General features: G+C 39.8%; 1 protein-coding gene across 2 annotated transcripts; it reads right to left on the bottom strand.

The window, feature by feature from the left end:
- Positions 1 to 54471: 54471 nt before the first annotated feature.
- NALCN (sodium leak channel, non-selective) lies at positions 54472 to 281764 on the bottom strand (the record flags this gene model as incomplete). Of its 2 annotated transcripts, XM_080612623.1 has the most annotated exons (43): positions 281254 to 281764; positions 278803 to 278985; positions 261365 to 261448; positions 259646 to 259785; positions 258712 to 258840; positions 236621 to 236775; positions 207098 to 207240; positions 206874 to 206978; positions 204090 to 204176; positions 171989 to 172120; positions 166276 to 166443; positions 161603 to 161794; positions 155455 to 155592; positions 151628 to 151702; positions 115324 to 115460; positions 112466 to 112607; positions 98500 to 98573; positions 88498 to 88599; positions 87994 to 88063; positions 86629 to 86720; positions 86342 to 86464; positions 83967 to 84023; positions 83473 to 83593; positions 83243 to 83374; positions 81354 to 81521; positions 80101 to 80205; positions 79360 to 79466; positions 77397 to 77517; positions 77213 to 77311; positions 72460 to 72553; positions 71821 to 71927; positions 71339 to 71413; positions 68326 to 68445; positions 67213 to 67281; positions 65278 to 65426; positions 64484 to 64577; positions 63886 to 64018; positions 63202 to 63317; positions 60937 to 61094; positions 60160 to 60310; positions 57925 to 58074; positions 56416 to 56533; positions 54472 to 54665 (listed from the first exon to the last, which is right to left on the bottom strand). In XM_080612623.1, exons 1-43 carry the CDS (start codon positions 281359 to 281361, stop codon positions 54472 to 54474), a joined length of 5217 nt encoding a protein of 1738 aa, XP_080468749.1. In that variant the 5' UTR covers positions 281362 to 281764. The 2 variants fall into 2 exon arrangements, with proteins under 2 accessions (XP_080468749.1, XP_080468750.1); XM_080612624.1 differs by lacking the exon at positions 204090 to 204176.
- Between the last annotated feature and the right edge of the window lie 6594 nt (positions 281765 to 288358).

The raw sequence follows: 288358 nt of genomic DNA, 5'->3' as shown, positions 1-288358 counted from the left end.
CCTGAGTATGGTTAAAAGTGCTTTATGCTGCAAAGTGTAAAAACTTACAAAACTATGAAGAGAAAACATTGCTGTTAGAAAGAAAAAAATGTATTTTATATCTGTGCATTTCCACCAAAGTTTTGAAACTTGAAAGCCAGCCTAAAGCCTGGCCTGTAACCAGATGAAGGCTTCAATACTTGATTTTGCTTTTCAAAAGCAATTTCTACATACACAGGTTCAAAGTCTGTGGATTTTAAGCAAACGTATCATCTCCTCTTATGAAGAAAGAGTTACAGAAAGAGTAAATTTAAAAAATTGACCACGATCTTTCTTTTCATGTTCATAATCTATGAATAAAATTTCTCAGGAAATACTGTTGGTCAACTCTTTATTCCACTGGGAGAGATTAGAGAAAATGAGAAACTGAAATGGAGCTGCAGTTAAGCAGGACTGGCAACTTGTTACTGCTGTGGAACTGGAAGAAGAGGGAGAATGATTCTGAGGCTGAAACACTGAAGAATGTCTTCAGAGTGAAATTAGCAGCAGCATACTTGATGGAAATGAATTTTCTTCCTTTATTCAATGTTTTTGTGTCAGAAATTGGAAAGTGCAATGACCTAATTACTTCTTTATTGTAGTGGCATGGCTTCAAATGACTGCTGTTTCATACTGATTCTGACTGAGGATTATATTTGTTAACTACATTGCTGTAGAAATTGTACATGCTCTTTCCCTTTGATTTGGAAGTGTCAAGTTCAATGAATATAGTCACTCTCTGCTAAGAGTTGCAGCTCAGAAGTTTGTCCCCTAGGTTTTCCATTATGCTAAAGCAGCAAGATCCAGGGAAAAAAGAATGAAGATTTGGAAAAAAAACTGTCTTCTGGTCCTATCTTTGCAACTCAAACACTGGAAGACCTTGTTCAAGTCACCTGTGCTCTTTATGCATCCTCAAAAGGACGTAATTCTCCCTTCATTTCTCAGTGAAGCCACATAGGGTTCAGAATGTTTCAATTGGCAAGAATGACCTTGATGCTGTCCAGAGAATCAGGGATGGTGAATATGAGCAACAAAAGCGCTTGTCCTTAAAGGTCTTAAAGTAAGTACAACTTGTATCGTCACCTCACTGACTTTTTTTTATTGTGTGCTAGGAACATCGCAGTCTGTGAGACTTTCTAAAGCACCGATTCAGCTGTGAAGTAAAATGTAATAGTTTATCAATCTGTCACTTTATCATACTACCCATACATCCTTAAAATACTGCTGCGGATAGTAGAACTTGCATTAACTTCTACATTCATTGGCTACACAGACCTAAACCCCTCTGTACTTCTGCTATAAGACAATTCACATATGTGTTTAATTAATGCAAGGGTTTAGTGATACTCATTATAATTTACTGTGCCATTACAGCTTATTGTAAACACTCAAATGGAAAGGAGATAACAAATCTGTGTCTGGAAGAGATGGCATTTTTTAATTTTGCAAGTGATTAAAAGTATAGGCCAAATTCTGTCCCTAGATTTCACTGAATTCCTCTAAGACAGAATCTGCCCTTAGTTTACAATAGACTTGTGCAAGGCTGCAAAGAAAGCTCATTTGCACAGAGTTGATAGGACAATATTCTACAGGGTGTATAAAACAGCTCAGCTTGTCTTTAACTGCTAGAGAACTCATGTAGGTTCAAGCTAATTACTTTTTGGCACAGAGAGACCTGAAGTCTTAGTTGCTTGTTCTGAGCTGTCACTTATAAATTAACTGTCAAAATCCCCCAAACTTATGTGAGTTCAGTGGCTTATTACTTCAGCTGAAGGCAGCATATAAGCTTTATATATCAATTTATAAAATACACTGGGTTAGCCACTTGAACTCTTAGTAACACCATTACTTGTCTTGATTTAAGTTCATTTTATCGACTTACATCTTTTAAAGATTAGGTACATAGCTGTCTAAGCCTAGGCAACCAGTGAAAAGAACTCCATAGGTACACATCTCACATGAATTAGAAATAGCTTAACTGAGACAATATAACAACTTCTGTTTAGAGAAGCATGTCTCCCATTGAAATAAGAAAGTTTAAGATTAAATCTTCTGTGACTATTATTTGAGTTCTTAGGGACCATTTTCTCCACATTTCTGAACTGTGTTTTCTATGTTAGGGAGGGCTTGACTGTAAAAATAGTGTAGACCAAGATCATATTTTACTTGAATCTTCACATGAAATGGTTTATGTTACATCCTAGAATGCCATAAATTGAAAGTATTTAATTTTGTAGTCTGGTTTTCATTTCTCTTGTTGATTTCAGTCCAAATGTTAATCTCTGAATCTATATGTAGACTAAAAGGGAGGGAAAGTCTCAGAACCGAGTGGCTGGCACTGGTTTCAGAAGCCTGATCATAGTCAGATTTGAACATATTGTCCTGAAATACCATGTACTTTGGAAGATTTCTCACCTAATATCTCTTTGAAACCTGTTCATGCTTTATAACAAACAGTGATACTGACCTGTGTATGGAATTTTTTAAATTTTATTGTGTGCGTGTGTGTCTTTGGGGATTTTCTGAATTGGTCAGTAACTATGAAAATATTCCTGTGTCATCTCATATATAAAGCACCATAACTGTCCCATGACTCAGTATGATTTGGAATGCTACCAAATGAATTATTAGTAGCAATTGTTCGTTTGATGACTAATGTCTCAACCTTCAGAAATGGTGGGAGAGAGCCAGTAATCATTAAAGTTGTAACAGGTATTTCACAGGGCTATATATGCAGCCTTAGAGGAAAATGTTTACTCTTTTTCTTTTCTGCTTTAGATCCATGTCTGCTTTTCTTTTATCTGCAAGGAGAAAATTGAAAGCAGTTTCTTTGTTTTATTCTCTATTATCCCAGGGCTTTACTACTTGATCTGTTGCCAGCAGCTATGCAACTACTAGTCAAACTTGTCTGTAAAGATAAACATCTTTTGCAGAAAACTCAAATCAAACATGAATGAGGCTTTCCCCCCTTACTTTCCTTTCTTCCCCACCCAGGTTCTGAGTGCAACTGGCAGCAGATACTGCAAAACTCTGATTTGGCAAAATTTCAGCAGCTTTGTGTGCACACATACAAGGCTTTATCCCCATATCCACCATGTAAGATCATGTGGGACAGGGTATAGCTAAGAGATTTAGATGTTGTAGCTAAAGTTTATACACTCCTCTCAACATTTGTGCTTCTAACCTAATCAAACTGCTTTGTGTTCTAATTTTGTTTGTCCATTTCCTTGGTTTCCTTTTTCTCAGTATAAGATAATCATATTTGACAGTCAATAAATGTTATTTGTGATATTGTAATTGAATGGTTAGATGCTGTACATAAGAAGGATTCTCACAAGAATTCCCCTCCCTCCCCCCATCCCCAAATAAATTAATGTTTCATGTTTTTCCTTTAGATTTCACTTACCCTGGTGTGATTAACAGAGGAACAATTCAAGTTGGTGGAGTTGAGAAAGGGGTGTGAGGTGAGAATTGATCTGAAAGCTTGAGCAAGGCGCTTCAGAAATCTTCCATGTGCATATATTATTATTTCATTGTTTCTAGACTTCTTATGAAGGACCTAGATATAGATCTGATTTACTTCCATGACAGAATGCTAGCTAAAGCTTATGGAAATGCAATACATTATTTCTGCAGTTTGCATGCACAAGTCAAATGCTACAAAATGCCTTATGCAGTTGTAACTAGTGGTGGCTGAAGGAAATTTTGGATATAATCAGAGTATAGTCTGGATAAAAAAGAAATTTTGTAGTCAGTGGGCAGATTTTACTGGCAAGATTTTAATGTGTGTGCAATCCAGGAGTATAAGGTTACACAGTTGACTGGGAATTCCCATTTGACCTGAAGAGCTCAATATCACTGGATACCCTCTCTGAATGCTGTTGCTGAGAAAAGCACTGCAAATTCCCATCATAAAAGAAAAAAAAAAAAAAAAAGAAAAAAAAATCTAAATCTGTACAGCAGGTAAATAGATGTTCACTTGGTCCATTCCTGTGGAAAGCAGAACTTCCCTGGTAAAACATGCTGAGAACACTGGTGGTTTCTCTCATGGTATCTGTATTCTAATTAAGTCTGGATGCAATTTCTTCAACTAATCTTTGCCATTTATGGGTTAAATGCATAAATCTAAACTCCCTTTGCAGTCAGTAGAGGAAAAGAGGCTCTGAAGAGGACAACTCATCCCCTCTTTGGAATGTGGCTTGAAAGTGCAATGCCATGATCAGCCTTAGTCTGTGTGAGATATGATGCTGTTGAAATGACTGGCCCCACGCATCTTCCTGTTCTCAGTTGAGCATTTGTGCTGCCTTCCCTGTGATGGGTCTAGCAATCTGACAATTTACTGATGTGGATCTCTGTTCCTTTCTTTTGCTCTTAAAATAAAATAAAATAAAATAAAATAAAATAAAATAAAATAAAACCAAAATAAAATAAAACAAAATCAAATCAAATCAAAATCTAGCGTTCACCAAGGTGATTTGATTCCATTTTTTGATCAGCACTACAACCACTAGAGACCTGGCTGAGGCTGAGTGTGACTTAGGCAGGACTGCAACAGCACAACAGCTTTGGACTGGTAAAAGGCAATTATGAAACTTCAACCTCCCATAGGGAGGATGAACATCAGTTTGGGTTTCCCTACTTCTTTCCTGTAATTATAGGAAAAATAGATAGCTAATGTTTAGAGGGTTGAAGCTGGGTGAGATGAATCTACCCCTTTGACTAAGAAAGTAAGAACAACTTACTATGGAAGTACTTCAATATTTGGCTTAGTTTTTGGACAGAAAAGCATGCAAACTGCAGTCATTTGCTGCCAGAAATAGCTAATAGTCATAGCTGATTTTTGGGAAGCTATGGCTAGCTGCTATGCATTTGCTGGGAATGTATCCAATATTTATTTCCAAATATAAATAGATTTTTCTACAAGTAAAGTAAATATTCTTTTACATTTGTTTTGTCTCTGTCTTCTAGTCTTCACTTTTTCATTCACTTCTTATTCTTTGCTTTCATTATCTAGCAAATAATACTTTGTAAGATTCTGAATAACAGTGTTGTTTTCAGGTAAGCATATCCAGGTAATCTGAGATCCAAGCAGCTGAACCATCCTTTACTGATACTTTTCCTGAGGGAGAGAAAAACTAGAACTTCTTTTCTAATGAGAATTGATGCAATTAGTGACAAGATCTAGTCTGCTTATGTTAGAGATCAAGCTGGTTCTTAAAATTTAGTCAAGTAATGGGACAGTACATCTGAGGTAAATGCATCAAGTTGCCAAATAATCAATGAAAACTTATTTAGGTGCATGGTATCCTGCTCTCTAATCACTTGAAAGCATCTTCCACTCTCCATTACTTGTACAGAGAAGGTAGATATTAGTTTTAAGAGACGAGGAAGGAATTCATCATGCCAAATGAATATCTAAGTTAGTGATCCTAAAATCCTTTATTATCCATTGATAGGGATACATTGAGGTTGCAATTCTCAGCCTTCTTTAGACATTTAAAATGGGCTAGATGAGCAGCACCCTGAATGTCTTTATTTTTCTCTATGTTGGACGGAGCCTTGGGTGACATGGTTTAGTGTGTGGTGTCCCTGCCCACAGCAGGCGGGTTGGAACTAGATGATCTTAAGGTCCTTTCCAACCCTAGCTATTCTATGATTCTATGAAAAAGGGATCTTCAGGTGATTAGTTCAAGTGCAGGCACCTATATTGTAAAGCTATAGCTTCCACAGCTAAGCTGACTCTCACCTTAGTTATTGAAAACTTATATCCATGACAGATGCCTAGTTTAGAGGACTAGCTGCCCCTGCCCACCTAGGACTTTCGCCAGATCACGTCTGTGTGCTTCTTTGAGGTCTCCAAATGGAGGAACTTTAGAGGCAGCCTTTCCTTGGTTTGTATACTTGCAGTATCTGTTTTCTTTTCTAAGCTGGCTGATTTCACAGAAATTATAGGCAATTATAAATCAGATATGTATCTAAGGATACCTAGAGATAAACATCTGCACTGTAGATGTCTGAAGTTAGGTAGGTTGAATCTCATCCAGACTGGTTATACAAGACTGCTTCCATAGAAAAACAGGATGAAATGGGTCAGGAATTTAAAATAATTGCTTCTCCCTACATTAGTCTAAATGAGCACTTACAACAATGTTGGAGTTAACTCCACAGCAACACAAATTACGTTTGCTGTGTGAGGGGAATACACATTTAAAAATTTCAATTAGACTTCATTGAGGGGTACCAAGAGTGCAGTATGAATTGAAGCCCTAATATTGCAACTGGGCCTTCCTCTGAAATTCAGAGCACAGGATTAAGTCAATAGTGAAGAGACTGTTATCAATTAGCATGTACAATAAGTGACTCTTCCACTTAATTAGCTACAGCATTATCCTAGTTGTAAGAGATATTAGCAGTACATTTACAGTACACCCTCGTCTCCAAAACACAATATTCATTTACTCCAAAATACCATTGAAACTGAGGCTAAAATACCTTTGTGACACTTTTCTTGGTTCAGCAAATTCGGTAGCAAAAATAAACTTAGCTCCCATTTCACCAGATCTGAATGATCAAGAATGTCAAGTCACCTCTGCAAACAGAAACAGAACAGGCTGCATTTGTCTGCTCCTGATGACATACGACCAATTTATCTGTGACTAACAAAACCCCATGGTTGGTAAAAACACTTTATAATTAAAAAGGCAAGTTCTCTTTTGTTCAGTTCTTCCAGCATAGTTATTAACACACATCCATTTCTCAGTTCCTTTCTGAGAATAGAACAGCAGTTTAAACAGAAGCAGCTTCATTGTATTTCTACATTGCTTTGCTTTGCCTTTATTCTGTGCTTGTGACAAAGGCAGTTTAACTGCATTAACTATGAGATTTAACACTAAGGAGTGCTTGGATGCCATGATTTTTCTGGTGATAAGTCTGAGTAAAGAACTTACTACCTCCTCTCAAACCCAGCTACATATGCTTATCCTCTGGAGGCAAGCCAGTCCCCCCCTTCTGAATCTTGCTCATAAAGCTCAGATGTATATATGCTCTAAATTGGATCAAGAAAGTGATCCAGATGCTGACAAATTGTTCAAAAATGTGGGGTATTTTTAACCTTCAATAATTCTATATTTAAAGTCAAATAAAGAATGTGTATGTTCAGATCAACACCAATGAATTAAAGACCACATACATTCAATTAAATAAAAAACAAGATAAAAGGCTATAGAAGCTACAAAAAAACCCAGATCAAGCTTGATCTACTTTTGCTTTTTATTAGCTAGGCCAGCCCTGACTTTCATTCATTCTGTTTTTAAAGAAAGCATTAATGATATCTCCCAACATAAAAAGCTATCATTTTTTCCCATTTACTCATTATAAGTATGGAAGATGTTGTAAGTTACATCTCTTTAATGCCTCTGTATCTTCCTGATTGATGCTGAGAATCAGGCGATCTTTTGACAGCTGCTTGTAGAGAATCTGCTGGGATTAGCAACCCAGTAGAGATGAGGTACTTCTATCAGTTAATAAAAAAAGAACAAAATTGTGTGGTCTTTTCAGAACAGTTAGTTTCATTCATGTTGTTGGATATGCAACACAGTGGTGAGGGTATGCTTTGTTTTAACTCCAGCCAGCGACTAAGCAACACACAACCACTTGCTCACTCCCCCGCTGTGGGATGGGGGAGAGAATCAGAAGAGTAAAAGTGAGAAAACTCGTGGGTTGGGATAAGTAAAATTTAATAAGTAAAGCAAAAGCCGCATGCACAGGAAAAGCAAAGAGCTTCAAAATTCCTCAGCACCCTCAAAGTAACTTCAGGAGCAGTGAACTTCTGCTTGCTTTTCATCCAGGTTCTAAGTAAGGATGCTGTGATGGTTGCAGCAGTACCTTCGACTGAGACTGGAAAGCAGAACACATACAATAGTATTCCTGCACATAGGCATTTGCTTTATCTAACAGTTGAATGGCCCCTGATTTTTCCATTCTTCAGACACATTTTCAGGCACCTGCAGCTATGAACAAAATATCAGCACATATTTCTTGTAGCTGAGGTGTTTGATTAGAAAAATCTTGTGTAAGGAGAAGAAGCATTTTCTGTAGGACAATGGGTTTTTAGGACAATGTTTGTTGTTGGGTTTTTTTTGTTGTTTTGTTGTTGTGGGCTTTTTTTTTTCCTTAGGTTGAATACAAATTACAATGCTCAATATTTCAAAACAAAGAGGTTTTTATTCCATCTACGTACCTGTCCACCCAAGTTAAATTAATTTGAATTATGTAGCAGGAAAGATATAATGACTCAGATCTGCAGCCAATGTAAACCATGATGGCCCAGAGGCTTCATGGACACAAGACCACAAGACTTGGCCCAACCAGAATATTCTCCCTTTGGAAGAGCTTCACTTAGTTTTATCTGCCACCTGTAGTACTGTGCTACACAAGATTCCCAAACTTATATAGACCTTCAGGAGAAAGATGGAACTTACCTTTGTTTATAATGAAGCAAATTTATATTTCTTGCCTTCTTTTAATAACATTTAAAATGCAATCTTTGTCGAGGATCATTAGAAAATGCTATACATAACCTCCTTCAGTGCCTGCCATTGCTCAGCTCCCAGTCAAACTGGGAATATTAACTTGCATTTCAATTTAGCTTTAGATCAAAAGTGAAATTTTAATCTGCTTTTGTTAACAAGTATATTAGCTAACTGGGTCCACAGTCACAGGAATCTGAAGGAAGACATGATTCTACAAGTTTCCTTTCCCTGTTATGCTGATTAATCTTAATCATAACCCAAAAGGCCTGTATCCAGTAATGAAAAGAGACTCCAACCTCAGTGCTATTCAGTTCCTGGAATGTCTGTTAGTCTAACAAGAGGCCATACAGGTAGCTGTAAGTCTTAATTTCCTGCCATTAGAGAGGAACATTTTTCAGTATAAATTAGCCTTAATACAAGTATTTTGCATTCTAATCAGCATGATCAGAGTGCTCCTCCCCACCAGGCTGCAGCAAAATATCTGCTTGGAGGTAAAAAGCTATTAAGAAATTAAGAATAGTAGTTCTTACGCTGTATGACTCATACTTTTCATATACTCTCTAACTAACTCTCTTCCTACAGTTGGTACACTGATTTGTCCAAGCACTACATTTGGCAAACTTCATTTAAACAATCCCTGGTTGAAGGGACTTAAGTTTTTCTCAAATAAAGACTGCATTCCCTGACTTACTGTTCTGCCTGAAAAATAATGAATAAATAATTATGCTTAATTATGGCCTAGATAAGGTCTAGAAGGTTATGGCACAGACAGCACAGTCTTGATCTAACTATAGTGTAACTCTTTGACAAAGAATTAGAAAAAATCAGTGTGATGTGTGATGGGGTATGGATCATTTATTTTTCTGATCTTCAAAAATAGTCTAATGCAATAAAGGTTTACAATGGGATTTGTGCACACCAGGATGATACTTTCCTGCAGTCTTCATTTCAAATCTTACATAGTTTTGTCATTCATTTTAATCCAACATCAGAACAGAAGCAAGTCGAGTTTTTCTGGCTTTCAACACATCTTTATTTTGAAGAAGTCAAGCTTGTAATAATAATTATAGTCATAGACTAGCAGCGCACAATAACATCTGAATCTCCCAGGGTAAGTAGTTGTCTTTCACAAAAGATGTATTGATTTATACTCATTAAGGGATAGAAACCAACCACTACAGATCACACTGAAGAATTTACTTCCCCATCTCCCAATTTACATCTGTGGGCCCTTTCGACAATTAAAAGAGAGGTGTTGATCCCTTTTGTTAAAGTTGCTGAAGACTTTTGATTGCATGCTTAATTTTTAGTTACTGATAATTTTTAAATACTTCTATTTCTATAAACGTGCATTGATGACTCAGTGGAGCATTGCTACAGACTTATGAGAGTGTTGTTCTATAGAAGCAGATGAGTAAAAAGTTAAAAGGAGTCAAATATTTCTTTTCTGCCTTAAGAGGGTGGAAAGAGAAAGACAGGAAAAATTGATGAGGCATTTTTGAGTTTGGGGAGATTTAAAAAGGGCCCATGTTTTAAGCAGATGTATATGAAATTATATGAGATGAGTGAAAAGGCTTGGGGCTGTAAGTGGAATTTGGCAGGGAAACAGCATTTGCCAAAAAAAGCATTTATGCTTGTTGTGCGGGGAATTGGTTTTATTTGACTAAGCTATAAGCCTTGTCAAATTATGAGCTGTAGCTGTAAAATATGCAGCTTTCAAAAATGTACACTGCGCACATATGCACGGCAAAGTTAGATACATAATGAAAAATCTAGGCAGGTAAATTGCTGCAATTCAGAGAAGGCTTCTTGAAAAAGGTATCTAGCAAGCCTCGTCAGGCGCTAAATGACTGCTTGTGCAAAAGAGGATTCCTGCTGACTTGGTAAGAGACATGCTGCACTTACACCTCCGAGGGCTGCCTTGCTTGCTGGCCATTATCAGGGACAAGACAATGGCTGAAACAGCATTTTGGTCGTTCTGTGTGGCAATTCCTATGTATCTAAGAACGTAAATTTTCTAAAATTGTAAAGCTAGTATCCAAACCTGCGAACCTCTAGGCAAAGCTCATTGCATTAGAAAATGCAAATCACACCTGGTGTGTCTGGTTTCATTAGATTACGCTCTGAGCATTGTGCCATGCCACAAGGAAGCCAGTGAGCCAAGATCCCTGTTAATTTTCCTACCAGTCAGCACTAAGGGACATTTTCCTTTGCAGGCCACATTCCCAGCTGAAGGTTCAAGGATGCCCTTTTGTGTCTCTGTATTCCGAGTCTAGGGAAGAAGTTGCCCATACAGCTGCTCAGTATTGCTGCTGACTACTGTTGTGCATCGGTTTCCACATCAATTTTGTAGTGATTTTGACATCATTCTGCAAATCTCACCAGAAACAACAGACTAGGCTATATTCATATGGCACAATCAACTTCTGTTTAAAAGGAATGACAGTCTACATCAGATGAAAGAAACAAAGCTCTTTAGGAGCTGTCTTTGGGAACAGGGGGCTTGTCATCAAAGGTATTTGAGAAGTTGGTTCCAATTTAGATATCTTAGTATCACAAAATCCTATAAATATTATCTGGGGAAAAAAAGAATAAGCTTTGTGTTAATTACTTTTGTGACCACTCAGCTACTTTTGTTTTTCTTTCTTATTTAATTAAGTGCAGTCTACTTTCTATTCCATATGTTTTCTCTTCAATATCCCTTGCTTGCCATCAGAGCATGTTCAAATTTTAGCCAAAACATCTGCAGAAAATTCATATTCCTGAGAGCACTAATCTAAATATTTACTTAGTTATGCGCTCATACTAGATCTGGCTATCTAATGCAAAACACAACGTTTCCTGATTCATGACTCTTTTTTCTTAAGTTTCAGCTAGGACCAATAAAAAATAAGGTTAAATGTACCCTTGAAAAAGCATTCTGGTTTACAAGAAAGCTTTGAGCTGAATTATAGGTGGCTATTGAAAATTAGCTGCTTGGTTCAGTACTGGTGTAAGCTTCTCCTCTGGGGAGCTGCTGAGTTTCTTGTAGAGAATTCTTGAAGCCCATTTAGGAAAGGGTTGCCCCAGGGATCCCCCTGTACCCACGACATCATGCAGGGAGTTTGGTTAAGCTTTTCCTGAACCCAAACGTCTAACCCCTCCCTCCAGAAAAACCCAAACCAACCAAAACCAAAAAGCAGCACAGGAGAGCTGGTCCTGCACGGAAGGTACCTGTTCAGGTAAGAACCAGCACCAAAGGCTCCTATCGCATTTAGAAATCTGCTCATTTAAAAAAGAAAATCTTTGAAGAATTAGGCCTTTGAGCCCCTGTGTATTTCAGATCTGCAAAGCAAGCAGGGCACCATGCCATATTTCCCTCTCCCTGGGACTTGTTTCAGGCGGCTGATTCCCGAAAAGCTGTCAGCCAGCTGTGCTTCTTAGCAGTGGTGCTGAAGTGTTCACTCAGGAAAGGAGGTAGGAGGCATTTAAATCACTGTTGTGGGCTGCCAGTATCAGAGCAGAAGTTGCACTTTAAAACTGAAATGTCGCAGAACATCTAATAGCTGTAGCGCAGCAGCACAGCCAGTATTAGGAGTGCAACACAAGTGGCCTTTGCCTAGGACATGGGTGGTGGCACCAGCAGGAGCTGCCTTACCCCAGTGGGAGAGAAAGTGGGGAGAGCCCCAAAGTCTCCTTTCAGGGCTGGAGCAGGAAAATGAGACTGGCACTGAGCTGGGGAAAATAAGTCGAAGGGGAAGTGAAACATCCCTAAGTCACTCTAAGGATCTAGAGAAGGAGGCCAGGCTTGATGTGGTTCTGGGCAACCCAATCTAGTTGAAGATGTGTCCCTGCTCATTGCAGGGGGTTGGACTAGATGACCTTCAGAGGTCCCTTCCAACCCAAACTATTCTATAATTCAATGATTCTATGATCCTAAGGAGCAGGTGACTCTGGCTTTTGACTTTTCACAGTGCCATTAGCTTTTTAAGGACCCATGTCTGGAAACTCAGCAATCAGAGGGCAAAAGAAGAGACTTGGTATGGTGCCTACTCTTAACTCTGTCATTACAAAATTCAACTGATTGAAATTGCTTCTGACACAGAGAAGAAAACAGGGTAATTAGGCAGCCATGTCACTACTCTTGTTTAATTTGCATTACCAAAGCAGCTAGAAACAGGAGGCACTTATGTGTCACTGTGTGTTACACAAATATAGAACACAAGATGGTCCCTCTTCTCACAACCTGCAATTTTAATATCCACAGACAAGACACCTTAAAGAAACAAACGTTGAGATGTGTGAGAGGTAGCAGGCAATTCATGTCCCCAGTGCTGAGGGAGGGAGGAAAAAGAGGAGATTGCCAAGGAGGAAGGCACACATGGCCTTTGCTTGACACAGCAAACCCACTGAAAGGATATGCAGATAGGGTGAGAGGGTAAAGTCACTGGTTTAGGGAGAAAACCCTTGCAGTGATGTTCTGGTTGCATGTCAACAGCACAAGGTGACATTTGCCATTGCTACAGCAAAAGCTGTTGCATTGGCTGAGACATGGGACTGTAATTCTGGGAGCAAGCTGGCAAAACATCCAGGACATGTACAGGTGCATCCTAGGCAGTCCGTGTCAACTCCAAGGAGCAGAAATCCTGGTTATAAGTAATGACAACTTATGTCACTGAGGCTAGGCAGTCAATTGTAGACGTTAAGTGTTTGCTTAAAAAAAAGGACAATTTCCTGCCCCAGGATTTAGAGCTTGTCAGAGGTGTCAGTCTGACAGTCCTGGAGCTTGATGTCCTCTCATTATCTGCAGAAGAGGTGCAGCATGGGAGGCAGCAGGACAGGATTTTCAGTGCTGATCTGACAAGCCAGTTTTCTGTGACAGATAAATTGTTGATTTCCTGATGGAGGCTGCAATTTGTGGTGGTAGGAGCAGTGGGGTTCAGAGAGTGATTGCATTCTCATTGCGAGCTGAGTCGAGGCAATCACCTGCTTTGGGTAATGCTTTGGGTAACTTGAGTGAGAAGTCAGTCACTAGTAGTGCATTACTGTCAAGACCTATCAGTGTAATTTAAACCAGGACCTCACAGACAAAAAATTAGGGCCCCACTTCAGCACTTCAGCATTCTCTCACAAAGTTCTGTGTGCCAGCTTTCAGACCTTTGAATCACTCAATACCTTAGAAATTACTCTCTTGGATCTTGCTCTCCTTCTTGACCTGGCTCAACAACCAGGGGTGTGAAGTTTTTGGGAAAATCCGGTGAGAGGACCATGAGCCAGGTCTGATGCAGAAATGACAGAACCACCTCACACAGGTGCTGCATCTAACCATATGTACTTCTGATTGGAAGCTGGTTTTCATTCACTGTCATATAGTAAAATGCACAAGCAGCTCAGCTTCTAAAGACCTGCTGTTCCTGACAGCCTGGAAGCCAAGCATATGGCCTGGATGAACAACCTTGCAAACTCAGGAGGAACCAGATCTCCCATTTCCTGGTTCCTGCAGTAGTGTCCTAACCACTTGGCTTTATTCTAAGCTATGGATTAGTTTAATGAAAACTGCAGCACATCTGGGCAACTTGGAAAACACTGGTCAAGCAAAAAACACTCATGCCTTCGGTATGTGTGATAGTTAGGTACCTGAAGTTTTTATCAGTTTTTATTCATGTCTTGAATAATTTTTGCATCTCCCCCTCAGCCTTTAATTTCTTATTTGCAGACTCCACAGTTAGCCATAATTTAACTTGGAGCTTTAGTTTATTTTCTTTGTTATTTGTGTGAAGCAATTTGGCTTATAAACCCCTTGTGCTCATTTAATACTTTGAATTACACTGGTTGTGATCAGGAGTTTCATTAGCTTGTATGAGGCCTTTGAAGTAAACCAGTATTTTTCAGGATAGCAGTATACCTTTTTGACCTACATTTGGATACTCTGTCACTGCAAGATGTCACTATTTTTCTGTATCTCTTCAAAATTAAGCAGGTGGTTTCAGAAAGTTCCTCACTTTCTTCCTTTTCAGATAAAGACTATCACCTACCTCTCCACCACTCTTTTTGGTGTTAGTAGTAACTTTCTCCATCAGCACAAAATAGGGTGGACACATTTTCTTGCCTGATTTAAAATACAGGATAGGTATATATACTGAATAATTTTATACCATTACTTCCCATTTTGCCATCTGCACCTACTTTATTTAAAAGGGGGCTCATTTTCTTATGAATATGTTTTGAGTGGCTTTTAGCATCTTTATGGGTATAGACTGTCTGTTTTCCTTATCCATATTTTTCAGCATTCCCTTTCATCCACGCTTCTTGCATCCAATCTTTATGCATTGATGTGTTTCAAATTTTCATTAAACAGTAATGCTTAACGCTTTATTTAAAGCAATGCACTTTTTGCCAATAAGATTCATGCAAACTTTGATTTTACAGCATTCTTGAATCACATTTAAGACTATTTCGCTATACCAACAGATGTTTTAATTTTTAGAAAACTGGTGGTTTTAAATTCATGAGTTTATACATCATGTATAAGTACCATGTATGTTTGTACAAGGCAAACATGACCAGATCATGACCATCGCTACATAGGCAACAGTAACCTTTTAGGTCCTCTTGCACTGCTGACTGACCTGTAGGATACTGCATCCCCTGGAAGCAGGTATTTATTGTTTTCTAGGGGTAAAAAAGTCTCTCCTCTAAACAGCAGCTGTTTATTGTTAAACATGTAAACGTCTTTTTTGAGCAATTGCTGTAATGTCAGTAAAAAATGTGGAATGCCTTTAAGTGATGGTGTTTAAAATTTGATGACATGATTACATGGACTATTCAATTACCTGAACAAGTTACTCATCTAAGAAGGGCTCATAACTTCAGAAACAGATGATCAGCCCTCCAGAGTGGGAAGATGGGTAATATACATCAGTTCAGAATTGCTTGTTTTGTGAGGGAATCAGCCCATTTGGTCTCTATACACCCTAAGAGAGACCCACAGTTTCCGTACCAGGTGTCATGCCTGTACTGGCAGCTTCAAGGCATGCACTTCTCCTTCCTCTGTGAAAGTGCACCCTTGCCAGATGTGACTAGAAAATAAGCCTGAGACTCTGGAATGAGCTGGTTGGAACCAGCATCATTTGGACTTCATGGACAATCACTCTGGTCCTGCGTGGCAATTCTTCTGTTGCTTAAGGAGGGAAGAAATGAGTGAGCATGATAGCTTTGTCTTCTATGAGCCTCTGGCACTACAGCTTGGAGGCTCAGCCCAGCTGCTAAGTCTTTTCTTGTACTCTGCTGGCTGAGCTGATGCCCACCAAACTGTTTGTACAGTCACAAAGGCTGTGTCAAGCCCTTGCAGGAACATTAATGTTATTCAAAGTGGCAGAGCCCCCTTCTGGTGTTCTGCACTCAGTGACTGGAACACCTCCCTCCACCTCCCTTCCCAAAAGCGAAGCATTAGTTCAGATTATACTGCCTTTTATTCATCTTTAAGAGAGAAAAGTGGCACTTTGCATATTAATGGCTTGAAATTTTACATGCATTTTCAGCATTAAATAGGGGGAAACCTGCCCAGAGAAGCTGTGGATGCCCCATCCCTGCAAGTGTTCAAGGCCAGGTGGGATGAGGCTTTGCGCAACTTTATCTAGTGAAAAGTCTCCTGCCCATGGCAGTGGGTTGGAACTAGATGATATTTAAGGACCCTTCCAACTCAAACCATTCTGTGATTCTATTCTATGAAACTGTCAGGAGATACTTATAGTAAGTTCCCAACCTTGCAGTAAATTTTTATATTTGAAACATAACCACTCAGATTTTTAAGTTGTTGCCATAGGAGGAAACGGAAACATTTACATGCAGTGAAGAAGAACTAAAACAAATCTTACAAGGTACTGTTCTGCATTAACTCAGGCACTTCAGTGTCAATGGGGAATTGGGCATGGCAGGTATCCAAGTGCTCAGCTTTTTACTACCAGAAATGTTGCCTCTGATGTTTTTTCTTTTAGAGGGAAATTCATAAAATCATAGAATAGTTAGGGTTGGAAAGGACCTTAAGATCATCTAGTTCCAACCCCCCTGCCATGGGCAGGGACACCTCACACTAAACCATGCCACCCAAGGCTCTGTTCAACCTGGCCCTGAACACTGCCAGGGATGGCACATTCACAACTTCCTTAGGCAACCTATTCCAGTGCCTCACCACCCTCACAGTAAAGAACTTCTTCCTTATATCCAATCTAAATTTCCCCTGTTTAAGTTTAAACCCATTTCCCCTTCTCCTGTCACTACAGTCCCTGATGAAGAGTCCATCTTCAGCATCCTTGTAGGCCCCTTCAAATACTGGAAGGCTGCTATGAGGCCTCCACACAGCCTTCTCTTCTCCAGGCTCAACAGCCCCAACTTTCTCAGCCTGTCTTCATACGGGAGGTGCTCCAGATCCCTTAGTGTTCTTATGGCCTCCACTGAACTTCCTCCAACAGTTCCATGTCCTTCCTAAGTTGTGGACACCAGAACTACTACACACAATACTCCAAGTGAGGTCTCACGAGAGCAGAGTAGAGGGGCAGGATCACCTCCTTCAACCTGCTGGTCACGCTCCTTTTCATGCAGCCCAGGATACAGTTGGCTTTCTGGGCTGCGAGCGCACACTGAAGCCGGCTCATGTTCATTTTCTCATCAACCAACAACCCCCAAGTCCTTCTCTGCAGGGCTGCTCTGAATCTCTTCTCTGCCCAACCTGTAGCTGTGCCTGGGATTGCTCCGACCCAGGTGTAGGCCCTTGCACTTGGCATGGTTAAACTTCATCAGGTTGGCATCAGCCCACCTCACAAGCGTGTCCAGGTCCCTCTGGATGGCATCCCTTCCCTCCGGCATATCAACCGAACCACACAGCTTGGTGTCATTGGCAAACTTGCTGAGGGCGCACTCAATCCTATTGTCCACTTTGCTGACAAAAATGTTGAACAGGACTGGTTCCAACAACAACCCCTGAGGGACACCACTTGTTACTGGTCTCCAATTTTACATCGAGCCATTGACCACAACTCTCTGAATGTGGACATCCAGCCAATTTGTTATCCATAGGGTGAACCATCCATCAAATTGATGTCTATCCAATTTAGAGACAAGGATTTCATGTGGCACAATGTCAAACACTTTGCACAAGTGTCGTGGTTTAAGCCCAACTGGTAAGTCAGAACCATGCAGCTGTTCGTTCACTCCCCTCTTTCTTCCCCCACCCTGCTCTCAGAGGGATGGTAAAATGAGTTGAAAGAATGTAACTCCCATGGGTTGAGATAAGAACAGTCCAGTAACTAAGGTATAACTCAAACCACTACTGCTACCACCAGTAATAGTAATGATAAAGGAAATAACAAGGGGAGAGAATACAATTGTTCACCACCAGCCAACCAATACCCAGCCCAACCCAAGTAGCAATCTGGGCCTTCAGGGTAACTCCCCTCATTTTATATAGTGGGCATGACATGCTGTGGTATGGAATACCCCTTTGGCTAGTTTGTTTGGATCAGGTGTCCTGTCCCTGCTTCCTCCCGGCTTCCTGTGCTCCTCCTCGCTGGCAGAGGAAAAGTCTTTGATCAGAGTAAACATTATTTAGCAACAACTAAAAAAAAAGGTGTGTTATCAGTGTTGTTCCTAGGCTGAAGTCGAAACCACAGCACTGCACCAGCTACTAAGATGGAGAAAAATGACTGCTACTGCTGAACCCAGGACAACAAGTGCAGATGGATGACGTCAACTGCTTTTCCCTGTCCATAAGTTCTGTAGCTCCATCATAGAAGGTCACCAAATTGGTCAGGCAGGATTTGCTCTTAGTGAAGCCATGTTGGTTCTCACCAACCACCTCCTTGTTTTTCATGTGCCTTAGCATGCTGTCCAGGAGAATCTGCTCCAAGATTTTGCCAGGCACAGAGGTGAGACTGACTAATCTGTAGTACCCTCAGTTTTCCATATTCTCCTTATTAGGAATATGGAATTAGGCAGCAGTCAGTGAAGTGTTGCATTCAAGTAGTAATACAAGAGGTAAACCCCCAAACTAGACACTTAAATGAATATTAGCAAACAAAGCAAGTATCTTAACACCTTGTGTAACAAATACAGAAGAGATTTGTTAAATTCTTCTTCTTTCCAAGAAGACGACCTCACCATACGCAGTGTAGCAGCAAATGCCACTTGGTGTATTGATAAGGAATGGGGAGGAAATCCTGTATGCTATGTTTCTGCAAAGTTCATGCAGAGAGAACCAAAACCCTTTTCTTTCACCTCTGGGATCACCACAGTCAAATGCCCATACGTGGTATAAACGCCTTATTGATACAGTCTGAACACACATTAATTTACAGGGACACCCCGCAGCAGTGCCCAGTGTGTGGCCACCATGGGCAGGGACATCCCTGGGGCCTCCTGGGCACAGGCATTGCCTCAGGGCCAGCACCCCAAAGGCCTTTCTGCAAGGGGTGCTGGGCAAAGGGGCAGCAGCAGCAGGGCTGCACTGGGCAGGGCTGTGGAGGCCCCATCACCCCCGTGTCCTAGTGCCACCACCCGGTAACGCAGCATCACAATGCTCTGGGGCAGTGTAAGGCAGCGTCCTCCCGTGTCCCACTGCCAGAGTGCCGGGCGCTGCCACCGGGACAGAGCTGGCAGCCTGAGGGCACCCGAGAGGAATTCCTTGAGGCACCCGTGGAATTACTTGGAGGGGCAGAGGCAAGAAGACTGCCCGAAGCTGGGGGGGGTTCTCTGCTGCAATTCCAGCTCCTGGAGGGGCCACACTCGCAGCTCATCAGATGGATGGAAATCCTGCTTCAGTCTGTGGGGAGATCACCGTCCTCACCTTCTGGGGAGATAGTGGCAGCAGCCGTAAGAAATAGGGTCCACAGATGGCCCAGTGCCCTCCCCCAGTGCTTTATAGCTCCCACTGCCAGGCACAGGAAGGGTTCTTGCTCCCAGCGCTGATCAGGCCAGGGTCATTTTGCTGTTCTTGAAGCCCCTGAGATGGCTCCAGGTAGAGGCAGAAAAGGCAGTGCCAGTGTGCCCCAAAAGCCATAACCAGCCCATGGACCTGGAGCAGGTCTTGCTCACATGCTCAGGGAGTAGCCGATCGCCAGCAATGGGGTCAGGAAGGAATTTTCCCCTGGGGCAGATTGGCACTGGTCCCCAGGGGTTTTTTGCCTTCCTCTGAGCGCTGAGCACGACCACTTTTCAGGGCTCCTCGGTCCATTCTGGCTTGGTTATTGCCCGGTGCTCATGCTCCACGAAGGTGGCTGTCGTGTCCTGCAGCTGGGGGGGGAAGAGCTTTTTTCCCCCAGGTGGACTAGCAAGTGTCCCTGGGGTTTTTTGCCTTCCCTTGCAGCCGAGCACAGCCCCTTCATGAGGCTCCTTCGAGATATTGTGGCCCAAAGGCAGTGGCTCGTGCTCCACGCAGCTGGCCCTCGTGTCTCGCATCCAGGGGGAGGCAGAGTTCTGGACTCCCAGGGTGGCCCCAGCGTGGCCCCGGGATTGTTGCCTGTCCTCTGTAGCATTGAGCACCACCCCTTGTCAGGTCTTCCCCGGCCCATTCTGGCTGGGTTCTTCTTGCACTGCTCTCGCATCACCACAGCACCGCTCGGAAAGATTTAGGAAAAGAAAATATAACCCAAGCTAAACTAAACTAAAATTAACTAAACTAAACTAAGCTGAACCTAACTTTACTTATAAATAAATAAGAGTGTTTCCACCTGTAACCTTTGTGATCTGTGTCTTTGAAAGTGTTTTTGATGCTGAAAACCCCTTGCCATTTCAGGTAAATAGCGGTCTCACCCAGTGCAGCATGCTCATCTCACAGCTGGACCTGTGATCTGGATTAACGCCCTTTTACTTTTCTGTATGCACTATGGTGCACCCTTCACGGTTTCAGCCTGGAGCAAGCCGCCCAGCGCCCTCTCAGCTCCCCTGACATCTTTCAGCTACTGACAGTGTCCCGCAGCTCAGCCCCTGCTGCAGGAGGGCCTCCACCACGGCGCACCGAGCGCAGCCCTGCCCATTGTGCACCCTCGCCTCACGAGACCGGTGCAGGCACTCGCTGCACCCCGAGCTCCGCGCTGCAGCCTCCCCTCTCATCGGCTCTGTCTGGTGCCGACGCTGCCACCTCCGGGGCAGCCAGAGCAGAGCTCCCAGACCGGGCCCGGGCCCTGGCCCTGAGGCGAGCGCTCCCCCTCCCGCCCGCTGCCCGTTCGCGCTGCCGGCGCCAACCGCCGCGCCACGCGCTGACTGCTGCGCCGCGCGCTGTTCTCGCTATTCTTCGGAGGCTGTCGCCGCTCGGAAGTGAGGCTCCTGCATGCGGGTTTTCCGTCGCTCCGGGGTTGGAGGCTCGTCTGTGGGGCTGCTCCCCTCGGCAAATGACCCAGTTCATCAGATGTAAACCTGAAGACACGCTACACTGTTCTGATCATCTTCCGTTACTGTTGATCCATACATGTTTTAATACAGCTGACTCCAAATGTTCAAAATTCATAAATCATGCTCCCGTAAGTAATACTGAGCCACAAGTCACAACTTTTTAAGGAAAACAAAATAATAACCTTTTTTATTTCCTCATATTTTATGATCTGTTAGTCTGCATGAGGATTCCTTTTTGAAAGGTCTAGATATTTCTTCTTGCCTTTCACCTTCCCTTCCCTTTATCTTCCCCTCTTCCCCATTTCCCTTTTCCTTTACCTTTTGTCCTCTCCTTTTTTTGATTTTAAGCATGCTGAGATTCCCATAATTCTGGACTCTTAAGAAAAACTCTTGTATCACAAGCCTCCTGAGAAAAGCCAAAGCATTAACACTACTGGAACTTGCTCTTGTGGATGGGATTCCTAGGCTGCTCTTTAGCTGTCTTTTTCAACATGTTTTTGGAGGAATGACGCTTGTTTTCTCTCTTTCAGGTTAAGAGAACCTGTGAGTAAAAAAGTTGTCCTGCCCCATTTTATCTGTTTTGGCTTTTTGTACAGTGAAGGGAAAGATTATCACGTTTCTCTTCAGCTTTTTAAAGGAGGGAGGATAATTTTGTGTGTAAGGCATAGCATGCCTGTGGGATAATTTTCTGTCTCTCTATGCACCATGGCTTGAAAATATGTTTAAATCTGGTATATATATTTTTTAATTATCAAAAAAAGATCCTTGACTATTTAATATGACCCGTAAAAACGTTATTTTACCTTTTTTAGAGGGCTGACCATGGAGGTGGGATTCAGTAACTCGAAGTGTCTGCACTACGTGTCTACTTATGAACTGGGTGTCAAGCATCTGCTACAACCAGATTTTTGGAGGAACTGACTCAGCTAACATAGAGTACAGAGTCATTTTACACCAGTCAGTCTCCAGAGTCTGTTTCATAAAGATGTCTCCCATGTGTCCCATGCTTACCCTGTGTAGGTATGTGGGATGCTTCTGAGCATATCCACTAGTACCAGACCTCTGTGGAAGCCCACCACCTGGTCATCTGAAATTGCTCAGCTGAGCTGATGTGTGGGTGTCTGTTCTGGAGGGATTTGAATCCCTGTCCACACATGGCATAAGTAACAGTCTATTACGTTATTCTAAATGCAGGCATCTCATGTATTTCTGATGCCCTAAAGCATCTGAGACTGAGATCTGCACTGGGCTGACAGAGCTGATATGATGCTCATGCCTTGAGGGCATGCTGTGGAGTGGCAGCTGGAGGTAGGGTGAGGTGACCCAGGACATCTCACGTGGGACTACAGACCACAGCATGAACAAATGAACTGGTTTCTGATTTACTGCCTAGATATCCATGGAGTATATGGGGAGGTAAGCCACCCAGCTCACAAGACACCTTGAACTGAAGAGAACGTTCCTTTCGTTATTTTAAGGTGCAAACATGTACAATTTTAAACTCACATAGGTATTTCATCCAGTGGTATTTGTACTACCAGTTTTTCCCCATCTGCAAAACCAAAGGTGAGACATTCTCCTTTGTGTAAATAAAAATCAAAGACAGTGATTGCATATGTGACGTGTTGGGGTTTTTTTCTCGGTTTCCAAATTATTACTTTTTGTCTTTCTATGTCTGTTTTTCTTAATTAATTCAGTGATTTATTTTGAAATTTATATTGCATGCTTTCTAAATTCCCAAATGAATTATTAGAAAAGCACAACAAATTATGGATTTTCAATGGCAAGATGCATATCTGCCTCTTCGCATATGCATTTTATGTAAAAAGATGAGCATGCTTCTAATTTGCTCACTATTCTGTGACCTTTGTATTATGGTTTTGCTATAAGAGTTTCAAAAATTGTTTCAGACCAGTGGATCATGTCTGAAGGAACAAAACAGTAAGTATATTGTTGCTTTTTATTAAGGCTAATACATGCTAATAAATGCTAATTCCATTTTTGAAAGTATCAACTAGAGATATCGGACTCCAGTATAAGAATCAGTGGATTAGTCTCAGGTGGGCGAGAGATGGATAAACCACCAAGCTCAAAGATCACACATTAAAAGGAAAAATAGAAAATTCAGGAGAGAAAGGGTGTATTTTAAAACACTTCAGTCAGATTGCTTGTGGTCACTCCAGGTCCCTGTCCAGATCTAACCTGTTCTTCCCAAGGGCTCACATTTCTTTGGTTCTTGTGCTTTCGACAGCCCCATGGGGCTGCCTCTGGTACCCAGTGGCATCTGAAATCCTGAAAGATGCTTGTGTGTAGGCAACTGAACCAAGCAGGCCAAGGCCTGAGATTTTGCTGTTTGCTGAGATCATTAGGACACATTTGGCCTGGCTGTGCTGCTTTTCCTCAGCAGACAGGTATCTGGTGTTTTCACTGTGGTGTCTGAACATCCCCTTCTGCTACAGAAGGATTTCTCTCCTTTGGGGAGTCCTGGGATACTGCATTAAGGCTAGTTCTCTAGTACCACTGAAAGCAGAGGCATTATGTGATCCCAGGTGAGGCTCTGAAGGTCACTATATCTCATGTAAGGAATGTTCTAGTCTAGTTTTCCCAGAATACATAGAGAGAGGGTTTTCTCTGCCTTGTAAGGGTAAAACAGAGATCTCCTCTGACTAAACTGGAATCCCAGAAGTTAGGTATACCTGTGAAAAAAGCAAAGGACTGGAGGGATACTCCTAGTGTGAAGTCAGCCATGAAAAAATATTGCAAAGGAAAAGGAAAAATTAATGCCAAGGATTGAGTTGTTATAGATTCTTTTTAACTAAAAAAAGAACAGAATGCCAGATATTTCTCTAGGGGCTAGCAGCAATTTCTACCATATTTTAGGTGAAAAACAGATTTGTGTCATTTTCACATGTTGTTTTCTTCTGTTTAAGACAGACAACCAGTTATCGCAAGACCTCCTATTTATTATGCCCCAGGTGAGAAGTGAATGATGCATAAATGTAATTCTTTCTTTCTGCTGTAATTCTGAGACCTGCCTCAGCAGGCTGTGATAACAGCTGCCCACCCACAATCACAGAGCTGCACAATAAGGTTGTTATGGAAAAAAGATTGTTTAATTGGATTAATTGTACAATCACAGAGACTGTCAGGAATAGTCCCAGGGAAATAGAAATCTTGTAACAGGCAAGAATTATTTTCTTATCTATCACTTCAACAGAGAATAGATTTCCACTGCAGGTTTTTTGTGGTTTGGTGGGGTTTTTTTCCGACTCAGAAATCAGCTTGTCTAGAGAGCTGATATCTTGGATGAACCTGATGAGGCTGAGCTCTGCCCAGGCTTTCAAAGGCAAGCCTTTTGGTGTCTGAGGCTGGTACCATGGCTGCAGAAACCACTTGTGGTGCAGCTCACACAAACACTGCAAAAGCTAGAAGTAAGATCGTTAAACTGTAAACAATGGAGCCATCACTGTCTTTATTTCTCCTTTTATCATTTGTAAGGTATTTGGAAGAAGACAGTTGCTGTAAGCATTTTTCAGGCCCTTCTCAGCCTTGTTACTATTTTTCTGTTCACTTTTAACCAGAGTACCATAACAGCAAAATTGACAAGAGATGGGGTATTTTCTGTTTCTTGAAATCAGAGGCTTGCTGTGCCCTGCTAGATGTGCTACCCATTAGCCAGAAGGAAAGCTGATGTTTTTGCTTGTCTGGTACATTGAAAAACGCCCATCCAAGGAATTAAAGAAAGAAAATAGTGACTGAACATACAAAATAGACAGTGAAATGACATCTGGATGATGGCAATAATATGTAATCTTGAGAATGAATTTTGTTCATTAAGCCTGCAGGGATCCCACACTCAGCTTCTATAAAACAAGGTCTTTAAATATTGCACATAAAGACTAAAATGGCCATAATATTTCCTTTTGTAAGTGACGAAGTAATCACTACAGCTTTGCAACGTGACTTGGGTCTGTGTGTGACAAGGAACTAAAGACAGGGTCTTTCACACATGCTATCATTGAGAAGCTCTGGAGTAAAGCTATGAGAATAAGAGAAGTTGTATTTCCGTTTAATAATACAGATCAGCAGTTGCAGTTTGGTGTCTGCTGTTATTAGCTGCATTCTGTATGCCATCCACATTTTAAAATCCTCTCATGAGCTGCCTTTCTTCCCTTTTACTTTCTGAAGTGATACTCTGGACCCACTGAAATCTGCAGAAGTCTTTACTTGTCTGTGGGCAAATAGTCATATTTGGTTCACCTCAGCAGCCCAAAGAAAAAGCTGTGTTAAATAAAAAAGCTTTTTTATATATCCAAGCTGATTTCTTGTCACATAACCTTTCCTTGTTCCTCTCTGTCTTGCTGAAAAAGTACCCTCTCATTCTTCCATCTTCACCAGTGGCACTGGCAGAAGGTGCAAGCAGATGCTCAAGGAGCACAATCAGTACAGATATTATTAGCTCTATTATTGGCACTATTAGCAGTTTTGTACTTAGGGCTTATGTATATTTTGGATTATGATGGACCTAAATAGCCATGTTTGTAAGCAGAAAGAAATGACTTGATCAGTCTATACATTCACTTCCTTTTTTATATTAAAATGACTTTTGTCAATAAACCGTATAAACACATTGAGTGAATCAGTCATTCATTAAGTTGCTGGAGCATCATTTTATTCATATAAGGTATCTCTGCACAAATCCACAAAAACTAGTCACAAAAATAGTTATTTTTAATCCACATCTGCAGTATTTAGAGGCTGTTTTGTAAATGTGTGTAGTAAGGAAAGCCAAGCTTCAAAGAAAATGGGTAACTATTTTCACTACACAGACAGCTGTTAATAAATAGACTGGAAGAAAGTAAGACAAGTTAAATGGTACGGACAAAACTCATCTGAGCCTGCGTAAACTCATCAATTAAACGCTGGAGAGTCTGGTGGGGCAGTCTGCATGGGAGCTGTGACCTCTGCTCTTACTGACTGAGACCAGGCTTTTGTGATTAATGTGACTCTCCAGGGACCACTGAATTGGTGATGAGTTTTGTGCAGGTACCTGATCACCATTGTAAATAGAAACCCGTAAGTTCAGATTGCAGGTGCTTCACTATGTGCTGCTGAGACGTATTTTATATCTGCGTGCAAAACTGGAGCCCTACAGAAGAGTTGCTGAGGCAGTGCTCTGAAAATTCAGTCCACATAAGTCAGCTTCTTCTTTGTTCTTGTCATTCCAGCTTACTGACACTGAGTGTGACCTTCCATATATATGATTTTAGTTAAGCAATAAATTGCATACTCCATAAAAGTATATTTTCTCCTAATTTCCAGTAGTATTTAAATACACCAGAGGTTTGTGCTTTGTGCACTTTTGTTAGGAGATTGTTTCATATTGACACCGTGCCTCAACAGCAGAGAGGAATGTCTTATTAAAATTTATGGTTTCTTCTACATGACCTTTTCAAAAAGCATTTTACATTTTACTTAAGATTCCCAAGTAGTTGAAAGCCTGCTATTCAGATTATATTTCTGTCCCATTTAATTTCCTCATTTCTCTTCTGTCTTGAAACAATTAGAAACCAGACAGGCTATACTCTAGCTTTTGACTACTTCTTAACAGAATGCAAACAGGACCTGCTCAGAAACAACATTGTATCCTGACTCAGAAGGAGATACCAGAGATCAGTGACTAAATAATTAGCTGGGGCTGCCTCTCCAGTGGGAAAATTAAGGCTCATATCAGAGCCTAGGCACTGAGATGTGCATGTGATTCTAGGGAGCTGTTACAACAGTGCCTGGCATGTCTTTGGACTACGCCAGACCACTGCCAGACCATGCCAGGTGGTACCAGTTTCAACTGCACAGGCTGGCCCCAGGCTTCACATGGAATAGTAGCATGGTTGGGTTTGAAGGGACCTTAAAGATCATCTAGTTCCAAACCCCCTGCTGTGGGGGTGGATGAGACTTGCCTGTAGTTCCCCAGTTCTTCCTTTTACACTTTTCAAAAATAGGGGTTATGTTTCCCCTTTTTTCAGTCAGCAGGAACTTCAGTGGACTGACATGACTTCCCAAATATGATGGATAATGGCTTAACAACTTCATCACCCAATTCCCTCAGGAACTGCGGTTGTACCTCATCAGGTTCTGTGGACCTGTGCACCTTCAGGTTCCTTAGATGGTCTTAAACCTGATCTTCTCCTACAGTGAGAAGTTTCTTCAGGTTCTTCATTTGTCTAGTCAATGCCTTTGCCTTTTGTGACTTTGGCATTTCTGTAGCTGGAGCACTTTCTGGTGCAGACTGAGGCAAGAATGTCATTGAAAACCTCTGCCTTCTCCATATTCTGGGTAGCCAGTTCTCCTGTTTCCTTCTGGAGAAGACCCACATTTTCCCTAGTCTTCCTTCTATCACCAGTGTACCTATAGAAGCTTTTCTTGCTGCCCTTGATATCCCTAGCCAAATTTAATTCTATCAGGGCTTTAGGTTTCCTAACCTGATCCCTGGATGCCCAGACAGTATCTCTGTATTCCTCCCAGGTTACCTGTTCTTGTTTCCACCCTCTGTGGGCTTTCTTTTTTGTGTTTGAGTTTGTCCAGGAGCTCCTTGTTCATCAGCGCAGGCCTTTCTCTTTGTCAGGGTGCATTGCTTCTGAGTTTGCAGGAGGTGATCCTTGAGTATTAACCAGTTCTCTTGGGTCACTCTTTCCCCTGGCACTTTATCCCATGGTACTCTACCAAGCAGATCCCTGAAGAGGCTAAAGGAATAAGGAGGAAGTTCTTGACCATGAGGGTGGTGAGGCACTGGAATGAGTTGCCCAAGGAAACTGCGAATGCTCCATCCCTGGGGGTGTTCAAGGCCAGGTTGGACAGAGTCTTGGTGACACGGTTTATTGTGAGGTGTCCCTGCCCATGGTGGGGGGGTTGGAACTTGATCTTAAGGTCCTTCCCAACCCTAACTATTCTATGATTCTATGAAGTCTGTTCTCCTGAAGTCCTGAGCTCCTTCCCTTGAGCTTCACATTCCCCACCAGCCCTTCCTTGTTGGTGAGAACAAAGTTCAGCATAGCATCTCTCCTTGTTGGCTCCTCTGTCACTTGGAGAAGGCAGTTATCATCAGCACACTCCAGGAAGCTCCTGGATTACTTACGCCCTACTCTGTTGTCCTTCCAACAGATACTGGAGTGGTTGAAGTTCCCTATGACAATCAGGGCTTGTGAACATGAGGCTATAGAGGGCCTTGTCTGCTCAGTCTTCCTGGTCAGGTGGACTACAGCAGACCTGCACTATAATGTCACCTGTCCTTGCCCTCCCTTTAATCCTGACCCATAAGCTTACGGTCGGCTCCTCATCCATCCCCATGCAGAGGTCCATGCACTCCACCTGGTCACTGACATAGAGGGTGACACCCCTTCGCATCTCCCCAGCCTGTCCTTCCTGAAGAGCCTGTATTTTTCCATTCCAACACACCATAGGAGCCATACCACCATGTCTCTGTGATGAAAATAATATTATAACCCTGCAGGTGTGTGCACATCTCTAACTCTTAACATTCTCCTAAGCAAACTGGCAAATACTCACATTCATCACAATTATGTGTCTTAAGCAAGTTTCAGATACCTCTTGGATAAAGTCGCAGTTCGGGAACCTCTAATCTAAGAAAGCTATGCAGAAGAGAAAAAAAAAGGTGTGGGAAGAAACACAGTGGCATTACCCCCATTTTCTGAGGACAGGAATGTGGGCTAAAGGTAAAGAACAGTGACACAAGGGTTAACATCCCTGGGGACTTGATTTTAATGTTTCTTTCTCAGAAGCGCATTTGTGGTGCCATGCTGGGTTGCTAACAGATGAAGCATGTCTGGCTCCATGTCCCTTAATATTTCAACCTTTTATCTTTTGGTCCAGTGACAAAGTGGTGCAGAACTGAAATGCCACCCATACTGTGACAATTCAATTGTTGGTTTATATTTTAAAAATATCCTGTTGTTCATGGAAATATGACACCACCAGAAACTCAATAGGAACTAGCTGGAATTATTTACTTGCCTTAAACACCAGCTTTTCATCTGCAAACAAATCCATGTTTCCTTTGTAAATATCTGCTAGTAATGGGGCCAGTTGGATTAAAATAATTGGAAAGTTGAAGTACCAACCCAGGGAAAAAAGTTAATTATAAGTGGTGCAAGGCCAAATGGAAGCCATCCAAATATGTTGTTATCATTCCTTAACTTTTTGTTCTATCTTAGAACAAAATTGTTCTAATGTCAAACTGACATATACTAATCCAAACAGCTTGTGCCCTTACATTTTTAAAGGATATCAGTGACATACTTTGCTCTTTTGTCACAATTTAGGACTTTTGCATTTCCATCTCAGCATTTAAAATATGTTTGCTGAAAGTGGAAATGATGATGGCAAAATATATTGAACCTGAACTAGATACCTTTTGTTGGCAGCATAAAGCTGGGTACTGCTGCACTTCAGCCAGAGTTGGTTGATCAACATGAGGGTAAGCAATAGCGGGTGACAAAATAGGTGCATGCATATGCACATACAAGGTTAAACCCTTGTGTATAATTCAATAAATACATAATTTTATGTCCTGCACATTTATGTAAGCCACTTGTGTCCATTTGATACAGACAACAACTAATAATAGGACCCTACAATCCCCCCCCCCAAAAAAAAAAATCAGGAAGAGGTATTTCAAACAAACTGCTGTTACAAGAATAATTCTGTATCCTCTTCTACACAATACATATAGTTGTATATCACCCATGCAAACAAGGAAAAATGCTTTTTTTACAAAATTACTGATTTTGAAATTGCAGAGAAGGTAAGTACACTGCCTGTTTTAAAAGAAATTTGTAATTTAAGTGCTCTTTTCAATAAATAGGGCTGATACTTATTTAAATAGGCTTTTATTTTTAGAGTTGCTAAATCCTTTACTGCTACATTGCAGTAAAAGAAAGCCAAGTTACTACTGAAGTATGCTCTAATTAATAATTTTCCTCTTTTTCCAGGTCTGTGTTAGCCCAGTCATTGCTCCTATTATAATAACAGAAGATAGAAAAATAGGTATGATTTAAAAACTGTTACTTACTATAACACGCGTGGGGGTGCAGACAGAATCAAGCAGATAAGTAAAGATAAAATTATTAACGATTTGTTCAAAACCCACCATTGATTTAATAATTTGGGGCTGGATGAGGTGTATTTTGGAAATACCAATTAGCTGATGGCTAGGAGGAGATAACTCTGTTGAGTGTCCTTGCTGAGTGTGTAAAGACAGCAGTATCCAAAGGTTAAAAACAGATGGATGAGAACCTGCTAGGAAACGATTCAGTGCTGAACATGCACGAGGTCAGGTATGAAAAACGTTTCCCGCTTATTCTGGTTTTTATCTCCAAGCAGAGAAGAAATCAATAATCCCATATAGTGCACACTTCTGAATGAGAACTAACCACCCCATTCGGAGTAGCCCATTCACATGAGCTCCATGCTTTGCTAATAAAAAGAAGAAATAAAGGATCTTTTATTCTGCATTGCCCCAAGTTAGAAACAATATTTTACTCTTTCCCCTTGTTGTTGCTTTAAATACATGTTAGTTCATGGTCACTGCAGACCTGAGAGAGACATAGAAGGCAATGTACAGCTATTTGGCTAGAAAATGAAAACATCCTATGAACTGCTTTGACTTCAGAAGACTGCAGGGAAAGCTGAAACATCCCAGAATGGGAGGAGTGTTTGCCCTAATTCACGGAGCAGAACTGTACCATTCTCCTCTCTCTCTTTCCTTTTAACTTTAAACGGAGGCAATTGCCTACAGGAGCTGAGGCAGGGACTCACAAACCCCATTCCATCAGTCCTTTTCAGTGCAGATGATTTTCTTTTCTCCATTAGCAAACATTGATTTTCTTAGTTTTGTTTCTTTGGAGCTTTACTCTCTAAGGCCTGCTTGCTCTCATTGTGCTGTTGCAGACCATCAATAACAGCAAGAAAAACTCTGACAATAATGTGGGCTACTTACCTGCTGCTTTTGAGCCAACAGAGAAAACACAAAAGCACAAAAGGAAGCAGAAGAAAGGTGCTCTGGTGATTAATCCCTTCTTAAAACCCTTCTCTGTTGTGATGCCAGCAGCAAAACTTGACAGTGGGCACGCTGCAGCTGAGCAGAGAGAGACCTCTGCCTAACGCTGCAGCTGGCAGCATTGCTTCAGTTTGCTGGTCTCTTATGTATCTCCATCCCATTTACCCATCTCTTGTAAACTCATTTAGGTAGTGACCATCTTTTCAGCTGCTGCGTCACAGGGAAGTATCCCACTGTTCATGCTGTTTGAACCCAATCGAGATCAAATGATTACTTATTATTGACATGTAAGTAATGAGCAACCACCGCAGCATACAATCAAGATGAATGCAACAGGTAAACCATGGTGTTACATATTGAAAAAACTTCCATGAACACCTATAGATTTCTGAAGACCCTTCTATACCGAAACCCAGGATATTTTAATGCTGTGCCATCACATGCTCCCCTTGGCAGTGGGGGTGCCCCAGGTGCGCACTCCTCTGATGTGATGTGATGGGGTGCTGATTCTCCCAGTCTGCTGAACCGAAAAAGGAGCGCCTGGGGGTCCTGGCATTTACAGAGAGCCATCTTCACTACCTCCTGTTTGAAAGGTTTAGCCTAACTTAACCCTTGTCTCTTAAAACATCAGGTTGTGCTTGTTATGCTTGTGTCCCATGCCCCGCAGCAGTGAGGTGTAAAATGGTTGTTATTTTCAGTGTGCCGTCACCGCTGAGCAGTGAGGAGAGGCTGATGTGCCTGTGTTAATGCTTGAGCTTGCCAACACAGGAGTTGAAAAAGCTGGTTTGGTCTCTCTTTTTCCATGCAGAACATAAACTGCTTGAACTTTTTATGTTTAATTGAAGCATTTCAGGATTTACCACTGCTACAACAAAAGGCTTTTCCAGAACCATCCTCTTCCAAGGCTTAGAAATATTTGTCTAATTTCCATCCTAAATATATTCATGGACACTTTGTACCCACTGGTGCTTGCACTAGCAATGTTCATTAGTTTGAATAACAGCCATTTCACGGGCTGCAGCACTGGAAGCCTGGTAGGAAGCCCCAACAACCAGGCAGACTTGTAGGCATCCTAAATCCATTTTTCAAGGAATTCTTCAAGGCTGGGGAACAGCTTGGTGAGAGAGCTGTGTGGAAGCCAGAGTCTCAGCTGGGGGGGAATGCTAGCGAGAGTTGGAAAGATTTCTGGATGAAAACCAATAAAATGCATTATTATACAGGATTTTACATGCAGTGGACACAGTTAGCTTTGCTTGTGAGTGGAAGCCAAATTTTCCTTGGACGTTATCCTATCTCCCACACCTGATGCTAGAAGGAAACTCTCCAGAAGAAAGTTGAATCTTCAAGTGGAGATTAGGTGACACTAACTTTGATGTTATTAAACAAAAGGAGATTATTGCTTTAGCTTGCATGAAAGAGTACTTAAATCAGCATGTAACACACTGTCAGCATCAATGTATTGTCCCAGGAAAGCCTCTATGACAGTTCCTGGAACTGCAAGAAGTGAAGAGGTGATTTGTGGCTTTGTATCTGTGAACTGGTTGTGCTCATTTACAGTGTGCATGGGATGCAGTATGAGTTGGCAGTGGCCTTTACATCAGAACACAACCTGCATCCTTATTGTGTCCCTTTCTGACCAGGGGCTCCTGAGAAGCTTTCAGCTTCCAGAATCTCAAGATGGGCAACAAAACTCCCATGCAGGTAGGTTACCAGCTCTCTTTAATTTGTATGCTCACTGGTTATCAGAAGATGAAAATATACCTTTTCCATGCATGGCCAGAATGCAATTCTCAACTTCTGTTTGGCTATTTTCTTCCATTTCATGATGTGTAACTAAAACAAATCATAAAAGGCTGCCCTGGCATAAACTGTTGAAACTAGCAGCAGCATAAGCTCTGATTTGATTGCCCCAAACTAGGGATGCTACCTTGCCCAGGTATCTCAAAAATTCAGTGTAAGATGTCAAAATTAAATCACAATTTCTTATTGCCACTTCTAGAGAAGCTCTGGAGCTGCTGCTGCCTCTTCCATACCCACATAAGCCTGGAGGTGCCTCCACAGAGATGCCTTTCTCCATACTGGATTCACTTTGAGTTTTTAAATGTCTTGGATTTCTGCTTATAGCATCCAGTTTTCTCTGTGTTTGCCTAACAAGCAGGCACTCTTCAACAGCTTTCCTATCTAAGGCTAGTCAGTCACCTTGCTGTCTCTGAGGAGGAGAAAATTGTTTCCTTAGTTTTCATATCAGCTTTCCAAACCACATCAAGAAACTATTTTGAGGATTTTTTTTTTACTATATTTGTATAAAAGTGCAAACATTTGCTGTTAACTTTGGTTTTAAATATTGCCTTCTCGGAGTTCACTAATGACTTTCAGATAGTTGGGAACACGTTATGCCTCTGGCAGGCATCCTGGGAAATTTATGAGTGCAACAAGCCTCCAGTTCTTCAGGGGTCTTTGAATAAACTTATATGCCAGCATAATGAGAAGAAAAAGCAAGCTGCTGTTGGTAGTCAGTGACCTTATAAGACTGCCCAGGGACAGGAGGTTCTGGAAACTAATAACCTTTATACTTTAAGTTCTGCTTTTAAAATGTAGATGCAAGCAGTTGTGGATGTAAAACCAGATCAGAAAGAATGGGCTGAATTCTGGAAACAGATTTACATGTGTGGGTCATTTATCAGCTTGGGCCAGGTAAGTGAACTGACTGATGGATAGTTTTACTTAGGTGCATACAGCAAAATTAGGAGATGTTTCTGCTGAAGGCTGACTTCTACCATTTCAGATTCAGATGGCAGGACATGCAGCGCCAGAGCTTTGTCTTTGAGTAATGGACCACTTGAGCAGAAGTATGGTTTTAAGTTCAGGACAGATTTCATGCATAGATGCGGAGCAATTTTCTTCCTAGGGTTCATGAGCTAATTAAGATGTCGTGTTTCAGGACACTGATGGACACGTTACAGGACAACTCACGTTGCTTATGTACATTTTGCATGTCCTATGAAGCACATGGCTGGACTTGCACAGAGGAGTCATACTTCCATATGTGATCCTATGATGAAGGTCTGCCCTTTGGCCGTTACTTCATGGGAAAGGCTACTGTTGAGAGAGTCTGGGTTCAAGCTGAGATTCTTCTGAGTGTGGGATTGTGCCAAAGACCCCAGTAATTTCTGTGTGTGGGACCACATAGAAGGATAGGGCTAAAAATACTCAGTTTGAGTATTGGGGCTCTCCACATCACAACAGTGTGGCCCCAGGCTTTTCTCCACAGGACCTTAAAGGTTCTGGACCTTAAAGTCCTTTGAAAAGACTGCTTCCTTCTTCGTATTTTTAGAGCATCAAAGAGACCTGAGATTACCAAGAGCTGTCAAACAGAAAGGATTGTTCTTGTGTGGCTCCTAAGTAAATATAGGAAAAAGAACCATTCCTGGCAAGGAGGGCTTTCTCTGAAAACAAGGAGATGCTAAAATAATGATTATTTGGAGCCTGAAAGGCTTGACTTTGCAAAGTCAGAGTAATTTTTAAGTAAACCTACTTTAAAGTTTGTTTTAACAGGATTTTTTCAACATTTATTTCAGGAAAAGAACAGGTGGTCAGGGCTTTCATGCTTGGCAGCTCATATTGAGTCTATGCTTACATGTCCTGCAGTGCCTCACATCAGTAGGAAAAAGCACTGTAAAATAATAAAGAATAAACTAAAATCTGCTTTTATGCTGTATTGTAGTTTTGTCTGTGACTACTAACAGATTCACAGGAGAAGAGTAGCAATTAAAAAGCTGCTGGAGTAACTTCAGGTAATTTTTAAGTATTTGTGACACTAGGAATGAAATGCTGATTGCAAGTCAATGTAGCAAAAGCTTACCACTACTGCAGGAACTCCTGCCAGAGAAGTTGCAGCCATGTTATCACTGAGATCACATACTTTGCTGCTTCTGCAAAACATCACACCAAGGGGACATAATGAATGAGTGCCAACCGCATGTGCTTGGATAAGCCCTGGGACACACCAGGCATGAAGATTATTGGGAAAGATGGATGAGGGCCCATTTGTATTGGCAGTTGCCTAGAGGGACCTGCTGTATCTAATGGACAGGAAGCATGTGAGACCTCCATAGCCCAACCAAATGCAAGGAGAAACTTGTCACTGCTCCTCTGTTTGCCCAACAATGGGACACTGGCACCCCAAATCACCAAATGGGCTTCATGGCAGTTGGCTTCTAAAACTTGCAAAGTAAGGTGAAGAAAGGGATGGAAAAGCATGTTTCTGAACTCAGGAGACCACACATTCAGTCCCTGAATAGACCTTGTCAAAGTTCCCTGGCACAGTGCAGGTTTTTTAGGCCTTCTGTTTTATTTTTAGATCAGACAGATTTCTATGGGCTCAACCTGTTCTTTATTCCATCTCATCAAAGGGCAAAAGCTTTCCCAGTATGTGCCACACAATGTAAGAGCCATTGTTCACCACACTACAACTAACTGTATCAGAAAAAGCTTGTCTTATACTTTATGTAATATTTCAATATGCATAAATGTTACTTACATGAAACATTATTATAATATAATGGAAATACAAAGAAAACACTGCTAGTGGAACCATGCAGATCAATACTGAATCAGTATTCAACAATACCCATCTCCCTTAAATTACTTAATCCTCCAGGAGCCGAGAAAAAAGGGCATGGATGCTATTAAAGGATCTTTTCCATTCAAGTATTTTAAAGCTTTTCTTGAAGCTGCAGTTGCAGACCTAACCATAAAACCAGAAGATTGGCTGCACTGAGCCAAGCTAAGGATCCAATATCCTGTCTTTGGCAGAGAGTAATAACAGATGCTCAGAGAAAGAATGTAAGAAATAGCACATTTATAGAGTGATCTTTCCCCTGGTATGCACTCACCATTTCCAGCAATAACCATTTTAAGAGCTCCTCGTGCCAGCCGCAGCATCAAGACCATCACGCTTAATGAGGGACTCCTCTCGCTGGGCTGTCACCAGGTTGTTGTAATTAGGTCCTGAGTAATTCTGCGCCAGCTGGAGCTGGGCACAGTCCAGACGGCTCCCAAAAAAGGGCACTGAGGTGCAGTCCTGGGGGCAGACCTCCCTCCTGGCACCCTCCTGTGGCAAGCAGAGCTGCCACTCATCCACGCCCCAGGCTTGGGCGGCTGTGTGCGTTGAGTCCTTGGACACCAGCACGGCTGCCCTCAAAGCCACCCCGGCACAGGTGCTCTGGTGTGTGATGCTGTTCCTTGGGGAGGAGTGACAATTCAAGACAAAAAGAAAACCCAAGAAAAAAAGGAATATGAAACACAAGCCTTTCCAGGAGCCTTTCTGGAGACTTTCATTGCTGGAAATCTGTAATTTTCCATGTTTCAGGATAGGGAGGTAAAGCCTATACACTCTTCCTTATGATTTATGGATATAGTTTTCCAGAATCTAATCGTCCTTCATTACGAATGTGTTAAGTGACTGAATGACTGCTTCTTCCCTTAAGCCTTAAGCGTTACTTTCTGGAATACATTTGATAAATCCAATTTTGGTAAGCCTGTGTTTTTTTCCCTCCCATTATTCTTCCCTTTGTGCTCAGACCTTCTAACACCTTCCCAATACCCCCACGTGAGAGGCCTCGCTATGTATTTGGAGTGTTACAGGTCCACATAACCACTCAAGCACCAGGTACCTGCATATGGCATGAGGCAGCTCTGGTCTGAAAGGGGTCAGACTTCTGGCTGAGTGTGCTTGGACTATGCATTTGCCCGGGTCCCCAGGAGGCAAAAGAGCCCCAAAAAGGAGAGAAAAAAAAAAACCCAACCAAAACCCTCAAACAATTTACAGATGTTTTTATTCTGGAGGCATGGACAAGCTGTACTTCACCTAAATGGCCCGTGGTCAAAACCTGAGAAAGCACAGCTGGGCTCAGCTTCCTCCCAGGTCCCGCCTCAGAGGTCCCCCAAGGCTGCCTATTGGAAATGTGTTTCTTTTTTTTGTTGACTTCTTCATCTGGACAATGCAGCAATGTAATTCTACCTGTGTGGTGCAGGATTTGTGAACTTGACCACGTGAGGATTGATTTGGGATAAAACTGAAACAATGGACAGCACTGCAGTCAATTAGCAAACCAAAGCTTAGCTATTAGAGAGTTAGAGGCCTTAGGGTGCTGCACTGCAGTGAAAAACACATCCCTATACCCACTGATGGGCCCAGTCCTTACAAACTGAATTTTTGGGAATGTCCAATTGATTCCAGTTCAATAACTAAATGAACTGTTTGCTTCAAGGCTGACAAAGCATTTGAAACCCTACTACTTCCTCAATCCCAGGTACTGGACATCCTGCTGGGTCAGCCTAAAGGAGAAGCCCATAGCTTTCAAAGTGCAACAGGGATCATTTTGATGAAGCGTTGGGTGACGTAAGACATGTCCCAGCTACCCCAGGTGAATTACTCTGCTGGATGCTGAGGGGAGCAGCCCCAGAGAGGGGCCTCCAACCCCGGAGCGAGGGGAAACCCCGCGTGCAGGAGCCTCAGTTCCGAGCGGCGACAGCACCCGAGGGAGCCCCGAGCCCTCTCCAGGCCTTGCCCAGGAGCCGCAGCTCCGCTGAGGGGAGCAGGGACTCACAGGGGGCGGTGCCAGGAGGGACGGCCCCGCCCTGAGCGGGGAAAACCCGCCCCGGGGAGCGCGGGAACAGCGCGTGGCGCGGCAGTCAGCGCGTGGCGCGGCGGTTGGCGCCGGCAGCGCGAGCGAGCAGTGGGCGGGAAGGGGCGCGCTCGCCTCAGGGCCAGGGCCCGGGCCCGGTCTGGGAGCTCTGCTCTGGCTGCCCCGGAGGTGGCAGCGTCGGCACCAGACAGAGCCGATGAGAGGGGAGGCTGCAGCGCGGAGCTCGGGGTGTAGCGAGTGCCTGCACCGGTCTCGTGAGGCGAGGGTGCACAATGGGCAGGGCTGCGCTCGGTGCGCCGTGGTGGAGGCCCTCCTGCAGCAGGGGCTGAGCTGCGGGACACTGTCAGTAGCTGAAAGATGTCAGGGGAGCTGAGAGGGAGCTGGACTGCTTGCTTCAGGCCCAAACCGTTCAGGGGCCACGAGTGTCCACCATAGTGCATACGGAAAAGGAGGAGGGCATTAATCCAGGAAGCTGGGAGCTAGTAACAACAAAAAAAACCATGAGGAGGACAATTAAAAGCAAGGGGCTTCCTCTAAAATCCAACATCCGCACCCAGAACTGCTTTGGAGTTCTGGAGGGGGCTAATGAGGAAACACACACCTTACCTAAAGAACAGTTGCCCTGTGGAGAAGACTTTGGGGCATTGGTCGATGAGAAAATGAACATGAGCCAGCAGTGTGCGCTCACAGCCCAGAAAGCCAACCATATCCTGGGCTGCATCAAAAAGAGCGTGACCAGCAGGTCGAAGGAGGTGATCCTGCCCCTCTACTCTGCTCTTATGAGACCTCACTTGGAGTATTGTGTGCAGTTCTGGTGTCCTCAACATAAAAAGGACATGGAGCTGTTGGAACAAGTCCAGAGAAGGGCCATGAGGATGATCAGAGGACTGGAGCACCTCCTGTATGAAGATAGGCTGAGAAAGTTGGGGCTGTTCAGCCTGGAGAAGAGAAGGCTGCGTGGAGACCTCATAGCAGCCTTCCAGTATCTGAAGGGGGCCTATAAGGATGCTGGGGATGGACTCTTCATAAGGGAGTGTAGTGATAGGACAAGGGGTAACGGGTTCAAACTTAAACAGGGGAAGTTTAGGTTAAATATAAGGAAGTTGTTATTTATTGTGAGGGTGGTGAGACACTGGAATGGGTTTCCCAGAGAAGCTGTGAATGCTCTGTCCCTGGCGGTGTTCAAGGCCAGGTTGGACAAAGCCTTAGGTGGCACAGTTTAGTGTGAGGTGTCCTTGCCCATGGCAGGGGGGCTTGGAACTAGGTGATCTTAAAGGCCTTTCCAACACAAACTATTCTATGATTCTATGCTGGTTTGCCACAAAAGTGGAGTAGCCCTGAGGGTTGTCCAGCACCTGAAGAGCAGAGCATTCAGAAACATGATTTACCTGGAGGCACATGCTCAATGTCATCCATGAATGCTTGCAAAAAGCAGATTATGGAAAAGTGAAGGATTTGGAAGGTCTGTTTTGGCCACATTGTGAGGGCTGAACAAGGAAAAGGACGGGAGGAAGCATGTATGATACCTGAAAAGAAAGCAGTAATCACTTTCAATCAGGAGCCTATCATGTTACAGAATTGCTGCTTGTGTTTTTAACATCTCCTTTCACCTGTTGCTCTGTAACAGAAAACCTCATCAGAGACAAACCTCACTGTCTTTTCCACTATCTCAACACATCCCAGATTTCTTTCCAGTGAGACTTGTGTATTGCTCCTTCTCACCTGACTAACCGTCCCAACAAGCTTGAATAGCTTCACCCGGGTTTCTTTGAGGGAGAGCACTTCTACTGAAGAGGTTCACAACTGAATTTAAGAAAGGTGTCATGGTTCTGGCACTTGATTTCACTAATGCCCTTGGCTTTGAAGCAGCCTGAGATACCTGATACACCATCATCTACAAAAGGAAATGTTTTTTCTTTGTGCTCTAAGGAATTCATTCTCCCTCTGACTATTAATTTTGCAGTGTACTATACACTCACTTGCAGGTGTTAGCAAAGATAATTAAAGCTCTGAGTTGGCACAGAGGTCATATAGCTTTGCAAGTTGCTTTTCTCCTGCATGGAGAACATATGTTTCCCTCTTACTTCTGCACCTCGACTTTGGGGACAGCATGGTGCTAAACAGTGGCATGACCTCCCTTCCTGAGCTGTTCTGTACCATTTGAAACAGCAGCTAGTGGAGACACATCTGAGACACTCGTTGTCCCTGATTACCCAGCCTTGCACTGTTGATGTGGTGAACTCACCCTTTCTACCACGTGTGACAGTGGTGCCAGTATGGTCCCATGTGTTTTGCAAATAATTCCTAAAGCTCCCCTGGCCACTATAAGGCCCCTTGCATTGGGCTCCCTCTTCACAGCTGCACCCACCACTACCATGACACTGCGGCACCCCTTGGACTGTCTTCACACCATATAACTAGCAGTCAGTGGTGATGGTGTGTCCTGGGTTCAGCAGTAGCAGTCATTTTTCTCCTTCTTAGTAGCTGGTGCAGTGCTGTGGTTTTGACTTTCGGCCTGGACCAGTGCTGATAACACCGATGGTTTTAGTTGTTGCTAAGTCATGTTTACTCTGACCAAGGACTTTGTGAGTCTTATGCTCTGCCAGGGAGGAGGGGAAGCCGGGAGGAAGCAGAGACAGGGCACCTGACCCAAACCGACCAAAGAGGTATTCCATACCATAGCACATCATGCCCAGGACATAGAACTGGGAGCAGTTACCCGGACGGGTTAGATCACTGCTCAGTTGGGCTGAGTATCGGTCAGTAGGTGGTGAGTGGTTGCGTTCTCTTCCCTTGTTATTTCCCTTATTATTGTTAGTGGCAGCAGCAGTGGTTTGTGTTACACCTTAGTTACTGGACTGTCCTTATCTCAGCCTGTGGGAGTTACATTCTTTCGATTCTCTTACCCATCCCTCCGGGGGGGGGGGGGGGGGGGGGGGGGGCGGAAAGGGGAGGGAGTGAGACAGAGACTGCGTGGTTCTGATTTACTGGCTGAGCTTAAACCACAACATGGTGGGAGAGGAGACTCCTGCGAGGCCTCACCAACTTGCTTCTTTAGATGGAAAGAAAACTAATGTTTGCAGGGAATCTCTGTAAAAATTTCATGAAAAATGATTTTATGCATCTTACATTCTCTCTTCACTGCTGGCCATTGCATGGCTTTAGCAGGACTCTCAGCCATTACAGGCTGCCAGGGAGCAATGCCCAGGAAAACACATCCAGACCTTCCTCACATGTAGCTTTCTCTCCCTTCTTCCTCTGTGCCCTTGCTGCCCTAATTCTCCGCTGACTGCATTACTCCAACTTTGCAGCTGCCTGTTTATATTTATCAGCAGGATGATAATAGAATCATAGGTGCTTCCAGGAATTTCCTCCACGTCTGCTGACCCTTAGCCCCTCCCCACCAGCTAAATGATGGGGGAGATGAAAAAGAACAATGGAAGGTTTTTACTCTGATTCAGGTTCTAGATTGTCTGCTGCTGGTAGGTATCCCACTGCACACAGGAAAAAAACCCTCTGTCTTAGCACACAGAAGCTGAGCAATACAGGTGGTGTGTAACCCTAATGCTAAACACAACAGGCCATCGCAACAGCAAATGCCCTTGTTGCAAGGCAGCAGTACCTGGGTGTCCACAGGTTGTGTGCCAGTTCCTGCACACCACTGAGCAGTGCATTGCAGCAAATTTCAGATGCAGATGTGCACTGAAGTTTTTAAATGAAACTCATCTGCAGTTCAAGTTGACAAACCCCTCGGTGAGACAGTTTACCCAGTAAATATTTTGATATGGCACAAAGTCTTGTGGTTCATGTTAGATGAACGCTTGAAGGGGGAAGCCCAAACTATCTAGCTTAATGGGGAATGTTAAGCAAAGATGTGGGCGTGTAACTGAATGTGGGTTAAACACAACTGGACAAGTCACTGCACACACAGTATCACAGTAGGTTAGAGATTGGAAGGGACCTCAAAAGATCATCCAGTCCAATCCCCCTGCCAGAGCAGGAACACCTAAATAAGGTTACACAGGAATGTGTCCAGGCGGGTTTTGAATGTCTCCAGAGAAGGAGACTCCACAACCTCCCTGGGCAGCCTGTTCCAGTGTTCCGTCACCCTCACTGAGAAGAAGTTTCTTCTCAAGCTAAAGTGGAACCTCTTGTGTTCCAGTTTGTACCCATTACCCCTTGTCCTATCATTGTTTGCCACTGAGAAGAGCCTGGCTCCATCCTCGTGACACTCCACCTTTATATATTTATATACACTAATAAGGTCCCCCCGCAGTCTCCTCTTCTCCAAACTATAGAGACCCAGCTCCCTCAGCCTTTCCTCATAAGGGAGATGCTCCACTCCCTTAATCATCTTAGTTGCCCTGCGCTGGACTCTCTCCAGCAGGTCCCTGTCCTTCTTGAACTGAGAGGCCCAGAACTGGACACAATATTCCAGATGCAGTCTCACCAGGGCAGAGTAGAGGGGAAGGAGGACCTCTCTCGACCTACTGACCACCCCCTTCTAATACACCCCAGGATGCCATTGGCCTTCTTGGCCACAAGGGCACAGTGTTGGCTCATGGTCATCCTGCCATCCACTAGGACCCCAGGCCCCTCTCCCCTACACTACTCTCTAACAGGTCGTTCCCCAACCTATACTGGAACCTGGGGTTGTTCCTGCCCAGATGCAGGACTCTACACTTTCCCTTGTTATATTTCATCAAGTTACTCCCTGCCCAACTCTCCAGCCTGTCCAGGTCCCGCTGGATGGCAGCACAGCCTTCTGGCGTGTCAGCCACTCCTCCCAGCTTAGTGTCATCAGCAAACTTGCTGATAGTACACTCAATTCCCTCATCTAAATCGTTGATGAATATATTAAATAATACTGGTCCCAATACTGACCCTTGAGGCACTCCACTAGATACAGGCCTCCAACTAGACCCTGCCCCATAGACTACAACTCTCTGGCTTCTGTCCTTCAGCCAGTTTGCAGTCCACCTCACTACCTGATCATCCAGGCCACACTTCCTCAATTTAGCTATGAGGACACAGCTGGGTATGGCACACATGTGGGCATGTGAAATGGAAATTAACCACATTAGCTTAAAGTGACCATTAAGGAAGGACACCATGGACCTAATGCAGCCAAAGGGAAACTTCATGCTGCTCTCAATGGACATCGTGCACCATCCTGTGGTTTTTTTCTCTCTACTTCTTACTTTAAAAATTGTTCTGAAAAAAATAACCCCAAGCACTCTCTGCTAAGGCACAGAAAGCGAGATGCACTTTCAAATATTTCTCGAAACGATTAACTATCATCAGCAAATATCATCTGTAACAGTATTTCCTATCTAACTAAAGCTTGTAAGTGAACATATGGAGATGCTTACAGTCAGGCAAAAAAAAAATCCAGGAAAGAAAAACAAAAGCATCATAAAAAGCAGGTGTCACAGTTCAAAGTATTGAGTATAATTTATGTTTCCAAGAAATGAAATATGCCTTTATTTTTTGGCATAAGATTTCTGACATCCTTAGCTGATTTTTTATTCAATTTTAGGAGCTAGATTTTGAAAGTGGTGTCACTCCTGAATTTTCCTGGGAATTGAAATGCAAATACAAGCTACATTCCAGCTGACATGTAAATACCACAATCACTGGAGAGAGAGAAAATGAAACGTTGTTGCTAACTCAATCTTCTGTTACAACTTCTGTGCCCGTCATATGCAAGTGGGAATGCAAATGTCATTATTTTCCTCAAAAGTCATGCTTCCACAAAATAAATCAGTTTTTCCCCATAAGTACAACAAGGTTAATGAAAGGTACCTTGTAATGTAACACTAGAAATTTCTTGACACTGTGGTATCTAAATACAAAGTGAAAAGAAAAACCCCACCAGCTTCTACCCCAAAGATGATCAACCTACTAATCTTATGTGTGTGTATGCAGACAGCCAATGTAAAGCAACATTAGCCTTCCAGTGCTGAAAGAGTTTAAATTTGTCATAGTTCTGCGATACCTTGGTAAAAGCTCAGCTATGGAAAATTGTTGAAATGACCTGTCTTTGACATTTCTGACTGTCTGGCTCAGGGGGGATACAATCTTTGATTACAACTGTGGATGTCTAAATGTATATCAAAATAAATCTCTGTAGTTAGATTGGCTCAGGAAAACAGTTTTACAGATCACATCAAGACCTTTTCCTCTTGAAAAGCACTGATGTACTTGAAAGAAGAAAAGTTTCCTGAAAGCAATCAAAGCCTAAGATGACTGTTTGTGTCTGTAAGTGAAGGTAGAGAGAACTGGGTGTCCTTGGCTCTTAGGACACATGGCAGGAGCTGTATGGGCACACTGCACAGGGTAAGACCCTCTGCAGAAGCCCCATAATGCCCACAGTACGTACCTTGGACCCCATTTGATGTTTACGTGGGCCTAGTAAGTAAGTGTCGTAGTCTTTTGCATATTTTGTTCAGCTCAGTCATCTGGAATAAAGCAAGGAATGTATCTCACCAGCCATAGTGTGAAATTGAGAGGATGCCCTGCATGTGCTGGGGCATGACGGGAGGCTTGTAGGAATACTTGCGGCTACAAAGCTGCTCACATCCTATCTGAGGACTGCACAAGGTGGAGAGAGCCATACCCAGCACAGTCTCATCCATAGGTTCTCCTGGTATAAATTACCCCAAACTGCCCAATAGTATCTTGGGACAAAGTGGGTGGAGTGGCACCTGGCAGGCCTGGGGCTGTGCTAGCACTGGGTGGTGTGGTTGCTTGAGGAACAGGGTGCAAGCTGCTCCTGAGACAGCTTTTATTTAGCACCTCAGCTGCTTGCAGAGATCAGAAGGCCTCCTCCATGCAAAGGAGTTACAACCATATAATTAAAGGTGCGGTTTTAAAACCAATTAAGACAGTTGATGCGTAGGCCTATGGGAGCACTTTTTCCATTAGAATAAAAGCAAGGTTATTTGGGTTTTAACAGAGATCAATAGAAGAAAAAAATCTTTAAGCTGAAATAAGCATTTCCACAGGTATTCAAACTGATTTAGAGAAATCAATTTGCAACAACAGATTAAATTTAAGCTGGTGCAACTTCCTCAAGTAGATAAGCTTTTACAGATACATGCTGAATTGATGAATGCACACAGAGTTGAAAAACATCTATAGGTCAAGGTCAGAAAAATATTCTTGCTGTTGTTGATCCAATTAAGATGAAGGGTTTAATACCCAGATTTTAATATCTGGAGTATTTTACAGAGCTCAGACAAAGAAGCAACTGGTTACTTACACCAGCCAAGTTCAGGGCATTGTACTTTCCCATGGAAGTGCTATGAGCAAATGCGTTTGAGACCTTCTTACCCACAGCAGCTAAACCATATCCTCAGGAATTTCCGCAGCACAGAAGTGGACAAATTGCACACCTAATGCCACTGATCCGACAGTTTTGGCAGAAAAGTATAGGCAAGCCTTGCTGAGCCCATCCGCTGCTCTCAGCTGCCCAAGCACCGCAGTGCTAGAGGTGTCCCTTTCCCCGGGGGAGCAGCCTGAAGAGGTCCTTCATCTGCTCAGCCTCTGCCGACCTTGGTAGAGCTTTAAGTCCCCTCCACAGTGGGTGAGGGGGAAAAGCCAGGTTTTATCATGGAGGACAGAGGCACAGACACCTATTTGCACCTGCCAGGTTTGATGAGGAAGTGGTTGTCTCCAGCAGCGGATTAGCCAGCAGTACCTACAGGGGCACTGCAAAACTCACCACTATGTGTCTGGTCACACTGGAGAGATTGACAGCAGCTGAGGAGGAACTGAGAAAAGTTACTTGTTTTTTTCCTTGGTGATGTTTAGGTTTTGAAATATGTGATGTGCTTCAGGAGAAGACCCACAGCAATGTCAACAAACCAATGTTTTGGCTGATTCAGTTTCAGCAAATAGAGTAAAATATTCACTCTTGCACAGCTTTTGTCATACTGATAACAAAAGCAGTGTTCATTTCTTCTGCATACCATTTTTCTGTATGACATTGCTCATTTGCCACATACAAAAATCCCTAGGAGTCATTGAATGGTTTGGGTTGGAAGGGACCTTAAAGATTATTCAGTTCCAACCCCCTGCCATGGGCAGGGACAGCTTCCACTACACCTGGTTGCTCAAAGCCCCATCCAACCTGGCCTTGAGGACTGCCAGGGATGGGGCAGCCACAGCTTCTTTGCACAGGTATCTCCAGAGAGCAGCCTCCAACCCCGGAGCGAGGGGAAACCCCTCGTGCAGGAGCCTCAGTTCCGAGCGGCGACAGCACCCGAGGGAGCCCCGAGCCCTCTCCAGGCCTTGCCCAGGAGCCGCAGCTCCGCTGAGGGGAGCAGGGACTCACAGGGGGCGGTGCCAGGAGGGACGGCCCCGCCCTGAGCGGGGAAAACCCGCCCCGGGGAGCGCGGGAACAGCGCGTGGCGGGGCGGTTGGCGCCGGCAGCGCGAGCGGGCAGGGGGGCGCTCGCCTCAGGGCTCGGGCTCGGGCTCGGGCTCGGGCTCGGGCTCGGGCTCGGGCTCGGGCTCGGGCCCGGTCTGGGAGCTCTGCTCTGGCTGCCCCGGAGGTGGCAGCGTCGGCACCAGACAGAGCCGATGAGAGGGGAGGCTGCAGCGCGGAGCTCGGGGTGTAGCGAGTGCCTGCACCGGTCGCGTGAGGCGAGGGTGCACAGTGGGCAGGGCTGCTCTCGGTGAGCCGTGGTGGAGGCCCTCCTGCAGCAGGGGCTGAGCTGCGGGACACTGTCAGTAGCTGAAAGATGTCAGGGGAGCTGAGAGGGAGCTGGGCGGCTTGCTCCAGGCCCAAACTGTGCAGGGGCTACAAGCATCCACCATAGCGCATACAGAAAAGGAGGAGGGCATTAATCCAGGAAGCTGGGAGCTAGAAACAAAGAAAACAACAACAACAACAACAACCACCACCAACAACAACCAACAACAACAACAACAACAAAAACAAACAAACAAACAAAAAGAACAAACAAAAAAAAAACCAGGAAAAAAAAAAAAAAAGGAAGAGGACAATTAAAAGCAAGGGGCTTCCTCTAAAATGTGAGATCCCATCCAGAGCTGCCTCGCAGGTCTCCAAGGGGCTAATGAGGACGCGCTCACTGAACTGAGTGCACAACCAGCTGATGCACCACTAAAGAGGATCACCACTGATGCCTTCACGAAAAAGCAGCCAGTCATAGTAGTAGGTGACTCTGCTTTGAAGGGCACAGAGGCAACCATCTGTCAGCCTGACCGAGTCTCGAGGGAGGTGTATTTCCTACCAGGGGCTCGGATCAGGGATGTTGCTGAGAGGCTGCCTGGTGTAGTAAGTCCTGCTGACTATTACCCACTTCTAGTGATCCGTGCGGGTGCTAGTGATACTGACAGCAGTAGCCTGGAGAACATTAAGAAGGACTGCAGAGCCCTGGGAGAGGTGGTTATGGGCTCTGGAGCTCAGATAGTTTTTTCATTAATCCTCTGAGACAAAGGGGAGGGCCTTGAGAAGGCTAGGCAGATTTGCCAGGTTAATAAATGGTTAGAACGGTGGTGCCACAAGAGGAATTAGAGATGTGTGCACGGCTACAGGGATATGATACCATTGGCATCACAGAAACCTTGCGGGATGGGTCCTGTGACTGGAATGTTGGAATGGAAGGTTATAGGCTCTTTAAAAAGACAGGCCAGGCAGATGGGGAGGGGGAGTTGCTATTTATGTCAGTGATAGGCTGAAAAATACGGAACTCTGTCTGGGGACAAGTGATCAGTCAACAGAGAACTTGTGGGTCAGGATCAAAAGGAGAACAGCGATAGCGGACATTACTGTGGGGATCTGTTACAAGCTGCCGGATCAGGAGGACTCTGCGGACAAAACGTTCTATGCACAGACACAAGCAGCCTCACGCTCGCAGGCCCTTGTCCTCATGGGGGACTTCAACAGTCCTGATATCCATTGGAGGGACGGTACAGCCCAGCACAAGCAATCCAGGAGGTTCATCAATTGTGTGGAAGACTTCTTCCTGTAAGTACTAGAGGAGCTGACAAGGAGAGGTTGCCATGCTTGACCTCGTGCTCACCAAGAGGGAGGGCCTGTTTGGGAATGTGATGCTCCAGGGCAGCCTTGGCTGTAGCGATCATGAGATGGTTGAATTTGAGATCCTCAGGACAGTGAGAAGAGCGTGCAGCAAGCTCACTGCCCTGGACTTCAAGAGAGCAGACTTTGGCCTCTTCAGGAGCCTGCTTAGTAAGGTTCCATGGGATACAGCCCTAGAGGGCAGGGAGGCTCAAGACTGTTGGTTGATATTCAAGAATCGCCTGCTACAAGATCAGGAGTGTTGCGTCCCGACTAGAAGAAAGTGCAGCAGGAGGGCCAGGAGACCTCCTTGGACGGATAAGGAACTGCTCAGGAAACTTAGAGTGGAAAGAAAAGCCTATAATAGGTGGAAACGAGGACAGGCAGCCTGGGAAGAATACAGGGACGGGCGATGTCCAGGAAGCTAGGGACCAGGTCGGGAAAGCTAAGGCCCAGTTAGAATTAAATCAGGCAAGGGATGTGAAAGATAACAGGAAAGGCTTCTATAAATATGTAGCAAACAAAAGATGGATTAGAGGTAATGTGGGCCCTCTCTGTAAGGTAATGGAAAAACTGTCTACCCTGGATTTGGAGAAGGCTGAGCTTCTCAATGACTTCTTTGTCTCAGTCTTCGCTGGCAAATGATCTGACCACACCACCCAAGTCTTGCAGGGCAGATGCAGGGACTGTGAGAATTAAGACCTTAGGCCCACTGTAGGAGAGGATCATGTTTGAGATCAACTTAAGAACCTGAATGTGCATAAGTCCATGGGACCTGATGAAGTCCATCCGTGGGTCCTGAAGGAGCTGGTGGATGAAGTTGCTGAGCCACTGGCCATCATATTTGAAAAATCATGGCAGTCAGGTGAAGTTCCCGATGACTGGAAAAAGGGAAATATAACCCCCATTTTCAAGAAGGGGAAAATGGATGACCTGGGGAATTACAGAGCAGTCAGTCTTACCTCTGTGCCTGGCAAAATCTTGGAGCAGATTCTCCTGGAAGGCATGCTAAGGCACATGGAAAACAACAAGGTGGCTGGTGACAGCCAGCATGGCTTCACTAATGGGAAATCATGACTGATCAATTTGGTGGTCTTCTGTGATGGGGCTACGGAACTGATGGATAGGAGCAAAGCAGCTGACATCTTGTACGTGGGCTTGTGCAAAGCGTTCGACACTGTCCCACATGACATCCTTGTCTCTAAATTGGAGCGGCATCAGTTTGATAGGTGGACCACTCGGTGGATAAAGAACTGGCTGGATGGCCGCATGCAGCATTGCAGTCAACGGCTCAGTGTCCAATTGGAGACCACTGAGTGGTGTCCCTCAGGAGTCGGTGTTGGGATCGATCCTGTTCAACATCTTTGTCGGCGACGTGGACAGTGGGATTGAGTGCGCCCTCAGCAAGTTTGCCGATGACACCAAGCTGTGTGGTTCGGTTGATACGCTGGAGGGAAGGGATGCCATCCAGAGGGACCTTGACACGCTTGTGAGGTGGGCTGATGCCAACCTCATGAAGTCTAACCATGACAAGTGCAAGGTCCTACACCTGGGTCAGGGCAATCCCAGGCACAGCTACAGGTTGGGCAGAGAAGAGATTCAGAGCAGCCCTGCGGAGAAGGACTTGGGGGTGTTGGTCGAAGAGGAAATGAACATGAGTCGGCTTCAGTGTGCGCTCGCAGCCCAGAAAGCCAACCGTATCTTGGGCTGCATCAAAAGGAGTGTGACCAGCAGGTCGAAGGAGGTGATCCTGCCCCTCTACTTTGCTCTCATGAGACCTCACTTGGAGTATTGTGTGCAGTTCTGGTGTCCTCAACATAAAAGGACATGGAATTGTTGGAACAAGTCCAGAGGAGGGCCACAAGGATGATCAGGGGGCTGGAGCACCTCCTGTATGATAGAGGCTGAGAAAGTTGGGGTTGTTCAGCCTGGACAAGTGAAGGCTGCGTGGAGACCTCATAGCAGCCTTCCAGTATCTGAAGGGGATGTACAAGCATGCTAGGACTCACATCAGGGACTGTAGTAATAGGAGAAGGGGTAACAGGTTTGAATTTAAACAGGTAAAGTTTAGGTTAGATAAAAGGAAGAAGTTCTTTACTGTGAGGGTGGAACAGGTTGCTTAGGGAAGTTGTGAATGCTCCATCCCTGGGGGTGTTCAAGGCCAGGTTGGACAGAGCCTTGGGTGGCATGGTTTAGTGGAGGTGTCCTTGCCCATGGCAGGGGGGTTGGAACTAGATGATCTTAAGGTCCTTTCCAACCCCAACTATTCTATGAGTCTCTTGCCTTTGGAGGTAAATGTATTCATGAACAGTAATCCCACTGCAGTGGCTTCTGTCACGTGGATGGTCTAATTAAAAGTTATCTGCCCAAGACTCTGAAGAGTCACTGATGTCTATCTGGCATAAACCAGTTTGTTTCCATCCTCAGCAACAGTTTTCCTGAAACAAAGCAATATCCGCTAATACAGTCAAGGCTTGTACCACTGGTGGCTGCTGCTTGAATTCAGGAGGAAGAAAGGGCTAATGTCAACAGCTCTTAAGGCTGATGGAGTGGGGTTTTTTTTATCCTTTTCTACCTGTACTTAAGACATTTCTTGCATTTCCAGTAAGCTGCCATTTTACAAAACCTGCTTTTGTAGATGCTTAAGTAATTGACCTAAATCCCACAGTGCAGATATGCAAGTCAGGTAAAAATATGAAACCACGAAGGGTACTAGAATAAGTATCTGAATCAGGAACCTGTGTAAGGGGGACAAAATGCCACTGCCTTAGCTCACCGATGGGTTAATAATTTGGTGCTTAGAAGTTCATCATTGAGAACAGTGGACAACAGCTGCTAATGTGGTCGGACACTACCACCCTTGGATTGAAGAGGAAGGCTAATTGAATTCTAGAGAGGCTCCCTTTGTGTTTCAGAGCAACAGAACAAACCAGGGCAGCCAACTTCCCAGTATCAGCCTATGCATTGTGGCAAGTTCATCTGTGGTGTGACTAAACTGCCTTCATTAGAAGGAATGAATTTAGCCTCCGAAAGCTAAAGTCAGGGAGACTGAGATAATTGGTAATTTTGACTGACAGCCCAGGGCAGTGTTTGGTTTTACTTGTGTAAATGTTGCAGGAGAAGGAGTACGTATGCTTGTACACATCTTGCTTGCTTCGGCTCCAAATGTACTGTTCCAACAGTGTGAACTCTTCTGTGTTAGTTATTCATGGACATCCGTATCTGCACAGTAACAGGAGATGTGGGCATGTTGCGAATAAAAGAACAAAAATGAGTATTCTCACAAAGTCAATCATTCGTTTCTGGCATCTGAATCTTCTTTGGCTTCTTTGAAGCTGTGATACTTGTCTTTGAATGCAGCCAATACTGAATGTAATGTTATTTTGAAGATCTTCAAGCCTGATCAGCCCTCATTAGTTAAAATGATGGTATTTTCAGCTTGCCAGATAAAAGCGTACTTTATGTTTTTAGCTCTTAATTCAATTGGATATCTTCCAGTAGCAAATGGTTTCAGGTTATTAATTTCTTCATTTCAAAAGTGATTGTCTGAAATCTGACCTGACTTTGGAATGATATTGAGATACATCTTTGCTGCATATTCTCAGACTTCCCATCAGTTGGTTTTTATTTGAGCAGTGACAATACACACTACACTTTTTGCCCACCCAAGCCAAGAAGACTTTTACAACTTGCTTCCTATGGAACAGAGGGAACCTAAACATCCCTGGAAGTGTTCAAGGCTAGGCTGGATGGGGCTTTGAGCAACCTGGTCTAGTGGAAGGTGTCCCTGCCCATGGCAGAGGGGTTGGAACCAAATGATCTTAAGGTCCTTTCCAACCCAAACCATTCTATGATTCTGTGATTCTATGATTTTTTTCATTTGTGTAGAATAACTCTGGATTTAATTCTAGGAGCCAAGACCACTATAGGTAGTAATATTCCCCTGGCAGGTTTTTTGTTTACCTTTGTCTAGGGCTTGTTCTTGTTTGAACTTTTCTCTCAAGCTGTCTAGACTGAATGATTTCCTGATGCACTATTTCCTCTGTGTCTCTCCATTGTTTGCAGAGGCTGTTTGAACTTCAGTTATCCTTAACTCTCCTATCTGCTTCTTCACCTTCATGTGCAAGTGTTCACTGGTTGCTCTGCAGTTCACTGGTTGCTCCTACTGCAGAGTAGGAGGTTATCACCTTCTTTAGTTATGTTGGGGGTGCCATACTAAGGACGTTTTCACCTTTCCCTAGTTACCTCTAGTATACATTATTTTCATTTTTTTGCAACTGCATTGCACTTCCTATGTCTGCAAAAGTAAAATGGGGAGATAAACACGTGAGTACTGCTTCCTCAGAGCTAGTGGGCCAATTAAATTAGATGATCCAGGGATAGCCAGAGTTTTGGAAGATACTGGAACCCATCACAGTATTTCCACCACAGATTTTCCCTTCCCACATGCACACATATTCATGTCCAGGCTTTAAAGCAAACAAAGTGGGTTAAATAAAACCTGATACTGAACAGTCCTATTTAGTCCCATTTTTTGACTGAGACCCCTCGTGCAAGGTACTGATGAGGCTGGTTGCTGGACTTACCACCAAAAAACCAAAGGCCCCCAATTAGAAGAGTTTGAAAGGCATCTCTTTAAATAATCCTGTACAAACGAAACACCCAGCCACTATGCAGCATAATCCCAGATGATAAAGCGAATGCAGTTAGAATGAAAACCAGAGGGAGGAATATTGCTTAAAGCAACTCACTTTTATTGACAGAGTACTGTAAGGCAAGGAAAAAATGTTTGCCAGATTTTTTAAAAAGAAGATTTGCAGCAAGAATGATTCAGAAAGATCTGCAGTTCAATATATTATTGAACTTTCAAAGATACTGTATTTTATAAATCCAATATTTATGTTTTTGTCATATATACAAAAGCTCATCTTGCGCACAAACAGAACACAAAGGAATGTATTTGCATATGAGGTTTTGTTGATGGTTATTAATTTAGTAAACAAGAGAATGCACATATTACTATAGAGTTACAATTGACTAAATTTCAACTTAAATATATCCCAAAACACGTAAAGAAACCACAAAATAGAGATGTGTTCAATATGACTATTTAAAAGAACAAACAAATCTAAATCATGTTCAACTATACACAGGGAACAAAACACTGACAGATGCCAAGAAAACTGTATTTTATGGCCAGAACCGATCTTGCATTTATAGTGAAGGCATCTGTGAAAACAGTGCTGTATTCTGACCACTCTACATTAATATTTTGGCCAGAAAACATCACAGAGCACTGGCTTTTGTCTGCTTTTAAAGGACATATATTTTAAATGGTGATGTACATTAACTGTGAGCCTCTCACATCAGACCATATTAGAGCAACCTATCATTTCCATAGGAAACAATGGTAACAGAAAGGTCCCAGCTATGCTAAAATACCCAGACGGGGGCCGAGCTACAAAATCTGCAACCTCTTAGTTCTTCCCTGATGGAAGGGCACATTTTTATCCTACATTTTTAGAGAGCCTTAAATTCTGAAACTAATGAACTCTTTTGTGTTTTGTGGCTTTTCTTCTCCACCTCCATATCTGTATAGCCTTGGCCTTTCACTGGAAAAACTGATATGAAAGGATAGTTGCTTTTTTCACCAGTGATAATGTAGCACTATTGATGCTTCATAACATAAAAGAAGGCTAACATGTCAAAATGTGATGCACCAGGATAAAAGAGACAAAGGTATTTAACCACAGTACAGTGTCATGCCTTAGCTTTGCAGGGCTGTAGCATGAGTAGTAACATGGGTAAGTAAAATTCACTTCTGCAGCATAACTGAACTGTATTTTAAAAGCCATACAATACTGTTCTGTATTTAGAACCCCCAACATGCTAATTTTTATCACACAGACAAGAAGAAAGTTGTCTTATGACTACACAAGGAAATGGGACCCAATTAATAGGAGAATAATGACACTATACATATGTATAACCAGTATATTCAGAAAACGAAGGATAAACCATGTTTTTCACATGGAGGTCTTTTGCTGGATGCCTGGAGACACAGTTTTCATGTCTTTTTTTTTCTTCTTTTTTTTTTCCTGTTTTCTCTACGAAAATCAGGCTCTTTGCATAATTAACCAAACCCCAAAGATATTTACATTTTAAAAGCCAATCCTTCACCTTCTGATTTTAAAATTAGTTATCCTGTATTTTGCATATTTTTTAAAAAGGTCCAGAAAAAGCTTAGAATTGTAATTCAGAATCTGCACTTTGCAAAAACACTTTCCTTGAACATGAAGTCAGTGCTGACCTCTTCAGGTGATTTGTGAATAATAAAATCTTTCTAAAGAAACATTACTAAATAAGAACTGAGGGAAAACACAAAAAGAAGAAGTACATTACCCCTGTATTGTAAAGTGTTGCCACATTAAAGTATGGTATATGTTGAATAAAAGCACAAAGGTGTGTGTATCAAAATACGTTTTCATTATGTAGCTACAGAACATAGGAAATATTTCAATGCTCTGCCTGCTAAAGGCAATATAGTCTCTCTGGCTTTGTTAGTACTGCTGTTGTATACAGGTTTCTTAAAGTACAGTTAGTACCTATAGAGGTGAGTTCTAACATGTACGTGTGTGCTATGCTTCATATGGCAGAAGGATGAGCATTTGATTAAATTTATGACATTGATTTTAAAGAAATTGTACATCACACACATCTTCTATTCTAACCATAGAAAAAGATTGTACTTGAAGTGGTTGTTGTTGCAGTATGACTTAAATTTTTCTCAGATATCAAGAAGGTCCTCTCCACTTTCATCACTCTCCACAGTTAATTGTCTTGTCCACCATTTCTTGACTTCTGATCCACAAGAAGCAGCATCAGACATGGGATTCATTTTGCATGCAACAGATTTCATAGTTGTACGTCCACCGAAGCGGAGGTTGACTGAAGACACTGAATGGCTTATTGGTTTGGGGGCTATGAATGAAACAGAAAGTTGTATTAGAGGAGATCTGCTTCTTGAACATTTTTGCATAGAATTCAGGCATATAGGACTAGCTTAACTGGGGCACCTTTAAACTGATTTGATGCAGAAAGAGTAAGGCTCTGTTCTAATGTAGGGTGGTGGTTTTTTTTTCCAACTCCAGCTGTTCACACTGCTCCCGCTAATCTGCTGGTAGAGCAGTTTAACTGAGCAGTGTTTCATTTCTCTCTGCTGGGATAGCTGATGGAGTTGATCTCTTCTTACCTGGCCAATTGCAACCTGAATGGTTTAGGCAGTACTTACTTGACCTGACCTGCTGGCAAAATGGTGAAAGTGGTAAGTGCCAAAAAAAAAAAGAATGGAAAAGTGCATTTAGGGGCAGCAGCTGTACCTAGGAAGTGATTTTACTGTGACCTAAGGGTGGAAGCTGGTATGGCTTTAGGAAAGCACTAAACCACGTGTGTAAGTTTATAAAACCCACAGTTGATCTTAATGATGCTATTCATGATCTTATATATATGCCTGTGCTGGATTGACGGCAGAGTATTTACCATCTGCTGGGCTTTCGCATGCATGGAGGTGATCCTCCTTTTCTGAGACTGTCCACTAAGGAACATTCAGGATTAACATGGCCAAGATTAGTGCTAAGAAAGGAAATCCTGAACTCTTCATTCTCACTTGAAAAACCTATCCAGTTGGCTACAATAGTACGATTCCTCCTTTGCACGCTCCCTCTCTTACTCTTTCTCTCTGTTCCAAAAAAAGTGATCTTTGCTGCTCAGTGATGTTTAAGTGGAAAACATGGATTGCAAGTTCTCTATTAAGCTGTCCTGTTTCTTGGACAGGTACTCTGGTCACAATAGCACGTTTGATGGTACTCACAGCATGATCATCTTTTTTACTTCCACTTAGATGTGATTAGGGTCTTAACAGTGGCAGCCTTTGAAGGCAGTGCTCTGACTTGGAATAGGACTAACTGATGACAGCTGAAAGCAGGTTGATGTGCACATACCTAACCTACTGGTCATGAGTATGCAGTCAGCAGAATTCATTACACACTTTAAAAGAGACTGTTTCAGGTGGCAGAGGGTGATGGAGAGTGCTCTTGAGATAAAGACTTCAGAAGGTGTCAGGCTATACCCATGCACCTCTCTCACGCTCCTATAAGGCATAATCTAGCCTTTATTTTATAGCAGACTACAGTTACTAGAATAACTTGAGTATGAGAAAATAAATCGGAAACTGATTGTACACCTGGCCAATTCCTGGCTGAAGTGAAGATATAATAACATATTATTATGGTGTAAGGTATAAACCATGTGCCTGATATGCTTAGACAAGACAAGGCACTCAGAAGTTACTACTGCTGTTAGAAAAAACAGCATTTGCACTGTGCCTTATATGATAAAAGAGAACTCTAAATGCACAAGATGCTATCCAAACAGACGTGACAGTACAGCCCCCAATCCAAAGATCCTGAGTAAATGTTTGAAAAAGCAAAAAATCCCAACCATCTGCATATGGTAATGCTTGAGCCAGGCTTCCAAACTTTCCGAATTGGAAGGAAGAGGAAAGACTGCTGTATTTTGTCATGCATGAGTATAGGAAAAACCCTGATGTGGGTCCAAGCAGCACGCTTGCTGCTTGGATAGAACTGTGAATCATGAAGCCTTTCATGGATTGTTATCGTACAGCAAGTGATTTGGCATGTGGAGATTATACTAATAAACATTCTTCACTTACCTGATGGCAAACGCCATTGTCCAAATTTCCGCTGAGGTTTTCCAGCATCTCCAGAGTCTTGTCGATAGCCACCTCTGTCAGAAAGTGTTGGGCTTAGGAGCTGCTGCTGGCTACTTGTCTGAACAGAGCAAGAAAGAATCTTAGTCATAGTTCCTTACTGCATGGGGATGATCTTAGAAAGTATCACAGTATGTTAGAGATTGGAAGGGACCTCAAAAGATCATCTAGTCCAATCCCCCTGCCAGAGCAGGAACACCTAGATGAGGTTACACAGGAATGTGTCCAGGCGGGTTTTGAATGTCTCCAGAGAAGGAGACTCCACAACCTCCCTGGGCAGCCTGTTCCAGTGTTCCGTCACCCTCACTGAGAAGAAGTTTCTTCTCAAGTTTAAGTGGAACCTCTTGTGTTCCAGTTTGTACCCATTACCCCTTGTCCTATCATTGTTTGCCACTGAGAAGAGCCTGGCTCCATCCTCGTGACACTCCCCCTTTATATATTTATATACACTAAGAAGGTCACCCCTCAGTCTCCTCTTCTCCAAACTATAGAGACCCAGCTCCCTCAGCCTTTCCTCATAAGGGAGAGGCTCCACTCCCTTAATCATCTTAGTTGCCCTGCGCTGGACTCTCTCTAGCAGGTCCCTGTCCTTCTTGAACTGAGGGGCCCAGAACTGGACACAATATTCCAGATGCGGTCTCACCAGGGCAGAGTAGAGGGGAAGGAGGACCTCTCTCGACCTACTGACCACCCCCCTTCTAATACACCCCAGGATGCCATTGGCCTTCTTGGCCACAAGGGCACAGTGCTGGCTCATGGTCATCCTGCCGTCCACTAGGACCCCCAGGTCCCTCTCCCCTACACTACTCTCTAACAGGTCGTTCCCCAACCTATATTGGAACCTGTTGTTTTTCTACTCTATTTCCAAGCTTTACATATGAATACAAACAAAATATATTCCCATTAGTTAAGGCAGTATGGCTTCCATTTACTGCCCCAGGCAACTACTGGTAATACGAAAAAAATAATCACCCCCTCCACCCTCCCCACATCCCATTTGGGCTCAATCCATTAGACAGTCCCACTGAAGGGTACAGACTTGTTCTCAGCCTTCTACAGTGGAGTCCTTATGTTGTACCTTCTTCATTCCCTACCCTGGAAGGTCTCCTACACAAAGGACCCAGCATGCCTAATGTTATCACTCTGTAAACATTCAGAATGCTTGGACAGGAAAGCTGAGCCTGTAAACAACTCATGCTAGAGCTGAAAGTTGGTGCTGCCAGAGTTGTACAGTTGAGTTTGCCCTTTATGGTGCTAGCAAAACAGCTAACTATTCTGGGGAATTACTGCCTTAGACCATCTTGCCTCTGCATCTGAAGGCAAAGACTGAAACAGAACAACATACTGCTTTCAACTTTTCCAGTTAAAATGACATTTAAAAATGAACAAATAGGAAATATGGAAGCTTTCTGAATTTGTTCCAAGTAGGTGATGGTCTTATGGTGAACATACCTCTGGCTGTGTGCTGTTATCCTGATTAATAGCATTCATATCTTCACTTGGCTGTGTTGTCTCAATGCTGGGAGGATTCAGAAACCGGCTCAGCTCCTGCTGTTGACTCTCTCGTAGACTATGGATAATGCTGCATGACTGCTGTTGTTTCTATTAAGGTACAATATGCGACAACAAAAATGTTCTCAATGGTGTACCACAGTGTTTTATTCTTTTTAAAGCCTTCTAAATATTTAACCAAACAGTAAGCACCAGATGTGCATACCAGATGCATTAATAAAACTGCATATATCAGATGGTCACTATTTAAATATAGTGACTTCCAACATACATCTAACCTGTATGTAGGGAATAGAGGATAAAACTTATAAACTATATTAAGTGAAAGGCAAGTTGCTCAATTATTGGTATAAACCTAGAGTTTAAAAACACATAAAGTTTTCAATTTATGAGTAAAAAATTCTTGCAAAGAAAAAGAAAAATTAATTGGTAGAGATTTACTACAAATTAGATGAAGGCAATGAAAAAAATTCTGATTTCTTTCGTGAACTTTGGAACAGGCTGTCAGTAATACTGAATAAAACAGGAGTGGAAACCTTGGGACTGAGTATAGATTTACAATACAAATAGAAAAACAAATCCACTACCATTATGATCTTACAACCTAATTTGCTTTTAAATTAAAATAAACAGCCCTTAGGAAGGGTTTCACTTTCCTGGGTAGTTTTCACATGCTCCCTCTAGAGAGACTTAGAGACTAACATCAGAATTTGAAAATATATATTAACTTCCATAATTACATTCAGTTTATAAAAGGTTCATATAATGTGAAATGATCTGAACCATATTATTAGAGTGAAATGAATAGCATATTTACTTCAACATAGTGTAATTCAATATCATAATGAAATGAACAACAGAGTTGAACAAACCCGGAATTGAGAGCTGAGATTAAATTTACTGCCATTATTATAACAGAGATCAGATCAAAATGAAACTATCTATCCGAATATGCCTTGAAAATTGACATTTCATCTGGAATGTACATTACATTCAAATTGTCCAGTTATGTTTTTTAATAAACTTACAAACACAAAAAAATCCCATGATCACAGATCTCTATGGAAAACCTCCATTCACAAGAAGTAAGCTTTTATAAAAATGAAAAATATATGGATCAAAACCTGGACTCAGCCTTACAGTAACTGAAACATCAGTCATCAGCCGCAACCAGATTGTGACTTTTTATATAAAGGAAGAGTTATTTTTTGAAGAATAACTTTAAAACCTTATCCAAATTTACTGGGTTTTGTTTGTTTGGTTGGTTGGTTTTAATATAAATTTTGTCCAAGACAAACTTTGACCAGCGTATATTGTAGCTACCCCAAGAAAAGGCAAAAATGTTTCTGATGAACAGAAGCACTGCATAAACAGAAGTACTGGCTAGGTCTACAACAGTAAATTAAACAGACTGGGATTTCCTGCTGGGCTGAAGCTAAGTGCCAGGCCAGGAGTTGCCTAATCTTCCCTCTACCATACAAGACAGTTTCAAGCTTCAACCACTGTATACTGGGAGCAGTCTCTACCCTGATCCGTGCCTGGAGGCCAGTGATGCTCCTATGGCAGTGGTCTGCTGAGGAACAGGCTAACAAGTATGGGTGACCCATTCCAGTCATAAGCCAATGCCTTGGCCATGTCTGATTTGCTGGCATAGACACAGCTACTGTGTGCCATGGTTCATATACCTGATGTGCATGTACACACTGCTCATTTGAAAACACAGTTACTGTAATGGCTCACTCAAATAATGTATCTAGATATGGGTTCCAGTTAAACAGTCATCTGCTGGTGACTGATCATGGTATCTTATGCCAGCAGAGACAAGAAATTTATACAATTACATTCTGTGAGGAAGGATTAGGCCTATGAGGTTTCATCAGATTACACTGTTTTTAATGTATTTCTTTGACTTCGGTCTCCTCACATATATCTTCCTGCTGATGATACATTTTTGGCAGGAAGACAGTTTTTGCCTTCAAGGTACTTATTTTTATAGCACTTTCAGTTGAGCTGTAGCATACTTTTTTTTTTTTCTGAGTTAGCAACTGCTGCATACTTCTTCACATCAATATTATTGTGACTCCAGAGTAAATGAAGCATAGTGACAGCAAATTCCAGCATTGTTGAGCAGTACAATTTCTGCAACCATTTAGAGGCTAGTTTAACTTGACTTACTGCTCTGATTCGCTTCAAACACTTCTTCAGCCACATGCGTATGGTCTGTTTGGCCACCTCCTCTTCTATGGTATATTCCAGTTGCTCCCTAGCAAGCAGCTCTTCCAGTTGCAGACTCTTCCGGATATCCACAGACCTATACGAAAGCATGCTGGAAGAAACACAGCTTTTTTATTTTAAATGCTGGTGACCTTACGTTTTAATTTAGAAAATCAAATCTCATACTTAAGTCCTCAGTGCAAAAATACGTAATTCAGGTGTATGCAGTAAATTCACATTTGAGGCTTCCAGATTCCATAAGACTTGTGGTGCTCAAAACAAACGAAAACTTTATCAACTACAGCTAGTTATCCAATACAGGTGAGCTATTGAACTGTAAGCAACTAGGGCATCTGTGGTGGTTTCATTCCCCCCTCTTTTCCCCTAAGTGTTTATGCTTGGATAATGTTCCCATTTCTATTTTATTTCTAGTCAGATTCATTGTCATGTTGCTACACGTGCGAGAACAACATTTCATTACTTGGGATACAAGGACAACACGTGAGTGTGGCTGTTTATGGCAAACTGTCTGCAATGAAAATGTTAAAATTACTTAGAGCTAATTCCCCAGCACTTGTGTTTTCCATCACTAATACTCTGCAGGAAAACGAGGGAAATACAATTTTTGCATTACACTTAAAATGGCACTGCCTCCCAAGCCTAATAACTGCCGGTTGGCCTGGAGAAAACCAGGCCATCATACCTGTTCTACAGATTCAGAGAAAAATCTCAGCGTACCTGAGCACGTCATGGAAGGTGACATCACCACCATTATGGAGCCGCTCCATTTCGTAGCACATGTGCTTGAACAGCAGCTTGTCCTTGTCGAGATCCACCTCCAGCCTGCCCCGCAGAAGCCTCAGCAGAAATTTCACTCGGAAGGTAGGGATTACTCCCTGGGTAAAATTGCATAATAGATGGTAAATTATTCCTGTGACCTAACAACCAGCTCAGACATTCAACTTGATCAGTGAGAGAAATGCTGTTTCTGCACAGACTCTGCATCAAATCCTGGCATATTTAAGACACTGTGAATACATTACTGAAAAATACACACATGCAGCCAGCTCTTCAGCACATTCACAGAAGTTTTTGCTGTTATTTGACTGATATACAATGAGAATCTGTGCTGTTAATTTTGCCAGAAATTTTCAAAATTGCTCAGGGATTTAGTTTCCCCATTTGCACTAATCTGTAATGAGAATCATATGCCCAAAGAGCTGCCTTTGAAAACCTGAAATTAAACTACAATTTAAACATTCATGGCCAGGCCTATACCTGGTTGTAAACCTGTCCCCTTCTCTGTGCAGCTTTTCAGAGGAGAATGTTGGGAGTTTACTAGCTTTTCAAAGGTTTTCTGCTCCAAGAGTCAACCCAGCATGTGTTACTCTTCTTGTGACAATTTTGATCTGCTGTTAAAAAATCAGGACTGACAGTTTCCCTCTGAAACTGTGGTATCCATACTTTTGAAATATTTTGTTCTGTTAAATGAGCCTGACTGGAACTATTTCTTGCTGTAACATGTTGTTCTACATCAGAGAGAGATACCGTCAATGCTGGGCATGAGGGATGTAGAACTCTCCACCTCCATCAGTACAGCCTGCAGCTTCCACATCCAGCACAGCCATGTGCCAACTACAGCCAACCAGCTTCTTTCATGTTGTTCATATTAAAATCTTAGTGATGTCATGAATCATTCAGATGATGATTTAACTTGTGTGGGCATCTGAACAGCTCAGTCTCCCAGATGTCCTTCTCCTCCCAGAATCACAGAATGGTTGAAGCTGGAAGAGACCTCTGGAGGTCACCTGGTCTGACCCCCTCTGCTTAAGCAGGGCCTCCTATAGCCAGTTTTCAGGACCATGTCCAGATGGCTTTTGAGTATCTCCAAGGATGGAGACTCCACAATCTCTCTGGGCAACCTGTGCCAGTGCTTGGTAACACTCATGGTGAAAAAAATCTTTCCTGATGTTCAGAGGAAACCTCCTGTGTTTCAGCTTGTACCCATTTGCCTCTGGTCCTGTTTCTGAGCACCACTGAGCAGAACCTGGCTGCGTCATCTTTGCACTCTCCCTTCAGGCATTTATATACATTGGTAAGATCCCCCCTGAACCTTCTCTTCTCCAGGCTGAACAGCCCCAGATCTCTCAGCCTTTTTTCACAGGAAACATGCTCCGGTCCCTTCATCATCTTTGTGTCCGTTTGCTGCCAAGCTGCTTTCCAGCTGGTCAGCCCCCAGCATGTATTGGTACCCGAGGTTGCTCTTCCCTAGGTGCAGGACTTTGCAGTTCCCCTCATTGAACTGCATGAGGTTTCTGTCATCCCATTTCTCCGGCCTGTTGAGGTCCCTCTGGATGGCAGCACGACCCTCTGCTATATCAGCCATTCCTCTCAGTTTGGTGTCATCTGCAAACTTGCTGAGGATGCAGTCTGCCTCATCATCCAGATTATTAATGAGGATGTTGAACACGACTGGACCCAGTATTGACTCCTGAGGTATATGACTAGTTACTGGTGTCCAGCTAGAATCTGTGTTGCTGATCGTCACCCCCTGGGCCTGGACGTTCAGCCAGTTATTAATTCACTTCATCGTCTTCTCATCCAGCCCATACATCATCAGCTTCTCTAGGAGGATATTATGGGACACAATGCCAAGATCTCAGCAAAGCCCCTTTGAAGATCAGACACATAAATGGATGTGAGTCTACAGACCTCTTGGGGAACAACTCTCAGGGAGCTGGGAGGAAAGATGCTATTGTATTGATTCTATGAATAGCTAGCTACATTTGATTTTAAATCTACTATTGTAACTACTTCACAGTAGTAAAGGATAGAGGTCAGTATTTGAAGGGCCCTGAACAATGTTAGGTCATGCTCACTGAACTTTTAGAACTTGAACAGTAACTGCTCATTTTCTGTCAACACACTTTGGTTTCCCCATATACTTTTTCAAGGAAAAATGAAAATTTACTGGATTTCTGTGCACATTATTAAGTTTCTTACCTCTCTTTTGTCATCAACCATGTTCCATATAATTTGAAAATGCCTAAGATCATTATAACTTAAAAGTTGGTCTTCTTCAGTTGAGTAAAACAAGGAGAAATTCTCCACAATGATAGCTGAAAACCACAAAAACAAAATAAATAAAGCCTGTAATTAAATTCTGACTGGGTAACTTCTATAAGCAACAATGAATTTCAGCAGAGTATTAATTCTGTTGCGCAAACTTCACATTAATAAATGCCTTCAGCTGTATGTTCAGATGAGAATTCTGAATGGGTAATATACTGTTGTGCTACATCAGTATTCACTGTGCTCACTTTTTAAAAGGTATGCCTTAAATGCTGGTGAGATGCCTAATCTAACATCTTCACCTACTTGATACTGGAAGATGTTAGATTATTAACTAGGTGAATTCCAGTGTTGTTGGAAAAATGTTAACTGGATGAAGGAAAAGCTCAGAAAACAGTACTTCGTAGGGTAACTATACAAATACAATGTATCTCTTTGTTTAAAAACTTTCATACCCAAACATCCTGAGTTTTAGCATACACCAGAGAAGTATCAAAACCAACATATGCATATAAGGTAACAGTGAATTCACAACTGAATAACACAACAGACTTGCATCTAACCTACTACGTGCCAAGATGGACCTTTTTGTTATTAATGTGTATTTTCACTTACCAACAAGCAAATTGAGCATGATGTACGCAATGATGACATAAAATGAACAGAAATACATAAGAGCACCAGCATAATTTCCACAGTCTGTTTTCCAGTAGGTGCTGTTATCTGGCGTACAGAATGGAGGCTGGACCTTCAAAACAAAAGAAAACAAAGTCAAGCAGTCATAAAAAGAGATTTTTAGTTTCTCTGCAATAAATATAATACTTATGACTATAATTTCTCTAAAGCTTCCCAATTAGTGAATAAGCCAAAGTGTAGGCATTAAAGACAAAGTTAATCTGAAAAGTCACTGTGCCCCAGTCAAAGCAAACTGTGGAAAAAATGAGTTACTGCACCTCTGATTTTTAAAACATCTTTTTATTTTTGTTTTTAAACCATGTAATAGCCTAGCCCCATGAAATATTACGCTGTGAGTGTGTGATCGGAACTTCAATTTGTGTGTCATGTTCTGAGGTTTAGCAAACATTATTCTTTCTTGAAGAGATAAAGGCAATTACAACATTCCTTGTACAAAGCTAAAATACTGAAAACACTTTGAGATGCAAGGATGTCTCCAGTTTCTTGTCTACTTTATTTCTGGCAGTACTGTATTTACCATGCAGTCATGCATAATTTTGTTCCAGTCTTCTCCAGTAACTATTCTGAAGAGTACAGTAATAGCCTTGCCAGCTGATGAAAAATTTGCATGTCTGTTTTAAAGAATAAGAGAGAGAGAAAGAGATCATTTCACATCCCGGAACTAAAACGTTGGCAAGAATAAATGCAAATAATTTCCATTTTCTATTGCTCAGCTATTTTAGTCTAAAAAATAGTTACAGAATTATGTGAATGAGATCATTGAATTATTTATTCCATGACTTAAGATATAATAGCTGAACTCTAGCTCAGACGCAAGTCTCAGCATTTTGTCTCATTTTATCAAAGATCTAACGCAGGCTCAAGGTCAGATCCTATCTGCTGTCTCCATTCTCTTCCTGAAGCCTGACGATGCTATTGACTGGGAAATCTTCAGTTAACATCCAGTTCACAGAACTGTCACCTCTCTGTATCAGGCTGATATATAGATTGGGTGTTGTCGATAAGGTGTAGTAGATATGGTGTGTTTCAGCAGCTTGCGCCTAGTGCAGTGCTACTTTGAAGCATATTCCAATTGGCATAATGAAGAATAGCTCTAGGTCTGCTCTGGGCTGGATTGGGTGTCATTTGGTCTGAGACACAAGGACTGGAAAGGTGGTTCCATGTCTCCTACCTGAAATTCTGTGTAGCGCTCTTCAGCTAGACCTGGGGACTTGCCTGTTTTTTACCACAGATAAACTTCTCTTTAGCAGAACGTAATTTTTTCAGGCTGTTTAAAGAACATCCCCACGAGGTAGTAAGTACGTACAGTACCTGTTAATGTTCTCTCCATATTTCACTGTACCAAATAAAACTACTCCAGCAAAAGCATAACAAAGAAGCAGTAAGAACATTCCCACTATGATGAAGAAACTCTTGTACATGCTGACAACCACAGTGAGGAGTAGCATTTTTAGTGTCACCTGGAAGGACAGAGAAGAAGCAGTCCATGACGCCATTAAGGAAAGCAGAGATAAAAGGGGAGAGCGTTACTGCAGCTGCCATTTTGACAATGAATTCTTTACACGTATATACTAAGGGATGAACCCAGTGAAAGGAGACATTATGAATCTGATTGGAATTGAACATTTTGTGCCCTCCTCTGAAATGTAGTGGGCTTTTTACTTGTTAAAGAGATCTGCATATCTGCCTAATTTGCAAGGTCCAGATGTTGCTCCTCAAAGAATATATATAGGATAATAGTGTAGGATAACACAGCAATAATACAGCATAAGCTTAACTATAATATTCCAGGATCAGTATACCCCAGAAGTATCAAAATTAGCATTGCATGAACAGAGCAGTATACTACTTTGGGCTTATCTGAAAGTGATGCTAATTGTTACGTGGAAACCACAGATACTGCACCCTACCTAGAAGAATGGATTGATGTATAGGAAATGGGATATTCTTAAGATCAGCACAGCTTGATTAAACCAGTAATTTCTCACACAAGTTGGCCAAAGAGCTTAAGAAGAGAGCATTATTTTGGAAATTACGTAGGTTGTAGGCCTAGATAATAGATATTACTTTCCCATACATACATATTGCACATTTTACTCTTATTATTGTGTTAATCACTTAACCACTTTGGATGCTATGGAAAATTCTTTTTAATGGGACTGAGGGTAGTTTTCTTTAGCAATATGCCAAACTGATAATTCATGCTGACTCTCAGTCATCAAATTACATCACAACAGATAAATTAGTGAAACTGATACAGCTCCTAACATGAAAGCACAAGTGCCTAGGTTAAAACCTTGAAAAAACTTCAGAATCAATCAGAAGGCTTTGAAGGCAATCACTTGGTCTGACTGCATAGAAGAAAGAAGGATTTTTCATTTGACTTCCAAGGCTCTACAGGCTCTGTGTAGTTTGATTGAAAGAAAACTTTTTATCTTTACTGAACAAACCCTCTGACTTACTGTTCTTAACCCCGGCAACCTAGTACAGCAGTCTTTTCATCACATTTACTTTAATATGTCTGACTTCACAGAAAATGTTTGGATAGTCTAAGAAGTTCTACAGCAAGAGCATGCAGAGTGTCACCACTTGTTAAACAAATGTGTTTGTTCTCTGCCTATGCTTATTCTGCCAACCTGCTCTCAATTACACCAGAGCAAATCCAAACACAAAAGGAATACAAACTTTAGAAGTGACTTGCTTTGTCACCATGGCAGTGTTTCCAGAGGAGTATCTTGGCCCACTTTTCTAACTGAATGTAAGTTCTTTACTGTGATAAGACATACATTGTAGAGACACAAGACACAAACTTGCACTCTGGAGGAAGAAACTTCTAAAAGAGAGCACTACCATAATGAGAGCGTTAACCACCACTCAACTAGCCTTCCAGAGAAAATAAGCAAATAACATGCACATCACACCAGTAGCAAGGACTGAAAGTAGCACAATATTTGTTCAGAGTTTTAGAGAGTGCTTTTAAAATCTGTATGGCACTGCAGTTGCACTTTTTATATTTTTGTAAAAAATGCAGCTTTTCCAGTAACTGTAACATAGTGCTATTATAAAATATACCTAAAATCCTGACATTTTAAAGACAGCATGTAAAATTGGAGGCTGCTGCTTGAAGTCTCAGTTTTTTTGGCATATAAAATGGAGCCTTACAGAATGTGCACTAGAGACGCAGCATCTAGTCCTTTAATCTATACATGAGCACTACAATGGTTGTAGTTCCTAATTTATACTTACATGCTTCCCACAAATTGAGAAGAACCTGAAGACAATTACGCATGCCCCCATCATGTATGTGTACGCATTCTGGAACAGAAACACAGAAGACTTAATAGATGTACCCCAGGGATCTCATGAAAAGGTCATGATATCTGGTCTTTTAATAATGCAGGGCAGTTGCCATATGGAACAAGAGAAATCATTAACCACAAGCACTAATATTTCAATAACAACGAAGCAGTAAGAAACTAGCAGAAGATGCTCTACCTCTTCAAAAACACTAACCCAACCTCCCCATACCTCAAACCAAAAAACTTCAATGCTCTGTTAGCTGGGCTGTAATTACGTCCAACAGCCCCAGTCTACTTGTCTAGGCAGCCGCTGGCTTACAGAAATTCTTCAGACCTTCCAAGCCACTCAGTAGCAGGGAGCAAACTGTGAATGTCAGGGCAAAATGACTGGTCACACAGGACAGGTTTTCATCTGAATAGAGCTTGTGGGCAGACAAGAGAAAAGCCTGCAGACATGATAGGGTTGTGACTTTGACAATTTACAATTGATGGCAAGTATCACCTATCCCTTCTCCTTCCCTTGTTAAATAAGGGAATCAGGGTGTAGCCGAATTTTAAAAACCAGGGTGGGACAGAGGGAGAGCTGACTTCCTTCCCTTTCCTCCATGCCTTCCTGGATTAAACATTGACCCTTAACTAAAACTAGTTGTCCAGAATCACTGCTGGGTTTGAGACAGATTGTACTGTTCAGCAGTTTTGAACCTATGCCTTACTCCAGTCCTTTGTTGCTGTGTGGAGTTCTTTCTTCCTTGATGCTCCCAAGGCTGCTGTTGGCAGGAGCTCTCAGTCTCTTCATATTCTTTCCTTTCCTCACTCACATCCCTCCTAAAGACTTCAGTTTTCTACCATATTTGCAGACTTTACCTCCTATCAGTAAGACAACTTTTGTACTTCATCATTGCCGAAGACAATGATTCCTTCTTCTTAGCATAAAGCTTAATTTGTCTCAGCCTTATAAACCTCCCAAGCATTTATCTGGATGAACAGCAGGGATCCTACTGCTGGTGCTTAACAGATAAAATCAAGCTTAATCATGGGAACTCTGTTTTGTAGATCTTACCAGTAAGGCAAAGTGAAGTATCACCCATATAACTCCAAGAGATGTCACCAAGAGATCGTACCGATTTCTTCTGCTTTGCCAGAAGCCAGCAGGTGACATGGCAATAATCTTCATTGTGACCTATGGATAAAAACAATTTCTCAGTTGTACTAAAGAAATTATTTCTTGCTTTAAGAACCTTTTCCATTCTCTAAAATGTTTGATTGAGCTTGTCTTATGAAATAGTTTCAAACTGCCAAAGGCAGGTTTCATGTCAGCTGGCTGTTGCCCTGTGGACAAGTTAGGCTGCTAGACAGAGGAAAACTGGTACTTGTGGAAGACTACAGATGACCAAAAGCAGGAGATGCACAGTATTCTGGAAGTCTCTCTCTCTCTCTCATTCTCTCTATCAAATATTGAAGGAGGAGTGCAGCTGACCACCTTAGACTGAATGTTTAATGTATAGATTGCTGAGGTGAATCTGTGTTTAAGCTTTCTTATAGTTAAGCAAGTAATGAGGTTGGAAAATTATTATGTCAATAATACGCAGCTAAAAGGGGTATAGTATAGTATGGTATAGTATAGTATCCTATCTAGCTAGCTGTCTGTAAGTAGGCTAAAATCACATAAGCACATTGTGTTCGTAGCACCTGTAGTTCAAATTATTTAAAAAGCTTTCCCATATTGCAAATATTTCTTGCCATAAAGAATACTCTGTACTTGGCACCATCTGTACTCAGCAGATGTAAGAGAAGAAAGCTAAGAACTGTAAAGACAGTACATTTTACAATACCTGGTAAAAGCAGCCAAAGTGCTTGACATTTCCAATATAGGTAACAGGAGTGTAGAGAGGAAGATTAAGAATAGATACTGATAAGAAATAGTTACAACAGCTAAAAGATATTGAGGTAGGATAATGGAAGGAACACTGGAGAGTTTCTCATACACAATTTGTATTAAACTTCAAAGCAAGTCAAGTGTTACTATATAAAGGCTATAAATGTCAGACATTCATTACATGATTTTTTCCATCCCACCTTGCAGCATTGCCATTTAGCAGTATTCTTTACATTTCTGAAACCAAAACCGCATATAAAAGGACACTAGTTTGACATAAAAGGTTGATTTTCCAGTTATTTTTTTGCCATGTAATGTTTTCTGAAGCCTGACTACGAGATGAATAATATGGTCTCTGAATCTCTAATTTTCGCTTGAGGTATCTGTAGGTATTTTGCCTCCTTCTACCAAGTCAGCAGAGATGCCCTAGAATACTGGAGATAGATGTGTGGGTCTGACAGGGATGACAAAAGACCTGCAAACATCCTTGCCCTTTTGTAGCAGCTAGTGCAGGCAAGGGGAGATCAGCTAGGGTACTCAAAAAAGCTTTTGATGCCTTTAGTTATTTAGGCAACTGAATCCCACCCTACAACTCCCTTGTTCACAGTGACAGCTTAAATATTTACCTTGCATGTAGAATTTAAACACCTAATTTCAGGTGTCTATAACCTCGAACTGAGTACCACACTGTGCAAATAAAAACATTGTATCTCATTTTATTCTGTGATCGTCAGTGTAGTAACAGAAGTGAGACCTCTGAATTCTTCCTGTTCTTCTATACCACATATACTGATGTGAACAGTAGGGGTTTAAGACTGAATCAGGAGTCCTTAAACTGGACACCGGGCCATTAGCTATGCAGAAATCTTTGGCCTTCCTCATGGACCATGGCTGCTAGTGATAGCAGACCATATATACGACAGACTCTGTAACCAGACTATGCTGCATTAGGAAAGATCCTGGGCAGGAAGCTGCTTCCTCTCTCCATAAACTGTGTGCACTCAGTGTCATAACTTGCCTGTTGAGACAGTCAACAATTTTTTCTTGGCTCTGACAAAGTTCCTTTGAAATTGTAGAAGAGCATTTGTTTCCCCTGGCAGTATAAGAGGAAAAAGTATTTCTAAAGAACAGTTACTAGTTAAATTAAAACCTGTCTGTGTATGATAAAGATCAAATTTTTCTGTGTTTACTCAGTCTCTCAAGAGATACTGTTTTCTCCTGGGTAGGGGAAAAAGAAGCAACAACATGGACATACTCTAGCTACAAGGTATTCACATCATTGTTTATTCATCACTGCTGCAAAACCTATCACTGGAACATAGGAACTGTCATATTGGATTAGAGCAGTGGGAAACGTAGTTTACTATCCTGTTTCTGACAGTGGTCAGTATCAGCTATTCAGAGGGAACTGAAAAGAAAAATAACCACAAACTTACAGAAGAACTATGTACTAAACTAACAACAGAGTAAGGCTCTTCTTTAACCTCATAAATGTGTGCTTTGTTACACTACAGATAGCCTTATACATAAAAGCACTTTTTAAAATGTGTTTAAGTCCTTAGATTCCAGTCTTGTGAAAATAGGCTAAGTACACCTTGCACAGTTGGTTGTAGTTACAGTTTTCTCACAGATAGAGAATCGTTACCACACAGGATCCAGATACATGTGACAGCAGAGACATAATATTGGAATTTGACACAGATTATTAAAAGGACTTAAATGGAGATATGATACTAAAAAAAAAAAAACCAACATAAAACCAAAAACCTGAGAGAGGTTTGATGTTGTCACAGCTACAGAACAGTGGGTATTAATGCACCAGGCAAAATATAAATGGATCAAGTAGAACTTCCATGATACATCACAAACCCCGTGTTGTACAGACTGAATTTAATCTGAGATTTTCTGCATGAAAAGAGTTCACTGGGTTCACCAAAACACATGGTGAAATGCTCAGCTTCAAATATATAAAAAAGGACACAAAGCTCAAGGTGGTGGAGAAGTATGACTCTAACAAATTAAAAGTTTATTCCTGCAGTTTAAAGACATGTTTAAAGACAAGTAACATGAAAAGTCCCAGATATACATGTTCAGAAATAAAAACCATAGCAAAGAATGGGAGACCATCTGTAAAGACAAAATAAAATACATACGTACCAGTCTTAATCTCAAGAAGTCATGAAATATATTACTTTACCTCAAGGACAAAAATGAAGGTGAAAACAACAGACATTGTTGCTAAAGGCACAGTCACTGGATCTGCAGCATCCCACTGAAATGCAAACAAAATCTGTTCACAGAAGAGTAGTTGTTAAACAGAACTAAATTGCCTTAAACTTCATCGCCTTAGCTTTTCTTGCAGGTTTTGTTAATGAATAGATTTCACTTTAAAATACACTCAGACAGGAATGGCATCTTGGTATATTCTTCTCTCACAGATTTACAACTTAACTGGAAATTAAAATTGGGGACCAGACTACAAAAAGGCAGAAACTGACTCAGCTCCACAAGTTATAATTAATCTACAGTGATCTGTGCCAACTGAGATTGCTGTTATCTAAAAATCATGTTTCTGTACATTCATCACATTAAGGGCTCAACTGATCGTTAATTGGTGTTAGGAAATGCACAACACATACTATGCTACTATAATGAAATGCTTAGAAGAAACACAATTACCTTAACTGATAACAACACAGACTGGGCCAGAACAAGTACAGCAATAGTTCTCTTAAAAAATGGATGCTGAGTTATATCATACATCTTAGCTCTAAAGCCATCATTATCTGAAAAAGAAAGTTTGAGGAGGGAAGTTAAAATACATACTGGTGGTTTTCCCCTATTTCTTGAAATCTTTTCCATGTTCATTAGTAGCAAAATAATCATTTGCTAGTTTCAAAATATATTTCTAATTTCCTGCTACAATTTTCCGTATCAAATAGGGTGTCTGAACATATAATTTCAAATACTGAACATAGTGTTGCATGAAGGCTTTGGTACTTGCGGGGCAAGTGCATCATTCAACTGCTGTCAGGTTAATACATTCCATTCATATCATCAACAGCCAACTGCAAATATTTTTCCTTTAGAAAATAATTTTTTCATTAAGGCTTATCCTAAAACCATCGAAGCACAACCTTTTTTGGGGTAGATTTTAATAGTCTCATTCAGAGATCTGTAGTTGGAGCCTGTTTCCACATTAACTTATGCACAACCTCCTAGTGGCCTCACGATTACAATTTTAATTTGAATTGCAGACTCCTGGGGAATTACGAACACTAGGGCACAACATGAATAAAACCAAAATATCTTTGATACCCGGACGAGGTGGGAGATGAAGAGGTTGTGCTATCTTCAGTCTGCTTTTCAGATCTTCCCATCGTCTCTGATCTACAGTCAGTAAAGCTGTCCCCTTAATAAACAAAGAGAAGCGTATAAAGCTTTTATCATATAAAAGCTAGAACACTGAATGCTGTAAACCTGAAAACAACATTCACTTTGGTGACTGGCATAAAGTTACATATGCAACTGTCCTTAAATAATACACCATTTGGGTAAAGGAATCTAAAGTATCCGCTGTTACTCAAGAGGATTTCTGGATACATTAGCTGTGAGTTTCTGGGACTCAGCTCAGCAGGCTGAGTTGTGGCTCCCTGTAGCAGCAGCCCAGTGTGGGCAGTGAAACACCGCAGGACGTCTTCCATTTGACTGAACATCATTTGCCAAGAAGCACTGTTTTAAAGAGTGGCCAGTTTTGTCCAGACTTTGCTACAGAAAATCCTGTGGCTCATCAGTACCACTACAGTTTCCGGGGAAATGAGCCCTCCAGGAGACTGCTAAGTCTCTCCCCAGCTCTTCTGCTTGGGGTGTAACTGAAATAAAGTAATAGTATGCTATGAATCTACAAAAGCCCTCCATAAAGGAAGCACTAAAGAGAGGTGGAAAATGAACCCTTGGGGTGGGGGGTGGTAGATGGTAATGTGTGTGTTTTCAGAACATAGGAATAAACAAGCAAAGCCTAAACAGAATTCAATGTTATTTAAAATGACCTTGAAAACAAAATGAGGTCCTCATGACTTCAGAGAACTGTAAAATCTCATTGAAGGAATCTGGAGTTATAAAAACAAGGGAGACCTTTTCAGGGTAAATGTCACAAGCCTGTCTACCAGCGGCTTAGCGGCTGCCCCAGTCAGCATGAAGCCTCACTGAGGGTTGATCTGATCTCTGGGACTCGCCTGCGCATTGGCTTGTGTAGATACTGGAACTGCAGCTGGCTGTGCAACTGATAAGGTCAGGATTCCTCCTTCTCAGTGGACATAATCTCTTTATATAACTGTGTCCCCACGCTGCACACTGGGAGTAGGTGCTTTCCAACATGATGTGGACCAAGTGACAGACATGAGCATGCCTATTGCTTGCGTCAGGTCCAAACCATACCATTTAGAAACACCTAAATTAAAAGGCAACTGATTCGCCCCAGTGAGAGTGTCTGGTTTATATTCTTGGAGAGCTTTCACTGCAAACAAGACAAAAGGTAGCAAAAAAAAGTGGACCTTTGTAAAATCCAGAAACGGTGACGCCCAGTTGTTCTTTTGCTCAGAAACTACCAGTTCCACCAGGGGGATGATTATAAGGGGACCACAGAACACAGCCCCACAAGTAGGACTGCTGCTAGAGGAGCTGCATTTGCATTTGGACTTTGACTCAAAACTGACAGATAATATTTGAGCCTATTGCATCTTCAGTGCTGACTGAACATGTGGCACTTGGGAGCTGTGACAAATGATAGGCAAGGGTTGTGAAATGGGTGGTGATGGAACACTTTCGGCTTGTGCCCTGTTGCTTGGGGCAGTTGAGAACCTAGCCCAGACCCCCCATGTATCAGCCACTAAAGCTGAAGTCTACTTAAATCACCCACTGCTTGGCCAAGTAACTAGTTTTAAGAAGAGGCAACTTAATGTCATACAGTGGAATGTTTGGCTCTCTTCTTTTTGGACTAGATGCCAGCCATCTCTCTATCTTCACATTTCTTTCAGTTCCTAGAAATTTCTTCATTCTACTTGAATATTGACTAGGCTGAGATTTCCCCCATTGCATAATTAACTAACATATTAATCCTTTAAATTCAAATCAGAAGTTTTCTTTTCCCTATAATAAATGCATAAAAAGTAACAAGTATTCAAGAAAAAGAAAACCAAACATTACATGCCACAGCAGTTACCTGATGTTACTAAGAAACAACTGCAGAAGCTGAATCAGATGACAAACAATTTATACTGACTGTATTTTTATTATCATGTAAATTCTACAGAAATACTGCATGACATGGCTGTTGAATGTAATTTACAGGGAACTGTTATTAGTGAGTAGCTTTTCTGATGTTCAGACGAATGCATTCCCTGTATTCAGATGCAGAATTAAGGGAGGAGAACATTCATAACTAAAAAGGCGGCCATAGTTTGAGGAAAACTTACAAGCAGAGAAATCCACCCCAAAAGCATAAATGTAAAAATTTGGCAATTGTCTGAAACTAATGGGAACCCTAATTCAGGCCCTACAACTCAGACTTCCACATTTACACTGGCTGCTCGTGCAGCGGTTGTCTGGGCTAGGATGACTTGTTTAGTTATCCCCTGTGTTCACAATCCTTATAAGCCTCATGTTTACACCTTCCTGTTCCTTCTCACTTTGAGTCACAGTGCACATAAGCAAACTTTTACTTTTCACATTAATTTGAGCTGTCCTGTGTCTTTAAAGCTGCATATCTAGGAGGAGGGAATGAAATAAGAATCTGCTATACAGTCACATATAATTAGGATTATTTTTCCCCTGTCCATGTTTCAAACTGTAAAAAACTGATGAAAGATTTACACTGATATTGTGGGTAAATCACTTCAAAAGTAACCTGTGTTCTGATCACCTTATTCCATAGTCAAGAGCTGACTACACAGATGAATAGTGAGTTTTGACTTAATGATATCTCACTAATTTGTGAATGAGATCTCACAGGCTGCTTTTGCAGGAGCCAGGTTGACACAGTAAATTTAATCTTGCGAGTGACTTCTGTGGAAAGAGTGGGAACTAAGAGCAAAAACAGTGTCTAGAAGATTGACAGCATGTACTAAGATTGGCTTACTGTCACAAAAGCGTAATAGAAGTCACGCTAGTAAGGGCAAAGATCCAGCTCCTCTAGTACCTTTTTCTATGACAGTGGAAAAAAGTAGATGCCTGTAGGTGTAGCAAAGCAACCCAGAGCAGCAAGTGGCTCCTGATGATTCTCAACTGCCTGCAGAGCTGGCTCAGAATTCATGACAGACACACTCAAGACCACATTCAAAACTAAAGGGGAAATGCCCCACTTCCTCACTTTTTGACACTGTATGCAACACACAAACAGGGTTTGAACAGCCATGATCAAAAGCTATAAAACAGCAGACTCTGTAATGTGATATTTCTTCTTCTCTCCTACACTCATGCCTATGAACAGTTTTTTGAGGAAAGCAGCCTGTGTATGAAGTGCAGAGGCAAATGAAAAACAATTTATAGAAGTGCTCAGCTCACGTCTCAATAGAGCTTCATGAACTGTGATGTACATGACAGAAACATAGCTGAATGCATCATAGCTATAGAACATTGTAATAATTTAATAATTTCAAATAATACTTTAATTTACCCGTAATTTAAATTAAATTGCCTTCTTTCTTCCCCCAAGCCTTGCTGAAAGATATTTTTTATTCATCAGTGTAAGGCTGACACATTTGAAGAAATAATATTACCCAGCTGCACAGGAAGGGGCAAAAGCATCTATACAAATCCAGGGGAATTCTCATACTGGTAAAAGTTCATATTTTTTAATTCACTAGTCAAAATTTAGTGAATAAAAAAGAAAACGAATAGCACATTGCTCCTTGTTCTGTAGGACAGATGTATTTAACAAGAATGACTGTACTTCATCCCACCAAAACTATACTGGAGTCACGCAAACATAAAAATACCTTCTGAACAGCAGAGGTTTTAGGCTATTTATTTGACTTGCAATGTGCTTGACTTCATTTCATGATGCCTTACTTGCTCACATTGGATGCAGAGTAATGTGCTTCTCGGCCCCTTTGCAGAAGGAGCCACGTATTTTCCTTGGTGGGCAAACTCAACAGCTGTGTTTGCCACAGAGTTCGGGTCAGGGCCATAGTAGGGCCATGGCCAGCACCCAGTCTCTAGCACTACCACACTGGGTTATCTTGCACCTCCAAGCCCCAGAGCACACAGTCATCCTTTTCCTCCACTGCCACAGTGATAAAAATATCACTGTAGATAACTGCAAACATCTAATTATTTTTCAGATTTTGAACTGAAAGATGAAAAAAAGAATAATTATATGTTAGTGCCACAGGGGCACCAGAAGGGGGTCTTAAAAAGTGTCAGATTAAGGCATGTGCAGTGTGTATGCAGCAGTCCCATCCAGAGAATGCCATCTTTAACAAGTGTAGACATGAGCTGCTCTGTGATAATTCACCTGGGGACAGGTTTTTCTACTTTCCAGGGCAACCCGTAAAGCCCATGTGAGGTGCAGTTCCTAGAACACTAGCCACATTTTTGCTTGAGTGATGGACAACTCATTTTACAATTACTCTGCTGTTTGCCAGAAAAAAGCCATACAGCTTTACTTTGGATCTGAAATACTCCAATCTCTATTGAGACACCTTTAGTTGTAACACATACAAGCATAAGATGTCTTTTTACCTAACACCTTCATCAAACTAAAACAGCAGAATGTGGAGCGTCTGTAGATACATGGTGCTTTAGGTTCAATTTCCATCTGGTAACACGGCTGCATTGTAAATAAACTCAAACAGCTTTGAAAAAGTGTGTGATGGATTGCTATAATCCCAGGCTTGAGTATTGTGGTAAATACGAACCAGGTCTGTCTGAAACCATACTTGCAGTCTTACAGAACGTAAGACTGGTAAGTCAATCTTAAAGGCAGTCTTACCAGATAACATAACAGTATAATATCAGTTTCAGGTTTCTTACAGACCCAGTTCAACACACAATAAATCACCCTACTCAGTACCTTGTTTTCATTGAAATTAGCGATGACAACTCCAACGAAAAGGGTCAGTCCAATCATGCAGCCAAGAAACACAAAAACATGAATGTAGATTCCATGGATCTGAATAGATAAAAATAAGATGAATAGTTAAAACAAATCAAAGTATGTGTTGTAGAATTCAAAAACCACTGATGTATTTTCTTACCGGCCCAACACGATGAATAATAACATCTCTGACTTCCACCCAGCCTTTTAATGAAAGAACTTCAAATAGTGCCAGCATTGCATTCCCCACATTGTCAAAGTTAAAATTCCGAGGATTTGCCCTGAAATGCATAACACAAATAGCATAAATTCAGCAATAACGTTGTTCTATTGCTTACTTTGATTCTTCATAGTCTAACATTTAAATACCTTGCAAAGTTGGTGTGAAAGCCTCTGAAATACATCATTCAAAGTTCTGTCTCAAGAACAAAAGAACAATAGCAACAACAATAAACATGTACAGCATCATTTCTTTGATCGCTATGTATGTTTTATTTTCTTAATCAGAATCTGATTCACAGCAATAGCGCTTGTAAAAAGTTGCTGCATTTTAGTGGTTTTGTCAATGATATTAGAAAAAATACAGTATTTGTGAAAAACTGGATCCAATGGCACTGACCAGATTCCGAAATAAACCTACCTGAAGAGGACCAGTCTCAAACCCACATAAATGATTCAGACTCCAAAGTCAGTGAGATAATTTAGAAAATGCTGTTCCTTATTCAAGATCATTGGGAACTGATGATCTAAAGCAAAAATTACTGACAGGACATCACATCTTCTTGGCTTGCCTATACCATATGCTCTGACCTTTTGTGTCAGCTGAGATTCAAGGGGATGTTTCCAGCTGAAAATAAAAAGCATCTTCTTTGGGCTAGGTTAGCACATTGCTCTGTCTGTATAATCCAAGACAGATAAACCAATAATAAGTCCCATTAATTTTCAACAGTTTATAAGGTAAATAGTTGTATTTAGAAGAATTATTATCTTGTGCTTGTGAAAATCCAACCATTCAATGAAAAGAGCTCTCAGATGTAGATATTTCTTTTAAATGCGGTCCTTATACAGACATCTGGCTCTTGAAAACCTGGCCTGACACAGCCAACAGGTGGTATAAATGCATTTGCAGTAGAACATTTTTCTGCAGTAACAGAACATTCCCCAAAGTTTAGAGTTATGCTGATTAAGGCAGTTTTTGCTTACTTCTGGATCAATCTGAAGAGGATTGAATTTGCTTACTTGAGGAAGAATTTGTATGAAGCATACAGAAACAAAGACTTCTGCAGATGTCAGAGTTTCACTGCCTATTCAAATCACAGCATATTATTTCATTAGTTTAGGATGGCTCTGAATCTGCCACTGCTGGTACATTCTTTATCCACACATAGTCAATTAAAATAACTGTGGCTGTTAAGCTGATTTTGCAAAATGTCAACCAACTTAAAAATGTAAACAATTAAAAAGGAGGTTTTTTTGCTTGTTCAGGTGTTGGGAAATATTAAATGGACTTTATCAGAATACAAATCATAAATATAAGGTTAGAACTTAAATATTTTTTACCACACTTCTGCACCAGATAGACCACAAAGACTCCGTGGATTGGAAACTGCTAGAAAGAAGCTGCTAGCTGGCATGGTTGATGACCACAGAAGAGAAAGGCTGGTTTTAGGCATGACTTGCTCATTGGTTTTTATGGGTAGCTGTAGGTGGGTTGATTTTAATTTCTTTTTCTTCTTTCTTTTAATATTTATTATTGGGTCTTTTTGATGATGCATAGATCTCAGGATGTCTTCATGATAGTACTAAAGAACAACTAAGCTATAATCTTGGTTTAAGACAATAACTCCCACTGTAATAATAATAATCACATCTAATGCCTATTTAGGTTCAGTACCTAAGCGTGTTTTCTTCCTTTCTGCTTTGTGAATAGAAGAGCAGCTTAAATCTGTAAAAGTTTCATATATCTGCCTTTTTACTAAATATGCCAGAATTTTTACCCATAATATCATTTGGCTTACAATAAAACCCCTCCATCAGTAATTTAATACTATGAGATCTGAGCCATTTTTCTACATCATCAGCTTCCTTTTTGAAGAAAAATAGGCCAATCTGTAGCAACTCACCAGACTCGTGGCACCCAAAATCCAGGCTTTTTCTCTCCAGGTCTTAACTTTAAATTGAGATTTTTGGAAACACTTACATTTATTCTGAAGATGCCATGACAATCTTCCTATAGTGAAATAAAACACAGCCTGAGATTAAATAATGGCCTATAAGATCTGCCAAAATGCCAGTATAGACAGCACACTTGCCATGATGCGGAAGCAATGTAAACAGAAATGAAGGGTTATTTCCAGGTCTGGGATTAACAGTCATGGACCTTTACCCAAATGAAAAATGCATCTTAGGAAGGATTCAAAAACCTTTTCTCCTTCCAGGACAGAGAGTGCCTTTCATTTTGCAAGACTACCCAGCCTTTCACCACTTTCCTAAAGACAATGCTCCTTTAGGTGATGATGATATTTCTTCAAATTGAGTAAGAAGCACAGATATGTTCTCCTTGTAGCTTACATAGCATTTTCAGTGATTTTGACCTCTAGAAGCCTAATCTTATTTTTGACTGCTGATCTAGGAATACAAAGTGTCATTTTCCATGGATAATTCCATGTGACATCCAGTCCTTTGCAGATAACATGGCATGAATTTGATATTTTTTTTCAGACAGTCCCAAATATTTAGACTTTACTTTTTACTCCTTTAACACTTTTCCCTTCATCATCCTGCTTTGAACAAGAACCTGCCCAAGATTTCCATCTCTCATATGATAGCATACTATTATTTTGAAGCAGAAAAGCAGTTCTTACCCTAGAGATGATGTGTGGATCATTGCATTTAGCCAGTTTTCCAGCAAACAGCTGCACTCCAAAGCTTGCGAAAACAAGCATTAATGTCAGCAGAAGAATAGAAACCTGTAAACACGAAGTTAGATTTGTCAAGCTCTCCTCCTAAAGACTTGGAAAAGGGGTCAGCTCCTTCAGTGAACTGCAGGGAGGATCTATTTGTTGGATAAACCTGGAGATATGGATTTCGTGACAGCCATGTTACTTTAGGTTCTGATCCAGTAGCCAGGTGCTGTGTTACAATTAGTATTAACATAACATCTCAGAATTGCAGATGAGGATCAAAGCTTTCTTGTACTCAGTGTACCACCTTGCTAAATTTTTTAAGCGTAAGAATTGCCATTCACTTTAAGGAGAACTCTTCAAGTACTTGAATACATGCTGCTTCTGTTTTGCAGAATCAGGCTTTACTAATTAATCTGAGTAAGCCATTGTTAGATACTTAATTCCATGATAGCTACAGTAAAGATATGCATGAGCAATTATAATATAAATATCTTTAATAGAATACAGAATCTATGAAATGCTAACTAGCTATATACTTTTTGTCCTTGCTTTATTACTGTCTGCAAATATTTTGTAGCTTAGTTTTTTTGTAAGAACCTTACGCAATACAGCATTCTGTTAAGGAACAAAATGTGTGTTGTTTAGGCCGACAAATATCACATATGTTCCCCAGACAATAGATTAGGTTCTGATCAAGCAATCAAAGACTCCATTATTGTTAATATTACTATAAGTGCATAATCATGATCATAACAACAATGAAATAACAATGGTATCCAGATCTGTGATGAGCAACTATATTGTCTCTGGTTGCCTCTCAAAACACTTGGAGGTAGACCTTCAATGCAGAAACCAGGTTTACTTTTGCTCTTGTAGAGCTGCCATACCCTACTTCTCATCTTTCTTCCCCAATTAGAACTGTGAATAAGGGGTAGATATTATTTCATAATCCTAATCCTATGTAATTATGGAAAAAGACATGCGGAACGGATAATATGATTTATAGAAGAATCTTTGTAGCAGCTTTATTCAGTATAAATGTGAGTTACTTATATTCCTAATCTTTAATTTGTTCTGTGATCATCTACAATGAAAAATCAACAAGCAACAATGGAGAAAAGATTAGAAAACATAAACATTATAGGAAAATGGCATCTTACTACTCCTCAATATCTTCTTCTAACAACAAGAACAAAATAATGGGCACATACCAAAAAGATTTCCTTAAAGCCGCTAAACAGCTCTCGCACCACCTTCCGCATCTGAGGAACCAGTTTGAAAATTCTAAGAGGTCGGAGGCAGCGAAGTACCATTAAGAGCTGAGCTCCGGATTTGGCAGGGACGTTCTGGGGCATCCAGCACAGGAATATCAAACTCACCTTGAGGAGACGGGGCAGGAGAAGACAAAGAAGGATTGGGCTACAATGTGTTACCTGACATAGACACAGCATAGAAGATCAATAAACACTTCATTTCCTTAAAGGGAAGACTAAGGAAAAAAAAAAGCCTAATTTAGAAAAAGGACTGTATCTCCTGTGCCCTGGCTGACTGTCCCAACTGATGGGCATCAGCTTCATCCTCTGTCTTCTGCTTCGACTCAAAATCTATTTTATTCTTGGAGCAGGAAGCATCATCTCTTTCCCCCCCTTCTCATTTCAAACAGAGCTTTTAGCCTGAAACTGAGATATCTTCACCTGGAAAGTCTGTTAACAGCTTCCTCACCAGTTTTTCCTACCGCTTTGTTACAGGCATTAGTTTTGTGACTGTGTGGTTTTATTAAACAAATATGCATTCAGAAGTGTTTTCAAACAGCATAGTTGTGTCCTGCAGTCTGAGCAATTTCTAACAGATGGTTACTGTTTATAAAGTCTGTTAATTACTTCTTATTTTTTAAAAGTATTTATAAAGCCAATGTCATTATAAGTGGATAGAGGTGAGAGTGCTGCAAAGAGGCAAACGAATGAAAAATATGGAGGATGAAGCTGATATCACCAATATGATTTAAAACATAGTGCAATTTGTTAGAAACAACAGTGGTAAAAGACAGCCACCCTATCAAAACAAAAAGATTTGCCAGTGCTTCTGAGTTTCTTTGATATTCTTTTAAGACCACCACAGGCATATTTGGAATATCCAAGGTACAGCATCTAAATCTTCCTTCACACAAGCAGAGGGATTCAGAGAGATTTTAAGAAACTAATGCACATGCTGATTATGCATACTACAGTAGGAGTTTTGCATAAGCATGCATATTTTTATTTATGCTAACAATGGAATCTGTGATACAAATTGATCATGACAAATATTATGCAGCACATCTGTCTGTCGGATTAATCTCTTAAAGATTTAATCTAAAGCTATCACAGACTGTTTGCTTAGTAATTTCTTCAGTTAGAAAATATTCTGTATCATACTGCGCACTGGTTTTGACACATTCTGTGGTGTTTATTGTCATATGTGAAGAGCAAACAGATCCACTTCTCCTGTATTTGAATGGAATGCAAGAAATTTCTGGGGGACAAAGAAAACAGAACATTTTTTCCTAAGAACTGCTATTGATAGGTATGCAATATAGAAAGATGCTGCTTTACTTTCTTCCTGCTATAGCAATGTCTGCTATAGCAATGTCAGCAACAAGGACGTGTCTTTCTGTCAAATGGTAAAGGCTTTTGAAATACCTTCTATAAAGCAGGAGAACTGTCAAGAAAGGAGGAAGCAATGAATGGCTAAGAAATAGATAAAATAAAGATTGTCCTGCATAAAAATACTGAAGCAAGGTATGGAGCCTGAGCTTACTTGGAATGAAATCGGGTCGGATACTTAAAATATACCAACAAATAAACAATTAAAAGGAGCCATACAATGGCCCTTCAATAAACTGTCAGGTGCTTATCACATGTCAGTGTCTTTTTAGATGTTTAAATATGATTTGTGCAGATAACTGACAGGAATGCATATGAAAACAGTGGTGTTTGTACACAAATTACTGCATTAGCACCAGGGCATAGAGCCAGATTTTTTAGTGTTACTAAACATTTGTATCTCCAAAGATATCAAAATTAAGAACACTACAGAAACCCCCATGAATATAAAAACTTACAAGATATATAAATATGTCCATAACTCCTCCAAAGTCCCTAATGACAGCTGTTGGTGTAAAAAACAATCCATCTGCCATAATCTTCAGATTAAGCTCAATGCTCATAAATATTACAAAAACATACTCAGCAATCTGAAAATCAAAGCAGAGAAGAGTTTTAATTTAAAAATAGTGTGGAGAAAACCAGGGGACTGTGCTTCATTACATATAAAATGATTCAGTGACTGTACCTGGAGTGTTGGAGCATGCATAACTCTTCTAAAGGGGGATTCAAACATCATGGAAATGCAGGAGCATATAGTAACAATGATCATGACCCAGTCCAGGTAAGTAACCAAACCCAGCAAGTCACTGTGAACAATACATAAGGATAACATTACAGAAATGCCAAAAGTGCTGTGTCCCTTTTATTGTGTCTATACTACACTTAAGTGTTTCCCTATGAAAAATAAATTAAACTGAGGAGTGTCAAAGATTTCAGTATTTCAGAAATGCATTGTAAAACTAGGCAAGTTACATGCAAGTGAAGAAGAAAAGCCTGATAAAAAAATCCTCTTCCTATTTATCTTCCTCCTCATATAGCTCCATTGAAAGAAAAACCTTTTTGGGAAAAAAAGAAGAAATACACATGTGCATACACAGACACACATACATGCATGTGTGCACTCACACACATATACTGCAGGCTTATGTGACCAAGCAAAGTTACTTTTGCAGTGCTTACTAAAGCTGATGGTATTTGGTATTTTTCACAGCTCCAGTAACAGGATCTGTTTTAGAACTATAAAAAGAAGAAAAGATACAGTCATTTACATTTTATTTCAGTCAGCGTTATAATTATACCATGCATCCACCCCTCAAAGTAATTTATAACCAAAATCAAGGCTACATTTTATTTTCGCTTAATTTTAAATGTCTGTATAAGTTTCATTTAATTCTATGCAATTTCAGCCATATTATCAGCAGAGCTACTATCACTTTAATTCATGGCCTACCTGCAATTCCTCTAATGATTCTTTGAACTGATTGTTTTTTTGATCTTGCTTTTTTAAGCAAGGATTTCCTTTTGTATTTTGCTTGGGCATGGTGGGGATAACCTGCTACTGAATTTCACATCCCAAAGTGCTATCCCAAGGAGTTCTTTCCTTTTACTTCAAAACCTCTTGGACCATATCCTCTGTAGACTCAAAAAATCCTCCCACAAACCCTATTTCTGTTATTACTTCTTCCAGTATTTTCTGATTAATATTACTAGATTCTCCATATTTGAATTGTCCTATGAAATTGCAGCACTTCACCTATCATATCCAGATTCCCATTAGGCAGCTAGAGAGAGTGATAGCCACTTTATAAGTGGTAAGCACTTATCTAGGTGACACAAGCGAAGTTCTTGCTCCAGCAGTTATTTAGACCTTTTATACAAAGCCAAATGGCTTCAAACGCAATTTCAAACTTCAAATGGCTTCAGCAGAAGCTACAAGAAGCCTCCCCTGTCCCAGTGTTCAGGGTGGCTTTTTACTTGTATTTCAAATCCTTTTAGCATATCATGCCAAGACAAGATCTGCACTGAGGTATCCTATATTCCATTTGAGGGCTCTAGCTACTGGGATGGGAATATGTCATCACTTCTTCACTGAAGTTAAAGTGAAAAATGGACTGACCTGAATTGAGGCATTACCACTAGAAGAGATTTCACAGTTATAAATTACAAGAACATACAATACACACAAGGAGATCAAGAGGCATCTTCCATGTGCTAGGTTCACTCATTTACACCAGTCCATAAACAGAAAATACTGGTTTTGGTGCCTTCCCACTGAACACACTGCCTTTTGTGTCTTCTTAAGCTTATGTCTCTTCCCCACATTGTATACAGTGGCATTCCTCAGCCTTTTTTTACAAGAAGAAAATATGATTCATACCAGTTTGAAAAAGATATCCAGAATATCTTAATTGGCAAGCTGGGTGGGACAATGAATAAAGTAAGCAGGACTGAAATAAATAAAAAAATGAAATGACTCTTTACCAAAATCAGTGCACTCTTGTAAACGCACACATTTTAATTAAACTGTTAATAATATAAATATCCTGTTGCCCTTGGGCACTCCACAATGCTAAGAGGCACTGACATGTATTTGACAAGTGGCTTGGAATGTATGTTTGTGTGTTTTGTTTTGATGTTTCAATTTGCAACGGCTTCATGGGCCAGCAAATCACAATCAAGTTAGCAGTTGCACAGAAAAGTAGGCACCTAACTCAAGAACATGCTTCTACGTAGAACACTTGCATATGGTCATTGTAAATCTGAGTATCTAACCTTCCCCTTGTTCTACCTAGAAGTAATTTGTTGAAGGACACACAGAAAATCAATAATAAAGTAGGTGCTGAAACCAGGTCTGCCAAGTGCCAAGCTCATAGCCTTGAGCTATCTTTTGTCTTACGTTGTCTGTTTGCAAAGTAACACGCATCACCCTCCAAAATTTGGGTGTCAGTCATAGAGGTTTAAAAGAAGACTTATAAGATGATTTTATATCAAGATTCTTGTACATAGACCTGTACCTGCCACACTTGCACATACCTACAGTTTATTTACTGAGTCTTCTCACCTTTCATCTGGCCTCAGCTTTTCTCCTTTTATCTCCCACAGCTGAACACCTCCCTGTCCCATTCTGGGTCTCTGATTATGGGCTAAGGAGTCTTCAGGTGAGCATAGCTGGGATTGATTTCACCTTTATTCTTTGAGTAACTGTTGGTGTATAAAGACTTCCTGCCTTACGATGAGGAATAGGAAGGGAACAGCAAGCTGATTCCCCAAGATCTAAAAACAGGGGTATAAATTATTCTCAGTTCACACCTACGGTTTCCCCATGGTCTTGCTCCATCTCAGTATCACAGATTGCTCAAACGTCTCTGCCCTTACACAGGATTTCATTGCTTCTGTTCTTCCAACAGCAAGACTATACCATTAGCAACTGACTGCCAGCTAGTGTAGTGACCACAATATACACAGTTTTCCTTCCAAAGTACAAGTTAGACCTAAATCCCTACAATGAAAGTAAACACTTGTTGGAACCAATTGTTGATATAGAATAAACTTACGCATTAAAGCGAGCTCGTACCACCACTCGGCAGAAATTCCTGAATCTGTGCTCACGACCAACTATGAAAAGTGGTTTATCAAAATAAGGATGATTCTCTCGCAGCTCCTCTTCCTGGACTTTCCTTTTGAAAGACAGAATGTAAATTATTAAGTGATATGCATTACAGCCAGCAAAAATACCCCTTACGCTTAGTTCTTTTTTCATCATGACTCTTAATACTTTTACTTCACACAGAGAATACTTAATATGGAAAAATGTGCACTCAGACTTTAGATTTTTAAATACCTTTTCATTTCAGCTTGTTCTTTTTTTTCTTGGATCATCTTTATCTCACTGTCTTCTCTCTGTGCATTTCTGTATCTCACTGTGTTGGAGTGCTAGAAGCAAAAGAATTCCTTTCAAATGAGGTCTGTGGGTTGTTTTTTAATGTTTTTGATGAAAGCAAGATATGGTATTTTACATAGAAAGAATCAAACAAGAAATCTTTATTTCCAAGTGCACCGCACACCAATTCAGTCAAGCATATTGTACAGTATTTTCTATCTACAGCACAAGACTGCTTATTTTCATCAAGGTTAATTTCAGTTTTAATTTCATGCTTGAAGTCCCATCCAATGCAACTTTTAACTTTAAAAGCAAAGGTCCTGTAAGCTCAGCCAATCTCTCTGAACTGGAATGAATATCATCAAAGTTACTAAGGGCAAATACTGGGAAAGAAGAAGCTTTAGACACCATCTCAGCTTCTCAAGCCTGCTGCATGTGCTGCCAGGTAGCGAGCTGTGCAGAACATACAGGTAGTGACTGCAAGTGCAGGGAGAGGGGAGAGGCAGGGAAGACATCATCTGAGCTCATTCTGTGGAGGATATGATCACTACTGCTATTCAAAGTGAGTCTTTGGAGCATTCCTGGAGCAGCAGTGCTGGGTTTTGCCCTCATTATTGCACACAAGCAAAGCCATGTCTGCTATAAAAAATTAGTTACCTACAGTTTCTTTTTACTACCATGCAGGGTAATTAATTAGTTGCTTCTTATGCAGTTGTTTTTAGGTATGAAGCATATCTAGAAAATGACTATCACTATTTGGAAATGGAAGGACTAATATTGCCCCTTGAATTATCATAGTCACAGAGATCCACAAAATATCATTATGAATTAGCAGAAGTGAAAATGCACTTAACTGCATGAAACTATACCACAGTGGAATCCATGATTACTATTCTCCCTTTTAGTCTTTGTTCATTTGTCTGACAGTCCTGGTGTTTGAAAAATATTGTTAAACTTCCATTAAAAATTTTGAAGTGCTGCTTTGCCAGTCTGAGTGATTTGTGTAATTCAAGAGTAAGGCTTTTTAAGGTGTCCTGGGTAGCAATTGTTGTGTTCCTAATGTAGTATCTACAGCTTCAGTGAATCTATCTCAGTAAGTGTTTCAAAATCAGTAAGCCTATCAGTGAAATAACCACATCAGTTATTTTGAGGATAATTCTAATGCAGTTATGGTATTTGTATTATGATTTCCTTTCAAGATTTCAAAAGACAAACTGTAAACAAGATCATAAATAGACATTAGCCTTACACAAGCATTTATTATATAGTACATGTTCTTATTTCTTATATTCTCAAATTCAAACTATCATTTCTATGGAGACTTACATCTTGAGTCAATGTTTCAAGAGATTTTCCTCTGCTGATTCGCTGGCTGTTGGAACCATGTCTCAGCGACCTGAAACAATCATAATCAATTTAATGATACATCTCAAGATGAAATTTTGACCTTTATAAGATGGCCATTATAAAGCACTGCTCTCCAGCCACACAATATCTCAAATTCTTATCATTTTTCGCGTGCTAACATCAGAAGCTTATATGTTCTTCAATTGTTTTCAATCCGGTCTAACATAAGCCAATTTCTTTCTTTCTGATCTTTAAATTGATAGCTTTGTAGCTGGCAAAGGAAATGACATTTGAAATAAAAAGGCATTTTTTTCATTTATGCAGTACAATGAATTTCATTATGGTTACAATGAAGAATGTAGAATTCACTTCTTTGTACAAGTAAGTAATCTCAGTTTTTCACATTAGGTATTGCTCAAAGTTAACTCTTTGTTGCCTTTATTTTAACAGTATTTTAAACCCATCCTTTCTGTCCATGTTTACCTGCGTTCTTGTCGTATATGATGCTGGACACTAAGGATTGACCTTTCTTTTGCAGGCTGCCCCTCAAAGGATCCGCTCAGCATGCGTTGCCTAGTGCAGGCCCTAGGAAGAAATATAATGATGACATAGAGTTTTCAGTATAAATGGTAATTTCTGAGGTAGTGTGTTCAGACAAGTCAGCTTGGCTTTCTGGGAAGCAAGTGCACAGCTTAAAAGGCAATAACAATAAACAGCAATGTACTTATCATGAAAACATATTTCCAAGGCAATGCGCCCCACTCTGCAACATAAGCAGTCATCTGATGAACCTTCTCCATGACTTAGCAAGGGCCATCTATGAGGTTTTTTTTCAGTCTGTGGTAGAATTCATGGCTCCTCAAGACTTCACAAAGTGTGGAAAGGGTCAAGCAATGCACCAACTATCAGTAAAACCAGCTTCTTGGCAGAAAAGAAGGGAATACTACAAGTGCAGATGTCATTTAGGGCAGCTCCCTTTCACAGCTGTATGTAGCAAAATGTTTACGTATACACTCAAGGCTTACAGCATATCTTTGAGTGTTCTTCTACATGCCTGAGACCATGTGGTTTGAAATGAAAAGCCGCACACTGCTGATATCCTGTAATATGAAATGGCTGCTCTCTGGGAATGCATTGAACTTGTAACATTTTGTTGTGTGGGTTTTTTCACTTGTTTGCTCATTTGTTTAATTTTGCTTTTGCTGAATTTTGGCAGACACTTTTGTTGGTTAGCAAGCGTGCTACAGCTAAACAGAGCATGCACATTTCTATTTTGATGTCTACAATGAAATGGATTTGCTCAAGAACAAGAGAGGTTTCCCCTAAAAGAGCTCACACAAACTCCCTGATGGCTGAAAAATGAAATTTCACCGCTAGAAATATATTTTAACCTTCCAGGAATGTTGAATTTTTAAAGTTTAAACAGTGCGCACCTTATTGCTCTTTTTGTGTAATGCAATCAGTCAGAGAAACACAAGACCCACTGGTAATATTTCACACTTTTTAATGAACTTAATATCCTTCTTTTTTTAAAAAAACCACAAAAACCTCCACGCTATTGGAGTAACCACTCTATTCACCAGTCTACTGTCTTAAATGCTATCCTTGACAGCATGAGATGATCATGCCTGATGGCAAAAGGTGTTCCAGGCATAATCTGTCACCACTGTGATTTTGTTTTTCGCTCTTCTCCACTTTTTCTCCTTCTTTTGCATTGAAACATGTAAATGATGCGAGTGAGGATCTAAAGTGAGATCTGGAACAAAAATGAGAAGCTTGTCAGTGTCATCATTGCCAATCATACTAACATGCTAGAAAAACGCATTGTGCTTCATTTGTTATAGAAGGCATTAGGTTACACTACACTGAACTGATTTATCATGCCATTTAAGAAAATTACTGTATGTCTTAGAAAACAAGCTCATCTTAGCTACATTGTGTACATTTTAATACTAATAGATTTTAAGCATTATATTGTGGAGGATGATAATACATGACACTGACATAACAACAGCAATATCACTTGAGTACCTGTGTAATTTTCTTAAAAGAAAAAAAAAACTACCCACAACATCAAAAACCAAACAGATGAAAATTATTTCCTATCTAACTCCATTAAAATGACAATTAAGTTTTTCCTAGCAGAGACAACTGGAAACTTCTGGGGTCTAACTTCTGTAGATAGGCTTCCTGTTGTGACAAAGGGTGTACCTTATCTTTTTTTTCCTGTAAATATAAATTATTGTGTTCTGCTTTTAAGAACTTGAAATTATTTTCTTGACATCAAAAAGTGACCTTGTCATGCGCATGTACAGGTTACTTGAATACCAAGTTACATGAACTCTTAGTGTCCATAATAAAGGAGAACATTAAATGCTCAAACAATAAATTCTTGACCTGACTAATGCGCAAGAGGGCTTATTTGATTATTAATGGTATAATAAAATACACTTAGAAGTATACTAAATAGAATAGTTATGCATAAAGGTAACACCAGTAGAAAGACAGAATTATCTATGATCTCTGCTTACATTACTAAATCTATATTTAGTATTTATATCCATTGCCTCCTTTAATTTCTGGAAGCCCTGCAACTCCTACTGAAGTCAACAGAGAAATAATGACACAGCAGGTGTACAGCATGGAGATCAGAAATTTTTATTAAGTAACTGCAAAGAAACTTTCTGTATTTTCAGAAAAAAAGACAAAAAGATACTGTGCTGAAAAGGAGGTGGCTCTCAGCATTCTCGACTTCACGGGAGCTAGTGCCTTAATCTTCCTTGTATTGATTCTTAGCAAAAGCCGTGCTTTGTTATCCTTTTGACTCAGGATATGTTTCAGCTATTTAGACACCCAGTGTCACAAATCCTTGAGGACTTTTGAAAAAGAAGGCAGGTGCCATGAAGATTTCATAATTGCATAGTTATCAAAGTCTACAACAGGATTTGTTTTCTTACTGTAGACACCTACACTTACATGCTAATCCTCAGTGCCTATATGTGATCCATGTGTCCAGGCTTCCCTAATAATCAGTGGAGAATTAAAATGGTTGTACAGAAGGGGCCAGTGTCACCTGCTGTGCCTTGCAGGATATTTTGCTTTGCTTCCAGCTGCTGCTCCAGCAGGGTACAAGTGCTCTACAAATTTCTGTACTACCTGCCATCCTCAAGAGGATGTTTTGGACATCCTCTACCACCTTATACATTACTAGATGTCCGTATGTGGACAACTTCATTGAATGCCTGTTCAATTAATTTAATTGATGCTGTTTGGAAGGTATTCAAGTAACCATAAAGTGGGCATCTAGAGACAAAGCAGTCAGCTAAAGATCTCATTGGGCTCAACAGCCTGTACTGTCTAGATCTCTGTCAGCTACAAGATAGAAGTCATTACTTAGCTTATAGACAGACCTGGTAGTCTGGAGATGAATGTCACACCTGGGATGATCACGGTGCCACAGCATTAAAATTTAGCTCTATGTGGCTTACAAATTGGAGTTAAGAAAAAATGTTTTCTTGACTTGATACATATTCGGGTAACTGCAGCTGGTCAGAATCTTTTGACTTTTCTTCGAACAATGCAGGCAAACTACCTTTTCGAAGCTAAAACTGTCCTCTCCATCTCCGTATATAATCTCTGTAAATATATGTTCACTTGTGGAGGAATGTGATGAAATAAAGAAGAGGCAGGAAATATGTCAAGCTTCTGGACTTTGTACTCACCTTGCAGAACCCTGAATGCAGTCCAGCACATGCTCCAAATTTGCCTTGAAAAGCACAAATACAGTAAAATACCCTAGAAAAGAAAATCCAATCTGGTAGGTTATCAGAAAGCCAGGCTACAGGTAAAGACCATGCAGAACAATATGATAATGGGATACCACATTGTACTACCTGTGAGCAATTATGATGTCTGAACTTTTGAAGTCCTTCAGACTAGTTCATGCTTTGGAACCCCTGAAAAAATAAGGAGTGAACAGTGTTCAAGTAACATTCTTTGAGCTAATGTAAAATGTTAAATGCTTTGATCAATACTTCAAAATACTATACCTGTAATGAATATTCTGAAGACTCTCCTTCACTCTGAGGTATGCATATGGCTCACTTTTTAGAGAGGCATCCTTTCTGCAACAACTGTTTACTCATCTTCTTGCATTCCAGTAGAACACCAATTTGATGTTTTTCTGTATTATCTTAATGAGTGAACACTTCTGCAGTAACTACACAACTGCATATATTATGAGGTACTTTTGTTCTTGCCCTCCCTGAAATGTGCTCACACTGAAGTCTCAGCTGTCTGGGACATCTCACTAAAACACTCAATTATCAGCCCCTTTCAGTGTTGTTTTCACTATGACTCTACTAAATTTTTCTATGTTCTCATTTTACTTCCATCTAACTTGGAATATACAGTTAAATGTGACAACCTAAGATTCATAGAGAATCCACCTGATAGGCATTCTACTGTTTCCTTCTTTTGTTTTATGAATTTAATTCAGTCAGGGACTGTCTGAATAGCAAGCAAAATGCATCCTCTTCATCCAGATCATTGACAAAGATTGTCCTTAGCCATGCTTTTGTTGCAACTGTATTTACAGAAACATTTTTTAGTCTTTTATGGCAGCCAGATTAGGTTCTAGTTGGGCTTTGGCCCCCCTAATTTTCTCCCTGCATAACCTTTCTTTTTTTCCATGACTTTGAGACAAAGCTCTCTGTTCAGCCAAGCTGGTCTTCTTCCCCACTTGTCCTTGAGGAATGTCCAGCTTTTCTGTAGTCCTTTGCCCTTCAGGACTGCCTTCCAAGGGACTCTGTCAACCAGGATCCTAAACAAGAGAATGTCTGCCTTCTGGAAGTCCAACGTGGCAGTTCTGATGACCACCCTCCTTACTTCTCTGAGAACTGAAAACTTATTTCATGATTGCTTTTATATTGCTTAATAAAAAAGGCAGCCTCTAGCTGCCACATCACCCACAAGTCCTTCTCTGTTAACAAACAAAAGGTCCAAGGGGCTCCCTCCCTAGTTGGCTCCCTCACCAGCTGTGTCAGGAAGTCATCTTCCACATGTTCCTTGAACCTTCTAGACTGTTTCCTCTCAGCTGTATTATATTTCCAGCAGACATCTGCAAAGTCTCCCACAAGAACAAGGGCTATCAATTGTGAAACTTCTCCCAGCTACTTACAGAATATTCATCTGTCTCTTCATCCTGGTTGGGTGGTCTGTAGAACAGGCTGCCACCATAGTATCTTCCATGGTCGCCTTCCCCCTGATTCTTACACGTAAATACTCAACCCTATCACCATCAAGATGAAGGGACTGGCTATGTGGACAAGCTAAAAGCAGTGCTTGACACACTGAATGGTAGAGCATTAAACCAAATAGATCCTGATAAACTTAAGGACTGAGTCAGCAAAAGCTTTAGGAAGTTGGACAAGGAAATGTGCAAAGTTTCACATCTGGTGCAGAACAGCTCCATGTTTCCATGCAGGATGTGGAGTGGCTGGCTGAGGAAAAGACGTCACATTGTGCACTATGTCTGGATCTGGATGATAACTGGATAAATGTGCTCCTGCCATCAATGAGGCAAACTGACATCACCAGAGCAGTGACCAATGGCCAGAAACAGTGGCTTCAAAGGTTCAGACTGGGCATCAGGAAAATGCTCTCCCAAGGGTAGGGTAATGTAGTGCTTGAACCAGAGCAGTAGAAGATGAAAAGCTGGTCTGATCCAGGGTTAGCAATAGTCCTACTTGAAGTGAGTAGCTGGACAACACGGGCTCTAAAGTTCCCTTCTGACTGATGTGTCTATGGTCCTGTAATAAACAAACTGATGAAAAGGTTTGCTCATTCTTTTATGACAGGTGGTGTATTATACTACTGTATTAGTGTACAAAGGAAATTTATTCAGAGATTAATTTTATAACTTTCCTAGAAGCACAGAGAATTTTGTTTCTTGCTCATTCTAATATTCAGAAAAGAATCACAATTTTGCAGAAACACTTGTATGAACACAGCCTGAATTATTTTCTAGCATATTAGTAAATTAGTACTTTCAAAATACTTGCAAAATACTTTTTTGTGTGGGTTTTTTTTCCCCTCCGCTTTTTTGTTTTCTTTTTTTTTCCCTCCAAGATGCACTCATGGCAGTTCAGTTTCAAACACTTCACTAGATTCACTATTTAAACTGAAAGTTCCTTTTAAACATGAGCTATGGTATTCCCTTAGGCCCAGTACATGCACCAGACAAATCTTGACTAGAACAGTGGAAATTCTGTTCCATGCCCCTAGCATTAGTTTGCAATTTGACTACAGCATCAGCTGTAATGAAAAGCACATTAAAAGATGGCCATTTTAAAAGTGTTAGTTTAAAAAACTGTCATATTTTATTATAAAATTAATTTTTGTGTTGTGGCAAGTTTGATTTTCTTATCAACACATCAGAGAACTTAAGTTATTCTTTGTATTTTATAAAATAAGGGCACAAACCCTTATGTGAGGGTGACCGACCACTGGTGCAGGTTCCCCAGAAATGCTGTGGAATCTCCATCCCTGGAAACATTGAAAAGCTGTCTGGACATAGTTCTGGGCAATTGGCTCTGGGTGGCCCTGCTTGAGCAAAGAGGTTGGACTAGATGACCTCCAGAGGTCCCTTTCAACCTCAACCATTTTGTGATTCTGTGAAGCATGGTTTAACAGACATCAGAATCAGGTTCTGCACTACTGATTACTTTGATTATAATTTGGACTATGTAAGATTACTTTGAATTTGCTCAGTTCCCCCGCTGTTTGCTGCTGTTTACAACTTGTCCTCAGCTCTGGAGAGAATGGACTGCTTTATCCACAACATTTTGACTAGACCTTCTCCACCCTCGCTACTTCAGAAAGCCAATGGGACTTACAAAGGTCTAGAAACCCATTCTTAGATACTGACCTCACAAGAAATGAGGGTCAGAAGAACTACAGGCACAAAACTTGCTTTTAAGATTAAAAGCAGTGCTCACAGCACGATAGAGACAGAAGTGGGAAACGCTGAAGACAGATATGCAGGAAGAATTATATTTGCTAAAAGCAGTTATTGCTGCTAAGGGAAATGCATCATAATTTTCAGAAAAAAAATGGAACTCTTTGTAACTCAGAGGCACTACTAAATGTGACTGTGTTTCGAAATAGTTGTTCTGTCTGTAATTCACTGTTAGCTTGTTTTACCTCCCTCAGAAGGGTCAATTCCCCAAGTCAGGATGAACTTATGCAGAGTTAAGTCTCTCTGTGCTCTGACACTGGCAGGGGTCATGCAAATAACTGGTTTAAGTCAAAGTACCCAGGACAGTAGTTGCTACATCCTTGATTTTGTTCCTAGGAGTAACTGCACCGAGACCTGAAGGGGCAACGTGAAGGCTGGTTTCCATGCAAGGGTTTTCAGAAATTAGATAGTTCTCCTGAAGTGCAATAAGAAAGGTACAGGAAAATGAAGAGACCTGAGACCTCCGTACTGATGCATAATGTAACATGAGACAAGTAGGCAAGGCAACTAGGACTGAATGTATTACCCGTCTCTCTGGGTGGTTGAGGGCTTCTTATGCCCTCCTTTCACCTCTTGGGGAAGAAGATGTCAACCTGCAGTTCTGTATATAGAGGGAAAAACAAGTTTTAGATAGAGGAAGATGCACAAAAGAGACATAAAGGTACCTGTGTGTAATGTAGGACTAGATGATCTCCAGAGGTCCCTTCCAACCCTAACAATTCCGTGACTCTCTGATGTCAATTCTGTTGAAACATTTAGAATTTGATTGAAATATAATTTTCTGAGATTTAAAAAGTGTGTGTGGGGGGTAAGTAAGAGGTGGACTTAAGCTAGAACAGACTTAAAACTCTTTTCAGTATGGCAATTTGATCAAGTTGCAGTTGCCTATGGACAGCTTTACTGTGTAGAGGCAATAATTTAGATAAGTGCTCCTTAATTTAGGTAGACAAAATTTAAAAAGATTCTAGAAGGAATCTTTTCCGAAGAGACATCTTGAGTTATCTCTCATTGTTCTTGGCATAAATGCCATTTTTTTCTTTTGTCAGATACTCTGAATAGCTAGGATTCAGCTACTTAAGGAATATACAGCATTTACAATTAAAGTAAAAATAAGAAAAAGAATCTTATGTCTTGTGAATTTGAGTTTTCCTGTGTTCCCTGAGCTGAATCCAAAGTTTCAGCTGTAAATTTTATCCTTTCTCCCACTTCTCTGTTTGTAAAATTCCCCCGTATCAACACTGGCGACACTGGCAACAACATGGAAACACTGGCAGTGAACAGGACCATCAGGCCCATGCCTGGCAATGCTCTCACCAGTATGCCCATCATGACACAATACCATGAACACAATTTTCTTATGCTGGAACAAATGCATTGGAGATGTCACAGTTCAGCGCTGGTTTAACAACTTTGAGTCAGTAATAAGAAAGAATAAACAGTATTTGTTACTTTTTGTCAGGAGAAGCGTAAGACCGCCTTTTGCAAATGACTTAAAAGCATCTCAGAAAGCATCAGAGGACATATGATTCCATATTTTTCTTACTTGACAGAGGTTCCCTCCTTTTCTCTGTCTTCTCAAAAGTTCATTGCTGATGACCCAGGAAGTAGATGGAAAAGCACAGTAAATGCAGATTAAATTAACAGAAAACTTTCTTCTCCGTCTGAAATTCTTCTTCCAAAGAACTCAGGTGAATTGATGATAAGTCTTCGTATATACAAAACTTTGGCAGAAGTCATGCTCTGAAGGACCAAGTGGAAGTCAGAAGATTGAAATTGGAATGACTGATTTCTGATTCTCTCCTGGTACCTCTGAGAACCAGTGAAGTCCAAACAACTGTTTGCTCGGATTCTTGTCCCACTCAGCTTCAGACTTCTCCTGAAAGGAGCAAGTGCTGTGCTGATGGAAGAATTCATTAGAATTCTGATTTTCAATTTGCAGGACTTAATTTTTTCTTCTATGTAAGAAAGAATGGAGCCCCTACAGATGTCACAGGTCTTATTTATTTAATTTTTTTAAATATAAAAAAAATAAGGTATTCTCTTTGTCTGCATGTTTTCTCTGTGGTGTAGTGTAAGAAACATGACAAACAAATTGACATTTATGTAACCCTAGAGATGTCAATAACATTTCACAGTTGCAATATAACATAGAGTTTCATTACAAACGTTTTACTGAAACATTGCCACGAAGCCTGTATCTAAAAACGTATTTTTAGAAGTGTTTTTTTTCAGGACAAAGTGACTTGTATTTACCTATCTCTAACCGTAATGCCTGTAAAATCAAGGTACTTTCATGTAAGTGAAATAAATGCTTAAAATAGAGCCCTAAGGTTTTTGGTTTTGTTTTGTGGTTTTTTCTTTTCGTTTAAATAGAGTACTTATGTAATTACATAATTATGTATACTGTATTTATAATTGTAATTGCATTTCTCAATAACATTTTGCCATTAGAATTAGAAATTGTTCATGTTTTCATTACCATGGTTTTAAAGACAAAGTTTCACATTAATTTCTACAGTTTTCCCTGTGCTGTATTCTTACAGAGTATTAAGAAGTGGAGCTGTAATATTTCTCAAATAGCATGTAATCACTAGGCAATTTTCAAGAAATTTCATAATTCAGGAATCACTCTGAATTTCTCGTGCACTGCTCTCCACAAAACACTGCCATACTTAATCTAATCCCACAGTTGTACTGCTCAGATTAGTTATTCCTGTTTATACCATGTGCTTACCTGGGACCACTCATACATAATATTCTGGAGACACATCTGCTATTGTGAGAGTGTAAATATAAAAGAAAGAATGATCTATAAATCGCTGGGATTGCTGATGCCAATGAGAGTCATTCTAAGGTAAAACCAATAGCGGCATGAAAAACTGCAACATGCTGTTACCTATACGATAACTTTAGACATGCACCTTGGAGACTTAGGCTTGCATTACTTACTTACAGTGCTCCGTACTTACTTGATATGGAATACCAAAATGAGTGATCATTATTAAAACATTCAGGAAATCCTTCTAAAGAAATCACAGTTCTCAAATCTTCATTGTACATTTCCTATTTGAAATATGATTACCTGTAGCCTCTGCTTTCTGGTGTACAACTTCTATTATGTTCATATTTATGCAAGAACTAGGCTAGAATTCTTTAGGCAACATATGAAGAGACATTATTTTTTTGTTAATTTGGAAGGAAAAAGTGAAAAGTGCTGAAACATGATCTTTCCATGTGACACAGAACTGAAATACATACTGAAGAAGATCAATCTTTCCCTTGTTGCTGTCTATACATATGATACAGCCAGAGAAAAGAGCAATTTATCTCTGATAATGAAGGCAATAGATGTACTACAAAGGGATATACTATAATAAATATTATACATACAGTAAGATACATGAAAAACAAGGTTATGAGAAATCAGATGACAGTCAAACCAATATCAAACCACTGCTGACTCTTACCTTAGAATTTTATTGATTGCTGTCTCTTTTTCCAGAAGGTTTCTTGCTCTGATGCTGAAAACAGATTTACGGAGCTATAAAATTAAGAAAAAGACAGTGTACTTTCAAATTGACATAAAATACAGCATGTGTACGTGACAGACCAGTGAAACATTATGATGCTGAGTGTATAAAAATTTAAACACGTAGTGTTCTCTATCATAAAGCTATTTTTACAGTCTGTGGCATGAGTGTCTTTTTCCAGGAAAAGGATGGTGGAAAAGATCAAAATGGTCACATTTGAGAGCAAATTCCTTGAGGAACGTATCAGAACCTAGCCTTATTCTTGCAGGTTTTGGTCTTCCAAACCCCATCCCTAGCTAGTTCATTGTAGAAAGCAGCAGATTTGTCGACTAGAACAAGTATTATTCCTTTTATCACAGGTTTCTTTTTTATTCCCATTAGCCAAGTCACACTTTGTCTTAATCTTTGCTACCCCTCCTCCACTCTGGATTTTGAGTAGGCTGGATCATACCCTGGAGATGCCTTAACTATATAGCAGAGACAGCTAACAAAGCTTAGACGTATCACTTCAGTGCCTAGAGGAGGAGAGATGAAAGCAAGTCGCTTTCCCCCCCCACAACGTAGAACAAAAAATGTGGTGAGCAAAATGTGCATGTGTTTGCCTCTGGTTATGAACAGTGTTCTAGGCATATTCTTGTGAACAGGACTTCCTGAACATTAAGTGAAAGTACTAATACATAAAACCCAAGCACTTAATGCCTAAGCAAGTGGTCAGCAAACACGGCAAATCAAGGAACAAATAACAGATGAAGAATTTAGCTGAGGAACTGCACCTGTGAAGAACAGAAAGCCTCTGGCACCTTGTAAAACTGTGAACTGTTTGGAGATGGTTATCCTGAAGCAAACGGTTGAGAGAGATTTGAGAGCTCCTAGCAATGTGTGCCCTGTTTCTGATCAATCTGAAATGGAATCTTTAAGCATGTTTCTTTTAAAACTATTTCTTGGAAGTATCAGATTGGTTTAACTGATCTGTGATGTAAGGATGCAAGTCACTAAATCCAGAGTCATTTGACAAATAATTTTGCTAGAACTCTTAAAACTCAGATTGACTTTGATTCACGGTAAAAAGTCTTACTTGGAGAAAAACAGAAGCTTAGAAAATACAACTTGTTAATTATACTGGTTGCCCTTAATAAAATGATTACTGCTTTTTAAGCCACACCTGTAGTACCAAGCTACAATCACTTTCCTAACCCTTGCCTTTTCAAGTGTGGCCTCTTTAACCTTTCTCAAGTCCTGTACTGCCTGTGGAAGTAAGAACATAGACGATTTGAAAACATTGCTATTTTAAAATTCTGTTGGGTCCTTAAAAAAACAGCAACTTGGAAAGTGAAATAAAGTATGCAACACTTCAGAATGTAGTTTGGAAAATAAGGTACTGGAATTTCAGTTAAGATTTAAAGAAATAGTAACAGAATTGTTGAATTCTGTTCAGAACTGTTGAATTCTGAACAGAAATTAGAATATAAAGCAAAAAAAAGGTTCCATTGCCTTGATATGGCTAACATCAAAATAAACTGTAAATCACAGTATGGGATATGCCATTATATTAAATATTGCGTAGGGGTAAATAATTCATATAAACATACTTATGTAGGTTTTAAGTAATTTGAAGTATCTCAGGAAAAGTTTTAGTGGATTTATCAGCATGGTACCTTACTATGGATTTAGATATAACTGATGCTGAAAACAATGACAACTCTTTCACATCTTTTTTCTTCTGGTATCAGTGAAATTAATGTTAGTGGATTCCCAGATAACTGATTTCTCCCCTTATCAGAAAAAAAAAATCCAACCTCCAAACCAAAAGAATATCCATCCTCTTGTAAAGTGTTAGCTAATTTTTTTCTTAGGTCTCAACTAGGAACATCAAACTTATGGGAATAATGAAGGTAGAAAAACAACTGGTTTGAGGTTTTTTTCTCCTGTTTTAAATAATTGCTTTAGAATAATTGCAATTACATCAAACATCGGGGGAAGAAAGAGTGCTGCCTGCTAATGTGTTATGTCAATTTATTTCTAGTAGCAATTCTTTGCTTGTTAACATCTTAGAAACTGGAAAGATTTCAAACACAGGAAGCATTAATTTCCTTTCAAATCTCCAGTTATTGCTTATCTGACTTGAGAGAAAATCGAAGGCAAATAAATTTTCCTGGAATTGTCTACAGCTCAGTATCTGGCACAGACCACTTTCGGTGTTTATCACAGGTGTCAAAACACTTTGGCATCGATTGTGTGGCCCAAGCAGGGAAATTCACCCAGGTCTTCAACAAGGGAACGTGCCCTGGCAAAGCAGGAATGAGGAGTTTGCTTCTTTTCAAAGACTTCACAGGGAGACCGGGTGCTTGTAATGACACATTTAGTCCTTCTCCAGGCCAAGTGTTAAAACCATCCTAGTGGCAGCAAGGAACAACACCTCAAGAAAATCTGCCAGGAGGTCTAGGCCAATGGCTACTTGTATCTGGCACATTTGTCTATCAGGGACTGCTGAGTCCTCCCTCTAGTAGCAAGACTAACAAAGAAGAAGGCAATGTATGTTTTGAATAAAAGCATACTGCTAAATCCCTTGCATGCCTCAGCTGGAAAAGGTTTTGTTCCCCTGGTTTTGATGCCTTCAATGAACACACCAGTTGTCTGCTGGAGGTTTGCAAGGACAGCACTGCATGCTGGCATTTGGCACTGCACAGCCAGAAGCGAAACACCCACGGAGTCAAGAGAGATGAAGAGAAACAGCAGGAAAGAGCCCATGCCTGGACCCACTGAGATGGTGGAGAAAAGCCTGGGTTCTAGTTCCTACTCCCAAAGCTGCTCATGAATTTTACTGTTATGCCTAACCATGCCTAAATATACCTAAGAAGTGATGGGAATGGGGTAAGGGCCTAGAACCACGGGTGTTGCACCAGGTTATTTTTGCAAACAGTGCATTTATTTTTCCTGCACTGTTTTTCAGAAGGACTAGCTGCAAAACTTGCACCTGAAACAGTACATCCTTGGGCACTGACTGTGGTCTAAACATACCCAATGCACTGAGGCTTAGGTAAAGTCTTGAAGGTTTGTTACCATCCTGTCTGCCTCTGCACTGTGACAGAATTTAGGCTGGAGCCAGGTATCCAGTTCTTTAACCCAGGAACACAGGAGCATGCACAAGATCCTATACTTTGGTGCCTAGTGATCTCAGTGGTTCAAAATGGAACTGATAATACAACCCAAGCACTTCCAAGGATTACAGCTTTTCAAGATTAGGAGTCCGTCCTTCAGCAGAACCCTAGTGAAAGTATCTCAAATTTAAAATATCCAGAAAAAGCAATAAAAAATAATATTTTTAGATATGCTCAAGTGATCCATTTCTCATATTTAAAGGAGGCAGGAGTCAGCCAAATACCGACATGCATATGCCAATATGCATGCTGAAGAAGATCAAACATTACTATAGATTTTAAAAATATATATCCTTATTTCTATATTAGATAAATAAACCAAACTGCTTCCCATTTAATTTTCCAAATTTGCATAGCACACCAGGCAAATGCAATGGAACTGTGCAAACAGAAACTGGGGGAGATGATCAGTATTTTGTTTAATAATGTCTAGATGCCACATGCTGGTATAAAATGAGTCTGGCAATTAAAACTTGTGATACCTGCCGAGTTCTTGAATGTTGCAGAGGAAATTATTAGCAGTGTTAATGTACAAAAGACATTACTTGATCAGATGATGTGGAATTAAATAAGTACAATATACTCTACTGAGGTTATTTTAGGGTATATCTGCTTAGCCTGCTGGGTTTTTTATTAGATTGTAATGTAGTGTGAGGACACCCTCAGTGTATCTTTATTACCCGTTATTTATTTATTTACTTCTTTATGTTACCTATAAGTACACTCGGTGCTGAAATAACACTGCCATATAGCTTTCTGCCATAACGCCTTATTTTTTGGCATGATATTGTCCTGAAATCACCTACCAGCATCCGATTACTGTTAAGTATGTTTTCAACAACACATCTTAAAGAACTCCTGCAGGTTACTTTAATCTGCAAGGAACAGCTGTGACAGGTCAGCAAATTACCAATAGTATTTCCTTGATAAAAAGGTTTTAGATGGAAAGCATGTGCTCCTACGAAACCATGATTAAAGCTGATGTCTTGCTTTCCACATTCGTTTGAGGTTATTTACACAGATGTGATTGTAGACACAGAATCAGGAAATCTGCCGGTACTGCTTCACCAACAAGTGCTGGCACCCTTCAGGGCTGCTGTTGGCAGGACAGACTTTAGGCAGACCAAATGACTCAGCTAGTGTGAACTCGACCTGAATGCTACATCCTATGAGATCCCATTTGTCCAAAATGAGAAAGATAAAGCAATAAACCACCGTAACTGCTGTAAAAGAAGCTAAATCACAGCACATTGTTGCTCTGCAAGTGCCACCCGCTGCTTTGAAAAGGTACTGCAGACATTTTAAATGGGTATTTATTTAGTAATATATTTCAAAAATCCAGGGTTTCTACCCTGGAAAAATAAAAGCCTTGGCATAAGATTAAAAGCAAAGCAACATAGGATGATACCTTTGCTAGGTGACAGCTAATGAGTGTGGACCAGTCTGACAGCCTAGGTGTACTGGCTCAGCACTGCTGACTTCAGGGGAATCTGTGGCAATTTATAACAGCTAAGATACGGCTCAGTGGCTTTACATTTTGAGAAATGCTATTCATTATCAAGGTTTTGACAGATTTGGCTAGTTGTGTGCAGTGCACAAACTCCAGCAAAGACTGCATGAAGTAACTGTTTCAACTTGAATTTGACAGAGAATTGTATGCTATCAACAGGTAAAAACTGTGGTGATGTAGTGCATTGCTCTTGTATCAGACCGCTGCAGAGCTGGCAGAAGAGACAAGTGCTGGTGGGTGTTCTGCAACACAAGGTGAGACAAGGTCATAAGCAAATTCTGATATAAATATCTGAAATATATGGTTGAAAATGGGAAAAAAAGTGCATGCAATATATTTTTCTGATTTTTTTTTTTAGTGTTATTTGAAAATAAGGAATTTTAGCTTAGTGCTGTTTTTTCATGGGCAACTGCAGGACCATATGGGAATAGTCTTCGGTACCAAGCCAGAAATTACAAGAAAAAAAAAATCATCCAAAGCTTCTGTTTCAGTTTGGTATTTGTTGGATGACAATTGAGGGTTTATGTAGACTTGCAGACTGAACAGATTGTGAGGTATTATATTGTTATTTAAACAAGCTTCTTGGGGAAATATGAAGAGTCAACACAATAAGCAATATATAAGAGCGATTTTTAAGAAACCGTGAGGAAATATTTGGGCAGAATCTGCTTCAGCATTCTATTAAATATAGGATATTTTTGGCCCAGAAGAGTTTGCTATGTAGCCTCTCAAACGCAAATATTATTTGTTCAACAACATTCTGCCTACGTATCTTTGGCTTGAAGAGATCAGACACTATCAAAATGAATGTGACAAAAAAAATGAAAAGTGATATAAGGCAAATTATTGGTAGGTACCCAACAAAATGTTCAAAAGAATTTAAGAAGGTTAAGTGACTAAATCCTGTAGAAATCAGTGGGGAACTTCTTAAGCCCTTTTGAAAACTTTGTTTAATGCCTACAGAATCATAAAGGGTGCAATTACAAGGAACCTTTAGAGATCACCTAATCTGTTCCTCTCCCTCCAAGTAGAACTAACTATTTTAATTTGGACTTTAAAAATCTAGCCCTTGGTGAGGTTGTCCTAAATAAGAAACAGGCTAACTAAACAGTGAAGAAAGTGGTCTAGCATTAGGTAAGTGCCACAAGGAGTCAAAGGCTGTCCCTTCTGATCAGATGTCTAGAATGAGAAGTAGGCATAATCTCCTTAACTCTTGGGAGTCATTGACCTGAAATAGCCTTAATTCGTTTTGTAGCCTTTGATTGCTGCCTCTCTCTTAAGGAAAGCCATGTTCTTCTAATTAGATGACTAGTGGTTTGGAAAATCTACATGTCCTTTCATAACCAAAGACCTTTTTCAATTAAGTCTGAGAATGTGGACAAGGTTAATATTAGCATACTCATAAACCCCTCAAAGACTTAAAGGGGATGATAGTACTCCATCTCAGACACATGGGGGAACAACTCCAGGGAGGGAGAATCCCTCTCTTTTATGTCTTGTCATACTATAGTTGGGTTTTTCCCTTTGACGTCTCTGAGATTTTCACTTTCAGCGTTTTAATGGGTAGGTTTGCCATAGACTCACAGAATAGTTTGGGTTGGTAGGGACCTTTAAAGGTCATCTAGTTCCAAACCCCCTGCAATGAGCAGGGCCATCTTCAACTAGATCAGGTTTCACAGAGTCTCATACAGGCTGGCCCGGAACGTTTCCAGGGATGTCACATCTACTAGGGAACTTGTTTCAGTGTTTCACCATCTCATAGTAAAAAACATCTTCCTCATATCCAGTCTGAATCTCCCCTCCTTTAGTTTAAAACCACCACCCCTTGTCCTATTGCTACAGGACCTACTAAAAAGTCTGTCCCCATCTTTCTTATAAGCTCCATTTAAAGTACTGGAAAGCCACAATAAGGTCTCCCTGGAACCCTCTCTTCTTCAGGCTGAACAAGCTCAACTCTGTCAGCCTGTCTTCATATGACAGGTGTTCCAGCCCTCTGATCATTTGGGCAACCTCAGATAGGTTTGTTTGCTTTATTTTTCTTTTGTTTTCCATCTTTACTGAAGGCAGGAGCCAGAGCGAGCTTGGGAAAAGCTAGTAAAGAGGGCTGGGTAGATTACTCATGACAGTCAACAACAGGGTGGAAGTAAGGACTCCTGGCCAAGATGATATGGGGCTGTAATACATTCTGCTGGGTGCACAGTGATAGAGGAGAAGGCTCCACTCCACACCTTGAGATGGGGATCATGAGGCTGTAGAGCAGGGACTGCCATGCTGAGCTAGATGGAAGAGGACTGATATCAACTGAGAATTTCAAGTGGGAAGTAACTTGGCTTGAAGGAACAAGAAATAACATTACTCCTGGTTCTGTAAGTACATGCATATAATTGACTTCACTAGAACAAGGCTATCATGACTATATTCAATCAGTTCTTGTGAATGAGTCCTGTGAGTGGCTGAGGGAGACCTAAGGGCTTGGAGAGAGAGATCTGGATTCCTCAGTAGGAGCAGGAAAGGGAGAGTACAAGGCTCAAATAGAAGGACTTTCCTGTAACCCAGCCCCTCACTGTCTCTCCCCTCATCCCAAACTAATGCATGCTCTTTCCTGTTAGACTACAACATCCCTAAAAACTTTGGCATGACTGTATTTTATCTGCTTGAGGAAACAGGAGGAGTATAATCAGCCCTTTGTGTTTTAATGCATATTCACAGCATTTGTATCAAACCCTTGAAATCATTTAGTGCAAAACTGATGAAATAGAAAGCTAATGTCAGAAAGAAGAGCTGAATTACAGTAGTTTTTAGAAATGACAAAGTATCCAGTTACCAGCCTACTTTCTGTCAGAATTTAATTGAAAATTGGTCTTTTTCAGGCAGAATTTTGATCATACTATGTGAAGGCATGACTGACAAAGCAAGTTAAAATCATTGGAAGCCAGGGACAAACCATAACAAGAACAGAATCTTGTTACTATTGCAGTTCTGTCTTCTCTGCTCTGAAAGCAAACATGGTCAGAAAAGTTAAACATTACCAGCTGAAATATGTACGTGGTAAAATACTTAATGAGAAAGTGTCTTTTTCTAGAAATTGATTATTTAGACACAGAGACACAGGGACATTGTTACATATGTATTTTATGTGAAAATAAACAAGACCTTTAAAAAATGCAGAATAGACAAAGAGGTCTCCTGTTTAATTTTCAGAAAACCAGAAATACATCACTACATTTACATATATTCATTAGAAAGATATGATGAGAACAGACATGGGCAAAAATAATCTTTGAGAACCAAGACTGTAATGAGCAGTAAAATGCTGCATCCACAGTCATTCTCATTCCAGCAGAGAGATTGTTTTAATGACTTCCCTGAATGTTATAGCTAGATAGATTTTGTCAACACCTGTGAATGACATAAATAGGTAAGACTGATGCACTTGCCTGTGTTTAATTAACAAGCGGTTATGTGGAATCTGAATTTGTATGACAGAGTTCTACTGAGATACTCAATAAAGGGAGATCAAGATAAAAAAATAATTATTTTTGTTTATACTTAAACACAAAGTTCCTCAAGAATTATTTCAGAAAAAAATGCAGTATTTATTATTGTTTAAAAATAAATAATCTTTTCTACTTGGAATTCATGTGCAATTACACTTTATTAGTTTCTGCTATATTCAAAATTAATGTAATACAATTACTTTTTCAAATTACTTGGAGAAAAGAATAATCAGGAACACAACAGAATGATATTGTGATTTTTATGCCAAAATTCTGCTTTGCATAATAGAATGCACAAAATAAAGTTCAGAAGAGGCTGATTAGAATCACAGAATCATAGAGTAGTTAGGGTTGAAAAGGACCTTAAGATCACCTAGTTCCAACCCCCCTGCCATGGACAGGAACACGTCACACTAAACCATGTCACCCAAGGCTCTGTCCAACCTGGCCTTGAACACCGCCAGGAATGGAGCATTCACAACCTCCTTGGGCAACCCATTCCTGTACCTCACCACCTTTACAGTAAAGAACTTCCTCCTTATACCCAATCTAAACTTCACCTGCTTAAGTTTTAACCCATTACCCCTTGTCACTACAGTCCCTAATGAAGATTAATTTGGGACATAAGTTTATTACAACAAAAAGCAGAAATTCTGCAAGTGGTAATTTATGAGTAAATATTTTACCCTTGGTACTTTTTAAAGAAGGAAAAAAAAATACAAATAAAGTTTATGAGTATGTCTTCATGCCTGAAAGATATCTTAGGACACCCTGTCTTTGGTTACTGAAAGCTATGCCTTATAAAAGCTGAACAGCTATTTCAGCTTTTAAAATTACAAATACTTTCTGCAAGGAAAAGTAATTTCAGAATACTCTCAGAATATATGTGGTTCTTTTTGGCTAGAAACTATGGAATGAATGGAAGAAGCTGAGCACAGATCAGAAAAAGACATGCCAGAAGAAATCGCCAGTTTAAACAACAACATCTTATCAAGAATAGGTGTTGAGTCTCAGCAGCTCACAAATGGAGTATCTATGATTTCACCAAACATGCATTCAAAGTTGTGGGCAATCTCGTGTATTGAATTTGTGTGTGAAATTGTAAACAGATGAAATCATAAACTTTCCTTCAGGTGTCAAGAGACAATGACTTCTACATAAAACAAAGGGCGCCGATAAGTACTCAGGCCCTTCCAAGATGAGGCTTGTAACTGTGCAAGGTTAACACAGATCATCATGAACACATGAGCTCAGCGCCCTGACTCCCCAAAGAATGTAGAATCCAGCACGAGGTCTGCTGCTTAATATTCATAGTCCTCCCAAGTAATGGCTCTGGCTACCTCTGAGATTAGCTCTCACTTTCTGACCATCACCTCCAATCATACAGGTACATTCTACTGCAAGCAGGAAATCAGTGGGAGAGGCATATGGCATGGGAGGTCAAACTTTTACAGGATCTAGACCTTAATGATGGATCTTGCTTGCACAGGAAAACGGAATGGCTACTAATTTCACTGCTTGAAGAGCTAAAAACAAAACTCATACTTGTGAAAGGAAACAGATAGGAAACAGGATTATAAGACAGAAAAGAAACAAAGTATGTTTGTTACTATCCAGTTAATCTTACAAATACAAAAATAAAGGATCTGGTTTGCTTATATTCCTTCAATTAAAAGGGAGATTCTCAATAAATACATGGATACATTAAATGCTCTTTTGCTTTGTTTGTAATACACTCCTGCTGTGCCACTGCTGTAAACATGCACATGGTTATATGTACGTATTGAGCCACAGGCATTTTCAAAGTTTGTCTTATGAGCCTGCCAGTTCTGAGCTCTAACAGCATTGTGCGGTTGCGTGGCCAAACATAAGTAACTGGTTCAGGAGTGTCCTCACAACAATCTTCCACAGGGCTGCTAAAGGTTGAATACCTCTTAGGAAAGCACTCTGAGGTGTTCCTGTGCTCCTCTGATTCCAGCCCTGAAGTTAAGAAGCCAAGGCCAATGCTCTGCAGGCAACTCAGCTGTATTTTACTGGGCACCTGATTTATTGTAAATCTGAAAGCTCATTTAGATCTTTGTCCCCCAGAACTTGCTGAAACTCCCTCACGCTTTTGTGAGAGCCACCGCTGTGAGATGTCCTCATTTTTGTGCCAATTTTCTTTCTTCTCATCCACCCACTCACACAAAAATTACGTTTCCCTATCTTATCCTCTTCTCCTGTCCAAGAATTTACTAAATATTGGTTAGCTAAGGAATTTCCCAAAATACTGTGAATAATTTTCATATAAATGTGGAAGTATAAAAGAACACTTTGTCTCTAAAACTCCAATTCTGCCACATCTACAATGTTCACTTAATACCACAACTCCCTCTTTTAATTTTTAAACCCTTTTCTTAGACATTTTTTCATTAACATTAATTTTATAATGGCACTGTCTCATTATACTTGCATTTTTTCTGATCAGACTTCTTTTTTTCACCAGAAAGTATCTTCGTGGTACTTTGTACTACAACAGGGGTACCCTCACCAACTTGGACAGTCCTGGTTTCTCTAATTAGACCCAGAGCCCTTCAACTCATGGCCTGCAGACCTGCAGATCACATCAGGATAGACTAACTCAGCATGCAATGGAGCAAGTCTGTGGCAAGATCAATGGGTTTAAGAAAATTTCCTCTGCAGGACCTCAAGCAGAGAGCGCAACCCAACTATCCTGCATTTCCAGCAGTGTTAAGTTCAGAGAACCTGAAAGAATTCCATTTTTGCACACAAAGTTACAGATAATCATAAACAGCTCAATTAAAGCATCATGCTAAGCTGCCTATCAGGCATCCATGACTGAGATAGTTCAGGTGTTTCTGGCATTGGATGTAGAATAAGCATGGCAGTCTGTCTCCACACACCCACTCAGACCCCACACATACAGAGAGAACTCTTAAGGGACATAAAAAAGGTAAACTTATCTAAAAGCAATTTTTTATATTAGTGTTTGGTCAGTTTATTACTTTGATAGTAATTTTGAAATTTGGAAGAGTTAGAAAAACTTCTGGAACTCACAGACTTGACTAGAAAAGAATTATAGCAGAGAAATCTGTTTTCCAAAAGCTGTTATGTTCATTTGGCATAGATGAAAATAATTTCAAACTGATTGCTGTCACAATTATGAGTAGATATATGAATAATATTTTCAATTCTTTTGAGAAGGCAAAATACCTTAAAAAAAGAAACAATGCAATGAAAATCTACTCCTTTTTTACAACTTAGAACATCTTTTCAAGGAAGTAATTGTAATAATGAAAAGACTTACTAAACCAATCATACAAAAGAACAAAACCTGATTTGCTTTACCAATCATCACAAGTTATGAGTCAGATTGATTCCGAATGCAAACCCAACACCATATATAGTGGTACATTTTTAGAGAAAGAAAAAACTGTGGCTGAAGTGGAAATAAGGGAATGTATGTATTAAGTACTTCCTATCACTTCAAGAGGTGTGGAACGCAGAAGTACTGATATAAGTCCAGGAGAAACTGGAGGAACTATCCACAGCTAAGGCATTGCAAAGAAAAGACAAAGTCCAATCTGCCAGCAGAATCTCACCTTTTGATTCCACCCTGTTTTTTTCATCAACTACAATGCGAAAAAGATGTGAAAAGTTTCTGAAGCCATGGCACTGCTATCAGGAGCAGTGGGAATGCATCCTGCTAGGCACTGGGGATTAGTAGTTCGGTCAGGTTTCTTTTTTACAAAGAAAGTAAAGTATGCACATAAGGTTTATATTTAAGTGCAACCAGTCATTCCAAGCTTGTTTTAAGGATATTTTTATGAAGATTTTTTCATACAAAAGTGAGGTTGCCTTGGCAACTGTAACTATAGAAAGCCAGAGTAATTACTTCCACAAGATGCTTCCTAGTGCTTTCTCCCTCTTAATAGGAATGTGTAACGGCCTTGTTTTAAGCTGCATTTATCAGAATGCTACCCATCACTGGTTCTACCCTTGAGGCACGGGAATCCAAAAGTATGTGCTAAAGCAGGTTGAATAGTGCAAAACCAATTTGCAAACACTTATTTCAATTAAAAAATGAAAGTCGGATCATATATAGTTGCTCTTGGAGGGAAGTGAAAATTTGAAAAGACTGCAGCACTCTGTGTTCATATTGCAAGATCTCAGTGAATAAACTGTGTCAGGTATCCATCTATCTTCAAACACAATAACTATTCACTTTTCTGAACAGCAGGCAGAAGGAATTAAGATTGCAATTTAATATATACCTAACTATATTCATGTAGACAGATCTACTGAATCATTGCACAGCTCTGCAATGCATATCATGGACCTTTCTGTGTCGCCGGGACAAGTTTACGGTCTCTGTTCATCTCTTCATACATGGTAGAAATGTACTTTGATTTCCCCTGCACAGCGTTGAGATTCATTATTAGTGATATTTGGCATAGGTCTGCTGACCCCTAGGCTTGTCATTTAATACCCAATTTTTCTGCTTTGCTTGTCAGAGTAGATGATGTCCATTTAGGCTTGATTCCTTCCTATGTCCTTCTTTGTCTGATAAATATTATTTTACCACACACCTCCCTCTAAGGCCATGCTGTTCAGCTTTGGCTTATTAATGTCTCAGAACACATCGGCCACAGGAATGGGTTCTTGCACCGAAACAGGGATGGAAATTAACAGTAGTTTGCAAATCATCTCTTTTGCAAATTTGCAAATTTATTCATTATCAGAAGAGTATTGTTTTCCCCAACTCTGTTTCCTGCCTATACAAATTCTGTCTGCGTTACAGATGCAAACCACACACTAGGAAAGACAAGAGTTATACTGTGTAACTATAGTACATACCCTCTTTCTAATTTAAAAAGTACTTACAAACCCCTGATGTTAATATTCAAAAGGCATTTCAGCACCCTGTTATGAATACTGAAAGGGCTTTTCTTCTGTCTGCTGAAATGTCACTAGTAAGTTACATGATATTACAAGTGATTAAGAAGTGGTATCAGCATAGATGCCACTAGAAATCTGGGAAGCCAGTATCCTCCATGATGCACATGAAGACTTTTTCTGGCCCTGCAGTTTTGCAAGGTGCCAGAAGTCACACATGTTTACTTACGCTGCTGCATCATCATCGTCATCATTTCAGGCAGTCCTGATATTTTTCAATTCCAACCATCCACATCAGTCTGGCTGGGAAACTAGCAGCATTTAACACAATGGGTATCAAATATATGTGTTCAGTATCTGTTTTCTAATGATTCCCAGGCTTACAGAGAGGTTAATGTCCTTTAAATAACTAGAATATTTCTTACATTTTTACTCATCTCCAATGATTACACAGAGACCTTGCTTCAGTGAAGTGTGTTTTCAACACTGTAACAGTATTAAGGCATTCAAAAATTCAATGTGATATTCACACACTTTAATTTTCCATGAGCTTCTCAGTGAGTAACAGCAAGACTACTTAAAAAAACAGCCTCATAAGATGGATGCATTGAACAAAATTATGTATCAAATTCTGAATTTTGAAGTCAGAGACATGAAGATTTAAATAAAATGAGGATTTGCTGTGCTGTATGTTTTAGGCAAAATTAAATACAGCCTTTGAGCCTGGTTTTAGTCATCCTAGCTTGTGTTCACTTCTATAAAGTTTGTCAGACTGAAAAACCTCCCGTCTTTTCTCACAATATGCAAGGAAAGACATATACTGCCCTATACTCTTTACTTACCTTTTGATCAATATATTTGTTTTCTTCAATTGCTGATCTTTTAGAGTGGTCACATGAGGAAGAAGATGCTGAAGGAAGTCTTCGCAGCAAACAGCTGGTATCTTGTTGCTGGCGATCAATAAACTGCTTCATGAAACTTTCCCTTGTGAACAAATAGAAGATATTGATGGATTAGAACTCCAGGAAGAGTTAATATTTGGTTTTCTTCAGGACACGTCACAGCCCACTAGTGCTAAAATGAATAAACTCCAAGAAGTTCTACTGATGTCTAAATGGATGGAATGCCAAAACAACGGATAAAACTTAAATTCATTTATTAAAGAAATCCATACCTGAATTCAGAGCTGGGCGGCTGGCATGCAGTTTCTATGAAAATAACTTTATTCCTTTCAATAATTATTTATTTATTCATTTACCAGTTAAAGTGCTAAAAATTTGAAGAGCCTTTTGCAGTTTTCAGTTCTTCTGAGCTCATCAAACAGCTTGTTACTTCAATGTACATCAAACACTGATATAATCCAAAGGAAACATACTCTCTGCAAGAAATTTGTTCTTGAAGATTTCAAACAACATCTGTTCAGATAACTGCTCTGAATGCCAGTATTAGGGCACTTCAGCAATTCTGTCCCTCACATATACCATGTCTAAAATGTAGAAGCATTTCTGTTTGCAACAAATGTACATTCATCCTGCTGTATTTTAAGTTTAGTAGAGTTGCCTTAATTTCCGTGTAAACTGACTATGTCAAAACTAATACTTATCTGAGAGTTCTACACAGTACAATAGCTTCAGATGTAAAGACAGGATTCACTAGTGATAGTTTGAAATCTCTTTCAGTAGTTAGCAGATCACGTATTAGTCTACATGTTCTTCCTGCTGGGAAAAAAACAGCTAGAAAGAAATACCAAAAAAGACTAAGACTAGGAATAGAATGCCCTCAATGTATAACTAAACAGTATTTCGACACTAAAAGCAGAACATCTATGACTGCTTCCCTGAGGTTTGGAAAGTTGTTTTTCTTCGCCAGCATTACGCCTTGCATTCAGCTAAGATGAGGCAAACAGGTCAAAACAGCTGCCTTAGCTTCCTTGTGAGTTTAATAAAAAAATATATAACTTCAGGAGACCCAGAACAATGACACCCGTCTTTCACACTATCTTCTCTCCTAGCATGTGCTTGGTAGAGATACTGGAACGGGCACGGTCAGAATCATAGAATCATAGAATAGTTAGGGTTGGAAAGGACCTTAAGATCATCTAGTTCCAACCCCCCTGCCATGGGCAGGGACACCTCACACTAAACCATGTCACCCAAGGCCTCATCCAACCTGGCCTTGAACACTGCCAGGGATGGAGCATTCACAACCTCCCTGGGCAACCCATTCCAGTGCCTCACCACCCTCACAGTAAAGAATTTCTTCCTTATATGCAATCTAAACTTCCCCTGTTTAAGTTTTAACTTATTACCCCTTGTCCTGTCACTACAGTCCCTGATGAACAGTCCATGCCCAGCATCCTTGTAGGCCCCCTTCAGATACTGGAAGGCTGCTATGAGGTCTCCACGCAGCCTTCTCTTCTCCAGGCTCAACAGACCCAACTTTCTCAGCCTATCTTCATACGGGAGGTGCTCCAGTCCCCTGATCATCCTCGTGGCCCTCCTCTGGACTTGTTCCAACAGTTCCATGTCCTTTTTATGTTGAGGACACCAGAACTGCACACAATACTCCAAGGGAGGTCTCACGAGAGCAGAGTAGAGGGGCAGGATCACCTCCTTCGACCTGCTGGTCACGCTCCTCTTCATGCAGCCCAGGATGCGGTTGGCTTTCTGGTCTGCGAGCGCACACTGAAGCCGGCTCATGTTCAGTTTCTCTTTGACCAACACCCCCAAGTCCTTCTCTGCAGGGCTGCTCTGAATCTCTTCTCTGCCCAACCTGTAGCCGTGCCTGGGATTGCCCCGACCCAGGTGTAGGACCTTGCACTTGGCATGGTTAAACTTCATAAGGTTGGCATCAGCCTATCTCACAAGTGTGTCAAGGTCCCTCTGGATGGCATCCCTTCCCTCCAGCGTATCAACCGAACCACACAGCTTGGTGTCATTGGCAAACTTGCTGAGGGCGCACTCAATCCCACTGTCCATGTCACCGACAAAGATGTTGAACAAGACTGGTCCCAAAACTGATCCCTGAGGGACACCACTCGTTACTGGTCTCCAACCGGATATCGAGCCATTGACCACAACTCTTTGCGTGCGACCTGTCTGGCCAGCTGCAGAGCAGCCCCTGGATTTTGGTAAGCTTTTTTGGGACCACACAAGACTAACTGAACTGTAACTGACGATCTACTAGACAACAGAGGGTCGGATCCTTTATTAAGGTGAATTTTACAGGAAAATGGTAACTATGCAAATACAGAGAGTGGACAAGGTCATCAGAGAGTAACTGGTATTCGATGGCCTATGTTACTCCCCTAATGATTTGCTGCCAGTTGATTTTATCTTTAAAAAGCTGCATGAGAATCAATTAGATTGGTAGTTGCCTATGTCAGCCAAGAATCTAAAATCCAAATGTGAGTGGAGTAACAACACCACACTTTCAATCATGTTGTACTTGTGCTGGTTATGGTCAGTCCAGTTGCTTTCATGAATACATTATAAGAAAATTTAGAATTTTTTTTTTTCCTCCCAAGTAAGAATGAGGTAAAACCAAAACATCACATCCTTCTGATGCCAACATTAATTCTGTTTCATTTCTGATTTTCTGAACTATCTGCTGAACCCACAAGCAAACCAGTTAAATATCTCGGATGCTACATGGCACCAGACAAGTTTATGGCATACTAGCAAAGGAAATATTTCAATACCTTATTTTTGGAACTGTGAAATCTGAAGGAAGCTTGGAGATTTTCACCATTTGTGGCCTGTTAGGAAATTTTTCAAAGATGCGTAGACGCAACGGAAGCTTCTCCTTTGTATCTGCATTTGCTTCACTTTGCTTTAGCTGAAAACAAGGAAATGAAACAAAATGACAGAAAGGGAAATTTTGCTCTGTAATATCACAGCCTTGTTCTCCAGAATCCAAATAATAACGGCAATCATTTAAAGAAACAGAAGATGGCAGCAAAGAACTACAGAGGGTAAATTTGATATGAGTTATTGGTGTGCTTCTGCTAGAAGCTGACAAATACCTAACAATACCATGCCTTTAATTGAAAGTCATAAAATGGAAGGATTGCTAATAATTTTAATTTTAAAATATGAAGCGTATGAGTGTCCCATTCAATATGCTTATTTCTATGTTTTCTTCACAGCTCCCATACACTTTACCAAGCAAATAAACACCCATGATCTTTTCTTATTAGGCACATCTTCTTGTATATGCTGACAGCTCTTCAATATTCAAATAGAACATGGCATTTTAAAAGGGAGCAATTCTAAAAGAATCTAGCTCTTAGAACATGAAAATAACTGGAAAATTACATTTAGATGAGTATTACAAGTAATAACAAAGGACTTAAAAAAAATCCATCAACATCAGCAGTTCTCATACTGAGCTTCAGCAAATCACATAATGCATGTTGCATTTATAAATCGCACAAACAGTTATTCCACAGAATATCACATATTTAAGTAAAGAAGAGTCAGCTACATCTATCTATGTAGACAAATGATGGCTAAATCTAATGATATATGATAAAAAAGATATGATATGGAGATAGGATTCCTAAATTCTTACTACCTTATGTAGCAATTTATTTGTGTCATTGCAACAAAATACCAAGTCAAAAGAATTAGTGAAATTAATTTTTACATTTATTTTAAATGCTATGCGTATTGCATGCTATTTCAATCAACATACATCTGAGATTATTGCAGTTCTTTTCCTTGTGGACACAGGCTTAGAAGCTTACATTTTAGAACAGATTTTCACCATCAGCACCTGCAGGGAATACTGCTGACAGACATCAGCTATAGATTCTTATAAGGGTAGGAAGTCAGAGTTTTAACTTTCATTTGCACTGCCTAGTGAAATACTTGTTCCTGCAGGATGCTATAGAAGAACAAATGCTCAGCTTCACTGTCATGCTATCAGCAACATCACCACTTCCAACCACAGGATAGCTTAAACAGAAAACCAGTTCTTACTCGGCTGGATATAAGTTGTCATATACACTGAAAACTGCTTGAAGAGCTACAAAGACTAATGATTAATGGTAAAGCAGTGAGTCGGAATAGAAGGGGGACTATTGCATAAATCTCTATTATGTCCTGTCCTATTTGCTGTATTAATGATCCTTAAAATGAAGAAATGATGACATTAATGAAATCCTCGATATTAAAATGTGAAGAGCTGCAAATACTAACTTGGAAGAGGAAAAGGACAGATTTAGAAAAAAGGGCAGAAAATAACAGACTGAAAAAAATCTATAGCAAGAATAAGAGCAGAAACTAATCAAGAACTTGTACTTCAATATTGCATCAAAAGATCAATTCGGGCATTAATTACACTACCTGCTAAAGGCTATGCTCACACGCAATCGCTGTTGGCTAGATGTTATGTAGGTTTAGAAAACGGTACATTAGTCCACAGCTCCAGTATGTGGTGCTTTGAAGAGACTACACCTCAGTATGCATTCATATCTAAATACCTTTCACCAGTCTTATAGTATCAAGCCAAAACAGTGCAGAAGACAAAACCAGGGGAGAGCTACATAAACCAACTGGGGAAAGGGAATAAAATGGAGAGAAAGACTAAAGGGGACCAATATTTATACTACATCTACCATAAATAATAATAAAGTAAGGTGAAGGGCAATGATGTAGATTTGTGTAAGAAATATTTGAAAATGAATTATTTTAAGAATATAATAGAGTACCCCAAATACAGGAATGAGAGGATGAAATTAAGAGAAGGAATTTCTAGAATGAGAATAAAGATTACTATCATTACAGGGAAGTCTCCGAGTGTTCAGAGAGGTCTCTGGAGGGAAGTGCCTCATCATTTCGAATTCAGGCTAGACAGAACCCTTGAAACACCAGAGTACTGCAGAAAGAAATCATGCACTCACAAGGAAATGATCTGGATAATCTAACAGGGTTTTTCTGCAATATTGTACTGTGGAAAAGCTTTGGAAAAGGATGTTTTTTAGAGGAAAAAAGGTTTGCATGTTTCTGCCATTTGCTTTTTAGCAAGAAATAATTGCATAAATATGCAGATTTTGGCATGGAGAATGTCTCTATGCTATGAACTCCTGTTCACAGACATCTGTGTATACAGATTAGAGCATATGATAAATTGCAGACCAGATTGGGGAGAGCTTGGAAGCAGGAAACTGGTCAAATTTCCTGCTCAACTGTTGGTCAAGTTACCTGATGAACAGGTAAGCAAGGGGACAGCAATATCCCCAGTCTAAGCCAGGGGACAGCAATATCCCCAGTCTAAACAGGAGAATGATTCAAGACAGGCTTTAAAATAACATGAAGTCTAAGCAGCCAAAGCAGTTCCAAAGAATATCTCCAATTACTCATGCTATGATACTACTACATATTGGGAAGTGTGAGGCATTTAGCTTCACTGTGTTCTTCTCTATGCAGTTACGGTGTAATTGTTGCTCTACATGCCATACATCCTACTTTGTATTGCTGCTTAAAACCTTTACACTTCAACTTTCTTTAACCCATATCAAACACATATTTTTAAAGGTACAGGGTTAAGTTGAAATGTGGCAACAATGGTGCAGACTGTTTCATGTAACAGCCTGGAACGTGGAAGTGCTCTAGGGTCTGGTAATATGAACAAGATCACTTAAACAGTTCAAAAGGCTAACGAGGGTGAGCACCTCTTAGTATCACCCATTTTCATTTACAGACAGGAACATTTTTGAATGTAATGTTCTTTGCAAAGCAAACTGAAAGCTCAAATTTAACAGAGTCATTGAGTTTCTAAGACATAGACACTTTGGTGAGAACATGCCAAACAAGAAACAGAGTTAACCATAGACAAAGGGAGAAGACCTACTCTTCCTAATTTTTTGTTTTGTTCCCTATTTATTTAATTCTGATCATGGAAAAAGATCCAGTAATGTGCAAAATATAAAGAGTGAAAAACACCATCTTCATAAGGTCTGTGAGACAAGTGTATGTGAAAATCACTTAAACACTCTGTAAATACTTCAATGAAATTAAATGATCATGAAAAATGTACTGTAATGCTCTAACTCTTTCATTTTAGTTGACAGTTTTCATAACAGGCTGAGATCAATCATGTACAAAACCAACAGCTTTGCTACTGATGTACACACAGTTATTTAGGAACTGGCCAGCTGCCCAGAATAATTTCACAGTGACTGAAAAGTTCAAACCTCTTGAGAAAGTCCAGGAGTCTCACTATAGGATAGTTTTAAATTAATATTGTTTGGTACATTATAGTGCACTGCTAAATATCAACATTTTTCACTGCAAATCTCCTTTAGGGGCTGTATTTGAAGATTAAAATGACTATACAATATCCATGTCACACTCTTAGCAGGAAAAGCTGTGTGCTCCAGCACCAAACACTTTGAGCATGGAAGTGTATGGGGATGAAAGACACGACAAACTGATACCAGCACCCAGCCAAGAGTTTTCCAGAATTTTTTACTTATCCAAATTCTCAGGTTTACCATCACGTTTGGCTTGTCAAAAAGGGTTTTGAATGAAATCCAAATAATTAGCACTAAATCAGGTGTAAATTAAACAACTAAAAAGGCGGATTAAATGAGGTATTTTTTTCCTTTCTGCTATTGTCCTGTAATTGTATAGATCTGGTGAATTTTTGGACATGAATGTGCTGTACTAAAAGAAGATATGCATATGGGGAAGCTTACACAGTACACACTCAGCTTGGGCATCAAGTTGCATCAACATTTTTGTACCTGCATTTGATTTAGAGTTCAACACAAATCACTGGTGCAAACTGCACCATGAAAAAGGAAGGCAAAAAATAATCTGGAAATAAAGATTTAAAAAGCAAACCAAACAAAAACCAAATTGAACTTCAGAAAAGTAACACCTGCAATTTTAAAAGGCAGTATTTGTGATGTGTAGATCTTATTAACATGTCTATAGAGCTATAAAGTGCATTCCAGAGAGGACTACTTCAACCCCGGAGAGAGTGGAAACCTTTGGGCTTCCTTAGGCCTCAGCGCCTGGGACCAGCCCCTCTTAGGGCCCGCACTGCAGACAGCCCCTCAGACCTATGTCAAAGCTTGTCATGCAGAACTATATGCAGGAGATATCATAGCTGTTCTGCTCCGTTCCATTCCTTTCTTTTCCATTCCATTCCATTCCATTCCATTCCATTCCATTCCATTCCATTCCATTCCCTGCACTCACAATGAGTTGTATATTGACGAGACCATTATTTACCTGAAATGCCAAGGGGTTTTCAGCATCAAAAACACTTTCAAAGACACAGATCACAAAGGTTACAGGTGGAAACACTCTTATTTATTTATAAGTAAAGTTAGGTTCAGCTTAGTTTAGTTTAGTTAATTTTAGTTTAGTTTAGCTTGGGTTATATTTTCTTTTCCTAAATCTTTCCGAGCGGTGCTGCGGTGATGCGAGAGCAGTGCAAGAAGAACCCAGCCAGAATGGGCCGGGGAAGACCTGACAAGGGGTGGTGCTCAATGCTACAGAGGACAGGCAACAATCCCGGGGCCACGCTGGGGCCACCCTGGGAGTCCAGAACTCTGCCTCCTCCCGGATGCGAGGCACGAGGGCCAGCTGCGTGGAGCACGAGCCGCTGCCTTTGGGCCACAATATCCCGAAGGAGCCCCATGAAGGGGCTGTGCTCGGCTGCAAGGGAAGGCAAAAAACCCCAGGGACACTTGCTAGTCCACCTGGGGGAAAAAAGCTCTTCCCCCCCCAGCTGCAGGACACGAGGGCCACCTTCATGGAGCATGAGCACCGGGCAATAACCAAGCCAGAATGGACCGAGGAGCCCCGACAAGTGGTCATGCTCAGCGCTCAGAGGAAGGCAAAAAACCCCTGGGGACCAGTGCCAATCTGCCCCAGGGGAAAATTCCTTCCTGACCCCATTGCTGGCGATCGGCTACTCCCTGAGCATGTGAGCAAGACCTGCTCCAGGTCCATGGGCCGGTTATGGCTTTTGGGGCACACTGGCACTGCCTTTTCTGCCTCTACCTGGAGCCATCTCAGGGGCTTCAAGAACAGCAAAATGACCCTGGCCTGATCAGCGCTGGGAGCAAGAACCCTTCCTGTGCCTGGCAGTGGGAGCTATAAAGCACTGGGGGAGGGCACTGGGCCATCTGTGGACCCTATTTCCTATGGCTGCTGTCACTATCTCCCCAGAAGGTGAGGACGGCGAGCTTCCCGTAGACTGAAGCAGGATTTCCATCCATCTGATGAGCTGCGAGTGTGGCCCCTCCAGGAGCTGGAATTGCAGCAGAGAACCCCCCACAGCTTCGGGCAGTCTTCTTGCCTCTGCCCCTCCAAGTAATTCCATGGGTGCCTCAAGGAATTCCTCTCGGGTGCCCTCAGGCTGCCAGCTCTGTTTTGGTGGCAGCGCTGGGCACTCTGGCAGTGGGACACGGGAGGACGCTGCCTTACACTGCCCCAGAGCATTGTGATGCTGCGTTACCGGGTGGTGGCACTAGGACATGGGGGTGACGGGGCCTCCACAGCCCTGCCCAGTGCAGCCCTGCTGCTGCTGCCCCTTTGCCCAGCACCCCTTGCAGAAAGGCCTTTGGGGTGCTGGCCCTGAGGCAGTGCCTGTGCCCAGGAGGCCCCAGGGATGTCCCTGCCCATGGTGGCCACACACTGGGCACTGCTGCGAGGTGTCCCTGTAAATTAATGTGTGTTCAGACTGTATCAATAAGGCGTTTATACCACGTATGGGCATTTGACTGTGGCGATCCCAGAGGTGAAAGAAACGGGTTTTGGTTCTCTCTGCATTCTGAACTTTGCAGAAACACAGAGAGCATACAGGATTTCCTCACCATTTCTTATCAATACACCAAATGGCATTTGCTGCTATGCTCTTATGGCGAAATCTTTTTCTTGGAAAGAACTGGACAAATCTCTGTTTCTTACACAGAGTGTTTAGCTATTTGCTTGTTTATTAACATTCATGTGTCTAGTTTGGGGGTTTACCTCTTGTATTACTACTTGAATGCAACACTTCACTGACTGCTGCCTGTGTTCTTGACAGCTCAATGAAGTGTTTTGATCCCAATTCGTTTTAAACCACGTGGACTGCGCAGCTTTTCCCTGCAACACTGACTCAGTTGTGTAGAACAGTTTTAAAACCTTCAGCTAAGTATTACATAAGAGTACATATAGAGTGCAGAGATTTAGAGACAGGCACCAAATCCCCCAGCGCATTTGTTCAAATCCTTGAAATGCAGAATGACCCCTGGTCTCTCTTCCATAGGCTTATTTCTCATGTGGTCTACTGGGGGGAAAGTCACCTAGTTTGTTACTGGAGATGCTGGTGTAGGCTGCAGAAGACAGCCCCAGCTGGGTTCCTATCTGAAATGAGGACATTTTTGTGCCTGTCTGAACAGACTGTTCTTTTAGGCAAAACACCTACGTTTTTCACGTACAATAGTAGAAAATGCTACTGCCTCTGCCCAGGTCCAGTAGAAAGTGAGCATAATCACCTCTTGGAAACAATAAGTAAAAAACAATATACCCAACCAGAAACACACCCTTGTCTATCTATAGCTGTATCATCCAGATTTGGCCAGGCTCAGCAGTGTCGAGATGAGAAGCCCCAGAGAGGGGCCTCCAACCCCGGAGCGAGGGGAAACCCCGCGTGCAGGAGCCTCAGTTCCGAGCGGCGACAGCACCCGAGGGAGCCCCGAGCCCTCGCCAGGCCTTGCCCAGGAGCCGCAGCTCCGCTGAGGGGCGCAGGGACTCACAGGGGGCGGTGCCAGGAGGGACGGCCCCGCCCTGAGCGGGGAAAACCCGCCCCGGGGAGCGCGGGAACAGCGCGTGGCGCGGCAGTCAGGGCGTGGCGCGGCGGTTGGCGCCGGCAGCGCGAGCGGGCAGTGGGCGGGAAGGGGCGCGCTCGCCTCAGGGCCAGGGCCCGGTCCGGGAGCTCTGCTCTGGCTGCCCCGGAGGTGGCAGCGTCGGCACCAGACAGAGCCGATGAGAGGGGAGGCTGCAGCGCGGAGCTCGGGGTGTAGCGAGTGCCTGCACCGGTCTCGTGAGGCGAGGGTGCACAATGGGCAGGGCTGCTCTCGGTGCGCCCTGGTGGAGGCCCTCCTGCAGCAGGGGCTGAGCTGCGGGACACTGTCAGTAGCTGAAAGATGTCAGGGGAGCTGAGAGGGAGCTGGGCGGCTTGCTCCAGGCCCAAACTGTGCAGGGGCTACAAGCATCCACCATAGCGCATACAGAAAAGGAGGAGGGCATTAATCCAGGAAGCTGGGAGCTAGAAACAAAGAAAACAACAACACAACAAAAAAATGAGGAGGACAATTAAAAGCAAGGGGCTTCCTCCTAAATCTGACATCCCCATCCAGAACCGCTTCACAGTTCTGCAAGGGGCTAATGACGACACACTCACTGCGCTGAATGAACAACCGGCAGATGCACCAGTAGAGAGCAGCACTACTGGTGCCTCCAGAAAAAAAGCAGGTCATAGTGGTAGGGGTCTCTGTTTTGAAGGGCACAGAGGCACCCATCTGTCAGCCTGACCCAGTCTCGAGGGAGGTGTGTTGCCTACTGGGTGCATGGATCAGGGATGTTGCTGAGGGACTGCCGGGTCTAGTAAATTCTGCTATTACCCACTTCTAGATGTCCATGCGGATGCTAGTGATACTGACAGCAGTAGCCTGGAGAACATTAAGAAGGACTGCAGAGCCCTGGGAGAGGTGGTTATGGGCTCTGGAGCTCAGATAATTTTTTCATTGATCCTCTGGGTCAAAGGGGAGGGCCTTGAAAAGGCCAGTTGGATTTGGCAGGTTAATAAATGGTTAGAACAGTGGTGCCATAGTCAGAGGTTTGGGTATCTAGAGCATGGGACTCCATTTAGTAGGCCAGGTCTACTGGGGGCTGGTGGAGCTGGTCTGACAATGAAGGGGAAGAGCAGTTTCGGTAGGAGGCTTGCCAGGCTGGTCAAGGATGCTTTAAACTAGATGTGTTGGGGGAGGGGGGCATCGTTCCATCCCAACACTCCCAGTCAGTTGCCAGCACCTATAATAAATGCTTGGAGCAATGTAGAGATATTCCAGCCGCTCCAGCCAATGAGCCGGCTTCATTTGAGGCTCGGCTCAGATGCCTCTGTACAAACACCTGTAGTATGGGGAATGAACAAGAGGAATTAAGAGATGTATGCACAGCTACAGGGATATGATATCATTGGCATCACAGAAACATGGTGGGATGGAGTGACTTTATGATTGGAGTGCTGGAATGGAAGGTTATAGGCACTTTAGAAAAGACAGGCCCAGCGGATGGGGAGAAGGAGTAACTATTTCAGTGAAAGGCTGTAGAGTATGGAACTCTGTCTGGGGACAGGTAATCAGTCTACAGAGAACTTGTGGGTCATGGTCAAAGGGGGAACAGCTATGGGGAACATTACTGTAGGAATCTGTTACAGAGTGCCTGATCATGAGGACTCTGTGGACAAAGTGCTCTATGGACAGATAGAAGCAGCCTCACGCTCGCAGGCCCTTGTCCTCATGGGAGACTTCAACAATTCGGTTATCTGTTGGAGGGACGGTACAGCCCAGCACAAGCAATCCAGGAAGTTCCTCAATTGTGTGGAAGACAACTTCCTTCTGCAAGTAATAGAGGAGCCGAGAAGGAGAGGTGCCATGCTTGACCTCGTGCTTACCAAGAGGGAGGGCCTGTTCGGGAACGTGGTGATCCAGGGCAGCCTTGGCTGTAGCGATCATGAGATGGTTGAGTTCGAGATCCTCAGGATATGGAAGAGACTAGAAGAAAATGTGGCAGGAGGGCCAGGAGGCCCTTTTTATCCCAGGAGGATAAAGAGCTGCGGAGAAAACTTAAGAGGGGAAAAAAGAATCTTACAGAAGGTGGAAGCGAGGTCAGGCAGCCTGGGAAGAATACAGGGTGATGTCCAGGAAGCTAGGGACCAGGTAGAATTAAATCTGTCAAGAGATGTGAAAGATAACAGGAAGGGCTTCTATAAGTATGTAGCAAACAAGACAGACTAGGGATAGTGTGGGCCATCAGGAGAGCTGGCTACCCTGGATTTGGAGGAAACTGAGGTTCTCAATGACTTCTTTGTCTCAGTCTTCACTGGCAAATGCTCTCACCACACCAGGTCTTGGAGGGCAAATGCAGGGACTGTGAGAATTAAGACCTTGGGCCCACTGTAGGAGAGGATCAGGTGCGAGATCATCTTAGGAACCTGAATGTGCACAAGACCATGGGACCTGATGAAATCTATCCCTGGGTCCTGAAGGAGCTGGCGAATGAAGCTCCTAAGCCACTGTCCATCATATTTGAAAAATCATGGCAGTCAGGTGAAGTTCCTGACGACTGGAAAAAGGGAAATATAACCCCCAATTTCAAGAAGGGGAATATAGAAGACCCAGGGAATTACAGAGCAGTCAGTCTCACCTCTGTGCCTGGCAAAATCTTGGCACAGATTCTCCTGGGAGGCATGCTAAGGCACATGAAAAACAAGGAGGTGCTTGGTGACAGCCAACATGGCTTCACTAAGGGGAAATCCTGCCTGACCAATTTGGTGGCCTTCTATGATGGGGCTACAGAACTGATGGATAGGGGCAAAACAGTTGATGTCATCTACCTGGACTTATGTAAAGTTTGACACTGTCCTGCACAACATCTTTGTCTCTAAACTGGAGAGATGTCAATTTGATAGATGGACCACTCAATGGCTTAATAACTGGCTGGATGGCCGCACGCAAAGACTTGTGGTCAGTGGTTCAATGTCCAGCTGGAGACCAGTAACGAGTGGTGTCCCTCAGGGATCGGTGTTGGGACAGGTCTTGTTCAACATCTTTGTCGGTGACATGGACAGTGGGATTGAGTGTGCCCTCAGCAAGTTTGCCGATGACACCAAGCTGTGTGGTTCGGTTGATACGCTGGAGGGAAGGGATGCCATCCAGAGGGACCTTGACACGCTTGTGAGGTGGGCTGATGCCAACCTTATGAAGTTTAACTATGCCAAGTGCAAGGTCCTACACCTGGGTCGGGGCAATCCCAGGCACAGCTACAGGTTGGGCAGAGAAGAGATTCAGAGCAGCCCTTGCAGAGAAGGACTTGGGGGTGTTGGTCGATGAGAAAATGAACATGAGCTGGCTTCAGTGTGCGCTCGCAGACCAGAAAGCCAACCGTATCCTGGGCTGCATGAAAAGGAGCATGACCAGCAGATCGAAGGAGGTGATCCTGCCCCTCTACTCTGCTCTCGTGAGACCTCCCTTGGAGTACTGTGTGCAGTTCTGGTGTCCTCAGCATAAGAAGAACATGGAACTGTTGGAGCAAGTCCAGAGGAGGGCCACGAGGATGGTCAGGGGACTGGAGCACCTCCCGTACAAAGATAGGCTGCGAACGTTGGGGCTGTTGAGCCTGGAGAAGAGAAGGCTGCGTGGAGACCTCATAGCAGCCTTCCAGTATGTGAAGGGGGCCTATAAGGGTGCTGGAGAGGGATTCTTCATTAGGGACTGTAGCGGCAGGACAAACGAGAATGGGTTTAAACTTAAACAGGGAAAATTTAGGTTAGATATAAGGAGGAAGTTCTTTACTGTGAGGGTGGTGAGGCACTGGAATGGGTTGCCCAGAGAAGTTGTGGCTGCCCCATCCACAGCGGTGTTTAAGGCCAAGCTGGACAGGGCTTTGAGTAACCTGGTCTAGTGTGAGGTGTCCCTGCCCATGGCAGGGGGTTGGAACTGGATGAGCTTTAATGTCCCTTCCAACCCAAACCCTTCTGTGATTCTGTGATTCTATATAAAGGACTTCCGAGGGCCTAACCCATTTTCTAAGGTCAGGCATTACCCCCTGACTTCAAGTGATAATATTTAGCTCTTGATTCTTCTAGCGCCTGTGTGGTGGCCCTGAGACATAATTACCGCAGTTATTTTTCTATCGGTTTTCCAATGCTTCAAGGCATCTCTAACAACATGAAAGCTTTTATGTGCAATTCCCCTGAGCAGCACTTCTGTAGGACGACATTTGAGTTGCATATTGCCTACTTTGAGAGCAAGAAGAGCTTGTGTGTGTGGCTGAAGGTGGGATAGCATTACAGGATTGTGTGGCTTAGAGTCTGACCTGGTGAAGTCTTGCCCATGCTTTTTTGAAAGAGGTCCCTATGTAAAATATTCCTTGAACTACATCAAAGTATTATCTGGGAGAAAGTACTGGAACTACAGGACACGGTCAGCAGTGAGTGAAGCGTTAAGTGGTGTGCATAGACAAGGAGTTAATGCTTGATCTTGCTCTCTCATCCTCTTTTAGCTAACTGCCTAGATATACCGGTTGTGAATTTTGCCCTTTAGGCTCGCTTAAACAAATGGGGACATTGAAACCAATAAAAAAATCCCCCCATGTAGGGACTGTAAAACAGTACCTAAATTGATTTGAACCACATTCTGTGCTGCCTTGAGGACTTTTCAGTGAAATGTGCCAAAAAACATGATTACAGTGGTGACGGCACTCACAGTAGCGACTGTACTTTCGATAACTTAAGGGTAAAATAAACTGAAAAACTGCCTGGCAGATGGGAGGAACATAATTACACATATGTTTCTCATATGCACAAGATATTTTTTTTTATAAACAACATTTCTGTGTTACAGGGTTTATATGCTGTGTGTAGTACAACTTGGTGCTGGGACTGCTATTCCCCTATTGTTCACTTAAATAACTTTTTCTTAAATTTTGCATGAAGTCTTCTAAATTAATATGATAGTGTAAGGTTTCACAAATGTGAGTATTTTAATAACTTCCTTCCAGTATTTGTAGCTCCTATCAGGACTTCAGGAGCAAACGCTGCTGACAAGATACGACTGCAATTCAAATGGTACAAAATTCCTCCAGGAAAATTTGGCTAAGAGTTAGTCCATCTGTCTAATAGAGGACAGGAATCTAGTGTGTCAGAGAGTTTCCCTTTGACCAACTGAGATAAATAAGATGATTTTTTCAGAGCTATTACGTCATGCTGTCTACAGACTCAGGCAAACACTGCCACACTGATTACACTTCAGCCATATTTCCAAATCTTTTTTCCCCTCTGCAGTGGCCAGAATTATACTATTTTAAAAAACAGGAAATCTGAGATTCTGTGCAGTGTCTTTAATCAGGGCAGCAGGAATGTGCTTTCCAGACCAGATTCAACCTTCTTGCCATTAGACTGAGGTACTTACTTAACTAAGTTATGGTTGCTTTAGTCTCTCTTTACAGCCAAAAGTGACAGAGGTACTTGAGGAGGAAGTCAATTCAGATCTTGGGATGGCTATAGCTTTCAGACATGATTATCCTCCATTGACTAAGGAGGGGACTTGAATCCAGTATGTTGTTTAAATCAGAGGTGTGATTCCCAGTGTTAGGCAGGATTAATCTAGCCCATAGCATCTATGATGCTATTAATCTCAGTTAATTATAGTTGTCCGAATGTGATGTGTATCATATAATCATCTAGGTACTTCTTGTATTTAAGTGGAAAAGGTATCTCCAGATATTGATTCATCCCATACTAATGCATAAGTAAGACAAGCAAGATGGAACATCACCTCACAGTAACTTCTTCATTGAATGCAGGGACAGTGTAAGACTACATTCTACACTAGTAATGTACTGGGGTATGTGCCTAAGGACTGGATTAAGATTGTCCATTGGGTTACAATGTTAGCAAGGCCGCCTGCACAGTTTTGGTCTTGGCAAGCTAATGCTGTCCTTGATTGTGCCTGAGCATGGTTTGGGGCTTCCTCCATCCTCAGGAGGCAATATGCACATGTTCTGTTTTAGTGGCAGGTTGTTCTGGAAAGGGAAGATAACTTACGTGTGTGTACAAGCCAGTCATCTTACAGAAGATGCTCTAGTTTAGATAAGATAAAATGATTTATCTTGGATAAACCCCACCCTTATTTTAAAATAGTTCAGTACACTGGAACCCACCTGGGCTGCTGCACTGTGGCAAGATATTGCTGCCCGGGTGCAGCAATACATTTTCAGATGGATAGTTTAAAATAGATAATGTAAATGAAACATAAATCTAATGCTAGCATGAATAACTATTCTTGTAATAGCTTTTTCACATATAAATGCAGCTTTACCATTTTCATATTAATTATTTTTCTTTTGGGATAAGTAACAGAAACATTTTTGTTTTCATATAAAGGCTAGTGAGTCACAAAAGAATATCCATTATAATAAATAGTGCATTACATGCTCTATTTCATCTGAGGAAACTGCTTGAGACTTCACTTAAACTAGGCATCATTATTTGTTAATGAATTGCATATTTGATGAGCAGTAAGCAACTAACATATTTTCAGGTGAAAAAAAGCACAAGATGTATGAGTTCTCCTCTTGTACAAACATAATCATTCAATTTTGACTAGTTACAATGTGCTTACCTTCAGAACTCAGGTTAAAATCCATTACAATCTGAAAGTGTGCTTCTGTGCAGGAAGCAAAGGAAGTACCAGTGCAGGACATTTCAGAATCTTAATGTTTACTTATCTATTCCAGACCCTGCACAAAGAAAGATTCCTGGAGGTAGCTTTGTAAATGATGCTTACCTACACATAGCCGAGACACACAACTACATCTGCCATGCTGGGTTTGCAGAAAAATAGAGCCAATATGGGAAATGAGAATTGCACACAGACTTTCAATGGTTCTCACCACAGGCAGCTCTCATTTACTTAAAAAGAAAGAGCTAGAGACACTCAGAGAACCAGGCTGTGATTGACTGAGGTAGTCATCATCTTGACTTCCAATCAGGCAACAGACAGTGAGAAGTATATAAAATGCCGAAGAGCAGTGAGGTCACAGGGATAAAAGACAATCTGCAGAGAATCCATGTGTCCCTGATCATAGTTGGACAAAACGATATAACTTTGATGTAGGCCCTCTTAATACCAAAGTACAGGAAGATTGGAATTTGATCCATACATGCAAAACCTTTTTCATGTGATTCGTATAGGCTGCTCTATGTATTGTCTGGGGTATTACATGGGAGAGATCACCACTAAAGTGGTGTAGACATAAAGCATATCCAACTTGACTTACTACTTAGTGTCATCTGCAAGGGAGGAAACATGTCTATGCTACTTGAACCTAATTCCGTGTTCCAAAGCCAACATATGTGTTCCCTATGAATTTGTGAGTGGTGCTTGGGGTGTGTTCTGGGTTCAGCTGTATAACAGTAATTTTTCTCCTTCTTAGTAGCTGGTGCAGTGCTGTGTTTTGGCTTTAATTTGGAAACTAGGACCAGCTAAGCAAATCTCAACCACAGTGCACAGTACCTTTTTGTTTTGTTTCCCATGTTTTTATTATAGACATCATTGTCATGTGGGTTTGTTTTGTTAAATGTATTCAGCTAAATATGTATGAGGCTGTACATTTGATCTGATCACCATGTAACAGATTTGTTTGGGACTGGAAAATTGGAGAGGACCTGCGGAGGGGCCATGTAGATCTTCTCTATGATGTAATTCCAGAGAATATAAAGGCAAACTTCACAGTGAGACACTGTTTACAGGGCAGAAGGCAAACAGCAACATTTGTTTCATAAAAAAAAAATAATCTGTCTAGATAGAACAAAGCAGTCCTTCACTATGAAGACAATCATTTGAATAAGCGTCCCAGAGAAGCTGTGGAATTTCTGTCACTGGAGATATACAAGACTTGGCCTCATAGGGCTCTGGTAAAATCATGTAGTGGCCTGCTTTCAACATCAGTTTGGACCAGATGGTCTCTAAAAGTCCCTTCCAACCTAGACTTTTTTATGATTTGATGATACCTATGAACTGCAAGAGAACAGGTGATAATGCTCCTCAGTTTCACTGTTGTGTATATGCATTTGCCATCTCTTGATAAATTCAAACCATTACTGGACTCCGTTAGACGGTAGAATATACTTAACACTGAGAAAATGTAACTGAAGTTGAGAAAAAAATTCATAGCTGTAGCGGAAGCCAGAATCCAGTATAACTCTTTTAACAGGAGAGACTTTGTCTTGCACAATTTAGCTGCCCCTTGCCTTTTTGTGGTTTGTTTGTTTAGTTTGTTTTGAACCAGAGGCAGAACATCTAATTTGACAGTGGGGGCCTGAGTTGTAGATGCATTGCAGTTTTACAGTATTTCTCCAGTACAAAAATTCATGCTGCAGCAAACCTATACAAGTGGTAACTGGGAAGACACAGAGGCTGATCCAAATTACTTCAGAAACCTCCTTCGGTTAGATGAAAACAGAAATAGTTTGGTATTACTGGGTGCCCTTTCTCCTACCCAAGTTTGCTGATGAGTTTTAGCCAAGGCTTGATTCCTGTATTCTTTTATTGCCTTTTTAAGAGATAGGGTTGAGTCTGTTTGTGTTCTTGTGGTGATGAACTTCTTTTGAGGAGATATGAGTAAGAACTCTCCCTTAACTGTGAAATAGTGTTTCTACTCATTGGATATAATGCAGGAAAACCGTGCAGGCGTCCTCATCTTCTGTCATGTTTTAAAAAGTGCCTAATCCATCCTTGGGGAACTATAAAGAGAAATCCTCTGACTTCTAAGCAGAAAATAAGTGACTTACACTCAGGTACCTAAAATCTCAGTGACAATATAATATATTCATCTTTCTAAGCAGCTAGCTTTTTTTAATGACTGCAAAAGGAATTAAGTCTCATGCAAAGGCCAGGACTCTACTTTTTTGTAAGTATCCAAAGGTACAGTATGTTCACAAGCTCATAGATCCAGAAGCTCCTATGGGCCTAAAACATAGTTCAGAAAAGCAACACAGACCTGCGTGACACAGAAGGACCCAAAGGCAAACACAGCATGGATTTTCAAGGATCCAGTTGCCATCAACATAAGTAAAGCTACACAACCCCTCTCCTTTCCAGAGAGCTACAGGGCTGTCCCTTAATCCAGAAGGTTGAGCATCTAGAACCACCAGTGTGCCCTGAGAAGCACTTGCATTTTTCTTAGGTTTCAACCAAGCAAAACAAAAAATAAAGATTAGATGAGCTCCTGGTGATACAAAAGCTAGGTAAGCATTTTCTTCCCTGGTGATATAAATGAACCAGCAGCAGCTTACATTTATATTTTTGCTACTGCTATTCACACATTCATAGCAAATCTGACTACAGTCTCTCCTCCTTGAAAATTGTTTGCTTTGAATATGATCCTTGACTAGAATTTTTAAAGGTTGCTAATTTACACAATAAAGCCTTGTTCCAAGAGAACCCCTCTTGAATTTAATGTGTTTTCTTGATAAATAATACTGTGTTGCATATACTAGGGGTTGGCAACTTCTGAATTAATATTTAAGTGTTTATTTCACCACTGGGCATCAAATACATAAGCCAGAATTTGTGATCCATTGATACTGCTTTTAAAAAGGGTGACAAATGACATAAAGAGGTAGAAAAACCCTCAAAGATGGAAGCTACAGCCTTCAGGAGACTTTCAAAACTTCCTTAAGTTCCTAAAAAAGGAGAGCCTGGCATAAGCAGTTTTCCAGATGACCATGTTTTCCAGTCTTGAAAGGACAGATTGTCTTCTAGAAATGGACGTAGTCTCTGTAAAGTTTACTACTTTTGAAATAGAGCTACTTTAAATGCTCTGCATATGTCCCGGTAATGGAGAAACAACTTGAATTTTGTGAACTTTCTACTATCTTCCCTCTGTGATGAAGTATTTCATGCATTTTAGTTGTATTTAAAATTCACTTTGGAACCATTACTGTACTTTTCATTTGTTAATAAAATGTGTTCAACGCTTATCTTTCCTGCCACTTGTTAAAAATCTGTTTACGTGGGATCAGATATAATGAAAAGGTAATTTTTCATTTTTATTCTATTCTACCGCTATTTTCTATTTGGAATCACCTCAAGGACTGTCCTCAGAATAAAAATACTCTGGAGGCAAGTAAATCTAACTAGACTTTAAATAACTCCTTGATTTTCACACACACATTCACATATATATATGTAAATTTTATGCTGAGTGTGTTTAAATTAGATACACCAATTATAACACCTTGTTTGCACAATATGTCCATGAAAAATCCCCATGCTGAAACTCCCACTTTAATGCTGAAACCTCAGCACACAAAATTTGGAAGTGATGCTACTGCTGAAACTGTCATTGGCATCTTCCTAGATCTGCTGAATGTCTGGAGGCGCTGGGTGAAAGGCATAGGGCTCCAACAGTATATTCTGACCAGATGTGTTCAGAATCCCAGAACAGGGTGCAGCAAGACAGTGAGGACCAGATAAGGTTTCGGCTTTTGTAGCTCTTCACTATCATCTTAATGGGTACCATCAAGATAAAAAAAAAAACACCAAAAAAAACCCCAAACCCAAAACATTTTAAAAGGAAAGAAATACCTACATGGTTCTTAATGCTTAATGCCTGTATCAAAGGCTTTGAGTTTTCACTGCTCTGTTCCTAGTTTACAAGGTGTTTCTATGAAACTCCTTAGGTCTGACAGGTAGAAAGCCTCAAAATCCTATCTTTTTCATCTCCTTCTCTACTGGTAGACAAAATGTCTCTTCTGAGATATCACTCAACATAGCTTTTGGAGCCAGGTGCCCAAAAAATCAATTACCAGTGTTTGACCCATCACTGTCCTGGTCTCCATTAAATGCAGCAGTGAGTGGTGTGCTTTAGTTCTACTTATGAAGAATTTGGGTGGAGGAGAGAGAAAAATTCCACACTAAAAAGTACAGCTAGGTCATAAAGTGTGAGTATAGTTCTGCTTCTCACTGAATAAAGGAGTTGTTAATAGATCTGCCAAAATGATGCATGCTTTTCCAGGACAGTGAGACTCCTTAGTATTAACAGGAATAAGGTCAAAACTATCTTCTGAGTGAATAATGACTGTATCTGAATGGCCTGGAATTTCTTGTAGATACAGCTTGCTTTCAAATACTAAGCTGATTCACCAGGAAAGAGATCTGAGAAAAGCAAACTGAGACAAAGAGAAAGCAAAAAGATGAAATTCCTGAAAAACAGTAACAGTAAAGCATCAGCAAGCTAGCTGCATGCAGGCAGACAGGACTTCTGATTATTTCAGACTGCTTTCCTCATGTTTATTCTATTATGGACTAGATATTTTGAATTCTTGTTAAAAAAGAAAGTAAGTTCCAGGAAGTAATGTTAGAGAAAGTCTATCCTAGCATGCTGATTTGTTTATTCAGAAAAAGACAGAGGGTTTGTAAAGGGTATTAAACATAACTTTTTCCAAGATGCACTAGTTAAACTGCCAAATTTGCTTGCAAATGGCAGGACACTTCAAATAGACTTACCCAGTGAAGAGAAACTTTGGTCACATCCTGAAGCTGCATGTACAGGTGCACAAAACCAGTATACTATGAAAGTAATAACAGGCACGGTAGGAAGGACAGAGCACTGAGGAAACATTTAACTGGAATGACTGTATATCATGAGCTAAGGGGCATCAAATGGAATAATCAAGTGGCAGATTCATAAATTGAAAAAGAAATATTTTTTCACATAGTGCATCGTTAAATTTATCTTTGCTACCGCCAGCAATAAATCCTAAATATACACTGATTTGAAAATAGATTTAACAAATGTGTGCAAAAAATAAATCCATTGAGAACTACTAGACAAAGTTACAGCACTGGAACTTCCCAAGTACCTGGAGAGTGACTATCATTCAAGTATGAAATATCACTGGTTACAAGAAACTGCCAAGTGACTGTCAGTGCTTTGGTTCTACTTTCAGGTGACTGAAAGGTGATACTGATAGAATTAGAATTAGAGCTAGAATAAAACCATGGGTCACCAGAAGCTATCTGGGGTTTCTGCAGTTAAGGGCTGCAAAAGGCTTTCCTCTGATGTCAGGGATCACCACAGAACCATAGATTCATAGAACAGTTAGGGTTGGAAAGGACCTTAAGATCACCTAGTTCCAACCCTCCTGCCATGGGCAGGGACACCTCACACTAAACCATGTCACCGAAGGCTCTGTCCAGCCTGGCCTTGAACACCATCAGGAGTGGAGCATTCACAACTTTCTTGGGCAATCCATTCCAGTGCCTCACCACCCTTACAGTAAAGAATTTCTTCCTTATATCCAATCTAAACTTCCCCTGTTTAAGTTTGAACCTGTTACCCCTTGTCCTGTCACTACAGTCCCTGATGAATAGTCCATCCCTATAGCCCCCCTTCACATACTGGAAGGCTGCTAGGAGGTCTCCATGCAGCCTTCTCTTCTCCAGGCTGAACAGCCCCAACTTTCTCAGCCTATCTTCATACGGGAGGTGCTCCAGTCCCCTGAGCATCCTCGTGGCCCTCCTCTGGACTTGTTCCAACAGTTCCATGTCCTTTTTATGTTGAGGACACCAGAACTGCACACAATACTCCAAGGGAGGTCTCACGAGAGCAGAGTAGAGGGGCAGGATCACCTCCTTCGACCTGCTGGTCACGCTCCTTTTCATGCAGCCCAGGATACGGTTGGCTTTCTGGTCTGCGAACGCACACTGAAGCCGGCTCATGTTCATTTTCTCATCAACCAACACCCCCAAGTCCTTCTCCGCAGGGCTGCTCTGAATCTCTTCTCTGCCCAACCTGTAGCTGTGCCTGGGATTGCCCCGACCCAGGTGTAGGACCTTGCACTTGGCATGGTTAAACTTCATAAGGTTGGCATCAGCCCACCTCACAAGCGTGTCAAGGTCCCTCTGGATGGCATCCCTTCCCTCCGGCGTATCAACCAAACCACACAGCTTGGTGTCATCGGCAAACTTGCTGAGGGCGCACTCAATCCCACTGTCCACGTCACCGACAAAGATGTTGAACAAGACTGGTCCCAAAACTGATCCCTGAGGGACACCACTCGTTACTGGTCTCCAACCGGATATCGAGCCATTGACCACAACACTTTGCATGCAGCCATCCAGCCAGTTCTTTATCCACCGAGTGGTCCACCCATCAAATTGATGTCTCTCCAATTCAGAGACAAGGATGTCGTGTGGGACAGTGTCGAACGCTTTGCACAAGTCCAGGTAGGTGACGTCAACTGCTCTACCTCTGTCCATCAGTTTCGTAGCCCCATCATAGAAGGCCACCAAATTGGTCAGGCAGGATTTCTCCTTAGTGAAGCCATGCTGGCTGCCACCAACCACCTCCTTGTTTTTCATGTGCCTTAGCATGCCTTCCAGGAGAGTCTGCTCCAAGAATTTGCTGTAATACCCTGGGTCATCCATTTTCCCCTTGAAAATGGGGGTTATATTTCCCTTTTTCCAGTCGTCGGGAACTTCACCTGACTGCCATGATTTTTCAAATATGATGGACAGTGGCTTTACAACTTCATTCACCAGCTCCTTCAGGACCCGCGGATGGATTTCATCAGGTCTCATGGACTTGTGCACGTTCAGGTTCTTAAGATGGTCTCGAACCAGATCCTCTCCTACAGTGGGCCCAAGGTCTTCATTCTCACGTCCCTGTGTCTGTCTTCCAAGACTTGGGTGGTGTGGTCAGAGCATGTCACCCAAGACTCCATCCAACCTGGCCTTGAACACTGGACAAGGGGTAATGGGTTCAAACTTAAACAGGGGAAGTTTAGATTGGATATAAGGAGGAAGTTCTTTACTGTGAGGGTGGTGAGGCACTGGAATGGATTGCCCAAGGAAGTTGTGAATGCTCCATCCTTGGCGGTGTTCAAGGCCAGGTTGGACAGAGCCTTGGGTGGCATGGTTTAGTGTAAGGTGTCCCTGCCCATGGCAGGGGGGGTTGGAACTTGGTGATCTTAAGGTCCTTTCCAACCCTAACTGTTCTATGAATCTATGAACACAGTACACTAGGGCCACCAAAGTAAAAATCTCTGGTAGGACTTGCTGCCCTAGGACAGTCCACTGCTATTACAAACAAGATATACAAGCACTTCTCTGACAATGGATAAAACACATGTGGAATTAAGATATTCCCAATAGAAAAAAAAAAAAACAAGAAAAGAAGAACTAAACACAAGAAAGTTCATTGCAGGCATTGCTGACGCATTGTTGGAGCTGTTAAGGACTGTTTAAAAATAACAGTATTTTTCTGAGGCATGCCCACACATTTTCAAGCTTCGGGAATATATTCAGCACTTAGGTAAAATTGGCCTGATTTTAAAAGGGATCTGTTGTTGTTCTGCAACCTGTCAAAATCAGGGCACTTTGAAAAACTCTGTATATTTGACAAGTTTGTTGTGTGTGGGTGTGTGTGTACACCTGCATTCACATATGTGTATCTAACAAAGGTATTTACAGGACCCAAAATGGAGGAAAATGATGGATTCTGAAACTGTTCGCACATACGTGTTTGTCTGTGTAGATTCAAAACCACACAGGCTGCTGGTATTAGAAGGCAAAAAAAATATACAGTATGTTTTCATGGCTGGGCTGGAAAACAGACCCAAAATATACATTTGGGATGCTAGATGACCTTTAAGGTCCCTTCCAATCCGAACCATTCTGTGATTCTATGGTATGATAATCAGATACCTAGAACAGAAAAATATGCATCTGCAAGTACACTCAGGTCTTCATATCCTTTACTCTTTTCAAATAACATAAAAACAACTGCAAAAAGAAAAGCTTGTCCTGACATTTTGATCAGTGCTTTTTTGCCCTGAACATAATTGCTTATACTACTGCCTAAAGGGTACCTCATCCTCCCAGAACACACACTGTATTTTTAGTGCAGAATGGAATGTAGCACATTGAAAGCTTTTTAACCACCTCAAGGCACTGGCTGTATAACCAAAAAATCTGATTCAGAGGCATTTTTGTATATCTTAAAAGATAAAGATTCTTTTTTTTCTCTTTTTAAAAAACCAAACAACCCCAAAACCTGTGTGAAATCTTAAACATGACTGAAGTACACACATTTCTTTTCAGAAGGATGTGGCCAATGCAAATGAGAAATAGCCTCTTCGTTCTTTGGTAGCAGTTGAATTACACCTTTTCTACAATCTCCTTGTATAAATCTATGCTCCCCCATCCTAGTTTTTAAGCTGATGTCTGGAATACTTTGGCCTATAAATAAGGAAATAATTGCTATTGGCTTGAACATTTGATAGCTGCATTTCTATAGACTGATGGCTTCCACACATAGAAGTATAATAAGAACCTAATGTGACATTGATTTTTTAATAACTTTACCAGTAAAAGTTACACTTTTCTGGTTCACCAATAATTACTTCCCATGAAAGAGAAGAGTGGAAAACCCACTTGTGTTCTCTTCTGTTATTCGTGCAGTAAAAATCTGTAAGTACTGTTTTGTCTCATTTCATAGAATCACAGAATGGTTTGATTTGGAAGGGACCTTAAAGATCATCTAGTTCTAACGCCCTGCCATAGGCAGGGACACCTTCCAGTAGACCAAGTTGCTCCAAGCCCCATCCAACCTGGCCTTGAACACTGCAAGGGATGAAGCAGCCACAGCTTCTCTGGGCAACCTGTGCCAGTGCCTCACCACCCTCAGAGTGAAAACCTCACAGTTTTGTTGAAAATGCATCATTGCTGCACTGTGATGGCCAGCACATGCCCAGTATTGCCATGGCTATGTAACATCCTAGATTTTACACATCCTCTGGTGGATAGCAAGCTCCATTTTGAAGTGTATTCATTTCAGCTGCCCACAGGGAACCCTGAACAGACTGGATATCTATACAAAGTGATACTGAGCAGAGATGAGCAGAGATTATGATAATTATGTAGTTTGTACTGCAGTTCACCTTAGCTTTCTATGACTTAATTCTGTTGAAGTTAATGTTGAAGCTTCTGACAACTTCACTTGCACCAGTGTCATGGTTTAACCCTACCTGGCAGCTAAGTACCACACAGCTGCTCACTCACAACAGCTTCCCCAGGGATGGTAAGGAGAATTGGAAAAAGGTAAAACCTGACAATTTATAAATGAAATAAAGTAAAATGTAACATCAATAACAATAGTAACAATAATACTGTTTTTAAAGAAAAAATAGAAAAGAAGAATAAAACCCAAGAAACACAAGTGATTCTTGTGCTTCTTTTTCTGCAATTGCTCTCCACATGATAACTGATTCCTAGCCAGTCCCCAAGCAGCAACTGGTGCATTCCCAGTGAACTCCCCCCAGTTTATATAGTGAGCATGATATGCTGTGGTACGGAATACACCTTTGGCTAGTTCGGGTCAGCTGTCCTGGATGTACTCCCTCGCCATCTTGTGCTCCTCCTCACTGGCAGAATACGGGCAACTGAAAAGTCCTTGATTTAGACTAAATGCTACTTAGCAAAAACTAAAACACTGGTGTGTGTTCTCTTACTAAAGCCAAAACACAGCACTGTACCAGATGCCAGAGTAGCTTTATTCTAAGCCTATGCTATCTTTACAGGATCTGGTAAAATGGATAAGACCTGACATCGGAAAGTCTATTCAGAGAAGCTTTATGCAGATCTGTTGATATCACAATGCAAAGATTAAAAATGACAGCCAGCATTAACAGCTTTAGTTCCTGGAGTAGCTCTGGCAAGTCTTAAAATCATTTGAAGCTAATGCAAGCAGCTTGTTTTCTCTAAGCTCATCTAAATCTTTTCATGAATCCAGAGCTAGTTGATATACATCAGGAATTTGAGAAACAGAGTGCATCAATGAAAGCATTACATTTTCCACTTCTGTTAGCCATATGACCATCCAGACAGAAAGGCATAAGGCATATACTTAGCATAAGGAGCATTCTGAAACAATAGCCTACTCAATAAAGTTACATTGTTCAATACAAACATTTCTATTTTTTTTTAAGGGTTGGTAAAAGTGCCAACTGCTTAAAACTTCAGTATTGCAGATGTTCTGGTTTCAAAATAATGCAGACTCTTTCACTTCAAATATCAAATCACAGATGGTTTGGGCTGCAGATAGCTGTGTAACTGCTTTACTCTGAAACCTGAATTGTTCATGGTTTGGTTTCACGATAGGGAGAAAGGGAGGATCACGGACTTTGCGATACATTACTTTCTTTTCACTAGCACAGTCCTCTATACAATGGTTTGATTTGCAAACAGTTATTTTTATTTCCCTCCCAAAAGGATAGTACTCTGCTTTTAATAAGTCATGCATGACAGTGTGGCGAGCAGTTCACAGACCACTGGCTAGCCACCATGTGAACACGTTCTGTGAGAAACCAGGGTTTTGCATAGGGAAAAAAGGCCATGTAGAGGATTAGTTAGCTTCTGTGTTTTCATTTTAAAAGAGATGAAAATAATTGCTTTTTTGAGCTTCTTACAATGTGTAACTATTTTCTCAATTCCCAAATGCACATTAAGGAAAAACTTTTACTTTTGTACTGTTTCAGGCATCCCATGTCAATTACCCTTCATACCAGACAATCTAAACTTCCTTCTCCTACTGGAACCAGGCTTAGGTAGAACTTCTTGGCCTCACTTACGGTACTAGAGCACATGGCCTTCAGTTTGGCTGACAGTGAGATTTTGACTTTCATTTTCTCTGTGACCAGTTCTGCTGAATAAATCACTTTGTTAGCCCTCACCTCTGCAAAGTTCTCACAGGGGTTCAATTATTTATTGACCAAAAACAAAGATAAGGATCAATGCAGAAATATTAATTCTTAGAAGTTTACAGTAAAAAGTTAAAAATAAGCAAGACCCTTAGTTCAGGTTGCTTTCTACAGTTGTTTTGCAGACAATAATACAGAAAGACAGCAGCAGGAGTGTCTAGCAGAAGCTATAAAAATAGCATGTATTTTCACTAGCTCGAAACCCAGTGAGTTTTTCAGTTGCTGGAACTGCTTTACGTGAAGACGTGATGAATGTTTGGAGGGCAAGAGTGTAAGGAAGCCAAATTTCATAGCTTAGTATCTAGAAACAGTTAAAAAGGCAAACAAAAACTGGAGAAGTATAAATAGACCGCTTCAGCAAACATCATGAATGTATACTTAAGAGGTCGCTAGCAAAACCTTTTCTTACTTTTCATCTGATTTCAACAGAATGACAACAAAAAAAACCCTAAATCAGAAAATGTGTTGAAATTTGTAACCACCCCCAGCACTGAAAGTAGAAACATGCTATGTGTGAGAGAGACAGAAGAACTAACAGAAGGTTAGTCTGCAGACCTGATTTCTGCATTTTGTTCTGGAAACAGTAAGTGTACTGCTCATTGTTATCTCTTTGCCAGTGTAACTTCCATATTGGAAACCTAGTTTGAATGAAAGCTTTCTCTCATATCAGATTTCAGCAATAAGCATATGCCTTGGACACAGAAACACTGATAATCAATTATTATTAGGATGTTTCAGTCCAGAAGATAGTAGTGATCATTTGCAGAGTAAGCGCCAACTTGAAAGGAGACACATCTTGAAAGGTTTCAAGCAAATGAGTGCTGCATCCATGAAATTCTGGCTCTTTTAATAAGTAGATGGTTTTGCAAATTTCCAGCAATGGGAGGATGGGCAAATTCCTTTGACAATGATCATGGAGTAGTGACTACAGGCAGTAACAAATGTATGATCTCATGTAAACGAAAGACTGCACTAACTGTGTGAAAAAGAATCAGTAGTTGTATCTTTGCCTTTCAAGACCAAACATAACTACAAAAACTTAGAAGGATACATTAAAATGTGTGAGATAGACATTAGTGACATATTTTCATAGCAAATGGTGAATGGTTTCACACAGACCACACTCCCTTTTCCTCTGAGCACGCCTTTTGCTCCACAGGTGAGCCATTTCCTTCTCACCCAATGTAGGTGAAAGCCAGGAACTTCTACAAAGATCCTGTTGGATTTGCACCACATACCTTTACAAAACTAAATGAAGTGCCAATGCAGGTGACCTGCTATTTTGTGAAGCTAAATTCACAAACAAGTAATTCGTTCTCTGCTTTGAGTGAAGAGAGATGACCAGCCTTGAATGTTTACTTTTATCCTTCTTTCTTGCCATTATTATCTAAATCCCTGACCTAAATTAAGATCCCAGCCTAGGGTATTAAGATGCCTAGTGTTACACACCGTGATTACATTACTGGCCTCAGTAAAGGCACACATATGAATAAATGCCAATGAAGTATGAGTTCCTAATCCATTAAAGTTAGAGATTCGTGTAATTTACCCTTATCATGAAAATTGGGCATTTTGCCTAATAAGCTGTCTAGGCTCCCTCTGTAACAAAAAAGAGAACACCCAAGTTGGATGGGGTGAATTATTCCATGGAGGGCAACTATGACCAACAGGTGAGCACAGATGACAACTTTAGACTACATATCTAACTTATTGCATAGTGAACAAGATGACATGAATTCTACCCTTTGAGGCTTCGGAAAATGCCAACCTTTATCTAAAAGAATTTTTTTCTGTATATGTAATTGTTCTGAAACTTGAGAAGAGTTGCTTCTAAACTCCCAAGTGCTGGTTTAATCTCAAAAGTATTAAAACTTTTGTTACGCTGCTTACTGCATAAGCACACAGAATTCTCACAACTTATTTTTTTCCAGTGTATGTCAGAAGACACTTTCACCTCTTCCTTAAAAATAACTGCATTTTTTGCAGCGCGTGAAGTTTTTTATTCTTGGTAGATTTACACAGATTAAAAATGTGAATCTCTGAGTTAGATATGAAAAGCACGGATACTAGAAATATTTTTTAACTGCATCAAAGTAGTAATTGCATAATCAACAATTGATTGCACATGAATTTAAGATCAAAGGTACAAATTGTGCTGCTTCTCTTCAGCTTACAGACAAACCAACCTGAATATTACAGCAATCACAAAAAGGAAATTTTATGTTTGCTCTGGGGATGTAAGTTTGAATTGTATGGCATGTGAATACTGGTTTAGTTTAATAAAAATCCCAACTCTATGAGCAACAGAGAATCTGTGACCCTCCTAAAATCATCAGGATGCTGTGGTGATCAGAGTCCTTTAACACTGAAAAAAATATTTCATTCTACTTAAAATGTCTGATTTGAATCTTTTATTAAAATTAATTTTACTTTAGAGAAAAATGTAAAAGGACTCATCACTATCTCTTTATAGACTGACTTGCTTTGTCTTGACTGACATTAACCAAAATTTCATATACGTATTCTTGCATGAAAGGGGAGCAGTGTCAAGTTCGTATTTAGAATATTTGTTCTAGAATTATCTTGAATACTTGAATCAAAACCCATCACTTCTTCCTTTAGATAGCAGGAGGCCTAAAGTTTCATTATAAATCAGGGATTTTCTAACTGAAGTACTGAAGAAGCAAAAGTAACTGCTTAGTGAAAAGAAGGTGTTAATTGCTCTGTTTCCCTGACAACAAACCCATTAAAAAAAAGGGTAGATTTTAAGACAAGATGGATTAAAACCTAAAAATGAATACTTATTTATTTATTTATACTTGTTAATTTATTTATTTGTTTGAAATTCTTTTAAAGGACCTCTGTAACCTGCTGCTGTAGTTCTGGACGATTAGGTGGTAGTGGACCCTAGTATAGACCTCCCCATGCCCCCATAACCACCACCAAAAAAGAGTATTATGGAACCATATTCCATGGTAGTTGTGCCATTTTTGATGGCACCCAACTCCTAATTAACTTTCTTCTATTGCAATTGCTCCTTCTTATCAGCCAGATTGCCACCTAATGGTTTCCTTTTACGCTTTTGCTGTGAAAGTCCTGTTAAGACCACTAACTTGAACTGCTGCTTTTTTTGCAAAGCTTCCAAGCATTTCAAAACGCAACCCTGGACCACTGGCATCAAACTGAGCTCTTCAAACACCAATCATTGTTGAAAACACAAATCTATCTCAACAGAGAAAACCAGTAAAGAAGCTACCGCTATGGCCAAGCTTCTTTGTTAATGAAAGTTCCTGTTTTCAACATCAAACAGTTGCAAGTTAGATTTAAAAAAGATGAAATGAACATGGTTAAAGTACAGAGGTAAAATAATATAATTCTAGATACAGGACTTCTAAAATATATATACTGTAAGTAGATCCATATACATGTGCAGCCTCCTGCATTTGCTGCTTTGATACAGATTTAGGGGGAAAAAAATCTTGTCTTTATTTTGTGGTAAGGAGTAGAACTGGAGGGAAAGGAGCATGTACATCTGACACGTATCTTCTGAATCACTGGTGAGAGTGAGAATTTAATTAAATTAGAAGATTAATGTCCCTACTGTTTATTCCTGCAAAATTTGCTGTTGCTAGGTAGTAAGAAATTAGGAATGTATTGGGAAAATATTTTTAGTAATGAATGCCATCTGTCCTCATGTAGTGAGCACTGACAGCACACATGTGATATGACAGGAATGTGATCTTCCTTAAGGGAATATTCCTTTGAAGCAGCAAAACTATGCTTATGTGAGATTTCAACAATTTAAAGTGGATGGCTGTTCCTCATGATTGACTTGAGGGGTCTGTTTCATTCCTCACTGTGCTGGGAATTTATGTATGACTCTAGAGATTTCACTTCTTCAGCTTTGGTTCTTCAGTAGTAAAATAGGGTCACAATAATCTTTGCTGATATAAGCTGTAAGATAAACCCTCCAAAGTTAGTGAGGTAAGCTGGGGTTGTTATCATAAGCGTAAGGCAGATCAAGAACATTTTGTATTTTAACACTGTTAAAATTATACGCAATTAAACAGTGTAATTCCAGGAAGTAGTATTACAGAAGTAAGGTTACACGGCCAAGGAAGTTAGGCCACTGCTTATACTCAGAGATGCTTGAGATGTTTGCTCTTTCTCTTGCGGAAATACAACTCAGTAAAGTGGCAGCGCATATGGTTTTAGCCACCAATGGGTTCATCCCTATGTTATTTGCAAATAGCTTCTGAAATCCCATTCAGATTATAGAACATTAGGGGTGTAAGAATGACTGCACTGGATTAGATCAAAGGTCCATCTCACCAGTACCATGCCTCTGGCGAGGACCAGCGGAAGGTGTCTGAAAGGTAAGAACAGATCAAATACAGAATAATTTTACTTTCTGTTTGCTTTCCTAGCTTCAGCAACCTCTGGGACTGAATCCCCTAACAGGATTTTTATTCTATTAATTTGTCTTAAAATCAAACCAATTTGATTTGATGGAGTGCCCTTTCATTTTCTTACAGTAGAAGTAAAATAGCCTTCTAGTCAACTTCTCACACCTTTTGTGATTTCATCTAACTCTGTCATAGCCTTCTTCTCAGTCACCTCATTTGCAAGCTGAAGATTATACTCATGATTGTTGTCTATACCTTTTTTAGGTTTGTTATCTCTTATTTTTAAAAAGATAGAGTGATCTTACCTGCATGCAGTATTCAAGACATGGAAGCATCTTGGATGTATATGGCAGAACCATATAGTTTTCACTTCTGCCTAACAATCTTCTCTAATTGTTTTTAGAAATGTGTTTGTCTTCTTTTTTGGTAAGCACTGAACTGACTTGATAGTCGATATATATGATGATTCAAAAATCTTCTTGGACTGGTGATAGCTTAATTAAAGCCTACATTCAGGTATCTAGTAAGCTGCTTCTCTGTGTGCATTTACTGACATTACATTTATCTGTAATTTTATTTCTCTGCCATAAAATATAAATACCTCACAGTCAGTTTTAATTTTATATGCCTTTGCTTACTCTGCAACATTAGCAAACTCTGTCATCTCACTAGTCACCCCATTTTCTAGATAACTTATGAATACTGATCAGCACAGATCCCAGGCAAGATGACAATGGACCCCGTACTAGTACCTTTTCTCTATTATGAAAACCAATCATTTATCTCTACCTTTTGTGGTTTTTTTTGTCATTAATCCACCAATATTTATTCTTAAATTTTGTAGGCTTAGAAGGGATCAACTTTGTATTGTACAAGGGAAGCTTGGATATACACTTGAGAATACTGTCATACAAGTGTCACTGCTGTAAACTACAAACTAGGCTGCAGGAGAAGGAAAGATGATTCGTATGGCTAGAGGTGCCTGAGGATAATCTCATGGTTGGCTTCAAATTTGCTTGTAGCCACCCTACAAACGAAATGTATGTCTCTAAAAATTGCCCTCCAAAAGTATGTCTACTCTTCAAGGACTAGAGAAGGAAACCTGTATGAATATTTCAAACTGCATAAACAACTTTGTAATGTATTAGTGAAGTGGGATGAATTCTACCCAGGTGTTTAAAACTCTGTACCATTTTTAATTAACTTCAGTGGCTGCAAAAGCTATTTCAGGGAGTAGGTACTAAAACAGTAAAGTAAGCCCAAAATAGAAAAATCAGCAAGGTAAAAGTGAGTTTCTCTGTACGGAATGAGGCTATAGGAATCCTAAAAGTTTACAAGATTCTGATAGGAAACAGAAAAATGCAAGAAATAAAGCCTTCTAAAGGAGGGGACATAAAACTAGGCAAGAACAACACCTATACAGGCTTTTATACTAATAGTAGGTCCCAAAAAATAACATGATTGAACTAGAATTCCTGTTAAAAAATCCACAGTGTTGACACAGAATACATCTCAGAAACTTGGCTGAAGTAACAAGCAGTAGGATCATACAGGATCAGAATATGCAGAATCAGGCAACATATTTTCCCTGCTTATTGTGGGGGGTTGGACTAGATCACTTTTGAAGGTCTCTTCCAACCCAAACTGTTCTATGATTCTATGATATTATCCAGACTTTACAGTACACTGCACCAGTGTTACTAGTTACAGAAAATCTACAGTCAATAAAATGAATTAGGTAAATGCATACAAAACCAGCATAGGAACTCTCTGCAATGAAGCTGCATGACTAACCGGAAGAAATATTCTATATACATGTCAATGAGGATTAGAAAGTAATTTCAATATGCAAAGTAGTATGAAAGGCCTAAAGACAAGAGTAAGAATAGTGGCAAGCCTTGTTTACCCTCATGTATGTTTAGGGAAGGTAAAACAAAGAGATTTACTCAGAAGTGAGTCCTCAGTGAAACATACAGTCAGAGAATACCTAAGTGAAGAAGCATCTCATGGTTTAGTACTGAGCAAGGTCTTGCTCATGACATAAATATCAAAAAGCTGTTCTGTAACAGTGATAAAAATGCTCTTAAATTCAGATTTTTTCTACAAGTAGAAGGTTAAAACCATCTACTACATTGAATTTAAATTACAAATGAATTACATAAAATCATGAAGCTTTTGAAAAGAAATTTAAAGGAACAGCCAAATAACAGAAACTGGGAGGGGGCTGTACGGTCTTATTAAATATCCAGCTTTAGAAGCACAGAATACATCTACCACCTACAGAAAAACTTCAAGAAGGTAAAGAAGGCCAGCAAGGTCAACGAGAGTGCAAAGAAGGCTTTCAAAAGTAAATGGATATGTTTCAGAAAGGGAAGCCATATGCTAGAGCAAAGAATAGAGGAGGAAAAGCATGCATTCTGACAATTTTTAAAATAAAACAGTAATACAGCAGATCATTAAAGATTTTTAAGGGACTGCTTTGTACAGAAATAAAATCTAGTAAGGAAGCTTTGAAGAACATAGAGAAAGCAGCGTAATCTGCAGAGAGTCTGAAAGAGACATCAGTCCGTTAATCAAGAGTGTTCAGGAAAATAAAACCAAAGCAAGAAAGCAAAATGAATAGTGTTGACCACAGAGGAGGTCAAAGAGGACCCTAAACTGTGCCAAAGACTAATCAACAAAAATGTCAGGAGAAAAGCTTTTGGAAGATAACTGACACAAGGTCAATTTGTTTCTCTCCAGACCTGATAACACTCACTCAGGACTTCTAAAGGATCTCAGAGATAACAATGCTGACATACTAGTGGTGCTGAATAACTTGTCACCTAAATAAATTTGGTAGCTAGAGAAAGGAAAGTGGTAAATGTGACTAACTTCAAAAAAGGTCTTCAAGATACAGTGTGGGAAATGAGAAACTAATCATTCTGACTTCCTATCTAGGCAAATTGATAGAAATGTAGTAACAATAGAATAAGTAAATATGTGGAAAATATAAAGGGAAAAGTTAACACAGCTGCTGTAAAGGAAAGTCATGCTTTACAATCTGTTAAGAGTGTTGAATTTCTAAAATTCAAAGACATCAAAGTAATGCTTTCAGTTTCTTTTTAACTTTGGGGAAACAGTTTATGGGGAAAAAGGAGAGGGGAATAAAAGAGAAGGAATTTAAGACTATAGCTGATATATTTCCTGTGTCTCAGATCAGTATCATCTGCATAACTGATGCACCAAACACCACAGAAAGGGGCCTCATGGGAATATGGACAGGATCAACCTAATACCTGGAGGTTAGGGAGCCTGTTAGGGTCAGCTTGGATTGCTGCAGAGAATCTAGTTTTTTGCACAGATAGGTGGTGACTATGAGCTACAACCCTTTTTCACTTGACTTCAACTATCATGACAGACACAGATGAAATGATGACCTGTGGCAGAAGATGGGAGATATATTGCAAAAGAATGTAACTCTAAGACTATGTGTAATAATTCTGGTCTTAAAACAGCTGAATGGTGTCTTGGAAAAACAGATTGTATTCCTATGTGTGCCTGTGGTGCTAAGTAAATCACTTAAGTTAATCTTTTACAAGTTTTATGTTTGTTCTAGATACTTATGAGAGGTACCATTAAAAAGTCAGGATGGAGAGTAATAGTTTTGTCTTCATAACAAAGCTTGAATACAGTGCAATAAATAACGCACAGGGATCACACACGGTACAGTAAAGAGAAAAGATATTGACTAGTGGGTTATTAAAGTGAGTTCTATTTACTCTTCGCACTAAATGAAGCCAGACTTTTTGGAAGAATAATGATGTAATTAAAAACTGAATCATGATGTATATCCTTAACTAAATTTGCACTGGTAAATTTAATTCTAAAAGCTTACTAGCTTTTAAATACATTATATTACAGTATTACATATCATTTCCTAGCCATTTAATATATTTTTGCTTTGATTTATTAATATTTAAACACATTTACTGAACCAACATTAATCAAGTGTTTACATATCATTTTACATTTTAGAGTCCATTGCAAATATTAACTAATTAGACCTTTCCCAATAATCTGAGAGATAAGTAACAATATATTTCTTACGAAGTTCCAAAAAAGAAATTAAGTCATAATTAAGAAGGACACATCCCAAAAGGGATTATTAGCTAGGTGTGATTTCTGGCCTAAATATATTCTCTCTTCCTTGAAAACCATTCAGTATTTCATCATCTGAAAATGCCCTGGGCCTCAAGCTTTACAGCGATTGAAGGCAGGGAAAAAATGCAAACATAAAGATAGAAATATTTTTGAGAGCATTACAGTTTCACCGTTTTCAACCAATCAATGTCTCTAATATTAACAATCTGAATTATTTGATTCCTGCCTTAGAACATTATTCAGCTTTTAATTATAGATGCCAAAAATTTTCCTGTGCAGCAATACAGATCTATTTCTTTATAGAAATGATCTTGATTAAAACATAAAGATTAGCTCACAATCTTCCCTCTTCTTACAGTCCTTTTTCTCTTTTTTTTTAGCAGAGAATTCAAAATATCATTGAATTAAAAATTCCTTCTGCTACATCTTCTGAGATAAGACAACCAATATTTCAGTATAATAGTGCACAGTCACTGTCAGCACTGAGTCTGCGATGCCATCGCATTTACCCCATAGAAAACCTTTTCTGTTCTAGATACTTCATCAGTTGTAAAATCATTCCAGTAATTCCATATGATTTAGCTCCAAGAATGAACCTCTTATCTCCTTTTACCTTAGGCATTTTAAAAATATGTAACACTTCCTATAACATTAATTTGGATAAAATACCAGAAGGGAATACATTCAGTAGTACTGAGTCTTTGAAGAGACACTGCTGTTTAAAGCAACATTTGAAAAGCATCAGTACAAGTGAATCAGTGTCAGCCACCTTGGATATCTTTATAGATCATAATGGCATATAATGCATATACCACTATGCTGATCAAACAAACTGGTATGTCCAATGGCAGTGCTGTGCTCTGGTTAAAAACCCACTTGGGTCATGGAAACAGACTGTCAGTGTCATCATGGTGCCACACACACTGGAGGGTAATTAGAAGGTCTGGTCAATTAAACAGAGGTTTTACTCTGGCCCAGCACCATACTCATGGAGTTACACTGCTGCCAGTCTCAAAGCTAAGAAGTTGAGGGACTCTATTAAAATTGTTTATGTCTTTTACTTGAGTGTGCTCTACTGCTATTATGGAGACAGGTTTTCTACCAGGCTGACAAGATGTCAGGCTGACACAGTGGCAAGCATTGCAATTGGTGGCCTCTCATCATTGCACTTTGTTCACCATTTCAGGGTGGACTGCTAAAACACAAAGCCATGTTGTGGCCATTTTGTAAGCAAAGCTGTAGACTGCTAAAGTGGTTTGTGAACTGAAGATGTTAAGTTTCACAGAAAAGCCACAGGATTTCATATCTTAGGCTCCTCACATCAGAAAGTTGATTTGTGCTCCTAACTCATGCAGACATCATGAAAATTTTCTGTAAAATTATCAGTATGGCATAACATTGCTTACCATACATCTGAGCCATTTTCACTTCAGACAATTTTACCTCTTGAGACTGGTAAGGAGAAAAGTGAATAAACTTGACTGGTCTACTCAGTTTGCATACTCAAGACTGTCTGGCCATCCCAAAATCATCTATAAGAGCTCTCATTTCACTTATCTGAGATGATTAATTGAAATCCAGTATTTATATGTCTTTATGGCAGAAAATACTTGCCCTTTTAACTTACTTAAATTTGCAATACAAACTGATTTAATGCTGCAACAACAAAAGCAAAATTGATTTCTGTATTGAATTCTCTACTGATGAATTCAAAGTAACAATATAATATTCTTATTTGTCAGTGCCTTGAAGTAAAATAGAAGACTGGGGAGCATTATTAGCTTGACTTCTACATATTCAGTGAGTATATGTGAAACAGTCTTTAAATCCACAAATGAGAAGTATGTAGAAAATGAAAACAACAAATACAAACAAAATAAATGAATAAATGCATCACTTTAGTTTTAAAACTAGAAGAAAAATAATTACAAGGTAAAATAAGAGAATGGTTATTTGGCACATTAGTTTCAATGTAACAGTTCAATGTAAAATAACTAAATTGTCTGTGATTATTTTTCAAGAATTGAAAGAATATAATTCTACAACAATTGCTGATGCACCTGAAAGAAGATCAAAACCAGCAAATCATAGGTGAAAGAAGGCTATAACCCAAATATACAAAAGAGGTTCCCACATATTATGCTCTTAATTTTCTATTTCATGCATGAAATAGGCAAATGTTGATGATTTTGCTCCCCTTTGCACAGATTAAAGGCAGCTATGTGTTATGTAAAAGCTACAAATACCTTGTGGTTTGTGCACAAGGTCAGAATGGCCAGCATGAACTCTCTAGTTAAATTTGGTTTATGTGATTGTCATTTGGGGTTTCAAGTCTGAGAGAATGGCTTCTTGGTAATCTTGGCCCCCAAATCTGAAGAATCAAGCAAGCAAGCTAACTTTGCAAGTGTCTTTAGCACTCATCTAACATATTCAACCTAGTTAGGTTGAACCTCTGTTGCTTCCTGTGTGTGGACCCTTGCCAGTACTTTCCCCCACAATGGTTCCATGGTGTGCTCATGAAGCTATAGAATCATGGAATGGTTTGCATAGGAAGGGACCTTTAAAGATCATCTGATCCAACCCCTCTCTCCCCCACCACCTATTTCACTAGATTATAAACAAAAAGATGACCTAGCTATGATTTGAAAATTATTTTAATTATGTATCTGTGATCTAAACTAACTTTCATCTAATATTTAAACTAATTTCTAAACCTCTTTTACATCTTGATTTCTCTCTCACATGGTGTGCTGGTCAACTAGCTAACAAAATTCTGCTATTCCCTTCAACATCTACTCTTTTGTTCATTTTGATTAAGAATTTTCCCATCTTTAACCCTAAAACCACCAGTAAAGTAATACTTCATTGAAACTACTTCCAAGCACAACAAAAACATGTTCTTACTTGTTTAAGTTTCTTCAGATCTTCATCAAGTTCCAAGTTGTCCAAAATAACAGCAACAAACAAGCTGAGTAGAATCTACAAAACAATTGCAAATTATTTGTTAAACCTTGTCTTATTTTTCTTAAGAAGCACTATGAAATGACATGGAAAAATGAGGGCTCTACTGTTGTAAATGAGAGTCTTGCCTTTGACATCTGTTTAACCAATATCACCTGCTACTATATGTCTGCTAGCCATTTTGCAAGTAGTAAATCCTTTTTTCCTTATCATAAAATTATTATATGAAATGTAAAAATTTTGCATTCTAAGTTTTATGACCAATGCATTATGTGTGTTTAACAATATACCCGTTAGAATGTATTTCACATGAAAATAAAATTAAATTAATAAGAAATAAAAAAAAAAAACACCACCACAAAGCAGAATCCTGAAACAGCTCCTAAAGCTGAGGTGCTTTTCAATTTAGGTGTGAATTTTTAGCACAGAGGCCACCTAACACTCATTTATTTTACTACTAGTAACTTGTTTAATGTTTGGAGTGCCTTTGTGCAAAGTAGCTAACTCCAGAGGAAAAGTAAGCTGCCTCATTATTTGCATGCATTGGGAGCCACAGTATAGGACACTCATACATGTTCATGAAGAATCCCAGGGGAAAGAAAGTGTCTATCAGATTATTATATTTTCCTTGTGTAGAGGCCAAAGAAGCTGAAAACGTGACACAGCTGAGGAGGAGACAGAACTAGGAGAGCAAAGACTAGGTGAGGAGGATACCACGGTTCAGCACATATCCTCAGACAACTTACATCCCAAGGCAGTTAATGTGTACATACATAGCTTTACAGCTGTCAGCAACTACCAAGGTTTTAGTCTCTGAGGTTCAAGGCAAATATCCTCATACTGAGCTCCTACAGTAAGCACCAGTCTCCTAGAGACATCAGAATGAATCTAAGCTTTTTTTTTTTTTGAAGAGTTACAAGCCTAAAATATTTCTGTGGTCTTGGAACATTGAGTGACAAGCAGAGCAGACATTTTTATCCACCAATGTTGTAAATATAGTCTAAGTTTACCTGTTGTTCAATGACGCTGGAAAATTGTTCCCTACCTATATAACAGATTAAATTTAAGTAGCTTAGTATATCAGATAAGGCACCTGGACCTCAAACTGCATCTGAACTTGGTGTCTAGAACTAAGAACAAGATTTCCTTTCCCTCCACGAACTATAAAGGTACAGAAGACACAGGAAGGACCCACCCATAAATTTATAAATGTCAGTATTCAGAAAAAGAAATGTTCTTTTGATAGGAAATTGGCTTTAGCAATACGTAGAATTTCCAGCAGCTGTTTGAAAAGACAAATTCTGTGCCATATACTAAAGAGTACCTCATGCAGTTTTCTATGATCCGACTACTATAAACAGTAGATGGCCTGGAAGAATGGCAAAGCAAGACAGAATTCTGATAAAACAGGTAATCCCCAGCACAAAATATTTTGATCTCTAATTGCTGATGAACATTTTTGCTATCATTCTGTCAGGGTTTTACAATATGGTGTTTTTCTTCTGCAGATACTTTATACAGTCTCTGATACTGCAGTACCTGCAGCTCAGAGCATACTAGTGAAGGAAGTACAGTTTCACACTAAAAAGTACAGCACTCACTAAATAGGTCACCCATTACAGTCTTGCTGCTTCACGCACAGATATGTATCTAGGCATCAAGACATCCATTAACTCCCTCTTAATTCAACAAATATCAAAGATGGTGTACCACAAAAGTTAAACGCACACTTGTTGTTTAACTTCCTCCACTGCCATCCCCACTAATAACAGTCCTTGCTTCCAAAAGAGGCTTTGGTTTTTGAGCTTTGACTTTTCTTTGCCTTCTAATGTGAAACCTGTTAATTTCTTTCCAAGGCTCTACAGTCTTCTTTGCCAAATGCCTGCAATTATTACTTCTCTATTCTAATCCTCCCCCTCTTCTGGCTGGTGAAAGCAATTTCTTCATTTGACTTCACTCTTGTTACTCACTGACAGCTGCTTATTCTTAGAATTCTTCTTTTCTGGTTTTAGTAGCAGGTCATGCTCCTTTACCAATTCCACATTATTTTCTTCCTTTATGCTTCTTTTGCTTCCAGATAACTCTGTCCTACATAGCTTTTCTTATTCAGGGTCTGAGGAAACTCTCAGAACTGAAACTAATGACTTTGTAAGGCCAGGTAATTCTGCAAAGTTGTCTTAGCAGAGTTTCTTCATCCATGTAAAATTTGTGTAGGTGAATGAGAAGAAATGTGTACACAAAAGCAAAGCAAGGACCATGTACTTAAATGCAAATTCCCTGTAAAAGGACTGAAGATAGTGTACTGAAGAGTGCACAGCAAAATAAGTGTGTTGAGTAAACAAATTGAAAGTCCCAGATGACTCTTCCAAAACATGAAATATAAAGCAGAACACCAAACTTGTTCTTATAGCTAAGTCACTTCTCAGTTAAGGTGTGAATTTTTAGTACAGAAGCTGCCTGACACCAATTTACTTTATGGACTTGCTTAATGCTCATCGAAGAGAAAAATGAATTCTAGTTCAGTCAACGTTTTGGTGAAGAATCAGAAAAACAGCAATTAAGATTCTCTAACCAGAAACTGCTTTCAAATCCATGACAAAACTAACTTCCCCTTTTTCTTTCTATCCTCACTTCCCCAAGAGTTTTAAAAGATCAGCTGAGTGTGAGAAGTTGCATTTCCAGACCCCAAGGAATCTGACCCTTGCAAGCCAATTACATGTCCTATATATCTGCTGCTACATACATTTGTTTGCCTTATACTTTAATTTGGTTAAGCAGCTCTAAGAGCATCAAATGCACTTTACTGTCATTTATAAAGTGGTCAAGATTTCAATCCTTAAGAAGGAACCTGCTGCACCCACAGTCTGTTTATTCAGTCTTTAGAAATGAAGCAGGACATACTGTAAAGTAAAAGAAATAGATGGGAGCTAATGGAGGTTGTATAAATACAGTTAGTACCTTATGTAAGTGGACAACTGAGCAAAGACTGAAAATGGAATGATGAAAATGAAAAAAGAAGGGCATCAAAAACTGCAGTGAATGCCAATATGAAATGAACAAAGGTAGGAGTGAATTAAAGGTGCGTAAAATGGTTATTCCCCTTAATGTGGTAGTTTCTCTGTGTTGGTATTCAAAGTACAGTACCAAGCCCTTATTGATACAGGATATCCAAAAAGCTGTTGTCCTTACCATTTTCTCTATAACAAACCATAATCATCTCATTTGAAATGCATACACAAAAGTTTTTTAGATGTAATTCTTATTTCCATACACATTCAGGAACTGCTGTATTAGTTCTTATCCTTTTATTGCTTGATATACCATATCATATATTTTCTATGCATTGATTTTGCATCAGGCAACAGGAAAGTAGTGATTTCTAGTAAACTGTTTATACCCTGAGGCTTTACATTTCTCACTTTAATTACTGATGCAATGAGAATGCAGTGGAAGCTGAGGAAACCATTAGTACATTATAAATAAAAGCACTCAGTTAACTCTGCAATCATTAGAACTGTGAAGGTACAAGACAATTAACAATTATATTGTTAGTCTAGCAGCGGGACTTGAATCTTATGAATAACACCATCTCACATCAGAACAAAGGCCACCGCTTTCTACCACATGAATGTACTAGTTCTAAACCCCTCTACGCTGTAAATAAGCATCACATTTACTTTTAGGTAGCTGAGAAAAATAAGTAATACCAGAGCTGTAAGAATAATTCAAAACAAAGAAAAGCACAGCATTATTTGCAAGTGAAGACTTACCAGAGTAGCAAAAAGATGATATAGTATAAAATAAATAGCAACTACAGGCGCCCACATATGTCCTACAGCATTCAGTGTCTGGTCCATGACATCCACCCATCCTTCCTGTGTGAGAATCTGAAACATTGACATGAACGCCTGCAAGGAAGAGTATTATAAACATATTAACAATTCACAAATTATATTAATATGGTTTTACCGACACATTCCTCAAGCAGAACACCTGTCTTAATAAACAAATGTATATCAATTTTTGAAGTCAGGTGAAACGCTATTCCAGATCAAAAGGAGAAATAAATAGCTTGATCTTTGACTGAACTGTAATATGCAACTTGTAAACATAGTCCTAGCTCCATTAGCCCATTCGAAGAGCTTTTTGGTTTCCTCCAGGGATGACAAAATGGGAGAAATATTCTCAGCATCAGTGATCATTGTTTTGGATGTTATACCATATTGTGGGGTTTTGTTTTTTTTTTTTTTTATTATGCTTATTCTTCTCTGTTACCTCTCTATAAATGTACCTATATACCTGCAATAAAGTGTTATAATTAAATGTGACCATACATTTATGTTATCTTAATAACAGAAGCATCCAACAGAAGAGACTAACCAATACAAGGCAAGGTCCCAGTACTTCCACTCATTTCAGTCAAATTCTTCCCCTATATGTTTTGTAAACAGCATTATTTATGGAACTGTTCCTGTAACATTTTCAAATCCCTTCAAACCAGGGGTACGTATCAAAAACAGAGGGAATAATGGAAATATTTCAACAAACTGCCTTTGGTGATTGAAGTATATGAATCCAGATAAGCCTGCAACCCAGATGTCTTAGGACCTTTGAAACCGCAGCTCGAGCCTAAAGCACAAATAAGAATCTAACTCAGTATGAAAAATGTGAGCATGACATTGTATATTTTACATTGTGAACAGACACTGAAGACTGTGCTCTCCCTCAGCCATACAAGTTTGATTGTGGTATCACAGTGTGGATCTTGAGTCTTAAACTTCTCAATGAGGCCAAACTATCACACATTTTTCTTTTGCTTTTGCCTGACATCAAAGGTACTTTCTTTCCAGACAGAGAGGATCAAGCCGATATCTTACTGAAGGTTAATACACAACAAAAAAGTGTTAGAAACTGAAGATATTAACAATGCAGCTTCCAGATAAAGGGAATCTTCAAATTCAGAATGTTCACAAAGTGATATATTAGGTCTATGCTTAGTGTGCCTGACACCCCCAGGAACAGCACATTAACACAATAATGTACTTGGTACAAAGAAAACAAGACTCTGTGGCATAGTTTGCTACATGCTGTTTCTGTATTAAGAAATCACGGGTGTTATCTAGCTCTGCAAAATACCTCCCCATGAAAAACCTGCAGAGAAAGAAACATTTGGGGTCTTTACCTAGGAGAGGCCTGCTGTAGTCACAGAAGCATGCAGAAAGAAAGCAGAAAATTCAGCCTCCTCTGTAGCTGCCAGTGGTGCTTGAGGATGAATAAGACAACCAGTGTTTGTTTCTGAGCACAATCAGTGCTCAGAACTGCTTCTCAGCTTCCCTTCCTGATGGGGAGGTGAAGCTCAACCAGGGAGTCACTGTCTCCCTGCATTCTGAGCATCTCTGAAGCCAATGACTGGTGTAACACTCCTTGCTGACATATAAGGTGGGCACTACATTAGGTAGTACATGCACCACACTTCTGGCTTTAAAAATACCTTAGGGACTGGATAATTGAACCAGTGCAGTATCCTTTCTTCTGAATTATACTGAAGTACCATAGTTTATTGCTTTTTTTAGAAAAAAAAAAAAATTAATTCTTGAAGGTGTAAAGATACTTCCAATACTATGTTGTGGACCTCTCATTAATACAAGCAACAGATTAATATGGAAAAGACATTCTTTTAACATCATAACAATCTAATCATCCATGTAAGCTGTCCATAAAGCATATAGTTACATAAAATGATCTTTCAATATAATTAAAACACTTTTCATAACATGAAAGTCCAGTATATGACAAAATATTAGTTTTAAGAAAATAAGGTGGCACACAAGAAGTATATGCTTCACATCTAGCAATCTCCTTTGGAGCAAGTTATTTTTAGCTGAAAGGTATACTTCCCAGTGTTTATTTTAAAATTAATTTGAAATGCAACTAGCTGACAGAATCAACATCTGTGAAGATGAGACTTAAAAGATTTATGCAAATGGTGATTTTCTGAATTAATTCACGTTATAGAAAAGACTGTCAATTTCTTTGAGTATTTACGCCCTATTACTTAATTAGCTGCTTTGATGATGGAAGTCAAACTACCTTTTTATTTATAGCGGAAGATCGGCAAAGGTTTGGTGGAATATACGAGCTGAAGTGCCACTTCTGATATCTTGTCCAACTACTACATGGGTGATGCCACACAATTACTACTTACAATTATAGTGTATTTGACTTGTAACAGCTGCTTGTCCACAAAATACTATGGGCCCAACCCCAATGGCTTTATTCAAGGCAGCAGTCCTACAGTCAGTGGGATTGCTTCTGCAAATTAAGCTAACAGGAATTAGACCAGTGCTGTGAATTGTTTGCAATCTGTTCTACCTGTGTAAAGTTACCTTCTCTTCCTAATTCAGTCATGAGTGCTCAGTAATACCCTGAGAGAAGAGCAGCCATCCTGTGGCAGTGGCACTGAGATTCCAACTGGATCAGAGAATTAAGACCACGTTGTTCAATTTTTTTAATGGATGATGCTGAAGTTGGACTAACATCTAACAGCTTGAGATTTCTCCAAGCTCAAAGCTAGGGGCGAAGCCCTGGTTTTCCTGAAGACTGGGAGATTTTTGCTGCTGAGGTCAGCTGGGCCTGGCTTTCATCTTGTGTTGACTCACTTAAAAGAACAGCATTCACAGCTTTGTAATTTGAGACACCGAGTAGCCAGCACATGGCCCCAAGCCCCAGGAGTTTGGCATGGAAGTCAGAGACACTAGCAATGTGCTTTGTTTTCCATACAGGGAATTTTAAAATTTCTTAGTGGCCATCTTACATTGATGCATTTGAACAGGCTCTCCCCTCCCATTCCACCCTCAGAGTTGCCAGCCGCTGCCTGCCCTTCTCATGGCTCAATATGTGCAGCCCAAGAAGATGTCCGAGAATAGAGATGGTGGATCGCTTAAAAACATTATAGAAAACATCTATATTTTTATACTTGCATTAGACAGAAAGCCAGTCCATTTGGGAAGCTGCAGTGGCCAAAAGAAGGGTGAAATTTGTAGCCATAGCAACACTGAGCTTGTGCCTATTGACTGTTGTCAGGAAACCATGTGAAAACATGCAATTTAGAGGCATTAGCGAAAGGAGGAGGTCTACTTGTTCCAAAACCCATACTGTGCCTTCTCATAAAGTGCTTACACTTTCAAGATGATTTTAGGTTTTGTCTGTTTCAGTGTAAAAAGCACTTTAATGTAAACCCTCAAAATTTAGCCTCTAGTGTCACCATTTTTGTTAGTGTGCTTGTTCTCTCTGTATTTGTAACTAAAGAAGCCCACAGCAATAATCCTGGCCAATTTAGGTTTGCTCTTCTTTGGGGATGAGGTCCTAAAAATTAATCTCAGTAAATTCTGCTATTGCAGGCCTCATATAATCTCCTATGTCATATAGTAATGCAAGTATGCCTTCAGTCACATTTTGAAAATAATGCATTCCAGGCAAAAGCAAAATTACATACTTTATAATTGTCTTATTGTAAACTGATTCAGGGGTGTTTATTAAGAGCAGACAAAATGAGTGGGAATCCCCCAGCCTTTGCTATGAAGACACACTCCTTCAGAGGGACACCATCACTCACCCCATCAATCAAAATGTTTTTGTGCGTACAAATTTTTCTCTGACTCTATTAACTTATTAGGAGATGTGTCACAAAAAAGCTGCAAAGAGAAACCACATCCTGTAAATTATACTTCTGAAACATTCAAAACAAGGTGAATATGTTTAAATATTCACATATATAAACAAATAAACAATAACTAAGAAAATAAGGTGAGACTCTTCCTTCTATCATATAAAAAGTATTAAAAGCATTTCAATTCAGTATTGTACAAACCAGTACTTTGTTATTGCTAACCTTCCATTTCTCCAAAACATATGTCAGAAAATAGAAAACAAGTTTAGATATTTTCTGTTGGTAAAAAACTGTATAATTTGCTGCTGAAAATATCTTCTCAATCTTCAAATGTATTTAGTATATAAATCTGTTGAAATTTTAAATTGACAGAAGCTTTTATTGAAGCTTAAATGGCCTCAGATTTAAATGCTTGGAACAATTTAAAACTTTACTAACATCTTGATATATCTTGGCAACGTTTTACTGCAAGTGGATCATTCTCAGATATATGTATCTATTTATCTAGTTAAAATGTGCAGGTGGCTGTGAATCTGTCTTATTTAAATTATACTGCAGTAACTCTTACAGGACTTCATTGTTATTTTGCACAAATAATAAAAATAATTCCAAAACAAAATTCCATGATGATTTCAAACTTGCAGTTGGAAGTTTTTTTTCAGAAGCTGTACATGGGAATTTGGCATACAATATAGTGGTAATATCCAATTTCAAGACAGAGCTTTGACTTGATTAGAAAAGCTTAAGTTTTATTGTATTTTTTTTCCTTTCTTCAGCATTTAAAAAAACTAATTGTAATGAATTCTTAATGATCCTACTGGCTGCTTTTCTAAGCACATTTTCCAAAATAGAAAGCATGGTGTTACATTATTCTCTGCGGGTAGGTAGTTTGTGTCTTACATTTGACGGCTAGCTTCCCATACATCAAGTCCAGGCTGATAATTACAAATTGTTGCCTAGCTATTTTGTTTGCTAAATGCATGACCCTTGAGGCTGCCTTATTCATTGTTATTTAATTGTTCTAACCAATGCACTTTCGCTAAAATAGATACACTGGATAACCAAGCTGGAATGACAGAAACAAATAGTCACTGGAACCAATCCATGTACACTCAGTCTAATCCGTTATTAAAGAGATGGCAGTATTTTCATTCAGAACAGCATGATTCAATAAATACATTAGCTCCAATTTTCACTGATTTTCAATATTCTGTTCTGAATTAACGCAATGCCCATAAATACCGATTATTTATACCCCAAAGGCAAACATTTATTTTGTCGGTGCAGACAGATTTTATAGTCCTGTGTAAAACAAGCATTCCTGTACAAATCAAGAACAATAACTTTCATAATATGAAGATATGAATCATGTGCAGACATGTTTTATGTAAATTTTGTGGCTAATATTGATGATTATCAAATGGCAGGGGGGTTGGAACTAGATGATCTTAAGGCCCTTTCCAACCCTAACTATTCTATGATTCTATGATTATGCACATGAATCTTCTTTCTGTAACATGCTAAGGTACCATATGCTTTGCTGAAGTCACCATCAGGGTGCATGTGTGAAATTTCTCTATGTTCCCTTAACAGCAGAAAGAGAATACCTAACACAAACAAAGATAAACTTCACTACTGAAGGACTACAGGATGGCTGTTACATCCAGAAGATACAATTGCTTTATCTATACACATGGTGATAAAATGCTCCATGGTTCTCAGAAGGAAAGCAAAACCACTAATATAATAACAAACTGTAGAATCTGCCTTGGTTTCAGCTGGGATAGAGTTAATTTTCTTCCTTGTAGCTGCTTCAGTGTTGTGTTTTGGATTTGGGATAAGGATAATGTTGATAAAACACTGATGTATTAGTTGCTGCTGAACAGTGTTATACACTTATTCAAGGACTTTTCAGAATGGATGGGGGCCATTGCTCAGGAACTGGCTGGGCAATGGTTGGCAGGTGGCGAGCAGCTGCATCACTTGTGCATCGCTTGCTTTGTATATTCTTATTCACCACGGGTGAGTGGTGTGTAGTTAACTGCTGGCTTAAACCACAACAGAATCATAGGATCATTTAGGCTGGAAAACACCTCTAAGATCGTTTAGGCTGGAAAACACCTTTAAGATCATTAATTCCACCCATTAAGCTAGCATCAACACTTACCACCACCAGTGGTAAGAAAATATCTTGTTAATGATAAGAAAATAATTACAAGCAACAAGTAATCAATGGGTTTGATACTTGCCCGTGGAAAGGTTGTAAATCTATCCAGTTCTTCCACAAAGCAAAACATCTGTAAACTGATTGCTGACATTACGATTAGAAGGCTGGCAGTAAATACCACCAAACTCCCAAGTTTTTTTCCTGGTCCAAATATCTTATACACAAAATCCTCCAAAGCAGGAGAAATCTTTATAAGCCGAACTACTCTAAGAACCTGCAAAGAAAGAGAAAATACAACTGTATTCATTTATTATCACATTAATCAACAACTTTTCACAGGATCAGAAAATTCAAGGCCAAAAAGGGACTTGCAGCCTTGTAGCCCAGTAAATATCAGGTTGCCTCCACTTGTAATAGACCACAAGCTATGTGTTAGGTTAAGAGCACAAGCCCTGAAACCTATCAGGTTTTGCCTGTACTTATCTTGGCCTGCTTGAACATTTTTTTTAACTAGCAACAGCAGTTACCCATGACCAGGTAACTTTTAACCTACTTTGTCTTTTGCTTAGCTTTTTATGATTGTGTGGCATAATGCTTATTGCTACATAACTATTTCTAAGATACAGTAATAACAAGCTGTAATTTTGCATGGAATGAGCTATCTGTGAACCTTGCTTAAAACGCAGCATCAAGGCATACAGGCATGTGATAACAGCATCTTGTTCAAATTGAGAGTACAGGCACAGGGGGATACTCAAGGCCCCCAGCTCCCCAGCCACAAAGAGGCATCACAGAAATGAAATTGGGTAAAGCTGTTTTGGGGGTAACAAAGGGAACAAGGTCATAGGCAAACCACACCACAGACAGAAAATCTGATCTTAATGTGGAATTACAGGCCAATGAAGGTCATCAGTGTTAAAAATTCGTACTTATTCTAAAGGGACGGGGTCCTGAACAATCTTTGAAGAAGGCTCAGCTTTGAGAAGAAGGCTAGACGACATGACTTTGAAAGGCTACTTTCAACCTACATTTTACTATAATTCTATGTTATTTGTTAATCCAGGTTATATATGCACACAAAGAACTGCCAGCTCTTCTACAGGTCATCTTTCTGTTTCAGTGACCCAAGGTAAAATTATTTGGCATTGTGTACCATATAACCTAGCAAGTTTGATAATGAACATATTTTGCTATTTCATGCTATATACAACAAGGGAAATATAATGACATATTTGACATCTCTCAGTACTAGTAGTGGCAGCAGAACTGTGATCATGTGTGGAACTCCTTACCCATTCACTTCTGAGTCTACCTCGAAAAACCTGTTGACACCTCTGATTCTCCCATTTATGCCACTGACAGAGACACAGACAGTGACATGAACATCAGCATCAACAAGAGGGAGTGGCATCAACAGTAGCTGCTGGAGGCAGCAGACAGCAGGATATGGGGCAAATGAGATTCTGCTGTTCTTACACAGAAAAAGACCCTCTAGACCAAGGTACCAACTGTATTTCCAAAAGAATCATACTGAAACTGAAAGGTAGGAATTACAGTGCAATTGTAGGTTGAACTTATGTACAGGTCAAATAAAATTACTGTGCTGCTTTTGGAGAGAAAATAAATTTGACGGAGGTTGCTCACAGAAAGAGTTCACTGAACCTTGTAGCTTGCTAATAATGTACACCTTTGCCTGCTGCATAAAACTCTTCTCTATACCTAGCTGTCAGGTATGCAGAATATTCTAGTCATCTAGGCTTTATTGTCAAAGAGGAGAGAAGAGACAGCCACCTGAAGTGAACAACTTATTCCAAATATACCAGACCCCTTCTGTGAGATTAACTTTCACAATATTAGAGTAAGGTAAGGTCCTTTCTTTCATATTAGTCCTGTGATCGTATTACATATAATCTGAGTACATGAAACGGTTTACCAAGGCAATGACAGACAGTGAGACAAGTGAGATTTCCAAGAACTATGAACATGTTAATACGGTGCCTTCTTACTTACAAGATCTACTCAGAGTGTAAATGTTAGCTCTGTTTCCACCAGTATTAATTTAGATAAAGACCCCAGCGGAGTGAAGATCTCATGCTAGTTGGTATTGAGTTGTATTTTAGATAAACTGCATTATCTGCCCTATTTCCCCCTCACCCCTTCCTTTGGGGAACTTTAATTGACCTTTAAGCAACACACTAATCTTATTGATACTATTTGGTTTTGTTTTTTTCATTTATTTTCATTAGATGACAAATTGAATCTAGCAAAAGTACACTCTAATGAACATTTATGCATTCTTTGTAATTGGATTGCAAATAGTATTAGATTTAAGAGCTGCAGAAGCTGCACTATTTGGAATTAAAAAAAAAATGTTAAAAAAACAAATTAAAAAAAAACCCACAAAAGAACCACAGCTTTGTTGCAAAGAATGGCTGCATCTCCTAAAAGTGATGATATGTATCCAGAAAATGACTCAGCAGTATTTTCCCCAAGCACATCTCTTCAGACCAGTATAGGTCAAATTCTGTTTATATCTCTCCCTTTTATGCCAGTTCACTACAGAACTCTACAATAATATGCAAAGTCTGTAATTTCTTGACTGATTTTGTGTTCTATAGATTACAGACATGGAATAGTGGTTTGCTGTAGTCTTTCACAGAGGGTTTTGCAAAGTGTTTTGAATCAATGTACAGCAAATGCAAGAAAGATAGGTGGGAGGGTGGACAGGAGCCAATGTGGTGAAGAGTGAATGATGTGTTGGCAAAAGGTAATGATAAAGACCATGATAAATGATAAAATGAATAATGCAGGCTGAAATACATGCTAAGGAAGGCTATATAAGCCAAACATTTCTGCTTGCTAGAATGCGTCAAGATTTCTGTTTTCAGTAATTTGCTTTGTTGGCTGACAAGAAACACATTTAACATGTCATCATTAATACCTAAAGGCCTAGAAACCTGCCTAACATCCAGACATACCCATGTGAAAAAGACTTTTTGACCTTGGTTGGTTTGAAAATGTGTTATCTAGCTTGCCTAGAAGCTTGATTGCGGGGGAATACGGTGCATACCTCTCTTACACACTGACATCAAAGGTAACATATTTTCCAACCTTACTGTCATTTGCCACTTAGGGGATTTGCATTGCAAAATACAACCCAAATCTTTCAGTGTAGCAGGTGTTTCTGCTTGCAAAATCTGTGTCTCTCATGTATTTGGGAAAAAAAGCACATCCTGGCATTTTCTGTCATAAAAGCTAGCACGTAAAAAAAAAACAAAACAAAACAACCCGAAAACACACCACCACCCCTGCCCCATGAAACTTATTAAATCCATTAAAAAGAGAAGACTTATAATTTTTTAATCAACATGTGTCTACATTTTGATTATACTTTCAATCCTATGAGTTAATGATGTTATCCATTTAGTTCAACATCTTCATAATTTATATTTAAAATTCTTAGAAAGAAATCGTCAGATGTAACTGGATTCTGCCCTAATAAATATGGACCAACTATTAACTATGTAACTATTTTAATTGATTGCTCCCAGTTAGGTTTTCTGTGTACTTTTGACACGAGTACAATGGCGTACTCCTGCTACATTATGTTTTCTTGCAGGTTAAAAATATAATGCTACACTGAATAACAACATTTTACACATTTGGACTGCAAAATGAAAGCTAAAATCATCTAAAAACTTTCAAATGAGACCAGGTAAAAGTAAAATAGAATTTGTCATCCTGAAAGCTTTCTTGAGCAGGCTTGTAGAACCACTTATTAAAAATACAGGAGGTCATTTGCAGAAAGCTGAAAAGACCATTATATTTCAACCTACACTTGGGGAGACTTCTCCCCCCATATTGTACTTACTTGATCATAATATATGTCACTGTAGCTAACCACATTTATTGACAGGACTCTGGCAATTTATTATTTGCCTTTATTGATTATTAATTATTCACTATGCCAATCCATTGCTGAATAATGGACAGATATGGATCCTTTAATATGTATTTTTTAAATCCCTTTAGCACTGTAGAATATAACACATTATAATGCATCTCAGTGCTTTCTCCCACAACTGGAGCAACTCTAAGCACTTCAAGGAGGATGAATGGGGAACTGGTTGGGCTGAATGACAGCGGAAGAATCAGAAGTTTGAATTAGTAAGTCTTTCTTTGTCTCTACTTCGTGTTCTTCCCCAAAGTGAAAATGTAGGAAGATGCTCAATAAACACATTTTCCCTCTAAATAATAAATGGTTGGAAAGCTATAAAAGCCAACTCTAAGATGGTTTAAGATGGTTCTGGAGAAATGACCTCAGAAGATCCACAATAACTGGAGTGGAGACTCTTAGGTATGTGACTGCCACAGAGATGAAAATTTGGGGAAGAAATAGCAAAATGTATGAAGGCCTCATGGAAGAAGCCAGGAAGCAGTGGTAGACGCTACAGGAAGATGATGCTGCCGTAAACAGCTGTGTGCAAGGAAACGGCTCAATGAAGGATAGTGAATAAACTAATCCAGAACCTGCTGAACAGTGTAGCTCAGATAAGAAATGGGAGTTACTGAAAACTGAAAGGACTTCTCAGCAAAGCTAGAAGGAATACTATTTGTTATTTTAAAGATATTCTTAAACTAAGCCAAAATTGTGTGTACTTCAGTAGTCTGAGAATGGAAGTAAATGAGAGTGAAATGTTGATAGGTAATGTTTTTATTGGTATATACAGTAAAATGTAAAAGTATCTGTCATACCTGAAAATATGTAAACTGAGAGTGATAGAGGTCTGGATAAATATGAAGAGTGGTTCCAACTACAAGCAGCAACTCAAACTTGTGAAGAGATGAGCTGATGTATCCTGTGAAACCCAAACACCAGATCTTCAGGAGAGCTTCTAAATCAAACAGAACTGTAAAAGCAACCTAGATGAATATATAAAACAAGAAAGACGCATTCAAAACACTGAGTTAAATTACAAGTTTCCATGACATCGTGTCTATTAAGGTCTTCTATAGCAAAAATATAGATCTCCATAATATTTAACAAAACCACTCATGCTCTGAACAGAATAAATTATCAAGAATAGATTTCCTCATATTGTCTCATATTCTTCCTTCAAATATACACTTCATGAAATTTTATGAAGTGTCAACACAGACATGTAGATTTCACAGTTTGGAAAGCATGAAGTAATGAATCCATCCAGCTGACCTTTCACTTTGTGTACACAGATAAAATGGAAACAATTTTGAGATGTTTTTTTTCAAAATGTGGAGCAGACCATGTGAACTATCTGCAGAATTTTAAGAGATCTAAGAAACAAACCCAAGTTTAAAGGTCTCTCAGTGGAAAATCGCTACTCCCGATTTTCTAAACCTGCCACAGTAATATGACAACCAAAACAACCATGAAAAGGGATGATGGGACTTAAACATTAGAACAACTTAAAAAACCAGGAAATTCAAACTCATTCCAGAATTGGTAAACTTTCACAATTTTAAAAAGAGATGGTGCTAAAGAAGTTAAGCAAAGAGAGTAAGGTTAGAAGTTACAGGGGAAGAAATCTACTTGTAAGCATTGAATGATTGGGGGATTCTTCCAGAGGCTTTTTTGAAATTTTTATACACTAAGCCCCATGGTGTTCAGCTGGAAAAATGGGACACAATTTTGCATAGGTTTACATCTTCAATATTTGTTTTCTCTTACTTCTGTCACTTTCAAAAATCCTTCTGGCTAGACACACTGATTTCTAACCTGCCTTCTTATTTTACCACTGTATATACTCTGAGATACTCTCTCCCTTGCTTCCCAACAGCCAGGAAACCCAATGGAAAAGATTTGACTCAGCAATTTTCCCCTCTGACACTTTACACACTTTGGGGCTTAAAAGAGATACTGAAATAAAATTAGGTTGCATCTATATATACAACTAATACTTTTAAAGTGCTTGCAAACATTAACAAAATACAGCTCAAACCTCCTTTGAGGAAAAGCATTATTAGTCTTTTAAGATAGAGAGATTAATTGACTGTGGGCCATAAAGTTTACTAGAATTGGCAGTGGATAAGGAAGGTAGAGACCAAGATTTTAATCCTGAATCTGACAGTGACAGTCTCTGGGATGCTGCCTTAAGTACTCATATTACTGAAAATTTAAACTCTCCAGTCCATCAAAAATACATTTATCAACATGAAAGAGTGGTTTTGTGAGATAGCTAAATAAAGTTTTACATATTTTATGTGGACAGGACTGTCCCAAAGCAGGTGTAGAGAATTAAACACTGAAGTTTATGTCCTATGTTTATTCCCCTTGTCCACACAGCTATTTATGAGCAGTGCTAGAAGCTATATTATATAGCTCCTCAAGGAATGCAAAGTCGTCATCAGGTGTCAAATGTCCTCTGAACGGCTAAATCAAGGAAGAATACTTCATAGCACTTCAAAACCTTCTTCACATTAGGAAAGAAATACTACCAAGAAATATTTGTATGATTTTAGTCATACACAGTGTAGGGACACGTTCATGCTCATACTCTCAAATGTATCTGGCCGGTTTTTCAGACCTTGTTCTGGCAGCTCAAAGAGCTTGTGGAGAACAATGAGCTGAGTTTGAACAGACTACCTCTTGACATGAAAATCTCTATCTAAACCACAACACTTCATCAAAAAATATTAAAATGAAAGCTCACTTTTAATGAAAATACATCTAATTGAGTCCTAAAAGAACAAGGTGGTCAAATTGGGAAAAATGGAGCAGTAGGGAGAAAGCAGCTGGAGTTCAGCTACAGAGCAGGTGGAATAACAATGCCATTTAAATGCACACATACACACTTCAGGGCACATAGGCTTCCTATTAGGACAAGACTAACAAATATGATGTTAAGTGTATTTTAATTTATTCTAAAAAATGTGTGGGTGGGATCATTTGCATTTTACATGCTTGTCAAACGAATTCAAACCCCTAGCACTTAAAAATGTATCAAATGGTTTGCATAACATCTGATTACATTTATACACCTGTCTTCCTGCTGACAGACTTTCATTTTTTTTCCTTCCTTGTAATTAATTACAGGAGAAGATTCGGAATATCTGACTAGAACTTTTTGTTAGGTGTGAAATGTAATACAATTTTACAGCCTCTTTTTTATTTTTTTTTTTAGCTGAAATTACTCCTTTCAGTGCTGTAGAGACGGGGGAAAGCAAACTCCCATAAGAAGCCAGAGCAGACCCACACAAGAAAAAGCAGATGTAAAGCATGAGCAGCCACCCTCTACCAGGTTGCCAGTTTTGCTCTGGGGAGGACAAAGAGGAGCTACCAGAAATGGGCTGCTTCTCTGAGGGCTACCTCCCGTTCAGTCACCCGGAAGCTTTATGGTGTCAATGCCTCCTTCAGCAACATTTTGTTTTTCCAGTAGCCCCTTAACATCTTTTCTTTCGCAGAGGCAGAGCTCAGTATCAGCCAATGTCCAACAGTGACAGGCTCTTTGTAACTGGCTTACAAGCCAGTATTGCATCCTGCTTCGACTAGTCTGCCCCACCAAGGCAACAAGCCTGCCACTGTGGAATAATCTGCATTGTTTGAGTATTCAGTGTCCTCAAGGCTCTTAAAAACAATTTCTTTGTATTTCCTGTGCTGCAAAGAACAAGTTTCACAATAACCAAGTAGTAAATGACAACACCTTATCAGTTTCTCCTCTCTCCCAGGATTTTTCTGGTCTCCTGCTGTTTGGATACTGTATTTTATACCTCACTCTATAAGATACTAGGGGTTTGTTCTTGTTTGATTTTTATTGTGTCTCCAGTAAAAGCATCAAAGATTAAAAATAATAACAAACCCCAACAAATGGACCTCAAAATAAGTATGCCTTACAAATAAACATAATACCTTTCACTATTCCAGACTAATTTAACTTATATACTTAGAAATGTAAACATGTAGAATGCAAACAAATGAGTTTTATGACAAGCTCCCCACTCATATATCAATAATCTAAACTATACAGAAACAGAAAAATACATCTTTAAAGAAAACTGGATGTTACTTTTGGGCCAGAATTATACTCTAGTCTAACGACATGTTCATCTTGAATTACTAAACCTTGTCAAATATTTCTGTTGGAAAAAAAAAAAAACCAAACCCTTCACTTGAAATATACACTTGATGTTGAAGAGAGTGTTTCTAGCACTGATTAATAAAAGCATAATTATACTATATATTCAGTGCCAAAATAGGAATAGCACAGGCAGCATTTCCTATTTTGAGTATAAATAGAATTAATGTTATTTTGTTAAGAATCCAGGCTCCACTTGCTGTATCCTGGGCATAAACAGCGAGAAGCTCACAGACTCAGGCTTTAATGCTGACTTCATTATCTGTTTCCGGCCTAGTTGGCTGGGCTAGCATTAATTTTCTTCATCAGTCTGTAGGGTGTTTTGGATTTGTGCTGGAAACAGTGGTGCTAACACAGGGATGTTTTAGCTGTTGCTGAGCAGTTCCTGCACCAGGGTTAAGGCCTTTTCTGCCTCTCACCCCACCAGCGAGCAGGCTGGGGGTGCGCAAGAGGCTGAGAGAGGACACAGCCAGGACAGCTGACGCCAGTTGACCAAAGGGATATTCCATACCATGTGGTGTCATGGTCGGCATATACAGCTGGGGAAGAATAAGGAAGGGAGAGATGTTTGGGGTGATGGTGTTTGTCTTCCCAAGCAATGGTTACATGTCACGTGGCCCTGCTTTCCTGGATATGGCTGAACACCTGCCTGACTATGGGAAGTGGTGAATGAATTTCTTGTTTTGATTTGCTTGTGTGCACTGCTTTTGCTTTCCCTATTAAACTGTCTTTATCTCACCCCATGAGTCATTTTACTTTCACCCTGCCAATTCTCTCCCCATCCCACTGGGGGAGAGTGAGTGAGTGACTCTCACTGGGGGACAGTGAGTGAGTGGCAGGCTGAGCTGCCTGTCAGTTTTAAAGCAGAACAGAGATTAAAATGAGTTTCCCTGTCCTCTCTTCTATCCTCAAATCTGTGTCGTAAGAAAATCCAGCATTTGTTGGTTTTATTCTGATGTCTTATTCCCAGGATCACTCTCTTTCAAGTTCATGTTGTTTTTTGAATATGCTTAGAAGTTGAGATAAAGATAACACATTTCACAATTACTCTAAACTACAGCTATCTTCCGCTATATCATGTTTGATACAAATTCTAAAACTAAGATAAGTTAAAAAATGGGTATCAACTCAATCTTCCTTAGAAAAGGGAGATTTGTGAAGTGTCATGATGTTATGGACTAGGGATTTAGAGTAGGCACTTCAGTCTGACTCTCAAATGTATTTAAGACATTTAAAACCAAAAGAGCAGAAATCAGTGAACTTCTTGACTTGTAATTGCTCTGCCACTGTTGTATTTGTTGCCAGCAATGAACGGCAAATACCGATGGCAAAGGAATCACAAAGACTATTCTGCTATCATGCACTCTACCCTAAGAATGTCCCTTTTGGCCCCAAAGAAGGACTCCGTAATTATTGAAATCAGGGAAACCGTAACATGTGCCCAATCCAGGCAACCATGATCAACACTTTCAGAGAACTAATCTTGGTGAATTTCAGCACTGGTGGCTTTATACTCAAATAAAGTCACAATTCACAGTGCCCATCAAAGTAAATATTTTTAATAAAGAATGCTACAATACTGATTTCACTCGATTCAGGAAAAACAAGTATCTATTCTAAGCTATGGCTGTACATTAGTAACAAAGACTCGAATTCTGTCTTTCTTTCTTTATTTTTCAAACTGAATTAAATAGTACTAGAAACACATGTAGACAAGGTTCTAAGATCTCCAGTGCATGCTCTACAGTAAAATCCTTGACCAGCCAATGACTGAAGCAGGCTCCCTGCCAGAATGTCATTTATAATGAAACTTTTTACCCCCGTTTCACTGGCTCAGGAGCAAAGCCTCCTTATTCACCATGTTCATGACTGGATAAGTATCTTTGTGTGTGCTCTTGAGGCTGTTGAAGCCACGCTATTTTCAAGACTATTTTGGTTATGCTTAAGGACCTTCTTGCAGCTACATGTATGGTGCATAAAGATGATTTAGGAAAATGTACTATATTATTCTTCTTTAAAGACAGTATTTTGTCATTTTTTTAGAGTTGAATTCTTCTGGATGTTACACCCCTGCAAGAGAATGACAGCAACTCAGCAGCCATGCACTGCCTGCAAATGTTATACTTAAGCCTCAGTTCATTACTACTGACATTTTGTTTGAGGAAATTACCTTTCAAAAGGTTCTAAGACAGGGCTGTCAGTCATTGTCACCCAGAGGAACTTGAACAAGTTAGCAAAGAATTCTCAGAATGCTTAAGGGAATAAAAAAAATTACATACTAAAATATACTTGACATTCACATTTTATACTTTAGCTTATCTTGAAAAATATCCAGATAGTCATTTCAGCCTACTCACCTCAGCTAGGTAAAATTCATCATATTGTCTCTTGAAATTTTCTCCTTTGTAGTAGTTACTAGCAGCAACAATCACATCTACAGCCACCATGCTTAGTATGAACATATGAAACACGGATGACCTCATCATTTTCTGCAAAAGAAAAAGGAAACTTTATCATCAAAATGAGTCAAACATATGCATTATGAAGTTTTATTACACTGTCAAAACATAATCAACTACAATACTGTGTTTTTATAAATGATTCTAATAATTATTCTTTAAAGTATATTCTGATATATTGCTTAAACTGGTTTATATGTGTAAGTTGGGGGTTTTTTTACTGAAAAGTTTTTTATTTGCCAGTTGACTTCTTACTGAAAATTTATAATTTGATACGATATATATTACTTTAGTATGTTTATAAAGCATAAACTGTACTTCTGTCTACTCAGTTGCCCTTGGTTAACACTCCTTCATTACAATTATTCAGGCAGATCTTAATGACTTAATTGTCCAGGAACAAGTAACATTAATTCTTGTGCATTGCTTTTGCTCAAGAAAGACAAGCAATATGGGTTTTATCTGATGTCAAACTATTGCCTCAAAGTGTAAAACATCTATACATATTAGATATGCACATCGGGGCCAATGAACTGTACAGTACCTCACGGATATTTCATTTTCATTTATCTGTGCACTTAATGCTTTGTGTCATTGCTGCTGCAATCTCATGGGAGAAAAGAGAAATGGAGTCATGCAGCACTGGCCAGGAGTTCACATCAATGAGCTGCACAAACAGTAGAGATAAGAGGTATGCCCGAAGTTCAAAGAACTAACCTCTAGGCCTCCACCACAAAGAATGTGGTCTTATGATTTACCCTGAAAACCACTACCCTCAGTGGGTCAGCCACAGCTGTTCCAGTAGAATCTGCAGTCAAACAGGCAGAATGTTGGCAAAATGTTATTTTACATTAAACCATCTTTGAATGGTCACTAATATTGATATTTTTTACAGTCTTTAACAAATAGTACAGTTTATGTCTTTAATGCTTATTTGCAAACACAAGGTAAGTTACACGCCATTATGGTTCCTTGTGTTTGTGTGTAAATTTAATTCGTGTTCACACTGAAAAAGCCAATTTTTATTTGTTCCTGAGTTAACATGTAGGAGTACCTGACAAGATTTCAGGAAAATTAAACTCAAAATATAGAACTCTGCCCCTTCTCAACTTCTTCCTAAAGATTCTGTGTACCTCTACTGGTTTATATTCACAGAATCACATAGTTATTTAGGTTTGAAGGGATCTCTTGAGATTGTCTAGTCTGCTTCTGCCTGCTCAAGCAGTCAGCTACAGCAGGTATTCCAAGAGACTCAGAGATCTGAGATTGCAAATGGGCCTCGTACATTCATCTAGTCTACCCCCTCTGCTCAAAGCAGCATCATGTAGAGAAGATTGCTCAGGACCACATCCAGTCAGGTGCTGAGTATCTCCAAGGATGGAAACTCTACAACCTGCTTGGGCAACCTTGTCCTGTGTTTTAAATCACCCAGTTCTTCTGGACCACCTTATCTCTCGGACTGTATTTCATGGGATTCTTCAAAGCAGACACCTGAACATGAAAAGTCCTCTCTCCTGAACTCCAGGGTTGTGGTCCTGTCTTTTGGCTTTTTTCCCCTCCTTGCAGGATCCTGAACTCCACAATCTCATGGTCATTGCCACCAAGACTGCTCATGAACCTCACAACCTGACCAGTTCCATGCTTGTAAGTATGAGGTCCAGCCAGAACACCTGCCCCTATCAGCTCACATGTGTGAAGAAATTACCATCACTGCAATTCAGAAATCTGGATTATTTCCTGTGCTGCCCTTCTAGCAGATATCAAAGTGGTTAAATTACCCCAGGAGAACAGTGGACGTGAATGTGAAGACGTTACAGAAGAATGCAAAAATCAAGTATCACACATTGTTATTTTGTAAAGATATATTAACATGTTAGAAAATTCATACACACAGTTGTAAAATACTGTCTCAGTCTTTAGTAAGATGATGGCAAAGACTTGTACCTGCCTACAGAAGAATTAATCCCCTGTTGAATTCCACTGGTGTTTTAAGATAGTTTGGTTCAACTAAAGCTGAGTGGAGCCTAAGCATGTATTTGAAAGCATTCAGCCTTATTTCTCATCAGTAATAGCACTGCAGACAGAAGGCAGCTCAACCCTTCTCATGCAGGCTGGCTTGCTTTTGACACTGGTGACATAAAATGGTTATATATTCCAATCTAGAATGGGAGGCTTAGGAGATAAAGCCTGACAGTCAGAAATGTACAGAACAAGCCTGGGTTAATAACAGTGCCTAAAGCACAGCAAAGCCACCAAAACAGAGTGGCTAAATGCGGTTTTGCTTTTATTTTTAATCCAGAAGGCAAGCTATACAAATACAATAATTTAAGACAGGCCTACTGGCATCAATCATACATTTTTGTCAGGTGTGTGATTCAAAACAGATAGTATCATATCTTTTACATTTCCATTTCACACAAGTTCTAAACAGTTTCTATGCATATTTTACACTGTATTTTTGATAGTGTTAAATTTTCCTTTGTTGTAATGAAGTATTCTGCCTCAATTGTTAAAGGGCTTGCTAAAAGAAACTAGAAAGTGAGGCTGTAAAATGTACTTTTCCTTCACAAAAGAAAAGAAAAAAAACAACAGAGAAGTAAAATGGTAATACAGGGAGAATAAAATGCATAAACTGCCTTGGTATACATGCACATACATGCATAAGACTCTCATACAGTCTTCAACTTTGGACATTCACAAAAAGATTTTCCAATGGTATATTTAATGGTGGAAAACAAATCAAAATACCATAAATAATATCCTAATCATAGTATGCTTTAGTAAAATTCAATAAAGCTTCTTGTCAGTTACTCAAGGTTGCCTTCCCAAATGAACTGAGACTATTTAGCTAATAGAGAGCATTATGTTGGCATAACACAATTCAGCACCAAGATAGTAAGGAAGGAGGCTCAGACAGGATGTGAGGGACAGACTGTGTAAAGGCAGGAACATCTGGCTGAGGCAGCAAATTAGGAGATGGTTGGGGCAGGCAATGTGAAAAGCACCCAGTTACTGGCACACAGACAGAGAGCTCATGGGGCCAGCAAGGTGGAGGTATCTGAACAAATACACATGCACAGCAAAAACGCTATGCTGAGGAGAGCCAAAAAAGAAATTCATTACTTTTAAATCTCAGGACTGGCCTGCTTACAGGGGCCAGATTGGCATCTGTGTTTCTTCATTTTTTTTCTACAGCATGTCAGAATCCAGCTGAACACTTGTTACAAATGCTATGCATGATAAGCAGCTTTCCTGTTGGCCTCTCAGACAGGCTGCAATATCCTTAGGACATCAATCACAGTGCTCTAGCTCTTTTTCTCTACTTTAATCTGTCTTAGTTTGTTCTTTCTGCATCACAGAATTTTAATTTGTGTGAACCCTTGAAACGGTTCAACTGCACCTCTGCTGTAATGTTTGACCATAAGATTTCACCGCCACTTTTACACATTTCTGTATTTGGAAAGAGGTCTAAGAGAAAGCTGAATTTAGCCCACAGCACTCGCCCAAGCCTTAAAAACCATTTTGGATCACTGGATCAGCAGTGTGATTTCATTTAGATTACAGCCCTTTTTGGAGCACACAGCCATGGAAAATTCTCTGTGCAAACTTGAAAGAAGAGACATAATACCAGGTTTTGTTCTTGTTTAATTTAATTACCTTTTTCAGCCCTCGGATGTGTGTTTCTCAAACTGTGCAGGAATAAGATGAAAGAAATCTTCTGATGTTCCTGTCAGCCAGCTGCATGATGGGAAGATTGTGTCTAATATTAAATTGGACTTAAGATTAGCTGTGTTGAAGCAGTCTCAAGTGAAATGCCCTGTTGCTGCCATCAATCAGCTACAACAGGGAAGAATTTCTTACATTCCCAATGAATCACTTCTAACGCTGCCATTTGGTTTCATGCAGGATGACAATTCTTTGAGTCCAGAACACTATGAAGAAAGTGGATGGCATAGTGCATTAAAGACACAATGGCCATGAAAACCAATACAGGACAAACCATTAACAATCCAAAAGAGTTGAGGATTTGCTTTGTGCCCAGATGTGAAATTCATGAAAGCAGAAAAGATGCCTATAATACTGCTTATTTATTTAACATTAGGGATGTACTTGGTACAGCTGAAGAATTCTAAATGAAAAATTATATGTAATGTCCCAGATTCACCCAAAAGCTGAAGTAAGCAATGACACTGCAATTGCTGACAGGTGGAGATTACCTGGGTCACTTGCTGGTACAGAACATTACCATTTATGGCCTAAAGCAGTCTTTTGTCACTCCAGGAGTATCAGAATGGGACCCGTTGCTTTAATACTCCTTCCACCTTCCTGCATGGTAGAGGGAGAATGAGCGACATAAATTTGCCTTTGCCAGCTCTCTGCCCTGGGGAAAATCCACAGCAGCTGCCACCTCACACAGCCAGAGCCACACAGACCCTGGCTCTGCAAAGCAGTGGTCCATACAAAACGCAGTCACTAAGCAAACTAGAATAACTGAAGATGAAACTACATATTCCTAATGCTAAAACCCTTCCTGGGGCTTGGTATGTACCCCCATCTTTTAGGTGGGATTTTTATTTCAAGCCCATAATAGACATTGCTTGCTAAGCAAGACGGTAAGGGTTGCAAACTTCTAGGGTCTGGCAGACTTAATAATAACACATAATAACTTAATAATAAACACATGGGCCATGTTACCCTGGTATTGCCTAGCTCAAAGCTGACCAGGATGGTAATGTTCCAAATTATCATGTGAAACCTTCAAAAAGGTGTCTTCAAAGGGCTCAATGGCTTTAGTTTAGCCCTACAGAAATTCAGACTGCATTTGACAATACTTAACACTATTGGTGATAGCCCTCAAGCTTACTAGTACTGAGCAAGACCTGGTGAGGATTTGATATCCAGAAAACCTCCGCTTACTTTGGCCATTTAGCGTGTGAAAAGCCTAAGCTAAGTGCATAACTGTCCAACTGGCAGGGTAGCTCTCAAAAGCACCAAAGCAATTAATATACAGTGTAAATGTCATTTAACTAAAAGGCTTTGATAATCACTATATGGATAAGCAGCTTTTCTCCAGCTTTGATACTCTTGAATTGTGTATTCATCAACAGGAAAAACACAGTTGCACCTGTCCCTCTTTATGTTAGATATACTTTAACACTTCATAAAACACTGACATTTCTCCTCCATATTCTAATAGGATAGCTCCAGCAAGTTGCTTATTCCCTTTTCATCTTCGTTAGCTTTTGCTGTTTGCCCAATGAAGCCAGGTCCCACTAAAATATTCAAGCCAAGCTTCCAGCTATGGCTGATTAAAGATCTTATACTGGCTACATGATTATTGTGGTTAATTTTATACCTATCATAGAATTACTATAATGATGCTTTAGGTTATTTGTACTCATGTCTACACATGCCTACTGGATGACCATTATCTCTAGTAGCTAGAATAGATTTTGATTTGTTAAAGTTGTTTAGTTGTGTACTAAAGAGTTGGGTGAGATTTTAAAATAGTTACCACAACTGAAAAGGTTACATCTGTGCTAGTCCAGTCTTCCATTCTTACAGGCCTGTTGCAGCCTAGACCCTAGCACTGCAGGGGCATGAAGGTAAATATGACTCCAGCTCATTTCTGTGCACAGCACCACCATGACTTGTGGTAGTGGTATGTTCTGTAACCCAAGTCTTACGGTACCTGATGATTTCTTAAAGCCCCACTAGCTGGAGTCATGTCAGTATCACAGAATACAGAAGAACTCTTGTTCAGAAGAGCTAACAAAGCACAACTCAAGTTCATTGCAGCAGCACAGAAAACAGTAAGCCAAATAAAAAATGAAAATGCATTATGAGTAAATTCTCATTCTTTTCAGCCATTTCTTCAGAGCTTGGCCCACAAACTTTTAAATGCACATAAAGAGATTATGGGTTTTATACAGTGGGGCCAGTTTAAGTTCTATGCATAGGATTTACGTCACTAAGAAAGTAATAGGAGAAACAGTTCCTCTTGATTTGACGATGAAAGCAGGAGACATCACATGCCTCACAAATTATCACAAGGTACTGGTCCTGGCACAAGACGAGAAATAGGAAAGAAAACTTCACTTTTGGGATTTTATGAGACATGATATCTAAGAGTCACTGAGCAAAGATTAAATCTAAAGAAAAGAACAAGTTTTTTTTTATCCTATACACACTTAGTATACTCATGGTGTTTATTTTGTTTTGGGGTTTTTTGGTTGGGTTTTTTTTTTTTTTTTTACAAAGTGCTTGAAGATACCTTGACTATGAAAGGAGCTTTAGAAAATCACATTCTATACACTGCTAATCATAGATAATTCATAGCATGAATAGGATAAATTTGATTTTCATCTTGTTGGTTAATGGCCATCTGAGCAAGTACAAAATTGTGAAATTGCAGGAAATTTTCCCTTTTGTTTGCTGAACATTGTACAGCATTTTACAAGCTGTGTAACTAATTTTCTATAAACCATTTTCCTTTCAACTTACATTATGACTGCCTAACAAAGATATGCTTGTAAGGAGAATTTAGCAAATGATTCTTATGCTCTGCAATCTGAACATTTCTGAAAATTATTATGCATTAACCACAAATTTTAAGGGAACAAGCTTTTTAATATCTTATATTGATGCAGTTATATATCATTGTGGGACATGAAAAAACATAAGAGGGAAATCTCAGATATCTACTGCATTTGAGAGGAACTTTCAAATGCTAGACAAATTCAAGCAATGCAACTTAACTGAGGAAAAAAAATGAAGGGTGAGTTTTAAAGATGCTGAAATGGGTGGCTTTTAGACACTGCAAAGAAAATAAGTCAGCATCACAGATGAGATGTTACTCAGGTTGGTGACGACAGGGAGCCAGTCTTGGCTTTCCAGTACATGACAGCAGGGTGATTCTTCACAAATTTAGGCTATACAGACTTGCTTTAACATGTTTTATGACGGCAGAGGAACTTCTTAGGGTGCTGATGTAATAGAGGTGAATGTAAAGATCCATAGTAAAATGAAAAACTCCCTTGGAAACTAGTTACTTTAAGATTACCTTAGCATAGAGAACCTTTGTTACCATTTGCAGGAAAAAATAAGGAAAGTAGGGTGATATTCAAGGAAGCACAACTCTCGTCAGAAAACAAACATAACTCTTTCAGGTTTTAGAACATGCAATTAGAAACCTTTATATAAATGTTATCTGGCTGCAGCAGAGGTAGCACTGGCCTGGCAGAAAGAGCAGCAAATACACTGAACTGTCCTGGCTTCAAAAATAATCACCGCATTTCACTTTTATGTGCTTCTCTTTCCACTTCCTACATTTGACCATACCTGAGATAGGTGTGTAAAACTCTTCCTCTGAGTTTTACGTACTCCTGCTTGGAGTACATAAGACTCCAGGTAAGGACTGTATCTAACTATGTGTTTTTTTCCAGCGTCTCATACTATGCAGCCTCAAATAAGCTGGAAATGGGACTATAACTGAATAAAGACAACATTCCAGGACATGGAAATACATGCTCTGATAGGTAAAGTAAGGTCCCGCTTTTTGTGCTATCACAATATGATTTTTTAAAGCAACAAATATAATTTTCAGTTTATAGCTAAAATCATACGAAACTCAGCAGTTGCCAAGAACTGTTTTCCAGCAGTCTGCATGCCTCTGTAATATTTGAAAATACACGCAATTAACGAACCTGTCAGACTATACCAAACTCCTGTCTTTTTGCAGAGCAAGTTTTGATTTAAAAATTAAAAACTACTTTAAAAAGGCAAACTGAGTTCTGATGAAAGGAATGAATTACACTCAACAGCACAGGAAGAATGCAAAAATAAATATTTAGGAAGCAAATTAAATAACAATAAAAGCTTACTATAACAAAAGCTTACTATAACAAAGGCTTATAATAACAAAAAAGCTTACTGAATAGAAATGAAAAACTGTAAGATATGACTCTTCCAAGTAAAAAAATTTTAAAGGCAAAAGTTTCAGACAGAAATTAGATACTTTCCCCCCTGCATCCTACGTTTGACAGCAAATGTTGCTATAGGGTAAAGAATAAGTGTTGTATGTGCCTCCTTCAGACTAGTGCATCCTGTTAATTCATACCCTGTAATAACAGAATAAAGCAGTCGTTTAGATACATTCTTGTATGCCTCTTACTAACAGCAATCACTCTTCTCCTCCCACAAACTTCTAGAACAGCCAAAAAGAAAATGGTGACTCTTCTGCTCTAAATATCCATGAAATAATGGCTTCTTTGACACTAAATGAACCTCCTCCTCACCAGTTTATAAACCAACTAGCACAGATAAGTAATTTTCTTTGCAAGAAGATAGAGAGGAAGTAAGCAGCCTTTCAGTGACTGCAATCTGACTTAGAGAAATGGAGAGTAGCAGCTGCAACATAAAAGAAACCTAAAAATACTACTTAAATTGTTCATGATAACAATAATGCATACAGATTGTTACCTACCCCTTAGATTTTAGAACTGCTAATAAGTATATCATCACCTCAGCAGTAATTTTCTTAAAGCTACATACATATCAAATATAGCAAAATAGAACCCAAACTATACGAATACAGATTTAACTCTTTTTCCTAACCACTGCAGCACAATTCTATTCAGAAAATAGCACTAGTCAAAATAATAATTGTATAAAACCTTAAATGCAATAGTCCAAATTAATTTTTGGTTTATATCTAGCAATTTTATTAAGCTTAGGGTTGAAGTTTCAAATCACAATGATAAATGCGTGTAACCTCAGGTATAGGAAGAGGTATAGACCCAAACACTCCCACCTGGTCATATCATGGATTCACACACCATATATACTTATGAAAAATGTGTATGCATGTATGCACATGTATGTATACTCACACTCATAGATAGCGTAGGCCAAATTTATAACTGATTTATGATGCTGTTCTCTGTCAGTCACCTTATAATGGATGCATTTGACATTCTTAATCTACATTTTCTAAGTTTTTCTCTGAAAACTCAGGCTGATTCAGTGTCTGCATTGAAACATTGACTGCATATTTACATATTGTTGCTGAACCTTCTAGATAAAATCTTCTATTTTATGTACATTAACAATGTTGACATTTTCTATGTTTGCCTATTTTTATTTTGAAAATACGTTAACCACAACAGCAAAAAAACCAATTATGTCATGCTTACTGTGCAGCTGGTCAGCTCCATAAGTAATATTAAATCTATGCTGCTACTAAAAAGCTGTACCATGTATGTGCTGTGGTATATAAAACTGCTCACTTGCTCAGAAACATACTAAACATAATTTTGACAAGTAATTGATTATTACATGTGTTTCAACTTGCATGTTTCCCAATTTGCAAATTCCCCAAATTGCAGGGAAGGTGAGTGAGGAGGGAAGGAATGGAACCTACCTGTGCAGTAATCTTTTCCATGCCTTCAAAATATCCATGACTTTTACATTTTCCAAATCAAGGAACCTCATTTCCAAAAATTTCCTATTAATACTCCTTGATATAATTTAATTTCATTTAATTAAAATTTAATTTAATAATTCCTTGAATTATATGCCTTTGAAGACCTCACCTGTGAAGCAGCCATTTTCACTGCCTCTGTTTTCTTTGGCCTTTTATTTCTTGATTAATTAAGAATGTAGAACACATTATGAATGTGAAATTAAGAATGTACAACACATTTTAGTTACATGTTACTGCAACAGTGTAGATCTTAGATCTACTAGCTGCTTTATAAATATGAAGGAAAACATTGTTCTTATTATGGGTAGCTCATGAGCTGAAAGGGTAATAGACTGTCACATAAGTATTGCACCACATTCTTCAATTGATATTCAGGATCATTTTGAAATCATTCAGAATTCTTGGTATTGTTTTTTTGGATACAACATTAGCTATGCCACATACCAAGACAGGTACAGGTGAGTAGAGGGGAGTTAACTACACTGCCTGCCTTTCCCCTTTTTGCCTTCTCAGAGTTTAAACCACCTTCTCAAGTATTTAGCACAGATTTAGTTTCAAGCTGACTTGAGTTGCTGTGTCAACTCCAGTGGTAGCTACTAATTTTGCATACACTCTGTCTTCAGGGGGAACCCAAGCTCCATGATGTAAACATGCTTTATACAACCTTTCCTCACAACAGTGTTCATGTACCATGAGTAACTTAAGTGGGTGTTTTGCTGATAGTTCAAAGTAACAGAGGGCAGAAGAGAGCTGACACTACTCAGAACGAGTTAGAGGACCAGAAACATAAATTCTGCTGTTAGGAAGACTTTAGGGCGTATCTTCTAGTTCCTGTTAGCTCATGAGAAGAAATCATACAGAGCAATTCACAGTAAGCAGAAAATGAGTCTCTATTCGTCAGCAACCTCTTGTACAAGGATGAAGCACAATTTTGAATTCCCAACTACCTCTTACTACATACTGATAAAGCACTAACAAGCTCACATGTTTTAACAGCAAAAGAACAGCCACCGGAAAAATAAATAAATAAAAAAAAATCACACACCCCCCTCCCCCCAATTTCTTCGGCTTGAAGATATGATGGGGAAAAAACCAAAAATTAAATGCAAATGCTGCAAGGGTTACCTGACATGGAAACAGTAAAAAAACACCCTTTTAAGTAACTTCTTTTCCAACATCAAAATACCTCTGGGCAAAGAAGAGATTCAGAGCAGCCCTGCGGAGAAGGACTTGGGGGCGTTGGTCAAAGAGAAAATGAACATGAGCCGGCTTCAGTGTGTGCTCGCAGCCCAGAAAGCCAACCGTATCCTGGGCTGCATCAAGAGGAGCGTGACCAGCAGGTCGAAGGAGGTGATCCTGCCCCTCTACTCTGCTCTCGTGAGACCTCCCTTGGAGTATTGTGTGCAGTTCTGGTGTCCTCAACATAAAAAGGACATGGAACTGTTGGAACAAGTCCAGAGGAGGGCCACGAGGATGCTCAGGGGACTGGAGCACCTCCCGTGTGAAGAGAGGCTGAGAAAGTTGGGGCTGTTGAGCCTGGAGAAGAGAAGGCTGCGTGGAGACCTCATAGCAGCCTTCCAGTATCTGAAGGGGGCCTACAAGGATGCTGGGCATGGACTCTTCATCAGGGACTGTAGTGACAGGACAAGGGGTAACGGGTTCAAACTTAAACAGGGGAAGTTTAGATTGGATAGAAGGAAGAAATTCTTTACTGTGAGGGTGGTGAGGCACTGGAATGGGTTGCCCAGGGAGGTTGTGAATGCTCCATCCTTGGCGGTGTTCAAGGCCAGGTTGGATGAGGCCTTGGGTGGCATGGTTTAGTGTGAGGTGTCCCTGCCCATGGCAGAGGGGTTGGAACTAGATGATCTTAAGGTCCTTTCCAACCCTAACTATTCTATGATTCTATGAAAATATGTCTGTGGAAGCATTCAGTTCTCTCTTTGGACATCTTGCTGTCAGTATTTTCAAACATCATCAAAACTTGGAAGATGAGATTCTAAGAAAGTAATTTCTCAAGGAAGGAAACAGCTTTTTTAATGCTTTTTCTTTTTGCTATTATTGTATTTTCTGACAAAGACAGTAAGAAAAAAACTCCTTTGTGGAAAAGTTTTATACTCAACTAGAGCACCTTACCCTCTCTCAGTTTTTACTGCAGCTTTTTATCTTAGTACAATGATTATTTTAGCATGTGTGCTTTGAAATTCTTTAGAAGGCTGAGGTAAATTTCAGTGCTTTTTCACAGCTCTTTTATTGTTGATCTGTTTAAAACTTGCAGCAGTATTTGATGATCATTAGAAACAGTAGAATACTTCAGTTCTTTGGTAAGTTTCCCTCCAAACTAAAACCTGCCGAATGTGTACTTCAGGCAATTACGACAACTCTGCCCAGAATTAATGAAAATCTTTTCCTGGGTCAGACTGGCCGTTCGTATTGATTATTGGTTTCTGACTGAAATGCCTTCCCTAACAGAGTACGTTAATCTTCCTGGTTACCATATGCATGTACTGTGCTCGTCTTGGGAACATAGTGTACGAGATAGTCAAAGCTAGCTGCTTTAAAATGCTTTTCTTTTTTTTCTGGTCTTTATCACTTTTACACTTCAGTGTGCCTGAATGAGGCAATGAAACCTTCACGTTGTGGAGGAAGTTTTTATGCCCGGAAATTGGTACTTTAATTAGAGTCAGAACACAGTTTATATGATTCAAAACATGTATGTGCATCTGCTTCATATTAAAAGGCTTAGACCTTCAGAAATAGCTAGTCAGGTATGGGACAGGAAACATAAGTAACATACTCATAGTGGTAACACTAACAGAAAACCTCATTTTTAGAAAAAAATGTTTTTCTAAAATGACTTACTTGGCTTCATAAATAAGTATCAAATATTTTAATAGAATTTCCACCTTTTGATTAAAACAGTTTTTCCTTGAATTTTCCTTGCATAATCTAATTACCACACTCTCAAAATAGTGATTTACATATAAAAGCAGGGATTACTTTGAAATAAATCAAATGCTCAATTAAGGACGTGATCAGATGACTAATTAGAAGGAAACAAAGACTTTTAGTACTTAGACTCAAAACCTACTTTGTAGTAAAGCAGTTTCCATTCAAATAAAATTTAACACACAGAAGAGAATCACTTGATCATTTCTCCCAAACTGAAATAGCACTAGAAATTCCTGACAACTTAGAGGCTTTATTGCCTTGAGCAGGGGGACAGCCGAGCTAATCAGACATTCTGATTGCCATCAATTTGTAGGGCAAGGGGCAGTGATTGCCCATGTACTTTCCCTTTTCTTGCAAAGCATCTGTTCTCCAGCTAGACTGCAGTTAAGCTATGATACCCCTCTTCTCTTCACTAAGTTAGGACCAGAGGTGTAGACCTATCCAACCAAAGGGATATGGAAAGACTACTCAAACTAATGTGGCTTGGATGAAATACAGCAGCATTTCAGAATGAAAACGTATTGATTCTAAGGTCAAAGACTCACACGTTTTTAGTTGAATATGAACTCAAACTTTGTGGGTAATTGAGAGAGCAACACAGTAACTCTTAGGTTTCACAACCACATAGAGATACGACTTGTAATTTTCAGCAAGTTCATAGTTCAACATCACAAGATTTCTCATAAAAGACGTTATTTTTAGAAATTTATTTAAAGCAAGAGGCCTAAACTGAGAGATTATCTCAAACCTAACATATGCATCATTAATTCAAATTTCAGACCCCATTAAAATCCTTCAAACTCCCCCTCAAGAAAACATCCCCACAAAGAATCTTTTAGAAAACTTCACACCATTTCTATTGTTTGACTATTTTTCCAAATAGGATTAAGAAGAGTTAAAAATATAGACGCCATATAAACAGAGATAAGCATAATGTGTAGTCTTCATAACTATGGTCATACTTAAGGCATAAACCAAAGTAGGTCCTACAAAAGACACATCTACAGATGCACTAAATGCAGGTACTAGTAAGTCTTCTTTCAAAGGCTGGGAGATTGTGTGAAGTGGGGTACAATTAAATTTTTTTTGCTCCTTTCACCATCACAGCTTTCCTGAGCTATGTTACTTTCTGCTCATCTACACCCAACAAACTAAAAGAGTTGTTTAGCTGCAGGTAGAGCTGATTTGCAACACTGACAGCTTTAACACTACCTAATTAAGAGCTGCTTCACTGAATGCTGCTAGGGATGAATAGAATTACAGCAAAACAAACAGGATTGATCAAGCAATAAGGACACACAAGGTAATGTGTGATTTTGGATGAAAACGATAAATTTTGGGGCACGCCCTTAATACTGAGAAGCAACATGGATAGAAAGAAGTTGGTTAAGTAAGGGCATGGAAAGAAAATAGTTTACCCTTCCCACAAATTCCTGAGCTCTTACAAAGTTCTTCTCCCTGTAACCCATCCTTTCAAAAATTATTCCTGTATGTCCTTATGAATTTTCACTTCCGAAATTCTCACCTGATGTGAAAGCACATGGGGTGGGAATGAAGAAATCTTATGTTCACAGCAGGTGAAGGACAGAAAAGCAGAACAGGAGCAAAGGAGAACATAGTGTTTAGTACCATGGTCAGCTCGTAAGAGTAGTTGACAGAGAACAGTTGGTGGCAATGATAGAGAATTTCCATTTATTGACTCTGAAACTCATTCTAGGGTAAGTATTCACATGAGCCTCACTTCTGGTTCCTGCTCTTCAACTGGTGAGTGCAGTGTTTGCCTGAAAATGCAGAACATTAAAACAAGTTGGGAACTGAGAAGAAAAAGGCAGGTTAAAAGTTTGCCATCAGCACATACACAGCTGCTTTTAAAAGTTTAATTAAAAAAAAATCTATAATTGTGAATTGATTTTGTTATATACTAAATCTAAATGAAGCAGCTAATTAGTAAACTAAATCTCTTCTGGTCTGTATGGTAAGAGTTTCTATTGAAGAAAACTTCAAAGGATTTTAAAAATATGAGCATCAAACATTTTTTCTGAACAACAAAGGAATATACTTTGGTAGGAAAATGCTGTTGTCCTATATTTGTAATATATAATTCTTGTTTGATAATTCTCAATGGAATTATAAGGTATCTTATAAGACTTGAGGAAAGAAGAAGGGTGCTGTAATTAAATGACGAAACAAACTAATAACATAAGTCTGACAATATTGGTTCAAGTTCTGTAAATTTAGAAGTTTCCACGTTTGAAAATCATCAAGCTGATTTTATTTTTCCAAGTAAGATCTACAGCACTTTTAGAAATGGTCACATTAACATATATTGTGAAGTAGTATTTCCTTTTATAGTCTGTATGGAAAACACAAAAATACAGAAATTGCAGCTCCTTTATAAGCATACTTTATATATGATTCTGATAATATCAAGTATGAATAAACTTATTTGTCTTTACTAAAAAACATCTTAATTATGGTCACTGAAATACATCCAAAACTGAAGAACTGTTTGTAAGACATCATGAGATATATGCTCCCAATGTATTTTTATCCTGTACAAATTCTTTAAAGGGAACTGTTGTCACTGACATACTGCAATATACTGAATTAATAAGCTATTCTAAATAGCAATGAAGTAGGAACTCTTCAGATCCAATTTTCAGTTTTGACTAACTGGAATTTTATTTTATCAGACGAATTTTGGTGTGTCTGTAAACAAGACTGTCCCCCAAAATCCTGCTCACTATTATCATGATAAGCTTTTATACATACTACTTGAAAAGTAGGGCCTGCTGAAAATGCATTACCACAATATGTGATCCAGTATTTGCATTGTGAATTTAGCTGGAGACTTGGACATTTAAATGACCTAGGCTTTGAGATATCATCAATGACTGTCTTAAAATTATATGAATCACCTCCTGTTGATGTCTCTTTCTTCTGATTACAAAGTGCCTAAGGTGATCAACTCCTATCAGCACATTTAATTACCAGACTCCTAAGACAGCCAAATAAATTCCATTTCTTCTATGTCTATGTCTGAACAACCACACCTACACGTAAGTATCTATTCTTCCCCTCACTCCCAACCCTAAAGCTTTTAAGCAATTTCAAAATTAATTTCTACTTAATGTTTCTCTCCCACCAGTGAAGAGTAAAAACCGCATCCATCACTGCCACACATCTCTCTCTAACCCACAGCTATATTCCATTATTCTCCCTCTGCATACCATATTTTATTCATCTCTTATACAGCCAGTAGAATTAACCTCAATGGTATATATTCATGATTAATGCTGAACTGAAATAATGTATACAGCATAAATTGTACATTGATTTACTATGTGAGGTTTTTAATGTGAAAAAGGAACTTCAGTGACTACAGGCAATTTTCTGAATGATCTGCAAAAGTAACTACACTGGTTCATATGTACACACGCTGGTATCACTGTCCTTTCATGTAAATGATTATGCCAGTTCCTAATGCTTTCACTTGAATACATTTGCATAATCACAATCCACAAAAATAAGTAAGTTTGCAGCATTCACCATGTGTCTTGTACATACTTACCTGTCTTAATACAAGCTCTTTACTGGTTTATGAAAACACAGCATATTCATATATGAACAGGCTTAGAGATCAAGATTTTCAAAGCAGTCAAGTGGATTTAGGCATGTAAGTTCCACTGAAGGAATGAAAACAATTCTTGGAGTTGCTGAAGCACAGTACATCATTAATTCCAAGAACTAGACAGTATTCTAAATATGTATTCAATGTTAAACATAAGCAGTAAAGTGCATTTCTTATAGGTAGAGTAAATTTAAGGAACTCCCTTTTTCCATTATATTTATAGCTAGGGGAAATAAATAGCTGGTTTCTTCCACATACCCCTAAATCTTCATGTTTTTAGGGAGGAACACTTAGCAAGTGCATGTCCCTTTTGCCTAATGGAATTACAGTACTTTTGTTTCAGGACTGACATTTAGATTTGTTTATATCTGCCATTTTTAATGACTGCAAAACCGTCCTACATGCAAAACATTAGAGATCAAACCCTTCCCCAGTGCAGCCAGTGGCAAAACTCTTGCTGAGTCTGATGGTGCCAGGGTTCTACTGTATTCTTTCCTTTTCATCTTTTCTCTGAGGGATAAGAGGGATAAGTACAAGGTGGTCTCTAAGCATCAGTACTTGGGCTCTACTTAGCTCTGCAGAATGCAGAGAATCCCCCATTAATTTTCTTTCAGAAACCCTATCCAAGAGCAGTGAATCATTCTCTTTTGCAGCTCAATCAGTGAGTAGCAACCTGCCTCAGAACACTCAAGTGAAAGACTGGCAAGCCAAAGTTGGTATTTCTGTATTATACACAGCTTTCTTTGCCCATGTATCCTTGCAGGCAGATCATTGCTCCAGTTCTTGTTTTAGTTAACTCAATGACATTCTCAGCTGCAATAAACTCTGCTCTATCCCCCACAAAGTTACTCCTGTCACCCCTTGAAGGATGCCTACTCACTGCCACCTGGAAGTCTCCTGGCATAAGCTGCAAGATCCCAATGCTGTAACACAGCTACACCTTGCCTGACTTCATCCACATCCTTTGCAACCATCCCCACACGAAGTATGCTCAACAGAATCCTTGAAAAAGGAACAGTGCTCCCTTCTATCTCAGGAATCCTTCTGACTGGGAGCACACAAATAAAACAAATACCATCCACAAGAAGACATAGTGTAAACCAAACTACCATCAATACCTGCTCCTTTACTTTCCACAAATAATGCCAATCGCATCGATAAGAGTACTGGGGCACAAAATCCTTATATATTTTAATGACTTTAATGAGATTCATATATATGCCTATGCTGGCTAAAATGGATTTTTTTCTGAATAAAATACTGATGTTCAGTAAACAAAATAAGGACCTATATGCTTAATAGCTTCTTAGCTGAAAATTACTTTGTGCAAAAATAAATCTGGTAACAACAGAACATTACTAAATATGCAAGGTATGAATTACAAAATGCTGGAATTAATGTCATCTGTGTCTGGTATGTGCATGATGTAATACAGCCTTTAATGACATGGTCATCAAAGTCCTGAACTTTTCAGTGAACATCAAGGGGCTGTAGGTTGTACATCAGTAGATGAATATTCTGCAACATGTGGTGTAAGGCAGAGAATGGTGTATGAGGAAGAATGGCTTCACAGTAAAGACAGATGAATACTTCCCAGGAGAATTGTATTCGATGAATACCTCTGCTAAAAAACTTCATGATGTTAACCAATCTTTCTGAAACCTTTCCTAGCCAGTCATTACTAGAGTGTTCCTTATTTTAAAGATATCTGACTTCAAGGCGAAAATGTGAATTTCCAGTGTGTTGCCTGCCATGTCCTCTGATTCTTTCCAACGGCGTGGCTGAGTACGGAGTTCTAGGTGGCTCTGTTTTACAGTTATGCCTTACTATTGCCATAGCACATTCTTCTATTTTTTTTCCCCATTTTAAATTCAGTGCTATGGGTATTTCAGACTTGCATTCAACAGAATCACTTTAAAGGAAGAGTGCAATGTACAGAAAACTATTTAAAAGAGTTAACGTACAAATATGAGAAATATGGGTTGGTTAGCAAAATTTATACTTGGCAAATATTTGCCTTTCAAAGAAGCTTGTATTTGCTTGTGCTTAGTAAAATGTTTACTGTGAGGGTGGGATGGAACAATACCAACCAAACAACCGTAACCTGATCTTGGCAAACCACTTATACTGTTGATAAGTATGGCTAAAGTCTACCTGATATCTAGCAGTGCCCAGGCAACTGTTTGCTTTAACAGGAAAAGGTTTAATGTATGTGAAGATACCGGCACAGGAGCTATTCTGGCTCCACAAGGCATACAACAGGTGCGCACTCAGCAGAAAACTAAGACCCCCATGAGAAGAAATGGTTCAGATAACCTTCCAGAGCCAGAGTATAAGATTGCTCACCCGTAACGAACAAACTGCCACAGAGGGCTCTTATTGTTTGCTTTGTTTCTGCCCTGTTTCAGTGACTAATATGCATAATGCTATATATATGTGTATGCCTATGAGCAAAGAAGCATGTTTATGAGTTCTCATTGAATGGCAGCAACTATTGAATGGCAACAACATAAAGATGAGGGAGAGTAGATCTGAACAAATGAAGGTTTGTCAGCCTTGGTATGAAGGTTTGACAGCCAGCATAGACCAAAGGTTGCTGAACCTTGGCTACAGAAGAAAGACAAAGAAGAAATTTAGGATCTGTGAATGAATCTATTGGTAGTGGCTTCTACACTGGGCAGTATTGGGAAATTTTACTTCAGGCAGGGGATGAAAAGGAGTGACTGAGGGCAAAAATGGTAAGACTTGCAAAAAAACAAGAATAGTCAGTTGGAGGCAGTTTCTCAGTAAAAGAGAAATGGCTTAGAAGATAGCAAAGAAAACAAAGGAGAAATCCAAGATGATAGCTCTGAGCCAACAGAATAACAGACTGGATGGCAAAACTATATGCAGATAAAGAGAGAATGAGGGAGGAATCTGGATGTGCAGTCAGCTTTCACTAATTAGTGTTCCAGTTCCTCCTCTGAGTTATCTAGGATTCTACAAAGGGAAGTGGAAGCCAGAAATAAAGACAGGAGCACATGTACTGCCAACTCTGCTGTATTAGCAGTGTTTGTAGTAAAACACCTTCTGAAATCAAGCCCACTAGTTTATGTATCTGTTTTCCTCAGCCAAACTTTTCTGGAAAATTTACGATAGAGGAAATTATTTATATACACTCTGGGTACTGTGCAATTAACAAAATGTCACCACATAGACTGTATACACCACGTGGCATTAATGGCAAAATAATGTGTGGCACTTAAAGTATGATGTCATGAGCTATTAGTGGGCCCTCAGCAAGTTTGCCGATGACACCAAGCTGTGTGGTTTGGTTGATATGCCGGAGGGAAGGGATGCCATCCAGAGGGACCTCGACACGCTTGTAAGGTGGGCTGATGCCAACCTTATGACGTTCAACCATGCCAAGTGCAAGGTCCTACACCTGGGTCGGAGCAATCCCAGACACAGCTACAGGTTGGGCAAAGAAGAGATTCAGAGCAGCCCTTGCAGAGAAGGACTTGGGGGTGTTGGTCCATGAGAAACTTAACATGAGCTGGCTTCAGTGTGCGCTCGCAGCCCAGAAAGCCAACCGTATCCTGCTGCATCAAAATGATGAAAAATTGGGCTGCATCAAGAGGAGCGTGACCAGCAGGTCGAAGGAGGTGATCCTGCCCCTCTACTCTGCTCTCGTGAGACCTCACTTGAAGTATTGTGTGCAGTTCTGGTGTCCTCAACATAAAAAGGACATGGAACTGTTGGAACAAGTCCAGAGGAGGGCCACGAGGATGATCAGGGGACTGGAGCACCTCCCGTATGAAGATAGGATGCGAAAGTTGGGGCTGTTGAGCCTGGAGAAGAGAAGGCTCCGTGGAGACCTCATAGCAGCCTTCCAGTATCTGAAGGGGGCCTATAAGGATGCTGGGGAGGGACTATTCATCAGGGACTGCAGTGACAGGACAAGGGGTAATGGGTTCAAACTTAAACAGGGGAAGTTTAGATTGGATCTAAGGAAGAAATTCTTTACTGAGAGGGTGGTGAGGCACTGGAATGGGTTGCCCAGGGAGGTTGTGAATGCTTCATGCCTTGCACTGTTCAAGGCCAGGTTGGACAGAGCCTTGGGTAACATGGTTTAGTGTGAGGTGTCCCTTCCCATGGCAGGGGGTTTGGAACTAGGTGATCTTAAGGTCCTTTCCAGCCCTAACTATTCTATAATTCTATGATTCTACTATTCAGAGGATGAGGTGAAGTATAAATGAAAATGAGTGACTATGGAAAGCAATTATGAGAAATCTTAAACACTGCAATTTTCATATGAAATAGCATGTTATGGGTTTAGGCCTATAAATATATATATATGACTACATCATAACTAGCAAAGAAAGGATCTGCTGAAAGTGCCTGTTCCTCTCAAGTATAACCTTCTGTACCTGCTTTAGTTGGATAACTAAAATTTAAATACCTAGACTACATTAAATTTCTTCCCATATGAACAACTGGTTATTGTGCCCTAGGAAATAACATGCTACTGTTTTGTCAGCTCTCCTGAGGAAAGGAAGCCCATGTAACAGTTCTGCACTGAGATGAGGTGGAAAGATCAAGGCTGCTTGTGCAGACAAAAGGCAAGGCTGGGGAAAAAACCCAACATAGCTGAGGGCCAGTTTTTGAGCTGTGATTCATTTTGTTTTTCTCATGAGAGAATGAAAGAAGTTTCTACTGCACCACACCCTTATCCCTACTGATGCAGAATTATTTTCTAGCCTTTTGCCCAGCCTGGCCTGACAATGGCTGCAGCCATTGGAGGGCATTTCCCTCCTACTACACAAATTCCTCCACAGAATCTACATTCATCATTGGCCATAAAATCTCTCATTCTTAATTTTATCCCATTTGTCTTGGTCATGCTTGCTTGTATCATATAATGTACACCCTGCTTTACCCTATCCTAGTTTTCTGTCTTCTACTCACTTTTTATAGTTAGCATTAACAACCAGGCATGTTTGTTTTCTGCATCTAAGTACTGTACCATATCCTTTTGCCCCTGTGTTATGAAAGAATTTGTTAAAAAATTTTCACCCGGGAAAACCTCATCCCCAGGTACCATCTGGTACTTTTACTCTGTTAAAGGAATGAAAGCCAAGAAACAACTACAAAAATTGATTGTGATATCCAGTCTGCTTAATTGCTAGGTGGCTGCACCACTCTGGTTTGAACCTCTTCAGTTAATTCTCTTTAAAACAACACTTAAGCATGACTCCCTCTGTTCTGTACAATTCTATAATGTCACAAAAGTCTGCACCCTTGAACTCACTCTCCCTTGTATTCAACCTGAGGGCACACAGTGCATGATCAGGCCATAAGACTATCATTCTGGTGAGCTGCAACACAACCCTTGCACTATTTTAGATACTCAGAACTGAAAAAAACACAGAGAAATAATCGTGCCTGAAGGACAGAGTGATGCCACAGGGCTCAGAAGAGACAAAGGGCCAAGCACTGTGTAAAGTGAGAACGATCAATCTGTTCTGGAGAAGGAAGTGCAGAAGGCTGCAGTCCATGTCAGATGGCCTCTGAACCCCCAGGTATCCATCCTGGCCCTCTTAAACTACAAAAATGAAGATAATGAGTCTATTGAAGGGAATGAACACTCTTACTGTGACAGTTCAGTTCTGTACTGATTGTCTGAAAGCTCTGAGACAAGAACTTTTTTTTTTTTTGTATGGAAGAATTATCATAACAGACGGGAAAAAAGACCTCAAACTGCAAAACAGTCACCCTGAATACCAAGCTAAATCTCAGGCTAGAACTCCAAGTATATCTATGCCAAAGAAGGGTTGCAAACATGTGCTATCAGTTCATGTACATTAAACATGAATAAAGTCAGTCTCCTTCCTCCATATGCCATATTGCTAGCTTTCCCTTTCACCCCCATCAGGCTTCAAAGACTGTCTTTTCAAGGGTAGAAAAGGAATCCTAAGACAGGGAAGCAAAATTGTGAGGGAATCAGCTTGAAGATCTGAATTTACTGTGCTGCACTGCAGCCTACAACCTGTCAAAAAGCATAGGTCTGCTGGAGACTCTTCTCTTTAGCTGGCATTTAGGAATCCACAAAGTAAAAAGGATGTAGACTTTGAGAGGACCGTATAAATACTTCTCTGTATAAGAACTGCATTTGTGTCAATGAAATCAGTCCTATAAAAACATAATTCTCAAAGCTGGAGGTACCTTCTACTGGTTACAGTGGGATTTAATAAATGCAAAATATTTATGAAAATTCAGTATACATGACTGCAAAAGTGGAATTTAATTTTGCTGTAATTCTGCACATCAGAAATATATAATATATATTACTATGGCCTACCAGGGAAAGAGGAAGTGCAGACTTTGGCTTTAGGGATTCAGTCCAAAAGCACTGGCACACAAACAGGAAAGTAAACGCCCTGCACTCTGATGCAGTCTGTAGAGTGATGGGTGCCACCAGATTCAGATTCCCAGCTGCTCTCTGGCAGTGCCCATCTCTCTCCATTGGCTCTGTGCCATTATGGACCTACCACTGGCATCTGCTAAGGACTTAAGACACGTGAAATGAATCAGAATGGCAATGATTCTCAAAAGTTAGAGTCAGTGAGTGTTCAGAATACCAAGAATACAATCAGAAGAGGCAAGGACTTCTCATAGGCTTTTTTTTTTTTTTTTTTAGTGAGATATATTAATGAGCAATTAAAATGAAAAATTTTAATCTGAATATGAAATAGCCACTTAAAAATTTCAGGATCTAGCAAAACCTCTTTGCTTAAATACCAACTGGCTCAGACTCATCCCACTTACTCTTAGGCACTTCACTGAGATGCTGAGAAGGCCGCACAGTTTATGTCACCTCCCCATGACAATGAAGAAACAAAGACACTCTGAGAGGCAATCCAGCATCCCCAACATGTGAATTATTCATGATGGGAATCACTCCCTCCACTCACTGCTGAGGAACCCAAAGGATTAGACACCCCAACAGTAACAGGTATCGCAAAGTGATTATTTTTTGTTTAAGTTTCAAAAAACCATATAGAACATCTAAAAACAGCAAGCTAATAACCTACAGAGCTGTAGTACAGTCAGAGTGAAAAGAGACCCTTCTCTGTGAAATACTAGAAATATGGAAAATATTGGGGGAAAAACAACTCACATGAAGCAAAAAAAAAAAAAAAAGCGCCTGCTAGTTTTATTCTAAGACTCTGCAGTCTTCCACTTTGCTCAGATTTGTCATCCAAGTTACACCTCTAAAGGAAGTCATGCTGCTGCTTCCAAGGCTCTGATTGCTGTAATTGTGCTAAACACAAAAAAGATACATGACAATTTAAATACCTGTTTTCAGTTTGATGGGATTTGAAACACTGGACATATTTGACCTCAGAAATAAAATTTTCTAAAGGAAAATCAGCTGAACTTCAATTTTAGTGGTATTACTGAATAGTTTCTGAAATCCATTGACACTCATGTGCTGCAAAATTTCTAAGTACAAATTATGAGCACAAGTTGTACTGAACTCCACTGCTGAATAGAATGCTAGAAAAATGGTCCACTCAGCCTAGTAAAAAACCCTCAGAGCACATACATGAAGCAGTCTTTAAAAGTATTATAACAACTTGTATATTTTTATCATAGGAAATGTTTAGTTTATTAATTGAAACATGATGTTTAATAAACTGAATGTCACTACTTAATGCCGCTTTATGGGTGAACCGTTGCGGCGTGTTGATCCTGGTTGGATGCTAACTACCCACCAAGCCACTCCATCACTCACTTCTTCAGCAGGACAGGGTGGGGAAAAAGTAAGATGGAAAAAAATTGTGGGTCAAGATAAAGGTGGTTTAATAAAGCAAAAGCAAAGGCCACGCCCAGAAGCAATGGTAAACAAAAGATTTATTCTCTACTTCCCATCAGCAGGCTGTGTACATCTACTTCCTTAGAAGCAGGGCTTCAGTGCACATCGTGGTTGCTCCAGAAGGCAAATGTAACAACAAATGCCCCCCACCCCCCTCTTTTCCCTTACTTTTTATTGCTGAGCAGATGACGTATGGTATAGAATATCCCTTTGCACAGTTGGGATCAGCTGTCCTGGCTGTGTCCCCTCCCAAGATCTTGCTCACCCACAGCTGACTGGTGAGGGAGGGAGGGATACTGGAGAGACAGATTTGAGGCTGGGCAAGCACTGCTCAGCAGTAACCAAACCGCTGGTGTGTTACCAGCACCTTTCTAGCTACCAATGCAAAGTGTTGTGAGGGCTGCTATAAGGAAAATTAACTCCATCTCAGTCAGACATAATACAAGTGCACAGGTGTGTGCAAAAGAAAGTCAAGTTTTATAAAATATCCTTACATAAAATTTATTACTTGTGGGGCAGAAAGCTTTCTGGGGTCCCAATTTGAAAATAAGGGGTTACACAAAAGGTTCTGCTTTCATCTTGCCCAAAAATAAGGGGAAGTTTGGAGATCTTAACTGACTGCGTCAGCCAAGGCTTCCATATAACTCTGCCATACAAAGATTTTGCCTCAGAGAAATTAAAAATATTCAATCCTAAATCTCCCAAGGACAGAGATGCCAAGGGCCTAATGTGACCATGTTTGCTGCAGGAGGCTCTCCTCTAGTAAAGATTATTGCCAAGGAAAACAACACTCTTTTATAAGCTTAATCATAGTTTAACACCTATCTGTTCTGTCTGTGCAATGGGATTCTGTTACTTTAAATCTGCAGGAAAATTACATGTTCAAGCTGAGGAAGTCATTTTCATGAAATCTATTTGTTCAAATGCAAAACTGAAATCAATAACATGTTTTCTTTCCTTTTTGTTTAGTTTCCGTGGCTAGACTGCTACAGACTGTGGCTAGTAATTTACTTTGATTGTAATGAACAAGAACAGACAGTTCAGCAAGTAGACAGAAAACTATGGAGAAGAAACTATGAACATAAAAGAACCATGTCTCTAACTCATTGTTAACATAAGTACTTTGGTATAATGGTTACAAAGGAAAAGAAGGCAGGCAAGAAAGAGAGGAGGAAGGGTGGGAGTGATGCTGTATGCCTTGCAGACTGGAAATGTGCATGCATTTCTGTACCCCCTTGAAATTACTTTTCTTTTAGACCCATGTATTCAGTAGCAGAGAAATAGAAGCACAGACAAAATTACAATAGGAATCTAATAATTATTAAGTTATTAATATTTGTTAATGCCAGAATGTTACCTAGGGCAGAAAGTTGTCTTACAAATAACAGCCTTGTCATCAAATACGCAATGTCTTAAGAGTCCTTTCTGATATTCAAGGTCTATTTGACTTTTTGAAGTTTCCTCATCACTGGTAATTTTTTGTACTCTTTGTACACATAAACACAAACATAAACCAACCATCCCCATACTTGGTGTTTATAATCCTCACACATTCATGTTTGCCCTTCTGTTGTTACTGATTGCATGTTACAGCAACTTGTGATCCTGATTGTCAAGATTTGTTTCAAATTCTTTGCTTTATTGAAAATGAGCATCCATCTCAAAATTGCAACCAATAATCTTTGCATGAAGTTTTTTGCTATTTCTGAGCAATCTCAAGAAAATTAGCAAATTAATTCTGCAGTTGTAATAAATTAAAATGCTACACAGTTACTTTATGTAACTTGTTCCTACAAGATGTTCTGGAGGCCAAAATCATAAATGGGCTTAAAACCAGGTAGACAAATTGGTAAGTGATAAATCCATCAACGGATGCTAAATATAATGGCCTAAATTTAACACTCACTTCAGAAAGTCCCAAAATGAATGATTGCGCAAGTCCAAGATAGAGAATGAGGAAATAAATGGGCATCCAGAGCTCAGAGAAGGATGATCTATATATGCCTATTTCTGGTACTGGCCAGTTTTTAAGACATGGCAAATGCACTGTTTTATGAGCACTCCAATATCTACATCATGCTGCTTACTGTTTTTCATGTACCTTTCAGTAAAAAATGGTGAAGAATGAAAAATGTATATGGGCAAAATATGTTTGGTTCTTCAGTTCTTTCCATTATCAAAAGATAATGAGATTATCTTTTTAATTCATAACAGAAAAAACACAGTGGTTCTCACCACTTATATTTACATTATACTTGCTCTGTCCCCTCTTTCCTCCAAGTAAACAAACTGCAATAATTTCAGCTGTCTGAATTTATAACTTCTTTTAATAGCATAAACTGAAGTGAACACCAGTTTACATCACCAGATGAGATGAGGGACTAAAGTATTCCAGGAATAAACTCACTGCCTCTTCAGTTGCCACTGTTACTGTAGTTAAAGGCCCTAATAAAAGGGGATGAGCAGACAGCAGAGGATGTTAACAGCTTTACCTTCTTCACTTGAAACAGCATAAAGCTAGAACTGAGCACATATTTAATGACAGCTTGCTTTGTGAAATCTCAACCACGCTCTGAGAGTTAGCCAGATGCTGGAGTCTATCCCTTTACCCCAGTCACCACACTTTCACCATTTCTTCCCTTACCCTACACGAAATACTGGAAATCTCTCTTGGGTTTTTTTCTTTTCATAATACTCAGCATTTACTATCTTCCCATATACGACTGGGGATAGAAAGGCTGGGTGGGACTGGACTTTACTGTGCATGTTCTTCTGTTGCCAACATTTTTAGTTTCTCTGGTGTCTTCCATTGCGCCTCATTTTTCCCCACTATTTTTACCTCACCAAAACTAACAGCTTGCTTTTACATTACACTTTTCATACTCTGCTCCAGAGTCTTGTCAGTAAAACTAATATGGCTGTTTTTCAGTACTGTTTCAGTGCCAAGTACATCCCTGAACTATCCAAGCTTCTGTTAACTGATGCAATTTCTAGGCCTTCTAAACAAGAACAAGGCGTAGAAAAAAAGAAGTAGGATTTTTTTATTTCATTTTTTTTAAATGACAGCCTCAGAAGTTAAGGATTTGGAATCAATTTAATCTGCCTCCGAATAAACTCCTATAATATACTCAAATAATAAACTCATTGAAATCAAACCTTAATTTTAACCAACTGAGAAAGATTTTTTCTTTCCCTGTAAGAGAGGATTTCAGTGAATTTGAAGAAATATATATTACATATATATTTAATGTAATGAAAGCCACTGTAGGTAAGAAGAGAATAGGATTGAATAGGCATACCTTCTGCTTGATTCCAAAGTTACACTGAAGGGCAAATTAGTATATAAATAGACTACTAAACTTTTCTGGTTCACCAATAATTACTTCTCATGAAAGAGACAAAGAGAAAACCCACTTGTGTTCTTTTCTGTTACTCCAGCAGTAAAAATATGTAAGTACTGTTTTGCTGCATTTCATAAAATCATAGAATGGTTTGGGTTGGAAGGGACCTTAAAGATCATCCAGTTCCAACCCCCCTGCCACGGGCAGGGACACGTCCCCCTAGGCCAGGTTGCTCCAAGCCCCATCCAACCTGGCCTTGAACACCGCCAGAGACGGGGCAGCCACAATTTCTCTGGGCAACCTGTGCCAGTGCCTCACCACCCTCAGAGTGAAGTTTTTCCTAATATCTAATCTAAATCTGCCCTCACTTAGCTTGAAGCCATTTCCCCTTGTCCTGTCACTACATGCACTGGTAGGGATGGGATATTTCTCTCTCTTATTCAATATATCCACGATGAAACTGCTAAAACACTAAATTCCTTCTAAATGGCTTCCCTGGCCATGTCTCCTCCATCCTCCATGTTTTCTGTCTCTTGATATTACTTTTGATCTTTTTGTTTCTTCTTCAAGGTTCTCTAAAATTCTGTAATTGTACAGAATTCTGTAACACATTCGGATAACAACACAGCATGAAGGACTAACTTTCTTTTTGAGGCAAAAAGATATGATTAAATTTCTGACTTTAATCATATGTTCAAGAGTGCTGCAATCATAATAATCTCGCTCGCTCAGATCATAGCTTTGTGACCTTCTATTTCTTCTCTAGATAGAGCATGTATGATTAAAAGTGAATATAGTATTCTTAATGTGTTGAAGATTTTGCTAGCAGAGTACAAGTGCACATATAGTTTGTAAGTGACCACTTCCATTCATGCTGACAGTGTCCCCAAGCTTTTTCTAAACATCATTCCATCTCCAGCTGTGAGTTTCATTTCTGACGGACACAGGACCCCCAAATATTATCATGAACAGGAAATTGCTGTCTGGCTAATTGTTTCCCACAAAACCCACAGTTCTAGACTTTCCCTCTTCATTACTAAACTATGCATTCAGAAGACTGAAGACGGCATTACTTGGTGTTATTAATACCAACCACAGTTTCATGGAAGACATGAGTTGAATCTTTCAATTTCAGCTTTAAAGGAATATGTGTGCTTTATAAGTCTTTGTGGACAAGAAGACAAAGAGAAGGAAGGAGTGATAGAAACATCAACAAACTCTAAAATCAACAGGAAAGAAATAATAAGAAACACAATGTGCCCTTAACATGGGATTAAAGGAATAAAAACATGCTCAAAGAGTTCTTTAAAGGATTTTTTTCTGGAACCTGGTGCTCAGTTTTTCTTTATTTGTGAACTGAGAGCTTCCTACTGTGCTTGCAGGAGTAAATCATGGTAGGCAGGAAGTTCTAACACACTACAATGTGTTGAAGTAATATCAACAACAGCAAAATAATGTGGCAGTGTGGGAGCCTCAGCATGCATCCATGCCAAATGGTTCATGTTGAAATGGAAAATACAAAGATTATTTTTTGGTGACAAAAGAAAATCAATACTTTAAATCAGTGCCAGTCATGGGGAACAGCAAGAATAAGTAACAGAAGACCATAAAGCACTTTTGGGAACACTCAAAAGAAGAATGCAATGAATGTAAAACCATTATACTGAAATAAAAGCCCCTCTGCCCCACATGAGGATAGATTTGCAAGTCAAAATCAGAAACCATACCGATACTTATTCTTCATGTTTCCACTTCCAGCCACTTTTTGAAAACTAAAGAAAACTTACTTAGGTGTCTGAGTTAAAGTTCTTCAAAAACCACCAGGTTAATGCCCACCTTTCTTGCCCATCTGTCATGGTTTAGGCTAAATGCCTTTTAACGACTATGCTGCTGTATGCAGGAGACCCTTGCAGATTGCAGATGTCTGCACATACTGGTTCTGTCCTACCCATATGCCATGACACAGTGGAAAGGCAGGTGGACTCCTAGGAGAGACAAGAGGGGGTACCCTGGGAAGCACAGTGGTGCCCAGCAGTTCGGACATACCAGGACACACTACTCGCTGGAATTCTGAAACTCTGTAATCCCCTCTTTGCAGGTCAGCTGTGACAGAAGTGTAAAGACATAGTTAGCCTGTTTATTTGTTTCATACAATTGAGGAGTTTGGTGCGACATGTTTGTGTGAGACAAAGTGAGTTACAAAGGCTATGCACAGAGCCTGTAAGGTATCTCTGTCTGAATTGTTGTTTGCTCAGGAAGAACACCAGACTTGCATTGCTCCAAGTGCCATTGCAGTGTACCACCTAGATTAGCAGGGCCTGCCAGGATGAAACCCCTGACCTCGTCTGTGGGGGAACACGACTGAACAATGTCTGAACTAGTAAAACCCCAGAGACCCAGCTAGTGCATATGGAGTGTCTTCCAAAACTGCATTGGAGAGTTTTTTATGTTACACACCACACATAGATTGCGTTCATCACTCCCTACGTTAGAAAGCTGGATGTAAGTTAGACAGCACAAACCCATCTTACTGGGGTGCCTCTAAAATAGCTAGCAGGTATAAACACCACAGTAGCCAAATCTGGGAGGGATACCCTTTTCCACCACAAGGAATGTGAACTAAAGCAAAGTTACCTATTAAGTAGTTTTCTCAGAGCCTACAGGAAATTTGTGCTTGGCCAATAAATCGAACCAAGATTTCCAAAGTCCCTCTCCATTCCCCTAGCTGTTAGAATACTTCCTCTCCCTATGCACAGTATAGTACAGTGGAAGTAAATTCTAAATAACTCACTACACTGAATAAGTAGAGTTTCACCACAGCACAGACCCAGGCCTATGCAACTGTCAAAACAGAACTTTTAATAATGCTCCCTTTAGTATGTGGAGCAGTAGTATTTACAGACCCCAGGGAGGAATTAATAAAACCAAACTTACTGCAAAATTTAATTAAAATTATACAGGGCAAAAGAGTGTCTTCACTAGCTCCTTCTAAGAACTCCATCCTTCACAGGATATTGAATGATGACAATATACTTAGCTAATAAAGGTCAGAAGAATGAAAATTAATTGAATGTGTCCTAAAGGCAAGGTATATATTCTCCAATCTGATTAACTCTTTCCAAGATTCAGATTTATGCACCATTTTTCTTTTAAAGAAAAACCCCCACCCAAACCTTTAGAAAATAACTACCACATCTCTCAACTAGAGACTTAATGTATAAAGAAAGTCTTTAACATATTGCAATGGCTTTAAATACATGAATTTTTGAAAGTCTACTATCTTTTTACTTTGGATTGACAGAACTAATAATGCATGGTGAGATAAATAAAGGTGTTTGTGTTAATTCAGACTTTCAGCTTTTGCTTTCTTTGGGTATTTTTTAGTCTATCTTTTATAAGAATAAAACCTATTTTCAGTAGTATCCCAATAAAATAATATTTGAACACATTTCTTTCCTTTGGATTGCTTTTCCTGGATTGACATCCAGCAACACCATAGATTATTGGAAACCCTGCAGATACTGCACAAAGGGATGCAGAATGAGAAAACTCCTTCTAGTTGAATTGCAACTGTAAGAAGTTGTAGCACCCACTGATGTGTGAGGTTTATGTTCCCTGGAACACAATTAACTGTGTGTTCATACAGGAGCAAGAATGAAATAGTATGTACAAAGGCAGACTAGGCAAGTCAGATGATATGTGAACTTTAATCTGGAAGAGTTTTCATTGTGAGTTCAGCTATGTTCTGTCCACTTTCTTGAGACTGTTACTTGAGAATACCACAAATGATATTCCTATTGCTGTCAAAAATAAGAATTAAATTTGGAATTATCAATTAAGAAATATGTTATAATTAAATATATGGCAGTGGTTTAACAAAGCAGAAATATTTGAGAACGAACAGCTTGTGGAGGGGATGAAAGGTGCTTGCCAGTTTAGTGTTCAGCAATGTACATACTGCCAACAAATACATGTATTTTAGTTTACACATTAAACTAAACATAACCAAAACTGCCAAAAATAGCAAAATCATGCTATCAGATTGCTGTCGTAGATTTGGCTTTCTACTCTGAAGCTACTTTGTTTCATCCAGAAGTAAAAATATCTAACTTGCAAATAAAAACTTGAGCTGCTGTACAATATGCTGTAATAAAAAGGGATTTATAAAAATATTCATTATCTTGGTCTGGATTTATACAAACAATGAGGATAGAATTTTACAAACTCTAAGTGTGAATATTAAATCTGGAAGTTTCAAACACTGCATAGCTTACTACCTACATGCCTCTTCCCTGTTCATCTATAAGCTTATTTTTGAGATGGAACAAGAGAAATGAGATACTTCAGAGTTTATTATGATTAGTCATGCTTCTTGGCATGTTATTTTATTTTGCAGTTAATAAACAAGCATTTCTGTTGTGAATAAGCTAGGAATGGAATCAGTTTGTATATAAAGTCTGAGAGATAAAGGATGATGACTTATTTTATATTTAAAAATCTAAAATCTTTCTCAAAACAGAACTTTTACAAGGAATGCATCATTCTAATCTTCTCCCTTTCGGTGTGGTATATCTTTTTTTGTTGATTTTTAAGAACATGCCCACACTGCAGAAAGAAATGGATTTAAAGAAATTTATGACTAAAACTTATGTTGCTATTTCGCAACACAGTCTCCTTATGCCAATATTTGAGTGGTGCTGGTTACATACAGATTTATTAAAAAAACAATGTCATACCTGTAGACATGCAGGAGCTCTGCCCTGGGGTTTATTCACATCAACAGCCACAAGCTGCCAACCTCCAGCAGCATCTTCATGAAACATCTTGAAAGGGAAGATTGTTGTCAGAAATGTTTTATGTGCCAATAAATACAAGTGAAAAAAATAATATATTCCCCTTAAGGACCTGCATACATTTTGATGACAGCTAGTCTAAAATAAGAGGGAAATGGTTCTTACTGCTACAGAGAAAAAAAGAAAGCAACATGCTCTTTTTCCAGCAGTAACATTCTGAATTTTACTCAGATAACATCAAACACAAAGTGTTTCTATTAGTTCTAATGTAGAAACCAACACAATTAATCTCTGATCAGTTTCATTAGATAGTGGTACCTGTTCAGAATAAATTCCTTACTAAGGTAAACTTATCCTGAGGAAACACAAATACATTGTGAACACAAAAGATGTTTCATGGTGCATTTGGAAATAATAGACAACCTTGTCTTTTTTACTGGCAAGATCATTTTACTCCAAGGATCAGACTTTATTTTTGTTGCACTGAGGCATATCAAGAGTAGCTACAGAGTTCTTCTGTACTGTTACCCAGAGCTTATAATTCCTGCAAATAGCCGACTGATACCCAGCTCTCTTGACCTAGCAGTATTCACATTTTACCTCTGGAAGTGCTAAGTACAGGCATTTATTTATTTATATTTTTTCCCCTCAGAAATTACGACATAAAAAGATGCAGACTGCTGGACATAAGGAACAGTGAAAAAACCTGTCTGGATACGATTAACACTGTCCTTGAAAATGTCCTTGAAAGAGAATGAATGGCTTTAGCATTTTGAACTGCAACCTGAGAGTCTGCATGTACTACGTAATGAAGTGTGGTGAAGTCATCACTCTCACCTTCTCCTTGACACCCAGCACCCAAACAAGTCACCTCACAGCCACAGCAGCATGATTGAAGCTTAAAAGCCATCCTGAGAGTGCTCATTAGACTGGGAACAATATCAAATATGGCTACAATGCCACCGAGTCCTTATTTGGCATCTCTGCACCAGAGAGACTTGTCAAGTCAGCTCAGTCCTGAGTTACTCCTCTTTGCACCATGCTTTAACGTGCAGTGCTAAAGTGCTTTACAGGAACCTCCTTTTATCATTCTCCAGAGACCCCTTCCTTGACTTTGACTCTTGGACACTCCTTTTCTATAGGACTACATTTCAGGATAAGTTTAATGATTTACGGAGTGGGCAAATAAAAAAAGATATTGTTATTTTTTCTCAAGGTTATTTCATACACAAAACAAGGAAGGTTTTTAACTTTCATCTGGTGCTTTCAACAATAAAACCTGCAAGAAATTTTCTGTCCTTCTTAATACAGAAAGAAAAAAATGTTTTTTGTAGTTTAGTAAGCTGGAATCCCTTTGTGTCCCACAACGAAGAAAGCAACCATTTGCTTGCCTGCAGCCAACATGTGATTTTTATTTTGCATGCTGCAATTTATATTCAACATGTTCATATTCTCTGGCACGATGACATAATTTTGGGAATTTCTTTTATCTTTTGAAATGCCTTAATGTTGGCTGCTTCTTGATCATTTTATTCCAGCTTCTAGTTCACAGTATATCAGTTAAGCTTATACAGCTAAGGAATTTGTCCCATCCTTGAGATCAGAGATGAAATGAATACTAAATTCCTCAGCCTAAGTATGTGTCATGTGGGGAAGTCCTTTTTTTGTTAGATTTTAAATTTATATCACCAAGTCTGTTTTGACAAAGACATATATAGTGTAGAAATTACTGCCACAAAGTCTATTTGAGGCAGAAAATGTAACAGCAGGCATTTACATATGGATTACAGGAATATCCAGAGGAATATCACAAAATATTTAATAAATAACTTTGAAACACTTAAATCCTCTAGCTTAGAGAAAATAAATAATCTCTAGCTACAGAGGTTAGAAATATTTTCCTCATGGGCACGTTTCACCTATCCGTCTTTCTAAGAGCTTTTCGCAGGCAATTAGTACTGGTCCTTTTTGTAGAGGGCAGACTGCACTAGCCTGGAAAAGCCTGGCCGTTTGCATGTTCAGGATACTTAATATGATTGTTACAACAATGAGTGGGAGAATTTCAATCTCGACCCGTTGGCCCACATTTTTCATACTAGGTCTTTCACACTACACAGCCCACATATAGCAGCGCCATTCCTATCATGGCTTCTTCTTACCCATTTTTTCTTATTCAAGGTCCCACTTTCTGCAACTACCTGTACAGCTAGCATGGCTCTTTCACTGCCTCGGGACCTCATTCCTCCTTGGTCTCAACATGCCCTTCTCAGCTCCAGGGCCAGCTTCCCCAAACACTTCAGCTACCCTCTGACCTCTTCCAGCTACAGCTTGTGATTTCAGCTTTTCTTCCTTAGCCCAGAAAGTAATATTCAATAGCCCAGAAACTGATATTCAATAGCAACCCTGATTCCAAACTCACCAATGACATGATAAGGAAGCATTATCCTACTCCTACTATTAAAACAAAAGAAAATCATAGCAATAACATACACAGCCATATAGAAAACCACAGTCTTCTCTCTTATTGTTTTTTAAGAAAGCCTAGTTGGATAATATAACCTGGAATTTAATTTTATATGAAAATTCATGTATCAACTTCAAAATATATGTGGTAACATGCAAAGTTAAATAAATCAGATAACATAGTATTTTTTTAATTATTATTATTCATTCATAAACTAAACCGAATCAAGCCCCCAGAGAATCTTAGCATCTCAGGTGCTTCACCTGGGTGGTGGCAGTTGAAGTAGTACTGCTTCTGGACCCCCACATCTGCTGGAACTGCACTCTAATTTCTGCGAATGTTTCGATGATGACTGCAATGAAAACATTCTGAAAAAAAGAACAAGAAAGAATGACTGACACAAAGCTCAGCAAGCAGGAAAGAGAAGAAATTCATTCTAATATGATCCACATTGCAGACAGGTTTAAAAGAACACATTTTTCAGTACCTTAACAAGCCAGGCCAGAAAGAAAATTAAGGTGATGAAATAGAAATATGAACGCCATCGGGGAAAACTGTCGATTGCTCGGTACATAAGGAACACCCAGCCTTCCTGAGAAGCAGCTTCGTAAACAGTAAATATGCTTGTGCCTGTCAGAGGAAAAATGAAAATGTTTGGCATTAAGCCTCCCTGAAAGTTTTCAATATCAGCAAACAATAATCTTTTATCTATTCTATTTTCCTTTTCTCTAATGGGTATCAGCTCTCCTCTTCTCCTTTGCAGGGATTTTTTTCAGGTGAATTTCCATATTTCTTCCTTTTGCAATTGAATATGAATTCGTTTTGTATCAGATCATATTGACTCCCTTTTCTGTCTGGACACACATGGATAATCCCTTAGATGGGTTCACTGACAGCTCGCAAATGTCTCCAAAGGCAGAATTTGTCCCTTCCTGTGACTTCAGCAGCACCCGTGAGAAAAGACATTAAAACTATTGAGTTGTTTCAAAATTCAGGCCACTAGCCAGGGTAGCTGCATTAACATACGTGTGTTGCCTTAAAAAACATTACAGCATTCTTAAGTTGAACTTCCTACATCATCTGGGGAGACAATAAGATGCAAAAATAGTTATGAAGGGCTCGTGTTCAGAAACCACTTTTGAATAAAGGCTATCAGGTTACTAATTTTGAACTTAAGATTCAAACTCATCCTAATGTCTGAGTTATAAGATGCTTCAGCCAATTTCCCCTTCCTCATCACTGCAATAAAAGCTTCAAAATAGAGATTGTGGTTAGGGCTTGTATGGCATTCCTGTTTGATGTAATTTTCTGTTCCGAGAAGGAACACAATTAAACTGTGAAATTAAACTGTGAAATCTCACAAACTGCTGTGAAATCACAGAATTGTCCTAGAGCCACCTGCTAGCTCTGCTCCACTACTGCTTCGTTCCATGTAGTTTTTATCTTGGATAAAACAGGGAGCGTGAGGAGTGCTGCCCTTAGCAAAACATAGCAGCTGCTAACAACATACAGATAGTAGAGCACGAACCAGCTGGCTACCTGATTCTGTCCACAGAGAAAGGAGCGGTTAGTCAGAAATTCCCAGAGCCCATGAGTTTCCCAAAAATTTACACCAAATCACAGGAGCACTGTGCTGCTCCACTGCAATTGCAGCATCTACATCGTTTCCTCTGCTAACACAGGCAGGATGAACCTGGAAGTGATTTTGCCTCAGGGAGTCCCTTTTTTGTGGAAAAACCTTCACTGATAAAAGAAGACAGGGATGAATGGAATTTTTTCACTCCTTTGATATGTAGGTGTTGAATAGTTAACAAGCTCATGGTGGATAGGCAAAAATGTTAATCCTCTTTGTTAATTTTTCTGGTTATTGGATTCCTTCCTATTTACTGCATATGGTTCTCAGGACCAAGGAGCAGAAATAAAAACAAAAAGAAAGAAAAAGCATTCAAGCATAGATAGCAAAACCCTTTCTATTTCTTCAGAAAAGAGAGTGGTCTCTATCAATAGTGAAATATTCATCAGTGATTACTTCATGGGTATTTTGCATTTCAAAAATTCAAAAAGTAATGGTTCAATTACCTAATATTATACTGTTGCTGAACTGATTAAATTATTGAACAAAACAGTGCTGTTGAGGACAGGCAGAGATTAAGGAGAAAAAAAGGAATCTATTAAAAGTTGCTGGCTAGGAAACTGTCATTAGTCATTACCAATGGGAAAGTCACAGTGAAGATTAGTAAAATAGAGGAATGTCATGCAAAGTATTTATAACACATACACTGGGCCATCTGCCACAGTAAAGCAATACTGTGAATGGACAAAAATGCACAATTAACCCAATTAAAATAACGTGTTCATCTTTGATGCTAAATTAAAAATATGTCTTTTATATAAATGGTCCAGGTGTTCTTAAAGCTATTAGAAAGCAATCACCACTAAGAATATACATTGCTTAAGCAATATACATTGCTTAACGTATGTGACTTGAAAGTAATAAAGTTTTTAATACTGATTCCAGGAACCATACTGTTAACTATCTCTGTAAATACTGTTTCAACTGGAAACAGAATAAAGGAATGACAGTAAGGGATCCAACACCATGAAATGCTTTGTAGTCAAAAGAAGAGTGATTCTTAGTTAACATCTGCCTTACTGCAGTTTTTGCTCTTTTAAAAGCTACACTTACCATCAGCAACCGATTCTATTTTTTTCTAAGTATTTCTTTAATATCTGACTCCATCTTCCTAAAGCCAATGCCTAAATTATGAAAGAGACTGTCCTTTCACAGCAGCATGCTCTGTTTTTCTCACCATGTTCAAAGCCATATAGAGGGAGGGAAAGTATCAAAGTTCTAAGTAATGGTGGGATACATCACAAAAAAACAGACATGAAACCTAACTTTCTGCCCCTTAGATCAAATGGCAAAATTCTCCTTTTTCACAGGCATCAGTATTCTATCTACCAGTGACACAGTGTCGTCTTCTATTAGTTCAGAGGGCATAAGTACTGACCACAGAGTGCTAAGAGTCCAATGGTTAGGGCATAAGAGCACAGGACCTCCTGGAGTCAATTTAAGAAAAGCAGGAATATGGGTGGCAGGGTGAATGAGGGCTTAGAAACCTTGTTGTCATCTTTTGTCAATGTCCTGAACATTCAGATCAAGATTTGTGCAATCTGTAAGGCATCAGCAAGACATTTCAGTCATGAAAAAGCTTTGAACCACGAAAAAGGTTAAACATAGGACTATAATGATATTATTCATCAGTTTAGGCATATTGGCATGGGTAACTTGCTGAATTTGAGAGTAGGACTTCACCATCTGCATCTAGAGTATTGTTAAATCTTAGTAAATAAAAATATCCAGAAAATATTTACAATGATTTTCCTATTTGTCTCAGTAGATGGCTAAATCTGAGTGGCAAGGCAGATTAAAGTCATTTAGGAGGAACTTTCTGATGACAACAGAGGTAAAATAAAAGAATTATACTTTGAATTCATTTCCTTTTGTTTGACCTTGTCTAATAAATTCCACATTTTTAGGTTACAATAAAACAATCCCTTTCACCACACTGATAGCTAATTAAAACAAGGAAACAAAACATTTCTCAACACATAGATTAAAACTAAATAAATCCATATCATAACATGTATCAGTCTCATCAGACTGCTTTTATGCAACCAATAAACACTACTACCTTTGAAAATGGTTTACAGCTGCACACAGTCATCATTAAAAATGAAAGAAAAAGACCACCGGCAAATGAAAGATTCAGTGAAGTATAGGAAAACAGACTGAATCTTACACAACTTATGCAACATTTTCAGTTGCTTCATACAGTATAGAAGAAAAGACAGCAATCAGAAACTAACTATCTCTCTTACTAATGCATGTTTAAGTACATTGGCATTCAACACTGAAATGCAGGGGGCTTATGCCTTCTTCAGTACATGTTTCCTTCAGTTCTACCAGCTGGAAGCATTAGCCTGAAGGGGCATGGGGGAAGTAGTTGCTATAACACCTAAATTGTTATAATAAAAGAAAATTCTTCTTGTTTCCATGCCTAATCAGGGAGCAAAGTCACCTGGCTCTTCTGTGCTGTAGAGATGAATGGAGTACCAGGGAAAAAAAAATTATAAGAGGCAGAGCACATAGGTAATGATTTTCCATTTCCATTACCTATTAGGGGAGTGAAGAAACCTATCCTGACAAAACCCTATCTTTTAAGTACCTAAGGAAAATAGAAGGTATTTATTTAAAAGAAATTACTCATAGTTGACAGAAGAATAACAGCACCATTACGCAGGGATGCTATTTTACATAGTGCATTTTATATTTATGTATATTTTGTAAACAGGCAAGATTTTCTGCTTGGTTTTGTGCCTCTGTGACACTACCATGCTCTGTGACATCAGCTCTTGCTATCACTAAGTTATTCTGTGAATGGACATCATGAAAAAGGGAGTGCTCTGAATAATGCTGTAATTTTATAACTGCAGAATTAAAGGAGCAGAGCTAAAAGGTCATGTGGAAAATTCACTATATCTGGAAACAGAACCTTTTCCTCCTAACATGATATGACGTTTTTGTTTCTTGATTCAAAATCTCATAGTATTAGAGGAAAATAATGCATGGTGGTGAGAAGGTGTCTTTTATTAATATCTTTGTGCTACGTGATTTGTAGCTGTTCCAAGTGAGAAACAATGAAAACTAAGCTTAGGTATGCCATCAACTCCAACATTTTCTGCATGCATAATCTATGTCTATTGACTACGTTGGTTTACCATGTCAGCATTCACCCAGTTTTCTTGTACCTGCTGTGAAACTGCTTGAGAAAGAAAACCTACAGAAGGCCCACTTTATATAAAAGTTAAAAAAAGGTAAATTTCTTGATTTTTTATTATTTTCTTTCTTAGTGAGGAATTATTCGGGCAGGTAAAACGTTATTAAAAGCCTGAAATCCTACATATTGTCACCCATAAAATGCTTCATATTCCAGTCGGCAACAGGCTCCTTTTCCTTACTTTCCAGTTACCACTAGATGGCGATCGTGCACCTCGGGCACATCTGGAACATCAGGCGGCAGGGAAGCCACCACCCTGAGCGCACAGGGTGATAACCGCCCGCTGAGCTCGCAAAAGGATTGATTTTTCTATTCCCGGGCAAAACTAAGCAGCCTTCTAGCAGGCGCTGCTGCCTAATTTAACATTCTTTGTTGTGCTGAATACTGTGCCTTCCTTAAGATGTTTTTGTGAATGTTATGTCCATAAAGAAATGACCTTTTGCTTAGCTATAGAAATGTTACCAAACCTGTTTCTGTCCTTGCTCACTTTCACTGATAAAATCATGAAGCTGAATGTCCCTGCAAGGCATGGATATTCCCACTGACCAGCTTTTAATTATGTCGTACCTTTCAGTATCAAGGTGTTTGCACAACATTGCATGCAGTCAGGATTTTCCAGCTGGCTTACACTATTGCTTTGGTGAAACTAAAAGGGAGGAAAAATTGCCCGAAAATGCAAGGACAAAGTTCTTAGCACTTCTGAGAAGTAGCTGGTACATGGGACTGAAATCATCAAGATCGAATCCTGAATGGCTTCATGGGGTTTCTTGCTTGTCTCTGAGTGAGCGATCCAGTCTATTTTACTCTCCCAAACCAACTCACATCAGCCAGTTTGCCAGCCACCAGAATGAGGAGGAAAAGAATTAAAATGAAACATGCCAATGCTCTGGTGCTCTGTTGAAACCTCAACCCCCAGCACCATTTTCCTGTGACTAAGCTGTGGAAAAGATAGCAAAACAGAAACTCTGCAGAGCACAAAAAACACACTGCCAGTTTGAACACAGTATTTTAACCCTTGTTAAGTGCAGTGACTTCAAACATACAGTAATGATGTGTTATTGATTCTTCATTTTGAAAATCTGTTTCCTTATGAGATGAAGCTTTCACATATGAGAATACAGTGCATACAGAGACTGTATGTGTAAAACCACCAATAAAGAGATAAGGAAACAGTGCATATGTAAGTGCTAAGACCAATGCAGCTTGGTCTACAGACTTAGTAATGGAAAGACAGAAAGTCAGCCAAGATTCACAGAAAATGCTGATGGACTTAGCTGCACTGTTTGCAAGTATTTTAGGAATCTGTTCACTGTCCAAAAGTGTTAGCTTACTAATATGAATGTAACAATGCTGGCATATGTATGGACTGCACAGGGTAAACAGAAGCAGCATGGCAGCTCATGCTCAGTTCATAGAATCATAGGATCACGGAACACAGAGGTTGGAAGAGGCCTCAAGGATCATTTGGTTCAACCTTTCTAGGCAAAGCATGATCTAAACTAAATGTCTCAAAACCCTTTCCAGCTGAATCTCAGAAGTGTCCACTGCGGGGGAATCCACTACTTCCCTGGGAGATTATTCCAATGGCTGACTGTTCTCGTGAAAAATTTTCCTCTTGTGACAGGTCAGAATCTCTTCAGTAGAAACTTGTGCCCATTATCTCTTCTCTTTTCCATGTGACTCCTTGTAAAAAGGAAGTCTCCATTTTGTACCTACCCTTTAAATGTACAGTATTTAAATGAATAGTATTTAAAGTTATTTAAAGTATTTAACAGTTATACCATTAGTCTCCCATGTGATAGTGCTTGTACTCCCTGATGTAATATTTTATGTTTTAAAAAAAGAAACCTGTTTTACATTTGTGAACAAGTCCATGGTGTAAACAGAGACAAATTACTTTAGAGGTGCATGTTTACAGCTATCAGCCAGACTAACATTTATATTTGCTTTTCTTTAACACTTTTTTGACTAAAATGCTCCTCAGCTATATATTCACAAATAACAACAAATAGGGATCCAAAATGTCAGCAGAGCTCATAAGATGGCTTTATATGCATAAATACTGTCTGCTTTTTCCTTTTGTCATTACACAGCCTTAGTGTTAATATACACTCTCTCTTAATAATCACTGGTTTGGTTTTTTTTATGTGTACAGCAACTCCACAAACTCTACTGGCAGTTGATGAGACTCTAGGAAATGCTGAGCTGTGAATTGTTCACACCTCTCACACCACTACCTGGAGGCTCTGCAGCACGGTCAACAACTCCCATCTCTCATTTTCCCTAAGGAGTATCTTTAAGGATGCAATTCTTTCTGGATTCCTGGGCTCCTATCCTCAACAGAACAGGCAGACCTTCAGGTTGGAGCCTGGAAGTAGGACATTGCCATAGTCGTGCTTTTCCTTATCAGAAAGTCAAACTAATAATACTTACTTTTCAGATCTAGAAACTGAGAATACAGAATCCCTAGGCCTTGGTTAAGAGTAACAAAACACTGTGAAGATGGGTCTGTCACCACCTCATCTTTCCAATGAAATGTCTCTGATTTAAAGTACAGTCATAGTAGATCAAATGACTGCTACAATAAATGTTATGACAAAACTGTGTAACATAAAAAGCGTTCAATAGAAGAAACTCTATAATTTATATTAACATATTCCTTTGAAAATGAACCATGTTTTCATACAACTGTTATTTCTTCTTTAAAAATATGTTATGTATGTAGATGCCTTTAAAACCATACACTAAAAGTGATGGTCCAGAAACCAGATATTCACAAATTTCTCCATTTAAAATTTAATTGACATTTTAAGGGTTATCATATTCAAAACACAAATTTAAGACAGGTTCTCAGTACAGATATTATGTATTTGGATTGTCATTCAGCCATATATTAAACACTGGGAATGACTACTAAAATCAAGGTAGTGATGAATCCCTTTGTTAGAGAGAAAACAAAGTATGCAAATCTTCCTTGACACAAGGCATGTAAATTCAGCACTGACTTTCATACACTGTCAATCAAAACTAATCGCTTGTTGCCTTAACTTTCCTAATAGTCATAGACAGAACAATCTAATTCATTTTAAGTTCAGTCATGAAACAGCAAAGGTACCATGCATCATGGCATGCTTAACTTGTTTAATTAATAAAAAATGTGTCTGCTTTTTAAGATGAAAGAAGTATGGAAGAATAAAACCATAGAACATATTCATATAGTAACACTTCCTAATCTAGAGTGACCATGATGATATTTGTCCTGGTTTGGCTGGGACAGATTTAATAGTGTTGTCGTTTGGATTTTGGATGAGAATAAAGTTAGTAACACACTGTTGCTTTAGTTGTTGCTGAGCAGTGCTTACACTAAGTCAAGGACTTTTAAGTTTCTCATGCTGCCTTGCCAGCGAGCAGGCTAGGGGTGCACAAGAGGTTGCGAAGGGATGCAGCCAGGACAGCTGATCCCAACTGGCCAATGGGATATCCCACACTGAAGAGAGAAAATCTTTGTTTCCTGAACGACAGAAAGGAGCTGTATGATTGCTGTTGCATGAAAACCCAAATGATACTAACTCAATGACCTGTATAGCTATTAATGAGTTAAGTGCTTCCAGGTACCTTTTACGTGCTACTAGCAGTAAAATAATTTACCTACATTGTTGATGCAAGAGAGAGGTTTGCCCACTAGCCTAATATGTGCAGTTAGAGAGCAGGCAGAGACAGGAAGAAGTGGCTTAGTGTGCTGATAGCTCACTAAACACCACAGCACCTTTGAGAGATAAGTATATTGTTAATTGTATTTCAGAGAAGGCTCTGTTAAGTTAGAAACTTCCCTCAAACAATAACATAATAAATGCCTAAGGTGACACTATCTTAGGGATTTCCGATTTTAAAAGAGCTGGGTATCAAAAGTGAAAAAAATTGATCTTTTTTTTTTTTGTCATAAGAAACATACATGCATGTTTCCATGTACCAAGGATGTCATAGTAAAAGTGGATTGTAGCAAGAAGGCAAAGACAGACACTTCTATAGCTTCTGCTCCATCATTTAGTGAAAGAACTTCCACTTCACGTAAAGGTAACTTCCTAGTTAGCAATGAATTTTCAATTCTCACTGTTTCTTTCTTTCATTCTGTCTTCAGGTTCTCTAGCCCCTCACCAAGGAATTATTTAAGGCAGTTTTCTGTGTGCAATAGAAGTGTCATGCTTTTCTAGCTGTTGATATGACATGGTATAGTGTGAGGTGTCCCTGCCCATGGCAGGGGGTTGGAACTAGATGATCTTAAGGTCCTTTCCAACCCTAACTATTCTATGATTCTATGTCAACAAGAATAGGGCAAAACTTTCTTTTTCTCTCCTTCAGGAAATGAAAGATTGAGTTCTTTTATTCTTGACTGTCTTAAAGAAAGTGTTTGAATGACCAGATTTCTACTGATTATCAAAAGAATTCTTGGAAGACTAGCACTAATACACTAAGCAGCTGGAAGGTCTATTTGAAGATGAAAAGCAAAACTTTTGGCAAGAAAAACTGTATAAACTGCCAGGTAATTTTTTGGGAGAGCACTTTCAAAGTTTTAATATTCTCTGTTTAAACTTTGTTTTTGATATTATCTTCTTCTGCAGAAATCCTTTCTGCTCTTTATGGACTACTGAAAACAGTTCTACACACCCATAACAGAAATTTCCTGGATTTATCATTGTTCAATCAATGTTTTTGTTTCTGCAGATGCACCCTCTCATTTTTCTCATCATCAAGTTTACCTGCAAAGATGTTTATACTTTGTGTAGGTGTATGTCAACTCTGTCCTTTTTCGCAAAGCTGCTTTAACTTCTTAAAGACTTATGATATTTAGCATATTTTTCTTCAAAGCTTTTGGAAAATGTGGCATTTTGCACTGAGCCATGTGAACATGTGGTTTGAAAAAAAGAAGGACTGTGTATGAAAAAAAGTTTTGGCCTTGTTCACTGAAGCAGTTTCCCAAGAAATACAGATCAGACCTACTCCCAGAAATATTTAATCAAAGGATAAGACAAACAGACCTCATTTTCCATATTAAAATAATTTTCAGTTGGCAGAATGAAATCAGAGCTTTTAGGTTTGAAGATGCAAACAAGTGACATGCATAAATTCGGGGATGACTTTCTGCATGCCATTTACTTCACAGTGACTACCTCTTGGCCAAAACTTCACCTTAAAAAAGGCCTCTAGAAGACCTTCCTTTCATGGAAGTCAAAGGCACATCTAATTATCTATTACTTAAGAATAAAAGCACACATAAGGACAGTTACTGCTGAACTTCATAAACACATCTTGTTACCCTCAGTAACATATCTGCAGGTCCTGCCATGGCTTGGGTAGGATTTTATATCATTACATTATGTCTCCATATTTTTTCAGAACAGGAAACAAATCATGATCCTAACTTGGAAGCTCTGCCAGCCCATTCATGTATTATTTTTTACAAGAAAACTATGTTCACAATTTTTAAATCGCACTGCCAAAAATGAGGCATGTGAGCTGGTGTTCAGATACTTGACAATAGTCTGATTCTTTGACATGCTGAAGGAGACAAGTTCAAAATTTCCAGTCCTGGCCCGAGTTTTAGTGCTTGAAGCCAAACGGAATTTCATATTTTCTTTAGTAGAAATAAAGTTAGATTTCTGGTTCTGAGATTCTACCACATAAGTTCCTGGAAAACATAAAAAATCCTGGGAAAATAAAACATTTTGATATCAATATGTTGTTTTCAAAACACTTATTAAATTGCATGCCACATTAAAAATAAAGCTAGAGATTGATAACTATACGATGTAGGCAAGGGAAGACAGCACAGCTGTTTCCAGACCCATTCATTCTACAGCATCTGGGAAATAGGCTTCCTAAAAAGAAGACAAATGCAACAGAGAGTCGCAAAAAATACCTGCTTCCAAAACTGACCATGAGGGAGATCTGTGGTGCCCTGGCAATAAAACTCTTTCCAGTGACTTTTCTCAGGAACTTGCTAAAGTACTGACTAAATGTTTTTAGCAGGATTCATGTACTCAGGTGAGAAATAATTGAAATAGAGGGGAAACAACTGCTACCAGGCAACAGCAAGCACTGGAGTAACTGAGAGGACTGTAGAATTTGTCTCTTTATAGTTAAGAATACACTAGCTAAGTATCTATAAGGACTTACTTAAATAGAGGTGACTGAATCTTGGAGTGGCCAGGCCTGAATTCAGTCTTCAAACAGATATGCATTTGAGGCTTGTACTAGTCTTCCCTGATTTTACAGCATTAAAGTAGTCTGTAAAGCCATTACAGCATCTTATCTTTACTAATTATAAAAATAATGATATTAACATACACAAAGTAATCTATGTTTGTTTAGGCTGCCCATAGACACTCCTTTTCCAAATGCTGCACGTAGATACTAAAAGAAAGCAGCTCAAAGTGCAAAAAGCACCTTGCATTAGAGTTATGCCTGGAAAACTGTTGTAAGAGTGGTGGTGCAGAGCCAAATTCCACTGTCTCTGAACCAGCTAAATCATATTCCTCAGCAAAAAGCCCTTTTTTTCTTTTTCTTCCATAAAGGAAGCATTTGTGAGTCATAGCTTGTAGATCTAACTTCTGAAAAAATAAAAAGATGTAAAGTAATAATGTGAATTATTAAATTGTTACTCAAGACATGAACTGACGATAAATTAACTCCGTCTGTAAGGCTCTGAATGCTATGGTAGAAGCACCAGAGCCAGATGACACAAAGGTACTAATCTGCTATAAGCTGACCCTACCTCTTAAAAAATTCCCTGATTTTGAGGGCTTTACTTGTACCGAAAGGTTGCGCACTGTGTTGTCCATCTGCACCATAACTTATGCCACTGTAGGAATTGTCTGCTGTCCTACCTCCAGCATAAAGATGGTCCAAAGGCATTACGATGGTATAATTTCAGTACTGTGTGCCTCCCTTGGTGACTCTGATAGTAACACATTCATGTACCCTTTCCTCATCCTGAGCAATCTCTACTGCGGGTCTTTGCACACGTCAAACCACAGCTGAGTCTATTGCAAAGCAGCACTTCTGCAAGCACTTACATAGTCAGATACTGTAGCTCCTGCTTCCTGATGTTATTTTCCTGTGGATGTGCCTTTACCAAGTGTAGCTCTCTCCAAGCCATACACACCTTCAGTACTATTCCAAATAGGAACCAACCACTATACAGATGGGTATATAACCATTCTGCTCTAAAAGGAACCAGGCCTAAGCAGTGTGAACGTGAGCCAGTTGGTCTACATCACACTGTTTGTAGACCAAAGACCAATGCCAAGCAGATGATTTTATTAGTGTAAATCCCATCTCTGACTCAATTTTAGATTAGACACTAGGAAGAAGTTTTTCAATGTAAGGGTGGTGAGACACTGGAACAGGTTGTCCAGAGAAGTTGTGGATGCCCCATCCCTGGCAGTGTCCAGGCCAGGTTGGACAGGGCTCTGAGCAACCTGGTCTAGTGGAAGGTGTTCCTGCCCATGGCACAGGGGTTGGAAATGGATGATCTTTAAGGACCCTTCCAACTCAAAGCATTCTATGATTTTATGATTCTATGTTTTCACAGTAAATGGCTCAGCAGCACTGCCGATCAGAAATATATATGGTCAAATAACTAAGTCCAAATACAACCTCTTGTAGTGGGAAGTTCCCAAGTTCACATTGACAAACAAAGGAAAATACGGACGGTAAATATCACTAAGCACTTGTCTCTGACCTTAAAGACAAAAGGTAATATTGGCATTGAAATAAGTGGCCATAAATCATAGAATCACAGAATAGTTAGGGTTGGAAAGGAGCTTAAGATCATCTAGTTCCAAACCCCCTGCAATGGGCAGGGACATGAGGTAGGCTGATTTTAAGGCATTTTCTAATAATCAGAGAAATGAAGTCCTGAAAGAGTCATCTTGTTTTGCCTCTTCCATTCCTAGGTTTTCTAAGTTGGGACTTCACACTCTTCTAAACAATGAATATGGCACAGTTCCCTATGGTCTAGGCAAGAGCATCACTGAGGTTCCTTACAGTGGAAAAACAAGTTTCCTCAGTAAGTGTGATGTATAGGCACCAAACAAAACTCTGTTAAGTTCAAGAGTCCAGTTGTTCTAAGTAAAACAGACTCAGTCCTCAAGTAGCAAATAGTACAAAAATGTTAATTCTTTCCTGACAAGGTGTCCTGGGTTCGGCAGTAGCAGTCATTTTTCTCCTTCTTAGTAGCTGGTGCAGTGCCGTGGTTTTGACTTTCAGCCTGGGAACAGCGTTGATAACACCGATGTTTTTAGTTGTTGCTCAGTAATGTTTACTCTGACCAAGGACTTTCTGAGTCTCATGCTCTGCCAGGGAGGAGGGAAAGCCGGGAGGAAGCAGAGACAGGGCACCTGACCCAAACTGATCAAAGAGGTATTCCATACCACAGCATGTCATGCCCACTATATAAACTGGGGGCAGTTATCCGGAAGGGTTAGATCACTGCTCGGTCAGGCTGGGTATCGGTCATTGGGTGGTGAGCAGTTGTATTCTCTTCCCTTGTTACTTCTCTTATCATTATGATTATTGGTGGTAGCAGTAGTGGTTTGTGTTATACCTTAGTTACTGGACTGTTCTTATCTCAACCCATGGGAGTTACATTCTTTCGATTCTCCTCCCCATCCCTCTGGGAGCGGGTGGGCAGAAGGGGTGGGGAGTGAGAGAGTGGCTGTGTGGTTCTGAGTTACGGCTGGGCTTAAACCATGACACAAAGGAAATTTCTAAGAACATTTCTGATGAAGTTATGCAGGAAGGATTAACAGTGTGCTCTGTTCTGGAAGTACTATGCAATGTGGCTGATTTAGTAAAGTACTGAGCAACAGCTGGGGAAGGGCATTCTTTGGTTCAGCATCTGGTTTTGTTGCAAAATATCTATTTATTTTAAACTGAACTGAAATTCTCCAGTGAAAACTCTTCCTAAGTTGCACCTTCCCTGTTATGGCTGAAGACACTGTGGACATAGGTTCAAACCTGCATGTATCTGCAGTAAGTGAATTGCATACAAAACTAACAATATCCCCATAATTTGGTAAAAAATATTCACTACAGCAGCCCTAACAATTCAAACACTCTAAAAACTGCTGTCAGCATAGTGGGTCAAATCTTTTGATGATTAATATTTAACTGAAAGACTGCTTAAGGACCAAAAGAAACTAAACATGCTTCTGCTATGAGTCTGCAGATCCATGAAAGCACTTGTGTTATGGATTTTATGGCACTTCTAAAATAATCAGAAAAACATCTGGAGAAAGACAAGCCAATGGAGACTAGCTAGTTTGGTATAGCATAAAGCATCACATCTGACTAATTTGGCATTTGAAAAGAGAATAGATGGAGAACAGATAGCTGTGAAGCGATAAAGGTTTAAGACACTTGTGAAACTACTGTAGAGAGCAGATTAACCCCAGTTTGAGTAAGTGAGAAGCTTACTGGATAAAATGATGAGGTAAAAGACTGCAAGACTAAACTGATTGTGAAATTATCGTAAAGATGTCCATTAAATTAATCCTACAAGCTTTCCAGAAAAACTATTCATAACCAGTATTTTCCTTTGATACTCCAAACTTTCTTCAGAATTTTTCTTAGTGCCCCATTGATTGCAGTTAATATCCTTAGCCAAGGTATTTAACATCTTGATATGTGATAGTGAAATACCTATCTGTGGCTATGGTATAATAATGGCAGAATGCTGACTTCTTAAATGGCTTTCACAATATGCAATTTCCACTCACTGCCACTATCCCTCTGTGAAACAGCATTACTGCTCCATAGCTCTGTATCAGCTACCAAGGACAAAAAGAAAATATCCAGGTAACGGCAGAATTATGATTCTAAATGAAATGCAAAAAATTAAAATAGGAAAAAGAAAACACAGAGTTTGTTCTGGAGGATAGGATTAAATAGAAATACAACTGAAGCTTTTTTGTTTGAGAGATGATGATAGACATATTTAATTAATTGCCACTTAATCTCAGAATTCTAAGTAAAATGCCTAAAACAAGCACATGAAAAAGAAATGTAAGAAAAATATTAATATGTAGAATATAGCAAAGCTGGCTAATACAGAAGGATATGCAAGTAATACACATGCCAGTATAAAAACCATGCAAAACCTGCCACAGGCAGGTAATTAGAAGAAAATAATATCTCAGTTTATCACAGGAGACATACATAAGTCCTGTTGTGACTAATCTATTTTATTTGAATTTGTCAGCCCCTGGGTAAGTTCTGTCAAGATGAATCAGCTATGTACAGAGTCAGCTCCTCAAAAAATAGAACAGATTTCTGAAGGTTTTATCTTGTATGCATTACCACAGAGCATCTATGCCCTACGAACGGTTAGATGTCCCTGACTCCCTGGTAACTGACAAGGTCTTCTGACAGAAAATCTGCTGTTTTCACTTCTTTTGAATTTTAGTATTAAATAATTCTAATTCTTTCAGTATTACTAATTTTAAAAGTGTATAGCTTAGCTGGTCACAGGGACCCAAAGTCATCCAATCTCACTGTAGCTGTTTCAATTAAGTGCCAAAATTCGAAGCTTACTTACTGCAATCCTCTTCACAGTGGAAAGAAAAAGGTGATACTGTGGTGTGGTTTACTCCTTCTCATATGTGAACTGAGACTCTTAAGGTTCATGCTAATTACCTAATCTTAGGATGCATAAACTGTGGTCAAAATCTCCTACTGAAATGAGGCAAAGTGCGGACAGTTATGGTACTCTCTACTGACAGGTGACAGCAATATAGATTTGTAGTTAAAGTAGAGTTCCAAAGGAATTTTTGAACGAAAGTAGAAAATGTTGACTGCAGTATGAGAGAAGATGTTTCTTGACACTTCCCAAGATGACCAATCATACTTTCCCTGTAGATGAAATAGCATATCTTCAAAAAGAGGATTATTTGAGTAACAAAGCAATAAAGTGAGACTGTGCACCATTTAATGAAGGAGGAGTATGTCATTACACATTTGCTACAGGGTACTGCAAGGGTAGCAGCATGTATGAAGTCAGTTACCCCAGATGAGCTGATGCACTGGAGAGTCACACCTCAGCTTCTGCTCTGTGTGTGTTACCCCCTCTAGACCAACCATCTGTGACACAGATTTTCTGGAATAGCATTATTCCCCCTTGTTCCCCAGCAGAAGTCTGAAAACCAAGCTGCAAGCTGGCCTTGTGTTATCAAATCAAAGGTCTTAAATCAAAGATGATTTGGTAAGCTTCTCTAATTACAGTAACAGAAGGCATGTTGCGTGACTATTGTAGAATGTATTTGTAGTGGGTGGTTTTGCTCATTTCCACACACTTTACAAAAATGATGTTTAGGATAAAATAATCAAATCTCAGGAGGCAAAGTAAAAACAATGTGTCCTATGCATTATGCAAGTGGTGAAGGTCAAAGCCTGTAAACTGGTCACATACTGAAGCTCTTCTCTGAAAGTGAAAATCTTCCACTGCGAAAACAATTACCTCTATTATCCAGTAACTGCAGCTTTCATTATGCAGAGCTATATTGTCTTAATGGCACTGACTGATAATTAAACTGATAGGATCTAATTTTCTTGGTATGGAATGACAGGTTTCTAATTGCCTAACTTCATGCTCTGCCTATTGGCTAAGAGTTTCCTGCTCTTTAGCTTGGCTGAAATTAGTCACGCCTTTTGTTTCAGGGCTGTTCACACTACTGTCAGATCTTTTAAGTCCTCTTTCTATTTTTTCATGCAGTTCTCTGTTCCTTGTCAGACCGTGAGTTGTTGTATAGCTGTCCCTGCAAGTTATGTTGTTGACATAAGTCTTTCTTCAATTCTCATGCAGAGTGCAAACTGGTGGGCTTGGACATTGTTTTAGCTTGAAGCAGCTCTTTCTATCTACTTTCTTAGTAAATCCTCATTAAGAGGTCTTAATGTGCATTTATTTCCCTTTGGCCATGACATTCCCAGCACATGTGTCCCCTGCTTTACTTAGCTTCTCAAAGTTATCTGACCCTTTGGTTAGCATTGTGCATTAGAGGAAAAAGAAATGTCACTGTAGGTAATAAACATGAGTGGTTTAACTCACACTTCCATAGGAATTAAAGTAAACAGCAGCAGTACAAAAGCAAATTTCCTCCTTTGCCTTCACAAGGCATGTATCATCTCAAAATCACACCTTGAGACCTTGCCATGCTGGAGCAAGAGCAGCAGAAAGTACGTATGAGGAGGTCATCCGTGAAAATAGAACTTAGACTACGTTTACCTCCCAGTCTGCAGGAGTGGGCACTGACATGCTGCACAGCCTCTGGAGGTGCAGTGCAAAGGCTGCCCCCCCGATAGGGGTGTCCTCTGGAGCCTGGGTTCTGCAGAGCCAGTTGCAATGTCTCCAGCACCACCTTCCCCAGCAAGCTCCATTCCAGGACTCCTTAAAGCTTTATGTTGGAGCAAACCATTCAGCTCTGGGGCCCCCAGCATAAGGAGGACATGGACCTGTGGAGAGAGTCCAGAGGAGGGCCACAAAGATGATCAGAGTGCTGGAGCACCTCCTATGGAGACAGGCTGAAAGAACTGGGCTTGTTCAGCCTGAAGAGAAGGCTCCAGAAAGATCTCATAGCAGCCTTCCAGTACTTAAGCGGGCCTACAAAAAATCTGGAGAGGGACTTTTTATAAGGGCATGTAGGGATAGGACAAGGGGTAATGGCTTTAAACTGAAAGAGGGTAGATTTAGATTAGACATTAGGAAGAAATTCTTCAGTGTAAGGGTGATGAGACATTGGCACAGGTTGCTCAGAGTAGTTATGGCTGCACCATCCCTGGCAGCGCTCAAGGCCAGGTTGGATGGGGCTTTGAGCAAGCTGGTATAGTGGAAGGTGTCCCTGCCCATGGCAGGGGGGCTGGAACTAGATGAACTTTAAAGGTCCCTTACAACCCAAACCTTCTAAGATTCTAAGAAATAAGCCCTCTTGAGACACAAAATAGTAGAGAGCAGGGGGTGGGAATATTGAAATGGTTCACTAATAAGCCAACAGCCATGCTGCTGCCAGTGAGCTCTACTTAATTTTCAGTTGATTTTTTTGTTATTATGCTTGTGATCTCCTACTAAGCGTAGGGGGAAATGTATATAGAAGTTAAGACTATGCTACTTGGGATGAATTAAGAAACAGCACATGAAGTTTTATGTCAATAAGGGATTGATATGTCTTGGGTAATACAGCTTACAGTACAGAAAAGCATAACGAGATGCAATTAAAGCTTGCGTTTGACCTTCCTCAACTTTCATTTTGGTTTTTTTTATCCTTCTAATAAGACTGCCTTTCTGCCACATTTTGCTCTTCTATCTCTTCAGCTTATTATCAATGACATTATGGTACTCTCCATTGCAAGGTGACAGCAGTACAGATTTGCTGGGAAAGTAGAGGATAACCTCTACTTACTTTCAAAATGAAAACTGGTTCAGCATGCAAAACACTCTTCCTGCATTCCCAGGTGCAGATGGGAATGAAAGAGGGAGGGAGAGGAGGAAGTACATAGCACAGACCTCAGACAGAACATTAAATTCTGTGTAGCACACCATAATGACATGAGTGACAGATCAAGCTATACACAGCATAGAAAGATGGCTATCAGTAAAAGATCCACAATTACAAACGAAAGTGAGAACAAAGCATTCTGGAAAGGTGTTTTATTCCATCATAAATTCAACTATTTAGCTGCTGAAACCAACACAGAACACCCTGAAATGGCAGGGGAAACTATGTTCCAATAAATTCTCTCAGCAGCAGCAAAGTTTTCTTTGACTCTCAGTACAAGACAACTGTACTAATCTATTCCCATTAGTTTCACCTGATTGCCTGGTTTAATGCAAGACTCAATTACTTTGGGATTAACACAGCAATAAATTAAAATTCTGGTGGGCTGCTCAAATTACTCTAAGTTTCCAAAACACTACAACTTCCCACATACCATTTGTACTGTAACAGAGCTAATTCAATGGACATTATTTGTGCAATTTTTTGTGTCTATAATCCATTACTTAAAAAAAAGAAAAAAAAAAGAAAAAAAGAAAAAGTCTTCACTAACTAGGCAACTGAAATGGCCTTAGTGAGAAAAGTGGCAAGCACATAGAAATATCAAATAGCTAAGGGAATTAACTGGAGCATCCCATGGTGTGTTTGGTTTGGTTTTTTTTTCAAATTCAGGTCACTTATTGAGATGTCTAAAACCAGAAGCATTGTCTTAGTATCCTTTTTTGAACACCTGTGGGTTTAGGTATCTCTGTGTTCCTCTTCCAACAGAAAAATCGAAGACCTCACTGTGACCATTAGTAACAGCCAATATGTACATGTCAGTCATGCCCTTGGACTCACTGAAACTGAATAGCTGAAACTGTTTTAATTGATCAAATAGTAAGTTAATAATGATATTAACTGCACATGGAACATAAGCATTCAACAGAGAAGTTTTCCTGAGGAAAGGAAAAAGTGGTAACTCAGCCACATAGGTGACATAAAAACATGGAAAGCAGCACATGAATGAGGCTTCAAAAAAATTCATGGTTTGGCAAACAGAGTGAAAGCCTAGAATTTCTGAGAAAAAAGTCACCAAGGAAAAGCTACCTTTATTGCTTTGGATCGTGACAAGAGTCCCTAAAACACTGTTCTACTTGATGCATCAAGAAAATTTCAGTGAGAGGAAAATTTGATCTAAAAGATATTATCCTGTATCCTGTACAAAATATACTACTAACAAAGAACACAACCAAGTGTAAGGTAAGATGAACAGAGCTTCCAATACTTTCAGACTCACATGATGGCAAAAATTACACATTCTTCTGAAGACCATAATGGAAAAGGGCATTTGTGGGTAAAAGCCTTGCAGAAAGATGGTGATTGTGTTTTCTGAAGCTAAGCCTCCACACAAACTGTCATTTGGAAACTCAAAGGAAAGAGTAACTGAACAGTGAGTAATAAAGATGAGCTGAGGGATGAGGAAAAAGCTGCCATGTTTTCTACCTTGACTTCAGTAAAACCTTTGACACCATTTCCCATAGCATTCTCCAGGAGAAACTGGCTGCTTACGGCTTGGACGGATGTACTCTTTACGGAGTTTAAAACTGGCTGATGGCTGGGCCCAAAGAGTGGTGTCATAGAGTAAGATCAGGTTAGTCTAGCAGGACGTGCCATGAATATTCGTACAAGTTTTCCTAATGAAATTTGTTTACATTCAACTTCCAACCACTGAATTTCATTAGTGCTTTTCCTGCCAAATAAAAAGAAATCCCAAAGTAAAAACAAAATTCCCAAAGCCTTTCGTTATTAAACTCATTCTTATGAGAAACTAAACATGTTGCTGTAAGGAGGGCCTTAAGAAGACGCAACCAGTTAAAACAGCATTGTGCCTTAAGCCCAAACAGGGATTTATTAGTTGACTCCCTTTCAACTTGTTCATTATACCTAAGGAACAAACTGAACTTATTTACCTTGTTCACGAAGTTATGCTGCACTCCTCACAGCATTCACATCCTTCATAACTAGAATTATTCCCCAAGAGAAACAACAGAGTGAGGATTGCAAACTGTTCTCACCTGCAAAGGGCATATGAACCATTTTCTTTACTCCTCTGTGCCCACCAAAAACCTGTATAAGTTTCTGAAGGTGGTCTAAGCTGACATGCCTGTTATTTAGATGCCTCCAATGTGCATAACTGGCGAGCTTTTGATAGCAGGGGGCACACTGGAGCAGGGAACACTTTTGAAGGGACTGGAACCCATGGCTAAGCCCATCCTGGAGCAGAGAGGATGATTAAGAAGGAAGCAGCACCAGCACAAGGATAAGAAACAAGGACCAGCATGAAAAAAATCCTACTATGCATCTACCCCGACTTCCTGCACCGCTCCGCACCTCACATGCTGCAAATGCAGAGGAGTAGGGACTAGGAATGGGGAGAAGTGTATGGATTGAAGTTGAGACAAACAAAGGAGTAAAGATGTTTCCTCTGCCTCTTCAACTGTTTGTCTTCCTTGCTTTTTAATACCTGGATGAGTGATTATAAGCTTATGTTAACTGATAGTAAAACATCTAAGTGAAATCCCCTGAGTGGAGACTCTCTTGCCCACACCAGTGCCTCAGCTGCAATTAGGGCCCTATTGCTCTCCTTCTGCAAGGCCAGGGAAGGAATTCCTGTGAGAAAACCAAAAATCTATCATCATTTTTGAACTAATGATTTTTACTGGTTTCTCAATCACTCGACTAATGGGGCATGCTTTAAGTCATTTTAGCTCACAAGTTTTACCACTAGATAGTCTGAATGGCTTCCCTAATTACACTCTGGCACCTTCACACATTAACATTGCTATCACTTGTCATGTTACCACATGATAACTCCATAGGCCTCAATCACGGATGAAGGCCTTCTTATTAGGCACTTTATATGTAAGTGCCTGAATCGAACAGCTGTGTAAGTGGAGTAAGATTAGACCTGTTTATGAAAATACTTAATAATATCATGCACTTGCTAGGATAAACAGAGCATTAAGACTCAATACATATATCAAGCGTACATATAATCTGTAGAATAAAAAAGTCTGACTATAAATTTTGATGAAATCATTACCAAAGCAATGGCTCTTTCATAAGAGCTCAATCTCTCAACCTTTAATGGGTACAATTAAATGGAAGCTCTGACTTAACAATTACATCCCCTCATTGTTTTCTGTTATCTCAGATACCAAATATCTCAGAGCCAAGGGATCCAGGCTGTGGTGGTGATGCTGATCTGCATTTCTGGCCATCTATGTTTGTGCAAAACAACACTGTCTTCATTCAGGTGGAGATGACTGTATGAAAGGGCAGTGGAGGGAGGCAAGAGGCCAAAAACGCCCTTACAATTGATAGTGGAAAGGATTGCAACTCCTACTTTGAACAAATATCCTGCAATTACCATTTTTCTTCTGTTCATCAACTCGTAATTCACTGTTCCTCGTCGAACTTGAAGTCTCAGAGCTGGCAAAGTAGGCAATTGCCTAGGACAACTCATCAGTCATAATCTACCTGCCTTTGTTGTCCATGTCAAGGATCTGGAAAGACCAAGTGGCTGCTAATACTGCCACCAAGAGACAAGCAGGCTGTGTCTAAGGTGGTCGTGCAGTGACAGTGAAATTAAAAGGTCAGCCTGTACCACTAGTGACAGGTTCTTTTCTTCATCCAGTGGTAGCAGGAATGGCCAGTTGGATTTTCAAGTGTTTTCTTTTATGTTGGTATGTCTTATTAACATTCAGCCACCTAAATATTAAGATGGTTCTACACATTTTTGTGTTAGATAATCCATAAAGAAAAAACTGGAAATAACTTCATGGAAGAATTACAAGAGCAAGTCTTTATAGTACCCCCTCTAGTCACCAGTCTCGTTTTGCTTGCTTTCCTCCAGGGCCACGAATTCTTGCTGCTGCAGACTCAGAGAGAGGGAGGTGGTAGGGAGCATGCTTTGTCCCAGCTCCTGCATGACAGCGAGTAGGGCATCCTTCCAGAATGCAGGTAGGTCTTCACTTTGACCACTGCACTACTATATAAAAAAGTGGGTCACTTCTACTTTCTCTTTAAGAACCTGTGTCAGTCTCCTTCAGCCAAATTCATGATACAGGTGTCCACGTAAAAAAAAATGGACAAGTAGCTCTGAATGCTCACTGCTTCTAGGAGTACCTAACATATCTGATTTAGGCTGACTTTTCAGCTTTTATTCCAGACTGATATAAGCATCCTTCCTCCCTTTCCAGTTTGGCTTTCATGTGTCCATCACACCTCATCACTCAACACATACTCTGCCACTATGAATTCTAATCCTAGAGACAGGTACACAGACTCTGGGCAACATGGAATCTCTCATGAAAAATGTAGTTAACAGATTCTGGCAGTAAGGCACAAAATCCAGATTCACATCATACTATTTTAAACTTAACTCCTTTCTTCTGAGCAATGGACTTAATGCCACCCCAATCTTCTTCCAGTCTAAGACCAGTGCCTTCACAATTTGAACTGGTTGCACACTTCAAAGTATTTTCCCCATCATAAAATAACTAATAAGAGAACCAATTAACTCCCATGTTTCGTAGACAAGATTTCAATTAATGGGTAAACAGAGGAGCAATTCTGATCCCTGTACAAGGCTTATAGTAAAACAATACCTATCAGTGAATTAAGGAAGTTGTCTTTGGTCCCCTTATGCTTCCTTTCACAAACATTGAATTAGGTTCACTTTTAACCTAATGATGGCAGACATTTTTCACAGTGACATATAAAATCTTTTTTTCTAATTACCAATTTCAAAAAGGCTCTCACCTGTAGGCATGCCTACAGTACTTAAAGTCTGTGTCACATATTGTAAGGGAATGGCCTTATAATAAAAGTGAGAAATATCTGGGACCTAAAGCTCTGTTGGTGTTTTACAGCCCATGAAATGAGATGATTTTGCTGCCTCATTGTGCCATTTAACAGTGTTCATTTCTACTATAAGGCAAGCAAGCTTTAATACAGATGCAATATTTTGTATATCTTCTTCAAAGCACTCCTTACCATTGAAATTTCATTATTTGTCTCCAACATACAACATGCGTGTGTTTATCTCCTATATGTAAACTGGACATTAATATGGTAGTCTTTGTCAAATACTCTCTGCAGGTATGAGATGCAATTAGTATCATTTAATAGGGTACTGGCCCTAGCAATTGACAGAGCGGTTGATGATACACCATAGAATAAGATTTTTTTCTCCTTTCAGAAGAACAAAATGCCATGAAGCTTAAAACTTCTTTTGGTTACTTTGTAGGATATTTTTTAACTTTAAGCTATCTTTCATTAGGGATTTCCTTTTCTTTTTGAGTATTTTTGAAGTGATATGTAGCACTGTAAATCACAAAAAAACCCCAACATTCTCTAGGATTACATGAAGAGTAAAATCAGTAATGTAGCTGTAAGTGTACATCTGTAGATGATTACAGGTAATTGCACCCATGAGGCATGTGGAATGATTACTAGCCAGATGTTACAAAAATCTGAATGCAAAAAGATCTGTACTGTGTGGAAAGCACAGGTAAGGAGGAAAACTGCTCAGGATCCAGCAACAGTAGGGGTTCTGGCACATTTGTATCTACATGGCACCCTTTCCAGCAGCACCTACACAGACACGCACCTCTACCAACATACTTAGTGTGCCCCTGATAGCAATTACTGACATGTTAAATATTGACTAAAGGTAAAGATAGGTGCACACTCAGATAAACAGTGACACGGAAGACAGAAGTACTTCAGTTGCCAAGTCTTGCACCCTCTTATTTAATTCAACAATTGTATTTATGCTTTTTAGATATATCAGATGCAAATACTTAACACAAATACAATCACACATCTAATGAGTTGTACAGTTACTGAGGCTTATTCACAAAACAAAGGTAATTTTTTCCTCAGTATTTAGCTCTACTTCTTTTGCACGCTTCATGATACTGTTATGCTATCAGCTACACCCTATGGAATTAAACACAGCCAGGAAAACCACAGAGAGGAAGAGAATAAAATCAGAAAGAAGAAATAGCCCAGCTGTGAACGCACCTGATGGTCTCAGCAGGAGACAAGGCTGAAGGCTGTTCTAATATGAAGGAAACATCAAACATTTTATAACAGCCTGAATAAAAATCAGCTAAGAAGTCGGAGAAAGAGAAGAGCTTGACAGTACTATAGAGCTACTGTCAATAGTAAGGAGCTTTGCCACCCACATCCATACAGCTAGCCAAGCCTTTCATTCATATCCTTTTGCTTACTCCCACTCAGCCCTACAGGTAGTATTCAAAAAACCTTTTAGGCATCTTGACGGATAAAAGACTTCATTTAACATGAAAGCTCCCACTGTATGAGAACAACACCTACTTAAGAAGTCAAGTTTTGTGTCAAACTGTTGGAAAGAGTACTTGGGTTTCTACTGAGTTCATGAGCAACTTGGTAGAAGAAAGCAGTAACTTCTTGTAGCCTCCCATCAGATGGAACCTGCAACATTTGAATTCACCTCACCTACGGGGAAAGATTATTCTTTCTCTCCTATTCCTTCCTCCCATTTCAGAACTTCACAGAGAGAAGGATTCAAGGTATGGAGGCCTTAGCTAATTGGCTCTCCATTCAAATGTTTCATTAATTCTCCAGTTTCACAAGCAGTCCCAAGGCAGACTGTTGCTCATAACTTTCCTAGTGGCATGGCCAGACAGAACTGCCCTGGCTTTTAGTGACTTCACTCTCATTAAAGATTACACTAGTAAAGCTGGCTAAACCAACTGGTGTTAATTTCATTCTACATCTAGTATAGAAATATGTAAACTGAAAAAGAGAGGCAATAACTGTAGATACATACTGATGTGCTCCATGTTTGAAAAATTACCTTCACAAACACCAGATGTAAGTATTATATTATTAATATACATTCAAAGTGTGCAGATTCAGGACAGCCTATGGCACAAATCTTACTGTATGATTGCTGAATGGAAGCAGGTTTTCTAAAGAGAGGAAAAGCACCTGATGGTCTACAACTTGATTTTAAAAGGCTTTTAACATTGTCTCACCATGACAACACACCAAGACAACACAAAGAAATATGTGTTGGTGAAATATTGCTAGATGAAACTGCTCTGTGATGGGTGCTGTATCATTTGTTAAGTGTCCTTATGAGCAGCTATTAGTGAAACACTGTCAGAAAGGAAGACTGTCAAATGAGATTCCAACAGAGTCTGATCTTGGTCTGGTTCTATTTTTTTTTTTCACTCTTGACCAGGCTGATAGAACACAAATGATACCCATCAAATTTCAATAAAAGTAAGCTAAGAGCCACTGAAAATATTCAGAAGGAAAGATTTAAAATTACAGAAGATCTTTGCAAATAGAAGAAATAGTCTGAGAGAAAAGGTAAAGGCCTACATTTAAAAATAAAGAATCAAGTAAACAAATAAAAATTGGGAAATTGTGATGACATCTCTTTTAAAAGGAAACAAGGGCTGTAACAAATCAGAAAAACACATGAATCACCCACAACATGCTGTTCTGAGAATGGAAAACATCTCACTGGGATGTAGAAAGTGTAATAGAGCTTAAAAAACACATAAAGTAATGGCTCTACTGTGGTATTCTGCCAGTGCTGCACTTTAACAAAGAGGTGTATCAGCTAGGAAAAGTCTAGAGAAGGACAATAAGAATAATTTAAGGTAAAAAATGTCAGCCCTATAATGAAAGAAATTGCAAAAGAGAAAGATTCATGTTATACTTTAGGAAAATCTTCCTAGAGTACAGACAATGAAGCAGTGCAATAGATTGCCTGAAAAGATTGTGAAGTCTGCTTTGCATTGTTAGAGGATGTCTTAGATCATCTTGACAAGCCACATTTATCAGTAGTCTGTAACTATGTTCTACCTTAAACAATACAAACATACTTGCATAGAAAAGAGAGAACAGAAAAACAGAACACCTCAAAACTAAAAATAGAAAAAGCAGGAAATAAGTATACTGCCAAGTACTAAAATTTACACTGCCATCTTTCCGATTTTCATCCCTTTAAAGCCAAAGACATACATAAAACTGAGAGCAGGATATGGCCAAAATTAAGAGATTTTTCCAAATATGAACCTTCTTACTTGGCATAGTCCTTACAGTACAAAAGCCTCTATTAAGTTTTATCTGATTGGGACAGCTTGGTCTTTACCCAGTAATAAAATTGTAAAAACACCCAACAACCTTTTCCTTTAAAGAGAACAAAAATAACAGAAAAAATTCATAGCTTGTACTTATGTACTGCAAATTAAATGGTACTAACTATACAGTAGCTGCCAAACTGTTGGTGTTCTTGTGATTTTTGTAATGACACATTTCAGGAACCGACAGTATAGGCTGCATCATAGTGCCTGCAAGTAAAATACCAATGAATGTATACAACAAAATAGTATAATTACACAGAAAAGACCTACTGCATTACTTACCTGTTAACTACACACAAAGGTGCATCACAAAATGGGGATTTATAAAATAGACTTGCTAGTTATTACCCTGTTTATAACATTCATCATTTGAGAAAGCTTATTTAATATTTTGTGGTAAAGTGCTGTGTCTTAGCCAGTGTTTGGAAGTTTAGTAACAAGCTTTCAATTGATATTCAAAACTTCTGGGTACAGTACCAAGAGGTGTTATATCCTAGTTATCTATTTCTAGACAAAAAAGGTGTATCAGTGACAAGTCTCATGCAAAGAGCTGTGGTCAATGTCTCAATGTCCAGCTGGAAACCAGTAACAAGTGGTGTCCCTCAGGGATCGGTGTTGAGACCAATCTTGTTCAACATCTTTGTCAGTGACACGGACAGTGGGATTGAGAGTGCCCTCATCAAGTTTGCCGATGACACCAAGCTGTGTGGTTCGGTTGATACGCTGGAGGGAAGGGATGCCATCTAGAGGGACCTTGACACGCTTGTGAGGTGGGCTGATGCCAACCTTATGAAGTTTAACCATGCCAAGTGCAAGGTCCTACACCTGGGTCGCAGCAATCCCAGGCACAGCTACAGGTTGGGGAGAGAAGAGATTCAGAGCGGCCCTGCAGAGAAGGACTTGGGGGTGTTGGTCCATGAGAAAATGAACATGAGCCGGCTTCAGTGTGCGCTCGCAGACCAGAAAGCCAACCGTATCCTGGGCTGGACCAGCAGGTCGAAGGAGGTGATCCTGCCCCTCTACTCTGCTCTCGTGAGACCTCCCTTGGAGTATTGTGTGCAGTTCTGGTGTCCTCAACATAAAAAGGACATGGAACTGTTGGAACAAGTCCAGAGGAGGGCCACGAGGATGATCAGGGGACTGGAGCACCTCCCGTATCGAGACAGGCTGAGAAAGTTGGGGCTGTTCAGCCTGGAGAAGAGAAGGCTGTGTGGAGACCTCATAGCAGCCTTCCAGTATCTGAAGGGGGCCTATAAGGATGCTGTGGAGGGACTCTTTATTAGGGACTGTAGTGACAGGACAAGGGGTAATGGATTAAAACTTAAACAGGGGAGTTTAGATTAGATATAAGGAAGAAATTCTTTACTGAGAGGGTGATGAGGCACTGGAATGGGTTTCCCAAGGAAGCTGTGAATGCTCCATCCCTGGTGTTGTTCAAGGCCAGATTGGACAGAGCCTTGGGTGACATGGTTTTGTGTGAGGTGTTCCTACCCATGGCAGGGGGGTTGGAACTAGATGATCTTAAGGTCCTTTCCAACCCTAACTATTCTATGATTCTACGATTCTATGTCTCCTAAGTCTACTAACAATCTCTGATCTTTAAAAGGCCGCACTCAGAATAAGATACTGATAAAATGCAGGACTGCAACTCAGGAGACCAGAGCTTGAGCCCTGTTTTTTTCACCAGGTTTGCAGGCATTTTTGGATAAACTATTTCACTTGTCTTTGCCAACTTGCTCCCATCATTAAAAACATACTGGCCTCCTTTATTATGCATTCTGCACAACATTCACATCATCTACCCACTTAAAGTGCTCTAAGGCATTGCAACTACTTTTCCCTGGTGACCAGGTAGGCAGCTAGAATAACAGCCTTCAATGCCACAAATAATTTTACGTGTCAAGATAAAAAGGGTGATTTCATCTGAGGCATAATTTTTCTGGTGATACATCTATCCCACACTACCCTGCTAAACCATCTAAAACTAGAGCACAGGAGCGCGGAGATTTTTAGCTTCCAGTCTGAACTCAGCTCATGTTCATCTGGGCATGGCAGCATACCACTAACTTAAGAATCTGAGAGTTTTCTGAGAGATCAGACAGGGTTATCCTTTGAGATATACTGGAGAAAAAATATATAAAAGATAGGTACTATCCATAGTGCTATTCAGCTAGCAGTACTTGTAAAACTGATATGCTTCTGACTCCCAGAGGAAACAGAATGGAGCTTGGCTGAAATTGGTTTTTTCTCCCTTCTTTCTCAGAATAAGACAGAAAGGACACAAATGACTGGTTTTGTTCAAAAAGTATCTGGTATCAACAGAGCACTTGTCGTAAGAGGACTCTGAGACTGTTTCTTTTAACTCTTAAGGCTCATTGTTTATATTCAGCAGCCTGGGAACCAAATGAAGTGATTTCAGCTGCAAAGGCTTTCAATATTCAAAAAATCTTTTTGGGTTGCAGTCATTCAGTCATTAAATGTTTTTATTACCTTCAAGTTCAGCTGGGGCCAGGATAACCATCTAGAGCTCAAGCCATAAAAAGTGGAAAAATAAAAGTTTATTAGAGTCGGAGAGATGCATTAGAAAGAATATGGCCTGCAGCCATGCTTTACCACTTGAAGGGACTTCCCTACCTGTGCTGAAATGAAAATTTATAGCTGCAGGCCCCTGTTGGACTTTCATCTGTTAAATAAATGTGAGATACAACCACAATGTTCTGACAGGGTAACTTCATATTTTCCCTTTGGATACTGGTCTTGCCATGGCTGCTCCTGCCATTTTTCCTGAACTATTGTTCTACACTTGTTTCCCCATGGTGATGGCATGACACACTGCAGCAAGCAGAGAATGTATTCTCCTGTGACTTTGAAGTGTTTTTCACAAAAAAAAAAATGCACCTGTATTGCAAAATCTTTCTGACTCCAAATAATTTTTCTGGGTGATGTTCTGAATTACACAATTTTGATCAAGATGGCCACAGATACACATAATCTCATTTTCTCCAGCCCACCTCTCAGCTTCTGTTTAGTACCAAGATGATTATCAAAGTAATTCTGGGTGAGGTTTTTTTTGCATAGGAATTACGACTAAAATTAGACAACTAGGATGAATTATATACTCTAAAATGAATCATAAATAAACCACAGAAATTAGTCATCACATTTGTTGGTGATAATCAATGCCTGACTCTTCTTAAATAAAGACATTGTTTTAAAGTTATTTAAATCCTAGGATCCCAAGCAATGTAAAAATAGATGATAACTCTATCATTCCAAAGCAAATAGCAGAGATTCTTTTCCTGGCATGTGCTCTATCTGAGCAGAAGACTGATTGCACTCAATACTTTTTCAGCACAGACATGAGCTATATGTTCTATTTATTAATAAACACTTTTAAATGGATATTGAAATGGATTTTATCAGTAGGACAGACCTATCTCATTAAAGCCACTGTAGCCCAGCTCTTGCCTGCTTAGTCCCAGATCTTCGAGGTCCATGCATTTAAATCCAGGTGGGCACTGGTAACCTTCTTCTAGCTCTCTTGAACAGTGGGTATCTGGGATAGCTAAATTATTCCAGGTAACATTTCTGTGAAAAATACAAAATTAAGGTGTTACATAAATTTAGCCTGGAGCAAAACTAAATACTTGAAAGCAAAAGGACTAAAGTGAAAAGTACAAAAGTATATCAGCTATTATTTTTGCTATTTAATGTTCTTTGATATATGTTATTTTCATTAATTAAGCACTTATTGTAAAGGGCAAGCTAATTGCCTCCTAAGATTTCAGACTTATGTAATGATAGTACAAATATTAACAGCAGAAGTTTCATATTAATGCCTAGAAACCCCATAAAAGATGGAGACTCTCCAAGACAGAGGAGTTAACATTCAGCTGCTCCAACTGCTTTTTAATGCAATTTGGACACTTACTGCTTCAGGCTCCTTTGCAGATCCTAACAGGGTGTTCAACTGCAGTCAATACTATGACTTAAGACTTTCACAGACATTACCTGAGCTAGCTTTGACATTAATTGAAAGGATCACTGTAGATGACCCATCAGCCACCTGAGTATGTATTCAGCTTATATCTTGGTCAGGCCAGGTTTCCACCACAGATGAATACTTACAGTCACAGGCAAGAAGTCAAAATCATTACATGTTTAGCGCAATTAGCATCTAGGTATTACTGTGACTGAAACAGATCTGATTCACTTTTTGGTCAGTCCAGTCATGATTTGGTAGAACACATGAAAAAATTTGAACAGGTTTGAACTGGTTAAAACTGATTTATGTTGGTAAACATAACACTGAAAAATAGGAAGATCATGAGACGAGGGGCAGCACCACAATACAGTGGCCATGTTTTACTGTCGCCAGAGGCTGAGTATCACTTGCCTTGCAGCTCCTATGGCACCTGGGGCTGAGCTGCCGGAAGCTCTGTCACGCTTCACCACAATGAGAATTCAGGTAGGATCAGCATTAAGAGACATAGAAACTAAACGGAGAGGGAGGACAAGTCTGTAGCTCACTGTCCTGTTAGACCTGTGCCTGTGGCATACACACATGAAGTTGGGTACCCAAGTACTCCCAAAATTCAGTAAGAAGCTCAGGCAGTTAATACTGTACTTACAGTACCCAATTAATAATTGCAATACATAGTCCTTGCCAAGACCAAACACTTGTAGTGCCATTTCCCATGAAGTAGTTTAATTAAAAGGTAACCTTTCTATGGACATTAAGAGGAACCATTCTATGATTATCAAACTGTCCCTTTCCATCCTGAGCAGACCCTGTTAAGGTCTACAAAATAACACAGCACAGTATTACAGCACAGATATGAGGATTCATGTTACTAGTGCTCTGAGTCAGCTGGTTAAACCACACTAGAAAGGTTTCAGTATGACACAGCTCCACCTGTGCTGAAATGGCACACAACTAAGCAACATCCATTTTTCTCCTTGCTTGTACTCTCTCATCCAGCAAATGAAAATCCTGATTTTTGTTCAGTCCTAGGGCAGTTTCAAATAAGACTTGAAAAACTAAATCATGGTGAGTTCTGGTCTGAGAAAAAAAGTCGAGAGCATTTTCCATTCATGTTCAGGTGATTCTGACTTCCTGGTCACAGCACAGACTTTTGATATAGAAAGACTCGAATTGCTGAAAGTTACAAAGAAAATCTTGAAGTATTCACCCCATTATCCTGAGGCTTCAGACCAGTGCCTTAAAAATCATCATTTTAATTAACCTTTCATATCCACAGAAAAGGTGAAACTTTTCACTCTGCCCTTTAGTATAATTAGTATCTTATTGTTCTTTGGAAAGTCCTCTTCTTCTAATCTAATTCACAGATGCATTTTGACAACTCAATTGGGTGAACAGAAGCTTTAATTATTTTTCTTGCTTTATGCACTGCATGTGATAGCAATAGATTAGTCTAAATCTGTCAGTGTGAAACGAAATCTTCCTACAAAATTTTTCCTAAGCAATTATAAATACAGAGAAATAACTGCAGTTGCACCCATTCTGTAGTCATTTCTTCATGACACCTGAGAGGTATGCATATATCCGCACAGACACGTATGGTTCCAGCTGAAGTTTTAAAGGAACCCTCTGTGCATAAATGGGAAGACAGACACACAAACGTATGTGTACTCATTTCACCTTTTTGTAAATATGCTCAGCAGGTCACTCAAACATGTAAAGATTCATCTGCGCACCCTAATTCCTTTATACAGGAGTATGTTAATTCATACCCAGTTGTATGCTTTAAGTACGTTAGATTTATGATACTCTCATCTAAAAGCCATTATAATATATAGGATTATTATAAGACAACATTTTAGAAATATTCTCAGAAACAAAAATTAATTCATTGGCTCAAGCAGATACAGAACCCGGGCTACTGATAGCTAATGAATTTTACATTATGGTTTCCATTAGAAAATCCCTCAGATCCAAGAGGGTAACAGCATGAGGGCATATTATTAAAACTATTGCTGGCTCGATCACTACAATGCCATGCACCCATTTTAAGTGTTTTACTTAAACCTAGGTTATTTATATATCACATCACACCTCCTTCTCAAGAAGAAAAGCCATACACAGAGTATGAGTTAGGCTAAAAAGGAAAAATCTTTGCTTATAGTAATTTTACCTATAGAGATAAAGGCCTTTTTTGGACCAGCGTCACTAGGCAATTTGTGTTCTGCCTAAGACAGTAAATTAGCACAGAATAGTCTACACAGACAAAACAATATTAGACATATAGTCTAGAAGTGGCTAGAATATCACAAGATGTTTTCAATATAAGATGATTTAAATTGCTTTATTACTTCATATGCTATACTCAACATCAACTAAATACTGAGATACTGATTCAGCACATAACTGGTTTTCATCATCTCAGAAAGTTTGATTAGACAACGTGCTTAAATATCTTGATGAATAGGGTGCCTTGATGAAGTTATGAATTCTTGCAATATGACCAGAGAAATAATTCATCCCAATAGATCAACTGAATATTTCTACGCAGAGTATTCAATGTGTGTGGAGTACAACATCTACACAACAGCTGCGCTGAGAAATTAGTTCTGCACAGGAACACAAAAGATGGAAAAGGAGATAATTGGCTCCACATCACGTTTTAAGAATCCTTCAATGAGATTGTTGCAAAAGTCACAGGAGTGCTACTCTGATGTGTTTTTAACTGCCTGAAGAACATTCTGACTACATACATACACACGTACACCACAAAAAGAACCTGAATCAATGTGACCTGGCAGTACATGTGCCTGTTTTCCATGGCACCTGCAGTGAGACTTGGTCTTTCAACTACTATGTGCTCATGCAAGCACAACCTCTCTTTGAGCACAATCTCTTCATCAGGCTGTTCTCTTCAAAGACAGGTTTTGACAGACTAAAGAAAAATTACCCAAGGCAGCTCCTAACTTCCTATTTTCTGGTAGCCTGACCTTCTCTGCTTAAAATAGAAATGGAGAAAAAAATGAGATTTTTTTTATTCTGGTTTCTATTAATTTTCTAAACTATCACCAGAAACCCATTCAACATTACCAATCTACTCATGCAGTTTCCAGGTCCAGAAAATTACAGAAAAAATTAAGGAGGATAGTTGTTCATAAGGTATTATAAAAACCATTCCAAATGGTCAAACAGGCAAAAGAAGTTGATAACCAAAAACGAATTAGCTGGAGCTAAAGGATTTTCTATATTAGTTGAAAGGAACCCTGTGTCTGCCTCTGCCCCAAAACCAGGCACTGCACAGCTGCTGACTAAAGAACTACAGCGTTAATAAAAATACCATAGCAGACATAAAAAATGGCTGGCAGATCACAAAACAAGCAGCAACTGTACAGCTTCCAAATGGGGAGCAATGCATTAACTGGGATCTCAGAGGAATTGGCACTGGGTTCCATGCTATTCATTTTCATTAGTGACATAGGGGACTGTGTGAACCCTACTTCATCAAAATCAAGCAAAGCATATGCTGAAGGATCACAAAAACCTTTGGGAATAGAGAAAGATTATGTAGCTCAGAAGAGCTTAAAGGTTACTCTCAATAACTGTGATTTAATGTCAAGTAATGAATTCAGAAAGTGATAGAACCTAAATGCAAAATGGACAATGTTGTATAGAAAGTACTAATATAGAAATAGGCTGGGATCAGATGATTGATGAGAGATTCCTCTTTTAAGATATCAAGAATTCATAGCTTCCTCTTCTGCTGCATGAGTTTCGTTGTCTAACTCCGAGCATGCAGTTTTGAAAAAAAAGTTCATTACTACACATTTTTCTAATAGATGCTTCTGTTTTGCCATACTGGTAGAACACAAGGCAAAAGCACTAAGCCAGTGAGAATATAGCAATAAACCTAATAAACCAGGCAGACAGCACAGCACTCTATGCTTCAGAAAAGAAGCTCCCACAGCTCAAATTAAATTGATTTAAATATTATTTGATGAAGTAATACTATTGTTCTACATTGCCTTTAGATGAGTTACCTCATGAGTATTATTAATATTGCTCTCTCACATTATACAGGTGAATGACATCTAATTAATTTGTCTTTATTGTGAAAACCAGTTCTGTGAAACACCTTCACTGTACCATTCTAGATAATTATTATAGCCTATTAACTTTTTTAAAAGGTTTAAATTCTATATTATATCAGTATTTTATGAAATGACATAAGCTGGATTCATAGTGGGAAAATAAGGTCAACTGTGTCATAAGCATCCTGATTTTAACAATGTTTTTGGTGATTTCTTTCAAACATGAAATATAAAGGCAAGATATGTATAGACTGGCAGATTAATGAACAATGGAACTTGTCAGGTCACAATCAGCTCTAGAGTAATTTCTAGAGTAGCAAATACTAACCTTTTTCTTGCTGACTTCTCACTACTACATTTAATCATACAAAAGAGAATTTCACATCAAATGCAGAATAAGCTCTGTTTAGCCACAAACATTTTGCATTCTAGATTTAAAGCTCCCTCCTGTAAATGAGTCCATGCAAACACCCAAGTCTTTTAACTCAATTTGATTTTCATCACACAGATTGCTAGTGCCATTTCGGATGCCTAGTGGTAACTCTCTTAACTTTTGGATCCTGATCTAGGAGGTCACAGGTCTCTGTAGATCCTGTGCCACACCTGAGAGCCCTGTGTCATACTAGAGTATCTCGGACACATTAGTTATTTCAACTAACACTAACTGCATCAGGCCCTTCAAATTAAAAAAAAAAACAACTGTTTCCTATGATCCATAAGCAAAGTCATCAGCCTTAATTTGCTTTCCCCCTATACCATTATCCAGTTGTAGAGCACAGAACCTTGTTTTCCAATCAAGAGACTTTCCTTAAGGAAGATAATTTACAAAAATTAAAAAATAAATAAATAAATATACTCCTAGCAAATCCATAATTAATGGTTGTAATTTTATATGACTAACACCCAGGAAATCTGAGATTAAGGTTCCTTTGACAACATTATACCAGTAACATTGCGCAGAAGAGAAGTTTTAATTAACATTCCTATTTAGAATATGTCCTCTTAAAAGCTGATAGCTCATGCTAACACTGGGAAGGTAAAAATATTCCTTTCATATTCCAAGAAATGTTTTTTTCAGAGACTCTGGGAATTCAAAAGACAAGAAGCCTAGATGGAAAATGTTTGCTTTTTATCTGGCTTTATGTAAAAAATAAAAGGTAGAAGACTTGAAGTTTATTTGTTGCTTGATGACCATGAGAGCAATCTAAGTTCCCAGGCAAACTTCATTTCACTTGTCCTTTTAAAAATGTCTTTTATTTCCAAATCCTTATCTTAACTCTTACTGCGCTAACCCAATCCAGTCCATTTGCTGCAGTGGGAAGCTCTGAACGTTCAACTGCTATTAACTGATGGTTCCTAGACGACTTCCTTACACTACCACTCTTCTTACAGAAACCTAACAATAACAGCCACTCTTGACAATTGCTGGAATAATAATAGTCTTATAATTAGATTTATAAGAACTTTGTGTCATGAAGTTTTCTAATGATCGTTTACATAATTATCATCACATTATGGCCTCAGCTTAACAAGGAAGAAATTAATGTATAAATCAGTGATATTGATATTTCTAAAATTTGCAGTAGTAGTTTCTCTTTATTATTGGGCATAGGGTTTTTTTCAAAGTGTACTTGTTGTCAGCTAACTCTCCCGTCACTGAAGTCAGACACATATATAACCATTAACTTCAGTAAAAGGGAGTCATACTATAATGGAGTTCCACTGATAGATCTTCTAGTTTGTGCAGAAAGAGAAGGCAATTTAGGCCAATGTTGCTGCCAGAGTAATTACAAGTTCTAGATAATTCAGTAACAGTATCATTCGAAATCATGGGTAATAGTTAAAGAAATTTCAGAGAGTACTTATCTGACTTAAGGATTACAGATACGTCTAGGCACAATTCTTCCTCTTATATTTTAAAATCTTAGCATTCCAAAGGGTCATTTTTAAATGTTATGTTTTACTTTTAGTTAAACTTAGGTCTAAAATCATCATGTACAGAACCAGCTTCCTGGTTTTAATCTGGGAACAAAATCTGTTTTATCTTTTAAACTGTAAGTGTAAAAAATTCATCCATATTTAATGTTTCTCATAATTATACCTGCAATTATAACTATATAAAGATTTCTGGTAACAGATTGCCTCCGATACCCATTTATTATTTTTATCACATTAGAAAATAAGATAGGGCATGCTTAAAGGATTCACGACTTTAGGATGACTACAAACGCAAAGCTTAAGCTTTGGCAACATTACATCTTTTACATTGTAACTTGGCAAACACAGATTTCACTACTCAAGAATTAGTAACTGAGGAGAATATCAGACAGCATCTGCCAGGGATAATGATATTCAAATCAACAGACCCAAATAACTGAGAGCATCTCTCATCTCTCCCATTAATTTTTAATACATCTTGAAATAGCAGGGAAATTCCAGAAGCATCCTATTGTGCCATTAGTTTTATAGAACAAGCAGTGCAACTGGTTATCCTTACGTCAACCAAGACAAAAGTGAACTGATATAAAGTCTAATTGATAAAGAGTAAAGAACATAAATGACAGGCAGTATAGATTTAGAGAAAATAATTCTCATCATTCTAACATGAATTTGATAAGGTTACAGACTTTTCCAAAAAAATTGCCTAGCTTAGACTTTGTAAAGCAATTCATTCAATAATGAATAACTGATTAAAAAGTTGGCACTATGTAATATCAATAAAGCACATGCTAAATGGGCTGGAAACTGATTAACTGACATGTCAGAAAGATACTTGCCAGTGAAATGATGATCATGATCTACCATAATCAATGAGGGAGAAACAGGCATAATAAAATCAAGAATACGGATAGAAACATAAATAACAGTGAAAACAGGGCAGTCTGACAAGTTATCAGGACCATTTGGTTACCTGGATACAATAAAACAAAATGTGCTTTGATACAGCCAAATATAAAATTATAGAGGTAGAATCACTGAAAGCAAACATTATGGGCAATGGAATAAAAGGGATAAAAAAGAATGGAAATACTGTATTATAGAATATAGATGCTATGTGAAAGTTTGAGATAAGCAGATATGATAGGGCATCCTCTCATATCTGTTCCAACAACCTCATGGCAAGAAAGAGACAGTGCTTTCCCAGAATGTACAAGCAGAACAATAATGAATTAATGTCCCTCTCTGTATGGCACTCATATGAATTATGATTAATATTGCATACAGGGTTTTTTATTTTTTTTAATATCTGAAAAATTTAGGAAATCATACAAAACCATGAAAATGAGAACACTGGAGAACATGCTTTTCACTAAGAGATGTAAAGAGCTAAATAATGTTAATTTATTAAAAAGCATATTGAAAGATGCCTCAATTGTTGTAAGTGAATTCACACAGAGTAAATACTGGGAATTAACTTGCTGTGTAATCTAGTTTAAAAAGAGCATAACAAAAATAGAAAGCTAACAGTTGAAGCCAGGCAAATTAAGATGACAAATTATGAAGATATTTTTTAACAGTGAAACAGTTTTTGATATAAATAAAAAGTTCCCTTGCTTATGAATTGTTCTACCAACTAACCAAGAATAGACCTATCTACAAGAAACACTGGAGTCAGACGCAAGCTATAAGGTTTCATAGAGGTGACACAAAATGAAGTCTGACTAGATGATCCAATTGTTTCTTCAGGGAGGACCTTATCACTCTCTACAACTGCCTGACAGGAGGATGGAGCCCGGAGGGGGCTGGGCTCTGCTCCCAAGGAATAAGGGATGGGACAAGAGGAAACAGCCTCAAGCTGCACAAGGGGAGGTTTAGATGGAGATGAGGAACAAACTCCTTCCCCAGAGGGTACTCAGGCACTGAACAGGCTGCCCAGGGCAGTGCTGGAGTCACTGTCCCTGCAAGTGCTCAAACACCATGTAGACGAGGCCCTCAGAGACGTGGTTTAGTGGCGGCCTTGGTAGTGCTGGGGAATGAGTGGACTTGATGATCTTAAAGGTCTTTTCCAAACCAGGTGATTCCATGATTCTATGACTCTAAATTCAATATATGAATACTGTAATATCCTAATGCTAATATAGATTCTTTCAGTGTATTTGCCCCAAGGTACAGAGATTTTCATATCTTACCATTCAGTTCAGATCTTTTATTCATTACACATTGCATTTCAGGTGTCAGTATCAGATTTTTTTAACAGTTTTCAAAGTCATCCAGAAGAATCATAGAATAGTTAGGGCTGGAAAGGACCTTAAGATCATCTAGTTCCAACCTCCCTGCCATGGGCAGGGACACCTCCCACTAAACCATGTCACCCAAGGCGCTGTAAAACCTGGCCTTGACCACCACCAGGGATGGAGCATTCGCAACTTCCTTGGGAAACACATTCCAGTGCCTCACCACCCTCTCAGTAAAGAATTTCTTCCTTATATCCAATCTAAACTTCCCCTGTTTAAGTTTGAACCCATTACCCCTTGTCCTGTCACTACAGTCCCTAATAAAGAGTCCCTCCACAGCATCCTTATAGGCCCCCTTCAAATACTGGAAGACTGCTATGAGGTCTCCACACAGCCTTCTCTTCTCCAGGCTCAACAGCCCCAACTTTCTCAGACTGTCTCCATACGGGAGGTGCTCCAGTCCCCTGATCATCGTCATGGCCCTCCTCTGGACTTGTTCCAACAGTTCCATGTCCTTTTTATGTTGAGGACACCAGAACTGCACACAATACTGCAAGTGAGGTCTCATGAGAGCAGAGTAGAGGGGCAGGATCACCTCCTTCAACCTGCTGGTCACCCTCTTTTTGATGCAGCCCAGGATACAGTTGGCTTTCTGGGCTGCGAGCGCACACTGAAGCCAGCTCATGTTAAGTTTCTCATGGACCAACACCCCCAAGTCCTTCTCTGCAAGGGCCGCTCTGAATCTCTTCTCTCCCCAACCTGTAGCTGTGCCTGGGATTGCTGCGACCCAGGTGTAGGACCTTGCACTTGGCATGGTTAAACTTCATAAGGTTGGCATCAGCCCACCTCACAAGCATGTCAAGGTCCCTCTGGATGGCATTCCTTTCCTCCAGCGTTTCAACCGAACCACACAGCTTGGTGTCATTGGCAAACTTGCTGAGGGCGCACTCAATCCCACTGTCCATGTCACCGACAAAGATGCTGAACAAGACCGGTCCCAACACCAATCCCTAAGGGACACCACTTGTTACTGGTCTCCAGCTGGACATTGAGTCGTTGACCACAACTCTTTGCGTGCGGCCATCCAGCCAGTTCTTTATCCACCAAGTGGTCCACCCATCAAATTGATGTCTCCTCCAATTTAGAGACAAGGATGTCGTGTGGGACAGTGTCAAAGGCTTTGCACAAGTCCAGGTAGGTGACATCAACTGCTCTACCCCCGTCCATCAGTTCCCTAGCCCCATCATAGAAGGCCACCAAATTGGTCAGGCAGGATTTCCCCTTCGTGAAGCCATGTTGGCTGTCACCAACCACCTCCTTGTTTTTCATGTGCCTTAGCATGTCTTCCAGGAGAATCTGCTCCAAGATTTTGCCAGGCACAGAGGTGAGACTGACTGGTCTGTAATTCCCCAGGTCATCCATTTTCCCCTTCTTGAAAATGGGGGTTATATTTCCCTTTTTTCAGTCGTCAGGAACTTCACCTGACTGCCATGATTTTTCAAATATGATGGCCAGTGGCTTAGCAACTTCATTCACCAGCTCCTTCAGGACCCGCACATGGATTTTGCCAGGTCCCTTGGAATTGTGCACATTTAGGTTTTTAAGATAGTCTCAAACCAGATCCTCTCTTACAGTGGGCCTAGGGTCTTCATTCTCACAGTCCCTGCGTCCGCCTTCCAAGACTTGGGTGGTGTGGTCAGAGAATTTGCCAGTGAAGACGGAGGCAAAGAAGTCATTGAGAAGCTCAGCCTTCTCCAAATCCAGGGTAGCCAGTTCTCCTGATAGCTTCTGGAGGGGGCCTACGTTGTCCCTAGTCTGTCTTTTATTTGCTATGTACCTACAGAATCCCTTCTTGTTATCCTTAACATCCCTAGCCAAGTTCAATTCTAACTGGTCCTTAGCTTTCCTAACCTGTTCCCTAGCTTCCCGGACAACATACCTAGCCAAGTTTAATTCTAACTGGTCCTTAGCTTTCCTAACCTGTTCCCTAGCTTCCCGGACAACATACCTAGCCAAGTTTAATTCTAACTGGTCCTTAGCTTTCCTAACCTGTTCCCTAGCTTCCCGGACAACATACCTAGCCAAGTTTAATTCTAACTGGTCCTTAGCTTTCCTAACCTGTTCCCTAGCTTCCCAGACAACATCCCTAGCCAAGTTTAATTCTAACTGGGCCTTAGCTCTCCTAACCTGTTCCCTAGCTTCCCGGACAACATCCCTGTATTCTTCCCAGGCCACTTGTCGCTGCTTCCACCTTTTATAAGCCTCTTTTTTCCTTTGAATTTTCCTGAGCAGCTCCTTATCCATCCAAGGAGGTCTCCTGGCCCTCTTGCTGCACTTCCTTCGAGTTGGGATGCAACACTCCTGAGCTTGGAGCAGGTGATCCTTGAATAACAACCAACAGTCTTGGGCTCCCCTGCCCTCTAGGGCTGTGTCCCATGGAACCTTACTAAGCAGGTTCCTGAAGAGGCCAAAGTCTGCTCTCTTGAAGTCCAGGGCAGTGAGCTTGCTGCGCGCTCTTCTCCCTGTCCTGAGGATCTCGAATTCGATCATCTCATGATCGCTGCAACCAAGGCTGCCCTGGAGCGTCACATTTCCAACCAGCCCTTCCCTGTTGGTGAGCACAAGGTCAAGCATGGCAGCTCTCCTTGTCAGCTCCTCTATTACTTGCAGAAGGAAGTTGTCTTCCACAGAATCGAGGAACCTCCTGGATTGCTTGTGCCGGGCCGTACCTTTACTCCAACAGATGTCAGGGTGGTTGAAGTCCCCCATGAGAACAAGGGCCTGCAAGCACGAGGCTGTTCCTATCTGTCTATAGAATGCTTCATCCAGAGTCCTCTTGATCAGGTGCTCTGTAACAGAGATCCCCACAGTAATGTCTCCCATCACTGTTCTCCCTTTAACCCTGACCCACAAACTCTCTGTTGACTGCTCACCTGTCCCCAGACACAGTTCCATACTCTCCAGCCTATCCCTAACATAAATAGCAACTCCCCCTCCCCGCCTGCCAGGCCTGTCTTTTCTAAAGAGCCTGTAACTTTCCACTCCAACATTCCAGTCATAAGAACCATCCCACCATGTTTCTGTGATGCCTATTATATCATATGCACACATCTCTAATTCCTCTTGTTCATTCCCCATATTACAGGTGTTTGTACAGAGGCATCTGAGCCGGGCCTCAAATGAAGTCGGCTCATTGGCTGGAGCGGCTGGAATATCTCTACATTGCTCCAAGCATTTATTATAGGTGCTGGCAACTGACTGGGAGTGTTGGGATGGAATGATGCCCCTCTCCCCCAACACATCTAGTTTAAAGCATCCTTGACCAGCCTGGCAAGCCTCCTACCGAAACTGCTCTTCCCCTTCATTGTCAGACCAGCTCCACCAGCCCCTAGTAGACCTGGCCTACTAAATGGAGTCCCATGCTCTAGATACCCAAACCACTGACTATGGCACCACTGTTCTAACCATTTATTAACCTGGCCAATCCTCCTAGCCTTTTTAAGGTCCTCCCCTTTATCCTGGAGAATTGATGGAAAGACTATTTGAGCTCCAGAGACCCTAATCACCTCTCCCAGGGCTCTGTAGTCCTTCTTAATGTTCTCCAGGCTACTGCTGCCTATTTCACTAGCACCCACATGGATCACTAGAAGTGGGTAATAGTCAGTGGGACTTACTAAAGCAGGCAGCCTCTCTGCAACATCCCTGATCCGTGCCCCAGGTAGGCAACTCACCTCCCTTGAGACTGAGTCAGGCTGACAGATGGGTGCCTCTGTCCCTTTCAAAGTTGAGTCCCCTACCACTATGATCCACCTCTTTTTCCTGGCAGCACCAGTAGCGATCGTCTTTGCCAGTGCATCAGCCGGTTGTTCATGCTGCAAGTGTGTTTTGTCATTAGCCCCCTGCAGAATTGTGAAGCAGTTCTGAGTGGGGACAACAGATTCAGGAGGAAGCCCCTTGTTTTTTATTGTCTTCTTCCTCCTTTTTTTGTTGGTTTTTTTTTGTTACTATTTCCCAGCTTCCTGGGTTAATGGCCTCCTTTCCTCCATGAGCTACAGGGGACGCTTGAGGCCCCTGCAGTTTGGGCCTGGAGCAAGCAGTCCCGCTTCCTCTCAGCTCCCCTGACATCTTTTAGCTACTGACAGTGTTCCACAGCTCAGGCCCTGCTGCAGGAGGACCTCCACCAGGGCGCACCGAGTGCAGCCGTGCACATCGTGCACCCTCCCTTCACAAGACCAGCGCAGGCACTCTCTACACTCCGAGCTCTGCACTGCAGCCTCCCCTCTCATCGGCTCTGTCTGGGTGCCTACGCTGGCCACCGCCGGGGCAGCCAGAGCAGAGCTCCCAGACCGGGCTCTGGTCATAAGGCGAGCGCTCACCGCTCCGCTACCCGCGCAAACTCCCTCAACGCGCCCTGCTCGCTCAGGAGCAGGCTTTTAATCAGTCAGGGCTGGTGCCGCTCCTCCTGGCTCCGCCCCCTGTGGGTCAGCTGCTCGCGTCAGCTGAGCTGCCGGCTCCTGGGCAAGGCCTGGCGAGGACTTGAGGCTTTCTCGGGGGCTCTCCCCGCTCTGAGGCTCCTGGACGCTGATCTGCCCCCGCTCCGGTGTTGAAGGCGTCCTCTCTCGAGCCAGCCACTCAGCGTCTAAGCCTGAGCCTTTGTGAACAGAACTTCGAGATTCTTACTTTTTTGGTCAATTTTTCAAGAAGAAAACTGTTTATATGTTTATTAATTGGGAAAAGCACTGGTCTTGCTCCCTATCTCCTCCCACCCACATTCAGTAAAAAGGCATGATTAAATTAGCCTGCCTGTTACATGAGGCAGTAAAACTAGGTGAAGTTTGATTTTGATTGTAGCTTTTTTCATTTCATATGTGACCTAAGTTAGGGTCTACAAAATGTGCCTTTGATGTTCTGTCTGCTCCACTGACCTTACCTCCCACTTCAGGACAATATTCAAAGACCCAGCATCTCTTAGCTGCACCACTAGAAGGAGCTGCACAATAAAAGGCTACAACTCTGCTGTCCTGACTTACCCCACCTCATTTTAGGCAACGAAGACAGGGAGAAAGAAATACATCTCCAGGCGTTCAGAGGTCAATAGGTGCAGCCACACTCCAGAAGCACCGTTCTCGCTGTGCCAGCCAGAGAGGGAATTCAAGGTATTTAGGTTCTTAACAAAGGTGCTAACATCAAATCCAGATTACTCTGTTCTCATGGCAAATTGCTTATGCTACGCAAAGCCAATGCTGTCGTTGTCCAGATGAGAACAGGATGGTTGCAGCCACTTAACAGTTTTGACAAGCTATTGATTTGATCACTAGTTACTGGCATTAGAGGAAATTAAATTCAAATCATGCTGTCATTACCCTTCAGTGTAACAAAGCTACTGAAGTTAACCACAGAAAAACAAGTAAAAGAAGAAATCTTTCCTACAGACTCTACTGGAATGTACATCCAGGTGAATTCAAATAGCAACTGCATGCTACATGTGCCAATGCAAGGCTCATTTCACAGGAATAAAAACAACATGAATTAATGGCATTCACACAATGGAGGCTGTCACTGTAAGTGCTTATACATAGGAAATAAACAGGAAGAGTTAAAACCAAATCAAGCTAGGTTGCACAAATCTGCATTTCACCAAGGTGTATCAAATTAGACTTATTTACAAGTTCAAGTGATTTCATTCTGATAGTAACTATTACATTCCAGAAAAGTAATTTCCTTAGAGATTTTAAAAGAAAGAGTAAAAAATGCCTTCATTCTCTTTTAAATTGCAAGGACGTGAACGGAAGTATATAAACCAACCTAAGCTGAATTTGAAGTATGCTCACGATAACTTCAAAAAAAACCAAAGTTTGCATACCAGACTTAGCTGGCTTAAATATAGAAAAATACCTTCTGAGTATCCGTCTACTGAGTATAGGGAAAACACAAAGTACCTAAACTGCACGTAGGATCTGAAAAGCATAAGACTGAAGTTCAGCTGGGAATCACTTCCATCAAAGCGCACAAGCACTTCTGGACCCGCTACAGCTACCAGGGGAAGTTATCCTGGTTCTCTCTTTGAACCACTGCACCATGCAGTTTAATCTCAACAAACTTTCTGCTTAGGAACAAGACAGGGTAATCATCAGCATCATAAAAGAATAATGCCCTAAATCTAGTCTCAAAGCAAAACAAATTCCTTCCTAAAGCTTGTGTTGCAAGGTGCAAGGCCATACACAGGATGCCTTCATCAAATGCACTTACACACACTAGTGACTAATGTAACATCTGAAGTGGCAGGAGATGTGACTCAGCATAGCAAAAGAAAGGGGCTTCTGTCACTGAGCATCTAAGAACAAATTTTCAGCATCATCCAGCTAGCTCCAAAAAGAAACTACTTAGCACTTGATGACTGGCTGTTTGACCAGCCAGTTCCATCTGGTGAAAGCTCACACTTTACCTAGAAGAAAGCAGCTTTATCAGAGCATGTCTTCAATTTGTCAAGATCATTTTTATTCTAATCATGCCTTCCAAAATGTCTGCACTCCCTCCCAACCTCATGTCCACCTCAGTCCAATAAGTATAATTCTATCTGCCGTCATCCAGGATGTTAATGAAACCTCCAAATAGCACAAGACAGATTTATGTGGATCGCTGCACCTTCTGTTCTGATGAGCCATTAATATCAACTCACTGAGTGTGTTTTCCAAGTAGTTTTGTACCTATTTGATGATTATTTTCACCTTAATGATGTATTTCCTGCCAGCTTAGAAAAATGTCCTATGAGACTGTTACAAAGCCTCCCTAAAATAAAGATACACAACATCCACTCTTCTGTCTAATTCACATCACTATTACCCTGCCATAAGCAATTATATTGGTTTGACATGGTTTATTCTTGACAAATCCATATTAGCTGCTAATCACTTCCTTGCTATCTTCCAACTGCTTACAATTTTGTGTTTGTTTATTCACTACAGAATTCTTTCTTGGATAGAAGTTAAGCTTATTGGTATTTTAGCCATAATCCATGCTGTTTTTTTGGGGGGGCTTTTTTTGGTTGTTTTTTTTTTTTCCTTGTCTCTTATTCCTTCCTTCTCTTTAAACTTCTGCTGGTTTCCTGCCTCCCAGCTCCTCAACCAGCTTTCATAAGTTCTTGGAAATAATAACATAGTTGAGATCATAGCTTCAGTCTGCTCACACATATCTCAGGATGAATATTCCAGCATTTCCCAGACCTTTCTGAATTGCAGTAATCCAAAGAATTGGGACAGGAATCAAATTTAGACATCACATTCAGCTTCTGTAAAGCAGTAAAAAACTGAAAACAGTCAATCTGGTTTCCAAAACAACATGAAACAGATCACTCACAGAAAAAGAGCTGAAGTATCTCACGACTTCTTTCTTACTATTTCCCACAACTGCTTGCATATCCAGAAGTGACTCTTCCTTGCAGCATTTCTAGGCTAAGGGAGGCGTACTGCTTAGTGATGACTGCTAACTCCTAACCTGTGAATGTCAGGACATCCACAGCCTTCTCCATTAGTTTCCTCTTGTAATATAAAACCCAGAACTTTTCCAGCTTCCTTCTATTCCCGAAAGCAAACAGCACCTGATCACCTATTTGGCATATTCAGTGGAGGTCACTCTTCAATTCTGTTTATCTAGTGATGTCTGGCCTTTCCCTCAATTTTACGATATGCTGAAGGATGTCCTGACTCCTGTCATCCTGGACTCCTGCAGGTTGCATGTGGATAGTTCAATACTCACCAGGCCTCAGTTCTGTACAATGGTAAAAATCTTGTGCATCAATATAAAACCTTCCCTACAGCAAAGACAAGATGTAGTTACATTATTCAAATTCTTGTATTTATAGCCAGACAATTTCACAATAATCCATAAAATCCACTCCAGCTTACTCGAAAGGACTTATCAGCCAGAGGAAACAAATCCCATAAAGGTTGACAGTCTGAGCACAAATTCAACAAACTCTGATGTCTGCAATGGGACAAAGAATTGTGGTAAACCCGAATGACTCCAAATCTCAATAGAGCATGCGTCATTACTCAGCCACCAAGAGCTGAGGCTGTTGGGTTCCCATCACTCTATCCTTGACCTTAATTAAAAGGTCACCTTCTTGTTCAAGATGAAGCTGGACAAACAGAAACACTGGAAATCCTGTGTGAAATGAATCAACAGCCTAATTGCTCTGGATAACTATCTGTATAACAATTTGAGACAACATTAGGATTTCTGCTCAGAAATCCCATGCCCTCTGAAAGTCGGGAGAGTCCTGAAGACTGCTTCCCTTGGGCACCAGTACAGGTCACCTCAGCACTTGCTCCCACCCTTTTGACAGGATCACTTTTAGACTGATGCTGCTGGGGTCTAAACAACATCAGGCCTGGAAAAGTAAGATTTCTCCCATTTCTCTTCTCCCTGAGGAGTTTATGCTAGAAACATATCCCCATTAAGAGAGATTGTGAATAAATCCCAAAGGCAATATTAAAGCAGTACTGATTGTTCAACCGGTATCAATAAATTAATGTGCCCTGTTAGAGAAGACCTGTTATGTTGATTTTTCAAGCTTGGTCTTTGATTTCTTCCCTTTCTCAGAAATCCAATTACTCATTCTTATTTTCCCACTGCTGATGTAAGACAGTATCTTGAATCCCTTTTGTTCTTTTTAATCATATTTATTTCTTCTATTAGATATTGTGGTGAACTTTCAGCTCCCAAGTCTTTGAAGCTGTTTTCTGACATTTTCATGGCCTATCCATAGACAGATAGAGAGATGACCTAGAACCTCTTAGATCTTTCTATTACTCGGTAATTATTTTTCTTATCTATTTTCCTGGGCAGTTCCTACTTTAAACAAGAAACCTTGCAAAGAAGGATTTAAAATTGACTGCCATGGCGACAAAACAGACAGGTCTACAGAAATATTTAGTCTATACTCTACTGAAAGTGTTACAAAAAGGCCCTCAAAGAATTTCTTTGGGAGAAGAATCAGTACTACATTTTATGTTAGTTATGGCAGTTTGCCATATTAGCTTTCTTTGTTTTGATGAGGCTTCCTCTCCCTTAGCTTCAGTGCAGACTGAGAATTACAAAAGGAAAATGTACTGTTATGGAATAAATATAATCTGATCATGTGGTAAGACAGTATTTTTGTGTAGTCAAACATGTCATGGTAATAAAAATAAAGAAAATATTCAGTGGCTAGTGCATGAGGACATATAAAATATCTTAACAGCCAGAGAAATGGTTTGGAAGTAATTTCTCTCTCCTAGCCTTGCGGAAGTACCTTTTGTATAGTGGAGGTGCCCAAGAGTAAATTATAGCAGATTCAGGAACACGAACTATTTTCACTGTATTTGTTCAATTCTTTGAAATTAATCTGAGATATAACAAAACAACCTTTGAAACTGCTATAAGGTATGGACTTACCCAGGTAACTGGATTGTATATACACTACATTCCAACCACACTGTGTGTCTTTCAAGCAACTAAAGAAAATCCATACTAAGGAAATCCATGTGATATACCATTTATTGGCAGAAAAAAAAAGATACAGTGGTTGGAGAAATCATCAGAGGAAAACTGTGACAGCATAGTAGTAAAAAGTAATAATCCCAAAGGAATACTGAGTGAGAAAATGGTGTAGGAAGAAGACAGTGTTCCCCGTGAGGGAGAAAAAAAGAGTCTGGCAAAATAAGATTATAAGACAGATGGAAAGAAAAGATTTATCATCAAACAACAACAACAAAAATACACAAAAACTTTTCAGCCTTTGGAAGGAAGTCAGATTTTGCTGATTTCATGGATAGAATGAAAAAGTCTGAACACAGTTATCTCACTTCAGTATTTCTGTTTGCCAGAGTTAACATCAGCAAATGACTGAGGAGGTGGAGAGACAGGAGGTCAGGCAGCGTGGGTGTCAAGAAGGATGGAAAGATAAAAGAACTTGCAGCAGTCAAAGAGGCAATGAGTGTCTGCTGAGGCTGCCACATCCTTTCAAATAAAAAACGAATAGCAAGATTTTAACACGCTGTTTTTGAAAGAAACTTGCCTCCCGTATAATAATAATAATAATAGTAATTCAGAAGGCAGTAGACTTAAAAAAGAGTAATTTCCAGAATTTCTGAAATAGATGAAGTCTTGACCTCAATAATAAGATTTTAGCCTTGCTGCTTGCCATAGAATTCTGCATAATACCAGCCAAATCACCTACAATTAATGTTCTTACAGGTGGCCACTAACTGCATGATTTCCATTTGCTAATCTTCAATTGGGAGCCTGGGATCTGGTTTGCAGAAATAGTAAGTATTTACAGCTGTGGCTCATTAATGACTCTGAAGTTATTTAAGGCCAAGTACAGCCAACTTTGCCTGGGACACAACTACCTGAGACAGACTGACTGACTCAACTTGTTCAATCTTTCCTGAGTTGTTTTTTTTCCCCCTGTGTCTATGTGAAACTAAAAAAACATCTATGCTATCAAGATTTTCTTAAAAAAGAGGAAAAGTCATATCTCATTTCCAATCTAGGTGAAGATCAGCCTCGTATTTCCTATAGTATTGATTAAATAAGAAAATATCTAGAAGACAGGGTTTTTTTTTCATTTAACAAAATGCCATATAATACCTAGCATATTCTCAAATAATTTTGTAACCTTTTTTGTATTTGGCACTTTTAATAACCTTGTTTTGTATTTGATAGCTTATAGGCCCTATAGTTTAGAAAAAATCTTTAACACAAAGTTTTGCAATAATCAGACTTTTTATTCAGCACAGTAGCAGATTAAATGGTGTTCTGCTTTTTTATAATGTCTATTTATTTTACGTTCTGACAAATTCAATAGGAATAAAAGGATTCAATTTTGACTAAAACAAAGGCTACAACTTCCCCATCCAAAGAAACAGGGAGAAAACAAAGAAATAAATGCAAAAGAGAGTGTGGTCTGGATGATCGGGTAGTGAGGTGGACTGTGAACTGGCTGAAGGAGAGAAGCCAGAAAGTTGTAGTCTATGGGGCAGAGTCTAGTTGGAGGCCTGTATCTAGTGGAGTGCCTCAAGGGTCAGTACTGGGACCAGTATTATTTAATATATTCATCAACGATTTAGATGAGGGAATTGAGTGTACTGTCAGCAAGTTTGCTGATGACACTAAGCTGGGAGGAGTGGCTGACACGCCAGAAGGCTGTGCTGCCATCCAGAGGGACCTGGACAGGCTGGAGAGTTGGGCAGGGAATAACTTGATGAAATATAACAAGGGAAAGTGTGGAGTCCTGCATCTGGGCAGGAACAACCCCAGGTTCCAATATAGGTTGGGGAACGACCTGTTAGAGAGTAGTGTAGGGGAGAGGGGCCTGGGGTCCTAGTGGATGGCAGGATGACCATGAGCCAACACTGTGCCCTTGTGGCCAAGAAGGCCAATGGCATCCTGGGGTGTATTAGAAGGGGGGTGGTTAGTAGGTCGAGAGAGGTCCTCCTTCCCCTCTACTCTGCCCTGGTGAGACCGCATCTGGAATATTGTGTCCAGTTCTGGGCCCCTCAGTTCAAGAAGGACAGGGACCTGCTAGAGAGAGTCCAGCGCAGGGCAACTAAGATGATTAAGGGAGTGGAGCATCTCCCTTATGAGGAAAGACTGAGGGAGCTGGGTCTCTATAGTTTGGAGATGAGGAGACTGAGGGGTGACCTTATTAGTGTATATAAATATATAAAGGGGGAGTGTCACGAGGATGGAGCCAGGCTCTTCTCAATGGCAAACAATGATAGGACAAGGGGTAATGGGTATAAACTGGAACACAAGAGGTTCCACTTAAGCTTGAGAAGAAACTTCTTCTCAGTGAGGGTGACGGAACACTGGAACAGGCTGCCCAGGGGGGTTGTGGAGTCTCCTTCTCTGGAGACATTCAAAACCCGCCTGGACACATTCCTGTGTAACCTCATCTAGGTGTTCCTGCTCTGGCAGGGGGATTGGAGTAGATGATCTTTTGAGGTCCCTTCCAATCTCTAGCATACTGTGATACTGTGAAAATGCTTTATGGCTGAGAATGAAGTCAAGCCCTCAATTTAACAGGACATATAAGCATATACTTACCTGTGATTTTATGAGCCATCCCAGTGACAAAAGGCTATACTGCATTTAGAGTTGATCTTGTGTTTAAACATGTGCTGAGTCAAAAACCTGATATATCCCTCTACCCTGTAACCCTCTGCTCTCTTGAGACCTCACTTGGAGTACTGCATACAGTTCTGATGTCCCCAACTTAAGAAGGCCATGGTACTTCTGGAGCAAGTCCAGAGGAGGGCCACAAGGATGATCAGGGGGCTGGAGCACCTCCTGTATGAAGACAGGCTAAGAAAATTGGGGCTGTTGAGCCTGGAGAAGAGAAGGCTGCGTGGAGACCTCACAGCAGCCTTCCAGTATCTGAAGGGAGCTTACAAGGCTGCCGAAGAGGGATCCTTCATCAGGGATTGTAGCGATAGGACAAGGGCTAATGGGTTCATACAAACAGAGGAGATTTAGGTTGGATATAATTAAGAAATTCTTTACTGTTAGGGTGGTGAGGCACTGGAACAGTTTGCCCAAGGAGGTGATGAATGCTCCATCCCTAGCAACGTTTAAGGCCAGGTTGGACTGAGTCTTGGGCAACGTGGTCTAGTGTGAGGCATCCCTGCCCATGGCAGGAGGGTTGGAACTAGATGATCCTAAGGTCCTCTCCAACCCAAACCAGTCTGTGATTCTTTCATTCTATGTATACTCCGTCACTGGTGTAAAACATTAATCAAGTATTTTCCAAAGACTGGGTAAAAAGGCTCTTTAAATCTGAGCATCAGGTCCCAGCAACCTCTTAATCCAGAAAAGGCATGAGATTCTAGGGGTAGCTCTTCCCTATACTTTAGGTCTGGTGCCACACCCAGACTTTCTGGGAAAAGACAGGAGAATAAAGGAAAGTTGATGCATCCTCAGTGTCCTGAATCAGCCACAAGTGGCAATACTCCTCTTAAGGCCTCCTCTGCTCCCCTGCTTTCTCCCCCGTACACACACATACACAGTCACTCACTCCCTAACTCAGATGGCAGCCAAATGCCACAATTTATAATCTCTCTGTTGCAGTCAAAATTCGTACTTTTTGTAATTCCTAACATTTTTGTTTCCCCAGTTTATCTAGGGCATTTTTGTGGACTACTTTTAATCTATTAACCCCATTTTACACCCATTGTCTACAGTTATACATATGCAGTGAAAGAACAGCCCCATGTCATGCGTTCACAGGCTAACTCACCCTGGCTGCGTGTCATCAGTCACACAATGGTATGTAAAAGTTCCAAACATCTGCACTCCCAGGATCCCATACAGGAGGAGAAAGAACAGAAGGAAAATTGAAACACTCCAGATTTGTTCTCCAGAACGCCTGGCAAAAAGATAAATATGACACTGAATGCACGGGCAACATGAAGCGTCCTCTGAAAAGCTCCAAAATACATAATATGATCATACAAAGTAGTATTTCATCCTGCAGAAAATTTGTTCTTAAACCTGATCCCTTAACTCTGTGCAGAGATAGAATGGGGAGCCATGATCTTTTTTAAACCCATAAGTTAGGGTAACTAAATCAGCTGTAAACTAAAAAGGGTGAAAGAAAAAAAACCCCAAAACATAAATAAAATGCATAAAGTCTAGCTTTTGTAAAATAGTATCTAATGAGTTCTACAGACAAAATGTGATGACGAATTTAAGTTGATACAAATACAGACCAAAGAACTTTCACATTACCATTACATGGCTTCTGCTATTACATGCTGTACCAAACATACTTACGTGTATTTGCTTGCATGTAAGCATCTCTGTACATATACCAATAAACGTACACTTGTAACTGTAATGGTTGGGGCACATGTACTTCATTTACTCTACTAGGAGTGTTCACCTTGATTAGGAAGTGTCCATATTAGTGGAACAGAATTTATTGCCATTGGTTGAAAAGTGCTGGCTACAGTTATTATCAACAAGCTCTAGGATTTCTTTAAATATTTGATCATTTTCTAGGAAACTTGATGATTCCTTAAATAGAGTAACAGCAGAATTTTTTGGCCAGAACTAAAACTCAGGAAGAAAACACCCACTAAGCATGAAGGGTCATTTCCTAAGCTGCACAGTCAGTCTTCTAAGTTAAAACTGAAATTTTCTGTTGTTATTCAGATAAGAGCCTTACTTACTTCAAGATATTTGTTATCCTAGTTCTTGGCAGCTCAAAACGAAAATATATCCGGAATGCTCGAATCATAATGAGTGGTCGTGGAATGCGTAACATGCCCCATGGTGACATCTGGTCAACTATTTCAGCAATTTCAAACACCTACAAACAAAAGAATTTGGAGTTTTTCTGGATGACCCTGTGTTTTCCTGTATTCATTTACTGAACTTTTAAAACTGTGAAACTTACTTTCATTTTCAAACTTCTCTTGGTTTATTTTACGGTTCATATTAACCATGTTTTTTTAAAAAACTTAAGATAACTTTTAATGCATTTCTAAGTTATTCTAATGAAATTCTAAAACTATACTCTGCCCATGTTCATAACGCTTCTGCCTCAAACAACTCAAGAAGACGGTGGAAGGTTGTGTCAGCAGCCTGATGCTGTGGTAGTCCTACCCCACAAGGTTCCCACAACTTTGACAAAAGTGAATAATTTACATTTCCAAAGCTGAAAATCAGTATCTGTGTGGCACACCACTAAGGTTTTACTATGATATAACAGTACACGTACATTTTACACAGATCACCTTGTAAGTTGCTATATGCTTATAAATTCTCCATTTAATTCCAAGTGTGTGAGAAAACTGGACATGTTCTTCTCCTAAACTCCACTTACTTACAACACAAATTTAAGCCAAGCCACAGAACAGCGAACCACCTCCTTAATACACTGACAGGTTAAGCACTCCACGAAGACTATTTAGCTCAATGATTGGGCAAAAATGTCTTGGTTTTAATCCCTGCCTCTCACTCTGACAGTAACTACTTAATTTAACATTTGTTCAAAGTACTAAGAAAATGGAGGGGGAACCTGGCATATCTGACAGTGCTTATCTGTAATGATCAACTGTCACTCTGCATGTGTGCATGATGTACCAAAGTTTCCCCTGTGTATAAAGTAGAAAATTACGTGTCTTAAGTTTGTCAGAAGTGGATAAGTAATGCCTAACAGCAATCGCTACAGAACTTTTACAATTCTTACACTACTGCAGGCCCAGTCTCAGAGTCTTCAATCTGTTCTTACCCAAAAAACTGGCTATTGTTAAGGACTGATTCGTTTGCAGGACACAATTCGACCTCTACTTACATGTTTTTGCAACATGTCCAAGTTCCCTTCCTTACGAAAATGTATCAAATTATTTCCAAATGTATTTATTATTATTTTTTCCATTGTGCTTTAACTTGACTTTTGGAAAAGGTTTCGTTAGGTGTGGACCATATTCCATGAAACCCTTTCACTCACCATATCAATACATCGACAGCATGGCAAATATCTAACACAGGAATCATTCTCTCTTTAATTGCCTAAGCTAATCACCAACGCATCCTACTAGACTCGATGAAAGGAGATGAGCACAACTTTCATATGGAGCTAAGAGATAAACAGCTCTCTGAAGATCCTTCTCTCTCCTTTTGACTATGCAGAGAGTTTACGGTAACAAGGTTCAAATTAATGTTTAACTTCTCAGTAAGAAAAATTAATCAAGATAAATTTAACACACATGTAGATATACTGCAATGTGCAATTATGGAACTATTGAATTCAGCAGAGGTTTTTTTAAACAATTTGACCCATGTACTGGAGAAGCTATACTTCTGCAACTTGTAATTACTTGGTTGCACCATGTATTTTTCACAATTAAAGAACTATTCATTGAGAAAGGCTAGTGAATAATTACCTGTAAAACCAGTGATACCCAAAGACAAAAGACCATGAATCCATCAAACACACACCAACGATCTTTTACATAGGAGCTATCACCCTGCAAGACAGAGAAAAGCTAAGAGATTAATTGTTGCTGTTTTACTGTCATGATTTACAGATATCATAAACAAAAGTTCTTGGAAGAAGGAAAAGTCTTCTTTGTGCTACTTTTAAAATGCCACTTTTGAAAGACTCCAAAAGCCTAGTATGCAGACTAGAATATGCTGGAAATGTACAAACACATCTTCTGTGTAAGTAAATGGTAGTGTACCTTAGGGCACATAAACACCCCTTTCTAAATGAGGTTTCTCCCAACAGACTGAACATATCCCTCCCCTGCCTTAAAACATTCTCTGGTTCCTTTTCTTTGTTCAGTATTCCTTGAGAGACAAACTACAGTGTCTGACATCCACTTTGGGGAAAAAATTATTGTTGCATCTCAAGAACCTTGAAGACATTCCTAGACTTTGGCCTGTTATGCGATTCTTGGCTGGATACACATTGTTTCTTATCTCAGTGATAGTTATTTCAGACAACCTGTACTTGTTTTCACACGTCTCAGCATTTTCATTGATTCTAAAAGCGCAGACAGGATGCTTTGTTTTAATCTAATATTTTCAGTGACATACACTATCCTAAAATTGATTTATCATTCCTTGCAGTAGGTGACAGCAAGATATATTGTGTAAATAGAGACAAAATATGGTTGTTTTTTTTTTTTTTAAAAAAAAAGCTTTATTTCAGTTGCAAAAATTCGGGTGGAAGCGGATAAAGTAATGATATAATGAAAATACAGTAAGTGATTTTCAACTCAGAAATAAAGGAAAGAGAACTTCAGTATTATTTTCAGACAGAGGATTTTGCAACACATAAGGATACTGAAGTTCTCAATCCAAGAATTAAGAGGAGGAAGACTGCAAATCAGGGAAACAACAGAGCAGGAACTTTTATATCCTATTTTTAACCAGTCCTTGCTGAAGAAAGTAGACTTAGTTCCGCAAGTCTGAGCTAATCAGTAACTCTACTCAAGGCTGAACAAACACAGCTGTTTCAGTGGTTACATTCAGTAACCATGAAGCAGATAGATACAAATTGTTTATCTGAAGATACCTGCTACCAACACCCCCCTCTCTCCTCTCCCTCTGTTCGCTCTTAGTGAACAAATCTCATATGAGGTTTGTATCAACATGCAACTTGAGTCCTTCAGTTGTGGCTTTGAACAAAGATGGTGATTGGGCTTTCTGTTGCTGAAGAACCCTTTGAAACTTACTTTTCTTCTCTCAAGCACTCTTTGTCTAAAGCAAAAGTTTTCCCTGAGTTCTGCTGTACAGATCTGAGCATGAACTTGTGCAGGAATTCCTGTATTCACCCTCCTCTGAATAACCCATCAAGTACTCACTAAAAGCCAAATCTTCTTTTAGAAATTGCTTTTTCTCTCCACAATAGGTGTGGCATGATTGAAGCAGCTCTGCTGTTTTCTCCTGACAAAGGAAGATGCCGTGAGCCTTTCCAGTTTTCTCACTAGTCAGACAGCTCCACCACCTCACTTCTCTCGTAGTCACATCAGGCCAGCTTCCACAGCTGTATCTTCCTGGTCAGAGAGGCTTCCAGAGGATCACCCACAGAAACTTTGGGCACCTTAATGACATCTGTAAAAACTACTCATTTTAGGGGAGGATCTGGCCCTTTCTGCTTTGCACCTATGGAGCAAATCCTTTTCATGTCTGTTACTTGGCTGGCAGTGGATTTGGTGGGGAATCATTAATGCATTTATACTGTGTATTGGCACATGAGATGTTATTTGCTGTGGGAAGCAGTTTTAAGGCAGGATCACATCCTGCTTAGTGCAAAAATCAGAATATACTTTTTGGTACAAACCTTGATATTGACATCTAGCGCCACTTCATGAAAAAAATCTAATTTTGACTAAACACAGGCTAGCACTCAATATTAACAGCAGTGAACAGTGAGTTTCATTCACATTTGGAAAAAGCCTTGGGCTGAAATTACAGACTCATGGTCAATGGCAGCCTTTTTTAGACTTGGAAATGAATACAGATACATGAAATTTAAATACATCTGATGACATCTTCCCTAAACCAGCTAAATACCTGAAGTATTGCAATATGTTAATCCCTTGCCCTTTCTTCATCATATCTGCTGAAATTCGAGAATTATTGATGAGTTTTGCTTCAGCAATTTTTTGCGAATGCGCTATCCCATACCATTTACATTACGGTTTGTAAGTCTTTGAAATGTGATCTAAACATTTGAAAAAGATGAAGGATTACTACTACAGACTAGAAACATTATGCTGAGACTAATCCAAACCTCTTAATGTCATTAAAGATGCTGACTCCCTACTGCCTAGAGTAGACAGTGGATTCTTTAACGTGCACAGCAAGACCTGAAAACTTCTCCAGCAACGTGACTTGCAGTCTATCTAGAAAACAAAATCATTTGTCTCTGGCAGAGCAGTGGGTACCAGTCTACTTACACAGTACATGACTGCAGGCTTGGAACAGCCTTTGGAAGGCTTCTGCACCCCCACTTAATGCCTCTCCCAGGCAGCCAATGGGGCACTACTTGAACTCAGCAGACTAGCTAACTAACAGCTATTAAAGTCTAAAGCAGCAATACTGCTTAGCTGTTAGATGGATGAATCTTTTCTTTGTTAATTATAGAACTATTCATTATTTTGTAATACCCTTCCTAGTCTCCACAGACAGCTTTTCCTAATACGCTTCTTTTTCGTCAGTATTTATTTATGGCAGGTCAGCATCACTGTTAGGCTAGTACACAACCATGGAAATGGCCTTCTTGGTAAATCACACATGTGGAATGGATCAAAAGTCTGCCTTGGTCTTAAAAGATGTTAATCTGAATTAATCTGAAATTTGACATCTCAGAAGAACAGACAAGCTTGACATAACAGTCTGTAATTAAAATATTCTCTGCCTTATAAGAAGTTAATTTTCTATGGCAATGTTGTAGTAACTAAGGAAGAATACTTCAAGTTCAGCATTAACACTTAATCATAGAATCATAGAGTAGTTAGCGTTGGAAAGAACCTAAAGATCATCTAGTTCCAATTCTCCTGCCATGGTCAGGGATACCTCACACTAAACCATGTCACCCAAGGCTCTGTTCAACCTGGCCTTGAACACCACCAGGGATGGAGCATTCACAGTTTCCTCGGGCATTAACGTCTCTTTATCTCCTCAAAAATAGGACCAACAAATAAATCTCCTCCCTTCTCCCTACATTCTGCTTATTTCACCAGGTTTTGCCTAATTTTAGCACCATTACATTAACTGAGTACAATGTATTAGCTCATTTCTTCATTTTCATTTTGACATGCAATACTGATTCCCCGATAACAGCACTGAGATTCCCAAAGATACACTTTCTCAATTGTAACCAGGACATTAAAGATAAAACACCAATTACCAGTATTAGGTGCGCTCAAAAGTCATTACACAAGTTCACAGAAAAAACCCAATTTTGTAAGACCTAACTCACTGGACATGTGATTCAATACAAAATACAGACGGAACCACAAACTGAAGTAATAACGCCTGAGATAGTCACTCCATGAGAGCTGTAACAGTTTAAATTACACTAGAATGGAAGACAAGCCAGACTAAATTTTTTAATAAAAGCATACTCCCTTATCAACCTTGCTGAAAACAAAATACTCTACAAAATTAACATCCAAATTGCATACAGCAATCTGCTAGAAGATTGATTATGTCTACTAATTTTGTTAGGCAATTTCAATATGTCATTAGTAAGGTAGGCATCTTAGCTGGATGACAGCACAGTCACCTCTTAGGTCATTTCTGCCCTGCTTATCTCTTAGTATCTCAGGAACACTCAGAATGAACAGCAAATATCCCTGCAAGTGGAAAGCCTCCTCTGCCTCCCTGCTTGTCTTCAGAAACGTCTTTTTCAGTCTCATCTGTGACTATAACCTGTTCTCTGAATTCTTCCCTCCCGCCTCTTTCCAGATGCCTCTGTGGAAAAACTAAACAAATGAAGTGACATGACATTTGCCCTGAGTAATTAAATATATCATCATCTGCTCTGGAAAGGAGTTCTAGAGACTTGGGTCTGCCATTACGAGAACCTTAGTCTCCCACTTTGCCTCAGTCTCTGACAAACAGGAGAGCTGAAAGATGGTACAAACACAAGGAGATAGCAAATTCAGCACCAGCTACTTTTCTGTTCTATCACGGTCATTGAACGCCTCGTGTGGTTTGGTAGATAAAGCACATCAACAACTCCAGCAAATCTTCCAGATCACCCTGTGGGCTCTTTCCCGCAGCACCACAAATAAGCATTTAGGGGTGGAGGTTGACCTTTACTGGCATTTTTGGAGCAGCATAAATGCACAGGAGGAAACAGAGGGAATACAAGGAATCAGAATTCGGGAGTACAAATTTTCCCCCCTACATTATGCTTATTATAACACAAAAAGAGCAAGGTATAAGAGGGCACAGCTGAGTTAGGGAAATAAGACCCGCCCTCCCTCCCCCATTCCCTTTATTCTCACAACCACCACAGGGCACGGAGGTGGGAGTGGGACAGAAAATGAAATGAGAGCTGAAGGGATTGCCTAACCTCTTTCTCCCTCCTGCAAATGCAGATATACATACACACACTGACAGGCTATGTATCTTCTACCCAGTCACAAGCACACTTCTGCTTCTCGCTCAACTTTAAACTTTCCCTATTTCCTTAAAACCTTGCAGTTTATGGGTTTGTTCAGTAGCAGAATGATGTGGATAACCCAGCCCTCAACTGTCAAATACTGTCAACATTTTCCTTACACAAAAAAGAGAATGAAGAGATACAGCCTAATCAAGAAGAAAAGCAGCCTCTGACTTCTGTTCTGAATTCTCCCATCCCCCCAAATAAAAATATTTCCCAAATGTGCTCATGCATCAAACATTAGCCCCTTTCTTCCTTCTTCTGAGATTTGAAATTTCTCAGCTTCCTTGGGGACTGGCTGAGGCAGGACCTCAGACCAACAGATGACTCTCAACCATACTACCTACTACACTAGTCCATCTTTTACTCTGTGTGATGCAAAACACACACTAAAAACCAATCTAGAATGGGTTGGTTGGAAAGGACCTTAAGATCATTTAGTTCCAACCCTCCTGCATGGGCAGGGACATCTTCGACTAGACCAGGTTGCTCAAAGCCCCATCCAACCTGGCCTTGAACATTGCCAGGACAGTGTTCTTTGGATGCCAGGGACATCCACAGCTTCTCTGGGCAACCTCTGCTAGCGCTTCACTACCCTCATAGTGAAGAACTTTTTCCTTAGATCTAGCCTGTATCTCCCCTGTTTAAGTTTGACCCATCTTTTATGGCTCACAGCCATATACTCAAGACATGGCTCAAGCATCATATCCTAGCCATCTCTTAATTGAAAGTAATTCTGTAAATGTAAAATGATGATCCATGCAGGAAACTAAGGAAATCGTGGATTGCTTAGCTAAGACTATGTTAATAACCAAATTAAAACTGGCATAATTTTAAATGGGTGGTCACCTCCAAGTTAGCCCTCTGCAACCGTGATAGTAGCACTTGAAATTGAAATAACTTTTATTTTTTTTTAAAGCCAATATGCGGGAGAAAAGAAGAATAGGAGGGGGGACCACATACAGCACCTCATTTCTGTATGTCTTATTTTCTCATCAAGTGTCTTCATTCACAGTGTCGTGGTTTAAGCCCCGGCTGTAAATTAGAACCACGCAGTCTACTTCCCCCCCCACCTTTCTTCCCTCTGCTCCTGGAGGGACAGAGAGGAGAATCAAAAGAATGCAACTCCCACGGGTTGAGATAAGAACAGTTTAATAACTAAGGTATAACACAAATCACTACTGCTACCACTAATAATAATAATGATAAAGGAAATAACAAGCAAGAGAATACAACCGCTCACCAACCGGTACCTCGCCCCCACCCCGCAGTGATCCAGCCCTTCCGGGAACTCTCAGTTCTACATCCTGGGCATGACGTGCTGTGGTATGGAATACCTCTTTGGCTAGTTTGGGTCAGGTGTCCTGTCCCCGCTTCCTCCCACCTTCTCCTCCTCCCTGGCAGAGCATGAGACTCACAGAGTCCTTGGTCAGTCTAAACATCGGTGTTATCAGCTTTGTTCCCAGGCCGAAAGTCAAAAACACAGTGCTGCAACAGCTACTAAGACGGAGAAAAACTGACTGCTACTGCTGAACCCAGGACACACAGTGAGGGAAGTTACTTAAAATATATTCACACAACAGCAATTGATTTGTAACAGTCAACAGAATTGCTGTGTGAAGTTTAAATGGTTATAGTGGGTGTTATCTCACTTTATCATCACTGAGTTAAACAAGTTCAATTTGTAGCTACTCATGTATTGCACTGAACTGCTCCATCATCAGATGCTTCCAAGTAACATGTCACTTAGCGCATAATTTATCTTGGTCATAACCTGCAATGTAGCATTTATAGTAATATTGTATTCTATGCCAGAAAAAAATTGGAAAAATCACTTGCTGTCACAGCACAGAAAACAAAGTAACTATTTATAAATTAAAACAATGAAACATAGCTCTTGTTGGTCCTTTCAATTAGACGGTGATGTCATGAATGCTACAGACACACAACACACAGTTCCAATCTAAATAAAAAAAAAAAAGCTATGATCTCTACAAAACCACTACTTCATCATCTGCAATAATAATAATAATAATAATAATAATAATAATAAAAAAAAATCTTTTTAAGTGATTTTGTTGCAATTTTATGTTTATTTTTGGAATCATCAATGAAGATGGAGGGCTATTTCATTCATTAAAGAACAGTCTCTAATGTGCTTTCAAGGCACACTAGATTTTTGTTAATTTATGTAATTAATTTCAACAAACTTTGTATTTCATGTTCCATATTATAATAGGAGGTTTTTACAGTATTCACCATCTCATTTGTTGTTTCCAACGGGAGAAAAACCCCAAACAAACAAACAAAAAAAAAAGCCTACACCAAAAGGCCTAAAGGAAGAAACGAACCCAGCCATGAAGTAAGAATCAAGACTTTTAAACAGACAAACAAGGACCTTGTTTGTAAAATCATTTAAGTTGGAAAAGACCTTTAAGGTCATCAAGTCCAACATTAACCTCACATTGCCAAGTCTACCACTAAACCATGTACCCAAGCACCATGTCTAAAAGTCCTTTAAATATCTTCAGGGATGGTGACTCCACCACTTCCCTGAGCAGCCTGTTCCAATGCTTGACAAACCTTTTGGGGATGAAGTTTTTCTAATATCAAATCTACTCTCCTCCTCCTCTCCTCCCCTCTCCCCCTGGATATAACTTGAGGGCATTTCCTCTTGCCCTATCACTTGTAACAGTGTTCATTGTAAAATAAGGAGAAAGGGTGGGAAATGGGAGGAGTTTAAAAATAGTGTTTTAAACCAAAACTTAAAATTTAAAACCAAACCAGAAACAAACATGAAAGTATTACACAACACTCCCTCCTTCAAGTACAAAAAATTATCAAAGGGAATGACCAGGTCCACAAAACAATGGAAAAGAATGCCTAAACACACTTCCCAGCAGCAGCTCAATCACTGTGGAGCATTTCAGTTCACCTGAGTGGCAAGTAATTCAATTGTCCGCTATTCAGAGATGCCAGACACAACCTTATTATATAGTCAATAGAGGACAGATGCCAGTACCTTCTTATCAATACCCAACAGTAGGTATGGCTACAGAACATGTAGGGAAGGGAGCTTTGCTGGTGTATTACACTGCTGCTTTCTCAATACACTGTTTTATTGCTGCAGTTGGGTGCCAGGATGCCCTGCAGGGAGATTTTATGGGTTGCTACTGGAAGCCTGAATTTCATTTCCCTCTCTATCTGCTCATTAGCCATCTGTATTCAGTGTTGTAAGTAATGCCTTACTAGCTAACTCGGCTCCCTTGGATGTTTAAGGGTTCAGCAAATCTAAAAATGGATAATCATGAGGAGGATTAATAGGATTCCCCTATCTGGAAGAGCACTCACTGTTTCCAGGAAGCGCGCAGGAAAAAAAGTCTTCACTGTGAGAACAGTTAAACACTGCGACATGTTGTCCGGAGAAGTGCTAGCATCTCCCTTGCTGGAAATACTCAAGGCTCAGATTGATAGGACCCTGGATAACCAAATTAAAGGCCTGCTTAGAGTAAGAGGTTGGTCCAGACCATCTCCATGGGTCCTTTCCAACCCAGACTTTTCTCTGGTTGTGTACAATCCAAGCCAATCTCCTCAAGGTGACAGTTCCTTGAGGTAGACTCCAGTTCTCCAGTTCTACATCTAGTTCCACATGCATGGACATCTGCTCATGCTTGGAAGTATTCTGCAGCCTTAAGGTTATGTGTGTTAAACACTGCTGTGCTTCATCCAGCAGTATCTGCTCTCCCCCAAATACAGTGTTTATGGGGGATGCAATGGGAAGATCTGGATCCAAATGTTTCAAGGTGAAAGCTTTCACCCCAAGGCATCAAATATTGCCTGGAGATGCAACAGGGAAATTTGACAAGCAAACAGTTTCATCTAACATGACAAAACTCAGGTTTATGATTGTCAGTCACAGCTCCTTCAATAGAAAAAAGCCACAATGATGAAAGTTGGAATAGATAAAAAGGAGGCACTTTTCAGAAAGAGGATTTTATCATTTGGTAATTAGCATTATTAAAAGCTGGAGAATCCATTTCATACAACAGAAACTAAGAAAAGTCTATCAAATCAACAATCTTAGGATAGCTGTAACAAAGCAGTACTTATATTAGTGATGGAGAACACAATACTCTCAGATTTTACATTCAGCTTACTGCCTTAACAATCCCACACAAATTTTGTCATTTTCGTGAAAATACACCTGCATAGAAATGTTCTTATTCCCTTCCACAGGGATTTGGGTATCGGTAGGATTTTTCATCTTGATTTCATGCTTTATTCTCTCAAATTGAGAGAGAAGACAACGTGGGCATTAAAATAAAATAAAATAAAATAAAATAAAATAAAATAAAATAAAATAAAATAAAATAAAGCTGTTTAATTACAGGAAACTTCTGAAAATGCAAATTTCAACACAAAAAGGCACATTAGGGATGAAGTTCCCTCTCTTCCTATCTGAATACATGTTATCCAATATGTTGATATCACTGCTGTGCCATTGTATGTGTCATTTTACCCTGACATGAAGCAATACATTAAAAATATCTCTCAATAATAGCTACTTTCATGAAAAAAAAACCAAACCAACCTGTAAAGTAATCCTTGAAAGTGCTATTAGAAGGGGAAAAAAATAACATTACCAAAAAGTTTTCTTCATCTACGTGGTCTGTATATTGGAAGAAAAATTTATAAATTAATTACGAAAGTCGGTATGCCATAGATTTTTTTTTTTGGGGGGGGAACTTTAAAGTTAGATTTCTCTTACCACTGTAAGTCACTAAGTCTTATATGGACACATACTTCAGTCCATGGCCCAAAAAAATTTCTCACTGAAAATTTCCATGACCCACTGACTGCTTAGAAAAATTACCATTTTTCTTTTAGAAATAATGCCTGTGTAAGTTCACTAAGTAACTGAAATGCCTTTGATTTTCTAATACTTTAATGCAAAAATGGTGCGAAAAGCCCCACTGTGTAATATGAGTCATTAGTTTCCTGTAATAAATGCTCCAACAAAACCAGGCACAAGTAACCATAGAAACAGGTACGTATATTCTAGTGCCATGGTCTCTAACCTTCCTGGCCCACAGGCAGCACCCTGCTGCAGGCAACTTCATATTTGTTTTCCTCATGATAATCAGTTTTAATTTTTTTTAATTTCCTGCGACTGGAAGCAGCATAGGAGCATTTCACTAGCAACATGATTCCAGGAGGCTGGGAACAGATGTCCTTGTGACGGACATATGCGCTTAGCAAAACAGCAACTGACAAACATAGGAAAAAGGTGAGACAGAAGAATCAACTTCTGTAGACTGAATGTCTATTCAAATAATGGATATTAATGCTGTTTGCTACAAAATAATACTTAGGACAATCACAGCTACTAACACCAAAATACCACAGTATTTTTGAGGTTAAATTTTAAGACAATTGGAAATAAAATGCTTTTTACCAACACAGAATAGCATGGGATCTGCACTGCACATCTAGGTTTCCAACACAATTATACATACTAAAGAATTATATCTGTTATAGATATGTAAAATAATGTTTATTTTATAATCCCAAGAAGTAGAGTAAAAGGGGAAACTCAAATCTTAAGTTAACTGGGCCTTTTTTCATGTTTGCTCTGTAAGCTTTTTACTACCACACGTAAGTAGTTTTCTATTTTTTCCTTCCATATAATTACACTCTGTTTAGCCAAAGCATCTTGTTATTTTCTCATCGCTGCCACTGATTCCACTGGTTATCCCTCCCCTCAAGGTCGAGTTCTCACTCCTGTCTGGGACTTGCACATCCCGAGACTAAGCTTTCACCACCAGCCATTCTGAGCACATCAGAGCATGCTGACATGGGATGACATGAGCCACATATTCTGTTTCACTACCTGACCTTTGAAAACAACACAGCTTCCTGATCGTTAACTCATTTACACACCGTGGGTATACAGCATATCTAAAGTCACAGAGCACAGTAATGTCAGAATTTCCACCTTCCGTTTTCAGTTTGTAATGTAGCAGAAACTCCCCTGACAAAGATACTAAAAGCTGGTGAGCCAGCTGACACTTTCACTGCAATCCAATTAATATTTCCATCAATCATCAGAAGGATCAAACTCGTAATTTCTCCATTCTTGTAGATGAAAGTAGAATGTTCAATATTAAAAGTACTGAAAAGGCGGCAAAACAGGTATTTGTAATAAGGTACAGTAAAACAACAGTTCTGTAATCCATAACTCAGGACAAATTTCTGAATTAGGATGATTACAGAAGAAACTCATTTAAGCATAAATGACATAACTACCAGGTTAAAGAACAAGCTGGCATACAGTTTGCAGTTTTTCTGTAGCGTCCATTGACAAAAAAATCTACAACAATGAGTCAGAGTAATTGCTGACTGTGAGAGACCTAAAGGTTGGGTGTCAGCCTATGTATTTTAAGTTTCTCTTTCAGTCAATGGAAAGAAACAAGCCAGATAAATTACCTTTTGGAGGAGCCTACTTTAGGTACAACGAATTACAGACAGTTGCAGACCCTCAAATTAGTGCTGATGAATGCTACTAAAAGTGTTTGTATTTTAAGACCAAAAGTCTATTTCATGCAAGCAAAGATAAAAAGCAGAATACACAAATGGATGTCAGCTACTGCCACCGGTAACAGTTGCAGACCCCAGTTCAGATCATGGCAACCTGAGTTTTTCATTACAGCATAAAAAGCCCATCTCCACCTCACAGTGCTTGCACAAGAGGTGGAAAGTTCCTTATATTGGAAGAGAACCAAATGAACAGAATTAAACACACATGGCTGAGGTAAGGCACCAGCCTGCTCTGTCCTCCATCCTTTTCTCATGAGCAGATAGCAACTACAGCAAAGCCCCTATCAGAAAAAGGAGGAAAATGTGCTCCCTGCACAGGGCAAATGCTGCCTGGGAACACCTGACAAACTGAAAGCCAATGATTTCAGTTAACTCAGTAATCTGGCCTTTAGTACTAGGCAGAAGCAAAGGAAATGGCTCCCATCTATCTGCAACTGCCCTGGTAGAAGATTAAGCTTTGTTTCAGTTCCTGCATGAGTTCATGGAGAGTGCTGAAAGCTAATGGTGCAACCATTCACTTCAGCCCATTGCAGGGGTACTGAAGTTAGTGAGTAGTGCTCAGTACTGCTGAAATAAAGTCTGACAAATCCACTCACAACTACTTCAGCTGGTACAAACGTTTTGCTGGGAATGTAATTGATTTAACAATGGGGGAAATGTCAAGGGCCATTACTTCTGACTTTCAATAATCTCCTTTGTTAGCTGACATGTGTCACAACTGCACAGTGAAAAGAGAGACATTTCTATTAAACTCAGTGCACTACTTGAGCTATATAAAAAAATTTCTAATTTTCAGATGATACTAAAATAAGTGTCAAATAGGCTTTTTTTAACAGACAGGAGAGAGAACTCTCCCACTTTCTTATTTTACAGTCTTAACTCTTTAACTGAAGAACAGGATAAACCATGCCTCCTTTTCGCAACATGATTTCAATGTAGGTTTGCTAATACCATCATGACTGTGAATAGAAGCTGCAATGAGTGTCGTGGTTTAAGCCCAGGCCGTAAATCAGAACCACGAAGTCCACTTCCCCCCCCACCTTTCTTCCCTCCGCTTCTGGAGGGACAGGGAGGAGAATCAAAAGAATGCAACTCCCACGGGTTGAGATAAGAACAGTTTAATAACTAAGGTATAACACAAATCACTACTGCTACCACTAATAGTAATAATGATAAAGGAAATAACAAGGAAGAGAATACAACCGCTCACCAACCGGTACCTCACCCCCACCCTGCCATGATCCAGCCCTTCCGGGCACTCTCAGTTCTACATCCTAGGCATGACGTGCTGTGGTATGGAATACCTCTTTGGCTAGTTTGGGTCAGGTGTCCTGTCCCTGCTTCCTCCCAGCTTCTCCTCCTCCCTGGCAGAGCATGAGACTCACAAAGTCCTTGCTCAGGGTAAACATTCTGATCAGCAACTGAAAACATCAGCTTTATCAGTATTATTCCCAGGCCAAAAGTCAAAACACAGCACTGCACCAGTAGAAAAACCGACTGCTACTGCTAAACCAGGACATGAGGATGCAGTATAATGAAAGTAAGTTCACGTACCCTCACATTGTCCATGGAGTGAAACAATATCCATTTATCTCCAATTCCCTAGAGGCTGAAATTTCACATGAGACATCTGTTACTTCGTTCTTTTTGGTGTAGTTGATGTTAATTCTTTCATATCATGGACACATTTTCCTGAAAGTTTCTCAGATTTTGGCATATCATCCTCTTTGTTTATTTTATTATATAGAATGCTACAAGTGCAATTGTGTCTAATACCAGCATTTATCAGGAATATTTCTCTATTTCCTTATTCCATCTCCTAACACAAAGGCTGAAAGTAAAAACTTCCAGTAAAGATAAGACACCTGTAATGTAAGGTATCCTTACCTTGTTCATACCAATGTGAAATAACCTTCAGAATACATCTTATTAGAAAACAGAAGGTATTTCTTGCATCACATGATTAAAAGAAATGCAAAGTTCTCACGCCACAAGTTAGGCTCCCTGTCTTCTCTCAAAAGTCTGATGCTCATCTAATATCACATGCCTTAGGCTTGAGAGTTACCTTTCTAATTCAACCCTACCTTCAATTTTCAATGAGGAGATCATTTTGGAAACTTTCCTACGTCAAGCACGTACAGTCATGTTCGTAAGTGACATATGAGTGGGCATGTAAATGTAAGCTTTTACTCTGAGGGACCGTGAGTCTTGTCAGTCAGGTTACAAGCTGAACTATTTCGACAGACACAAACAGTAGTTAATTCACGGTGCTCCCAGAAGCATGTCAATCAGTAAGTTATGCAGCAGACGTAAACTGCATGTAATATTTCCTTGATGCAGCTGATTGATAACAGAGTTCTTTCTGACCAAGAAGCCTGAGACATGAAAGAAATCAGAACCAAAGAGTCTCTGAACTCTATTTACACTCTGGGAAATAAAGTTCATGCAAACAAATCTAGGATCAATTGAAGAAAGTGGAATTCTGAAAAGATTATGAAAACACCAGTGTTAAATTGAATTCAGTAAGTTTTACCATTGCACTAAATTTATTACATTTTATACACTGGTATACAGTGTGGTACTGTGGTAAGAAAAATTGCATGTATTTCTTAAAAGCTGTAATTTCACTCACAAAACTGATGTATATTATGGTTGCATACATGTTAAACTTTTAGATTCTTTCTAGAAATATAAATCAACAGTAGCAGGCAGTGAAATAATTTCAAGCTAAATGTGGAAGTTCCAGTTTTATGATCCCAAAGAATAAGGGGCATTCTATATAATAAAATAACCAGAGGGTGATATGCCAAAATCTGAGAAACTTTCAGGAAATGTGTCCATGATATGAAAGAATTAACATTAACTACACTAAAAAGAACGAAGTAACTTTGCCTATGACCGCAAATTTTCATACTCCAGGTATTCCAGCAATCACCTTATTATATATTTCCTAATAAGCTCTAGGTAACAGAGTATTTGCCACCTAATAAAATATTTCTCTCTGGACTAAAATTCTGCATTAATCGTGGTTCGAAAGTTTATTAGCATTTCCATTCCAAAGCCTTTTACAGAAATATTGACTTATGGTAAAGTTCAGCACAAGCATATGGCAATACATTCATTGATCCTACGTTCACTAAAAGTCATGAATGCACATAAATTAGGACTACAGTTTATAAATAAATTTCCTCATATAAAGATGTTTCATATACAAACATCTTTAATAAATGCTAACAGTTTTCTAAACAGTGCCTTATTTCACTTGGGTTGGTCTGTCAGTGTTGAAGAGGCATTTGGACAACACCCTTTAATAACATGCTTTAACTTTTGGTCAGCTCTGAAGTGGTCAGGCAGTTGGACTAGACAATCAATGCAGGTTCCTTCCAACTATTCTATGCCATTCCATTCCATATCCACAAATTTAACCAGCCCAGTGAAAGACATTAAAATATGCAGCAACATATTCTTCAAAACCTCTAGGTCTCAACTGTGAATGAAGTTTCTATTTCCATACACAAAAACTGAGAAATAAAGCCTTGTAAAACAGTCACACTGTTGGCCACCCCTCCCTCTCTCTGCGTTAGTATATAAGTGTCCATTTCTCTGCAAAGTCTGTACTGGCTGTAATAGTAACTTGTTACTCCCACACCATTCAAGTGTGCACACTGGCCAATAATTCCTTATTCTTGATCCTATTCCCTCACTCCACCTGTTTAATGGACATCTTTGAATAAAAGAGCACAGGTAGTGGCTGGAAACAGCACTTCACAAAGGATTACTTTGGCCTTACACAACATACGAAGATTTTCTTACAATCATCTTATTAGAGCAATTTTCTAAATATTAATAATACTTTAATTTCTATTATTAATATTTGTTAAGTATGACGACATAATCAGGAATTCGGAAATTTGGGAACTACAGACCAGTCAGTCTCACCTCTGTGCCTAGCAAAACCTTGGAGCAGATTCTCCTGGAAGGCACATGAAAAACAACAAGGAGCTTGATGACAGCCAGCATGGCTTCACTAAGGGCAAATCCTGCCTGACCAATTTGGTGGCCTTCTATGATGGGGCTACGGAACTGATGGACTGGGGTAGGGCAGGTGACGTCATCTACCTGGACTTGTACAAAGCATTCGACACTGTCCCACATGACATCCTTGTCTCTAAATTGGAGAGGCATCAATTTGATAGGTGGACCACTCAGTGGATAAAGAACCGGCTGGATGGCCACATGCAAAGAGTTGTGGCCAAAGGCTCAGCGTCTGGCTGGAGACCAGTAACGAGTGGTGTCCCTCAGGGATTGGTGTTGGGACCGGTCTTGTTCAGCATCTTTGTCGGTGACATGGACAGTGGGATTGAGTGCACCCGCTTGCCGATGACACCAAGCTGTGTGGTTCGGTTGATACGCCGGAGGGAAGGGATGCTATCCAGAGGGACCTTGACACACTTGTGAGGTGGGCTGATGCCAACCTTATGAAGTTTAACCATGCCAAGTGCAAGGTCCTGCACCTGGGTCGCAGCAATCCCAGGCACAGCTACAGGTTGGGCAGAGAAGAGATTCAGAGCAGCCCTTGCAGAGAAGGACTTGGGGGTTGTTGGTCCATGAGAAAATGAACATGAGCTGGCTTCAGTGTGTGCTCGCAGCCCAGAAAGCCAACCGTATCCTGGGCTGCATCAAAAGGAGCGTGACCAGCACGTCGAAGGAGGTGATCCTGCCCCTCTACTCTGCTCTCGTGAGACCTCCCTTGGAGTATTGTGTGCAGTTCTGGTGTCCTCAACACAAAAAGCACAAGGAGCTGTAGAAGCAAGTCCAGAGGAGGGCCACGAGGATGATCAGGGGACTGGAGCACCTCCCGTATGAAGATAGGTTGAGAAAGTTGGGGCTGTTCAGCCTGGAGAAGAGAAGGCTGCGTGGAGACCTCATAGCAGCCTTCCAGTATCTGAAGGAGGCCTATAAGGATGCTGGAGAGAGACTCTTCATTAGGGACTGTAGTGGTAGAACAAGTGGTAACGGGTTCAAACTTAAACAGGGGAAGTTTAGATTGGATATAAGGAAAAAGCTCTTTACTGTAGGGGTGGTGAGGCACTGGAATGCGTTTCCCAAGGAAGTTGTGAATGCTCCATCCTTGGCGGTGTTCAAGGCCAGGCTGGACAGCGCCTTGGGTGACATGGTTTAGTGTGAGGTGTCCCTGCCCATGTCAGGGGGGTTGGAACTTGATAATCTTAAGGTCCTTTCAAACCCTAAGAATTCTATGATTTTATGATTCTATAATAGCTTAGTTTGATAGTGAACAAAAAATGCCATTTGCAACTTGGAACAAAATGAAGAGAAAAGTACAACTTCAGATGTCACTGCAGTCATTAGACTTTTCACGGGTAACACAATGATTATCTGTTCTGTGCAACACTGACATAGTTGTATTTTCAATAAGGTCTGCAGATGGGTTTTCTATATGTAAGCTGAATTTGTATCTTTTTATAGAAGACTGAAAACAGTAAAATAACGTTATAAAAAAGTATTACTGAAAACTTCTGCAGTTTAACCTTCTCCAGTATAATATCTACTTTCACAAATTAGTCCAGCTACAAAAGTAACCATATGACAACAGAAGCATTTGTTTACCAATGTTTTATATTAAGAAAAAAAATTGATAATGCAAATAACTTTCTCATTTAGCTCACAGTAAGACATATGTTCTTATTTAAATTAAGTAACCACATAACAACTCATCCAGCATTCTGAAATGAAAATCAAAGTTCTAAATCCATATATGGATATCTAGACATTTACAAAATACTCTTGCTAACGTATATGTAGCTTATTTTTCCTTTTATTCTTTGTACTAACACAATTAAACTATTTCTTAGTAGGAAACCATTATTATGAATGTTGGCATTATATTTTGGGGGGATTAAATATGCAGTAAAGCTGCATCTTTGTCAGCCTATCTTTCAGTTTATACGCCATGGTATTGCCTGCAGTTAAAACCAATCATAGCAAAAAGAGCTGAAAAGCTAAAAAACAAATATCAAATATAATCAGTATATATTCAGACCATTTTCTGAAGCACATGCAGAGCACTATCTAAATGCTTACCTTAACTATCCCACGGATATGCATTTTTGCTATCATCTCTGCAGTGTAAAGAAACATCAATAGAGTATCGAGAGCAAATGTCACATACTGGAGAGGAGGATAGTGCTCGAAGGTCTTTGGAGTGTTCATACAAACAGAAATAACACTGATGATGGCACAGATTCGTAGCAAAGAGTGTACCCACTGAAGAAGAACACAAGACATTGTGAGATTGCTTTGATGCTCAAAAAAACCACCTAAATATTAAGCCTCCATAACTTGTTCTGCCATTTTGTAAACACACATATGTGCTTTTCTTTTATATCAAGATCCACATATTAAAGATCTCCATCCAAAAATAAGCACTCGTGACTTTAATTTATGCATATATATATATGTACATATATACACATATAATTTTAGTAGTCAATTTGGGAGGTTGTATAACTCAGAAACCAAGAATTAAGAGCCAGGAAACTAAGAATTAGGATTCTAACATTTCTAGTCACAGCTTTTGTTATCCAATTTCTTTTCAAATGACAACTTGTCACATTTATGTGTAACACAATAAGTGGAATTAGATAATGTTATAAACTGGGTGAATACATTAAATGAAAGTATCTGTGGAAAATTTTAATTCCACATTTAGTAAACTGATTGTTATATCAGTTTACAATTCCAAAAATTGAGTGAGAGGCATGAGGATTAAAAGCATCTTTCCATTTACGGAAAGAATAAATATAAAAAGAGACTATGTCACGGAAGGCTACTTCTTAACATCAGGATTCACTTTTGTTCCAAACAAGTACTGTTGCTGTAAGAGAATAGTTAATTTCTATGACTACTTATGTCTCAGTCCAACTACAGTCTTTATTAATAAGGCTGTTACTCAGTGCAGAATGTATCAATAAAGGGGTTTAAGTTGGTTTTGTTTTTTTTTTTTAAATCAAAACACCATTGAAACATCTTGAAGCCAGGGAAGTGTAATGAATCAGCTGGCAAGGTCATAGCTATCAAGACAGGAAGAACTATACAACCAGACACTTTAGCAAGAAAAAAATTCTCCAAACAAAAATCACTGAAGTGTATTCATAGCAATTTTTCATCTGAGGAAAAATTCCACACTCCTTTACACTACCTCAAACCTTCGTATCAGAAAGATTTGAGAACACTCACCTATTTTAATACTCACTGTACAGTCACCTAAGTGTAATATTTGACCTGAATTGAACAGCTCATTTTCATACTTTGAGCCCAAATTAATGATTTGGAAGTGAAGACACCTAATTAATGATCTCTTATGTCCCTTTAACACCCACATTGTTTCAAACCTTGTCTCAACTAAGCAAAATTAACACAAATATTGAAGTATAGCAGACATAAAATATGTTCTCTGCCACAGTAAAACACTGGTATTAGACATGCTAAGCAATATACAGCTAGTACGTCAGTGAGACAAGAAAAAAATTACTCCATGAAAAAAAACATATACTGTGTGCTGAGAAACACAGGTAAATAACCTAGGATATATCTCTGCATTTGAACTTGTAGTTAGTGCAGTCAATACAAACATTCTACTTAAGATTATTTAGCACAAATATATGGGTGTTGTCTTGTAAATGATCTATGTGTTAAAACTCAGCAGCAAAGCTGAGAGGATTTGGCATCCAAACCGCAAATGAGATGATAGTTCCATCAAATTAATGTAATGCCGACAACATGTATTATTACAGAATATCTGACTTTCTGCATTTACAAAGTAAAAAAGTATACATTACTTAAGAGAAATGTGAAAATGTCTTCTCTGAAAAAACATGAATCATTCAACATACAGGAATTCCAGACGCACACTGACTGCTGAATAAATATTTCAATCACCATAACCATATTCACAAGGTAAAGGCATTTTCTTAATATTGCACATTCTATCAATAACTCCACTCTCAATGAAGCTGTCCCCAGTTTCAAGCTGCCAGACACTTTTACATCTATCTGTTTCTTAGGGCAGGCTGTAGGTTAAATGATACCAGAAAATGTAACAAGCCAAAATACACTTTTATATTCAGAAGTGATGTAAAGGTGAGATTTGAAAGTCAAAAGTGCCAACTGCTGGCTACCACTTTAGCAATGAAATGGTCCTTTTAACATCCTTTTCAAATGCTCCCTTTATGAAACTGACTTCTAAATTCAATAAACATGTTAGGAACAAGAGACATTGAAAGGATGGCTGCCAATCAGTAGACAAAGTCGTTGACAAACACTGCTTGATCATCCCCATCAGACTGCAGCAATCAAAAGAACCCTTTTTATTTAGTTTTGGACTTATTGCAAATAATGAACTGGTAGATTAGCAACTATAGCTTAATACTTGTTTCTGACAAACATCTATTTTGGCATCTTCTGTCGAGTCCTATTTCAACAAAAAAAGTCACATTTAACTTAAAATTAGTAACTACAGAAAGAGATACCTACTGGTTTGTTTATCCACAGAATATCTGCGTTGTCTGACAAAGATTCATCGGGACCAAAATCTGTAACTGGTTGGGCTTCCACCCTTGAACTTTGCTTCCGTTTTAGCATCCTGAAGTTAACTTTTGTTATCTATAATAATGAAACCTCCTTGGGGAAAAAAAAAAAAAGAAAAGGCATTAATTCACTAAAACAATTTTATAATGCATTTTGACCAGTTTTATAAGTAATCTAAAGCATTCTGGTTTTATGCAAACTGCTTTTGTACTAACTGATTATCAGGATCTTCATTTTATTAAAAAGCTTTGCCTATAGAGATCACTGACATGACTGTCATTAGTATACAAAAAATTACACAAAGGTATGTAATGCAAGCAATTACCAGAACCTTAGCAAAGCTAGCAGAAAAACTGTACCAAAATGCAAAGAATGCTACTGCTGTAAACTTAAACCCAGAATAATCATTGGACAGATTTGACCTGAAGCCATTTAATTTATTGGAGACATTTCTATTTATTCCCCTAGCTAAGATAAATCCCAACATGCTGCAGGCAAACAGGCAATGTTAAGCAGATGACACATGGTAATGTTCTTTACTGAAATCAGAAGAGCCTTTTTGCTCTAGACTGCTATTATAATATTATATATATTTATATATTATATATATTTTTCTAATATTTTTTTTTCTAATGTTAGTCATTATCTATCCAACAGCTTGATAGTCTGCTGTCTCTGGGGCTTGTGTTGGCACATGGATGCACTGAGGAAAATGTGTTGTTTGCACAAGATCAGGCCAAATCTGGGCATTCCTGTGTAGGTGGACTGACCGAACCTTCTGTATGCTCAGCCACTTGAGCCATGACAGCAGAAAGGTGGGTTAGACTTCCCCACTGATACAGTTCACAGACCCCAGAGTCTAAATAAACCCAAAGACATAAAGAAAAACTTTTCCAAGAAGAATCTGCTGATGAAATACAGTTCTGTCATTCATGAAATACAATCCCCTGGGGATTTTATTTTTTTTTTTTTTTTTTTCAGGAAAGTGAGGGGGAAGGAGAAAGCAAAAAATTTGGGAGCTTGTTCTGGACCTCTAGTCTGGACCAAGCGTGGCTGGTACGTGCAAAAGTGTAGACTACTCTCTTGAGAAGTTTGTCACAAACTAGTATACACTAGAATCACAGAATGGTTTGTATTGGAAAGGACCTTAAAGTTCATCTAGTTCTACCCCCTCTGCCATGGGCAGGAATATCTTCCACTAGACCAGGTTGCTCAAAGCTCCATCCAACCTGGCCTTGAACACTGCCACGGATAGGGCAGCCACAGCTTCTCTGGGAAACCTGTTCCAGTGTCTCACCAACCTCACAGTAAAGAACTTCTTCCATATGTCCAACCTAAATCTTTCCTCTTTCAGTTTAAAGTTGTTGGTGCCTTGTCCCATCACTACAGGCCCTGGTAGTTACAGGTCCAAGCATCAGAATGATGACTGCAACATGAATGCAAGAGACATGATGTAAGAGGTGATTAGCTGGGGGAAACAGTGACCTCAGGACTGCAGAAGTACCCATGTGCTTGGTCTCAGATGACTTCTAGCTACAAAGACTGCTGCTTCACTGCAGCACCTATACATCCCTGGTTGTCTCTTCTTTTAGCTGTTACGGCAAATGTCTTCTTCCAAGCCCCTCAGAATCTACTCCTACTCTGTCTCTCTTTCAGATTCAACAGATCAGCTCCTGTCTCTGTAAGTCCCTCGCTAAATTTTCAGAAGAATGCTTTTGTGGTTTCTCCTACAGTGTCTCTCTAGACATGACAAGCTCCATGTGTGAGCTCCTTGCCAAGTTTCTACAAAGTTTTTTCAGTATGTTCTTTTGTATCTGTCAATAAACAAAAATTCTCGATCACGACGACTGTGTTGTCAGTACAACCTTGTGTTTTCTTGTGTATACACACCTATCTCGTATCTCCTGCGCAGTATTTAAAAAACAAGTGCATCAGCTTCTGACACCTTTACTTGTATGGTCAGTCACAGCAACCTTAGTATAACCAAAACTGGTAAGCTGTCACTAAAAATATGCAAATATTGCAAAATTAACTTTTTTAATTAATAGTCTTTCTCTAACAAATGAAAACTGAAATAATATTCATACAAGCTGTATGTTCTCCTAATCCCCTTGCTAAAGCTTTATGCTCTGACTTCTTTCTCATAACTGAATTCATTACTTCCTTCTCTTTAGCAGTTTTCCTGCTTTCTCCTATTTATTTCTAAGCTTAACGTATTGACTTATTTTTCCTACTTGGATCAAAGCATAACTAGAAACACTTGAAGCCTCAGAAATGCTAGTGTACTTTTTGAGGTCATGAAGGCCTAAAAAGCCTACATTTAGCATAGTGATAAGAAGTGTACTGCAATGTCTTGGGTGCTGCATTTCTCAAGACCTTAGGAAATAAAAATAAAAAGACATTTTCTAAAATGTTTCTTGCAACTATGTTCCTTTGGAAATTTACTAAAAAGCTAATCAGTGAATTAACAAAATAATAATTTAATGTTTACCATTTCTGGTAATGGCTATGACAGTGCTCCTAGTAAACTCTTAAGAAAATATGCACCAATAAATAAAGAATCAGTAAGCACAACAAATAATTATGAGAAAAGGCTCAGGATATGAAACACTAACAAGCCACAGATGATTTATTTTTCTTTTTAAATAAATGACACTAAATAACAAGCTATGTCCATTTAGGAAAGAAAACAGATAATTATCAACTGGCTGTTAGAGAGGCTCTGCTGGTTTTGCGCTTTTCTCAGTATTGCTTATTTATACTTCTGATGCGTGGGAAGATTAGCTATATCCTTCTAATGAAATTCCCATTTACCCTTTCACCCAGTGCCTCTTTATCTTTTTCTTTTAACTGATCTAGGCACAAAAAATATAATGAACTTTAGATGTCCATAATAGATTTAGTTCAGAAACTTAAATGCTGTGACTAAAAAGATCAGAGTCTTATTTTTAAGAGGTGGCCTTGAATAAACAAATCACCATGTATCTAGAGAATAAATGTTTATGGAATATAAGAATCAGCTGGTTTACTGCTGATTTGCTGAAAAAAATGCAGAAGACAACAAACTTAGAATCTTCTGGAAATGGTCTTCAGCAAGATCATTCAAAATACAGCACGGTTGCTCTCAAGTTTTTATGCAATCTTTTGCTGTTCTCACTGCTTTTATTTTTGAAGGAAACACACAAGTTTTTACACGGTTGTTCCTGTAGAGTGACACAAAGCCTCAGACAGCCTCAGGACTGTACCATGTGTGTAAAATTTTAATTCTCAGACTACAATCCCTTTTGCGCCTGTTTCTACAAGGGAGAACCAGCTGAAAGATGAACAGGAAGAAGGGAGCTGTGCATGAACAGCTTCCAGCATGTGACACACAGTGAGCACCACACCAAGCTGTGCTAACAGGGAGGTAGTCCTCCCTAACCCTAGCTACAAATGCACCCCTGCAGTTCCCACGTTGATTCCAACACACATTATTACGTCCTTCTTTGATCACAACCCATTATTAACATGAAAGGCTTAATACATTCGCGAGGAGATATTTCTAGTTCCAGAGTTTTTTAAAAATATCTGGTGCAGGGCAGACAGGTTTTGAGACAGGAAAACATCATGGAGTTCTGGAGCTACCTCTACATTTCTCTGGAGAATTTCCTTTACAGTAGCAGTGAAAATCCACAGTGCAGGTGTCAACCTCCTCGGAGAGGAATGTAATCTTTGCTTTTAAATTTCTCCTCTATTTTTAGAAGCAAGGACAAATTAACGGAAGAAAACTAAAGAGAAAACTACTCACACACTGAGCCCCTTCAGATCCATTTAGTCAGCCTTTTATCTCCCACACTCTCTCTGAACTTGCAGCAACCACTGCACCATCTAAACCAGCCACTAAATTTACAGCTTCTGCTGAAATGAAAGTATGCTAGCACAACAGTTGAACTTCAGACCAAGTGTGCACTTGGGAGAAAAAAAGTCTGAAGAAGATCTAATCCAGTTTGTGATAGCCACACTAACCACAATACACTCCTGCTAATCACTTCCCACAAATATCAGAAGACAAATTTTAAAATTTATCTGATCCTACAGAGCATCAAAAGCTGAGAAATCTGTGTCTTGTTTATAAAGCAAGCTCACTGTAAACAGCATAATCTGCTCATGAAATTTCTATCACAAAGACAGGAAAACATCCCTGTAAATGCTCTGATAGACAAAGAAGCCAGTTCAGAAACGACTTCACAGAAAAATACATGGAGAAACAAAGCACGTATTCCTACCTACAACTTATGGAAAGAGTTAAATCAGACAAACCCTTGGAAACTGCACTGTCTGGCTTCTAACATACTTTTTCTCACCTTGATTGATTTTTTTCACCTGAGATCATGAGAGCACTGCCTGAAGGCCCTCCCAGGGCTGGCCACCTACAAGCACTCTCTTTAACACCGATTCTCTCTTCTTTGTAAATGTCTGCTCCCCTTCTAACTTCTCCCAGAGTTGGGACACACAAAGTGGTGAGCAGCATTTCAGTATTTGTTTTCATGTAGCAAAACATTTTAAATGAGCAAGTTTTATACCTGACAGTCCCTATATATATAATTTTAGAAGAGTAAAGACAGAATTCCAATGGATGCAATCACATGCAACATGCCACTATGGATGTCATTAACTCATAACTAGTTTCAAAGAAAAAAATATTTCAATACTTTCAATACCTTTTCTCTGTGTGTGGCATTGTTATTTCATCTGATTAAATGTCTTAAAAGATCTCTTCATGATTTTGAACACATACTGCTAATAGCTGACCAAACTTCAGTATTTACTAAGACCAATCAGAAGTCTTGACAAAGAAGGTATACTGAAGGAAATATCCTAAAAATCACTTACATTCACATTTTCAAATCATTTGAATACAGGTAGGAAAGAACAACTGGTGACATCTAGTACTTACTAACAGGACACCAGACGAAATACACCAGGCTGGGCTTCACGAATCGAGGAAGGTTTAGCAATTGCTAAAGGCTGCCAACATAAGAACATCTACTCTGAAAATAAGAGTCTGACTTCAGCTCTTTGCTCCCAACATAACTCCTGTGTCTTATTATCAGCTAAGAACAATGCTCACAGAGTATTTATTTCTTAAATGTAAGTTTTTCTTCTCAGGCCTAGCCAAAATAATTCAGACCTACTCAGCAGACAGAATGAAATACCACATTGCATACAAAAGTAAATCTCATGTGAGCCAGATATACAGCCTACCACTACTATAACATAATGCCATATCAACAGTCCTTCTTACTATAAGTCTTGTAACAGCCAGAAGATATATTTTTGAATACACTACACATGCATAAAAAAAATAAATTTCAAACAGCACTGTTAGACCACACCATGGCAGATTTCACCACATCACTTCTCGCCAGCTCACAGTTGACGGAAGAATGTGCTTTGTAAGAATCATGATAAAAAAATACAAGAACAGTGTTCTGGGATTTGCTTTTGCAGTCTACTCATCTCCAAGTGGAAACTGTGTTGTAGTCCTCTGTGAAAGCAAGGGGGCAGGTAGCAGCAGGTCATTCATTCCTTGAGAGAATTCAGAGAGCAGCTTGCCCTCTCTCCAAAATACCCCGCATTTAGTAACCTGCTATGTTTTCAGGGTTTTAAAGAAAGGGATGACAGTATCCTTCCCAGAATGATGCAGGGGTGGAAATGAGCTTGTCTGTAGGCAGATGGCTGGCAGTATGCCTGCTTAAGCAATGATTTTAATGTTGCTGGGATTTTGTTGTACCACTAATTACATGTTACTGTGCCTAGAACCTTGTATACACATATTTTCATAATTTAAATTAAAAAAATTAAAACAGTGGTTATACTCTTTTAGCATTGTTACAATTTTTGCTAAAATAATTATCTAAGAAATTTGAATATTCTAGATTATCTTCCCTTCCCAAACTCTTCCCCTTCCATCATGTAAGGAATTGCCAGCAAAACAGTTAACACCTGTGCATTTTAAACTTGAAATCCTGAAAACAGAATTGATGATTGGCTGATGGCTTGGCTTCGCAAATGAAAAAAATCTGCTGGGTCAATCACGAGCGCCCAATGACACAACAGCACAACAACAAGCGTCTAGGCGGGATTTGGACTTAGAGGCGTTCAGTCATAAGCCCGCAGATGGTAGCCTCGCGCCAGTGGCTCCTCAGCCAAGCGCATGCACCAGGGGTCTGAACCTGGGGTTCCTCTCGTACTGAGCAGGATTACTATTGCAACACCACATCATCAGACCCTTCTTTTTTACCCTCTTATCTTTCCTTTAAAACAAATTGACATGTGATACACATCCTCATTGCTGCAGGGCAGCTCCTGCCATTTGCAGCCATAACCTCTGCTACTGTACTACCACCTTCCTAAACACAATGATTCAATGTAATGCCCCAGGAAGAAAAGGCCAAACCTAAAGGCTTTATTTGGGGAGGAAAGAAAAAACAAAACAAAAAATGTAAAACTGATATCATAAAATCATATGTTAACACAGGACACAAGGACCTCAGAAGGTTTGTAATCCAGTCTTTTGCTCAAGCAGGGTCAACTTTGGTGTCAGGCCAGGCTACTGGAGTTTGACCAGGCTACTTCAGTCTGGACTTGAACACCTCCAGCAGTGGAGACTGTACAGCTTTTTTAAGTATATTGTTCCACTGCTTGACTGACCTCATGGTGGGATGAAATAAATGAGAGAGATGAAAGACGAAAATATCACAGAAAATAAAGAAATTACCTGCTATAAACAAGAAAATTTGCATAGTCAAGGAGTGGTATCTCCCAAAGCAGGACATCTATCAGTATTTAACTGATACAGGATATTTCTAATGAAAGGAAACTATGGAGGTAAAAAAAGGGAGAACAGGAAAAGACTGAAAGGGAAATATGATTCAACGCATAATGCCCATATTAGGCTGACTTTGCTCTTTACCTCCAAAAAAGATTCCAAGCTCAAAACCTACAGAATAGCCAAGTCATTTTGCAACCATGGAACTATTCTATTAGCAATAAAGTAGAAAAAATTATT

This window comes from Psittacula echo, assembly GCF_963264785.1.
Source record: "Psittacula echo genome assembly, chromosome: 3".
Classification (NCBI taxonomy): Eukaryota; Metazoa; Chordata; class Aves; order Psittaciformes; family Psittacidae; genus Psittacula; species Psittacula echo.
Note: the sequence above shows the minus strand (reverse complement) of the source record. Positions and strands in the feature narration are given on the sequence as shown.